The sequence below is a fragment of the Neolamprologus brichardi genome, chromosome 11 (genome assembly GCF_056152115.1).
Source record: "Neolamprologus brichardi isolate AB-2024 chromosome 11, ASM5615211v1, whole genome shotgun sequence".
NCBI lineage: Eukaryota > Metazoa > Chordata > Actinopteri > Cichliformes > Cichlidae > Neolamprologus > Neolamprologus brichardi.
In genome coordinates this window covers 11,659,746-11,903,538 of record NC_142114.1, presented here as the reverse complement: position 1 = coordinate 11,903,538, position 243,793 = coordinate 11,659,746, and the positions used below count along the sequence as shown (strand labels likewise).

Sequence of the window (243,793 nt, the reverse complement as noted above, 5' to 3'; positions counted from 1 at the left end):
GAGTGTGTGAGCCAATACAGGGAGGGTTTGTGGGAAACAGCGACCCCCGCAGGTCGGTAGTTGTATTGATTCAATCCTGTTGAAAAGGAGAGATTTTAAGTGTCTCTGTCATTGGTCTCTACAGGTAACAACATAAAACAATACACACTTAGCCATACACCCCGAAAGAATTAATAAAAACTGCAATAACAACAACAACAACAACAACAACAACAACAACAACAATAATAATAATAATAATAATATAGAATTTATTAATGATAAGTTTACTGAGTTTGAATAAATAACTGCAAGGCAAACATTGACAAATCGCAGTGCACATCAAAGAGAGCAGAGAGACGAAGGTTACCGTTTTAGAGCATTGCACGGTTTGTCCCTCGTCGGCTGCTATAAGTCGTCCAGGAAGTCAGGGTGTTGCTGTATTGGTTTCATTCATTCAATACATTTGTGCATGTAGTGTGAATGTTACAACATTTGGTAATAAGTTCATTCATTCAGAATGCGTAGGAGAGCTGAAGCTCCGTCATCAGGCAATGAACCTGCCGTTGCTAATAATAAGGTAACGTAACGATAGCAAGCTGTTTGTGGCTACAGGTGACAGTTCTGCTGGCGAGTATTAGCTGACTGAGTCCACAAGCTAACGTGTCACTTTGTTTTTGGTTAGGTAGATGTCTGCTGGTGATATTTATATTTATTTGCTCTTACAGTGGTTTGGAGCATGAACCAATTTCTGTCAGCTTTCCATTATTTTGTCCAAAGAGAAGAGGAGCCAAACCCCTTAAACAAAACTGCACTATTTACAGCTCTTTGTTTGTTTACGGCTTACTTACGGGTTATCTAATGAATATTTTACTTTCAAACGAATCATTGGCAAGCGATCCTCAAAAAAAGAGAAAAGGAAAATAAAAAGAATGAATAAACGATCGAAGCAGTAACACTTTTAGGCCTGACTCTACGACTGAGGTTAATAAAATCCAAACTCCACACTTTTGAAACATTTCAGTGTTTAATTATAAATCGAAATGTAGAAGTGAGTGTGCAGTCAACGTTACATTTTCTTCTTTGCATAAATGAGGTTCCGGATCAAAGACGGCCCAGCCAAGCTGAAGTCAAAGGCAGTGTGTCTTACAGCTCCGTGCTCGTCAACATTGGGAAGTGTTTGCTTGTGATCATCCTCGTCCCTCCGTTCCTCAACTACGCCTCCCTTCAGAGAGAAGCACAGATGCTCTTGCCTAAAGGTTCACTTATCTTAAAGTCGTTGTTGCCAACATCAATTTTATGTTTATCTGCAAAATGTAATGTCATTACTTATTAATTGCGTAATTTAAACAGTTATGAAGTTCTCAAAGCTGAATGAGAAGCACTCAGTGAAGCCTAATCTTTGATTCTGTTTTTTTCCCCATGTCTTACATCCAGATGGCCAGATTGTTGATGTTGGTTTGGGTCAAAAGATGCATCTTTTGTGTAAAGGACGAGGAAAACCAGTTGGTAATAAGCTGCCTGTATTTTGTTTTCAATTAGTTTTTTCTGGCACATGGTTCTGTATCTGGCTCGCTTATGTTTTTTAGCTAAGCTCTGCCTGATCAGTCTGTTTTCCTGTAGTTATACTGGATGCCCCAACTGGAATGTCCTCAGATGTTTGGTTTCACGTTCAAGAGAATGTTGCATCGCTGACAAAGGTGGGGGTTTGACTCACTCACATTACAGAATTAAATGGGTGTCGTTCTGAATGATACTGTGAAATGTTATAGCATTTTATTAATATGACTGAATTTAATATCGCTAAATATCTGAATTAAATAGATCTAGATTAGTCATTTTTGCCATATGATGTACATTGAGAGTCAGTCAGTCAGCAGTCACACTGGCTTTCCCTCTGACCACCATAGTGAACTTCCCCTAGAATCTGTGACTACAAATGTGGCTGTGTTTTTGTTGTTTGGGTCGTGCTGGGACAGCCCTTGCAGTATCTCTGCCAGCCTCTGTCAGCCTGGTCTTTCTGCCGGCAGAAAGTCCAGGCTGACAGCCTGCCTCATGTTGTTTGTCTGAAATGTGACCCAGATGAAGTCATAGCCATGTTGCGGAAGGGCCTGACACATAAAGTGAAAAAAGACTGCATAAGCAACAACAAGAAAAACAAACATATAGAGCAATATTTACGCTTGTATCTGGATCTTTTTAGGGCCACTCAGCCATCATGCATTTTTAAAGCGCTTAAATGCAATAAGGCAGGTCTGGACTGTTCTGTAAGGTGAGCTTGTTGTGACTGAAAAAAAAAATCTCGCTGTCCTTGTTTGTCACGCTGCTCAGGTGTGTACATACGACAGAATGGGACTGGGCTTCAGCAAGCGGCTGATGCAGAATGAAACCACGGGAACAGAGAAGGTTTGGGACATGTCAACGACTGGACGGTGAGCGTGCTGTTTTATGAGACCGTCACTCTGAGCGGTTGTAACTATAGACGGCATGTAGAAGAGAGACACGCAATACGGAAATGCGCTAAACCTGCACTATTTGTAGTAGGCGATGGGAGAGACAACTCTGGTTGTGAAACACATCGGGTAATATAGAAGTTTACGAGAATGTGCTCCACCTCTCACTTCAATTATTACATCACGAAACATTTTCCTGATCAGTTTGAGGTCTCAACCTCTAGTCTCAAGTCATATTTAATATAGCATGATGCTCATTTTGTTGATTATTATCCCATTTAGAGTAAAATACATGATAAAGCTTGGCTTGCTTTATTGCTTACCTAGTGGCTTGTTCCCCCCCCCCCCCGTTTTTCAGTTAGGGCCAGCAATCTGTTTAATAATAAATAAATAAATAAAAAAGATAAAATAGCCAAAATGCCATATTTAAGCCTTTAAAACACTAGTATACAAATCAGTGGGTGACCTCATCGTAGCTGCAAGATCCTTGTATATGCAGTCTATATTTGTGACATTTAAAATGTGTGTTAATGCCTGCTGCTTTGCAATAATTTTACACTTTAAAACTGTGTCACAGTTAGGATTTGTCTTTTTTAAATTCTTGTAATTTTCTTTCTAAATTAATGAGTTTGCTGTTTTTCCCTTGCGGGCCTCTTGTCTCATTTATAGGCTGTTGTTGTATTTGTAAACTCAATTTGTATAACTTTAAAAGATGAATTTTCTGTAATATTGATTTTAGGAGGCCAGCATCTGTGTGGAACATACCTGGTTTAATGGCACCTTTTCAGTTTCTATGGCGACCTAATGTAATGTTTGTATTGGTGTCAGGTCACTGTTTCTCAGCGGCGCACGAGGGAAAGTGATATGGGATTTTGAATGCCCGTTTTATTATAAACCCACGGTTGATATCTTCTCTTCTTGCTAAAATGCTAAAGAGTTATTTAAAACCTTTTCACACTACTCTGCTCTACATCACACGCGTTGGACGAGGTGGTCAGTAGGAGAAAATGTACCTGTTATGATGAAAGCAGAGACAGCGGCAGCTTTTCTAGCACGCTAACCTCCCATCAGTTTCCCATTATACAAGAGTGTTACCCACAATGGGTAAACAAACAGAAGAAGCTGCTGGCCACTCAGCTTGACAAGCTCCAGCTACTGGGAGCTATGGGAGAGAGAGAAGCGAGGCAAGCGTGCTTCCAGCAACAATAGCAGACTGTGGCAAGGAGCGTTATGACACAACACTGTCTGAGATGAAAGGAGAGCGATTGCTTTCACTTTGGTATGTTTTTATTTATGTCTATTTTTTAGGTTTGAATAAGCAAGCACTGCTGACTTTGTTGACCAGCGGACCGGTTAGCACTGTCGCCTCAGTCCTGGTTTTAAATCTTCCCCGGGGCTTTTCTGTGTGACGTTGTCATGTTCTCTTCTCATGTCTGTGTGGGCACTGCAGCGTCCTCCCTCAGTCAACATTTTATGACGAAAAAACCTGTCATCAACAACAACCATGCCATGATGAAAATCACCTTTCTTCTCTATTATGAATCTCAATTTGGACTTAAATTTTAATAATCTTCTTCATCTGTAATAATAACCATTCATCCGACTTCTTTGGAACTGTGCTCTACAAGATATTGAATCATGGGGTTTACTTTTTCAGAGGACTGCACAGTTGTCCTGTGTATACTTTCTTTTTCACGTGATTATCTACTGAGTAAATCAAAGAAAACAGAAAGACAGAAAATGGGGAATATTCTACTTTTCTATCTATTAAAAACTGAGAGAAAACCCTTTAAAGGTTTCTTGGCAACAGGCAATGTCAGGCATTAATTTTAACCACTGAGCAAAAACGGGCCTTTTTTGGTCTCTTGCAGTGAAGGAGAACAATCCTTATAAAGCATTTCGTTTGCTTGGTATGGTTTTACCTGCTGGAAAAAGAGACCTTTTTAGACAACAATTTATGCAACCACTCTCCAGAACATTTAACTCTTTGTTTCCAAAAAGAAACACCTTGCTTCCTTGATGTGACACAAAGCAAAGACCCCAGTACAATAACATCGCAGATTTCACTCGTTTGCCATAGCAGAGTAAATATTCACAGGGAATCAGTATTACTTTGATAAAGTAGCTGTTTGGGACTTCTCATTAATGTTCTAGCCAGAGACTGATGTGTGCACATCCTGCTGAACACATTCCAGGCCTCCCCTGCGTCACGCAGCCACAGGATTGGGCTCTAATCATCCTCTCTCTGACATCGTAATGTGTTTGTCGAGCCTTAAATCTGCCTAAGGAATGAGCAGCCGTGATTTGCCGACGGTCAGCAGTCTAGTTTAGTTTGGCGTCCTGCCTGGGGGAAGTGGTCGGCTGCCTGTTTGAGGTGCAAGCAATCAATTTCCCGGGATTCAATATCTGAAGAGGTGTGATGACTCCCTAACCTTAACCCTGTGAGTCTTGTGAAATCTCTTCGTTTCAGTGTGACACCTTGGGTTTGATTTATTAGCACAACAAACCCGGGACGAGCAGATGGCTCTCGCACAGGAGTTGCTGCGCCTCATGTAATGATGATGCTCCCCCTGATGATTTAAGTTTGCTGGTGATTGTTTTTCCTGCGGTGTTTTGCAGTGGAAGCGAGCCAGCAGTCTCCCTCCGTTATGCTGTCATTTGGGTTTTTCAGCAGTGCTGTTTATTTTGGTGCCAGATCTGGAAAATGAGACATCAGAAAACTAAAGATACTGCTGATCTGATGTTTTTTAAAACTGTTTACATTCTTTATTGTAAGATAGAACTGATACCCTTTTGCCTTTTCTCTTATTTAGATTATTTTTGCCTCTTAATATAATAATAATGGAAGCAGATTAGAAATTAATGACATTACTGCAGTGCCACCTAGCTAAACAGATATGGTGGCCCAGTTTGCGGTGCATCCTGGTTGTGTGGAGAAGCTCACGAGTGTCGCTGTCTTCCAGGATGGTGGACGATCTGCACCGGCTTCTGGGGGCTGCTGGGATAGTCGGGCCCTTTATCATGGTGGGCTCTGAGCTTGGCGCACTCAACAGCAGATTCTACACCCACATTCATGATGTGTAAGTACTGCAGAACCAAAACTGAGGATTTTGGCTGAGGATTGGCATCTAATCCTCCGCCCACACCACTCAGTGTTTTCTCAGAGTTACATCAGTTTGGTCAGATTAACACAGTGATGCCAGTATTACATTATGGAGAAGCGGGATAGTCTGTTTAAAAACTTTAGATTTAGTTTGTTGTTTTTTGGATTAAATCATCTGTAAGTACAACATGAATTCTCTGCTGAAGGAATGCATTTTATACATGCAGTCATGCAATTGGTGCAGAAGTACCTGATTGTGTTTGGTACTAATTTTCTACAGAGTTTACTTTGCAAAATTAATTGAACTGGGAACCAAAATCACATTGGACTATTGATCGGTCTGTTTGGAAGCTATTTGTCGAAAGGAATATTCAGACTTTATTTCACTTTGATTTGGCCACAAACTGAAGTGATTTCCACATCTCCTCCATAAGTGGGAGAGAGTAGACCTGAATGCATTGAACAGGCTATAGTGACGGCAGCACTCCTTTATATGAGTGTGCACAGCTAACATGAAGAAATCCTGGCTATGTTGAACTTGCTTCATAGCATAAGAAAGCAGCATTAATAGCAAATTTCAACAGTCTGCAGTTCAAAACCATCTTCTTGTGCATCTCCAGGCCACTTTCACCACAGCTGCTGTTTTAGAGGAAGAAGCGTGATAACTAAAAACTTAAAAACCCTCAGAAAGCCAGAGCTGTCAGTTGTGTATATTGGTACATGAATTTCATTGAACTGTGCTCTTAAAAAGCTCTAAAGGAACCCTGATTATGGACATGTGTAGGTAACTTTCTTAACATTAGCACCAGTAGTTTCAATGTGATGTAAAACACTTTCTGCCATGGTTGTTTACTGATGGTTGGCATGGTTTTGGTCCCAATCTGTGAAGATGATTGACCATGATGAATGTAGATGATAGCAGAGGTGGGCGAGGGGAGAGGAGGGTAAAATTGGTATGTTGTAAAAGCCTCTGCTTTCTGCCATCAGCTGTTAGTTTGATCCACAAAATTGCCTCTATCATTTTATGATAAAATCTCTTCTAACAGCAATTTCAGAGATGAATATATACAGTCAAATCTTTTAAGTAAGACTGCATGTCTAAAAATTTCAGGGTTGTGGAAAACCAGCTCTCATCATCAGCCATTATCACTTTTTGCATGACATTTGGAAATATCAAACACATTTAAATTAAATTTGCAGTTCTAAAGGAAGCTGGATGTTTGCTTTAAGCCCACGTTTAAGGTCCGTGGTGAAACTGCAGGGTAGGCCTCAAAGTGAAAATGGTTAGAAAGGGGCTTCTAGGGAGCAGCTCCTTTGGAAAGTGCCTGGACGCGTGGCAGAAGATGTCCTTGAGGGGGATATCGGCCAAATTTAAATGACTTATTTTGGGGAATTTTAGCGGCTGATTAAATCACACCTTCTGTAGCTTTTTGTCCTGGGACACGAAATAAAAACTTGCCTTAGTCTAAAAAAAGTGAAGCCACCACAGAGGGAAAAGAATAAGATAATGTGTATGTCCATGCTATATGTTAGAGACAACTGTATACTGTGGATTAAGACATACTACACTACCAGCCTACTGTGTGAGTAACTGACTTAAAGTACAGCGCTGGTGGTAATGAATGTCATGCTAAAGATAAGACAAAAATAAAATGTGTATTACTATTTAAGAGTCCTTCATGTCCTCAGCAAAATTTAAAGAAAGCTCATTTTAAAATTGGTTGATAGAGATTTAGGAGTTCTTGACCTCACATGTTAAAATATATCCCAGTATATGCTCCCATCATCTCACATGACTCACCCTTTTCAGAGACAACGAGGTGATTAACGTGACAAGTAGCCCGTACCAGGGATGAAAGATTTAGGATTCAATCAGGCACAATGTTGCTGCTGTTAAGGGAGAAAATTAAGAAGTGGTGAGTGGATGACACCTTTCCAAATGGAAATATTACCTCGGGATCTGGTGTATGCGTGTGGTCATCTGTCTGTGGGGACAAATCTCCAGGAAGACAAATGAGACGGCGCCATCCATCTCACGCTCATTACTTCCCAGGCCAGGAGGGTAAAATGGACAAGAGTAGTCAATGAGTCGTTCTTCATCCGACTGTGTGTGTGTGTCCTCTTGTTGTCCTCAGGCAAGTGTCAGACCTGGTGCTGATTGATCCCATCCCAGAGGACATTTTTGAAGAGGACAAGTGGAAGGAGTACTGGTGAGTTTGTGGTGGAAGGCTTCAGAGGACTGAGTTGGAAGAAGAAAAAAAAGTAAAGATGCAAAGGAGAGTGAGAGAAGATGGAAACATGTCGAAGAAGCAAAAACTGGGAAGGGATGTAGAGTGGGAAAGAAGATTGAGAAAAGAGGAGCGTGGAAAAGGGAGCGAGAAGGATGATAATAGCTCTGAGGGGCAGAGAGGAGGCAGATAAAAAAGCGAGAGGCAGGGAAGAGGTGAAAAAAAGGGAACTGTATCAAGAAAAAAGAGGATTAGCATGAGGGGAAGGGAGGCAGAGGCACTAGCGAGTCAAACTCTTCCCTTACCGGCATTTATGGCAAGAACAGTTGATTATTTTTAATGGGTGGGGCTCATTAGCGTGATTAATTGGAGGCCAAAGAAACTCATTAGCTGATTGCACTCACTTGAGCAGGGAACAGATGAGGGGGAAGTCGGGGTTGTGGTGGTGGTCGGAACTGAGTGACAGACAGTGGAATAGCTCTGCTTTAATCCTCTGAGCGAGATATATGTCAAGTCAGTGTCACAGCATATATCTCATTATGCATTAATTATCATACGCGAGGTGTTAAGTGGGGGGTTGGTTGTTATTAATGATAAGCAAGAGTTCAGAGCAGGACTGTTGGTACCAGGTATGCAGCACCAACTGTGTTTGTTTACAAGTACGGAGCATGGAGTGTGGGCATTAAAAGGTATTTCTCTGCTGAAGAGATTATAATTAATCAGATGTACAGTTTTGCCACATTAAGCTGGGATGGCTACATGATAAACAAATCTCTAGAGGGCAGTTTTAGTGTATTTGTTGTCACCGGGTACAAAACAGAATTTCATGCTCAAAACCTGAGAGACATTATTGTTTCATTGGTAAATGATTTGAAATGTATTTATATATATATATATATGCATTTTTTTCTTTACGTGGTCTTGAACAATAGTTCTTCAGACTTTCTGAAGGTCTCTGAGATTTTCTTTAGACGTTGGCTGCTTTTTCACTCACTCACAGTCCAACCCTTAAATCCGACCATTTCAGTCAGAGTCAAATATTAAATATATTTAAAAAATATTTTTTTGTTTGTTAAGCTACTTCAGATGGACCAATGGGTCATTCAAGCATAATTGAATGAACCAGCGTGGTGTGTCCACGTAATAGACAACACAGAACCCAACAGCCTATATACTAGCAGCTTGTTGTAACATGCATCATTTTTTTGCATTTTGAACATTTTTGAACAACATCAAGATTGTCTGTTTGCAATTAGTGATTCCCAAAGAACTATTCGCTGAAAACTCAGCTTATCTTGCCATGGTGTGCAGTGTGTGTAAATAATGAGGAAACTGGACAAGTGGAGGACAAAAGAAATATCAGGCCTGAAAACCTTTCTGCAGAACCTAAAAGTTGTGTACTTAAGAAATAGAAGAAAATCCAGCAAAGACATGACACAGACCTTGAGATATTCATCTGGATCTTCAGTTGATCGTTCTATTGTTTACTGAAGCTTCATCAGAAATGGTCTCAGTGGCTGTCAGGAAGCTATTCTTCAAATCAAATCATCAAATCAAAATTTATTTATATAGCACATATTAAAACAACAGTGTTGACCATAGTGCTTCACAGTCAGTTAAAACACGAGACAATTAAAACAAACAATAAAACAGGACAACAAACAATAGGTAACAACACAATAAGCTAAAACAGCCAACTAGTTAGAATCAAAGGCCAAAGTAAAAAGATAAGTTTTAAGACGTGATTTAAAAGACTGGATAGACTCGGCAGTACGAATATGTACAGGGAGGTTATTCCAGAGTCTGGGTGCCACGGTTGCAAAGGCCCGGTCTCCTCTCGACTTCATTCGAGACCTAGGTTGCATTCTTAAGGAAGTGAAACAAGGAAAAAAATGCCTCATTACAAAAGAACTGGACTGAAAGTCAGAAAAAGTCTGATGGAGCGATGAAAAGATTTGACAGTTGCCAAAATTGAATTATGAGTGTAAAAAGTTCCCACCCGAGCGTTGAGCTGTGTGAGGTGATCAGTGTTATTCACTTCACCTGGTTTAGATGTGGATGATTGGTGTACACTGAAGCTTGATTAAAGAAGTCCATGATTTTATACGAGTACTGTGGTAGATTTGCTTTGGTATAAATTGTTTCCACCATAATTTTTTACTTTAGACATGCTTTCATTAACATAACTGAATAGAAATGAGCTTTATAAAAATAACATTTTTTTATTTATTTATTTTTTTCACCAGAGTTGATTAGTTAAATCTTAATTAAATTCCGGCCTTATTAAAAATCCAACTCGCTTGTAATTTTTCACAGTTATCCAAAAGCAATTCTAGATTTATGCCCCAATAAAATTAATTTGTATCGTACAAAAATAATAATTTTGAGGGACTACATTGGTTTAGCATAAAATAAACTAGCCTGATACTGAGCTTTGGAGAACCACAAGTTACCATTAAAGGTTTTAAATTGGCAAATGAACATGTTTATCACATCTTTGTTTCCTGTGCAAAAATTCTGCTCGTATATCTTTGTACAGATATAATTAATAAAGGATGCAAAGAGAGGCAAATCAGAACAGATGGAGACGTAAAGGACTGCATATGGCATAAGAATGTAAATAACAGGATGGTAAAATCAGTGGTGAAAGGAAGGTTATTTAGAAATGTTGCAACCACAGCTCTGTCTGCCAGTATTAGGCCACAGCCTGTATAAGGATGAGTGAAGGCAGATAAGAAATGGATCCCTGAAAATGGCCTAATTTGTACGGGACTCAAAGTGGAGCAGCACCATTTATCAGGGGTATGTGTTCAATTATCCTCTGATTAATAGGCATTCATTTCACTGGGTACATGACACGGCAGCAGCGATCCAATTACTCTATGGCTGATTTCATTTATATATTGCTTCTGCAAAGACTTACATTTAGTCAGTTTAAAAAAACAGCTCCATCATCTGTGCTTTGATTTCCATGGATGACTAAGTAGGAATGAGGGAAACTGCACGAAGACCCAAAGCATGTTCAGCACCAGTCCGCTCACGCCAGCGTCACCACACCACTGACATTCTTGCGTTACTTCATCATTTTCCTTGTTTTACCTTGTTTGTTTCACAAACTTGCATGTCTTCTCCGTCTTCGATGTAGATTTATTAGCTGTATGAGGTCTTATATTATTTGGTGGACAAGATAAGTAATGCAGGAGGGAGCAGGACTGCACCTGAGCAGGATTGTGGGGAGACCGTATCAGCTTTGCTCTGGGACTGGAGGATTTACACATCAAAGACCAGCTCATTAACAGAGGCTCTCTCCCAAAATTAGTTCTGTTACATCCTACAAAATGAATCAGCACCATCTCCTGAGAATGCCGTGTGTGTGTTCGTGCGTGTGTAGGCGTTTGCTTTCGCACACTTGTTGTAAAGGGTCAGCTTTCTTACTTGGGATTTTGGGCTGCAGACATCGCAGCATGTGTCGTATTTGCTTGCGAGCATAGATAATACCGCCTGATGAAAAATCAAGCACAGGGTCTATCATTGAGATTAGGAGAAGCTTCGGCGTACGTCTGGACAAATTGCATTCGGCACAAAAGCCGTCCACGGGTCGGGGTCACTCGGCACCGTCCGTTTTTGTTTCACCAGTGTGAGCAGAGAATCATTTTCATCTTTCCACTTGAAAAAGGAGCCTTATTTCTTTAATTTAAACCAAACTCTCAGTATCTGTTTGTGTGAGCATGTTAATAGAAAGGAGTGTGAAATGCATTTCAGAGGCTTTGGTCTTGCTTTATCTAGACTTTGAATATAAAGCCTGTTTTAGCCTGAAAAAATCAGATAATCTTTTATTTTCTATTTAATCCATAACAGCAGCATTACATGACTGATTGGTCTGAATACTGAACGTTTACTGACAGTGATGTGATCCCATGTAGTGATCTCCATGACATAATCATGTCCATTTTTAATACAGTGCTGTGTTAGGCCATTAAGATCATGAGCACTCAGTATTCATTTTTCAGCCTTGAGATTTCTCCAGATTTTCTGAATCTTTTGATGATATTATATCCTGTCAATGAAGCGATATTCAAAGAAAACCGTTCTGAAATTGTTCCACAGTTTTAGAGATATGCTTTTTTGCAGTTAATGAAACTGACCTCTCTAAGATGTTCTTTTGGTACCCAGTCATGTGACTGACATGTTGCCAATGAAAGTAATTAGTTGCGAGATGTTTTCTTTTAGTACAACTTACTTTTCCAGCCATTTGTTGCTGCCGTCCTAATTTTTTTCAGATGCGTTACTGCCATCTAATTCCGAATGAGTCAGTATTTTTTCAATATGCCTTCTCTATATTTATTCCAATCCTCTCTGTATATACCAAATCCCTGTAATCCTACCTCGATATCAACTACTGGTGTATTTATAGGTAAATAATACGTTAAGCTTTTTCAGATAGCACAGCACTTAATTCTTGCAGCTTATTTTGAAGGCTACAAATATTCAGATGAGCAATTTTTAAACTTTTCCTTTAAAGATGTCTAATAGCTTATAGTTTAATTCCACTGGCATCCTGATTTTAATATTAGATGAACCACCAAGGTTTCTCTTACAAAGAGCCAACCGTAGCTGCTTACAGCACAACTGCCCTTTGCTCCAGCGTCGAGTTCAAGTTCAAACTTCCTGTAGCTGTTTCAGCAACACGGTTTATAAGAATTTGTCCTTCGTGTGCTCACACACACCACAAAACACATCCAACAAAACACAACAAGGCAGGTAAAAGTTCAAATCTTTTCTTTCTCATTCATCATAAACAGTATGAATGAGTGTGTTCCCATTTTTTTCATGATGACTTCCTGATCCTTGATCTACAGGAATTCACTATGATGCTTCGAGCTCTTATCTAAGTCTCTTAACTTTCCCCTGTCTATGACTTTGTTCAGTTTGAACTTGATTGGCGTCCGTTTTTAGCCTGGTGATTAGTAGTTCACGCACCCTTGAATGCTCTGAGCAATCTCAGGTTATTCCATCAATCACGTCATTCCTTTTGCTTTGGTTTTTTTCAGCTTAATCCAAACACTCGACTAGGAAATTGGTTCTTTTGTTTCATGAATCAAGTATTGTATCTGTAAAGAATCTAAATGGTGATTCTTCTCTTTTTAACTCCTCATACATTTTTTTGCTGAGCAAGCATTTCTTTGAGAAAGACCGAATGTACAAACTCGGTTACAGTCCTCTCGTTCGTCCATGTTTTTTCTCATTTCCTCTCTTTCTCTCGCTCTGTAATGATGGATGAAAACTGCGTTGACAGTCAGACTGCCCTGACTCTCTAGATGGCCATTTAATGATCAGAGATTCCAGCTGGAATGAGGCAGATTGGTTGGTGTTAAGTACCAAAACAATTACACGAACAATGCTGCATTTAAAGCAAGAGTTTTGCTGTAGTTTTACACATTCCTGTCTTTCTGCAGCCAGGCGTGCACACGTGTGATATAAAACTAATTTAAGCCATTGGGAATATATTTGCTCAGAGAGCAGAAACAGAGGGGAGTGGTCTTGTCTAATGGGATGGTCCTTTTAATGAATGCTGATTCATTGACAGACGCTCCGTTTTAATGTACTATTACTGTGTTTAGTGTAACTCAGTCCTCAGAGGAGCACTGCTTGAACATCTCTTTATCCCTTTCTTCTCAATCTCAGGTCTTTTAAGTGTTTCTAATTATTAGGTGTGTTTTTAGTTTTTGGTGTTTGAATCTATTATCATGTTTAGAACAGAAGAATTCCATCTGAGACTGTCCCAACAAGTTTATGTGCGCGTGCTGTATAAATCCAGCATATTTTCAGTGCATTCTGTTGCTGTAAATTAGAATACATGATGCATGTAAAGAGGAAGATGAAGGAGGTTGTTCTGTAGAGTGTCCCAGTGTGGGCCTGACAGCTGTGGCAGCGGGCCTGGATCTAACCCTGAGTGAGTTTGGAGTCCCAAAGTGAAAATGACACTTTGTGCACCGTTCATCATCCCGCTGCTCATTAATATTCTCCACAAAGCACGGACACAGACAGACTCCGAGTCATGATAACACAAACATTTATGCATGCACGTACTCTATATTTGCACATCACACACTGCTGGCCACACAGCGTGCCGTGTTGTGCAGCAGTTAGACACGTTTCGCGGCTCACCTGGAGCCTGCTCTGTATGACGGGCAACGTATGACTGTCGTTTTGATTGACGACCCTTCGGCCACTCACAGTTGCTGCTGGCGTGATTTATAAGCCAGACAGGTTCAGTCCAAGTGTTTCCATCCGTCCACCCTGCACTTCGTTAGTGGATAAATTTACAGGCGTAACAGAATTTTCTCTCATCCCCCCTACTTCTGTATGGTCCCTTCCCTTATTGTGATATTTAAACCTTCCAATTATACTCAGATTGCTACAGCAGTAATTTAATACTTTAAGTGGCATTATGTAATCTCTGAGCTCTCTTGCTCCCTGTCTCTTTTATCCTTCGTTGGTAAACAGCAGCAGCAGTGACGACATACCCACTTGCCCCCTCAGAGCCCATTCGCTTTCAGCGTCGGTTTGCGTTCAATAACTCACCGGAGAACAGCCCTGCTCTAAAACCTCCTCGGGGATCCTCTGCTGAGATTGGCAGCAACCACCCAGCCCCGGGCTGCTGTATGGTGGGAGCAAGGGAAGGGAGTAGAGACTATATTTAATATGAGGAAATATGTCTTGTGGTATGTTTTGTGACATGATAATAAGGCTAGTCAAATTACACAACACAGTTTCTTCACATATACAGCATGGGTTCTCATCCATTGCTTCATAAGTGTGTCATTCATTATGAATCACACTGTGGTTCTGAAATGGCTCCCACTGTGGCAAGAGCTTCCTGCTGTCTTTCCCCGACTCAGCTGTTCACTGAATCCCCGATGAGTCAGGAATGGCAGTTAATTGTAATTAGAACCACTGTAAGAGTAACTATTGCTGTTATGGTGTGCTAATGAAACAGGGCTGTCCCGGCCCCTGTGTATTTACCCCAGTGTAACCTATAGTATTGATGCAGGGAGGAGCAGGCAGGGAACTGACCGTGGTGCAACACTGGCACCTTGTGGTTGTGCTCAGTATTACATGTCGGTGTTTAACTTTTCCTTTTAATTTAGACAATTAAGTTATTATGCTCTTATTTCCTGTTTGGAAGGATTCTTAACACTTAAGAAAATGTTTTGCTTGCGAGGTTTCAAAGTGCGTCTCGTACAAATGATGGGTTGGTAATCAAGTGAGATGAACTGGCTTCCAGAGCTGGAAGGAAATCATGGATATTGAGGACTGATTGAGGACAGTTTTTTTTATTATTGTTATATGTTATTCATTAGAAAAGGTGAAACGTTCAAAATGAAAAGTAGGATGTCACAGAACCTGGCAACCATCTTGGTAATGCCCCATGGCACTTATTTGTATAGTTATTGAATCCAGTATTTAAATGAACGTTTTGAATTTTAAAGCTTAATGGCACTGGAAATAAACAACAATAACAACAAAGCTGCATGTATAGAATCACTAATCAAATCTGATTTGGGGGGAAAAAAATCAAGATTTAAAAATATTAAAAAAAAACTCTCCAAGTTGTTCTGAAAACAGAGTATGGACAGAATCAGCATCTCATACTCAGTTTTCCATTATGGATGCAGTAAGACAAGAATAACAGTAAGTGCTCTGACCTACACCTTTAAAACCATAATGAGTAAAAATATCTGCCAGCACATCGTTGAAAGTGTCGTGAATCTCTGCTGTTAGCCTGCATGCTCAGAGTTTTCCCTGCTCCGTTGTTAATTGTCTCTTTGGGCTCAAAGAGCTCTCCCATACATTAGTGTTCGCTGAGTGCTGTCTCTCCCGCTCTAATGTCTCTGGAAAAACACACATTTAAGTGGAGTTAAGGGACTTTAATATGAAATTGGTTAGCAACAGAAAATCTAGCTGGAATTCTTTTACTATGTCAGTGAACGTCTGCCGATCCTTATGTTGTATTTCCTACCTTCCTAAAGCTAGTGTACTCTCTTTTAACGTGTAGTATGTCCAGAGAGTATTCACAGCACTTCACTTGTTTAACATTTAGTCATGTTACAGCCTTATTCCAACATGGATCTAATTTTCTTTTCACTTTAAAATTCTGCACACGAGACCTCGTAACACAAACTGGAAAGGTTTGGTTGAAGTTCTTGCAAATGTTTTCAAAATATAAAACAGTGTACATCAGTATCAATAACCTTTGTTCAGTACTTTGTTGCAGCAATTACAGCCTCAGGTCTTTCTAAATATGATGCTACGAACTCTGCTCACCTATTTTTATTTATTTTTTGGCAGTTTCTCTCATTCTTCTTTGCAGACTCTCTCATCAGCTTGGATGGGGGAGTGTCAGTGCACAACCATTTTGAGATCTCTCCAGAGATCTTCAATCAGGTTCAAGTCTGGGCTCTGGCTGGGCCACTGAGGGACATTCACAGAGAGGTCACTTCTTTGTTACGTTGGCTGCATGTTTCGGGTTGGTGTCCTGTTAGAACCTTTGCCCCAGTCTGAGATCCAGAGCACTCTGGAGCAGGTTATCATCAAGGTTGTCTTTGTACATCATCTTTCCCTCAACCCTGACTAGCTCCATGATGCTGCCACCATCACACTTTACTGTAAGGATGATGTTGGCCAGATGATAAGCAGCGCCTGGTTTCCACAAGACATGACGCTCGTCATTCAGGTCAAAGTGTTCAATTTGTGTTTAATCAGACCACAGAATGCTGTCATGGCATTTATGTGCATGTCATATTTCTATTTTAAATTGTTAATACATTTCAAGCAAACTTTTTTCTCATTATGGGGCATTGTGTGTCGAAATTTCCAGTGAAAAATTATTTAAATCTATTATGGAAAAAGGTTGAACTAGTGAAGCGGTGTAAGTACTGTCCAGGTTTGCTGTAAAAGATGATAAAACATTATAAGAATCAAACATAAAACCCGAATGTTGAATGTTAAAGGTAGAAATGTCCAGGTGTGATTCATTTCTATGTATTGAAGTATGTTGAAAACAGTTTAAATATGAGTAGTGCTGCACAACACAAGGAGCATGTCTGTTTTACAAAGGTCGGGTTAAAATGTAAAGGTTACCTCTCTTGTTTTTTAATGTGTCGCAAATACAACGTAAGAAGTGGCAAAATGTCACTGTGCTGAGGTCTTACTTTTTTTCTGTCCTTGAAGGAGCAGCACTTCCTGTACTGGCTCGTTTTTCATCAAATGTTAGATTTTCTATATTATTTCCATGTTTTAGTAAATTTTTTGGATGCATACAAAATATATACAAAAGGACAGTTTATTCAGGCTGGGCTGATTAATCTACACTGAAAGAGTCAGAGATAAAGGCCCCATCACGTCCACGTTTATACGCCTGCCTTTTTCTAATGGTCTCTATCACTTTTTTTTTTTTCTTAAGAAATCTTCCTTCGGCGTAATAGTTAGTTGAGCCCTCTGTAATAGTCCGTGTTTAAATGTTCTGTGCTCATTGTAATAGTTGGCAGAAGCTCGTGTAATAGTTCGTGTTTTGTGTGTGAGCAGGCTCTCAGGTAACAGAGGCCCTGCATATGAAATGAGATGGTAATGAGGAGGAGGAGGGGAGCCTTATCACTATTGGGCCAAATTCCGACAGTGAATTGCGCAGTTGTAACAAAAGTAACAGAGCGTCCATTCAGCCTGCACTAATCCAGATGGGAAAGTCAAACAGCAGAAAGTCCACGGCACAAACTCATTTCATCACTTTATTAATTTAGATATTGCCTCCTCGCTCCTGTGGGGAGAAGGGAAAAAAAAAAAAAAAGAGCCCCTCTGAAATGACCAACATCGGTGAGGCGTTTTGCTCTACATGGTTCCCCCACTTCGTCTCCTCCCGTTATCTGTTTAATTCATCCCGCCAATCTTGGCTGTCTTTACCCACTAAATTTCCCTTTGACACGCATGCCTTGCTTCGCATAATCCTCACTCGGGGGCAGAATTAAAAATGGAAAAAAGAGGAGGGAATAGGACAGGTGGCTGGAGAATCCTTGAAATAATGTTCAATGCCAGACCCAGCAATGATTTGACCAGATTCGAATTGGAAGGCTGATAGGGAGATTTTTTTTTTCACCCCCCCTTCTCCTTTATTTTTGGAACCAAGGGGCAAGAAAAGGGTGACAGGTGGAAAATGTGCAGAGAATGAGAAGTCCCTTAAGAGCCAGGTCGAAGAGTCAGTTCTAAATTGTGGTGCCAGAATGACTTCAGGGGAAAACTGTGGAAAGGGAGATGAAAATGTCAAAATGTCACTCTCCGGAGGTCTGATTTGAAAAGTTTTCTCTGTCTACTGAAGACTGAGAATTAGAGCAGTAGTTTCTTTTCTCCCTCTGTCTGTATCCATTATTGACCCGAAGGGCGCGTTTCTTCCACCGTGAATATGGCAGATGTGTTATCTTTACACAGCTGCTGGTGGCAGCTGATCGTGCTTTCTCTGCTGTTATTTATCAGCTTTGTCTGACCAATCAGCAGTGATGTGCTTTGGTGGAGCAGAGCTCGATATGCCAAGCTACAGTTCTTTGGGTACCGCATATCAACAACAGGTCAGATGGGTTAGTTTACACATGAAAGGTGCATGTTTGTGTTGGTTATATGATGTGAGCAGGATAATGGAAGGGAAACCTACATGTTGTGAAGTGTAGTTTCTTTGAAGAAATGCTGCCTTGTGCTATTATAATTCAAGCATTGGTAAGTTTGTGGAAAAGAGCTGATGATATTTTTGATTTATCTGAGGTATGTATTAAATGAAAAGAGTCTAAAGCCATTCTAGTGGCTTTGTCAGGTTGTGTAAGAGTGTGTGTGTATGTAGGGGGGTAACACTACACGATGTTTGGAGCTTTAGGTCAGGGGTTCGACTTCCAGCTGTCACAGGCCAAGAGGCAATGTACACCCTGGGCAGGTAACCCGTCTGTCACAGGGCTAACACAGAGAGACAGTCAACCATTCACACTCACATTCACACCTGCGGCCACCAATTAAGCCACTAACTGCTTGTCTTTGGACTGTGGGAGGAAGCTAGAGCACGTGGAGAGAACCCATGCAAACACAAGGAGACACAGAATGGCTCCACCCAGCTGGTGGATTAGAACCTTCTTGCTTTACATGCACACTGAAATGATGGCTTCATCACCTTGATGCTCCAAAGTCTTTCTAAGTGCAGAATCGGACCGTGAGCAGTCACAGACCCTCAACTTCGACTGTTTCAGATGCAGCAAGACAGCAAATTCTTTGGATGTGATTACAATAATTTTCTTTCAGTGTACTGCAGCATAAAGAAAATGACCCTTCTCCTTAAATATTTGTATAATAATACTCAGTAGACATTTTCCTGATCAGATTATGGTCTCTCTTGCTAGTTTAAACTCTTACTAAATACAAGATGATGTTAATTTTATACAGGTAAAGCAGGGTTATACTTTACGGCCCTGCTATCTTGTGATTTACAAGTTGTTGCTGTATTGTAGTGACTTGTTGTTGTTGTTGTTGTTGTTTTTTTCATATCTGATCCTGGTTTACAAGCCAAAATTGCAATAGCTAAGGGACTCAAAGAATCCAATTGCTCACCCTGCAGTGGCTGGGAAGCATATAACCACACATTAAGTGCTGGCCAAATTAGAATTTCAGATGAAATTCAAATTGTAGTTCTTTTGTAGCCATAGGGAGCTAAATTCACACGCATTTGACCTAATGAATGAGATTTGTGCATTTTCTGCCAATCTAAGAATGCCTTTTTTCAGTGATTGGTCTACTTTGCTCCAGCCTATTTTGAGGATGACCCACAGAAACCAGAAATATATGATAGTCATACATTCTTGAATACCTGGATTTGCCCTTTTGTTTGTTTTTTATTCTTTGTTTTAATAATTTAATATTTTGCAGCTGAAAAGTTAACAATTTCTGTTATTTTTTTAAATCCCCAAACCAATTATTCCATTTGTAAAATGATCAATACTTAAGTGTTTAACCGTTCCTTAGTTGGGTGTAACGCAGGGGCTGAAAATGTATAGAACCTGTTCACAGTTGTTTCAGATGTTGGAACAGACAGGGCTAGAACAGTGCTGAAATCTGATCCAGATCAGACTGAAACAGGTAGGAGTGTCTCTCCGTGCAGGGGTACAGATCTGCAGTGTGCGTGCTCTATGTAGAGGCAGGGTGCGGGGCACGGCAATAGCGGCAGCAGTGGCGAGTGGCACTATTGATTGGGCTCTGCAGGCTGAAACCAGTCAATTCAGAGCACCAGTGAGCTGAAACCGATTGGGGCTCCTGAGTTACAAAATCCTGCAGCTCTACTTCTCTCACCTGCTAAAAAAGAAAAAAAAACAGTATTTCTCATTCCCCAGGCAAATGTTTTTAAAGACAAATTTTAAGATTTATGGTTGAAAAAGACTTGAGGAAAAGCAAATAGTATGTGTGACATCGCTGGAGTTGTTACGTGTGGCCTTTCTCAATCATGGCACCATTCAGAGCCTTAGCGTGCTATTTTGCGGTTTAAGACCATCTCAGTCATTTACAGCTGTGAACATTAGGTCTCTGAGGATGACCGCTCATTTAAAGGGTGACTGTTGTAATATGAAACGGGTCGTGATCAGATGATCAGGGATGTAAAATGTCCTCATTTCAGTTCGATCTGTGAGCTAAACAGGCTTTTAAGCAAAGATTGCTCCGTCAGATTTAAATTGTTAATTACATTTATTCACAAACATGATTCAGTTTTCTTCTCATCTTACCTGTGTTATAGTTCAGAGCATGTAGCTTATAGTTTGTTTTGTTGACAGAGTGCCTTAACTGCAACTGTAAGAACTTTTGAATCATTTTTCGTTTTTCTCTTTTGTCCTTTTCCCGGAAGAAAAAACACAGAACAAAGAAAAAAGCCAACTTAAACAGAACACAACACAGAATTTCAAATCGTACATATCTCTTTAACATTGTTTCGAACATGAGAAAGCGGTTGCTTTATGTGATAATCTGCGATGAACTGACATTACTGCAAAAAGCTAGCTAACTAATGTCATGTAGCATTTAGCAAACACGCGAGCTAAATATTCCTAATTGGATATTAAATGTGGGTTCATGAGGACAGAAACATGACACTGCTGTAACGGTTACTGTCACGCTGTTACCACAGGACTTTAAAAAGCCGAAGCTGTTCTCCTGCTCAAGGTCTTGTATGTCTTGTCATTTTTTTCAGGTATGGTAAGGTGGTGCCTTCATTCCAAGCCAAGCAGTTTTCAGCGGCCACGGGGCTGAGCCGCATGCTGATCATACTGGGGGCCATTGAACCGACTGTGAAAGGCGAGAATGTCTCAGAAGAGGTCATTCAGCGACAGGTCAGGCTGACACACTATACATGCGTCTACAGTGAAGGACGTCCTCAACATTAAAACACTGAAATGTTGCTTTAATGTTGTGTGAATGTGACACAGTGTGACTTTAAAGGGATTTGGGAGTATGTAACTAATGGTCAGGGTACAGAGGTACTATCATAACATGCCATCTTTGTAGGCTGAATAAGCCCCCCCCCCCCCCCCCCCCCTCCTTTTTCATCTATCGCGCGTGTTCGTTTAACTGAATTAAAATCAGCAGTAAAAATTGATATCTTTCAGGCATCCAAATCTTTTCCCTCTCACCTTTTCCCGTGCAGCCACAGGATGGCGCTAATGCGAGAACAATCGCGTCTCCTCCTCAGCAGAGATGCGAGTGGGTGATGATAGCAGGAGCGTTTGTCTTCATAATGTCAGAGACTGTGAGTTGGGCATGATATGACACGAGACAGTTTAAATAAACCAGAATTGAACCCGTCTCCTGGAGCTGACACGATGCGTGATGCCCTGCATCTCGTGATGCCTGCTATATTGTAAAACCTGGCCTTTTGACAGGTCATACGGTGTGTGAGGAAGAGGCTGTTAATAAAAGCTACAAGCGTCTTTTGCTGTGTATTGCAGATGAGGTTTTTTTTCACCTATAGAGGAGGGAGGAGGGGTTATTTTGCATTTGTCCATACTCAGATTTGTCTGTGAATCACACATACAGCTGTGGCACTTCTGCCTGTCATGAAGTCCTGTAGTCATTTCCACGTCCTATTGAAAAACATCAGAGGCTCGGGGGTAGTAATGGATTTCGATGATGAACAACAACAAGCCAGTATCTTTAAAAGCACGGAGAAATGTTCTCTACACACTGATGCCTGTATTAGCAGAAAAACAAAGGCCGTGACAGTCATGTCAGGGACATTAGAGACAGACTATTAGAGAGAAGTTAATTCCTGCTTCCTTTTTTTTTAACCCTTTAATGAACTTTGAGTGACATTTTTCTAACATCTGCTCACATCTGCTCACTCGTCTCCTGCAGTTGTCTGTGCGATGCAGTGACGTATGCTAGGGGATGAATGAGAACAGTTTGTTAAGACGCCTTGTTCTCTGCTGCCAGCCACCCACGATTTGATGGCAGCAGTGATGAGGGACCTATTTCAGCTTTTCAAGTGTTACGGTTGTTGCCAAGGAGATAAGGACATCATTGTGCTTGAATTCTCCAAGGACAGAAAAAGGTTTTTTAGACAGGCTAGTGAAGGTTATAATGTACACACAGAGACTCACACACACATACACACCGGACTCAATATAGCATGCATTCCATTTCTCAAGGGCATGTACATGTAACCGCTGCTTAATTGAACTGGACCCGAATTGTTTGCCGCAGTGATGAAAGCACTGGTTTCATTGCGTGCAGGTGACGGATGAAGTTAAAGGCGAGTTCTGCTCGATTTTCCAAATTCCCGTGAATTCTGAAGCGCGGTGAACTTTTTTCAGCCCGAGAACAAGAGACAGATTTCAGAAGTGTTATCAGTTTGTTCCTGCTCTGAGCTGCTCTGCTGAATGAGATGGACACTGCCTTCACTGCATTCAGATCGGCTTACTATAGAAAACGTTATCACTACTTTTCCCATCTTTTACAAATTATTCTGCTAATATAATTTTTCTGTGGCGGAAAGAAAGAAGTTGGGGGCGTTTTTGTTCTCACTGAAAGACATTGCATTGTGCATGGAGCTGTTTGTCCAGGGATCTTGGGTTTTTAGACAAACATAAAAGGTTTGTATGAGTTGATATGGGATTAGAGGCATGTGAAGACAGGTAAAAAAGGTGACTGTGGAATAAGGTTATTCACATGCCCCCAAAATTGACTTGTTAATTCTTTAATTGGGATTGCTCAATTACCCATCAGCGGGTATGGGCACCTGCACAGTTAGTTTTTTTTACTTTTACTGTGCAAAAGTTATTCTAAAGACTCTTTAGAATTTTTTTTCCATCATGCAACTCCAATCAATCCCATCATATTCATCAACTAGCACCACAAAGACCCCAAACATTGATTCAGAAAGAACACAGGAAGAATAGGGAGTCCTGCAACTGATGTGAAAAATTATGTGAAGGGCAAAACACAGGCAGGAAGTTTGGTTTAGTTTGCACTTTGTATGAAGTGTACAGTATTTTTACAAACATTAGTTCGCACATTAGTGACATGAGTTCTCGAAAGGATATTTACTTTTAGTGTCTAATAATTTGCACAGAACTTTTTATGTATAAAACATTTTTTTAATGCGATTCATCACAACAAACTAGGTCTTCTGTTAATCTCACGTTTCTTCATTTAAGTTCTGTCCGATTCATAGATGCACCCTCTATAGGAGCTTTCAGCAGTGGCATTTAACCACACAAGCCACACATTGCTGCACATCAGTGAGCCTCGGTTGATTGAGACCGTGCTGCCGGTTTCACAGGTTGTCCTTCTTTGGGCAACTTTTGGCAGGTAAACTGCGACAATTGCAGACGTTATCACCCAGTTTCTTTGCCATCACAAGTTGGCCAACGCCAGAGTTGATCAGATACTTGTGCTGCCCATTTTTATTGCGTGCCTGAGAAGAAATCAACGGTCTGTTCAGATCTGTGTTTGGCTGGAGTAACTAAATGCTTTCAGTCTCAAACGGGGAGAGAATGTTTCACCTGTGCAGTTTTGATGAGGTTAACAAGGATACGGTGGATGTTTGCACGCATCTACCTGAATGGTTAGTTTAGTTTTTGTTAAATAGTGACCATCAGCGACCGTGTTTTTTGTTTGTGTTCTCTTTTGTACGGTGGCCCTGAGAGGTCAAACGCTCCAACTTAAGAAAACACCAGCAAAGAGAAAAATGCTGCAAAAGCTCACAAAACACAACTGAAGTTTTTGGGGAGACGATAACGTGACGAAAGTGCAGAACCGAAAAGTTAACAGAAAAGAAGATGTATCTACAATATGTTAGGAAACTCGCATTGCCCCTTTCTCCCTCACAACATCGATGACCTCTCTGAACTTTTAAGCGTGCCTCAGTGCAATCTTTTACTTTATTCCTTCTCCGTTTTTTTTTCCATTTCCACTGTGTTTGTGTGTGTGTGTGTTTTATGTGCTTTGGCAGCGTTTTTCTATTTGTTGGTGTTTTCTTAAGTTGGAGTCCATTTGACCTCTCAGGGCTGCCGTACATTTCTGATAACTGTGGAAATTCTTTGTTTTTGTTAGCCTGTATTGATCTTTCATGGGTTTTTTTTCTGTTCCTACAGAAATACCTACAAAGTAACCCTGCGCACCAAAGTGCTGCTGTCGATGAGCATTACTTTCTGAATGAAAGTGCAGCTCAAGTAAGGTATGGCAAAGATATGTAGACGCTTTTTTTTTTTTCCCCATATTTTTCTGGATGTTTTTGCACATTTGCATGTGGAATTCAAAGTGAACTTCAAAAATATTAAACAAAATGATTATTCTGGTTTTTTTTCTTTTTTTCTTTCAAAGGGACATAACAAAGTTTAAGCCCCTCTCCAGCAGGACATCAGTGAGCGTGCTCACGGGGGACTCCTTTGACATGCAAATGCCAGAACACCTAAACCGAGTGAGTGCCTTTACTGTAACTGCACAACTTCATGCTGCATCATTAGGTCTGGTACAGTGACTGAACAATGCTCTAATAACATGGTAAATCATATTCCCCATGCACCAGATGGTAGCGAAGCTTCAAAAGAGGTTTCTGGAGGAATCCTACCCGTCGGCCAATCACATTCACATAAAAGGAGCAGACCGGCGAATGATCTACAAGAAGCCATCTGCCATCAGCCAGCACCTGAGGAAGCTAGTCAACCAACGACAAGCCAAGCAGCAGAGCGAGTGACCCGTGTCCAAAATGTAACTACACCCCAGACATGAATGGAGTAATAAGACAATCAAGTTACTTTAAAAAACAAAACAAAACATTTCTTTGCAGCAATCTGGAACGATTGTCTACACGTCTGCTAAGGTTCATCAAGCAGTCAATTTCAGAACACACTTTTTTGCAGAGCTCTGCTTCATTGGAAGCTTTTTAATTGAAGATAACTGGAGGGTATTCAATGTGATGAAGTATTTCCTGTCTTAGATTCATCTTATCTTTCAAGTTGTTATTTCAGGCTCTTCACCTGATTGGCCAGTACCAAAAAAATTAATACATTATTCCTTATCAATGCAAAGGCCACACACACGTCACCGCTCAACCGGATACCTTTTTTTTTTATCTCACTTGGTTCTGTCTTAATATTCTGCCATGTTATAGCCACAAGGGAAGATACATGGAGTCCTCTTGCGCTGCTGCATCACTTCATTTTGTTACTCGCATATAGCTGACCTCCTGATCTTTGGACTTTTTTTAAAAACTGCAAATCTTTTTCAAAAATAAATCTTTATATATATACATATATATAAGTGTTTGTTTGTTTGTATAACACTGCAGTGATCTTATTTTCTGGTATAGATTCATGTGAAAGAAACACCAGAAAGCACTGGTTTATCCTGAGGATTTAAGTTTAATTATGACACCACATCAAAATAAAAATTTCCAACAGATCTGGAATTTAATTCCATCCATATACATGCATAGCAACAACGTTTTAAGAAACATTTTCTCCCATAATCAGGACATTGGAATGATCATTTTACATCAGTATCCCCCACTGACCTCCCAACCCATCTTGTTCGTCAGCAATAAACTTAATTCTTGTACAACTTGCTTTTTTTTTTTTTCTCTTTTTGTTTTTAAATTCCCAATGGGGTTACAAATAATTATATGCACAGTCCCCATTTCGTAATACTGCTTTCAGTAATGTTCCCTCATTTACAAAGTATTGCATTGAGAGCAAAATTTGAAAAAGGGAGACCAAAGTGTATCATCAAACAGAAATACGAGTACTATACAAGAATGCTGCCATCCTCATGAAAACATCCACATCTGAGTTGAAGAAAAGAGACAGGGACAAACAGCCACATATGTATGCAAAGCCATGTGTATATGCCAAAATGTGAGATGCAGGGTTGTGCCTGGTGATCACCCCCACCCACCCCCCCAAAACGGCGGCTTTTTAAGGCTAACAAGTCATTAGTAGCAAACTGCAAGTGACATTTTGGCCATATACAGAAACTGGTACAGCAAATAAGAATACACAAGTGCCTCAGTAGCTATTTTTGTGTCTAAAATGCATCTCATTTTTGTATTGTCTATTGTTTCATTGAGCCTACATTACAGTGTAAACAATATGTGTGCTACACAAGAATGACTATACAATAACATTACAAACAACTCTGATATAAATTTCATTTTGAATTTAAATTAAGACCACTACTCCTATTAATACTGATTGTAAAATAAATTAATGTGAAAGTGGCACCAATATTATTCTTGATCCATTTTTCTTTTTCTTTTTTCTTTTCTTTTCTTTTTTTTTTAAACCAATGGTTTTGCATTTGTAAGTCTTAAAACGATGAAAGAAGAAGCTTCTCTTGATTGTCCACAAGCAGCGGTTAGCACTGCATGATGCACTATTCCAGACACAACAGTGTACCAAAAAAAAAAGAAAGGAGGAAAAGTCAGTAAGGGGGGGAAGGTGTCGGGGGAAGGAGCGAGGGGGAGGATGAAGAACGTGTCTTCTCTTATTTTACATGCTCGGCAGCATGTGACGAACAGTAAAACTTCTTATGGGTAATAAAGTTTGACAGGTTGTTGAACTGGATGTCACAGAGGCGGCAGTACTTGCCGCTTCCGGAGCCGTTCACGCCCTTATTGGCTGTGGGCGCCGCCTCCTCGTTTGGGGACTTGGAGGAAGGCGACATGTTCTCGTTGGAGTCGGTCTGATTTTCGGCGGCCCACGTCGGTGAGGGATTGGGGGCCTGGCTGTCTGGCTGGGGCTGGTTCTCTTGCTGCGGCGGTGCTGTGCCTGAACGCTCCTCGGACTTGTGCCCCCCGTTGACAATGACCATGCCTCGGTTTTTGGGCAGGAGGGGAAGGGGTTCCTTGCCAGGGTGAGGGCAGCCGTTAGCAGCAGGCTGTGTGGCCTGCTCTCTGGTTGTTCCCGTCTCTCCTCCTCCAGCACCTCCTCCCCCATTAACACTTTGCTCCTGTTCACCGGTCTCTCCCTGCACCGCTGGCCCCCCGTAGTCAGTTGGTTTTATCCCAAAATACGGCGATATTTGCTCAGGACCTTTGACCTTCTTTATTGCTCCAGGATAGAGGCAGTGGGGCAGAAACATATTCTTGCTGTCCTCTTTTGATGGGATGAGCTGGGGTTCAGCGAAAGACTTGAGACCTGGCACAGGCCCCAGGTGTGGAGGAAACATGCCTCCATTCTGCACCATCACCTTCCCGTTGCCATTCTTCTCACATTTGCCTGGGTTCTTATCGTAGACTTCATCCGGGTTACCGCTGCTTTCACTCTTCACATCTGGGAACATGGTCGTCTCCAGGCCGCCACTCTCATTGTGCTGTTGTTGCTGTTGTGGCTGCTGCTGCTGTGCGGCAGTGGCGGCGGCCGTTGCGGCGGCTGTTGCGGGGCAAAAGTTCTGTTTGTGCGCCAGGTAGTTCTCCACTTTGTTAAAACTTATCTTGCACACTGCGCATTCGTGATAGTCCAAAAGTCTTTTGGGAGAGCTACATGACTTGTCGGATACCGGCGAGCATTTTTTGCTAAGGTCAATGGGAGCGTCCAGCTCCTGTGGCTCCACGATGTTGCATTTGGGAGCTAGAACGGGTTTGGTGACAGTCAGAGAGGCCTCCAGGTGTTTAGGTACCATACCTGGGAACATATCACAGCGGGGATGGAAGCGGTCTGAAAGGCTCTCTACAGCTTCCTGGGATGTGCAAGGGTTCATGGAAGGAACCCCAAGGAAACCTGGCTGACCCATAGGGGGCCTCTGGTGGTCCTGATCAGGGAGACACATCTCATACATCTTCCTGCGCTTACGGCTCCTCATGGTTCTCTGCATGGAGGGCACCTTGTTGGTGGGCATGCGTTTCATGGGGGGATCATGACGAGTCGCGCAGTAGTACTGCTTGTGGACCATGTAGGTCTCGTGACGACTGAACGTGATATTACAGGCGTCGCAAGTCGTCTTGGTCGGATCGTTGTCACTTTCCACCAAACCTGTGCTGGGGCTCTTCCCCTCCATCTGCTTGTCACTCAGCCTCTCCTCAGCCCCAGTTGGCGTGGAGACCTTCTTCACTTGTCCTGCTAGATCCTTATCGGGGCCTTTAGCCCCAGCGTTGATCATGTCCAACACGCTGGAGTTCAGGCAAGCTGACTGCATGAGGTGGCTGTCAGCCTCCGACGGGTGGCAGCCGGCCAACATGCTAACAGAACTGTGACCGCTGTTGGGGCTGACCGCCTCGGGGACCTTATCCGAGAGGGCAGAGAAGTCGGGGGACTTGGCCATGTGCTGCCAGCGGCTGTTACAGTAGTGCTTTTTGTGGACCAAATAGTTGTCCAGGTTGCTGAAGGTGATATTGCATTCAAAACAGGTGGCCCCTTTGGGCATAAGAGGACTGTAGATGACAGGGGGGTAGCTGTTCCCTCCGTGGCGCAGCCTCCGGTGAACTAGCTCTGACATTTTAGCCAGAATCTCAGAAGCCTGCGGGACTACTGAAATGTCTTGGGAGAACGCAAACTGAGACAAGAAGGGGCCCATGGGAAATGTAGGCATGTTATGCTGCACAGGGGAGGAGGCCAGTCGGGGGCTGGAGGGCTCAGACTTGATCCTAGTGTAAGAAAAACTGGCTTTGCTGCCTGGGTGGGCCTCTCCCTTCTGAACAGACAGCATGGGCTTCTTCTCAGCCTTGTCAGCTTCCCCGTCTGTGCTGGTCTCCTTGTTGAGGGTCCCTTTGGGACTTCCGAGCAGAGCGTCCTTCCTGTTGGCCAGCTCAGTGCGGGCCTGCTGCTGCTGCTGCTGCTGCTGGAGGCTTTCCTCCGGCCCCCTGGGGGAGTGCTCTGTGCCGTTACCTTCCCTGTGAAGTTTGCTGCCGTGCCCATGTAAGTCCTGATGCTGTAAGAGTTCCCTGTGGCTCTGGAAGCTGATATGGCAGTGATTGCATCTGAAGGCCGCCTGTGACAGGTGAGACATGATGTGATGCTGGAATGTAATAAGAGAATCTGCCGTGTAGTTACAGATTGTGCATTTCAAGCTGGTGCCAGGAGGGAGGCTCTCTTCCATTTTGACACCTGTGAAGGAGATAAAAGGGAAAAAATGCTCAGAATCTCGCCTCCCACTTCTCCTTTAGAGTTAACTGTAGAAACCATCAAACACTCATGCATTATGCCAAGCTTATTCCCATCCACTCTATTTTTTTTATGGCTCAAGGATAAACTGTCAACTATACCAGCTGACAGTATGATATGTATATTCCTCAAAATATATGACAGTTGGGGGGGTTTTCAAGCCAGCCTAAAGACCATGTGAATAAATGCAGGCTTTCATTTAATATTTAGTGAACTTTGGCTTTTGGGGGATCCATACATTAAAAAAAAAAGATATCTGTTGCCTCTCTGACCCATGACCTTAATACTCACCACTGTGCGAGGTGCTCAAGTGCATTTCTAGGGCCCTGGGTCCGGAGAAGCTCTTATTGCACTGTGGAAAGGGACAGATACTGGGGGTCTGGTGTGGGCCACTGTCATTCTCCTCCACCACTGTCTCTGGCTCCCTCTGCCGCCCGCTGCAGTAGTACATGAGATGAGCCTGCAGGTTCCTCTCGCTCCTAAACCAGATTCCACATGCTTTGCAGGGGAAGATGTCCTCTGGAGAGGGGTGGGGAGACAGAAAGGGACAGAGGGGATGTGACATCAGGATACAAACAGCACTTTTATATTTAAAGATAAAGGGCCTGCGCAAGCTCCTCTCATACGTCTACAGTCCTGCCTCTCAAAGCCTGCGTTAAAGGCTTTTCCACCAAATCCTCGGCTGCAGCATATCGCTGTGTTGCTACCAGTGGGTTGGTGCCCTTTCTCAAGGGCAAACAAGAACACTGGACCATCTGCTTACAGAAGCCTCCCTGTCAAGCTGAACCCAGATAGCCCTCGCTAAGTAAACAAACACACTATTTGCATGAGGCGTGTATTTTGCAATTAACACGTTAGTTCGAGCCTCAGTGTGTTTATGTGAACCCCCCCAAACTTGAAGGTCGATGGCTCTTATCTCCAGCGCAGAGACTCATCTGGGTTAATCTACGCCCGGGCGGAGACGACGCTCCTTGTTAAGCAGGTGACTGAGTGCAGGCTGTGGACTGGTGTGTGTGTGTGTGTGTGTGTGTGTGTGAGAGAGAGACAGAACAGGAGTGCGATTGTGCATGTCTAAACAAAAGCACATCTCGTTCCAGCTCTGGTGCCGGTGCATGTGCAGACACTCACTGTTGACGATGGCAGTGGGCAGGATGGAAGCCATGGCGGCCTGCTGCGGCAGGAGCTGGATGCTGTCCAGCAGCCTGGCTGGGTACATGCCCTCACTCAGAGACATGTGGTTCACCGGCTGCAGACGGGAGTCAAAGTCCACCGCAAACGCCACCAGCTCCTCGCCCTCCATCATGTTCTTGGTGGTAGTGCACCACAGTTGGCCACCTGGACAAAACAGGAGATAGAGGAGACGTTTAAACGCCTGCTGCGAGGGAGGAGAGAGCGCCGTTTCGTGCGCGCGCGACTAATTCTGGTCTTAAATGTCAGAGCATTACGCAGAAGGAGAAATGGTAATTGCTTGCGCACAAGTCAAACACTTGAATGGGTGTTGTGTAACTGCGGAGCTTGAATGAATCATCCTGAAGTCTTGATAGTATTCTTAAATAACAAATCGTCAGAAATACAAAGGGTCAGGTCATCAAAATGACAAAAAAAATAAACCAGAACGGAAAATTCTTAGCAGGAACATGTGTTTTCTAAAATCAGCGCCAATATTACTCTTGATAACTGTCAGCAAGCTGGCAGCAGTTTTTAGTGCGACAGTTTTTCTTTCTTTCTGCTGTATCAATGAAAACACTGAGATGTGTAGATTTTTCGCACTCTCCTGAAAGACACTGGCTTTTTTAAAATGTCATTTTTCAGCAAGGGTGACTGTTTACGTTGGCGTGAGGGCACAAATCTCGCGTACTTTTATTTTCCCGATAATTTTGGTGAATATCCTTCATCTTTTTTTTTTACTGCCACTCAAATCTTTCAAGGCTACTGGCACTCATATCCAGAAGCAAAGTGCACCTCAGCTGGGCTAAACTGTAGTCTAGAGTGCTGTAGTCAGCTAGAACACTGAGACAGGTCCTCCATAATATTAGATTGTTGTGTTTTGGGATTAAGCATTCCTCTGAAATCTTCTGAACATATTCATTAAGTCGGAGAAAGGGTGGGGTGGGGCGGTGTGCAGGAGGAAGCAGGGAGGGAGGGTGGCAGAGGGAGAGAGTGAAGGTTTTAGCTTAGATAATATTTATCTCAGCACATGACAGGCTTTTCAGCTGCACTTCATTTTCCATTGAAGAGATTAAAGTTTTTAATATGACTATTTACAGAAATCTGGCTGGGGAGATAACAACAAACTATGATACGCCGCCGCTAAATGGCAGAATTAGGACATTGTTTCTGAGGAAAGCTGGACAATTAATTAAAGCGTGCTGTTAGCTTTCAAAGATGTGCAAACATACCGACGGAGTGTCAGGCTGAGAAGGGGGGGAGGCGGCGACGGGAGACATGTGATTTGAGCCCTGGCTGATGCGGAATAAAGAGAGTCCTGAGGAGAGGTGTGAAGGCAGGGGGACACTGCTATAGAAAGCCCCGGCACATGTGCAACACTGATTACTCATGTTTACACAAAACCTGTGAATCACCAGGTTTAAAACCGCCCTGCAGACACGGCGAAGGTGCAAGAAGGAGCAATCCACTTTTCTGTCTGTTTATTAGAGGCACGGCCACAGAGACGGAGCCGCCAAGTCTTTACGCCGCCACGGCACGCGTTACGTCCAAATCGCTGTTAAGTCTGCAGAATGAGGTGCCCCGTTATTTCAACAGGAAATTGAATATTTAAGATTTCGCATCACTGTCCTGATTAAAACCTCTCTAGCCCTCTCCTATCTGCTGGTGAAGCACTGGAAATTAGACCAGCACAAATGTGTCAAAGGACTGAAATGGTATTAAAATATGCTATCTCTCAAAGTCCCATTTGTGTGCACACTTCCCCTTCCCCTTGAGTGTGTGCGTGCATGGGCGCGTGCGTCCCTGCGCCACTTTAAAGAGCAGTGCCTATCTGTCGTTCAATCTGCTGTGACGAGACACACACTTCAGGCCGCTCCACTTCATCGTTTTGATTCTGTCATACCACACACTGCCTGGAGAGGCCCTTTGAATTTTTATCTCCTAATTAAAATAACAAAACTCCTCTCCACTGTCTGCCCAAGTTACCATCAAGGTAGATACAAACTGCCACTGACAATGGCGGTGGAATATATCGCAGCCATAGCCACAAAAAAAAGTTTCTCTCCTCCGCGAGGATCCCTTAGTTCAAAAACGAGCTTACAAAGGGAATTACCAACAAGGCCTCGGCGCTCAGATACAAATCAGTGTTTTCTTGGGTGGGGTGGGGAAGATCAATCCAAATCAAAGATGCTGTATGCTCTCTCAGCTGAAAATGAAGCAGATTATGTGGAGTCTGATGGAAATCTTTCGCCTTTTTTTTTTTTTTAAACTGCATTTTCATGGAGGAATATGCGCTCAGATTGCATCCCTTCAGCCAAGAATGCTACAGATCCATCTGTTGTGTGAGAGAATGCTGGGAGTGAGTTTTTTAGGACTGCATGTCCCAGTTTTAGTGAGCCGCACAAAACACAGAGGCAGCACTCTGCTCGTTCCACTCACTCACTCAACCAAGACAGGCTAGTAAGGTACATGAGCTCAGGCTGCAGGATTATGCTTTAAACTACACTTATATTGTCATCAGAATGAGAACTGGAAACGAGCAGCTGCTTCCCCTCCGATGTTTGATTATTACAGCTCTACACGTTACGCATCTACATTCAGACTTGACATGCATCCTTTGCGTAGCTTTGTGTCACAAAACTGAAATTGATATGATTAAGTGTGCAGCCATAGCATCCTCACATAAACAAACATGCATGCGCGTGCGTGCCCACGGTGCGGGCGCGCAGAGACGTGCGCATTCACAGAACTAGTGTGCAGAAACATGTCCGTTTCATGCGCATATGGAGATACAAGGCTCTGAAAAGCGACTGCGTGGAGGCGTCAGGTGGGCAACAGACAAAAAACAAATACCCCATGAAGGAGCGCTCTCGAAAAATCCGTCATGCCTGTTTGCCTCTGATGGCCCTTTTCCGTGACAGGTGATTTAAATCACAGAAACACGGGGCGGGCCACCTATGCCCATGGTGCAATGGGAATGAAAGAAAGGAAAGGAAAGCAGGGGTGGGGGTATGTGTGTGAGGGGCGGTGGGAGTGAGGGTCAAGAGTTAAGAGTGAAAGACCAAAAGCGTTAAGTTGTGAAACTGGGGGAAAAGGCTGGGAAAAGTGCAGCTTGTGATTTGCACTTGTTTGCCTGCTGTCTGCAGTGTGAGCTGCCTTTGTGCAGTGGCCAATGCAGTTGGAATGAAGGCTATTGTCTAAATCCTCCTGCAGAGCACCTGATAAAAGAATAAAGAACTATGACATATTCTAAAAACAATGGAGGAATTAAGGGGAGACAATAGGCCAGCTGCCTCATTAAAACAATCAAAAACGGCATCCTGTACGTAGTCCAGATAATTAAAAACCACTGCTTCCTACAGTCTCTCAATACCATATCCACCAGCTCACTGAGGCCCCGAGACTGTGGCTCTGCTGGCTAAATGCCCTCTCCCTTCTCTTCTCCTCTGTTTGATTAATGGTTTATTTGAACGCGCAGCTGAAGATGAACATATGAAGGAATTCATGAAACAAAAATTATAATGCAAACCCTTCTCTCCCCCCCACCCCTCTATAAGCACTCATAAACTAATCAAACGTCTCAGGATGAATCGCAGGCACTGGGGGCGTCTGTCCCCTCCCCTTTGCCTAAAGCCCTGAGAGATTTCAAAGTGCACGCATCACAGGGGCATTTTTTAATTTTCTCACTTTAAATGACTTTATAAGAAAAACGGATGTGTACAGTATCTGTTTGGATGGGTGGGTGTGTGTGTTGGGGGGTGGTGTTGGTAGAAGAGAATATGAGATACTTGAGCAGGAATTTTTTCAAATATTTTTCTTCCCCCCCTTTATTTTTCTTTTTTTTTTCTGTGCACCCTGCAAACCGCTACCACCACCACCAGCGCCATATCTTAATGAAGCTGCAAACAAATCTCTCATGCCTCGTGCGAAAAGCTGAGAGACAACAAAGCAGCAGAAATAACAGAAGGGCCCGGATAATTAAACTGGCCTGAAGACAGGTATTCAAATGTTGGTGTGTAAACAGCACAACTCTTTAATAGTTTAGCTGTAAAATGCGTAGTTAAGCACATCAGCACTTGCCTCTCCCATCTGTCCAAACACATTACCGTTGCAGAGGCCATTACGGCACTGGAGTACAGTCCCGCTGCACACCAGCCCGTGCGTTATGGGAGGGGTTGAACGGTGCTTCTGGGAACACTAACGCCGGCCCGTCGGCATTATCTGAATGCATCGTGGGGTCATGTGTTAGAAAGAAACACTCTGCAGGTGAAGAAATGGCCGAGCTTGAGAGGGAGATCTGTGAGGTATACTTGTGCTGAAGTGCTTGCTGATCCCATTATGTTGTAGAAAAGAGCAAAAGGTTAAAATATCTAATTCTAGATAGCAAAAAAAGACAAGAAAAAAGATGTTCTTTTGTCAAGAATGATGTTGTGGAGACTTCTTTTTTCTTTTTTTCCGTTGGCTTCTTAAAGTGCTCGTCTCCGTCTGTTGGCTCTGCGCTAACTGCTGGTCTTAATTGTGAAGTGAGGCCAGTGGTGCCTGAAGCCACAGAGAGGGTTGTAATTAAAGACCTCTACTCTTCTTGTCTTTAAATCAGCTCCGACTCCTCCTGGTCAAATGGGAACAAGCTGCTTGCACCTACGAATATCAAGTAGCTGTGCACCGTTAGTCACCGCTTCTTCTTCTTCTTTTTAGCTTTCACAAAGCTCCAATCAGAGAAGGAGTGAATTACAACCTGACACAATAAACAACTTCCTCCCTACCCGCCAACCCAACGGATCCGGTGGAAATACTAATCGTGGATGAATAATATCTGTATCTGCACCTGACGAGCGGACCCGATGGTGCCGTGACAAACGCTAAACACATCCTCCTCGTGAATACTGGTAAATATTTGGACTGTTTCTGGATCACCAGAGTCGAGCACATTAGGATGACTCACGGCTGTCAAACCAGCCGTCACAGTCCCCCGAGCCAGAGCGAGCCGGCGGCAAGAAAGGAAAGCGCTGAGCTTGGACCCGAGCTGGAACATCATTCGCGGGGTCAAACAAGCTTACTATTATTGACGGTACACTAAACTAGAATTAGCTGACTCTACTATTATTTCACGAGGCTCTGACACAGATTGACTCTCCCTCCCTTTCACTCTCTGCTTCCTCCAATCCTGTTCATGCTTGCTCTCTGCCACTAGGAGGCACTCTTCTCCTGCTCAAGCTTGCAGTCCTTGGATGATTTTTTTTTTTTTTTTTGCCACGATGATGCAGAGATGCCTCAGACATGGCAGGGCAAGCACAGATGCCAGTCTGCCTATACATCCTTGCAGGTAGGTGCTAAAGATTTTACTCTCACGAAGAAAAAAAGGCAATTGGCTCAAAAGGAATCCGCCCGACCTCATTTCTATTCGATCTGTGACTGGATATTAGGTGTGCGCAGGGCTATGTTTCATGTTTCTTACTCTTTTCTTTATTTAAATGTGTGCGTGTGTGTGTTGTTGCCACATTTTTGTAATTGCATGAGTGGTTTAGTCACTTTTCAACATGTTTTATATTAAAATATATATTAAAATTCAGAAGTCTGGCAGGAAGACAGTGTCCTTTTTTCCAGGGTAATAATAAATGTTGTTCAGTAAATATGTGTTTACAGAGCCCTGACTTGAGCCTGACCCCCCACCCCCAAACACACACACACACCTCTCTGTCTGTCTCTCTCTCTTCCTTAAGATTTTTCCTCTCGTTCTGCACTACTACAGTGTCTGGACTAATTTTAGTATCAAGTGTTTTTTTTTTTTTTTCTTTTCAGATATAGCCGGTACCGAGAGCTCATGGATGGCCTTGAGCGAATGGCACGAGGGTCAGAATCCACAAATTAAAAAGTCCTCCCAGGGGAGCCTCACACACGCCGCTCTCTACTGTATACATTCACAGGCAACAAAGACATAAAAGCTGAAGAAGAAGGAGCACCCCCGAACAACGTCTTTCAACACACACGTTTATCAAGTCTTTGAAAAAAAATATATAAAAAAATGATGCAACGATGTGATTCAGCAAATGTTTCACAGAGCAAGAATTAAATGTTTCACTTTGAAATTAAAAGACATTTCTGTGGCTGGTCTCCGGAGATTTGTGTAGTTTTTTCCTTTTTTTTTGTTAAGCACAGTGAGAACGATACTGGCTGGCAGGGGGATGTTTGCCTGGTAATGGTGTTGTAATCATTTTTGAGGGAGAAGAAAATAGAAATGTGAATTAGCAGCTATTTTTGCTCCATTAGGGTGCTATGACGGAGCCCGACTATTTCAATTTCAGATTTATTTATTTTCTAATGAAATGTATTAAATTATAGGAGGAATTACCCGCACGACAACCGCTTTGCTGTTCGCTCTCTCCTTTTTTGTTGTTTTTTATTTTAAAAAGAAAGATGCACAAAAACATTTGGATGCGTTTCTGTTTTTCCAAACAAATTAAACCTTCTCCCACGAGCACGAAATTTCTACTGAGGACGTTTTAAGCTTCCGGATCTCTGTGCTGTCAGTCTGAAACAATACACAGCCACATTCCTGCAGTACAAAGCTCGCTCTCTCCCTCATTAGCTGCCACACACACACACAGTCAGCTTTCTCCTCGTCCGCAGTAAAGTGGAGTAGACTATTAAAGGAAAAGCTCTGACTGGCTCCTCTCTCCGCTCTGCTTTATTCTTTATTTGGACAGGTTTGTCCCATTGAGCACTCTATTAGCTCTCCTTCTCTGCGGGTAGTGCTGCCTGTGTCCTGGTTGTGGCCAGTCGACATGTGTTTACTGCGGCCCCCGCTGCGGCGGCAGGCTGGTTGGGGGCCCGTCCTGACCAAGCCCTGCTAATGGGACCAGAAGACCCCTCGTGACAGGACACCGCGGCAGACTCTACCCCTCCCTTCCCTCCAGCTGCGGCCCCGTGGCCCGTGTCCCCCTACCCATCATGCCTCGGCGGGAGCAGGTGAACGGCGCGGGGCCAACGGCGACGCGTTTGGTTTTCCTGGGAGAGCAACGCGCCATCGCCATGCGCCTCAGTGGTTCCTCCAACATGGCTCCGGCCCTACGCCACATGGGCTGCCTGGCCAGTCTGCATTTGTGTGGGTGTATGTGTGTGCGCGTGATTGTGTGTGTGTATTTGCGGTGTATGGTGGATGCCAGCCCTAATGCAAATGCTTGCCGTTTAAAAAATGGGAGCCTCTCTCCTCCTCTGTCTCTCCTATTTGGAAAGGTCTATTTTGGCCTTCTGGTGCTGGCAGTTATTTTTTTCCTCTCCAGAAGGACAGAGAGCCAGAAAGATGCACCTGTCATCCTTTTTGGAATTCAACATTTATTGATCTGGTCACGAGGAACGGAATTTATAGAGTTATGTGTTTTGTTTTTTCCTTCCTTTACGAACACCTACCGATTTCTGCCTTAAAAATGTGCTTGTTTTATTTGCAAAGCCAGCCTTATTTACAAGCACGCTCATTTGGTATTCACAGGACAAGCGATGCACGCGCGCACACGCTCTGACACGCACACCAGTCACTCGTGCAGCATCCCAGCATGCCCTCCATCTCTGCACCCCGGTAATTCTACATATTGCTTAAAGTATGTGCTAATTAAATTTTCTGACGGTTTTTGCGAGAGAAATAAATAATCTGCGGCTAAAAGGCCTAATTGCGTTTGTCACATTGTGTCTCGGTGGCTAGTGCATCGGGAGCACAGCCGCTGCCCTTGCTCATTGCCATTCTGTCGTCCTGGCAAGCCCCCTCTCTGCCCCAGGTATCACCACGCGGCCATCTGGAGCCGACATCTGTCTCTCTATTGATCACAAGGGTTTAGCACTTGATCAAACAGACTGCGACAGGAAATTGCTCTTTTCCCCACAGAAAAGGCCAATCGCCTGCGTGAGGGTAATAGAGTGGAACTGAGATGCAGCACCGGCGCGGTGGGCAGGCAGGCACAGGCGCAGCCGGGCAGGCAGCGGCACGGCGGTGTCGGCCGCTGTGGAGGTGGCAGGGGATGGCACGGACACTAAAGTCCACTGCCACGCTTACCAGCGCCACGTTTCTAACCTCTCTGCTAATGCAACAGCAGCATTAGCAGAGCAAAAGAAATAGAAGAGAACAGAACACGTGCACGCAGGCGATGACACCATCACCTCCGATTAAAAGAAGCCGCCGTACTGTGAGCGGAATCACTCAGGTAACCCAACAGCTGTCTGAAAGTGTTGGAAAAGCTGAAACATGCTATGTGATAAGTACGCCAGATGGTGAGAAATTAATGCATTTATTTCCCGAGGAGGAAAAAAAGCAAAACAGAAACTAACTCTGTTTACTTTGTCATTAACACCAGGGCTGTCAGTTTTCATCGGAATTAAAACGGACGACGAGCAGGGTGCAAATGTTCAAACACTGTGTGTTTAGCATGTAACCGAGCACCCCCGGTGGAAGGCTCCAACAGAGGGAAATCCCTGACAAGGACTGGAGTTGTCTCTTGCTCGCTGGTATCCCCGGTGGAGTTCAACACACTATTAGTGCCTGGAGGTGCACAGTTAGCTGAGGCTGTGGTCCACATCTAAAAAAAAATTTAATAAATAAAATATTGTGGCTCCTCTCTTTTCGGGCATGCTTTCGAGGCACTCACTGTAACAACATGTTTAGCAAGTATGGACAATTTGATACTGAAGGTGACATTTATTCAGCATTGTAGGAAATATTTAATTGTTCCTGCAGAGAGCGAGATATGTTTCCCCTTGCCTACAGTGCTGGGATTGTCCTTTTGGAATATGATGCAAATTCGGGATGAAGCAACTAATTCCTTCCTTGCACCCCTGTGCACTCACCCCCTCCCAGCCACCCCCACCTCAACTCAATCCTCCGCCAGCCTCCATTCCTCCCCCAGACACGAGGATTCTGATTAATCGTGTGACCGCCCCTCGTTTTGCATTTTTTACACAATCTCACGGCGCCACGGTGAGATGTGCGAGGTGGTTTCGCCACTTTTTTGGCAAGCTGAAAAAAGACGTAGCCCAAGGAAGAACAAGTCGAAAGTATGAAGGGGTGGGGGGGGGGAGAGAAAAAAAATATGACCAGGGGACGTGATAAAAAATTATCAGCCAGTGTGTTTTCCTGTTTGGTTTTAATCTACATTTAATTAAATTCTTATCTGCTGTGTGCTTATGGCTGCATTTGAATGGCGAGGCTGCATTCATTATGAATGGTAAAATTGAACTCAGTACATTGTGTGTGGCCCAATAAAGAAACAAGACTCTTATTGCAGTGCATGCACAAGCTCCGACAGACATGCGGAAAAAATAAGTCAATTAAGATCGGTCTTTAAATTACCGCTGTATCAAAACAAGGGGCGGGAGCATGCTCCATAATAGAATCCTGACAGGGGGAGAGAGAGCACGGTCGACTGTTGTTAATATACATCCCATTTGATACAGCCAATTGTATTAGTCTGTTTATGGAATACACACAGTTGATGCGCAGTAGATTTACTACTCTATCATGATAGTTCATAATTGACAGCAGTGGGGGTGGGGGGGTCTGTGAATACAGAGGTCACTTTAAGAAAGAAACTGTGTCAGCAGTATGACGAGACTTCCTCGTAAAGATCCTGCTGGTTTATCTGAATGTGAGAGGTCAACAGCAAAGGTCAACGACAGAATATGTAGACAATATGTGGGACGCAGTAGATACCAAAGAGTCAAATCCAAGGCAATAGAGAAAGAAGATTGTAATACTACTGACAAAAAACACAGGGCTTATAATGGGCGGGCGGCACTTTATAAGCTAAGAACAATATCCCAGCGGCAGCACCCTGGAAAAACACCCTGAGCTGATGCTACAAAGTTGGGCCCCGCAAAATCCCTAAATCTTCTCTTTTGCTTATTCCAAGCGGCGTGGGGGGTGGGCGGGTGGTTCAGGGAAGCTCCCTGCTGCCTGCCCGTGTTTACAGAGCCGTTCTCATCTCTAGGCCTTGCTCATCCATGGCACTGACACACGGTGTCGACATGATTAGGGGTCTGCCTTTGCGTAGGGCTGCGTTTGTACGTGTGTGTGCGCGCGGGGGGTGGTGGTGGTTGGAGGATCGGCAGATGAATGACTGGTGCATCGGAGAGGGATCACAGCAGATAATCGCTCCCGACTGCTGCGCCGGAGCTCTCAGATCTGGTCTTTAAAATAATGTTCGGAGTCAAGTCTCTCCAAAACCCCCCCCCTTCCCCGCCTCTCGCAGGTTATCTTACGCATTTTATGTTTGCTGTTTAAATCTTAACGGGGACACGAGCAGCAAGGGAGAGCAAATATGTCTGGAGTTGGAGGAAGCGGAGTGGAAATGTTATTGCGGGGGGTTGGGTGGGGTGGGGTTAAGATTAGCCTTAGCAAGGGGCCGAGGAGATGAAACTCCTCTCTCCATTCGGACGGCTTTCACACTTCTCGCGAAAAGCTCGGAATGTTTTGAATTTAACCTTGGACGGGCCGGGGTGTCTGCGAGAAGCACGGCGAGGATAATGAATCTGACCTCTCGCTTAAGAGTGATATCATCCGAAGGCTTTCAGTCAAACGCGAAGACAAACACCAAATCTCCTTAAGTGCATTTAAATACAGACCACCAGCAGCACTCAAGACAGTGTGAACACAGCGCAACATAAATTCCAATATCATAAATACTCCTATCACACAAACAGAGGTGCCATAAAGCACGGCTGCCCGTGTCTGGGACTATAAACCTCTGGCGTTACTCATAGGGAGTAAACACACATGCACAATTTACTGCACAAGACCCCCCCCCCCACCCCCTCCGCCCGCACCTCCCCACCTTTGTTTATCTTTTAAATAAGCACACTTTATCACCCTCCTGCATAAGCAAATTGCATGCAATGTGTGTTGTTTTAACATGTGATACGCTGTCCAGAAGATTCATTTCTCCCGACAAATTCAATTGTCTTTGCAATATCCTGCTGCCATAGGCATCAGGCCCCATCACCTGTTCGTTATCACTGGGCGTCCTGTTCGGGAGCTCTTGAAACGGTGCCATGGCATTGACTCTCAGTTTAAACAGCAGGTCTCTGAACTTCTCACGGTTGATGGCGGAGGCTGGAAAATTACGCTAACAACTAATTAACATCATAAAGAGCGTTTAAATGGACGGACGACACCTGCAACCTTCATTTGCACACGCTGACGCCGAATTACCTGTGTTTTTATTTTTTGCAGATAACGCGAGCGTTTTTTTTAAAAAACTACCTTTTCGAATATTCATTTTTTTTGTGTGCGGCTGGTTTTAGAGTTGGCACTGGCATCCCTTTTTTGCTATGTAGTGTAAAAAAAGAAAAGAAAAAAAAAAGCCACTGGGCCAAAAATAATAATTGTCAAAACAGAGTGCTGGCAGAATTACTAAAGCTGTTTTTATTCTTCTCCCTCTATGAGTTTGTGTGCACCTTAAAAAAAGCTGCCATATTCTGTGCCTGAAATAACACATTCCATTTCTAATTTCTATTTGAATATAAAATATTTCCAGGCAGCAGACATGGACCTCCAGTTACTGGTCCGAATAACAAAGTGCTGCCTGTCAGTCTGAGACACTTTACTGGCTGGCTGAACTAAGCTGGTTTAGACTGACAAGGCTTCAACGGTGGCAGCCTCAGCTTCCACAGGCAGGCCTCTGGAGTCCCTCCTCACTCCGGCTCCCCAGCCTCAGAGTCTTTCGCTGGCGGTGGCCACAATACAGTCAAGTATCCATGTTCTTTGAAACCGCTCTCCCTGTGTCTTCCCTTCAAAGGTTTGAAGCAGGACGGTAATGCACTCACACCTCATTACAGAGCCACATTATGGACTACAGCAGTAATACGCCTTTAATCTTCTCCAAATCGTTATAAATGTCAAGTTGGGGCCAGGGACTTCCCAGTCTACTGCACCAATGGCTTAGCCTGCTATCCCCCTCTTTTCCGTATTAGCTATAGCCAGAGTATTACGTTCACTGCCAGATCCCCTGAAACTTTCAACTCTTTTGTTCCAACATTCAATGCACCATTAACATACCCTTTGAAATTGTCTCTTACCACCCGCCTCCTCCCCCCCAAAAAGGCCCCAAACAGCTAAATATGAAAACAGTCGATACCCCTACCCCGCCACATACACCTCCCGTACCTCCCCCTTCTTTTCCTCAGCCTCTCCTAATGAGACGCAACATCCCCGTCTCTCCACTGAAGGATGCAGACTTTCCGTGTGATAGAGAGACTGCGGCTGTTTATTAATAATGAATTTGGATGTTTTGCGCGCGGAATGTTATCAGCGTGCACACAATCCCACCAATAGTTTGCCCTGATGGGGTAGCTGGGTTCCTCATTAGCAGAACATATTTAATCCAGAAGTTTCTTATCAAATGTCACACCTGCATCTCTAAATGGCATTTTCACATTCATTCGCCTGTATTTGGGAGATGAGGCTCCAAGGTGCTTTGCAGAGATTAAGAAGGAGAGAGAGTGCAAGCTTATTTTATCATTTAGCGGGTCTGGAAGGAATCCAAGGAGTTTTTGTCTTGTTGTTGTAATTAGAAAGCCTTTTAAGTGATAACGCCTGCATAGGAATATGAATATGTAGCGATCAGGCCAGTCCCCCCCCCCACCCCCCCCCACCTCCTCCCTCCTCCTCATTTCTCTCTCTCTCTCTCTCTTTTCCTGTGTCTCTCTCCCCCCACTCTCTTTCTTAGCTTTTTAAATTGTTGAATGCTGAGTTTTTGTTCTATGTACAGCACGGATTAACTCGGAGGCTTCAGAAGTTTAATGAAAGACTTGAAAGTGCACGCTTCTTCTTGTTTCTTGACTGCGACAGCGGTTCTTTTTCCTGTGCAAGAGCGGACATGACATTAGTGCATTTTTTGGTTTTGTTTTTATACCTAAAAGCGTAAAAAGGGTGGACATCGCTCTCCTTGAGGACACATTTCAGCAGCGGGACTTGAGAAAACCCCGCTGCATGGCAATATAAAAAGCCGAACCTGTATTTTGTGACATCCGTCCAGAATTAAAAGAGCATTTTAATAAAATGCGCTACAGTTCTGGTGAGTGTCAAGAGGAATAACGGCCCTCAGACCCGTTTTATTTTTCTTCAGCGGAGAATTGAACACTCCCTGTGAAAAAAGCTCAGATGTTTAACTTTTTTTTGTTTTGTTACAATGCTCCTCTGCAGCGTTACAAAAATGAAGCAGGTCGCTCAGTAGTGGCATTTTAGTCCCTGTGTATATCCAGAAAAGCTGCTGCAGCTAACCACTGGGCCAGAGATAAGTGCAAAACTGAGAAGTATTGATCCAGTAATAGTGGTTCACGCTTTGACTCTGACACCTTAACCCTGCAGACATAATGTCATAGCCTCTTATCCTTTCCTCTTAACACAACCTGTCTATCTCCCACAAGCTGTCAGCTCTAGTAATACGCTTCTCAAAAGCTCCCCTAAATCACTGAAATCATTGCACTTTCAGACATTATTTATTTTCCCGCCTCTTAAAAGTGAGGCATGATTTACAGTTCAGTAAAAGGTTGCACCCCCCCCCCCCCCCCCCTCCCCTCTCGTCCTCCATTTCCCATTAGACCTGCTAGCACTTTCTGTTGAGGTAATTCCATTTCTACCATTGTAAGAGCTGCTACATAGCAATTACTATGTTAGGTCTGTGTAATTGTGTTGGCTTACAGCGCATGACAAATACAGTGGAGCTAGACCCGGCATAGTGATCCCACATGTGTGCTGGTTTAGACGTTTTCATTAATTGAAAGCGTCACTGTGTAACAGTGCAGTATTACACTCTGGCAGGTATGAATGAAGTCTAATACAGCTTAATTACTCTGCAGCTAAATATGTATTTGTGGGGATCCCTTATGTGGGGCTTTTTATCTGTTACAAATCACAAGTTTAAACCACTGGAGGGTGGGAGAGATAATTAGTGAGGGTTTAAGCACCTAGAATTCTAATAGAAAAATGCTCGAATGAATCCAAACATCTCTCTGACATACAAAACGCTGGAAATAATCAGACGTTTTGCCTGAACTTTTTTTTTTTTTTTTTAATCGATATGTTTTATAAGCTTGCCATAAGAGCGGCCTCGGCCATCGCTGCAGGATGCCAAACGTTGACATTATATGCAAATTTTGTTTATTATCTCACAGGCAGCACAGATCCTGCCTTGGTTGGGGCTGGTGCAGCCCACAGCAACTTCCAAGCAAGGTTTATGCACAAGGGTTTCTAATTAGCTCTCTGAGGGCCGCAGTTAGAGCCACACTTTCCACAACAGCCGTTGGGAAGTTGAACACTAACTTGGAGGGCTCCATATGTTGCCCAGGAGGCCTGAGAGACAGACTGACTCTGTGTTTTTCACGTCAGGGAGCCACTACGTTCCAGAACAGAGCTTTTCTCTCTCCTGTACATAGAGATGGAAAAGTTGCCAAACCAATGAGCGGCATTCATCATTAGTTGCATGTCTTTGGGCTGTTATCATTTAAAATGAATCGCTTCAAATATGACGCCCTTAACACACAGGGAATCAGTTCAAACAATGATATCAGGAGACGCCAAACACATGCATGGAAACGTGATTTTTAGAAAAGCTCTCTAATGGTGGTTGTATAAAGGCTTTCATTCAGAACCGAACCCCTGTCACTGTATGCATTGTACGTATTACCTGCCGGTCACGAGGAAGGAGCTGGGACAAACCTTTTTAATATTAAGCAAACACAATGGTGCATAAAATAACCATGAAATCATCGCACTTTAGATCAGGGGTGAGAAACATAAGGCCCAGGGACCAAAGTCGGCCTGGCAAAAACTCCCTCTGGCCCACTGGGTGGTGAGTGTGAAGGAGGGCATACTTTTTTTTTAAACTTTTAATAGACAATTAAATGTATACTATAGAAACTGTTTTTTTTACAGCAGTTCCACAGTAAAAAAAAAAAAAAATAATCTGTGAATTAACAATTTCTTTTTTGTTAATTCACAGTTTTGTATCTACAGTCTGCACAATGAGCTACCAGAACTTTCTCTGTAATTTTAGGCATTTGTTTCTTACAAGTTAAATTCAAAGAGTGACGCTGACACATTTCTTTGATTTACTTTCTTTATCACACAAAAAAAACTGATATATTCTGTTGAAATCGCACTTCTTTTTCTTATATTAAGACATTTCAGGGATTAAATGTGGAGTTAAACTTCTTCGCACTGACAGACTGGTCCGGCCCCTCTTAAGATTAATGGGTAAAATGAGTTTGACATGCCAGCTTTAGATGTTGCAGTTATAGCAGTTATAGCAGTATTACATTGCAAGCTCTTCATCAGTGAAACATCAGTGATCTGATGCAATTTAACCTATTTTATTTATGTTGCCTTTTTATTTATGCATATGTGATTATAGGTGATTACTGTAAATAATTAACAGCAAGCTACTGTAGATTTTACTGTATATTATGTGAATTTTTCTTTGAGACACACTGATATAATTAATCAAGTGATTAATTTAGAGGCGTTATTATGAGGTTCACCTTTGTGCAACAAAGGTAATATTTTTTTCCCCTTACGAATAAAAAGTATGAAAACTCTCCATTTGACAAACCTTAGAGATCTATTTTATGCTAACAGCTCACTCTGGATGTGCCCATTTAAAGGTGCAGTTAGAGTATATCCATTTAAAATCAGTATCTCATAAACTTTAGCCAATCTTCATCTCCAGGTACCCACTCCGCTTCCATTACAAGGCTCTGATGATCTTATATCTCCTTCAAAAGATGATTTTCAGCGAAGAGGACGGTTCGCCCTCCCTCCCTACTCTCTCTTTTCTGAATTGCCATCTCAGTTTTCTTCCCTTCACTCTCAATCAGCCTGCGTTGTGCTTTTGACCCCAGCGGTGCGCACACACACATAAAAAAAGACGATGTGCCTCATTAACTGAGGCATCACACTGGCTTTTTCAACTTATTGTCTCTTGCACCTTATCCGGCCCTTCATCTTAAACTTGGAATAAATTAGAACGATAACGATCGCGCGTGTGCCATTAGTCACAAATGAAGTGGTTAACGTAGAGGGGTGTGTGTGTGTGTGTGTGTGTGTGTGTGTGTGTGTGCAGATAGGGCTGAGATCTGATGCCGATTCATAAAAGGGAAGGCAGATTGTTGTAAAATGGCAGATAGACCGTGCAAATTGGGTGCCGACATTGCGTGGCAACGTTATTACCAAATTAGCTTGTGTGCTTTTGTGTTTTTTTTCTTGCCCATCCTGATTATTACCTCAGGAGGAACGCCAGGGAAAGGGACACAGAGTGTGGGGCTCACAGACGTAATTCCTTTGAACAAATAGTTCAGATTATACAGGCGGTATAATGCTGATGCTGCCTTTACCTCCAAGGTGTATTTGCTTTTAATTTATACATTCGATTGTGACATTTTAAACAATTTCTCTATTGAGACTCAAGGCATTAAAGGCCAAATGACAGTCTTAAATAAACAGGGAATGAAAGGGGATGGGGTCTTGATAAGAGAATACAGTGTTTGTTCAAGTTGAGGCTACCGCTGGCTAAAGAGTGTCTTTTGTTCTGAGGTGTAGCTTGGCCTGTATCTTATGTTTAGTCATGGCCTTACAGCTTAATATTTCTAATATTCGGTAGCATACGTAATTTGTGCCAAAATGAAATTTTCAGAGGAGACTCTTTCAGCCAAACTTGGAAAGGAGAATGAGGAAGATAACCTAATTTACTGCAGAGGACAATTATCATGGAAAAAAGCAAACTGAGCGACACATCGCAGGCCGAGGTAGCATCGCTCCTTTCTGAAGAAGACAAACTGGTAGATTGAAGGTCTCTTGAATCCAGGCTGTCGCTGGGGGTAGGGGAGCTCTTGTAATTTGCAGAACTGAATCCATGGAGCGGGCATAAGGGAATAAGTTGGAAGGGGAAGAAGACAGAGAACAAACCTGGCAGGCACGTTGAGGCCATGCCAGTCCTGCCTGCGCCACGCGGTGTGGCAGGGGGGCAGTGCCAGGAAATGTGGCAAGAGGAGGAAAGATCAAACAACAAGGGCTGCAGATCTCCACCAATCTGCTCTGTATTAATGTCAGAGCCAAGGAGCAGCTGAACCAGACGTGATCCACAATGTGTGACAGCAATGTATGTGTGTGCGTGCTCGTGTGTGTCTATATGACCGTTCGCAATTCGCAAACTGGACCAAATTCATAACGGCCTGGTGGTATGAGCGACAGCTCTAAAACTGTCATAGAGTGTGAAACATTTTTCCAACTTGTCCTTAGAAACTTGAGGACAGCAAACGCTCAAGAGTTTGCTCTCAGATTGCTTTTGAAAATTTCCTTACTGTCACATTTCTAATGCATCCCAGCAGCGACTGAATCGGAGCTTTCATTCTGAGGTGTTCCGCATGTCTCTCTGGATGTCAGACACACAGTAGCCCATGATGGAGTGGTGGGAACCTGGTGCCTGCATCGACACGCCTCTCAGCTCCAGTGGGCTGCACACCCAGGCCTGCATCCTGCTCCAAAAACTTGTTCTGTATAGCCGCAATAAAGCAAGCAGACGGCAAATGAGCTCCACGCTGCCATCGCTCCCTCCCGGACAGATGGCAAAATTAGACAATATGCTTTCCAAAATTACACTGAAATCACATGGCCGCGTGTGTGTCTGCTCGCCTGTCTGTCGGTCCATTCTTCCACCCATCCGTCCGTCCCGGATGGCATCCCGGCCATCTTTTGCTTGGGTGTGGCGCCTGGGCAGGGGGCGAGGCGGCGCTGTTTGGGACGGTGAGGAAGCTGGAGCCAGCCTCATTGCTGTTGATTGATATCGGAGCGCTGCAATGGGATGTAGGGCCAGCAGGAGCATCGGCGGACGAGATTGGGGGGTGGAGGAGGGGGGGTTACATGGGCAGGGGGATTGTTGAGGGAGGGGTAGCTGGGGAATGAGCCTGCTCTATGACAATGCATGATGAACAGCCTGCTATTTGGAGTGCATCTGCAGGAGCTCGCGTACTGCCGACTCCTTTGAGAGATGTGGGAGGAGAGCAAATGTTTGAGGAGCGGACTCTGCAACTACCGAATCTCCCAGTGCTCCATGTATTTTGGGAGTGACACAGAGCATCTTATGACAATATTAGCCTCAGCCTCTATCCCTCCTTGTCTTTTTGAAAAGAATCTTGAACCGCAGGCTGATAATAGTATCTCCAACTGATATGGGAGTCTCTGCTGTGAACTGGGAAAAGGGGGAATCTCTGCCGGAAATCTTGTCTCAGGGAAATTACGTTATTCCTCTGCTATACACATTCTGAGATAGAATTGTAAAAGTTGGCAGCCTGACTATCTTGTCATGTAAATAATTTAGCACAGAGGCCTCCCTTCTATCTGTCATGAAAAAAACACAGCCTGTTTCGTTATTTATATGTATTTTCTTTATTTTGACACCATGTGGAGAAGTAGAATCACACTGCCCCCACAACTTAAAAAATAAAAGCACGAATAAAGCCTGTAAAGCTCAATACCCAAGCAAGCAGCAATTTGAATGTGAAAAATATCCTCTAATTAACTAAATAAACATAAACACAGTCGTTACTGGGCTGAATGTGGAGCTGCAGATGGCAGGACAGTCAGATTCTGGACTGACTCATGACAATAGTAGCCAGACAAAGTGAGTAAACACTAGGAAGTTGCACAGTGGCTGAAACAGTTGGGACTTTCCAAAGAGACTAATGGTATATATTCAGGAGAATGATCACAACCACAGGCTGCTCATTGCCAGCTTTGATTGGCCTCCCGGTCTGTCGCTTGGGAGAAACCCCGGTCCCCTCGGTGACGGCTCTGTCACTGTCTTTGTGCCCTGCTCAAGCAATTACGCTCGACTACATGTTTTCATATGGGAAATGGACGACGGAGGGGAGGGTGGCATCGGATTGGGGGGTGCGGGAGGCGTTGTGTGAAAAAGTCATTTTGGAGCTGCACTCTTCAGTTCCGGTCATGCTCTGTACCGACGCAAATTAAAACCTCCCCGGTAGCCTATGTAAATATGCTGCCTACTGCGCTGCGCTTTAATGAGCCATGATATGAAAGACATCTAAAACCAATGGAAAATAACTGGCCACTTAAAGGTGGGGTGAGTCTGACAGGTGACAGGTAGAGCCACGCTGAAGACAGTGTCGGGCTCGGTGAGGGGGGGGGGGGGTGTCAGGTTTGCAGGATGATGGGGGCAAACCAGCTCTGGCATTCAGAAATAATCTGGAGCTGTGAGCTGCAAGCCAGGGGAGAGTAACCAGCTTTTTAGCCCCAGGCATTTCAAAGAATTCTGGGTGGTGGTTGTGGAGAGGGAAAAGGGGGAGCAGGTGGGGATTGTGTGCACGGGGGGTACCTGGTGTGTGCTCATTTTTAAGGGGGTGGAATGTTGTTAGGTGAGAAGTGAAAGGAGACAGTTACTATGTCTCCTGCCTTGAGACACAGCTCATTGTCACCAACTTAAAAAATGTACATAATTTTTCTCCTGGCAGACACACACACACAGGGAGACAGACACACTCAGCCCTCAATCCTCTAATAACCTGTCTTTTAAAAACCTTACAAGGATTACCTATCTGCAAATCTGCTTTGTATGCAGAATGTGATGGCGGAATGGAAATGAGCAACTGTTCAAGATGGCGCCCACCAAAAAAAAAAGAAAAAAAGAAAAGGGGAGCCACATCTGCACAAACCGATTAATCCGAAACATTCAGAGGAATCTCAAGTCATTTACAATATCACAGAATCCATAATCAAGATTCACTGCCAGAGCCTGAGTCTGCGGCACAGAGTCAATGCCCAGTTCAATGAGGGCTGATGGAATGTATAATTTCATGACAGATGCACGCATTCACGGGGGAACACAGGGTCATTTTAACATTCACAGGCAAAAAAAATAACAACTTACCCCAGAAAGGAAATACACACCCAATTATTAATGTGCAAAAGGAGGCACAAGCAAATGAAATATGTAAAAATATTTGCTCACCGATAGCAGAGTATTCATAAAATGCAAATGTTGCACTATATATATATATATATATATATATATATATATATATATATATATATATATATATATATATATATGAATATGGGATGTTTTTAATAGAAACAAATCAATGTAGCTATTTCGAAAAACAGCATTATATAGAGAGAAATATGCATCTCTAATTGGTCAAATCCCCGTGTATGCATAACATTAATTAGGATGATCATGTTTGTTGTAAAGATTATGGGCTTATTTGTTCTAACAGGTGACTCACAGAGAAGACACATTAGGAACAAACCACTGTGGTCTTAGGCTCGTAGTGGGGAGGGGACAAATTTAGTGTGTGGCAACTTGAACGCAATGTATTTCAAATGGGAAAATGGGGCGAACAGATATGTAGATTTTTTTTTCCAAATCTGTGGCATGGTTTGTTGGTTTGAACCTTGCCAAGCCATGCTAAATCCAGCCTTTAAAGCCACGCAGTGAGCTATAAAGGTAGGAGCTGGCTGATAGGCTGGTGAGATCCACTGTTGTTGGGCCATCTGACAGTCAAACTCGTGAGGAAGAGGGAAACAGAGGAACAGGCCAGCGGGGTGCCTTATGAATTTAGACTAAGTTGAGATTCAACATTTGCCCCCCCCCCCCAAAAAAAGCACATTTTCTCCTGTGAACTGTCAACAAATGCAAACCAAACCCAACAAGAACCACCCTGGTGAAAAGCAGTTTTTTGTAATCTCTCGTGTGGTTTTACACTTTGACAAGATGCAACAGAACTGCTTGGGGTTAATGAAAGTAACAATTGGCGGAGAAATAAGTAACAGTAACACTGGTACTGTAGCATAACAGCAAAACGCAGAAATCCAGTTATCGCTATTTTACATTAACTATAAAACATATCACAGCATAAGAATCATAATTTTCATGACAGTATGACACTTCACAGTATGAATACAGACTTCAAACACACAGACACATAATTATCCACATGGTCAGATAATCATTCCAACATACTCACTTCAATACACGCAAATATAGATGTAAACTATGGGCCAAATAATGGGGGAAAGATTAAAGAAAAGATAGACTGTAAAAAAAGATAGTCAGTCATTTAAAACAATCAATCTGATCCAAAGCGACAGCCTCAAAAGCACGATCACCTCTAGTTTTAAAGAAGAAGGAACAATTGGGAGACCGTGATCAGATTATCTGAGAAGTCGGCTGCAGCGATAAGGTCTCAGTCGTACTGATTTATAAGCAGGGGGCTGTCCATGTAGAGCTTTATATGTTAATAATAGCATTATTAAGGAGGATTCTGAATTTCACTGGAGCAAGTGAAGGGAAGCATGAATAGGTGTGATATGTGAGTGCCGGCTAGTTTTTGTCAGTCTCACTGCTCAGTACTACACTGATTAAACAACAGCCTAAGGAGGACTAAGAGACACAAGTTTAAAATTAATTACTATAATCAAGGGAGGAGAAAATGAATGAACTAAAAGCTCCAAATAATTAAATGACAGCAAAAGCTTTGATTTTTGCAATATTTCTTAAATCAAGGAAGAAAGACCGGATGAGCTTACAGATGTGCGATTCAAAATTTAAATGTTGTTCAAAGATGAGTGTAAAAAAGGTCACTCATAGTGATTAAAACTTATTTTTAATTTTCTTTTAGCTCACTCTTTTAACATCTGTTATCAACTCTGTTGGTCAGAATAATAAAAAATTGAGGTATGCTATCTAAAGCTAGCACCTAGCTAGTGACTACAGTTAGCATTTAGCCTGATTAAAATCCTTGTTCAGTACAAGACCCCAAAACTAAAATGCATGCCAAAATGCTTTGTGACTAGCTAACATAAGAGCCATGCAATGAAAGGACAGAGCCAAAAAGGAATACATGTTTTTATTCCATTTAATTTCTGTGTTTCCACTATGTGCTACCAGTGCTAACAGGTTAGCCATTTGCAATTTTACATGGCTTATTCAGCTGGTTTAGGTGTTTTTCTACTTTTGAGTAATCAAAAACAAAATAACGCAGCTTCTGAAAGAAAACTCAGCTTTATTAGGCACTGGTGAATGTGATGAAAGAGTTTTGTTTTTCCCACACGCTCCATCCCACGAGTAAAAAAAGTTCAAGTTAGCTGCTAGGTGAAGCCACGAAGACGTTTATCTGCCCAGTCTGGGTCGCTCTCTCTCCTGCTTCTCCTGGCCCTGATTGCAGAATGGCTTTTACAAGGAGCCATCTCTCGCCCTGGCAACTTTGTGTGACCTTGTGGGACTGAATAAGACTGTAAAATTGATTCAGCTCCCGTAATAAAAGAGCACACACATTATCAGCATTCTAATTATAATTAATACAGGCAGCAGCGGCAGACCCATTATTTACGATGGGGGCCCATGGTAAGCAAACACAATAATAATCTGCTTCATATTTTTATTGATATGTTGATGAATGGCTCTCTTTCACACAAAACACCAATGGAATGTTTCAGTGGCCGATCATACAAGTGCTGATTATTTCACTGCCAATTTCCTTCACCCCTGCTCACCTCCCGCCTCGCCTTTCCTTCAACCTCTCCTCTTCAGGCTTTCATTAGCCCTTTGTGTGTATCACCTTAAGTCCCTGACTCCAAACCTCATTACAGAGAGCTGGGTCAGGTGATAGAGTCGACTAACCTCAAGGAGGTGAATTACTGTCAGAAATAAACAGTCCAGCGGCAACATCACACAGATGTCCGCCTGCTTTTCAAAGAAATACCTGGCACATTGTTTGAAAAGAGACCTGTGTCTAAAGGAGTCTGAAGCAGCCAGAGATATTTCAAAAGATGTTGAATATTAAATTCTGTGTCAGTAATGGTTTCATTCTGCGGTTTTCAGTCGAGAGGCCAGACCACTATAAAGTTTTGGCTGATTTAATTTGTATAATAAAAAATTCTCATAAAAGGTCCCTCAGTGACTTTTAGACCCACTGACTGCACACGCCAGTGTTGTAACACTTCCTGAATCGTGTGCGAAAATAAAAAATAAGAATAGCAACAGTAACAATATTTATTCTTCTTATTTGATTGCTTGTTGGTTTTATCTTTCAGCTCCAAAGCATCTGTGTTTAAATACAGTTCCAGTGGTAGAAAAAGCTTTTTATGCGAGGTTAAAATCCCCCCTTTTCTCAATGGATTATATACTAGTTACAGGATGGAGACTGTTGGCATAGAATAAGAGAATACTTCTATACTGAATAGTGTCTCAATATTTTCTATCCAGCGAATATCTGGTTTACTGAACACAAAGGACCCTACTGCCTCACAGTCAAAGTGTGTAAAATAAAAAGACAGCAACCTTCATATCTAGGTTATCCTTTATAATTAGGTGTCTATGTAGCTTATGCCATTTCCCCTGTTTGATAATTGTAGTCCATCCCTCCTAATTTTGCAGAGAGTCAGAAAAATGCTTATTTGTGCCTATCTTTCTTATTAATTCTCTTCACAAATCCTTGATTATTTTCCAATCCTTTCCTCTGATATCTCTGGCACTGTTTGTCTGTTTCACTCACTCCTCCACTGAGCAGTCTGCCTTCCTTCTCAATCGCCTGTTTTGTTTCCCGTTTTAATGAACAGTTGGATTCTTTTATTTCTCTACAAGTGCTGGATTTGCCTTATCACCCCCCGTCCCTTTGAGGGTTGCCAATTGGTTTTATCCATGGATGTATCATTTCTTAGGCTTCCTCTTTTTTTCTCCACAAAGAGAAAGAACCACTCCGTCAACAAGCCTCTCCGGAGCCAGAGATTAAAAACCTCAACATCACCTACCTTCCAGCGCTACTCCCAACTGGTTTGTGTAAAACTCAATTAAACTTGTCCCCACTGAATTTCACATTACAGTACATTAAAAGGAAATTCTTCAAGCGTGATGACAAAGCTCAAACCTAGCTTCAGAGCCGCTATTTAGGAGCTTTCCTAAACGCTCTAGTCTTCGGGGTTTTAGCCTCATGTCGGTGGAAAAGGCGCCAAAAGCACAAAGACAAAGAGAAGGTCTCTTTTGACTTGAGTGAAAAACAAACTTTATGATTTATTTATTTGCAGACACCCTGAAAGTCGCAGCCTCTGCTTGAGACGCTGCATACAAACGAGGTCTGAGTCTGCCAATTTAACTCCCGACAAAAGGCAAACTGCAGCCTTTTGATGATTAAAGGTAGCCGCGCTCACAAGTAAGCAGGGTGTAATGACGGTTGTCAGCCATGTGACGTTAGCCATCTTTCCTAAATACAGATGTTAATCTTTGGTGTAGATTTTTGATCTGGATTTCAGAGACGCTGCAATTCAATAACAAATTATTCCGCCACCTTCGTGCGATCTGCCTGGGTGAAAAGGGAGTGTTCAGCCGAGCGTCGCGCTGACAGAAAGAAACATCGCAGGTCGATATGCGAGTTAACTTCGCTCACGTGTGATTATATGCGCTTTCAACTACATGACTGCAAACCAGAGACTGAAACACAGGGGGAGGCGGATACCTGAGATGGTGTTCCTTTATGAATAGCATCTATTCTTTTACAGTTTGTGTCCTCCTACTGAGTGTAGCATGGGAGCGACGTGGTTTCCTACAAGGCAGAACGAGAAGGAGCTTGGCTTTGCTTCAGCCAGGTCGGCTTTACAAGAGGGGAATCTGGAGACAGATTCCACTTCACTCGTTCTCTTGTTCTTCCCCCATGTAGACGTCCCTCCCTGCAGCCCAAGAATTTAAGGGCGGCTTTGAACCCATCTCGCTGTTCTTCAACGTCGCAACATGCGCGAGTGCTCGTCTTCGCCCCTCCCCCACTCGTCAGCAACCCAAAAGGTGTTTTCGTGCTGAGATTAGTGGATGAGGTGCAGTCTGTGTTTTGGGCCAAACATGCCAGTCCTTTGACACAAAGGCGGACTCTGACTTCGACTGGGCTACAGACCAAGATCACGCTCCCTTGTCTCCTCCGCTTCCTCCTCAATCCTCTCCAACACATGACATGTGTCACCGCCACAGATCTGCACTGGACGATACGAGCAGTTCAAGGTCAGGGCAAATCCCCAAAGCAGAGAAAAGAGAGGGGTTGGGGTTTGGGGAGGATCTCATAGAACCCACCCCCTTTTTTTTATTCCCAGTGATGAACTATTTAAAAAGTTCATTTCTCCTAAATGCTTAGCATATTTCATGGTGCTATAATGTGAGCACTATAATGTGAAATCTCCATTAGCCAAAGATGGGCGCTGCAGTAATGCCATGGATATGTCAATTTTCTTGTTCTGGAAAAAAAAAAGGAAGTTTTGTAGGGATTTAAAACCCATGTAATATTCATATTTTCTATTTCAGAGCACAATAGCCGGCAAGGAACTAAAGTGATTATACATAGCCAGAGTCAAACTCTGGAGCCGTTATCTATTATGGTTTAATAAATCAACAGGGACAGAGCAGGGTGGACAAATATCCTGGTAACATTTTGGTGCCTTCTCCTCAACCAAATGTGTCTGATGAGATGAAAAATGGGATAAGAAAGACTGAAATAAAGAAGCGTCTTCCATGGAATTACACGAGTGGGGACGTCCACAGATCTTGCATTTTCATGCATCAGTTTTGTGAATCTGCACTCGCAGGTCTCGAGCGACAAAACTTCAATTAACTCCAAGCTACACCAGTGACAAAATATTATTCAGTCCAAAATGCATTTCTGAGGCCAGGTTAACTCAGACAGGAAGGGAAAAGGGGCCACCGTGTAATTATTTGGTACTTACAATGTCCTACACTTCAGATTTGTGAGGATGGCGAGCAGAAAATCTGTTTACTATGGAGCCGAGTTGCTCACTCTCTTCTGTGAAGCCTTTGAATAATTCATGGTGAGAGCCATAGGCATATGCGGTGGAAAAGTGTTAGAGAATATCACACCAAAGATGGCATCCTCCATTATGTGCACTGTGCCCGGCGTGCCCACAGACCTCACATAATGTAATTGGATAAAAGTCAGATGCTGCATATTGAGAAGCTACATAAGGCAGTGATATTCTTCAGAGCCTCTGAAAAGTGCTAATTGACTCAAAAAAGCAGCTACAGGAAAAGGACTGCATGCCTTATTGTCTTCATATATTTATCTCCAGCACCTCATTACTTTTTCGTGCAGTTACAAGAAATAAGTGGAATAAATTTACTTACTACAGCTTGTGTTCAAAAAGCATGACCTCTCCCAAATAGAACAAGAGAGGGGGGCGAAGAACAACAAGTCTTAATTTAAAGTGTCATTATTCCGACTTGGTCCAGCAAAGATGTTTTTGTTGTCATTTTACTTCTGTTGACAACTCGTCTCTTCGTGATGTTAGCGACTGAGACGATGTGACATGTGTTTTACATATCAAAACTGCCAAGCCTTTCATTTAAAGAGGCTTCATCTTCACTGACAACATGTTTATTGACAGGTAAAGCCCCAGAGATTAGACATGCCGGTCTAATTAGTCTCTCCCTCCGCTCCTGTATTTACACAGCTGAAGCCCCCTAGAGAGGAAGGTTGATCAGACAAAAACCAGCCAACCAGTGGTCAAAGTAGTATTCAGATCTTTTATCTGACTAAAGGTACCACTGCTGCACTGCAAAAGCTACTTTGGGTTGCTCCCTTATTCGCAAGGGGTCACCATGGGACAGCAGGTAGCTCCACATGTTTTGATTTGGCAGATGCCCTTCCTGACACAACCTCAAAAGGATTTTGTATCTCCTCCTGGAATCAAACCGTGGATCTTTTCAAACTCAGCCCGTGCAAAAAATACATAACAATACTTGAACTTCATCGTCAGTTCAGCGCCTGTGAATCTTGATTTTTGCTGGTGCTGTACAACAAGGTAGAATTTGAAATGAACTCCCGGGTATTTAACAGCGTTGGGGAGAAGCCAGCTTAGATAATACTTGACAGCAATACTTGACAACCCTGCAATCCAACCAAAAACACTTGGAGACTTGTTTTTAATTGAAACCTGGTTCCTCTGGTGGGAAACCAGTTATGGTAGCTGCCTTCCAAAGTTTCACAACCCAAGCAGAAACACACAGCGTTAGATGTTTTAGGCATTTCAAGAACATATCAATTTGGATTCCATTCTAAAGTAAAAGAATGGAATTCAGCAAAACGTTTCAGCAAAACTTCCAAAAATGTAATATTTTCAAATGTTTGGCGTATCGACAACAAATCAAAACCATTGCTTGAATGATTACTGGAATGAAACAGAAATATTGGATTGGAATATAAGCGCGAGTACCTTAAATCTGTATGTTAGTACAGCACTTGAGTAAATCCAGCACAGAAGCCAACGCTGAAGAGGAAGAGGGGACGATGATGGATGCAGCAGCCATGTAACTGTAGAAAGGAGTCGGTGGGCAGGCTTGCTTAATTCGTGACATGAAATATTACCTGCAGCGTTCGACAGAGCGGACCCGCTTGGATGGCGGGAGAGATAGCATCCATCCTTTCAGTATAAGAAACAAACAAACAAACAAAAGCTCCAAGACCTCTGACCCGACAAAGGAAGTACAACTGATAAGTTAGTAGCAATTTCTCCCTCTTCTCCTGCTCCTCTCGCTTTTCTTTGAATAGCATTTCTCTGCCTTTGGCCCCAGTTTCACCTTGCTACGCCTGTGCCCTTCTATTAAAGGTGGTAATGGCTGCCAACTTCCCTCAGGCCTTCTTTTTAATATTTGTCACTCATGAAAGAAAGGGGGGGGGGGATTGGGAGATGATAAATCTTACTTTTGCCAGCTAAGGGCTTCTATCTCAGAAACAGAATAAAATCCAGTCCCAAAACACTGCTGTGCGCATTAGGAAGCTGTGGGTTTAAGCCTTGTCCGCCATGATCAAACTAGGATTTATGAAGCATCATAACTCCCGACAACATCCAGCGGCTTATTAATTTTATATATTTCTGTCCATTCCCTGATATTCCCAGCCTTGACAGTCACTCAAGATAAGCCAAAAGCGTTCTGACAGGATGGAGTGTGTGTATATTTTTCACTGTTCTGCCCGCTCCCCCTCCAGTTGAATAGCTTTAGTAGAAACCTTGAGGCTGCTGTGATGTGATTCGTCTCTGTTTTTTGTCTTCACTTGCAACCTTCCCATTTGTAAGGGCCCTTAAATCAGCCTTGCACTCTGCTGAGCCATGAGAAAGGGCCTGGCAGAGACGGGGAGGGAGGCGGGTGAAGCGGATTTTTGTGCACGCGTACGGGTTTTAACGTATGTTTACGCACACGCAAAGAAGGTGGGAGGGAGAGAAGGAGGCGACCGGCTCCACCAGAGTATCACACGTGTGGTTGAATTTTAATCAAAACACTCACTAATCACCATTTACAGGCCGTCTATATAAAGGCCTGTTCTCCGATATGAGAGGGCAACATGCTGATAGGGTTTAATTTAACTGGAGTCTAGGTCGGAGGCTTGATTTAATGCGACCCACAGGAAAACTGAGCAGGAGGGAGAGAGAGACAGGAATGGTAGCTCTTTGTGCAATGATCACATAAGTTCACATCAATAAAGCCCCAACCCATTACCAGAAACACTACATGAAAGAGGAGGGGCCCACGGTGGGCACTGGCTGCTCGTCACGTACTGTAACGACAGAACTGGCTCCAACTCTCCTGACAGCTGCTTCACTTTTCTGACGAGCTACGCAGAAGAATCGGGGGCAGGATCTCAACAGGCTGTGTTGAGATATAACTCCTTTAACCTCCTGAACCCTCATTTTCCTGTTAAATTTTGCCCTAAGAGGGCACATTCTGCCGTAACATGCATTTGTGCATGTTTGTTCCAACAACTATTTAAAGCCACATGATGTTCGTTTTATTTGAATTATTCCCTGGCAGGTGTTGGCAAACGAAAAAAACGTTAAGGCATTTCTTTACCTATAAATCTTCAAATGTCAGATCGGCGTCATCCTTGGGACAATAATTATTAACAACGCCTTCCATTATGTATGTGCTGGTTGTCATCTTTTTTAGGTTCGCATTTTTATATGATAAACCCGCAAGTCAACACGAAAGCAGAAATCTTGTGAACAACCCTGTTTATAGCAGTTGTTCTCAAACACTGAAGGGGTCTCAAGTATGCCACCAATCTGGTTGGGACTATGTTGAATCAATATGACTTTTTAGTGAGGAATAAACAAATAGTTTGCTAATGCTTGGCTCTATTTCACAAAAATTCAACTAGTATCCTTTTTTATTGGTAATATCTGCTTTTGAAGCGGGGGAGGCCCCACAAAAAAAGTTTGAGTACCACTGCGTTTCAGACTGATTAAAAAAAAACCCTCTTTCCTCCTCGTTAAGGGTTTATCATCAGTAGGTTTCTTGTGCTTGTTAAAAAGCAAAAAATAGATTAACATTTTTTCATATCAAATGTAATGCAATCATTAACACTTAATTACCGTGAAAATAAATAAATAAAATAAGTAAATCCAGATGTCTCTGCATGTGTTCTGTGGTGTGGGAGAATCACACATTATCACTATTCATGTCTGGTGATGGGGTTGCTGCAGGTCACTTCCAATTTATTCCAAGCAGCTGAAGAAGTTATATTTTGCCTTGCTCGAGGACACTCTGGAGAAGTAACTAAAAGAATTAACAAAACAATGTTCTCATTCATTTACTCAAACTGCTCAAGATCTGAAACAAACTTTCTTCTGAAGCCAGAAGCTACCCGCTAATTCTCTAAGCCTCTGTTGCTTGTGCTCTGGCTACGACCCTGACCAAGCTAACTAGCCACAGTGGCTATCACACCCACCAGTGTCTGACTAAGACCCTAGCATGCACTAGCCAGCTACAGCCCCAGTGACTGAAGCACACAGTGGTGAGGAGGCAGGCAGGATGTAATCTCCAGGAGCTGTTGATACAGGGAAACACACAAGGTTTGGGTCAAAGGGATTAAAATGGTGGAGGTGCTGGCTGTATGAAGAAGAGGGGCTGCGAAATAGTGGCGGGAGCAGCGGGCGAGCCACCCCATAACAGAGAGGAGTGGGGAGATTACAGGGAAAATGGCGCAAGGGGGATTCCTGCAAGGAGACGGGAAGCAGTGACTCCAAATGGCATTGGAACACAGCATTAGCGGCCGCTATTCAACAGTATGCAGGCTTAGCGGGCTCAGGGCATCGGGAGAGAGGTGGTCGTGTTGATGGCGAGTTTCTGTAGGTGACAGGTGCGAGGAAGTCATCTTCACAGCTCCACTTGAAGACTTTCTCTCATACTGTTCAGTCACCCCCTCTGTGACTGTCTAAACATTGTCAATGGCAGAAAAAAAAAAGAGACAAAAAGAAAAATCAAATCTTTAAACAAAGGAGGCCAGCTCTGCGGGGTGATATTGCACGAGGAGAGTTTTAACTGAGCCCTTCATGCCTATGCAAACCGCACATGGTTTGGATAGAGTTCCATCAACAAAACATGTCAATCACCCCTCCGTGAAAAAGGGAGAGATACGAGACTGAAACCTATCTCGCACAGACCCAAATACTGTACTCACGTCTTCCATTTCACAGTGTGTGGGAGAGCGGGGGTTCAAAAAAAAAAAAAAAAAAAAAATCTTACATCGCTCATTTTTTTTCTCCTCAATCCAGCTATCCAAGGGCTCAGATTCCAGTTACATTTCACATTGAATAGACTTGTGTTTCCAGCAGTCTAGCCCTCTTCTAGTATGCTGGCTAGTGGAGCGATGACAGATTGGTTTCCACTCACTGCATGGGGGAGCACAATGGAGTGGCTTTGACAGAGTTAAGAGAAACAGTGCATCAGCACCCCCCCACCCCCCAACAATCTCTCTTTTTCCTCACATGCACACACACACACTCACACTCACACATGCCTCTCTCTTCCACTCTCTCTCCATTTCTTCCTTCTCTTTCTCCCTCTCTCTCTTCCCTGGGGCTTAGAGAATGGATGGCCCTGTCTGACCTGGACGACACTGATGTCTAGTCCTCTACACTACTGTACCTACAGCACGGCTGTCTGCCCGCTCGCCTCTCTGTCCACTCTTTCTCGCTTTTACACACATACACGGCGAACAGGGGCACCCATCTCTGTCACACGGCGCCGACAGGCAGAGGTCAGTAGAGCTCAGGTACTAAAGCAGCCTGGAGGAGGTAGGGATTTGCTCATAAGTGGCCAGTATCGCTGTCACGCTGAAGAAACAACAAGTACAACAGCCTTAAAAATGTAAAAATTGGAACTATAATTGTAAGAAAAAAGAAATAGAGAACAATTCTAAATGACTTTTGAAGGACCTAGCGCCATATCAGAAGCTGGGAATTATTTTCATCTTGGACGATTCTGGATTACGGCCTATACAAAGTGAGTGGCAAATCATAGTGTCATGTGTGGGTGGTTTCATGAAGAAGATCAGAGTTTATGCCCATCGCTAGCATTCAATTAATATTTGCCTTTTGAGGTAACCTTAACCCTACCCTCACCTAACCCTGACTATCCTTAACCAGAGACTGTAACTTCACTGGCGTCCACTTTTACTAAAGAGAAGAAATACTGAAGAAACAGCGCTTGCTTGAGACACTCAGCAGATTTAATATCAACTCAATATCTCTAAATTTGCACTAACGCTGCTAGAAAGGGGATTTTTTTTCAGCATGTATGCACTGGACATGATGTTATAGAGCAAGAGAAACTTGTTATCTGGTTAAAGTCTGACAGCTAAAACTGCATGATTAAGGTTTGGAAAGGGAACGATTTGTGCCACAGGAGTTCAGTCTCTGTTGGTAAAGACAATCTCAATTCTTCTCTGACCTCAGAAACTCTCCATGTGAACTGTATTCGATGACCAAACACAACTTTGATTGCCAAACAAAGATAAAACGCTGACAATATGATCAAGTATGGCATTGATAGACTGTTGATGTCAATGTCGAACCCACCTCACGCATCCCTATGTCCTCACCCATGGCATTAAACTTTTAGCTCAGACACTTGATCGCTTGATAAAATAACCCACAGATAAGGGGCTAATACTGCAGGAGCCTTGCAGTTGTATTCCTCTGTGTTGCTGCAACAAGAAAAAAAATACTGTGATATCCCACTGATACGCTGCTCTAAAGACTATGGGACCATGTTTTGTTTTTTTTCTCAGCCAGGTGGATGTGCAATCAATAAAATGGATTAGCTGCAAAGGTATGTACAAAGGTTATCACCGAGCTCTCCTGCATGAACACAGTGGCGACCCCACAAAACAATTTTGTAATGTCTCATGCTATTTCTTCAGAGGAAATCTGATTATGTTTTGCCCAAGCTAAAAATTGATTTGCAGGGGAGTATACATTATCAAAGGAAAAATGGCTCCTGCAGCACCGGGCCTTATGGCTTGAATTGTTATTTCTAACGCTGTTTTATACGCCGACTGTATCACTGTAACACAGTCAGCGTTGCACACTTCCTTTTCTTTCTCAATAATAACTTTTCTTTCCCCGTCATGTCCCTCTTTCCTTCTCCGTGTGCTTTTTTTGTTCATAGCATGATCATCTCCTCGCTCCCTTGGCACTTCAGAGTTTCACCCTGACTCATTTTCACTTGTTTAGTTCCACTCGCTGCGGTCCTGTGTCAACCCTCACACAGACTTTAACCAGGTGGCTTTCCATCACGCTGACTGACGATCTGAACACCCTTCCACCCAAGTGATTCCTCTATCTCTGTCCCTCCATCTCACTTTCTCTCTCTCTCTCTCTCTCACACACACATACAATGTGACCCCCCTTAAGTCTGATGAAACAACCCTCTCTGCCCATCTCCAAAAAAAGAGAAGAAACTGTGTGGAGGAGCAGAAAGGCCCCTCACTCCAGCTCTCAGCTTTTGTCTCTGATTATCCCTGCACACACACACACACACACACACACACACACACACACACTCTACCTCTCATCCTGCTCCTGGATCTTGTGTGTGTATGTGTGTTTAAGGTGGGGGGGGGGGGGGGGGGGGGGGGTTGACTCTGACCAATGGCATCCAACAGCAGGGCTTTATCCTGAAGCACACTGACAATGCTTTTCACACCTACTTACCACAGCAGAGATGGAGGCGGCGGGCTGGATCATGCCCAGGCCTAAAAGCAGGCTAAGGGCTTTTAGAAGACACACAGAATAGACTCTTTAATTACTGACTCAAGATCCCGCAGTAGATTAAAAAAGAAAAAGAAAAACCCTCACAGAGGCTTATTTTCATATCTGCAGAATTTTTCAATGAATATAAAAACGTTCATTGATTATGCCGTTAAGGGAGGGACGTTAAGCAGGGAAATATAAAGTACATATAATCACATTAGCTTGCGGTGATTAATGTAATAAAATGTGATCTTTTTTTCCCCATCTGTATTGAACACATCCAATACTGAGGAGACATGCTGCAAATACTAAGAAGCAGCTTCCTTAATATCCACTTAACTAGCTCTGTGTGCAAAGACATCTGCGAAAGCACCGCAGATAACTCAAGGAACGTACTTGGCCTGATAGGAAGAGGAATGATGGGGGGGCAAAATCCTAAATAATGACTCATGTGTTCTTTTGATGCTCATACTTGCATTACTTGGAGCACAAACGATTGTATGTGTGTGTGTGTGTGTGCGTGTCTTCCATCCCAGGGACACAATCCTTCCTACGTGATCAATACCAAAGCATTTCTGTTCATTGATTATATAATTATACAGAAATTAAATCTGTGACGCGCTCTCGTGTAGCACCACTAGCTAATATAGCCAGCAGATGAGACTGAGAGGAGGGAAGAAGAGGCTTTCTCTCTACTTACTATTTTTTTCCCTTTTTTTTTAAAAGCACGGTGCTTAAAGCGAGCTCGGTGTAGTCCAGGTACTTCACTCAGATGATTATAATGCCACGAGGGTGCAATACATCACTCTTATTAGCCACACTGGAGCACAATGGTATCATAATTAATGGTCGCAGCAGGATTGAACGCTGCCCTGACATGGAAAAGTGGGCCTACTTAAGCTCTACAAGGCATTTAAATATGCAGAGTGAATGGCACAACCCAAACCCTCCTGCTCTAAGGACAGCCCACGCTCATTAGCCTGACACCCTCCGTGGCATTGATACAAGGACGACTGGCTAAACTCTCAAGCAGGCGCACGCGTGCGCACACACACACAAAACAAGAAATCACAAGCACACATACACAAACACAAAATGTGCAGCGACTACAGTGACAAAATGTTAAACAGCGAGATATGACTAGAACAATCTTGTCCCTCATCAGTGCCCATCACTTCTTTTACATTTCCCCCCTTGCATTGTTGTTTTTGTCTCAAGGCTTAGTCTGCACTGAATGCAGATGGACATATATGTGTCAGCAGCCATTATGTGAATTTTCGGTAATGGCGTTTGGTCTGCCTTTGTGTGTGTGTGTGTCTGTGTGTTTGTAGCGAATGTGCATGCTGTAGCAGAGTGTGTTGTCTGGTGCTTGTGCTATACTGTCTAGCATGGGCAAAACTGCCTGCTCGGTGGGAGAACAATGCACATAAAAGGCTGTCGGAGGAAGCGTCTGGAGCTGACGTCTTTCACGTGGCTCTGAATGGAGCAGCGGTGGGAAGTGGCCGTGTGTGCGTGCGTGTACTTTATATGCTTACGACTGAGACAGAAGAAAAAAATCACAGAGAAAACGCCCTCTTGAATATGTCTCCTGACTATGTTTGTAAAAAATGAGACAAGAGAAAATAATAAAGAGTATGCGTTCCTGTCTCAGTCATGTGCGCTGACATGTGCATGAATGCCTCCTAAAAGCAGGTGTGGGATGTTAAGTCCTCTCAGATTGGTGTATGATTTGGATTTTCCACTCCTCCTCTCCTCTTCCTATCCTGTTCGTAAAACCCGCTACATAACTTCTCCTAAAAGAAGAAGGAAAAAAAAAACACAGTGTAGACGCCACTCAGGAGCTGCCGCGTGCCTAAAACCAGCAGCTCCTCTCCACACGGCTCACTCCAGCCTGACCGTACCGAGTTATCGCGTGGCTCAGTGCAATCAATTATTGCTGCAGTGGAATCATTAATAATTTCCTAATGAAAACGATTCTGTTGATCTCTGTTGTCTTTTAATTAAACATAATTAGTCGGCTGCTCGGAGCTGTGGTGGGGACTCCTTTAGGGTACAATTTTGTTTTAATACACTGATAATGGAATTTTTACATTGTGTCAGTTGTTTAGTTATTATTCAGTCACACTATTTCGCTATGTTCCTAGATAACAGATAATAACCCTCGCACCTTCTATTCGCCGCAGTCATTTTGAAATAGGAGGGTCGAAATGAACAATTAAATTTTGAACTGTAAGAGTCCTCTCCTCTCACCGTTTCATGGCGCACGCTGCCAGGGTGCAGTGCGCGAAACGCTGCAAGTTTGACGCCTTCATTTCACAGGGGGGAAAAACTCAAAATGTCTTTGCATTTTTCTTTCTTTCTTTTTTTTTTTTTTAGAGAGTCTGATAGATACTACATCTGTTCTGTCAGGTCACGCAAGTTCACCATATTGCCTCAGCGGTGTGCTGCTCTGGATCAGTGGAAAGAGCAAATGAAGGCATAAAAAAGGATCTGATTGTGAGGACTTAGAGAATCGGAAATGACACAAAGACGCAGAGATTTAGCTAATTCCGCACCTTATGTAAAACGGCCTAGTTACACTGGTCAATTTCGACACGAACAATGTGGCCAAGTTGCTCTGGAGACTTATTGGACATGCTGTATCTGAATGTGGTCTGGCTTAAGAGGCTTACATTCCAAAAGTTTCGGTGACCTCTGAATAATGCCACGTAATGTGGTCACGTTGACTGTGTATAGTTTCACCTGGCTTACCGTAGATATCAGGTATAAGCGCAATTGAGGTTCAAAGCAAGGATGAACCGAATCATCGTGCGTGGCATCTCACTCCTAAAAAATGTCATGTATTTATTCAAATTGATTTATTGTTATTTGTAAGTTCAGATGTGACTGTGTCTGATTGAACTTGGATGCCCTGCAGCAGAGGAAAGGCCTCACATAATGGGAACATAGTATGATTAAAATATGCCTGAATTATTTACCATAAGCATGGACACTGAAGTACACCTATCTGCTGCTGTAAGGGTTAAATGTGATCAAAAAGTCCCCCTACAAGAGGAGCATTTATTCCTGTTTGGGTAACATTTGTGGAAAAACTACACTTTAAAAATAAAAATAAAAAATTGAATGTATTCATGACTTCCTTAACCTCAGGGCAGAGAGGCCAAAAAGTTCCGAGAGGTGACTAAAGTGAGGAAATACAGCACAACACCTTATCATTAAGAAAGCTGTTTGACAGCATAAGCACATCGGTGGTCACGCTGGCTCTCTGAGCAGCTGCTGAAATCCACAATCAGGCAGGTTTGCGACATCTGAACCCCATCGCTAACACGTTCAGCCGAGAGACGTTGGACGATGAAAAAGAAATCACAATGTGTCTGAATTTGTTTTCTCTGTTAAATCTCTCCCACTTTCCAGCTGCATTGTTTATCAATCTGTTGTTTATCTGTACAGAAAATTCTCCCCTTCTCCCCTCCCTCCCTCCTGTCTGTCATTCGCTCCGTCTCCTCATTCTCCGGCGTTACTGTAACATATAATTACTCTGCAGACTTGCTGCCTGTTTCTATAACTTCGGCGGTTCAAAGAAACTGTCGGAGTGTGGAGGAGAGCATTGTGGGAGTTCCAGGTGGATTTCTCGATAATGAGTTAGCGCAGTAGTAGGAATTGAGAGTTTTAGTAATGGCTGGCTGCTAAGGCTCTTCCTGGGAGTTTAATGTAAAACAAACAGGGCCATGCTGACAGCCTGGGAAAAACAGATATTGCACTTTTTCCCGCTTCCACTTCAGGGCTCGTGCTGTTCTCTCATTTTGAGGAAGGGGAATTTGAAGAAGAATTTATATTCATGAAACGAATGCGAATCTTAATTGGAGACATTTTAAATGACTCAAATATTACTCATGGTCTTCCACTTGTTTTTTTCCCCGCATTTTTTAAATATTCATGCTTTTCTGCTCGTCTCGATTAAGTGATACAGACGTGCAAACAGAGGACAGGGAAAACATCATTTTGCTATAGCAACAGGAATTGCAGCATGTCAAAAACTGGGTCGAATATGTGACATTATAAGGTAAGTGTTTCTTGGTGCTGATGACCAGGGGCGCCCTGTGGGGGGGACCTGACTATGCCATCCTGCTGCTTGTTACACACTCCAGTGCATGTATTATACATAACACATTGCAGGGCTACAACTCTCAGAGGAATCATTTTTGCTGAATCCAGTCCTCCCTCGCTCTGCACATATCCCCCACGCCCCCCACACACACTTCCTGACAAGTTTCGGGGATAGAGGATGAGCATTTGTACGAAAAAAAATAAAATAAAAAAAGCAATGCAGAAATCATAGGACAGAGCGTCCAGCACTAAGCTACAGCCACTCAAACCAATCACCATCCCTTACTTAGAGATACTCCCCCATAGATTCACACTGGCAAGCATCCAAAGTGAACTGCTACTATCTTTGCATGCAGCCATAAAGAAAGCCGAGACCACTGAAACGTGAGCCAAAGCATATTCTGCAAGCATACTGTGTATTGAGATATTCACTGTTTTCCATAAATAACGCATCTCAGGGAGCAACGAAACAGCCAACAGACGGGAAACACAGCACAGGGGTGAAGATATAAACAATCTGGGCCTCAGCTTTTCAAGGTGGGAAGAAAGTTCTTGCCGGACTCCGAGAAGCCTTTTTTCCCTTTAGTCGGTCCGCGCCAGCGTCAATGCGATAAACACAATTCCAGCACGGCTTCAAAAAAGAAACGACAGGCGAAAAAAAAGAAAGGAAAAAAAGACCAAATTCAATATTAAATTTGACAAAGATTTGACATTCCGGCACGCCGGCACTCCATTTCAATGTCACCTCCAGAGGGTGCGCACGCGTGCAGATTGGAATATTTAAAGGAGAGCGATGAAGAAGAATGAGCAGCATAAATCGAGTCACAGTCTGGACGTAAGAGTCAAACGGCCGCGCGGCATCAAACGCTTCATCACTTTCTCAACTTCCTCCCAAGTCCAGGTGGAGAAAAAAAAAAGTTGCCAGGAGCAAAAATGTGGAACAATTTTTTTTCTTTCTTTGGAAGAGAAAAAGCGAGAGAAACGGACACCCGACCCAATTTATGCAACTCGCTTTTGGTAAAGTTGCTGCAGACCAGTTCGAGTCAAGTGTGGAATAGCGCAGGCTGGATTTAGGTTTGAATCTTTGAAGTGCGCTAAAAGTTTGTTTCCAAGTCCAACACGTTGATCGCGTTCCTCCACAAGAGGTGACAAAATTTGTTTTGAGCCGAGTAATCGACTTACTGATTCTCTGAGGTGACAAGAGATATTTAACTCTGAGAATTGAATTAATTCTTTGTATTCAACATTCCCCCTATTATCGCTTATTATCAGTGGCAAGCATGTGCTGATGCTTGTGGAGGATTTAGAGTAATGAACTTATACAAGCAGAGCACAAGAGCGACTTGCACAAGGGGTCGTCTGGAGATGTTATTGTGTTTTAATTTAATAAGGTCAAGTTGGAAGCGACAAACAAAGGCGCTCCCAGCTGAGGTGGCGATGATGCTGTGTGTGATGTTATCGCCAGGATACATGTATGAAGAGTGGCAGAGGAAATTCTCAAGAAAAAAAAAAGAAGAAGTGAGAAATCCTGTTATTGCCCTTCTTTTTGTTTCATACAGTCACTCTGTGAGCAAAAAGATTAGAAGATTTTAAAGAAGTGCATAATCTTCTTTAACAGCTTATCAAAACTTTAATGATTTGGTGATAAAGAGCACAAAGTTAAGTAGCCGGTTAAGAGGATAACTCCCCAGTGCAGTCTAGTGATTAGTAGATGAGAATTGGGAGACCGAAAATCCGGGTTGCAAATCCCACTCCTGCCACTTATTCACTTTGAGGGAGAAGAAGCTCCATTTCAGCTTTGGGGGTATTGTCACGGGGTAATCATTTTTGAAAAGAGATAAATAGAGGCCCCCCCTACCCACCCCTTCAGAAGCCCAAACACATCTTTATTTACGTATTTATTTCGCCGTGTCTCTTTGGTTAACACCCGTCAAGACCCAATTATAGCTGCAGAAGCCATGCGCTTTCATGAGGAGTGAAGCTCCACACTTTAGTGTCAGTGCTGTGTACAGTGCGAGCATCTTCTCATGCAATCTGCAACAAACCCAGCTCTCCACAGATCAGTTTGCGGGGCTCCTTTAATGAGGCCCTGCTGGACACAATGCAGGGGATTGAGGAGTTTATCGTCGTGACAGTGGGTCGTGGGTTTTTGGTGGGGGGGGGTTTGCATGCTTTGGATTACTTTTGTATAACTAACATGGATTTTCTGACAGATAGCGGTGCTTTTCCTTTTTCTTTTCCTCAACACATGTTTACAGAAATCCACTTCTCATTGGGAAGTTGTATGAATGCAGCTGATTTATTAAAAGATGTACGACTAAAGCTTCGCCGAATTAGCCGAGAAGAACAAATGAAGCAAAGTGGCAAACACATCTCCACTCGTGCTTTTCCTCGCTATCTACCCCGAGATAGGGATTCACTTAGTATAAAAGAGTGTGGGGAGGAAGGGGGGGGGGGGGGGGGGCATTAATTACCTTGTGAAATCTAAAGACCATTAACTTTGTGTGTCAAGTGATGTTTCTCACTTCCCAATCAGAGTTTTAGAGATATAAACGACTCTTTGGATGAGGAAAACAGATATGGAGCGAGAGCGCGCCTTTCTGTGTGTCCTCGTGGGCTGTGTAGATGCAATTATTTGTGCTTGTTTGTGACTTTGAGAAGAAGAAGAGAAGGAAAGAGAGGAGGAAAAAGTAAAAGAATGACAGAGGGAGAGAGACAGGCAGAGGAGGAGTGGATGGAGGATTGTGGCGTGGTGTGCTGCGCTGCAGAGAGATAACAGGATGCCGGCGCGGCTTGCTTACCTTTGCTGTACACCACACAGTTGTTTTTGTTGTCTTCCGCTCCCTGCCAAGTCACATCCAGCAGCCACCTGGGGCCGGCGCTCAACACCACCGGGACCGTGCTCTTCGTCTTCTGGTCGAGGACAGATAACAAACACTAATCATTTGCTTATTTTGGTGATTAAAGAAACATTAATAACCTCTGAGTTACGCTCTTCCGCTGCACTGAATGACCATAAAGAGGCAATTTCAGAAACTATACAGCGTGCAACTCAAGTCCAGCACAATCCTTTTTTTCTCTTTTTTTTTCCTACACTGCTGAGAAAATGTGAAATCAGGGCAGTTTTTATGAGTGTATGTGTGTGTGCGAGTTGGCCAACAGACAAATGCAGTGCTTGGTGTGATGGCAAATGGGTGCAAGAGCCCGCACCGTATCTGTTTCATCCAGGATTCAACCCGGAGATCCAGAATCAGATCCACTAGATTAAATAAAACATCTCACGTGTCTGGGAATCATAAAAAAATGAAAGGAAGAAAGGAAAAATAAGGACGGTGACTTTCAGAGAGAAGGAAGCAAGTGTTCGGCGGTGAACTTTGGGCGCATTGTGCCTCGCTATCACCAGGATCTCACTATTTCCTGAAACAAGCAGGGAAGAATTTAAAGAATCAGTATCCATTTCAAAGGCCGATTGAGGTCAGAGTTTTTATAATATACCGGGAAATTATTCCAAATGTGTAAGGTCATTTTTCTTCTTGGTCAGAGGTCAAACGTGGGGTTTCATTCCACTGAAAGAATCAGAAATAAATAAATAAAACAGAGTGAGATAGAGAGCTACACCTTCTATAATAGATTCACATGCTGCGCTGTCACCACATTCGCCTGCGCTGTTCATCCTCACATGATTTTCTAGTCTGTTTTATTTTATGCTGGTTCTCCTTTTCTTTTGCTTCTTGTAAAGCGATGCGTTGGTGGTGTCGTGCATATGTTGTGTGTGTATGGAGGTGGTGGAGGGGCTGTTGCAACATCTCAGGCAGCTGGGTACAGTAGCCTATTACTCAAAGGCAGAATGTCACTATTTTAAGGCCATTTCTTTTGAACCCCGGGGCCTCCCCTTCATTAGGAGCCTACAGAAAACAGTTTAGCTAAGAGAAAATAGGTTGGGCTGCAATCTCGACACTTCATTTCTTTTTCCCCATCTGAGGCGGCCGGTGACAGGACACTGTCCATCTGCCTAATGCAAAAGCAAAATACCAGCCCTCTCGCGCACTTTTCACTTATTTCTCCCCCGCAAGAGGCAGCAACCTTCAAGGATAAATGCAAATGTCACTTGAGCATGTTAAAGGTCTGAATTGGCACAGATATGCACAAGAGATGAGCACTGTGCTCCGGCAGTGTGTCTGCATGCCCCCTCCTCTTCCTCCTACTCGTCCACCCGCCCATTTCTCTTTCCATGAACTCATCTAGTCAGAGGCTGGAGGACATGGATTTCTATTTATTTATTTTTTATGTTTTTTTAGAGCGAGAGAGCATTATTTACAAATGGCAAATACATCTCAGAGAGAGCTGATAGGAATCTGTTTGGATCTTGTCTGCAAAATGACGAAGACAAACGCAGACACTCAATAGAGACAGATTTCGAAATAGTCCCTCTCTCTTTATATATATATAGCTTCGCACATTGGCAAACTACACCGGCAAAACTGATCAAACACAGACAGCAAATTGTGTCTGTTGATATTCTTATTCCTTCTCCTGGCATCTCTTTATCCCGTCCTGGCAGCAGATGAGAGAGAGAGACAGAGAGAGAGGGAGCGAGAGAGAGGACCTCTGTAATTTAAGTCGTCCGCAATTTCACATTTCAAATTAGCCTCACAATAAAGTCTTCTATCTGGCTAACCTGAAAATCTCACACCCCTGTCAAAGGAGCAGAGCAGACCAGGCCGATTGTTGCTAGGACGACTATCTGAAATGGAAATCAGATTAACCCTTTCTCAGATCTCCAGACTGGAGCCATCTCTTATTCAGCAGCGAGAGGCCTCTCTGCCATCCTCCTGCACCTCTGGGAATTCATGATATTCCAGCTGCTCTTAATGTAGCCAGCAGAGACAAAGCGGCCATATTAACGACACATCTTCCCATGTTACGTTAGAAATACCATCACAATTTGTTAAGACTTGTGGCAGTAATCGCAATTGTTCCTCTGGTTCCCGCTGTAATAGAAACTTGCGATGCATTAGCTTTGATTTAATTGTCACTGTCAACTATTCGCTTTGGTTCCCCTTTTTCTTGCAAAGTGAGCAGCAACAAGCCCCTGACAGCCAGTCTCAGTGCAGATTTACATAAAGCATCTATAGTGACAATATGCGCTTTGTAAGCAGCCTGCGTGTAGCAGCCCCCGCAAAGACAAAGAAGCGCACAAGAACGACCGCACGCACAACAAATTTAGGATTAAGACACAGCGGCGTCACCGCAGCGAGGAGCGTCTCTGCAAATGCAAATGAAAACATTGGTACAACTGGATCAGTTGGCCTAAGTGGCCGAGGCCAGAAGAGGGAAAAAAACACGCAGATTGACAGGCAGAAAATTGCAATTTTCCCTCGAGCTAGGGACTCAGAGATGGACTGGCTGTACGGAAACAAACTCCTCACAGAGATGCCAGCCATAAAAAAAAGAGAAAAAAGGGGGGGATGTGACGTAGGGAGGCTTTTTCCTGCCCAAAACAGCACACTGAGGGGGAACTGGAAAATATGCTGACCCCTGTTGGCTAGTAAAAAAAGAAAGAAAAGTTGCTGATCTTACTTTTTCCCCAATTCCTCTAAAGCATTTTTGTTATTTTCTGTTATTTTTCATGCCTGGACTACACATATTTTTGTAATTAAGACTAAATATTATTAACAGGTTAACGTTCGATGTGTTGTGTTTATACAGATACAATATCAGTTTACTGACTATCATCCCTGTCAGAGCCTGTAACCCACCCCCCCACCCCCTCCCCGGCCTTCCTCTCTGTGTAGTGTGTTACGGTTTATCCACCGTCTGCTTTCACTCCAGTGGTTTCAATACTCTCCCGGTATTTTTATTTTTTTTTCTTCCTTCCTCTGAGCTCTGTTACCGTTCCTCGTGTAAGAGATACAGTGACCAAAACAGTGTAGTCAGCGAGGAAGTGATTACAAACTGATGCTCCAAATTCGCTATAAAATGAAAATCAATATTTCCACAAGTTGCTGCAACATAAAAGATAACCTTCATTGATTTTTCTAGACTTAGGCCCCTGTGATAAAATCTAATATAAATTTTCAGCCACACGGATTTGGATCAGAGCGGAGCAGGGGCTGAACGATAAGTTCCGCGCACATCTCTCAGACTTGGATTTTTTTTTCCTCCCCTCCTTCCCCTTTTTCCTTCTTCCAAGGCAGGGCTGTACTATTTATAATTGGCCCTGTGTGAGCAAAAGCTTCTATCGGGAATCTGTTCTAATTTTTATTACTGAGAAGCTAAAGCCTGTTCCAGATAATTTGGAAATTTCAGGGGAATTGTGATAGAGCTGATGGCACAGCCGGACTGACTCCAGAAAGGAGCTAACCTGTAATAGCCTCTGTGGCTGCGCTGATTAAATGTTGCCATAGATGAAAGACCTGCCATCACCGCAATAAATTAACCAATCACACAAATCCCAAGTCGCTACTAATCCCTCCTTGATACCATGATCCTCTGATCAGCTGAAGGAGGTGAAGAAGAAAGTGTCTTGTGACACTCAGCCTTCTCCTAACTCCCTGCTTCCCTGTGTAAACAACAAGCTAATGATATCGCCGCTGACCATTTCACCACCACTGGCTACTCTTAACCCGTTTCATGGTCAGGGCAGGTGAAATCGATACAAACCGCGGTGGGAATGATTATTTTCCTCATCGCACTCGCACGCCCACCCCCTCCACCACCACCACCTCCCTCCCTCCACCAAGGTCACCGACTGGCACTGTATCCGTCTTGATCCCACAGCTGCAGGATTTAGACAACTGAGAGATCAAAACCGCTCCGTCTGAATATCTCAAGACATATACCGGCTTTATGCATTCATCTTTCAACGCCCACTCGGTGCCAAAGTAGTGCCATTTCCAAATGAAAACACTAGTGGAAATATTCCAGTCAAATCACTCTGAGTATTTTTGAACCTTGCCCTCTTTTTCACAGTAAAAGCCTTGTTTCAACAATTGTTTTTTATTTCCATCTTTTTTTTCCCCCTCTTTTGCTCCTGAATAACTGATGACGGCATTTTCTCATCCCCACATTACATCTGACCACTGTTGACCTGGCAACGCGTGCCCAAATCATTTTAAAAGTGCCCTTTGCGGTACTATATTTGCAGCCTAAATATATAAATATATATATAAAGATACAAGCTTACGTATGGGTTATGTCGAGTTTATATGTTCTCTGTTTCTAACATGGGAGTGAGGATAAAGGATTTGTACCTGTTTTACCAGTCAGTTTACAGCAGACAGCACACTCACACCTTGATAACGTCCATTGCAATTAGTTGTTCACTGCGATGAAACAAATTGCATGTGGTCAACTGGAAATTTCATTAAGGGAGATTTTCCTCTAGCCCTCGTTATCGCTCTGCGTATTAATATTTTCTTAGCCTCAAGGATGGATGGGTTGCAAGGGTCTTTTTTTTTTTTGTTTGAATTTAAAAAAAAAAAAAAAAAACGTCCGGAGCTAACCTCACAGCCTGTGTTCGCCCGCCGCTATCCACACTGGCAAAAAAGCTGTGTACATGCTTAGTTAGGTGCTGCATATTTTTTCATTGCGCCCTGAAATAAGATTCTCTGTCTACATCCACAATAAAGTGGGAAATACCTCCATTTTTCAAGTCTGCTTTTGTGTCATTCTCCCCCTCTTCTAAATGGCTATGGTTACATCTGCTGAAATGAAAAGATACCTACATACAGCTTTCATCCCCCCCCCCCCCCCCCCCTCCCTCTCAGGCTATAGCATCTTCTATTGGGAGGCTAAATAACAGAAATATGCAGGAATTGCACACTAATTCCCCTTAGAGATAGATCTTGGCTGGTGCCCTGTCATAAATCAGAGAATTTCGATATGAAATGAGGCAAGCTGCTCTAATCATTTCTGCATTTCAAATTGGATCACTGGCTCAATCGCCTGGCTTTTAAACTGCTTGCCTAAGAGCAAATGTGAGGTGGGAGATAATTCAGCTGAAATCTCTGCCTGCTCTGTGCGGCAGTTAGTTTACTGCTTGAGTGCAAGAGAATGCTTTTTTCTTCCCTTAGCCCATCTTTCTCTTTTCAACTTTGTTAAATTGACTTTTCATTTTAAAATCGATTAAACTGAGAGAGTCACTGCTGTTCCCGGAATCTTTAAAGGGACACCCATCACTGTGCGCATGTGCCTTTATTTGGCTGGCCGCTATCATGGCGCCGCTATGGGAAATAAATATTTTCTCATTTAAATCACCTTTTATCCTGCTGACTGGACTGTAAGCATCAAAGTTCATGTGCTGCATTAGCTATTACTTACTTCGCTCCATTGAAATGCACATGGGGTCTGTATTTATACTGACTATGGGTGGCATTGCATGATTACTGTATGTTCAGTTGCTTTTATTAAGCCACAATATGAAGAAACTGATGACTGGCTGCTCTGGATGTTGATTGGGAAGCAATGCTAAATTACAAATAGCACATCTACACCCTATTCTGTTTATTTTTAAATGAATCTGCTTCTTGCTCAATCAGAGGGGTTAGAAGTGAAGAATAGAGATTCAGAAGGGTGGGTGGGTGGGGTAGAGGGGACACATCAATTCTCTATTCTTCAAGACCTTCAGGCATGTTGAGGTGCTTCAACTCTAAAGCCAAACAGTTTAGTGTAAGCTGTACCTGCCCTGAAGACGAGCAACCCCCTTTCTCCAGCCCTCCCTTCTCATCCTTCATTTCTTTCATTACATTTTCTTTTCTTTCATGTCACTGGCTTCCTTTCCTTTCCTTTCCTTTCCTTTCCTAACCCACTTTCCTTTAACATCAGCATGTCGCCCGCCCTCATCACATACTGTATATAAAACGTCTTCACTTCCCCAGCCCTTCAGCATCAAAACTACAATGTCTCCAACTTTCTTTGTAGTGGCGAACGTGTAATTCAACTTCACGAGTAAATGCGCGTGTGCTGCCGTAACTCCGTATTATGCATATGTCTCGAGAAATATTTGAAGATGTAAACAAGGAAAAGTGGAATTTGTAATGCATGTGCTCCGGGACTTAATCATGTCTTGGAGGTAGGGCTCACATATACACACACACGTGTACTCCTTGTGTTTGGCTTTGGTCAGGGGACAGAGCAGCCCTGTCGCTTCACTACTCACTGTTTGAATTACTCAAAAATTTCCCATTTGAATTCAATTGGCAAGGACTTGTTTGATCTTTTGCATGTGAGTTAGGTCTGACTCCCCGAGCAGCAAGAAGCTGTGTGAGGGAACATAATAGAGAACCTGGAGCCAGTAATGTTCACCTGTATGGATATTACCAAGGCCCCTGGGGGTCAAGGTGGCAGGTGGCATATTCTCTGGACAGATCCACCTCTTTCTCTGTTGGGAATAAACATGCGGATGGGGGGATTTCTTCAAAGAGGAAGAAAAGGGGAACTCGGGAGTCAATCTGTCAATGGGGTCACAACAAATCCCTGCTCTCATAACCACACATGGAAGACTAGGATCAGTCAGAGGCAGCAAATAAAGACAAACAATAAAATAGTAGGCTTGAACGAAGCCCCTGACTTTAGATAAACCCTCGTGCCCCCCTTTAGGTACTGGATTTTAATATTCTTTTGAACTCCCCTCTCTTCTCTGGTGGAGTTATAAATTTCATGATGCATTAGCTTAGCATCTACTGTATGTGATTTTATATTTCAGAAGTCTCTTTCATTCTGTGCGGCCTCCTGATTGGTAAAGTGAGGTTTCTCTATATCCAAGTGTACCAAATAATAACTATAATAAGCAGAAGGGAAAACGCAATACATAAAAAATGAGCGGAGATTAAGAATCAAGTGAAGAAACACAAGCCTCACTAACTTTGTTCTAACAGTGAACACAAAGAACAAAGGTATCTGAGATTTGCATACAACCTGATCACCTGCACGCTGCCGCAGTGTTCAATAGTTTGATCCTTACATGCACTCGAGAGAAACGAGTAAAAAAACAACAATATTTACACCAAGTTGAGTACATAAGATAAAGATGATGAACTTGCCCTTCACTAAATGCATTAGACGTGAACTCTCTTATCAGAGTCTCAGCACACGGACTGTTAAAAGAGGGGTTTCTCGAGCTGGAAATGGTCTTTGTTACCCAATTAGTTTGCTGACGACCCCGCGGTATAATATTTCTGCTTTGACAGCCTCATACGCGTCCATCTAATGAGGAGCTGCTGGACCAACAGGGAGAGAATGGACACTAGCCAGACCTTTATTTCCTCTACTACCTATCAGTTTTCTTATCTAACCTTTCATTGTTGGGTTTTTTTGCTCTTCTTTTCATTTTTTTGTCAGAAGAGTTGGATTTTTCTGCTTGGTTACTCATCCGCCCAGTCATTTTGACAGGGCTTCGTCTTTGGTAGGCCCCGAGCCAACCAGGCTGAAGATCAGAGGGCTAAGGCCAGGACAGGGGACGGCGAGGACTTATCAAGGTCTACCAGCAGGGGTTTGCCTCCCTGTAGGGTGTCCGTCCTTTCTCTAAAGGAGGTGAAGCAACTGAGCCTCTGTGTTTCCTCCACTTCCCCTGCCAATTTGACCAAGAGGAAAGAGAAGAGAAAGCAGTTTGTTTTGAATAATGTATGATTTCAGAGTCTCGTTATCCTCGCCTTCTAACAAGGAGCTCAAACTAAAACCTCCTTAAAAAGGGACAACAAGGATATAATTTCTACAACTGTTGGAGGGACTGGGCAGCCATCAGCAACTGCCATCAAACCTCAATTTGAACTCACTTAGTACTGGAATACCAAGAGGACTATCAGGGGCTTGCAAATGGAAACAATCGAGGATTATCTCCAGCACTTCACAGGAAAGTTGTTTCAACATATCACAAGTTACAGCCATGACAGTGACAGATGGCAAAGCAGCTGGCACCACTCAACTTTGTTCCATGATTCTTTCTTTTTCCTCCTTCCTTCTTGTTCTTTGTCTTGCGCCTTTGCTGCAATGGAGGTCTGTTGTGTATTGAAGTGTTGGATAATCATTCATTTGGGAAGACATATTGCGCACTGTAAAACAAGGCGATATGTGTGAAGCCAGGGACTTGTGAGCTTCACTGTCGATGCCTGGCCGACTATTCTGTAAAGACTGGAAATCAGTCTTGTTTACTTGCTGGGTACTTGCTTTAAAGCAGGGTACATCTCAGGTAAAGAAGCATCTCCCTAAATCTGCTACAAGCAGTCGTTCAAATTCAGAAAACTCTCGAGATAAGTGTGTAAATGATAGTGAATGACTTATGCTATCCCAAATGGAACAGTTGTTCATGAATGTTAATGTTCATATCAAGCTGTTTGTGTGTGGTTACGACATACAGACACCACAAGCATGCAGATACTACAACTCCACAGTGTGACAGTTTGATATCCAGACAGTGCCTCCCTGATGGGCCACTGGAAGACAGCAAACACCCAGAGAGCTGCGAGGAAGGACATGGATACCCAGCTCACCCCTGAGCCCTGCGGGTGTGAAAAGTGGCCCCCCAGGACCTGGAGCTTCACTGGTCCTTTGAGTATCACTGATGCCTGCTCTGCTGCACGGAACAGTGACTGAGCAGGCTCTTCGAGGATGACAGCTACCTGTCTATGCATTACAGCTGTAGTATGCAGTTATAGCAGAGCAATCACATCTGGATTGTCTGCAAGGATGAAGTCATGCCATTATGTAGAATAATGTTTTTAAGCGTGAGACCTGGAGAACAGTCAAAATCAATTTCTGCTGTGTTTTAACTTTAAACCAAATGCCAAAAAAGGATAAGACAGAATGAGGAATTTGTTTTGTGCAATAATCTGTCGGGAATTAAAATCCCAAAACATGGATGTTCTTGAACCCACACATATACATCTACAGGTTAATAGTTTCAAAGAAACATTTATTAATGTGACAGCCACCATGCTGCTGCAGCACGAGACAGAGGAGACGGTATCTTAGTCCTTTGCTTGAAATAAAGCACCACTTCAGTTCATCATGCAACATCCTACTTAAATAATATCACTCAGTCAATATTAGCACATGGTCTTCTGAGTGATGAATCACTTAACATTACATATTGTTACTAGCAGAACAGTAAACAGTAAAAAGTGCCTTTCAGAAGGAAATCCTGCACTTTTCCTGCGTTGTAAAATAAGTTTTATCAGCATGGACAGTAGAGATTGTTTCTACCTTTGTGTGTGTGTGCAAAATGTGCCCCTGGTTTTCTACTTTGCAAATAACAATTATAATGAGCTTGAAACAGTTTAAACTTTAACCCCAAGGTAATCGAAGCACTCAGGGCAGTGACCCCCGAAACTGGGCAAGTGGCTCCAGCACATCCCAGGAGCGACATCTGAGATCTCTGCCCAGAAGAGTGCAGTCCTAGGACCAGCAAATATACTGTGCAGGACCCTCAAGCTCCCAGGCCTCTGGTAGAAGACCTGAATTTGAAAGATTAAGACTGCGTAGCGTATGCCTGTACAGGGGTGTGAAATCACTTTTTCACACGGGGCCATGTAGGCTTGGATTTTTTCCCCGCTTAATAATAAACACCTTCATTTAGAAACTGCATTTTGTGTTTACGTGTGTTGTCTTTGCCTAAACACTTTATCGCGCCAATGTATGTCTGTTCCCTTTGAGATCCAATCAATCGATCTGTATAAAACTTGGATAAAACTGTAAAAACTGTCAATGGTACCAGAACTATCAAAATCAATAATGCTTTTTTGAACGATGAGTATTATGTGTAGAGGCTGATCACAAAACAACGTACGTGCGTGTTATGTGTACACTGTTGTTGCACTTTGGGGTCACTTTTAATGTGTAAATTAGTGTTCCACAAATAGTAATTCTAAAACTATGTGTTTATTAGCCATTTGTATGTCGTTCTGCCTTTTTTGCCATCTGTGATATAATGAAGATTAAAAAGAATACAATGATCAATCAACACACTTGCCTGTGTTTTAATTCATAAGCAAAGCACACTGGGCCTGGCAAAAACTGCCCACACAGTAGGTTTTTGCTAGCATATATAACTGCATTTCTTCCAATGAAACCTTTTTTCTTAATTTTCTAAATTAGATTACATGCTAATAATACTTCTGTACTGTAATACCACTTGTAAGACTATTAAAAACAGATGCCTCCACTGTGTGGTGTAATAAAAAGTATGACTTTTCCCTCTGGAACAGTGGTAGTAACATAAAGGCACTCTTAATTTGCAAACTGAGGTGGTAGCTGATATTGAAGTTAAAGAATATGAGAAAAACATATTCCAGCAGCTTCTGCGGTAACTCCAACAAAGCAATAATCTATTCAGACATAAAAAAAAAAAAAAGACTTTTTACCATTTCAAAACCAGATGTGCTATATTTGTCGAAATGCACCTCCGCCAAAAGTGGAATAAATTATGCTGCAAATGGATCTGTGTTTTGAGGAAGTCGCAGTATCCTTGGCATGTTTGAGGGAGCCATGCAGCCATTAAAGCGAGCACAAAGCAAATCACTGAGTCCTGCTCTGCTTATCAGGGGACCTGCCATATCAGTTTGGGTAGTTGTGTTGTGATGTAAAGACAGCAAAATGTCAGGTTCACTTGTAGATCAAGTCAACCATGTATTATCTCGCAAACAGAGGAGCTCAGCTGTGGCCATAATAGCTCTGACTAGCTGACTGACTGAGTGCTTCACGGCTAATGCATGGAGCTGTGGGCGGCAATGAGTTCCAGCAAAGCACAAAGAAAGTTTGAAAGTAGAGCCTTGGAAACATATAAATAATAGGAAAAAAAAACCACACCAAAAAACAATGGTTGTGTGTTTTTTCTGCCACTGCCTGCAACCAATTCTGCATTCTGCATTTGACTCACAAGCAGACATCAATGTCATGTTGATCTGTGTTAAAAAGCCCCGATTTAAAAAGCTACTTCAATGGAACGAGCTTGGATGTTTGGTCCTTTTCATGTAAGAACATGAAAACCATTGATAATGCCATCGATAAATATATGGATGACATTGAGCAAGGGAAAACAGGCCAGATAATTACCATTCTACCCATCTGAAGAGACCCCAGCCCTGATATTGGTTTAAACCCAAGAAATAATTGATGCATGCAATCACAAATTGGTTCTCCGCCTAAAATTTGGGCCCATTATTTCATTAGATGAAGCCACATTCTCCGTGCCAAAATTATTTGTGTGTCCAACACAGAAATTCAAATCCTGTTAGTCCCGATAATGTCGGCCGTTTCACAAACCATATCCAAGACAGTGTGACTTTCAGATAGAAAGTGCCGGCCACCTTTAAATGCAAACATAAATGACTTCTGATTCTTTTTCTTATTTTTTTTTTAATAGTTTGTTTGTTTGTGTGCATGCATATCTGAGGCTGCGTGTGAATGTGTGTATGTGATTTAGCAGCTAAGCTACAGAGAGGTCCTATCCTGGGGTGCCTTCTTGCATATGTAATTGGATGTTACTGTAAATAATTGCCTGGGCATGTGCCAGTGTGATGATGGTGATGATTTGTATGTGTGTGTTTGTGTACGTGTGTCGGCTCATGTGTGACTGCATGTGTGTAGAACACGCGTGCATCATTCTGTATGTTTGTGGGACTTTGCACGTATGTGTGTGTGTGTGTGTGTGTGTGTGTGCGTCTGCATGCGTGTGTGTGCGAGCGCATCTGCCCCATCCGTACTCCACTCTCAAGTCCCACTGATTCTCCTTTCCAGCCATGTTGAATCCTCTTTTCCTTATCAGGCGAGCCCAGGCCTGCATCAGGCTCTCCTTGCTATGACAGAGGCTACAACAATAGGCCTGCGATACCGCTGCTTAGCGCTGCGTTTCGGAGGGGAAACCTGCCACGGGCGCAGATTAACTACAACACACACACACACACAAAATAGATTGCAGCCTCCAAAACAAAACATTTTTCAGAATGCCTCCTCTTGATTAATGAAGCAATGACAAGAAGAAAAATATAATTTCTGAAACAGAAAAATCCACCACCACTTGTTAAAGTTTAGGGGTAGCTAACAATAAACATATTGGAGGGAGAGGGTGGGCAAAAGGGGTGAGATAAATGGCTTGAGTGATGGGCTGAATAATTTCAGGAGCATTTTTTTTTTTGCTTCTTCTTTTTTTTTTTGTTTGGTTGCACAGCCACATATTCCTACCCTTGTACTAAATTACACAATAATCACACTCCATCGGTTGACAGCCTCTGCCTCTCTCTGTCCCAGGTGAAAATTAGGACAGTATCTTGACATTTTTGCTCTTCTGTAGTTACAAGCTAAAGCTCTCTGTTCACAGCCAAAAGTGGCGCGCAGTCTCCGGCGCATGCACGCGCCCTCCCACACACCAGCACATTCACAAACGCGCAAACGCTATGACCTAAACGCACACACACACACTCAAGTGTACTCAAACATGGCGCCATGTGTAAGCGCACAGGCATTCAACGCTATGTTCTCATACAATCTTTTTAAAACTGAAATATGATTTTTGACCCGGATTCAGTGTGAGACTTGACACCAGCGGACATAAAAGAATTAATTAAGACTTCATTTTGTGCCTCTAACAGCTCTAAATGACAGAATAAGGCAAAAGAAAGAGTAATAGAAGTTGTCTTGCCCGCACTTAATAGTTCTCCAATGCTAGCTGTTTCCTTGAGGTGCTTTTAATCTAGAGGTTAAAAAGAACAATTCCACCGAGGCTCAGATGTTGTAGATATACATACGAAACACTGTATCAGAATGATTCCAATGATGTATGTTTCAAGGGTAATGTTATAACATCGGGCTCTATTCTTGTTGTGCTTAATTAGCCTGTAGCGCTTATTGACTTTTATAATGTCCTTGTTGCCTGCAGTCTTTGAAATCGTTCTCTTTGTATTAAGGACCTTGTATGAAACAGAGATTACAGTAGCAGATATGTTTGTATCATAAACCTAAGCTCACAGCATACGACAATATTAAGATAGAAAGCAAGATTAAAAAGAAAAAAAAAACACAACTTCCCGACAGATCTTAAACTTTAATTAGGCAAGTCTTATGCATTTTAATTACTGTGTAATTTGTACTAAAAGGCCCTCAAAACACATAAAGAGCAGAATTCTATTGAATCCAGACTCATTACAGTTGCACCTTGACTAAGCCCCAGTAATTAGCATTGGTATGGCATTGTACAAGAGGCGGCAACACCCTCATCAACACACATTTACAACAGAGCTCTAAATCTGCTGCTCATTAATAGCCTGCCTCCCAATCAATTATTAACACCTACAATGGAAGCCAGGCTCACCGGGGCCAGGCCTCTTACTCCAGGCAAACCGTGGGCCACCTTCTCCTCCCGGTTCTGTCCAGCATAGGTAATTACCGCTTTTAAAGACACCTGCTACTCAATAGCTTCGACCCAGACTGTTAATTTAGCCCCCCGATTGCAGACATTTATGTCTGAGTGTCACTATTAATTTGCGTTAATTTGGAGAGTGTGAGAAAGCCGGGTGGAGGCGTTGTCGGCAGGCGGCTGAATGTGCTCGTCGCTCACCTGCACCAGGGCTGCGGCTGTAATTGGAGTCTAATGGTCTGATTGATCAGTGAGAGAAGTGAGGGATGAGACGGCGCTCTGGCAGCTTCATCAGTCAGAGAGAGAGGAGAGAGGAGGAGAGGAGGAGGAAGAGGAACAGAGCGGGCAAAGCAGCTAACAACAGGAGCTCTGAGCCAACTCTCGGGTGCTTTATTCTTTTTTAGATTATTTCTCCTGTTTTACTTTTTGTCCATTACTCAGTTTGACCCCTTCCGCTTCTGCCTTCACTTGTTTTGCAATGGTGCAAATTTTGGTATCGATCTGATACCAAGCCAATACAGGGCCAGTATTTCTGAGACCAATACCAATACGGATACTTTTAATCTAAAAGACATGATTTATAAGATGAATCATCATCAATTTGCAAATATTGAACACATTTCAATCACCACTCAATCACTGTGAATGTCCACAATGTTCACTTAGCACAACAAAACACACCTTTCAGCTTTTCATGCATTCTGAAATGGAAATGAAATAGATGCAATTCAGACCTTCTTCATACCTGATTTTTGAGGTATATCTTTATATTTTTTATTCCAAATACATAATGCATTTAACACAATCCAGTGAGCTGCATACTGAACTTAGTGGAGAGACACAAAGTATTGATCGTATCGCGCATCGATCCAATATCAGTACCAACATTGGTATCGGTACTGTCGATATTTGGATCAATCCGTCCACCTCTACTTTGCAAAGTGTCCTGTCTGATGCTTAGTTTACAGGCCAGACTATCATCTGTCTTGCAGTGCAGTTTAACCATCATAATAAAACCATATGACATTTTTTAAAAAATATCAAATAAACTGGTTCTATATTTGGGTTCAACTTTATACAGCCTGCAAATGATCTAAGAGTGATACAAGAGAACATTTAACAGTGTTTAACACAGTGCAGTGTGATTGTGTTAACAGGTCTGCAACAGCAATAACTACAACTCCAGTCCCTCATGCCAAGCTGAGCCCCTGGGGTCTACAAACCTGCCACGGCCGACCCATCAGCTGTGAAATCTGCTTTCCTCTTTGATAAACGGTCGAGATGTGACCCTATCTCTGTCCTGCAGATGCCCAGATTTCCTGTCACGCTTTTTCCCTTCTGTTTTTTCCTGCTATTTCTCCCTCTGACTCGCTCTCTTTCTCTCTCTCGCTTCCCCCTTTCATTCTTTCTTTCTACCTCTCTTTCCTGGCGTGCCTGGACAACTGCATGAAACGCTCCACTCGCTGTTCTTCCTCAGCATCATCCATCACTCTGCTCAGCTATTGAGGCCTGTCGTGCACGAGCCGCCAAACGCACGTAGACTCCCACGCCATAGGCACAGGCAGCTCGGCCAGCTCCAGCGCCAGTTCCCATGTGCGTCCACGAGGGACCATTACACCCCCCCACGCCCCACTTAAATGGCTCTTCATGTGCCCAAAGTGCTCATCTTTCTGTCCAGATTAATGCAAACACATCTTATATTCACTGCATTTTCATTATTTACTGTATGCCACTTTAAGGAGTCATTGCACTTTAGTCCCGCTCTGGGCGTCGTGCCAAGGATTGAGAAACGGACCTACGAGCCCACCGTACGCTGCGGCTCGACAAAAATAGCTTGACCTCTAAAAAGTCATACCTTAAGTGACGCGTGTGGACGATGGAATAAAATATGTTTGATTTTAGAGCGGCTCTATCAATATCTCACTAGTGGGTCATGTGTTTCAAGCATCAGAGAGATGTCACTCCTGCCACATACCTGACTGCCTTCGGGTAATTCATTCACCTCTATGGTTACAGAAAAATCTAAGAGAGTAAAAGGAGATTTAATAGTGTATGGAGGTCACACTTCATGAGAATGACTGAGTGTGGCTTCTAGCTGCGGTAGAGATCCACGAAGCAATAAGGCTTTATTTCTACCTCAAACGCATTCTACCCCCTTCTGACCCTGCGTTGCAGCACTGGCCACCCTGACATGCATCAAAACTAGCCGGCCTCTTTTACCCCCTCCCTCCCCTTTCTCTTCTCCCTCCCCTCACACTTACATTTGTTATTTCAACTTTTCTCGCTCCAGGTGAGGCATCAGAGATTTGATCCTGTCTAGATGTTTTAAGATTTGCACAGCTCTCGTGCCTCCTACTGAAATAACTGAGATAAATGCAGCCCTGCGTGCAGGGACGTTTCCAAAGGCTGCTCGTTTAACAATGCAGCGGCTCGATAAGTAGAAGCTTGAATTGAAAGTAAAGAAATAAACTTAGGGTACTGTAAATGAGACCAATCCCTTGTGAAGTGCAAAATACTACAATTTTTGAGTTTCTGGCTCATTCTGCACCAAGAAAAAAGAGAAAAAAAGGAAAAACTAAAGTAAAAAGTTACACTGAACCCTAAAAGGAGGCTTGGTAAAACAAAACATGCCAGCTGGGTTGACCTAGCCTTTAATGAGAGATAGTGAGAAGCTGCTAACAGCCAGTACCCCATTTGAGAGATGAAACTTAGCAGAGGAGGAGGGCAAGTAGCGAAAGCATTGAAAGGGCTCCCATGAGAATAGACACACATGAGATCCTTAAAGGCAACGTGCAAGAGCTTCTTCCTCTGCTTTTAATTGCGATAGAGGTTTGGCATATTCTGTAACCCCTCCACAGCCTATTACAGGTGATGACCAGCACCTGCTCGCTTAAAAAAAAAAAAAACAACCTAAGGAGCGCCTGTACAGCAGTGATGAATTCCTCAGAGGGTAGTTCGTTAAGAACTTCTCATTCTAGCCAAGAGCAACAATCAGTTTATGCATCTTGTTCAGCAGCGAGTCTGATGAATGTGTAAAGTTTTTATCTGCTGGAAAAGCTCAACTAGCAAACAATTCAAGAAGATGCTTTATATGGCGTCACTCGATGAGTCTGGAGGCGGGTCATTTGAGGGACAGTTGAAGGTTGATTTTGGATGCCTTTCAGTGAAATTCATGCAGCAGCTCATCGAGAAATATATGGAGTGTGTTACTTTGGAAGGCAACTTGAGGTGTTACTCTGTCAAATCACTTTTCCGCCCAAGGATAACTGGCTTTACCCTGAGAGAAGCCATATTTCATGGCTATAATACGGCCTGAGTTATTTAAAGCCACTGATGACTTCAAAACCATGAGGGGAGCTTAGAAAGCAGTCAAAAGTGTTCCGAAAATGATTTAATAAAGTTATGCGTTTAAGGAATCTGGGAGAATGGATGGCATGGCCTCTGAGTCTGAAATCCTCCTGGACTTATTCTTGTGTTTTTTTTCTCCTTTTAAACAAGATGAATGTAAGGCTGGTTTTGACTTTAATAGGAATTTCTTAATTAATCCAAATGCAGAATGGAATATCAAACCCACGGAGGGCTTGTCCCTCCACCAGAGCAGCAGGTCAACACGAGTCTCTGCTGGGATCTCCGAAACAAGAGATATAAAGCTGCTGTGCGCAGAGTAACATCAAACATAATGGGCTGTGACTTCACTCAACTGAAGCCTGGACTGAGCTCCAAATCCACCAATTAAAATGTTTTGTCATAAAATATGCAGATTAAAGGGGTAAAACAGATGCACTTCAAAGGCTTATGTTGGGGGCCATTTGGATCCCAAAAGAGTCACCTCGGTAGGTTCGAATGTCAGGGGAGATGCCATTAATACGGGCTTAGCTGTAAAACTTTCTAGTGATCAAGTCCCCATGGCTGCTAAGGGCAAAGTTTGACTAAATTTAGTGACCTAAGTTTAATCATGACATAACTCAACAATAAGAAAACAGGCTTTTACTGCAAACAAGGAGCATTTGGGTTAGGGGTTAGTCGCTTTAGTTCACTATAGAGCCCTCAATGGATTTTTACAAAAATAACAATAATGCATTGTGAAGTATGCATCATTTTAAATGGCTCAGTAAGCCTATAAAATATATCATACAGTTTTGTTTAGCCAAATCTGGATATGAAATAAAATTATTATTTAAGTCAGCATGAAAATAGTTGGTTGTAGTCACTCATTCTTGGTAAAATTACATCTATTCTGCAAATCTTGGATAAACCATGTTCCAAAAAGGAGAAAAAGCCACTGCTCACTCATTGGCTAATGACATGTCAATCATAAATCAAAGCTTCAAAAACAGAGAAACCAATGGGCGGCTACATCCAGCTTTTATACTGTCTGTGGTTGCAAAGCGGCTTGCAGATCACCTAATCTGCCTCCACTTCAGCTAAGCTTGACTTTGCGTCCTGACTAAATAAATGTTCTCTTCAATCTTATTACGTTACGTAACGTACGTTATTTTATAATGTACAGCAAAATCTAGTAGGTAGCTAAAAATCTTGATTGTCAGATGACAACTGGCCCAGCTTTAATGTGGTACTGAAGCTCAGTCTTGTTTTTATCACTTTCAACGACTGTTTTGTTTATATTTCACCAGAATCCCTTCGTTGCATCACTTTTTGATGATTGAAATGTTCCCTTTCCCTTCTAAACAAAAGCACACAAAGATCCCTGAAGTGTTGAGACACTGACATTTTGAATAGAGAGCAGAGCTGACTCACTGTTTTCTTTTAGGACTCTGGAACAGTGAGCCTGATCCCATTTAATTAAAATTTATTTGACACTTTATCTTCATTTCACTTCTTAAATCATACTTTTATTTTATAATATAGACTGTACTATCATTTTAGTGAGTTCTGCTCATATTTTAAGGATGCTTTACAGCTAAATGTTCAACGTTTTACAGTAGTTGGCCAAACGAGAACTTACCAGTGTAGAGTTGTCAGTGCTCATTTCAATCTTCCCCTCAAAGGGTCCCCATGTTGTCCCCAAAGGAAGCTGCTGCCGGCTGTGGATACGACGCTCACCATCTTTAAGGAATGCGTCCAGCTCTCCTGAAAAAACACACCAGACGCCAAAGCAGTCAGCCATAATGCTCTATGTGGCGCACAAGTTCTACATCAAGTCACAGCTATGTTCATTCATTCTTATTTTGGTTTAAACCTACATGTGCAATCCTTTTACTCCCTCAAAAAAAAAAACCCAAAAAAAGTGGAGGTTAAAATCCAAGAAGCTTCAAAGTGGATAAGCAAATCAAGCGAGCATCCATCTGATGGTGTTCCTCAGACACATGGTGTGCTAACCCTACTTGAAAGGTGTCTTGTGTAGAGATAATCTCTGTGAGACAGTGCAGGCTTACTGGCTGGTGAGAGCAGCGAGTGGCAGCCCTATTCCTGTTGTTCCGGGAAGGCAGGACCCTTGTTAGTGCTGTGCAGATCTTCAGTTAATTAACAGTGGAAATGGATAGCACTGTTAGTACTACCAGCACTCATCCCCCCAACCACCCAGCTATCTTATCTCTTAGATTCAGTGTACTCTTTTTGACGTGGTGATTAATCAAACAGTTATGATAAAACTCATGGCAGGCTGTGACATAGTTTACAGAGGAGGATGTTTCTCTGAGTGTGTGTGTGTTGCAAAGAGAAAGTATGCAGCTCTTAACTAGTTGCCTTGACAATTCTGAGAAGTGCTGCTTGATTCAAACATCTGTAGCAACATTTGGTCTCGCTTTATAGTCTCCATGGACACGAGAAGTTCAAATAATGTTCTTATCAGGCGTGAGTCATGTTTCAGAACTTCTTTAAATAAGACTGAGGTGACCTTTGGGAAGTGCAAATTCGGGTCAGCGTCAGGCCATCAACATGAAGCAAACCTGGTAAATATACCCCAGTGTGTCCGGACGAGTGATTATAATGCGTGTTATTAATATACAAACAGAACTCTACATGTGTTGTTAACACTGTGTCTCATAACCTGTTTGTTAACACATGAGGCTAAAAGGTATTCGGGGCATTTGGTTCACGATGAATGGGTTGAAATGATCACGAACTTTACGATGTGTATGTGGTATAATGACCTATTCAGCCCTGTTCTACTCTGTAAATATCAACCATGTATCAGTGGCCGGCTATTGTGCTCCATCGTTAGGGCTCTATGGAAATGTGTGCTTATGTGAAGCTTTGCATGCATAAACATGACTGAAACATCGGGCTCGTGTTACTGCCTACTAGAAAATCATGCCTTGGCGATCATATATTCATCAAGAACAGTCGCAGCTGTGGCATTAAAAAGCTAAACGTCACCCCTGATAAAAAAAAAAAAAAATCACTCCCCAGACCAAACCTCTGTTATACGTTTGAAACAGATGCCCTGGACATTTACTTATACTTATGAAATTGACCGTATAAAAACAAGATAATCGGGACTACATTATCTCATTCTCACCCTCCCTCTGTATCCTCTGCCCCCCCCCCTCCTCCTCCCTTGTTCCTGCTGTTGCATGCTGTCCTCCTGGTGCTGCAGTGGAAGGTGGGTAAGCTCATTACAGAGAAATAATTAAACATTGGTGCACAGCTGGTCGTCATCACTGAGAGCAACAGCCACCGCTTGATGCATTCTGTTTGTCCTCAGATAAGACCCACGGCCTTTAACCGCTTGGATGCAAGTTCCTGTTTAGCCCCGCTTGACACACAGCTCAAGCCATCCCCAGCCAACAACTCTGATTCCTTTCTCTTTCTCTTTCTCTTCTCTGGGTGGATGGATGGGGGGGTGATTGGAGTAAAAAGAAGAAAAAAAAAGGGGGTAACGGGTAGCGTTAGGTGTGAGAAAGAGGAGGGGGTAAAGAGGGTACGATTCAATTTGTGCGGTTTGTGGTCCACCATGTTTAGGTGCCAGTTGTGTGCATCTCACACCAAATGTTGCCTGAGGACCTTGGCTCACAGATGGCTTGTCACATCTGTTGCAGATACTAGTGGAAGATCTCCACAAAAACACCCATGGATGAATAATGAGTCCCCTTCATGGGCTGTCTGTGTCTCTATGGGCATTTACAGGTTTGTGGATGTTGCAAGGCAAAAAAAAGAAAATAAACTAAAATAAATAAATAAATAAGTTATATTGACAGATGTGTTCTGTCATCAACTACTAGCTGCTGACAACTTTTGTAATTACGGTTGCATAAACTCTTTATGTCACAGTGATAATTCAATTTCTTACGAGCCCCCAAATCCCAACTCTATTACCTATACTCATTACAAATAAATTTAGAACAAATACAGAAGTCACACTGTTTAACCCGTCAAACTGCAAGCGGCAGACTGAACTAAGAGGAAAGCTCATAATGGGCTATTAGGAGATTTAACAAACCCAGCGCCTGTGTTCTCTCTCTTCAGTGTTTTCCTCATCATCCAATTCTCAAATGCCACACACTTGGCAAAACATGAGCTCGTGATGTGGCTCGAGAGCCCCCCCCCCCCCCCCCCCCCCCTGAATCCCCAACCAAAACCTCACCACAACCTTTATCCACAACCACCACCACCCCCACCCAACCACCACCCCACCCTCGATAAGATCATCATCTGTCGCTAGACTCTAGGGTCTGTTCCTGCACTCCACAGATACTTGGCAGACCAATGAATGTCCCTTTGTGTGGAGAGATCTTCCTCAGATAGCACCCAAGATGCTCCACACTGGCATCTGTTTGTTTTTTTTGTTTTTTTAATGTGTGCATGTGTGTCCTGTCTTTCTTTTCTGCTCTGGTGCAAAGAAATGGGGAACCTCGTCTCCCTCTCTCCCATCTCCGGTGTACGACTGAATGCTAATGAGTTTCTCAGTGGCAGGATGCCAGCCTGCTCTGATGTGAAGAATAAATGGGTGTGGACCATTGACAGACAGAGGTGAACTGCCACTTTCTACTTTTGAATAATGTTATTACATCTAATGAAACTCTTTTCAACAATCCCTTAACATGCAATTCCCCCTTTTTTTAGTTCTCCATTATGTTGGGGAAAATGATCTTATTCCACCACCTGACAATTTCACATTTGCATTACATTCTGTATTAGCTTGTTACAGATCTTTATTACAGCTATACGACGTTCACAGAGGTTAATACATTCGAAACGAAAGCTGTGTTTTATAGGGCTGCGGTATGGGTGTGAGGATAAGCAGTAAGTGTTACGCTGAATATGAAAGATTGCGTATATTGATATTGTATCAATAATACCCATGTGATAAATTTGTAAATGATTCTTTTTGTGTGGTTTTGTATAGTTATGGGTATGGATTGTCTCATATCTTCTGTGTATCTGTATTTGGTTTTTAATCAATTTGACAAAAAATGATACAGATATGATTCTTTTTGATTTTCTTTAAATTTGCTGACTATGATAACCTGATATAGTGACAGGCTTAGGGTGCGCTGATTTCCACTAGTTTGTCCACTGGAGTCTTGGGTAGGCTATGTAATTCTTGCATATCACTTTATAAATACTTCCTCCTACTATGTTTGATTGCATAGTGCTTATTTTATTTGATATGATATTTGTTATGTGAGTTTTACATGTTTAAAATTAATCTTTTTTGTGTAATTCTACAAGATTACAACAGGTTTGACTTACAAATTACAGGAGTATTTCCCTAGAGTGATCTGGGCCCACCTGTCTCTATGGAGGGAGGAGGATCTGAAATTCAATCCAAGTTTGTGTTTTTCATGATTACTTTTAAGAATTTCTTCCTAGATTGGAGGGGACACACTTCCATGATGGTCATGTACACATCTACAGGGCAGGATGGAGAGGTTACCAGTCAAATGGGTGACTGGCTTACAGGGGGATTCTGGACCAAGAGTGTTTGTGATTTTCTTTGTGAAAACACTAAAATAACTAAACGTCCCTTAAGAAGAGCTACAGATAGTTCAAAAGACTTGAGGAATCACTGCGGCTGAGAGTGACCCAGTGTTTTTTTCCTTTAATTTGTCATCTGTCTGTAATTCAAGGCTCCAACTGAAATATTCGTCCACCCTATACTTTAAAATTCAATGACTGATTTGCATTTCAGTACAAATGTTTCTATTAATGCACAAGACGTTCAGACCTGAATTTTCTTAATATAATTTCTGGCCTGGAGTGGGGCCTCTGCTAATGGTCAGAAATGACAAATGACATCATCATCATCTCGCTGAAGCATATTAACATTTGTTAAAGAACCGGGATCCGCTCGAGGTATTTTCCATGTGAATTTAACTTCTGTAACTAGTTCAAAGAACAAAGTTACTTTGAGGAAAAGAAATTACCCGCAGCACTAAAATAGCCATTCCAGTCTGTGGTCTACTTCACCTTTATCCAGTTAGTGCGAGTATATTAACAGTAAAGGCAGATGTTGCGGGAAAAACAAGGAACGACAGAGTCGAAACAAGAGGGGAAACTGTGCTTGAGCGCCGCACAGCAGGTGATCCTTCTTGATATCAAGCAGTGCCTCTGAATCAAGGCAAACGAATGGCTGCTGTTCAAAGTTCAATAACCTGTGCGTGGCAATTCACAGATGTCCCACTGAATCCAAGTCATCTCCACTGATAGGCCATGCTATAGAGCCAGCAAATGGGCTATAAATTAATATACCATGAGAGCGGCATATGGGGTGAAATGGAACGCAGTGTATCAGTTCAACAAAAGGTGCCACATCTTTAAAGCAGATATGTGATATGAAATTTTACAGCTGAAGGAGAAATGTCACAGAGCTTTGATAAGAGAGCAACGAACTTTCTCCCCCCTCCTACCCAAACCCTATTATCAGGTCCAAGTGAGCAAAATGCATCATTTATAACCCAGAGCCCACACTATTATCTTTGAAAAAGGCACTTGTGTTAACACAACTGCGGACCCCCACCACCAGCAGCACCACCTCGTCTTCCCCTGTCCTCACCCCGCCCCTCCCCAAACCCGCCCTAACCCTGCCTACATGTGGCCGCGCTTGGCCTTGAGCAGCGGGGAGAACGTTTGCTGGGGAGCAAGTTTCCAGGCAACCACATGAGTTTGGCCACAGCGGGAGGGGGGGGGGGGGGGGGGGGGGGGGAGTGTGGAGGGGGTGAAGGAGAGAGGGCTTAGTAGGGGGGATTCACCCCTTCAGGTCAGGCTTGTTTTCAGGCAGTGGATGGCTTGAGGGGAAAGAGTTAAACAAGCCAAAGGGATTAGGGCATTTTAGCTGTGACACTCCACACAGGCTGAGCAGGGGGCTAGGGGGTGGCTGTGGAGGTCGTTTGGATGGAAGTCTCCGAGCCTCTAGTTGTTGATACATGCAACAATGCCCATGAAGTACCGTTTTTTAAAAAAGACAGATGTAATTATGGGTGTTTCAACTCAGTCTCCTGATAAGACGACTGATTGCACACATTATGCTTTTTACAATATCCGCTCTAAAACCTAACCTGACTTAGATTTAGGCTGCGCCAAATAATTATGTTTAAGGTGAGGCAGCTAGCACACATTGTTAAGGCTGGGGAGAGGTTTTGTTTAAAATATAGAGAGCATCTTATCTGCTTTCTTACTGTTTTTGCCTTTTAGGGTAGACCGAGTTACAGCTGAAAAAGAGGGACAGTCGAAAAACCTCAAATAATTGTACATGTGCAACAAGTCAGATTAGTAATTTTTGCCCTGCACATGAGCATGCTGTTTGAATGTGGGAAATCTGAAGTAGGCAAGCGTCCATGTAAGTAAGGTAAGTATTTCATGTCACCATGTCATTTTCATGTGGTTTTTTTCACTGTTTAACTTGAAGTGGGATCATTGTCATCTTCATTCTGTGCTTTAAAGGCTAACATATGTCATGCCGTGGTGTCATTCAAGGTTAATGGACAATTAAGAGTAATGTGCAGTGTGGCCAGCTGGCTAAAAACGAAATGCAATTTCTCAACTGTACCTGTGGTAGAATCCAATTGCGTTGAATAGTGTTTAGTTGAATTGTTTAACATTGCTGGTTAAAAGTCATGCATGTGGTTGAATGTAAAAATCGCTGATTGAAGCCAGAACCATATATGCCACCACTGTGAATGGCTTAAGTGACAGCCTAATTCAGTAGATGAATGAACTACTGTTATTTTTAATGGTTTAGTAGGCTATTGTTATGTGGTTGTAGCCTCCAGTGTTATTATTACTGTTTGCAATTGCTCTTTAAATGAATAAGTTTAAAAAGTTGCTCAATAGAAAGAAAATAATGAATTGAAATACAATTAAATATTTGTGCGTATGCAATTCCTGTTCAGCGTTTTACAAATTACTGTTGCTCAATAAATACAATTAATTGAAATCATATATTTTTTTCTGTTTTTTAAAGCCTTTTTTATTTGCGCTGAATTGCTTAGGTAGCATTGTGGATGGGTGTTTCAAGTGCACCATGCTACTGCTTCATGTGTACCCAGCATGGCTACACTTAAAACATCCATGCACTTTGGAAACCATAAACTACTTAAGGATATTGTTATTTAATATTACCTTTGTAGTATAGGAAGGAAGGAAACATCATATGAAAATTAAACTTGTTTTCATTCGCTAGCTTTGGTGTGGAAGTACCAAAAGTAAAATGAGTACCAACTGCATTCAGTCTACCTCAGGTTTATGGCTATAGGTAGCATCCAGTTAGCATAGCTTGTCATAACGATGGAAAGAAGAGCAAAACCTAGCCAGCTGCTTCAAGGTTGATTTAGTTTAGTTCAGTTTTCCCAAATAGTTTTTCCCTGTTTCCAGGCTCCATGGTAACCTGTAACCATAGACTGTATGTAAAAAGTGGACATAGACTTAGCTTGGTTAGCAATTGGCATCTGTAACTTTCTAGCTGTATCGCACAGATACAGATACCTGCTAGTTAGTAAGTCACACTCAAAATAGCCTTTTCTTTGTGAGAATTTCACACAGCAAAACTGAAGCACGGGCCTCTTGGACACGGTTAGTGCAGCTATTCATTTGTGTTCAAATTGCATGACAATGTATCTAGTGGTTTAGTTCGATGACTCGAAATAACTGAGGTGAAGCTTTCAGAACAGATGCCAGCTGTATCCACCTATGTTGGCCCCTAGTACTGAAAACGGTTTTGTCTCTTTTACTGAGAGAAATATCTTTAAGTCTTAATATAAAAAAGTTAAGAAAAAAGTCTGGGGGATTGGTTTGCTTTTGGAGGTGGCCTCTAGTGGCCAAGTGAGGAAACGCACTCTGTTTGGAACTTAAATTAAGCGTGTTGAGCTTTCAGCCACGAAGGTAGCCACTTTATTGCAAGTTGTGGAAGTAATCCTAGGGATACCGGGCATAGTGTTTATGTGGGGATCCAAGACTAAGGGTCTTTTCATACTCATGATTTTTGATATCGTTTTTAAACTGCAGCAATTAAAACAACAAAGAAAAAGGGAACGTTTAGAAAAGTATAGCAGCATGTGTGCACACACTCACTCACACACACAAAAGTTTCAGTCCTCTAGTACATTATCAACACAGAGACTGGTGTTTGGTGTCATTGAACAATTGAAATATACCAGCTGTCAAGCACGCCGTCTCATCAAAAGCCAGGCGAAGTTACCAGGAGGCTGGCTGACAACAATCTCTGAGACATCCATCTTTAGAGAAGCAGTGCAATTTCTATTGATAGCATGTAAAGCGAGACGGGAAAACTTAAAGAATGACTGTCCTCGCGCAGAGATATCGCCGTATCGCCGACAACATCTAGAGGACACACACCACTCATGCTGGAATCTGATTATTTTAAATGCTTTTCTTTAAAATTTCAGAACCATCAAAAGGACATTACTCTACCTGAGTGTGTCAGGACGGATGAGTAAGTGATTGTATGTGAATAGGGAATGCACGCACTCGAGACAGAAGGATAACAAGATTTTAGGAGCAGAAGAAAGATGCTGTTCTGTTGGTTCAGTCTTGTCACAAACCGTGTCATAAAGAGTTATACTTTTCCATAACTATAGGTGGAGATTGCTTTCAAAAATATGGCCGTGTCAAAAAATACTTAAACAACTTTTTTTGTTAGCAAGGAAAACAAGTAAACATTGCTACCTTCTTGATATTCTGCAGTTAATTGACAAGGATGCTATTTTTAAAGTACTCCTGAATCTCCTCCCAAGTCAATTACCAGCCTGCAACTTCCCCTGAGTAACAGGGAATTCAGTTTTTTCTTTTTCCTGGGTGACCTAGTTGTCTTTTGTGAGTAGGTTTTAGCCGGAGCAGTTTGACAGTCAACAGATAAGATGGATTAAGCTTTTTTTTTTTTCATCCAGTTTTGATGTGAACAGCGTAAAAGCGGGTTAAATCATTGAGTTTCAGGAGTATTTTTAAATGCCTGGAGATAGCGCGATAAAGGAGCTAAACCTAAGACTTGGGCCGGGAAGGTCAAGGTCGCGGCTTTGGAGAGCAGCTACCCGGCGACGGGGGCCGGGTTTCGTCTCTCTCGGAGCGGGCTGAGCGCTGGAGCTGAGCCCACCTCTCATCACTCCCAGAAAAGCTACACGGAAAGGAGTGAAACAAAATCCGGCGAGAGCTCGACGGGCGGCATCAAAGAGCAGCGCACCCTTGCCTCGTGTGGGTGTGCAGAAGGGGAGCGTGTGTGTGTGTGAGTGAGAGTGGAGATGTGTGTATGTGTGAATGTGTGTGTTAGAGGGGTATGGGGAGGGGTAGCTCCTCTTTGCATTTTGTGTGCATGCATGAATGAGGTGTTATAGTGTGTGTGTGTATGTGTGTGTGTGTGTGTGTGTGTCTGCCTGTGTCTGTGTGAGCACTGTAAAATATCATTCCTCCATGAGCAACTAGCTCCATAATTATGTTTTGATTATTTGCGAATGCTAAAATAAAACAGCAATTAATCTGCTGATGTAAAACAGAAAATAGAAGTGCGACGCACATATTAAACAACCCAGTTTACAGCGATATTAAAAACAAAATCACATTTTGTGAATATCATTTGTTCAACGTTCCCCCCCACCACCAACACCCGCGTCACCACCTCCACCACCACATCCTTCTCTTCCCACCTCCCCAAAGACCTGATCCGAGGCGTGCTTAACATGCGCATAGGAGCTGACAGCCGTACAGTCATGTGACGTAGCTCAGCCAATCCTGAATACATTTGAATTTTTAAGCCGCGCAGCGATGAAGCCACTTGAGCAAAAGAAAAGGTGAAGGGGCGACTGAAATAAACAAATCAGAGCGATACGCCCGGGTCGACGCGCCGGTGCAACATGCCCGTTTATCACGTGTCACATCTGGTCGACACTGAGAGGTTTGTTGTTTTGTTTTTTCCTCTTTGGTTTGGAAAAATATTTCTGAGGGGACATATTTAGACACATTTTGTGGACGTCTATTCCCCCACTGCTCCTCATGTCGGTGACAGGGGAGAGTAATCCTATACACAGGCTGCTATTGTGAAATGAGAAACTAGCCTCCTTCACTGCCAGAGACCAGATGCACCTCTCTCTCTCTCTCCTTCTCTCTCTCTCTCTCTGTCCTAATCTGTAAACGACTTAAAGGAGCCTTATCTCCGGGCTCTTCTGCTTCATTTCATGCTTGATTTACTTTAATTTGTCTGATAGGGCACAAGGATTTGGAAATGGCCCATCTTTCGGTGGAAAATGTTCTGATTTTTCTCCGGCATTGTTATGTGGAGGTTTTTGACTTTTCTCTCCCCCTCTCTCTCTCGCTCTCTCTTCCTCCTCCTCTTTCTCCATCTCTCTCCCTCTCTGTCTCCCTCCCTCTCTCTTTCTCTCTCCATCACCTCTCTTTTTTTTTCCTTTTGAGGGGTGGGGGGTGGGAGGGGGGGGGTGGATCTTGCTCCAGTGCAACAGTCTGTTTGAGTGCATTTAGATTCGAGCTAGCACAGCACAAACAACTTTTCCATGTGGTGCGATTTTGTGATGGGCGACGGCGACACAGGAGTCGTGTTTGCCTTTCAGATCCACATTGGGCGCAGAGCAGCCGAGTGCTTCAAACCACAAAGATCTTATGTTTAAGTTAAGAGGCGACTGGCCCTCCAGTTTAGCAAGTGGGTGAGCGGCTGGCACTGATAAAGTTGCTCCACAATGAGGGACAGGGACAAGCGACATGTCTACAGATGCTTCGACTTCTTTTTTTTTTTCTTCTTCTCCTGGCGGAACTCAAGCGCTTGCTTGACTGTCTGGCTGCTCCCACCACGAAGACATTCTCCCCACTTCTATTTAGTGACTGAATGACAGTGGAGGCAGTGAGCTATGATTAGAGAGGAGCCCATATCTTACTAGATCCTGAATAATCTCCATCCCCTCCCACCAATGAGCAAGGCACAGAGGCGGCAGAGAAAGCCAGAGGAAAAATGAGACACGAAGAATGGACAGAGCTGTCCTATGTATGCCAAGATGTCACATAGTTCCCCTGGACTCCTCTATACGCCCAGTGTGGACACAGTATAAAAAGAAAAATCAAAATTCATTCACTTTGAGTCGCTTTAACTAATCTGAGCAGTGGCAGACGTAATCAAAGAGAATTTTACATTGAAATCTGAACAGAAGAGAAAGAGACATTAACTGGAGACTTGCATTAAACAATTAAACTCATTCACAACTAGTGGTTAACTGATTGGCTTTAAAAAAAAAAAATCAATTTCCCAAACACAACGACATGAAACGTCACTAACTCCGCCTCCAACAGATAAATAAATGGTTAACTACACACACAGAGGAAAAACAGAGAGGAAGAAACAGGGAAACAGGGGGGACCATTGAAATTCATCTCACAGCCTGAATTTACTTAACTGCGGGTCTGTGCGCGGTGATAAACGGAGTGATGATCCGGCAACACGTCTTTATCCATGCTTTGCTTTAATTAACGGCGGCTTGTTTGTTGAAAAGATGATTAATATGCCAATGAAAATTGCATAATTGAATACCACAACACTCGCACAATCAGGGAGGAACATGCCATTTTTTATTAACTTTTCAGTATCATTATTATTACTATTATTTGGTATTTTAATTCACTTGACAAGCGGCGCCCCTCCCCATCCCTCCCCACCACAACCACCACCTTTAAACAGACAAAAAAACAAAACAAAACCAAAAAAAACACCAAGGATGGTGGAATTGGCGTGACCGGTGGGCCACACTGGGCCCAGCTGTTTATCACCAATAGGAGGTCTTCACAGTCGGTGGTACTGCTGTGATATCAACACCTATCAGTGTGAATGCTGCACATGAGTCCGTGTGTTAGAGCAGGGACAGTGAGAGTAGAGCGGGGTTGGGGGTGGCTGGGTTGGATGCAGCTTGCATGGCACTGACTGTGGCCAAGCAGAAATCTGTGAGGACACCAAAAGTAAAAGTTTGCACACGCATATGAAATGGCACACTATCTGAAGCACCGGGGACCAGATTTTTTTTCCCCTTCACAAAGCAAAATTCACGCATGAAGAAATAACTCCAAAGTCACTCAAATAAAAGTTAAAAAAAGAGGCCAAATGAAAACGACAAATTCCACAATTTGAACGAGTTTCACTTGAGCAACCCAGAGTTTACCCAGTGTTACATCCCCTGGCACAACTTGCACCAGCGTCTCCATACTAATGCTAAATACACACATCAAATATTCAGCCAATTACAATGAGAGCCCTTGCAAAAAAGAAAAAAGAAAAACCTGCAATGCTATGGTGCCCGGGAGGGTAAGCATTACAGAACAAACACACTTTCAGAGAGCTAAAGAAAGACGCCAGGGGTGTCGAGTCCCCCCTGGGGTGGAGGGTAGAAACAGCACCACCAACTTGCCCTTTACGACTGTCATATTTAGCGACGATTTATTTTATTTGGACTTTTTCACATGAAGTGGAATCAAAAAGCAGCTGATTTGTGGACAAAACGCTTGGAAGTAAATGATCTTATTAAAGCCTTCTCCCACGTATCCACACAAAACTAGAACTGGATATAGTGACATCTCCCTCACATGATAAGAACAGTGATTGCATTTTTGTCCTATTTTAGATTATATAACTAACAGCCATGAAGTTCCTCCATAAAGCCTCTTAGTATAGCGGATCAGTGACTAAATTTGCATCGAGTCGATGCAGCACAGGAGTACAGTGATTTGTCTAATCTCTTGTTGCATATTTCATCGCTATAATCACACATTGTGCATTTGCGAGTGTGTACGTGGTGGTGATGGCGGTTGCGGTTGGGGGGGAAGTGGGCTGTTTTCTCCTTGCACAGGTGATGCATAGAGTACAAAGCCTTCATCGACAATCTCTTAAGAAATAAATGTATTTGTTAAAAAAAAAAAGAAGAAGAAGAAGCGGACAAATGTTTACACACAGCACTTTGATTGCAATTTAATTTTACATCACTCAGGGCCCTGAACTCACAGAGAAGCTGATGATGGACTTTCATCATCAGTATCAGCAATCTCAGTGTCATTCATGTTTTGTGAGACTTGTCAGAAGACTTTGAATAAACCCCTGGAGGAGCGAGATAAAACCTTCCTTTTCTGCGGGAGAATTGCCATGATGCACGTCCAAATTTCTTGATTACAAGACGAAGCGGGGGGAGAGAGAGGGAAAAAAAGTAAAAAAAAAAATAAAAAAATAAAAACCTTGAATGAAAGCCTGCGCTGAAAGTTTTCAGTTTGCTGATATAACAGTCAAGTGTGTCTATAAGTCTACTTAAAACGCTTAGGTATCAGTGGAGACAGCTGCGACACCCTCGTCTTATGATTCTGTCGAGACAGTACACTATCAAACCTTTCATACCGTTCCCAAGCTACATTTCCGGTGACAAAAGCTTTGCGAAAGCCTCCTGAAGGATTCATCTATATCCTAATATTTCCAATCCAATTTAACTGGAGCAGCCGGAGTGGTCTGAGCACTAGTTTACCAATCTTTGCTTTCCAAGACTCTGTGTGCTGAAGGCTTGAGGGGTTCAATCAATGGCGCTTTGATCTCGGCTGGAACCATAATTATTTAACATTGTTACAAGGATTTCTCTAATCCATCCTACCATTAAATCCCTTTTACACCCTCATCTTCTGCAGCCTAATCTGCATCTGGGTGCTCCGTTTGTCTCTCTCCCTCATTTCGGCTCGCCCCTCCCTCCTTGACGACACCCTGACTTTATAATGGACTTGGGTGTCGACTTAGAAAATGCCTTGTTTACTGAGAGCGACCTGATTGAACTGTGCTTAAACGGACTGTTGCTGTGTAAGAATTTAAAAGTTGTTTTTCTTAGTCGATCTGTACTTTTAAGTGCTACATAGTTTGGGTTTACTTTCAGTTCAGCTGGGACTGAATGGTGAAAGGATTCTGCAGCTATAATGCCAAGATCTGGTCACCGAGCTCAGTAATCTCAAACATTTCACATTGTGGTCCACACCACATATCACCCACTTTGACCTTAAGTGGGCTCGGCAAGTAAAAAAAAATCTTTCTATTAGCGTAAAGACTTAATGCCTAAATTTGTCAATATAAGAGTAATTACTACACTTTCCTCAGTTCAACATGTTTCTGTTTTTCAACGTGATAAAGAAATGCTGTTCTAGTAAATGAAGAACGACTCTTTGGGCTTAAACTGTAAGAAATAAACGTGCTTATATTCCAGACCATCCTGTAATTGGAGGAAAGTTTTTTTGTAAACCACAGAAAATGTCCCATATTTATTATTGATTTCATTGTGGACACGTTCTTAAAAAACAGATATTTCTGTAGTACTTTTCTGATTATCTATTATTTTATTACTACAGTATGAATGGCTCTAGGTGAGATCTTTATCAGCATGACAAGTTTTAAAATTTATAAATATACAGGTAAAAGTCCAAAATTTATCCTTCCCTTTATCTAGAGCCAGAGTTTTTGCCAGGCTGATTGTGGCCCCTGGGCCTTATGTTGGAGATATAAGATATAACTGTCACCGCTTCACCTTCATTTTATCTTTTTTTGGTCAATTTTTCCACTAAGTTTCTTCAGATGAACCAAAAGAATGTCCAAGTTCATGTGACTGATGCCCAAAAGGTTTCATCCCATCTGTTTATTTTCATGATCACTTTGTCTCCCAACAAAAAAGGGCCCACTGTCCTTTTGCAAATATTTGCATGTCTGTGTTTCACCACGATATAAATAGCAGCACGGGCAATCGCAAACATTTGTTGAGGCACCTGCCACAGTATCGTGGCCATCTGGTCCTCCAATTCTCCTAGCATGACATATGTGCATTAAACCTGAAATGGTTATTGTTTTTTTTTTTTTCCTTTTTTTTCCTTTGGCGACTGGAAGAAGATGGATTGGCCACAGACCGTTCTAGGTTGGCTGGAGTCAAAAATGAGACTCGAGACTTTTTACATCTGAGTGAGGCTGCGTTTTCAGCATGTGCATGTTTGATGTCTTGAAAGGGGAAAAGAAGGGGGTGGATATAAATGGATATCTTTTTTCAGGGTGATGTGTGTGTGTGTGTGTGTGTGTGTGTGTGTGTGTCTGTGTCCCACTGTCAGGTAGATTCTCAGATGGCCACTCCTTCAGCTGACCCCTGCCTCGCCCTGGCTGATGCCCAGCTGGCATCAGCAGCTGAGCAAGCTGGGCCATGCCGGCCGTCAGGGACAAGCCAAGAGAAGAGATTTGTGGACAAGGTGATCACATTACTTCTGTTACCACTCTGTCACACTCATCTGCCCCTTCTGCATCTCCTTCTTTACAGCGTGGCTCATTTTAAGTGTGTTTTAGGGCTGATATCTTAGATGTTGATGTCAGTGTATGCAAGTCACATCTACTTCAAATCCAGTTTAATCAGTTTGGGAAATTGTTTGTTGACATTAGCGGCAAACTGACAGCTACAGTAGATCAGCTTAATTCAATTCAAAACACTAGCATGTTTAATGCTGCTTCTAAAGTTCTCTGAGGCATTCCAGTGATATAATGTTGCACTCTGGGACAGTTTATGGGCCATTTCTTTTTTTTTTTTAGTAAAAGGTCAAAATCTAAGCAGCTGCTAAGTCTTTCTTATCCTGTTAAAACTCCATGTCATAATTTTGCAGTGGGGATGATTTTTTAGACCTTGACAGCTTGTTGTGCAGTTTCACTAATTATTCTGAGTGGAAAGTAAGCTATGCATCATTTGGCACAATGCTAGAATTTGCAAAACTATGGCAAACAATAAAGTTATTGGGGGGGGGGGGATGCACAAGTCTGAAACTCTTGCTAATTTTGTCGCTAATCAACGTGTTATAATCAGAGGGCATCCACCTGTAGATGCTAAAATCAATCACAATCAGTTCAAAAGATGGCATTCATCATGCTTCAATCTGCAAAAAGATTGTGATCAATGGAAATGCTTTCCACTGTATCACTACAGAAATAAAATACAATAAAACTTGTTAGCACACACATCACACTGCATGTGCACACTGTATTTATTTGCATTTGGGCAGCATAATAAGCTGTGAAGGCAAACCACATCCTATTAGCAGTGGACAATACAGTGCCGTATCTGAGTATGTGCTGCTTCTTCAGCTACATATTAGTTTTAATTCTTAAATTTAGTGGTCCACAGCGTACCCTAACAAATGCACACACAGACTAGACACTTGAGCTGAAACTGCAGCGAACACAATTACAGCACTCTTAACGAACCCTGGATTTTCTTCACTTTCCAAAGCGGGGTGTGGTTTACATGAGAAGGCATTTAGATAAGGATGAGAACAAGTTCATTAGCAGAGTTAGCTAGCTAACACACACCATTCCCAATTAGCCTAGAGGAGAGCAAGCGGGAGAGAATCGAGAGAGACGGAGTCAGATTCCTATCACAGGCAGTCCATGAAAATGAATAGAATAGCATGACACGCTATCTGGCAAATCAGCGGCTGATTGCGAAACACCCGTGACGAGAAATGAACACGAGACAGAAGATCAGTGTGCAGATTTGCTTAAGGACATACTTGTAGAGATGAGGGGAGAGAAAGGGAACTCGCTGGGTGTTCCACATCAGAGACCCAGCACTCTGAACAACAGAGAAGAGCCAGCTATCAGATTAATAGTGAGTCATTCAGTACGCTTCTCTGCTGTTCCAGACAGAAAGACAATCAGAGAACAGGGGCCAATCGTGGACAGCACTTGACATGAGTTACTAAAGTGGAGATGAAATGCAGGGACAAAAAAAAGAAAGAAAAAAGTTCAATTACAGGATGTAGATTGTAAAGGCTTTTGTTGTTACTCAGCAAAAGGGAAATGGTATGGAGGTGCTTCAATAGAATCACCAAAGCAGGTGGGCATGTACCGAGTTAGCCCACCTCATTAAAAGGCTTCACTCTCTTTTTATGTAATGGCCATTACACGTCCTATTCAGATGCACACGCGCAGTGATTAAAAATTATCTGTTGGTGATCATAATCACAGCTGCTTAAACTTAAGCCAAAGAATAACAAAGAACTTTTGAATGCTCAACTATCTGAACATTTACAAAGAGATTAAAGGGGAGACAGTCTACAAACTAAATAAATTTGCTTTTAATCGCTTCCAACAGGAAGTCATGTCATTTCGAATGTCCCTATCTGATTGTCTGATTCCCCCTCTTTATTCAAATTATAACATGCCCATCTGACTTTTCCAGCACAATGGGAAAAATTAAAAAGGGAAATGACCTTTCATGGCAGCCATGATGAAAGAGTGAATGGCATTATTATGCGCCAAGATTAATTTCGGTCTACTCCGCGGTGCCCATTGAGAAAACACACGAGGGGGGCACGGGTGCCTTAGTCGCTCATTAATTGGTAGGTGTATCATAGAGATGTCAAAAACAAGATGATTATAAACCGATGACCCGGCTGCGAAGCGCACACAATACGCTACAATATAAAAGCTTGTTTGCTTAAAGTTGGGTGCAGCCAGGTGCTAAGTGTCATTTTTCCGGCAGCAATACAGCAGAGATTGGGCCACAAGTGTCCAAGTCCTCTGATAAGTTGGAACCACTCATGCTGCGGTTTAGCAAAACATGAAATGGGCATCATGTCTCACATCACTTCCCCTGCAGTTCAGCTGTCCTCGCTGTATGCAAAGAGAAAGTTTACTTCAAGTCCCCCTCCTCTCCCTCCCCGCTGCCTGTCCAGCAGTGTGTTTCTGAGCCTCTAATTCTCATTCTGATGGCTAAGTAGAAGGGGGAAAGCATAATTACAGTCAGTCATACATCCAGTCATGCTACATCCATCCCTCCTTTTCAAAGCAGTATTTTTAAGCTCAGCATTTCTTGCCAAAAAAGGGGGCCTTTTTTTTTTCCTCTACATGTGATGCCTTCTTTTTGTCATGGCCCCCATAGTTCTGAGCTGACCCCCTCAGCCCTGTCTCCTGACTGATCACAGTGATGGTTTATTACTGTCGTCCCGGCGCTCTTATCTTTAGCCAGCAATGCTCATTTCCTTCCCCAGATTTAAATGCAAATGTGAAATTTAATGATAAATGCATTATCTGATAGGTGCGATAACACTGATTCACTGTCAGTATAAAATACACACCCCGGGGGGCTTCGAGCTAGCAAGCACAACTTGCCCAAATCCACTTTTTTCTCCCGCTCTCTCTTTCTTTTCTCTCTCTCCCCCCCCCCCCCCCCCCCCCCCCAAAAAACGCATGTACCTGCAATAAATTCTTGAGGTCATTTTATGCATTAAAAGGAATCACATTTTGTGTGTTCAGCAGTGCGGGCGCAGGCTATTGCTGAGCAGTAATTGCCGTGCAACTATCTTGTTCAATGTATTATCCATCATTTTGATGAAGTTACTTTTACTAAAAGGGCAAACAAGATAAAAAAAAATGTGTTGTAAACTCTTCAAAAGCTGCGTCTGCATTGCATTATTCAGTTCTTTAAAAAAAATGTCTTTAAGGAAGCAGTTGTCGACAATTTAATTTACTGTTAACCGAATGGTGGCTTCACGTACATTTCAAGCGAGCAGCAGACTTCTGACACGATTGTGTAGCTATATAGTTACTATACAAGGCAATCATTTTTAGAAACAATAATATTTTATCCCCTTTATCACCTTCCCTCGAACTACACCGCATGCCTTTCAGTTACTCAACAATAACTTTATCAAATGACCCCTGAAAGCCTGTCTTGTAAAGTAATACTCATGCTTTTCTTACTTGGACCATCCCATTCCTCTGGCCCCATGGCAGCGTGCCTGCTCTTCTCCCCCTGCCCATCCATCTCCGACTCTCCTGCCTCTCGATTGCCATCTTCCTCTCCTGTAAGTAAAAGAGGGGAAAAAGCACTTTAAGTCCCACAATGCACACAAGACCCAAAGTGAACAGCACTCTCTCCAAATTTAATGTTCGGACATGTAATTTAATGAATCGTTGCATTATGCAGACTTTGGTTTTTTTAACATCTTCTCCCTGTACCAGTTAAGTGTACCACAATGTGACGTGTGTGTTTCCGTGTATGATTTTGTAAAAGTGCATTCACCACATGCAGCTGCACACTTTTATGTAAAAAGGAGTTCCCATGAGTGCTTGCAGGAACAGGAGGAAGCCCAATGGAACAGGAAGGAAAGCAATGTGTGGGAGAGAGGTGGCTATTTATTACCGTTTGATCTATTGTGGAGGGAGCTAGAATGTGTGTTATAGGATGTAGGGGCTGATTTACAGTCCCAAGGCTCACACAGACCATGCTAAGGGATATTTGGGTATCTCTCTCCAGGATGTAAGTGCTTAAAGACCTTGTTTTACAAAAAAAAAGAAAAAAGACTGTAGACGCGCTCACTGTAGACGCACTTACTGTAAAAGAAAATCTATTTTTGCATGTCTACGGTAAGCACAGTTTGTACTCAAAAGTTTATAGGCACATAAATCAGAGCTTAGTAGGTGCCCCAAGTGTGGTGCTCTAAATAAATCCAATGTGGCTGACACAGTGGTTGGTGTCTCTTCAGACTCGGGCAGGTAAGAGCAAACCTGCTTGGGGCTGATGGTTTGTGGAGGTACATTCCTCTCACTTTTGTCACCCCATCTTTTTCATTCCTTTGATGTTTTAAACCCAACAGTGAATGGTCAAGGACAGGCCTGGATTGCTCCAGTGGCTTACTACACGCCACCACAAGGGAAAAGCAGGGGCGGGAGGGGGCATGTAGATTTAAATACAAATATATGACGACAGGACAATCTATACCTTATGCAGCAAACCTAAATATGAATATATTGTAACCCCACCTGCCTCTGTTCTTCACCCCCCACAGTTCCCAAAAAAACACATTTCTGAGTCTTAGTTATCAACCTTCAAGTGACAACTGCCACAGGACACACACTACGTCACTTCAGCGCCGGCCATCCTCAGTCGGGTTAATCTCCAGATCAAGCACATACTCTGTGCTTGTTTAGCTTTTTTTCCCCTTTTTTTTGACGTGGCTCACTTCAAAGAAAGCGGCGAACATTGCCAAAAGGATGTCAGCTTTCTATCTCCCACTAAAATAGAAGATGTGTGCACGAAGAAAAAAAGCGATACTGTAGGGAAGTCTGCAGAAATGTCCTACTTACAGTACATGAGGTCATTATGACCCACTTTTGCTTATGCAAGTGTCTGCTTGGGCTGGCAATTTCTTCCCCCTGCTCCTCCTCTCTCCCAGTATATTATCACGAGCCCACTCAACTAAATTCCCCCACTATTTATTGTTGGGCCTGGAGAACCTCTTTAGCATACCAGGCTCGTATTATGACGAGGATAACAAAGGCGTATATCAACAGTTCCTTCCAATGGAGCGCAGTTTGAAAAAAGAAAAAAAAAAGCTGGTGAGATAACATTAAAGGCACTACCTTGATCTCAGGCGAACATGTTAAGCCCTGTAACGAAACGTATTGGAAGTGTTTAATTACAGCCCGGGAAATGAAGCTACAAGATGATTCCTTAATTAAGCAGTGATTAAGGATTTTCTGCCTTCTATCTAACACAGTTTGCAGTGCATTTTAAACACAATCGCCCAGGCAACCTCACAGGGAACAATGTCACAGGGCTTTGATGAAGTTTCCTGCACAAATGTCACTAGGAAGAAAAAAAAAGCGAGCAGAGGAAGCAGTGCTGGAGCAGCACTCCTTTGCTTACAGTACAGTCAGTGAGATAAAACCTGGAATACAGAGAAATGTCGAGATCCCCCCCTGCCCCGGATTTTAAAACAACATGGAAATGGATTGATTGAGGTGCTCCATTTCATTCACCGAGGTCCAATCTGAGTAATCGAGCCTCTGCTTTGTTTCATCATTTGAATTGAAACCCCTCTGCAGTCTTATCAAAGGGGACAGATTGTCAATGATCATCCTCTACATTATCGCCTAGATCATAATTTACATCTGGCTTAGGTTCCTTTCCCCGCACGCTCAGATGGATATACTTGAGGCTGAGTGAGAGAAAGCTGAGGAGAACAGAAGGGACGGGGAGGGCTGGGGAGGCGAGGCGGCCTGCTGGGTTCTGGGTTGGCGGGCATGCGAGAGGAGCCAGTGAGCTGTTAAAATCAGCTCTATCGCTGCTCTATCAAAGGACAGCTCTCTAGCCAAATCGCAGTCACACGCAGCGTGCCACACATTCAGGTCAATAAGCTTATAGGCGATTTACACAAACAATTCCTCGAGCAAGGTAGCAACAAAGTCATATTGGCTTTTTCCCTCCCTTTTAGCATTGTCTCTGCCGAGGAAGCCCTTGAAAATGTCAATCTCTCGCGTGCGACTTTAAGGAGCTCAGGGCACTCTAATCCTGACCACTGAGTCCTGAGACAGGTTGCAATTTCTGCAAGATGGTGTATAAGTATTTTTAAGTATTCCTATGGGATTGCAGAGTTCTATAGGTTACCAAATCCCGGGCTCGATGACTTTAACCCAGTGTCGCATTTCTAAACCCATCACATGCTTCCTGGTGTTGGAGCTTGGCGATGATTTTCAAAATGTAATATCAGGAGGGGTATGCCTCCCCCCCACCCCCCCACCCCCACCCCCCCTCGTCAGCATCGTTGATATTGCATATTTGGCTGCTGATGCAGATTGCGTCACATATACAGATAAAGTCAATTCAAGGAAGCAACCTTTTTCACCAAAGTCAAGCATAGCTGTAAGACTTCTCTGCTATCTGAAAAATAGGTCTGAATTGCATGCAATTTGTGGCAGGCAGAGCACTCCAATGGAGGGAGGCTATTAGTGAAATGCCTTGCCACTGTCTCTTTAAATGCCAATAAATTCCCATCATTACAGAATCTGGCAGTTTTCCTCCCTGTCTGCAGCCTGGGTCTTTATCTCGCTCTGCCTCAGTCTCTGAGCATGTAGATCTGGCCCAGTTAGATTGTCATACTTAACAAACATTAATGATTAATTTCCTCCACTGAGTCAAATGGGGCTAAAGGGATGACTCGATTCATCTTATCGCACCACAAATTAGCATTTCCCCATATTCTCCAGCATCAACTGTGCATTAAAATTCCACATTTACCATTCTGGGCACTGGCAGCTGTGGTGAAAGAGCCAAGGAGATCTTTCTCCCGTGTTGCTGGAGATTCAGATTACTTCTGTGTCGCACAAAGAATAATTAATTGTGCCACTTTCTCCTTGTTACTGTACATCTGTGGCTGCCGCAAGTCAAATTACTCACCGAGAGGTTATTTGAAAGTTCAAGGTGGGTTTTTTTTAATTATTTACCGTGTTAAGTCCTTTGCTTTCACTTTTCACTTCAGCTGTGATAGAATATTTCTGCCCACATCGTCTCTGTAATTCGAGGAGAACGGCACAAAAGAGTGTAAATTTTCACATTTAACTTGATGTATCTTGACACCCGCAACAACCTCAGAAACGAACTGAAAAAAAAACAACCCTCGTGTAATGTAACTTCACGAAAAGCTGTTTTACGTCGAGGAAATGAGACACGTGAAATGACATGTAAATTTACTGTCAGTGCTAAGTAAGGAAGTCATTTGTCATCAGACAAACACTTGGAACGCTCAGAGGGAACAGCTTGTGGCAACACCCTGTGCTGAACTTCACAGATAGCCAACAATAAAAGAGGGGGTGAAACAGCAAGGTGAAATTTCACAATTTCAGTAAAAAAAGATGCCACTCAGCGTATATAAAAAAAGGTATCTTTCTCACAATTATGGAGCCAGGTGTGTCAATAGAGTATAAATCTTTTGTGTGGGAGCGAGCGTGTTCATCTGTAGGGTTCTTCACAAGCACAGCTCCATAAATGTGAAATTGACCGAGCAGGAGAGGTTGTTTGAGGTAAAAATTCTTGTTTAATAGCAAGGGAAAGCCAAGGTTATTTCTTTAGATGTGTGCCTTTCCCCCTTCCTCATAGAAGTCTTGAAAGGGAGGCAGACCCCCTCAAAAAGCCATGTATATTAAAAACAGTGTTCAGTCTCTCTGGGGTGCTACTATTCCACCAAACTTGTTCATTTTCAGAGACATTATTCTGAGCTGAACTGACAGGGGGCTGCTCATACCTGTAACCGTATATCCACACGATTCAGGGCTGCCCATTACTGACGATCATGACGCATTATGCGAGGGATTAAATTGTGTAGCTGGTCAAAATAGGTCTAACTTGAGTACTTCATGTGCAGCTGGATAGTCCCATCAGTGATAAAGCACTGTATTTTAATTCTTGATCACTGAATTGTGTATCCAAAATAAAACATTAACTTGCAGAGTATTGAATGAAGCTGTCTAATAGAGGCATTGGAGTAATTACCTGGGATGATGTGAAACACATGTTCTTGATATACAAATTTGCCTTTATTTTAATAGATTTTTGCATTTGAAGTCTGTTTGAACTTTTTTTTTGTCTCCAAAAACAAAAGAATAAAATCACTCCTTCCTTTGTTAAACTGGACATGTGCGACCACTGGTGAGGCCTAACAAAAGGACAATGCTGTGTTTAAATGGGTCATAAGTCAGAGGGCTTAGGAAGCACTGATGCAGGACTAATCATTTCTACTGTTTGTCTGAAGAAGAAAAAAAAGATGATCCTAAAAGCATTTTTGTCATTTCTGTTGCCAATGTCAAGCTAACAGGCCCTTGTGTGTGTGTGTGTGTGTTTGAGAGAGAGAGATGCCAACAGCACCTTACAAGCTAAATCAATGAAAGGGCCAAAACCCAGTGAGAGCCACAGCACTATTAACTAAACAGGTCAGGGAGTCAACCGTCACCTAATTTTGAGGTTCCTGAGCCTCAGACCAAGATGGGACGTCAAGGTGCTCCACGCACTTATCTGGGGAGTCCCTTTTCTGCAAGGGTAAGGCAAATGGCTGAGTCTTTGGTGGCATTCAACTTCTTGACCTTTGCGCCTTTAAGCGGCTTTGCTACTTCACCGCACTCTGATCAAAGTTAATAAGTGCTTCATATGTTAATGAAAATTGGTACTCCTCTTTGTGTTCCTACAGCTTTTTAATACCTATTATAGACTGAAACTTTTAATGGAGGTTTTAGGTCCCCCTGACAAGCCCATTTCAGAGAGTGACTACACAGATACAAGGCTAAGCTAAGACCAGAGAGTTACTGCTCAGTGGAGGAACCTTACACGGGAGACCTTATTCTCCGGGAAGCAGCAGAAGATAAAGGCCATGGGATGAGTGGCTGCTTTAAAACCCACGTTCAAGTCCGCACAGGGCTAATTACAGCACGCCATCACATTTGAGAGGGTTTAGTTAATCAAGGGGGGGCTCTCTTTTGCCTCCTATAGTCGAGGAATAACACACTTAAACCATTTAATGCCGCCAGGATTGCGTCCCGTTTAATTCAAGGCAGTTTCACATAAGTGGGGTAAATTTAAGCCACTCCGACATTAGTTTTAAACAGATCTAATTGAGGAAGGGATCATGGGAAAGTGGCTACACCTGATGATTGCACACAACTTGGCACTAGGAGAAAAGAAATTTGGATAGTACATCATTTGGGTCTTAGGAGGCAATGGGAGACTTAGCTACTGTAAGCTGAGATAGCAAAGTAATACAAAAAAAATCGGACTAGTAAGGCTCGTGCATGACAAGGAACAGATTAGAAGTGCTCAGGGAAAGTACTATTTGACATTATGGATTGGTATTTCGTGTTGTCTTTATTCATAAACAGGGAAAGGAGATTTGAGACCCGGTTCCTTAAACAAAGGGAATACCAAATGGCACTGACAAGGTTCTTTGAAAATTTTCAGAAGTTGTACTACTTTTTTTTTTTCTTGTTGTAACCACCAATACGCGCCATCTATTTCATAGCTGCTGGGTTATTAGAAGTATATGCTTCGTACTTTGAAGTTTGAGTGGGGACACATTACGGAGGAGACAAAGGGTGAAGCGGCCGAGGCGTCTCTGGTAATTGCAATTTCTGAACAATTGCGCCGTTCAACTTTTCCCAGAGAACAAAAGGAAAACATTATTGATACGATTACCGGGGCATAGTCTACCTGAAACATGAAAGATTTATTTTTTTTCCTTCAATAATGTAATCCCACGAGGCACATCAGTTTAGAAGTGTGGAGAAATAATTCTAAACAAATTTCCCTTTGAAAGGAGGGCGAGGAGGCAGACATTCAAAGCATCAGTTCTTCATTAAAAAGTCAAATTTGTGGCATCCGAGCGTCAGTAAGAGCGGGGACACCTGGGGTAGCGAACGCCACGCAACCGGAGGCTAGGAAGAGGCGGCGGCGGTGGGGTTGGGGGTGGAGGTTCTGGGCTGGGTGGCGGTGGTTGGGGGGAGGCGGGACAGGTCTGTCATCTTCACACTGTAACCTGAAGCAGGCCACAAATTAGCTCCTGTGATGGCACGGTGTGACCGAAATGAAATAAACACACAAAGAAGCAGTCTAATTGAATTGGAGTTCAAAGAGGACTCGGGCGCATTTGGCGACGCTGAGGAGCTTTATAGTGCTGGACCTCCGAGCAGTAGCAGGTGCTGCTGAGTGTTCACAGAGCTTTAGCGCCGGCTCAAAGGGAAGCGCTACGCTCTCCAGTGCATTGGTGCACCGTAGCACACCTTCACAGCACTATCACAGAGGGAGAGCCAGTGTTGCTGGTGCCATCTCCATCTCAGATCAAACCACTGCTCTTGGGTGGATTGCTGGGGATCAAATATCAAAAATGGATAGTCTCAACTCCAGGCAGTGATGCGGGAGAAATTCTCAGACGGACACAAGTTCTGCCAGGTTTGATTTGAACATGTTGAGGAATTTTATTAGACACAATTGGCAGGAGTTTAACTTACTTTTTGATGCTCAGCACTGGGGCGGGCACAGCATATTGTCCCATATTAGGCGTTTAAAAAAAGAAAAGATGGCTGAACGCTGCATGAGGAAGCCCGCCTGTGAAGTTTCGGTTTTGGCCGAGTGCGGGAGCTCACCTTTGTTGCAGAAGTACTCCATGTCTTCGCAGCTTATGTTCTCAGTCTCAAACTCGGCGGTGAAGTTCTCCTCCACCGAAAACTCATCTTTGGCCAGGAGCTCATTCTCCTCGGAGACGCACTCCTCCTCCTCTTCCTCCAGGCCATCCTCCAGAGGACCTGAGGGAACAGGCACACATATGTACACAGAGACACACACACAGACACACAAGGGAGATGTTCAGCAATTTCATCACACCCTTCAGGCTTTCAAGAATCAAAATCTTGTTTCCGGTGTTGCAATAATACAAATTCAAAGCACTGCGCAACATTGCGTGGTCTAAGCGCCGTATGCATACACGTTCAGAGATTCGCACAGGCTAAAGATAAAGCCACCCCAATAAACACTATTATTTTACCACCGTGCTTCACATCAGTGTTTCCATTATTCCTATTGAAAAAAATCCCTTTGAGACTTTTTTTTCCCAGAAAAACAAGCTGACATGCAGCCAAGGTGAGCGCTGATGTTAATCCCGCTACCTGCAAAACAAAACCTCACACAGATGGAGAGAGGGAAGGAGAGAAGGGGGGCAAGAAAAAAAAAGTTCCTTTCCAGACTTTTCACACAGGCATCAGCATGGGAGGAGGAAAGAAAATACTTTTATTAATTTGTTAGCCTTATCACAGGGTACAATGTTGATTTTCCATTTACATTCCATGCCTCCGGGTAATACACCAGTGCAATCTTAAAGGAGACACTTTTCCGTGTGATTAATTTTTTTCCCCCCTCTGTGCAATATTATTTCTTTAAATCTAAATGATTTCAGAGGTTTTTTTTTTGCTTGTAGCTGTACATCTCTTTTGGTATTTGCATATTACCATTTTGCTTCAATCAAGGGTGTTGATGGAATTACTGTACTGCCACCTGAATTGTATTAGTTCTGAAAACATCTCACCCGGCATTTGAATGTTATTAAGATAATACGCATCGCGCACACCTCTCTCCTTTTTCTGCCAAAACATGTCCGCAAAGTCCCCGCATGACATACCAAAAGCGAAAAAGACTGGGGGAGCCCTTCTGGTTTAAGTTTAGTTTAATATTTGAGATGATGCACTCTGAGAAAAACCTGCATAAGCCCCATGAAAAAAAACCAAAAAACACTCCTTGCTCCTTCTCGAGTCGTGTTTAAAGTGAACAATCATGTCAAAAGTGCTGCTGTCACTGCCAGCTAGATGAGGATGCTGTCTCTGTTTCTGCCTCTCGTGCATCCACCTAGAGCTCAAACAGAGCGCACTTACATCCTCTCCACACCTTTCAGTCTGTTTGTTCTATTGTAGCGGGGGCGAGCCCCCTCAGCTTTAATAAAGCAATAATTTCACTTCAGAAAGTGGGGCTGGTGTGCCTCTCCTGTTTCTCTTTCTTCTTGCGACGAGTCTCATAAAAGACCCCCCTGATGTCCACAAACTGCTTGCTCTTTTCATTAGTCTTATAAATTACTCCTTTGTAGAAGCCAACATCTGCAGGAGCCCCGGACATGAAAAGAATTAGCACGCGGATCTCTAATAGACACTGCAGAGGCAGAGTGCCGCTTTTAAATTAGGATACAGTTTTATGATCTTATCTGATGCCTTCTGCTGATTCGCTGAGGAGTGAAGTGAGGCGTGAAGTGACTCGATGAGTCTACCATCACTTAAGATGATACTGAGAGATAAATATCGCCGTATCAAGGGGAGATTGTATGACTGGCGGTAAAAGCTCCTGCCAAGGCAATTGAAGACAGTGTGAAAGAAAGCGGGGAAATACATTTCTATACACACAGTGTGTACACATTCCATTACACAGCTGAATAAGAACTGTGTGTACAACTAAACGATTCTTCCTCTGTTGCTGGCAAATACAGCAGCGCCATTGCACCGCGGAAAATAGACCTACAGTGTTGTGTGATAATAAGGGTAAAGGGAGATTAAAGATAAACTTCATGGTCAATAAAACACAAAGATTAGGTAGATAAGATGAGATAGAATTGAGGTTTAATAGACTCAGAATAAGGGCATCTCACTTCCCCACTCCAACAGATAGTAACTAAATGGAGCATTTTCAAACTGATAGAGATACTGGAGGCCTTGCTGAATATGGAAAAATGAAATATTACACCCAGCCTGAGACATTAAAGGGGGTCCGAGGACTACTTCTTTTGGGACCGCGCAGATTGACCAAAGTTTGCTCGCATCCTCACGTGTTTAGTTTATTATACAGTATTCATTGCATGGAGAGACCTGAAATTATTTCAGAGACAGCAATGATAAGAATAATGACTTTCTAAACGACCAGCAGCACACTCCTAACTCATTTTCTGATAGTGGCGTTCCTGCTATATTTAGTTGTGTACTGTTTAAAATCCTGTCACATTCGCTGTGTGACCCACGCTTGTTGGTGCATTTCTATAGGCTCTGCTGACGAACTGGGCCAGAGGAATGTCGGCTGCTTCGCCCTCTTATCGAGCCTCCTCTGGAGTTCAGATGGCCAATGACACCGCGGAGAAAGTGTCTGCGCTTCACTTTGCCGCAGAAAAACAACACAGTGGTGTTAAGTGGTGCGCTCATTACGGCTGATCTAAGCCTGCTAGAGATGCATGTTAACTTTATAGTAACACGCGATCTTTACCCAATGACAAAATCATCTACCGGTTGACCTAATTAGCGAGGCAGCTTCATTTTAAAGAGTGATCAATCAGAAAATATCACCCCGTTTTCTTCCTTTCTCTGTTTTATATCATTTTAAGTTGCACATTTAAGACAAAACATGTCATTTAAAGATATGAAGTCACAGGTTTGTTCCTCTGTAAATATTTAACACGTGGCGACGGGTTACAGGAAGGCTTCCTAACAGGTTGAGAACCACTCGACTCAACAGTTAATTAGTTTATCATTAAAAATGATCGTTAAAATAATTAGCAGCTGAAGCCCTGCGCTAATTATCTGTAACCTGAAGTGTGGCAGCCTTTCAGAGCACACTTTCAAGTTTGCAGACAAAAGGCTTGGATCGCGAGATAATCGTAGCACAAACGCTGCTATCTTCTCACTTTTAACAGGATCTTTCAGGAGGCTGCACTCTGTCTCAACTTCCTCTCAATCACGGTCAGTGTCCAGGTATCCCAGCACCCTCCACATCCGCCCTGACACATGCACACCCTCCAGCCTCGACTGGATCATCCGCATTCATCAAGACTCTTCTTCTGCCGAGAGAGACCGAAAGAAATCTCAGCTCTGTTCAAACAGTCATGCAGCAGGAGCAGCCAATGCTAATAGAGTCATTGGTAGCTGAATGCAGGCTTGATCACAGTGGCTCTTTTGTTCATGGCGTGGCCTCTGTCTGATAGGGATCGGCCATGCGGAGTGGAGCTCCGAAGAGGGATATGGTAATGCCCCCACTGAGTCTATAAAATGGGGTGATACTCTGAGACCATATGATGGACAGAGGATTAATGAGTCACAGAGGAAGAGGGGAACAGAGGAGTACGGACTGAGGTGGTGGAATGAGCATATCTTTCAGGAAAATATACTCTGTACTCAAGTCTGTGCCTCAGTGGACTAAAACAGAAAATAGGAAAGAAAAAACACACACACATGTGCCAACCTTGTTCCAAAGCTCACACTTTAAAAAAAAGGAAGACGAAGAAAAAGAGGAGCTCTGAAGAAATATGTGTGTATGTGCAAAACTGTATGAGTGACTGCTAATTTCATGGCATGCTTTTTCAAGCATCCGCAATGTGGGGAGCTTGTGGCCGGGCTGTGATAGCGATACCTCACATTATCAGCAGGCTCCACAGTGTGATGTGTGGATCACAAACCCAGCCTCCTCTATAGCTCCCTAATTAGAGGTGAGGTAATTGAATCTGACAGAACAAAGCGGCAGATCTCTATAAGCATGGAAATCATTTTTGCTCCCACCTATACAGTTTTTCATCCAAACGGTCCATTGAAAATGTGTCCAAGCTGGCCTGGGGATAAAACGTAGCACCTGAGACTAAACATGAATGCATAATGCAGCCCTAAAATCCAACAGGGCCACACAGCTCAACCTCTGCCAGCTCTGCTCCTCCTCGTGACTGGCCCTTTGTGCCAAAACTGATACTGGGCCTTCCTCACTTCCGGGTGAACACGCACACACACATGCAAACTTTTGCGTGGGAGGAAATACAGGAATACACTTTGCCAAGCAGGTTTAGATTCCTGTGATCCTAACCCTCCACAGCTGGAGAAAAAGGAAACGACAACCGTGTGCGAAAACATAAAAACACGACTGTGTCTCATCTTGGAGGATAGGTCGGGAAGGTTGAGAGAGAGAAAAGAGAAAGAGAAGGAGGAGGAGGTAGTGGAGAGAGGCAAGGGGAGACTGGGGGCCATCCTCTCTCCTCAGCTCTAATGACCTTTGGGAAGCAGAGGGCTCCCTCAGCCTTGGAGGAGACTTAGTGTATATGTTACAGGGCTCAAGCCACTAATTTAATCCTTGATCACTGTAATGAAATAGATACCATTTACGCAGCTCTTAATAGCTTCATATGCTACAGGAACCCTCAAAGGAATTTTTCATTTCAAGCATCTTTTTTTTTTTTTGTACTGCATAAATGTTACCAAAAAAAAAGCGCTTCCCTTTTTTTCTCCAAGTTGTACACTCTGTGATCAAACTAAATGTGGAGCTAATGCTGTAACACAAGTCAAAAAGTAAATTAGCATTTGCATATTGTCTGTGAATGGCTGCTTGTGTGTAAATGCGTGTGTGTGTGTGTGCTGGGAGGAGCGTGGAACAGCTTCAGTGGAGACTGATGTGTTCTCAGAGCCGCAGTCTGTGACCAAGAATAAGCAATGCTATTGTTTAACTTGATTTTCCGGTCGCTAAGCAGTGTAATTCTCGTGATTAGAAATGGCTGCCTTCCTAAATTCGGGCACTTACAATCAACAGTCAACAAACTGCTCGAAAACGCAGCACCAAAAAAAACAACAACAACAAAAAAAAGGATATTGTGTGGTGAAAAGGGGAGGGAGGGAGGCTGGGTTTGTTCTAAAGTGGGGGTGGAGGGGGGTGAATGTATTCACATCCTCGTATGACACACACACAGAGGAAGAGCACACACACTCGTCTGCGAGGCTGCAGCAGAAGATGACAAGGCATCTAAATGTGATCTGATGACATCATGTGTTTAGATGGCCCGCCGAGTTTACATTGCTGTACATTTAAGCTTCGTGCAGCAACACTAAGGCACAGCCGCTGGCTAGGAAAGTATCACGGTCCACAGATTTCTCATGACATCCTGTGAAATCCACATATAAAAAAATCTAATAAATAATAATAACAATAAAAAAGAAGGGACGTGTGTGTATTTTTTTTTTTCTCAAATACTGTTAACATAATTCCAGTCGAGTATCTTATTCCAATCAGACACAGCTTTGGATCCACGGCATGTTTGCGGAGTTTCTAAGTTCTGTGTTGTTGCGCCCAGTGTTTCTGTCTGGACCGTTGAAGAGGAATAACACGCTCTTACTTCTTTATCCAATGAATTTGAATTGGAATGGCATGAAAACATGCTGGCATTTGACTATGCCATTAAAATGCTGGAGGCACCTCTGAGCGTGCCCGAGGGCTTCAGCAGATGCCAGCCAGTTTCTCTGTGGAGTTAGCTGGGTCCTGCTACACTCTACTGACTTTACTTGCCTCTCTAGAGCTTACAGAGGGACGCGCACATGTCCAAGTGGACACTGGTACAACGTTTGGTCCATAAAAGTCACTGAGCTTGTCTTCCAAGTAATATGGGCTTAGTTAATGCCTCTTTTTGCAGGGTAACATTTGCTTTGTAGGTGCAACGAAGGGATTAAAATGCTGTTAAAGTGGCCAGTGTGCTGGATTTAAGTCCTTCCTGTTACACACTTGCTTCCCTCTCTGGCTGAGTGATTTATTAGTGTCATTCTGTTACTTATAAGGAAATAAAAGTTAACCATGTGCCTGTACACTGCATGTGACAGCTGAAACAAAGCAGGTAAAATATGTGTGGTCTTAATTACTGGTTTATAAGCGAGCTTTTCACTAGAACGTTCACTTTTAATGAAGCCATTGAGTGAGGCTCCTCCAGGGAGCTATCATGGTTAAGTGGGGGCATCCATCTTCAGCCATTGGCTCGTCTGCAGACGAGTGGAGGCTCTGTCTACAGCACGCTCACCTCATATTGGCTCACTTTATCTCCACTAAGTAAAGTCTGTTGGAAGGTGCTAACAGTGGCGAGAAAAAGACTTTTGTCGAGCAGCTCTGATGAGACTCGGGGAGTTTTCATTCTGCAGAGGCACCGGGCACTTGACTGTCTGTTAAGTGCTTAATAAGATGCCTTCGTTTGACGTGGAAAGCATCATATTCATCACATTCAGTGGCCTGCAAGCCCGTTGGGGCTAAAATACTGTAGCGATATTTTAAAATGCTAAAACTGCCTCCGCAACAATTAGCTTTCAGTCCAGCATCATTTCAAAGAATTTAATGGGGCGCCTTCAGAAAAAGAAAAATGATTACCGTATCAAAAAAGTGTAGATAAAACAATATTTTCTCATCAAGGAATTTCTATGAAATGGATATATCTAAGATGTCAATTTCATTCCAGTGCTATGAAGCGGGGGTGGGGTGGGGGGGTGGGGGGGGGGTTCTTTTGCAATAAATTCTTCATTAATTCAATTCTAATTTGCCTCTGGTTCCTATTTCTACTATTGATAGTTCCACTTCTTAATACCTCGGATAAGGGGGGTAGAAAATCATTCCAATAACTCAGTGGAGGCTGTGAGCAGCAGATAGGATCTAAATATTACCAATGCCAAAAGAAGTGTGAAGTCTGATGAACATTTCAAAAGAACAATTCTTTATGGATCAGCTAAATCTTTTCCACTTTTTAATTAAAAGTAAAGAAAATAGAAGTTAATTATCCTGTAAAGATTAGCTGGTGGGCATCTTTCTGTAAATTAGTTCTAATTAAAAGGAAATTGTCAAATGACATTCAAAGCACTGTCCTTTAAAACACAGACCGAGATGGGCTTTTTCTCCCCCTCCTCCTCCTCCTCCTCCCCTTCCTCCCCCACTCTGCCTCCCTCCTAATTCTTGATCTGGCCATGTGAAGCTTCTTGCTGGAAGATTAGGATTCTGCCAGTGCTTCAGACAGCACACACACACACACAAAGGCACACACACACATACTTTGTGCTCCCTGGATAGCAGGCCTCTAGCACACTGTGAAATACTACTGCATCAATGAGGAGCTAGGTTGCTGGAGATAAATACTCCTCATTGATAAATGATTGCACTGATTAGCTAGCTTGGAATCAGGCGTAAACTCTTACACTGTATCGGGCTGATATTGGGTTCTAGTAAATTATCAGGCGCTAGCCACCATCCAGCCCAGTGTAAAAATGGCCAGTTTACAGATTTATAGTGATGCAAAAGTTTCCCATATTACCATCAGAGGGATCGAGACATGAACAGCCTCATATATCCAATAGAAGACCAGAAAATTGTGAGAAAAAAGCCTCAACAAAAAGTTTCCCATGTACAAAGTGCAATCCAAAACATTTTTATTTACTATAATATAAAGTCTCCAAATCTTCCAACTGTAAAAATATTGAATGTTTTCATTTTTCAAAACAGTTACATTCCTTCTCTGATCTAGATCACTAGCATCACTATCAGAGCCCCATCTTCCATGTTTCTTCTCTGCCACCGACATAAAAGTGTGCAAACATGTGCACAGAAACGGCACTTAACCAAACCTCCGCTATCATCGCTTCACAAATAAATGATAAATCAATCTCCTGGGGTACAAATGTGTGTATGTGCGCGTGTACTGTAGCTTTCATCTGATTTCATGTGGATTTCATCATTCATTGTCTGGGCTCGGCTGTTGCTCCTCATGCACTCGCTGCATTGTATCAAACCGGGGGGGATTCCAGCATACAGTCCGACAGCAAAGAGGGAGGAAAACAGCGCTGAAGCCCCTCCATCTGCTCCGGCTAATGATGATGCTCTCCTTGGCCTGGAGCAGAACTGTGCGAGGGAGATTTACACCCATAATACCCCCGAGGGCTCTGGAGCCGCCACCGCACTCCAAAACACCGTCACTCCATCACTTTCTATATGATAGCTGGCAGAGCAGGTAACAATGGACCAGCAACAATGTCTTTTTGTATTACTGACAAGTGCCTTATTTGGTTGACATAACCTGCCTCTGTGTCTGCGAAGTGGCACTGAGCACACAGGAAAATGGATGACAGCTACACCATTGAGACATTGTGCACTTGCAACAATCACACCACACTATGTTTCTTACAAAAAAAGAAGAACGTAGCAGCGTGTGTGATATGAGGCAGGCAAGACCAGCGCTGACTGAGGGAGCGGTGGCTGTCTTTACGAAACTCTAATTGGAGAGATGGCAGTAAGGGAAATCAGGCATCACAGTGAGGTAAACTGAACAGAGCTGCCTTTCTCCATTTACTCCATTATAAAGGTTTATAAGTTGTAATTGCCCTTCAATTTGGGAGCTTCAGACCCACTATAAACCCCTGTGTGGGCCTAGCCCTGACATCTATCTCCTAAAACAAGTGAGTTAAATGGTGAGAGGCAGAAAGAACGACTACGTGCGAGTGTGTGTTTGTCAGACTGAGAGAGAGAGGGAGAAGTGGAGCGCTCCACTCCTCAGGGATTGTGTTCACACACAGTAAATGGAAGTGGCACAGCTCTGACCTTTGAGCCGCAGCGTACGAGCAAAGTGAAGGCGCTGTCAAAATATTGCTTCAGAAATGACAATCCACCTCGCCAGTCCCGAGCCTTGACATGGCAGGCAAGTGGAGAGGCGTAACCTGCTGATCCCAACATTACAAATGAGGGGATTATCATGACAACAAACCGCAGCTCGACACACTGCATACCCTAAAGATATTCTAGCGTTGGCCCTTATTATCAGCAAAGTCCCACACAGATAGCCAGAGATGACACTCGGGGCAGGCACCCAAAAAAATCGTCACGTGTCAGGATCCCCCCCTCCCATAAATAAAATTTCAAATCGGGCTTTTGCAAAATGACTTCCTCCCATCGGCATCAGCTTGGCTGCCTCGATATTAAACTTAGACTTTCCTAACTTTGGAATTTGGCAGGAGAGCAAGTTCTTTGCATCTTCATTTACACCCGTGTAATACTCGAGTCCACGGAGAATAACTCAATCGTAAAGAATAGCAAAATATCACAAGCAAATTACGAGTGCTCTGAGAGGAAGCTTGGGAGGAACAAAGACAGGCAGCCATAATTATATCTTGGCGTGTATAGCATGTCAATGGGCCACCTTTCGTTCTGGAGGCCATTCCCCTGGGCCCCTCAGGCATCAAAATGATGTCCAAATTATTTTGTGCTCTATTGCAGGATCGCGTGATTATCATATTTACTGCGGGTGCATTATGACAACATCGATGTTTACACCTGTCTCCGTGAGAAGGCAAGGTTTACACTCTGTAATTTAGCAAATGTACAGTATGCATATGAGCTTGTTGGCAGGGATTTAAATTAGGTCAGAAATGGAATACATCAATAGCAACCCATATGTGCATCTTTCTTTTTCTTTTTCCCCCCCTCGTCCCTCCCCTCCCCAGCCTTCTTTGCTCAGAAGCTTGGCGATGAAGCAGCTTGACGACTGCAGAAGTGTGATATGTGCAAATCACATTTGCAGATGAGCTTGAAACTCCCTTTTAATATTCAGATATCAGACATTCTGCACTGAGAAGCCCGCTAAGACGCGATTCGGGGGAGAAAAGCGAGATCCGCGTCATTAAGGGAATCGTTAGAGGCTCGGTTTACGTTTTACATATTTCACAAAAATGTACAACCAAGTAAAAACATCGCCAGTTATCTGCGATAACAATGCAAATTTTTGTCAGAGAGCACATGAAGATTCTGTCAAAATCCAAAGTCGCTCAGGTCTTTCTTTTCTTTTTTTCTCCCCCCCCCCCCCCCCCCACCCTTCCTCTCTGGCTTAACACCCCTCAGCTTATTGGCGCTTTGATTTCTTTCATATTTTTTTTCCCCGAGAAGTCACACAGGCTGGTGGAGTCAAAGACGGTGAAAGGTATGTTTGCCACGAGGCACGGGAACACGTGTCCCCACAGCCTGCCAATAGCTCATCAAACACACAGGCCCGTGGATGGATGCGAGCCCGGCTGGCGTTTAGGACGTCTGAACAGCATCAGCTCTGCCATACAAACCAACCGCCGACTCCTGTTTGCTCGCTTCAGTCAAACCCACTGAAGAGCAGCCTCGTTCCCTGACCGCTCCCTCCACGCAATCGCACGGCGGCGACAACAACGCCAAAGCAAGGCTGCGTTTCTTCTCTCCTACCTGCTCCTTTGTGGCATACTGTAGTGCCCTCGACGGCAATTTCGCTACTTTGCACATCCTCAACTTTTTCCCAACCGGATGACAGAACGTAGCCCCTGCAATTCCACCCCCTCCCCACCCTCTTACCTCCTTCATTTCCCCATGTCTTTAGCCCTGCGCCAAATTTGTCTCTGTGCCATTTTAATTACAGCCAAGGCAATCTTTATGGTGGTATTCTGCGAGAACACCAATCTGCAAAAAAGGTGATAAGTAGAACCGCCACCCAGCTTTGGTATCAGTAATAAACAGACACTTAATTGAATAATTTGACCTAAGAGGCTGATCCTGGGAAATAGCATGTTGGAAAAATTATTTTGAATATTGAAGACAAGTTCAGTGTTTTGCATGACGCCTGCAGTGGGGAGGTTGGAGGGGGGGGCACAGTGGTTTTGGCCGGATGCCCGCACAACTCACCAATGTGGGACATGGTAAGTCTTTGCGGAACAGATAAGTGAGCCTTTGGTATCCTGGAAGCACTCAGATGTGTGTGTGTTTTGGAAATAGCGGTGGTGGTGTTGGTGGGGGTGACACGTGTACACACGAGCCCCGTGTGCAGGCGTGTGCGTGCATGTGTCCGATATGTATGAGACGGTTTTGGGGTAGGGGGAGGAGGTGGGGGTGAGGAGTGTGAAGTGTGCCCACTCGAGGTCTGTCTCTAGCTAGCAGCCACATGGGCACATCCTCTGTGCCCCCACCCCGCAACCCATACCTTCCCCACACACACACGCGCACACACACACACACACACACACACAAAAACACACACAGAGCAGCTTTCCGCAGAGCCTTAGAGACAATGACTCGCGGCACCTTCCTGTTTAAGGATAGCTGTCAGAGGATGATGGCTCCGATTCAACACTGCAGCAGGTTTGCACTGAGCTCCCTGATAAAACGAAAAAAGCAAAAGCCTCCACTCTCCTCTCTCTCTTGCTCTCTTTCTGTCTCTCCCCCCTCTCCATCCGTGTGTGTGTCTCTCTCTCTCTCTCCATCACTCTCCCTCTCCCTCCACAGTTCAGCACTGATTTGACTGCTAGCATAATTTTGCAGAGGAGACTATTTGCAGATGCAGCAGAGTTATCAATCCGAACAGACACACAATCCGGGTCCAATGTCACTTCTCCTCATTATGTTAATGGTTAATACATGCAAATGAAAACATTCCGGCAATTTGATTTCTTTGAAGATAGTTTGCATATTGTCTTAGCCATAATGATGGTACACTTTCTCCCCAGCTTCGATTTATGCAAGGCTAGTTAGTTCATTTTTATCAGCTCTGAGTTCATTTCTAGGGCTACTGGAATGTGTTTTCCCCTTCCCCTCACTATTTAACTAATTAGGATTCAGGTACCATAAGCAGATTTTTCACGCTATTGGTGTTTTTCTTAATTAAGAAACAAATGAATTCTCCCCAGCAAAATAGATGGAACAACGGGATAGGGTGCCAGGGGCCAGATGCGGCGCTTCTTAATTAGAAGTCACTCCATTGTCTGAGGTTTTTTAATGAAGCCCCAATCTAAATGGATATCAAAAAAGCTTCTAGTGGAGAGAAAAAAACACACACACACACCGGCCATTTAAAATAATAAGGAAATAAAGATAATGAAAGACAAAAGATATGTACTGGCAGCCCCGGCTCACACCTCCAGTTCAGTGCATGCAGTGCTCTCGTCACCTCTGGATGAGCCCTATTAAAACGGCTCGATCCCTCGTCGGCCTCTGCCTGCCTCGCAGCCATGTCTAATGTTCTGCCAAGCCAACAGTGAAACAGTCTCGTTTCAACTTCTCATCAAAGGTGGAAGTTTCATTACCCCGTGGATGGTTATCAACTAACTATTTCTGAAAACTGTTGCAGCTGTCAACTTCCTGTCTTGGCTTGAAAAGCAGCGGCAGCCAGTGGAATCCATGTTTATCACATCAGTGTCATTCATGATAGGCTGATGCTCGGCGCAGGCAGGGCCCACGCGACATTTCCAATTAGCTGGAACAAATTGTCACCTGAACACAACGTGTAGGGCGGAAATGGCGGCACACAATTAGATTTGAGCACCTAAGATTTAAAAGCAGTGCAGGTGGAACAAAGGGAAAAAGTTTCTATTTTCAAGTTAATCCCCAGCAGGATGGGTTTTCTTTAATTTCTTGCGATGCCCCATCGTTTCTGTGAGCTTCAGTGATACCGCTGCACTGGTGACTGAAGGCGATAACATCGGGCTGTTTTTGACTGAAATAAACCCCGTAGCATGCCCATATGTGCTGCCAACCCCATCAGTTCTTCTTCAGACGGCATGGCTTAGGAGCTCCCAGAGGATGGGCCAGTGCCCACTGATATGGTCCCAGCAACCGTCTTGTCCGGGCCAAGTATCCGCGCGCCCAGGGGCTGTGCCATCAATGCCATGACTTGTGCCAGACTGGATCCCACCCAGCAATCCATTTCAAAGGCTTTTTTTTATGGATCAGGTATGCAGTGTGATTTTCCTTTCCCTTTGTAATGCGCCGTGTCAAAGGCGAGCTAGGCTGACTTTAAAGTCATATACTAGTTTTTTTTCCGCCTTTCATTTGGGAAGGAGACATAATTGATTTCTGACTTTCCAAATGTCAAGTTGGAAGAGATTAGAAGAAAAAAAAGAGCAAAGTCCAAAAATCAATCTGCAATATGGTCACGTTGATTTGGAAGGTATTTGCTGTTTAGTGCTTTTATTTACAGTAGAACTTTAAATCAGTGGCGCGCTTGGAAATCGAGATCATCTAAATAATTCCCAGGGGAATTTGACATTCATGAAGGCAAACCTTATTGAGAAGTAAATGAAAACGTCATCGCTTCATCGTGCAGAATACAATTTACTGATTGATTTCTCTGGGTTTACGGGGCTGAAAACAGATTATTTCTTTAAAGAAGCAACTTTTCTAATAAAGAAAAGTCACTTTAAAAAAAACCCACCTCTGTTTATCCACAAATTACCATAATCCTCTGGATGCTCACTCGTGTGCTCTCTCTCATTTAGAGCATTACTTGTTTATTTATATCTGTGAATGAGATTAGAGGGGAAGATTACTTAGCACAGACAAACGGAAAAGCGATCAAAGACCGCAGGATAATGTAAGTCTTTCAGTGATTGCTCAGCTCTTTTCAAATCTACCGCTGGTGTATTAGAACAATGCAAGTGGCTGCGCTCCATACAGTGTGACAACAATAATACGAAATCCTCGGGGAGTGAACTGCATGTAAACACCGCTGATCGGCACACAGCACACTGGCACAAAGTGTCCTCTAATGCAGCAAAAATGAGCTTTGATCCTGACGAGGACACAGCAAAGGAGCAATCAGTTCAGTCAGATGACATCACTTGTTAGACATAAATGTGCTTTGAGTATCTGCACAAAGCAAAGTGTTTCACAGCCCACTCTCTTCTTTCATTTTTTTTAGAAGCTCAACTAGGCAACATCAGACCTGAGTAAACAAGCAACATTATGTCCTTCTGATTAGCCCAAGAAAAAAGTGGACACGAATATGACACTCTCTCATCCAGATGATTTATGAAGTATGCTATGACAGCTGAATAGACTTTTTTTTTTTTTGCTTGTTTGTCTGTGCCTCACACATTTAGAGGAACCACTGGTCCAAGCCAATTATCGGTGGCAAGGCAGAAGGAACCCTGTCACTCAGACACATGTGACAAATGAAGGTGGGAGGACGCAGAAAAATCGACAACATCTGGATCTTAAAAAAGCAAACATGCATATAACCACAGCTAACAGCATCAGGCTACAGTTCTCACACACACACGAAAAAAACTTTGCATGTGGGTATTTATTTGCAGCTGCAAATGAAGGGATGGATCTCAGGACCAGTTGGCTAATTATTTATCCTGCTAGTTTTATGGCTCTCATTAATTTCCCTCCTCTCTCTCTTTACCTTCCATTGAAAGTCTGAAGTCAACCTGCATCTGGTGCTGATAACGCCGGGGGTCTCAGCAGCCTCGCAGACTCCCCCCTCTAACCCACCCACACGCACCTCCACTGGAGAGAAGGAGCGGCTTTCATACACGCAACCGCTGGATAATGCCATTAGAAATAGCACTCTGCGCTTCAAATCCACAAAGGATGTAATTTCTCAAGCAGGAAAACAGTATGTACAGTGTACTGGAAATGAACTGCTCCTCTAAATTCTGCGGCTTAATGGCAGAGCATAGAGGGAGCTTGATTAAGGGGAAGCACAGGAGAAGAAGCATAGATTGAGCACCAGATGCTGGTGCTTCCATAGTGATTGACTATTAACAGCTGTCAATAAATGATTGGTCAGATTGTTACATGTTCTTCCTCCTTCATCAAATTGGAAAAAGGAGGACCCTGAACTGGATAAGCAGAAGACAGTGGATGCATGGATGGATGCTGTGCCCAGGGTAAAAAAAAAAAGAAACATGTTTGCATTCCTGGTGCTGTCTGGACTTTCCTCTTTTCTCTATCTGTCAAACCCTCTGCTCAGTCTCTCTAACTTTCTTTTCTTTGGTGGTTGAGAGTTATGACAGAGATTGGCCCGTTCTGGTTTCTTTGGTGAGATCACACCCCAGCAGGTCTGAGCTGAGGCTATCTGCCACTCCCTAATAGGCCAGTCTGGCTTCCTTGCACCATCCAACTCCCCCCCCCACCCCTTTCACTGCCCGTCTCCTCCTCCTCCTCCCCCTGCTCCGCCACCATCACCTGTAGCTGTCCATCACATTCTCCCCCAGCACAACAATGAGCCCTTCATATGCAAGGACCTCATCATCAATCCACCAGCGAACCAAACGCCCAATTTGAGCCATTTCTTCCAAGAAGTGAACTGATAGAGACTCCATACTGGTCACACTTTCAAAAGCAACAGAGAGACACAGTGGGCGAGAATTGCTGAAAAGCAAATATTGTCGACTTCTGCTGACTTCAAACGGCAGTCAGATGGCAGAGACTACCTAGGCAGTAAAGAAGTTGCATTACACACAACACAAGAGAAAGAGCCTAAAGAACTCTTGGTGATTCCTTTCATGTTTGTCTTTACAGGCAACCCAGAGCATTCATTTCTCTTCTTCTGTGCGAAGAAAAGTAAACACGGCCCTCTCTGCGGGCTCATGAAATTGAACAGTTCTGAGCGTTAACGGCCGGCCCTTTCTTTCTTCTGTTTTAGAATTAGATGTGTTAGCTCCACCGCAGCTTTTGGCATATTCTATATGGGTTTTTTTTTTCCTTAAAAAGCTTCAAATATAAATTTGCATTTCATTCATGATACATATTTCATGCTAAATCTGTCACCATTCATGTTCCCTTCCAGTAAACTCTGTTTGAAGTTTTCAAACTGAACTTTTCTCAGACAGTTCAAGAGACACATGCAGGTCAGCAAATCAATGCACCAGCACGCACACACGCACATGCAAACACAACACACACTAAATTTAATGGGAGAGAAAACTTAACCCAGTTAAGTTCTGTTTGAGTCTCCACAATGCCCCGGTGATGCTCTCTTGCACTGTTATTGGACTATCAGTGCTCAGGGGTCACGGGCCTGGGCAGTCAAGATAAAAGAGACCCTGATGAAATGAACCGTGTGGGAGCAACGAGGGCTGCTCTCTGCTGATGGAAGAAACCCAGTCACTCTGAGAGGTGAGACTGTAGCAGTGTGGTATTGACCCGAGTGACCTGGCTCACTGCTTGAACTCCAGCACACTTCGCAGCAAGACAATGGGCTTCTCCTGATGTTGGCGGCTGGCAGCCAAAGCTAATAATTATTGTAACAGCAGCTTTCTACAAACACAAATAAAGTCACTTCTTTGCATTGAAATGACTAAATTTAACCAGTTACATGATTAAATAAAAATTCTGAAAATTCGTACCAAAGCAAATATCTCCTGTGGTGGAACACAGCTAACCTTTACTCAGACTGCAGTGGCTATTATTAGCATGCCAGCCTTCCTCTCTATAGCATCACACTTAAACCTCCAGTTACTTGATAAGCACAGCGACACACTGTTAAAGAAACTGTTCCAGCCCAATATGTTTGTGCTGATGAACACAACGTCCAGCTCACGTGGTACTGCTCAGGGTGATATAAGACCACAGTGTAATGATTTTTAAAATCCCCACTTTCTGCTCGAGTTTGACTTCTAATAGCAGCTTTATTATTCCTGATTACATCTCAATGCAAGACTGTATACAATGTATCTTCCTCCATTGTGAAATTAAACATACTTTTAAGTTACTTTCTAAGGATGTCTGGAAAAAAAAAAGCAAAATTAGACCCATTTTCATTTGACAAGGAAGATTTCTGCAGTTATGTTGTCTAAAGCTGTTTCACCCACCGGTGTGTAAACAATGTAGGGCCTAATACGAGGGGAAAAAGGGGATAATCGACTTATAGCTGAATCCAGTTTGTTTATGCTGTAAAGTCAAAATACACACAGGCAGTTCTGATGAAGTGATGTTTTCTGGTCTTGTCAGACAGCCGTCCCTCCCTGAGCCTGGTTCTGCGGGATGTTTATTCTTGTTAAAATGGAGTTTTTCCTTCCCACTGTCACCAAGTGCTTCCTCATAAGGGGTTGTCTATATGCTGGGGTTTTCTCTGTATTACTGTAAGGGCTTTGCATTACAATATGAAGCGACTGCTGTTATGATTTTGTGCTATATATATAAAATTGAGTTAAATTGAACTGAACTGAAAAGTTTCTGAAAACTAGCTTTATAATGTATTTGTGTAAAATGTGAATTCTTCTACCACCTTGTCAGCAGACAACATGTGAGCAAATCTCTGCACCACTGCAGCACCTACCCACCATAGCTTTCTACATTTCTTGAAATATTCAGGCAAAGTTGGAAACTGACAAAAATAAGGTGAGTTTTCAATATTCCTCCACATATGATTGAGCCGATGACACAAATCGTTATTTACCACTTTCACATCAGAGACATGCACTGTATCGCTATCATTGAGCTGGTCAATATACATCACTTCGCCCCAAAGGATTACACCTCTTATCTGAAATGATATTCAATAAAGTGTAACCGCAAGAAATACCGAGTGGAGTGTTCTTGCTTGGATCTGGCTTATGCTGTGAAAAAAAATAACACTTTATTGGAATTAAGATCCAAGTCAAGATTACCTGAAGAAACAGCAGTTAGATTTCTGTTCCAGTGCCACGTCCTACACTTTATTCTCAGCTGCCTGGGGACTAGACCACAGTGTACCATTCCCCACGAGCCATGGGGGTGTAATAGAATGCCTTTATGAAATATATAGCGACGCCCCAGCACCTTCAGATCATAGCATGGGCTAAAGCATTTGGTGAGACTAGCTGGAGAGTCTGTGAGTGTGTGAGGCAGAGAGAGGGGGTAAACTAGGTGTTGTTGGCGCCTGACTAATACAGTCTTCCAAAAAAAAAACCCTGCAGCCCAAAAAGCCAGTGAGGCGACGGCAAAACTTTCCCTGTAAAAACTCTAATATCATCAAGGTGCACAGAATGATACCACTCACTAATTTGTGAAGCCTAATTAGCTGCTGCAACTTCCCTCCTACCGCTGTGCCATCCATTTAGGGCTTCTAGCAAAGCGGCCATCAATAACTACAGTGAGATGAAGTTAACTCCAGTATGTTCGACTTGGGCTGGAACAGTAGGAGGGAGGTTTCTTCTCTTACATACTCATCTTTTTATAGCTTACACGCAGCAGCTGTCATTAGACTTTCCTTGTACTTGCTGTATATAAAGAGGCTTTTAAAGTCAAATTTACTGCAATAACTCCTGTCATTGTTCCGTCTCTTTTCATTTTTAGTGTTTTGTTTTTCCCTGACATGAAAACCCACAGACACACACACGCGCGCGCACAACCCTCACCCCCACATGGCCAAGCCCCAGCTCTGCACTGTATAGCTTTTCTTTTGAATTTGATAAAGGCTTCATCGAGTGTGGTTAGAGCACTTGGGCTGAGGATCTGATGACAATTGTGGGGGTCTGTCACACAAAAAGCACACACACTGTAAGTACATTCTAATTAGCTGATGTATGCAGGACCTCATCCACATTGGAGGGGTATCAAAAAGCAATCAACGCCCCATCCCTGATGAGCTCAGAGAAACACAGAGATCCACATTGTCTATGGAAAGATGATGCGTGGCTGGACCTCCGCTCGGCTTTCCAAAACCACCATAATGCCATGCAATCATAAGACATTATGCACAGATCTGAACCCCAAAGTCACAGGATAGAGGAAAAAAATGAGTAAAGGGAATATTGAGTTCATAATTCAAAAGCCTGATTATGATGGGCGCTCTTGTGAAAAGCTGGTGCTGAGAGCCAGAAGTGGGAGAATTGGCCTGTGAGTGCCACAAAATGTGGTTATAAATGCAGAGGAGAAGCATGTTTAAAAAACTGTCATGATCAAGAGCAATACAGCACCAGATAGCAGAGAAATCAGCAGAGTTAAGATGACAACTAGTTGCCATGGAAAACTGAAAAAAAAAAAAAATTAAGTCAGCAGCAGAGAGTATGGGGACAATTCTGAAAGTGATTCTTCTCAGTGGAGGGAAATCAAATAGAAATACAATATCAGCCACAGCAGAACTGAACCTTATCAGCATGAAAATGGTGAAAAAAAAATGGAATATCCTAAACATATGATCTAGGATTCTGTCAACCATTCATAATCTAATTTGACCCCAGGCCGTGCGGCCAATTCGTTTCAGTAAAGACCATAGGTGTTTTAGCTGCAGGCTCCGACGGAGAGAGGCATGTGTGTCGCACAAAGACCATCGGTTAGCGACGTACCGAAAGGGACTCTGTATCACCATCTTATCTTCAAAGGACTGGGCAGGGGCTCAGGGGAGCTGTGCCACCACCTCGCCTCCACACAGACACACACAGAGGGGGGATTTGGACCTGCAAGCAGGAACCAGAGATCTCTCGGCCGGCACCCAGGCCTGGACCCTCCTCCAACTCGCCCGCGGAGAACAGGCAGGGTTCCTGCACACGCGGCACGACATCAGTGAGCTGATCCCCCCCCCCAGCACCACCACCACCACCAGCCTCCTCCTCCTACTCATCCCCACCAAACCCTCCCGCCCACCCGCAAAACCCCCTCCGCCGACTGCCTGCCCATTTGCTTCCTGGCCTCAGCTTGACGGAGGGGATGGGATCTGAACTCAACTTAGACACAGAGTTTCCACATTTCACAGATGGCTGGGAGAGGCTTTGCATGGAGGTGAGGAAACAGAGAGGGAGAAAAGAGAGAGTGAGAGAGAGAGAGAGCCTCGGCGGCGGCGGCGAAGCGGGGCCGATTTCACACCGCGGTAGAGTGCGCTAAAGCAGGCCGCCGTTAATCCACTCACTGAAGGGAAGGCCTGGAGCTATTCCGCCGCCCGACCGCCATCTCCCTCCACAAAGCCATAAATGGTGCATTATACAACTGGGCTTCAGAGACACTGCTGATATGCTGATAGGTGGCAGACAAAGACCAAAGCAACCACAGGAGCGGAGCCACATGCAGGACTGAGGGGCCTTAGTGCCGGAGCAGAACAGCACACACGTATTCCGCCATGGTCTCTCAAACACTGTACCTGCTGAGGTGTGCACGGTTAAGAGCGCTATATCTGTACTGCAGATCAGAGTTAGTTCAACCTCTGGATTCAGGCCTCGAGACAGAGACGGACATGCACTAACACTCCTCCCTCTTCTTCTGCTCTCCATCAAAATAGCCCCCCACCCCACCCCTTCTTTCTCCCTACTGTGAATTCATATCTGTAAAGTTACCAAATGTCTTGAAGATGAGCCTTTGAGCTTATGAAAGGCAATCATTCGGAATGAAAAGAGACAGGAAATATATAAACATGGGGGAATTTAAATAAATTGCCACAAAGAAGAATCACGGAGAGGGCAGCGAATTATGTAACGATAAGACAGCCACCAGCCTAAGCCACAAAATGAGATGTTTTACATGAAACGAACAGCGGTCTAGATTAGAGAGCCATCCTGTTTAGACATGAAGCCAATTGGGTTGATATCACATGTAGAGAAAATTTGAAAGATAAGTGGGAACTATGAGAATTGTTATAATCCAACTGTAACAAAAAGCTGAAGTATATTGGCTTTTCGCCCCAGAAGCACTGCACGATAAACATCTGCGATGAAAGAAGTTCATTACTTGTGCGCTGTGAAATGTAACATGCTGTATTATGAGTCTATGCCAACCTACAGCAAGGCAGCCTCTAAATGAAGCCTCAGCCATTTAATGGACATCATTAGGTGAAAACATATAAGAGATAATTATGGTAATTACAAATCCCTTTTATTCACCCTGAGTCTTTGACAAGAAGGTTGTCATATCAACCACTTCAAACAAACAAAGAGTTGTTGTCTCTTCCCCTAAATGATGTCCGGTTCCATTTGGATGGGAATTGTCTTCGGATTATCCTTTTTTTATTGTTTGGTTAGTGGCTCTGAATGGGCCCTGCGTTTCTTTCAGTGAAAACTTGATTAAAACAAGTGATTCACAATAGTAGAATTTGACTTGCATTTGCATAGCCACTTCATTACAAGTGAGACCTTGATCTTGAAAGCAGACCCACACAAAGCTAATGGACATGTCTGTTATGACTATTAGAGAAGGGCCCTCGCAGGAACTGAGGCCTCCTATTAAATATCACAGACATCACCGAGGGCTCCCAACTCCTGCCTTATTAAATTTCAGCTCGGTAACAATGGCTAAAAGGAAGAAGATGACAAACACTGGCGATATTACGGCCTATTCTGGGTTTGTCTTGGTTAAATCTGATCCAAGTGTTACTGTTCTTTTGCCGCAAAGGGGTCAACTCCAGAGCAACCCGAGTGATATGTGATCTAAACAGCAAGAGCGGATGAAATATTGGATGGAACATCTTTAGAGAGTGTCTGAGAATGAGGTTGGGGTAGGGGGTTGGTTTGGGAGGGGGGTAGTGAAAGACTTGGGTGTTTATTTACAATATGCATCCAATCATCCTTTGTCACTGTTCCATGTTCGCCTTTTTCCCCCCGAAACCACAAAGACGAACACTCGCCGGCGATTCCATTTTTGGCCTCTTTGCTATACAAACTGGTAATATGGTGCCACCTTATCAGATCCCGCTTACAATAACAGATTCACTTCGAGTCAAAGCTGTTGTTTAACTTATTCAATCCCATGGAAAAATTCAGTTCAAACAAGTCAGGAGACATGTGCCAGTCCACAGCAGTTGATGATGTCAACGGGTCTCTGCTAGTACCAGATTCCTCCAGCACTTTCAATCATTCCTTGTGAGATTACTGGCAATAGGATATTACTGTACAAACTACGACCATGTGTCCTGCTGCCACAAAGCTTAGCAACATATTACAGTTTGTCAAAGCAAGCTATTGCAAGGGAGAGATAGATACAGAGAGGAGGAGAGAAGCCATTGACCTTTGTGTCCTTCATATTTGCCTAGCTTCCCCTCAACCCCAATCTTAAGAGTGAAATCATCTGATCCCAAAACTAACTGTCAACTGGCTTGTGATGGTGGCAAAGCCAGCAGACATCAATCAATCAGATTTTCTCCTCGTCTATCACAGGAGGATTTTTTTTTCCCCTTCCCTGTTTTGCTGGAGCTTATCATCTGACCCAGTTGTTATCCCGTTTCTGAAGCTTAAAAAAAACTTGATTATGGTCAAATGTATGTCTCAGAGATTCACAGACACATCCCAGAAGCAAGGAGGGAAAAAAAATATTATCACCACAGAAATGAACACAGGATGTAATGATTGTAGCTTTTCAAAATGAGCCTCTTAATTCGACACTCATGCTGGAAATAAGGAGTTTGAGGCAGTTATCTTTGGTTTTCAGGGATGCGTGATTGTGTGAACCCGAGATAAAAATCCAATCTGATATCATAAGACAAAAAAGGCATTTGAGTTGGCTACAGCACTTGCTCAGTGTCAACAGTTTTTAGTAATTACTAGATAAGCGCTCTCTGAAATACACAGAAAAAGAAAATTGGCTGATTGTGAAATAATAGCAGCTGCATTTCTCTCTGGGTGTTTACTCTGTCACTTTCACAAAGCCCGCTTTGGAGATAATAAGAGACGCGCATTTTGCGGCGTGGCGTCCCTTCCGTCACTGGCCGGTGTCGCGCGGCCTCGCTCTTAAAACTGATTTTACAGTAAAACGCGATCGATCGTCATCAACCTGCTCCAGCCGCAGCGTATCGCCCCGTCCTGCCCGCTTCTGCTGCGGCGCTCCCCGCTAATCACACGCCGGCAGATGCGGCCCTCTGATCACATGATGTGTAAGCTGCGCTGTCAACAGCTTTAACCAGCTTTGCGATGGTGCAAATCAAAACACAGCCTCTTTAAAGTATTAACATGTTTTGAAGTTTGCTTTATATTTTCAGCATATTTGACACAAATTGTTTATCTATTTACAAAGCTTTGTCATTAGCGATTTTCCACCGAACCCTTAAGATGCTGCGCGTCTTGTGCCGTCCGTCTGGGGGAAAATGCTGATGTACAAATTGAACTGAAAAGCTTGTTACTTAATCCCCTGTTGCCACCTATCCCTTAACTATACAGCCTGGTGCATTTCAACCCGATGCAAAGTTCTGCATCGCACTAACCCCCCTCCTTCGCTTCTTTTCCCAACACATCCCCGGTAATTCCTGCCAAGCTAGAGATTTAGACTGAACAGCTATTAGGGTGTCACTTTCTGGTGTGCCAGCTACTATCCTTCTCTGGAAATGGTGTTCACCAAATCATCCCCTTTCATTATGCGCTCTCTTTTCTCTTTCTCTTTGTTTAATTCTTTTTACCCCCTTTTTGTTTTAATTAAATCACCATTCATTTATGTTTTATTTCCTGAAAGAATTTTTTTGTTACATAATACAAGTCAAACTCACAGCTTTGGCTAATAATTTTACTGTACATTGCTGACGACATGCTGTGACAATGCCTGCTGCAAAAAAAGAGTGAGTCACATTTCCAAGCGCACTCTCTTTCCCTTCCCTCATCCAAGATTCAGTCAAAAACCCTGCTATCAATTTTGACATATTCCATGAAAATGTTTTGATTCGCTGTAGCTAATTAAATTGAAACAAACAAAAAGAATCTTAATAGACACATAAAAGTTATTTATGTGCCCGGAATTGAAGACTGACAGGTTTCCACCCTTGGACTTTATTTCTCGCATGTGGCAAGAAGGCAAGTTCCTGCTGCTGTGGCAGAGTTGCTTCTCTTCCAGCTCTGGAGATGTCAAAGCATCACATGAATGTGACGAACCCAATATCCATATCAATGGTACATCAAAACCTCGGCACGGCGCAAACATAACTGCGATACCTCAGAAGCAACCTCGGAAATCCCCTTAATTGAGCAGTATCTTCATTCCTGATCCATGTGCATCACCAAGGTGAAAAGGGACCGTGCAAGTTAAATGAAAGAAGAATTCATGATGTGTGGCGGCCTCTCTTACTCACCCTGGCTATTTCCCCTCTTGGCTGGGGCCAAATGGAGAATGTTAAATGAGGCAATTGTGTCCTGGAGGCAAAAAAAGAGGAAGAAAAAAAAAGGAGCAAGAAGCAGACAGTGCCCCTGCTCTCTGCTCCAACCCTGAGGAGCATTTTGCAGCATGATGAGGTACATCCAAACACCCAAGCTGTCGCTACCTAAATAGCTCAAGCCAGACCTAACTTCCAATACAAACAAGGCCACTCAAGTCTGTATGTACACTGCAAATGTCTAACCAGGCTCGTACTTCACTGCAGGTTGAAAATAATGTTAAGGTCCTTACTGGAAAAATATAAACCAAGATAAAATATTGCAGATTTCAGGTAAGATCCTCAGACAAGCTCCAGCTGACTCGGTTACTCGTTACTATCCACATTACATCCAAAACACGTGTTACAATGTGTCCTATAATGTAGGCAACATTAAAGCATCACATACTTAAAAAAAGGAAAAAAAAGTTCCACCCTCCCCGTCCGACAGACAGTAAACACATTCTTACACAAGGATCCATGATTAAAACATAAAGTATGGAACAGCCATGTAGAACAATTCCTGAAAATATTGCTTCTTCAAAGATTATAATACTTCTTCCTCTACTGGTTATGGCCTAATCTACATAACTTGTAAATCTCAGTCTTTCCAGTGGAAACAGAAGAAAATGTCAGTCACAAAAAGTACACATTTACATCCTCATAAGTCCTGTTTTGGCTGCACCAACAATCTAAAATCAAAAATTCTTCACATGACAGAGAAAGTCTGAAACTATTCACATTTGAGAATATTTTGAGAACGTTCATATTTTATCTGAACAAATGCTCTTAAGACTAAATCAGTCATCAACACCGCTTCACTAATGCAGCTTTACATTATTGCAATATAATGAGCCTTACATACAGCAATTTCCCCAAAACACACTGTATGCTGAGGCCTGTAGAAACACCAGGATGTGGAGTGAGATCTGTTAGCATTCTGCGGTCGTGGCTGCAGGAAACTGATCTCCGCTGCAGTCCCACACTGTCAGCTATACAGACATACTCCACGGTGACACCTCTGATAATCAAAGCTTTGTCTGGGTCTTAAAAGGACGTACTTGAACAACAGCGAGACCAGAGGCCCTCTTTGCTGTAATGGCCTTTGGACATCAATATTTAAATCTTACATCTCTGTTGTGATTAGAATGCTGCCTTTCTCTTGTTGTTGTTGGGTTTTTTTTCACCACCCTCTCTCCTGAAACAAAAAGGCGGCGGTGAAAAGGAAAAAAAAAAGAAGAAGCTTAAATCGATGATCTTTGAGTCTAAACTAGATTCCTGAGCAGTTTGCCACTCTCAGCAGCAAGATAAGATAAACTCTCTTTGACCTAAGAGATGAAGTTGCCATGACGATCAGGGAGTCCACTTTCTCTATTGATATTTTGCTGATGTAACAACAAATGGAACTAGATCCTGCTCTTGATAATGGTGATTAATTAATACCAATATTGATCCCTACAAGGTAGAGACAAGGCTATTAACTTAAAGCAGGCTGAAAGTCAATTGTTACCCGAGGGCTCAGTGGGCATCATTGATATAAAATCTAAATAACCGGAGAGCAACACGGTTAAGGAGTGAAATGTGAAATTAAAAGAAAAAAGGAAATCCACGAACAGCAGGAGCGTTAGTGCAATGTGGTTCCGATTTGGACATTTCTAAAATTAACGTCTCGCTCACATCAGGGACCGTCAGTGTGCCTGGATAAAAACACAATGGTGACAGTTTGAACCAGCGCTTATTGGAATAATAGCAGTGGAATTCAGGAAAGAGGAAGATAAAGAGGAAACTGTGTGAGGAAGTGACCTCCACCTTCGCAGCAACCCTGCCCACATTTCACACTGCTGTCCAGGCACCGCGGGCTACAGCCACAGAGACGGCAGGATTAGGCACCGGCAGTCCATCGGCTGCCAGCCCCGGCTCATCCGACACATCACAGGGCAATGCTTTCAACATAAAGGAAGCTGCTACGCGTTCCTCTCCCTGTAGCCGTAGCATAAGCAGCAACAGCAGTGCTGTGAGCACAAAGACTTTCTCGAGCTACAAGAAGCAATTTTACTTTAGAGACAATGAGTGCGGGGAGAGAGAAAAAAAAGCATTAAAAGGAGATGACATTCATCTGCATTGTTGTTTTGTGTCAAAAGTGAGGAGGCAATTGGGGATCCTTCAGCTAAGACGAGGCAACGGCGCAAGCTGTTATTGGCAGGGAACAGATGTTTGAGGGAAAGTTGGCATTCAACAACCATTCTTCTTCTGACAGAAATCAACAAGAGAAACACGAGAGACACGCCGTGATTGTCACCCAATGAAAGGGAGACCCTTAAATATACAGGGAGGCTGGCATGCAAACATTTTTTGATTTTTACACCCCCAAAACATCTGAATGCTAGAGCTGCCAGCGTTTGCGGGCCAAGGGTGAAAACGCAGCGTATACTACAACTTCCACAGCTTTCCATATACAAGAAAGCAAAGCTGAGCTCAGTTGTGGGAAATATGGATGAGGAGTCTGTACTAGTGCGAGAGAGACAGAAAAAAAACAACCCAAATACATCAAGCTAACAGCTCCAATCCTTCTGCTAGAGCGCGTAACCACATGCTCGTCAAGCATACTGTACATGCACCGATGTATACACAAGCAAACATACACACATACGCATAAATCCAGATACAGGATGTTGGCAGACAATTCAGTAAACACTCCCCTTATCCCTTACTAGTGTAATCTGCCTCTGATAAATGCCCCTCAAAGATAGAAATGTCACCTGATATGATAAACAGCATGCTGACGTTACATAAAGTGGCCTTATGCTAAGGAGTTGGAGAGATTAACTGTAGAGCAGAGATGGGAAAAAAATGCTTTCTGTGATAAAAAGCAGACTGCTAGCTCTAGCAGAGAACCTGTGGTTCAGTTTCAAGCCGACTAGCTGAGAAAAGCAGGCGTTTTGTTGAGAGAACTCCAAAAAGCTCTGTGCACAGTGTGTTGGATTTGCAGTAAGTTAAAGGTCAGGAACAATTGCAACCAAATTGCACACAAGCGGCTAAATGAAATATGTTTCGTCTCAGAGCTCAGAAAAATGACAAATACGCTATATCAGTAAGACAATGCATGGAAGAAAATAGGCCAGGAGAGCAATATGTAGCACTGCATCACTAATCCCTATTCCAACTTTATCCATGAGGAATTATGGGTAAAAAGAAAAACAAAAGAGGAAAAAAGAAAAATATATTACAACCATTATTGCAGAGTGCAGCTTTATGGGTGTAAGATTACTATCGCATGAGTAGATTAAGCATCATGACAGTATAACATAGTGGTAAGCTCTGGGGACTTGTGCACTTGCCACTCAGGTGCTATACAAGCTTACAGTAATCACTACAGTACGGTGCTTCATTCTGGTCGTGTGCTGAGCAAAACAGCACAGAGGGAAGGCAACATGAATTCTCAGACGGTCCATACAGAGGAAGACAGCAGTAAAAGGGGAGAACACTAAGTCAGTTTAATAAGCACATTTGACATTAGATGTCCGCGCGTGGCCTCAGAGGGTGCTTCAATATGTTCCCATAAACAGTGGTTGGAGGCACGCTCCCTACATCATCCAGATTCCTCTTTAACGCCGTGAAACTTTGGGGGGCAATTTTACAGAAAAATTACTCTGAGGGGGCCTGGTTTCAATTCAGCCTCTTCATATCTTTCCTTCCTATTAAGCATCAAAATGTTTCTCCTCTCACTACGAATAGAGGTATGGACACCACCGGCAGCCGGGGAGAGCTGAGGGTGGGGGGAGTAGGGGGAGGGGGGGGGGAGGGTTGGGGGATGTTGGAGAGGAGGAGGAGGAAGACATGGAGGGAAAAGGAGGGAGGGAGAAGAGAGGACAGAGGAAGAAGCTTGGTGGAATTCACACATCATATTACAGCAGCTAATCGCAATCCGCAGAGCATCAGCGATATTTTCATCATTCCTGTCATATTCTCCTGACCTGCCTCGGAACGACTAACAATCCGGGCAATTTATTGGCATATTGGCACGGGGTGATAAGGGTAAAAACAACAGCAGCTAGCAGCTGGCCCCAGGAGATGAGCTGATAACATTGATATGTGCTCCCACACAAAACACCTCCACCACTATCTCCTCTTTCTATCAAACTATTATTACAATAAAAGTATAGAAGCCTTTTTTTTCTCTTTCTTGGAAAGCCAACAAGGGGAGGGGGATACAGAAAGAGGAATATATATATATATATATATGTTATATATATATAAATCAGATGTAACATTTCAGAGAAAAAAAACAAGAGGAAAAAATACATAATTTATCACTGTATTATCGGGATATCCAGGCAGCCTAATCAAGGAGCACTGAGTGACTATTTTTTGCCTTATCATCCAAAGTGGTGGAAACGGAGAAGGAATTATCAGCCAGCTGCAGATTGCTGGGCTGGAATTTTAATGGTAATAATCGGGTTTCTGATGGTATATCTTCTCTGCTTATCTTTCCCATTATCTGGCCTTATCTCCCCAGTCATCGGAGCAAATTAATGGTGCTCTTTCAGCATCGCCTTTTTATCACCGCTCAGAGAGCACCCAAGGGGAAAGAATAAGCAAAATATTAAAATACTGCATAAATCACAATTTTAGATAACAGTCCAATGTATGCAGGAAGGGGGTGGGTGGGTAGGTGGTGTGTGTGTGTGTGTGTGTGTGTGTGTGTGTGTGTGTGTGTGTGTGTGGAGGGGGGGTACTGCGCCCAACAACCTTTTTGTCCTTTAGAATGACTGTCTGTGCTGACTTTCCGTGCAGTGCCTCCTCGGCCTTTTTTTTTCCCAGAGTTCCCGCGGTGGGAGAGAGGATCTAGGCTCCTCGTGACCTTTTCTGCTTTCAAACCAAAAGCTTGATTATACGCCTGCACTCTGGCTCCATATTAACAAGATCTTACACATGACATACTAATTCGCCAAAAAAAAGAAAAGAAAAAAAAGGCCAGGTCACAGTGACGAAAGCGGAACACACTTGGCGTTTGGGCTTCCTTCGCTCGACAACAAAAAAACATTCGGATGCCACGATGGGATTGGTCCAAAAACTGAGTGGGCCTGTCACGTCACACGCTGTCGTGCCTCTTTGTTGATTTGAAATGGTTTTGGTTAATTTTTTTATGTTCGTTTTTTATTTTGTGGCGCATGCCGGCAAAAACACAACCACCACCACTGCGATGTTGAAGACAGTTTGAAAATGTAAATGATGTCACTGCAAAATGCTTATTTTCCATGGAAAGTTAATGATATAGCGAGGCTGATGTATTCTGAACTTTAAAGAAGAGAAACTAGGTCCATATGTCGAAACAATTAAAAGAACGCACTTTAAAGAACAAACTGAAATATTTAACACGTTAAAGTGGTCGATTTTTCATTAACTAATGTGACGTAAGTGTTCGGGAATTAAATGAACAATCCAGAATTAGAGTTGCTTATAAATCCCAGGTCCCTTTGTCTATTTTTTAATACATATTTTAATTTATTTTTGCATTTAACCCAAAAATATTTAAAAGGTCAACAGAAAACAAGACGACACAAAATCTCTTCTGTTGCTGAATCTGTGTTGTACAAATGTCAGAAAACACTCGTGTATACCAACAGGCACATGCCCTCATGAATTCATGCATATGAGCTCTGTCTTCTCTGTCTTTCACACACACACACACAAACACACACACACACACACTTACATATGTACACACAACCATTGTTTCTTATAGTCTAACCGTCGACAAAACAGTATCCTACTTCCATGTTACAAACTACAGCATGTAGTCTGCTGCCATTTCAACAGCAGCATACACTGGAGAAATTGAACACACACACACACACACACCACTGTATTTCACAGGTGAACATGTGTTTAAGTCCATGTACCCGCCTATGTGTGTGTGTGTGTGTGTGTGTGTGTGTAAATGGTTGATTTCAGGCGCTTTAAAATCATCTAAAAAATTCAGAAAATATACGACAGAAAACTCTTAATTAAAAATATCTTAAATAGCTAAAATTACACACTGTAAATATGACACACTTTCCACAATTCATGCAGGCCATGAAGTTTCACAGCGCTATTAAAATCCCCCCAGGTAAGCTGTACACAATTTCATCAAAAGCTGAAATGTGTGTAGAGCACGCTGCACACTTTCCTCAGAGCAAAGAAAACAGTTCTGTTTGGTTAAAACAGAAAGTTGCTCTTTTGCAGCACTGCCACAATGCACACTAACTGCTGGCTGATATCTAAGTCTGACAATTTATTTACACACACCTGCAAATAAATGCGTGTGACACACGTACATATTTTTTTTAAAATATGGAGAATGTATATGAATATGAAGTAAACTTTGTTTTAACTATATATATATATATATACATACATACATATATATGGTTTGATATTAGTAATGCAATTCAAAAGCATTTTGGCCTTTTACACCAGTCTGGTGGTGCACCTTCATTCTTTCTGGCCTATAATTTAGAATTACTAAAGCTTAGGAGAGTCTCAACATTTAGCCAAGTGATGCACACACATTTCTTGAGTAGGGGGCTGAATAACGGGATGCAATAACATCAAGCAGTTAACTCAATTTTTCTACAACTTTGCTTTGCAAGCGCTGAAACTTTTCGGCGAGAAGCAAACCGTTGGTTAGGGATTGGAAATCATCTCCTCTGAAAAAAACTAACAATAAAAAAACACACACACAGCGGAGGGAGACCGTGACAAGGCAACACATGGGTGTCGATAGTTGAGCGCTGCTGAATCAGCTCCAGTGTGGTCACTATCACAGCGATATTCTGCGAAGTCTAATAAGCCCGGAGACGCGCCGTGGCGGCTGCAGCACACCGGAGAGAGGGAAGGAAATAAAAAGAAACTTACGTTTGATCTGCCTGGGGTTGCTCTGCTTCCTTCGGGACATGCCTGCTGTGCGGCTGGTCAGTGAATCCAGGTGTAGTGCTGACAGATCGATAGGTTTTGGTTCATCCAAGCAGCCGGTTTGGATTTTTTTTTCTTTTTGTCTGATGGAAATTTAGAAAGAAAAAAAAGAAGAAGAAGAAGCAGAAGGGGGGCACCAGTACTTTTTACGCACAAGTCTATCGTTCCGTCTGTCTTTCCTTTATCTTTCTCGTCTCTCTGGCTCTGGCTTTCTCTCTCTCTCACACACACACACACACCCTCCCTCTCTCTCTCGCTCCCCTCTCTCTCGCTCTCTCTCTTTCTCAGCACCGTTCTCCGTGATGAGGCTGCGCTTCGCCGCGATCCGCACGGACTGACTGGGGAGGTGAAAGCGTGTTCGCGCTTTTGTTTGAAGATAAGGTTTGTTCCTCCCCGGGTACCGTAGCCGCGGCTTCGTGAACTTCACTTGATCCACAATTACTTTAACTTCCCCTTATTAATTAGCGTCACCGTTAATTAGTGCCCTGCTTTTTGTTTTGTTTTTTGGTTTTTTTAAGGGGGTAAATAAAAATCAGAGATGGAGACAAGCGGGGCTCCGGTCCCCTCCACAGTGTGGCTTTACAGGTTCAAATATAAGCAAAACACTAATCATTTGATTCGGACAAACACAATTTTTACCGCTTTATCTGAAGGAGGACATTTCTGTTACTTACCGCTTTACATGAGCTTTATTTAAGTGCCCTTTATCTTTTTCTTTTTTTTTTTTTTTAAACTTTTTTTTGGTCATCTTAAAGGCTGACACTCTAAAGATTATTTTTAGGGGAGAGCCATCCATTTATAATTTAATAATGAGCCTGAAACACACCAGGATTAACTCCGACTCAGTTTGGCTGCTCATTCTCCCATGATGCACTTGGATGCTCTGACCTTAATATGTTGACCTTTTGGCCAAGAGTTTAAAGAAGTTACATACAGTGCAGTTTTTGTTTGTTTGGGTTTTTTAACACACTTATATTTGTTATCAAAATTGCTAAACAGCGTATGAAGTGCTCGTGGTGAATTACTTAAAAAATATAAGCAACTTTTTTCAATTATTTTTTTTCTTTTCTTTTTTTTTATTGTAAATATATTCAAATGGACTCTGGAACAGAGCTCCCCCCACTGATAAATAAACAGTTGATAAACTGTCAGTCAGAATGTGAGCGGTTTGTCATGCCTACAATTACTCTACCTGTTTGAGAGAAGAAGAAGAAGATATATATATATATATATATTCTGAATATTTAAAAAGAGAGAGACAGACAGAAAAGGGAAGAGCCTTGAAATCATTCCGATTTTGACTGCCATGTTCTGAATAGTTGCCCAAACTGGAAATCACTCTCTTCAATTAGCCAGTTGGACTGCCAAGGAAGACAAGCAAGTGGCCTGTGAAATTATCTTGTAACCCAATTCCACAACTTTGGAATGGAGTCTGAAACTACAGAATAATTTATGTGGCAGACGGGTCAGCGGTGGTTCACCTTGAGAAGAGCATCTGTCTCGCGAGCCTCTGCGATTTGTCTCTTCCTCCTTTGGTGGCTAAAGTTTTTTTTCTTTTCTTTAATTTAGCCCCCTTCTTTCTGTCTTCCTTATATGCAGCGTTGGTCATGATCCAAACGCAGTGATGTCACGGGACAGTGCCAGTCACAAACAGGGAATCTTTATCCCAGCTTTGTAACACTGTACGCACTCTGATAGTCTCTCTTAAAATTCTCATCTTTTCAAAACAAAGACCGAGTGTTAAACAGATAAACAAGCAGCCATTATTTTTTTATGTCAAACACGTTTAACACACACAATAAACTCACAAGTAAAATCCCACTGAAACCTTTTACAAGATTAAAAATGAAGCAGTCGCCCCCCATCCACACACACACTCTCTCTCTCACACACACTCTGTAAAATTACCATGTTAAACATCCATAAATAGCGTTTACTGGCCATATTAGGAACCCAGCACCAAAATCAATAATGATTTGTGGTAAGTGCAACAACACAGTGAGACAGGAGAGTCAAATTGCCAGCTGAAGATTAATTTAACGCTACTCCTAAATCCTCTGAGACTGGAGCTTGGTTCTTCTGTGCTGTTTCTGAGCCCCAGTGGCTTGTTTGAAGCAGACTTTGATTGACAGGTACAAATCTGCGAGAGGAAGAGAAAGCTTTTTTTTTTTTTTCCTCGCTGCTCAGACCAGATGGTTGTGATAATTAACATGATACTGTTTCCATCGCAAGGGAAATCACTGACACAAGGTTGGTCATATTAATAGGTTAAGGTATACTGTAGGCTGTGGAGATGCAGTGCAGTGCACTCACATAATCAGATTACGGGGGGAAAGGTTGATTTAATGTGCTAAATCATTTGATTAGAACTGCCAAGTCACATTTGGGGGATGCCATTCAGTGTCAGGGGCAGTGGAGGTGGGCTTTCTGGTGGTTTCATCATGTTCATTAAAAAAAAGGGAAAAAGAATAATTACATTTTAGTATGTCTATTACCTGCAAGCTTAAAAAATTGTTTTTAGGTAACAATTAAAAAAAATGTTATGTTAGCAGTTAGTGTTATTGGAAGCTATTGGCAGAACTGTCACAAGCCATCCCTGCATTTTATTTTAAACCCAAGTAAATGTGTATCTACAAGCATGCTGCTGTTTCCCAAAAAAAGAAAAAAGAATAACACTTCAAAGCCTTTGAAATAAAATGAAGTTAAAAAGTGAGAAGTTAAATAGTGATATATATATGGTTAATAACAAAAATACAACTATCTTGTCACCATAAAGGATCACCATAAGTAAAGTAGGTTTCTAATCTTCAAATGAAGAAACTCTGACATGAGTAAGTTTAGGGCTACCCCACTCAAAAAACAAGTGTGACAACCTTCCTGCAAAAGCAAACGTCCAAAAATGGATAAAGGTGACCCCTTACTGAACCTCCCACCCCTTTTAATTTTCATACACTCCCTAAACGCATGTGACTGCATCATAACACAGCTACAAAACAGCAGTTAAGTTTTAGGTGATATTAGAGTTCAGTAACATGACGAGGTGCTTCAAGTTGTTTAATAAATAATCATAAAATCAGTGTTATCTGCGTATTGTGTTAATTTTATGACAGCCTTTAATGGAGTTATTGCCTAAATAACAGCTGCAGTCTTATACTGTTTAAGTGAGCTGCTCTAGTAACTGAGTAATATCACAGGGAGTCTGGCATGACAAATTACTAGGTTGATTTCTTTATGGGATCACACATGTCCGGTGGCACTGGGAGTGACAGCCATCGTGCGGATAGGAACCTGCTCCTTAAAGAGCGAGCCTCAGCAGCTCAACTTGGACATCGGTGTTATGAGTTTGCTGCGGTGTCACCCTCTGGCTGTTGGGGATTGGTTTGTCTCGCGAGGAAGTGAGCTCTGTGTATGTGTGTGCGGTTTTAGAATGATGTGGGATGGAGGGTTGGTTTGGCACGTACATAATAACTGTTTATTTCCTTGATTTATAGATATGCTTTATAAGAGAGGCAGCAGGGAGAAGAATGAGCTGTTCAGGACCAAATGAAGGCAGTTTTCACATTGTTTTTGCACAATATTCCAGAACAGCTTTTCTTTGCTTTCCTTTTTCCTTAAAATGACCTGCATGCAGCTCTGCAACGCTGACATCTACCCTCTAGAAAACTTTAATCGGCCAGTATCACAGTATAAATCCAACAGCTGTTTTCTGTTGCACTTTCACTACAGTGTGAGCGCAGTAGTGATGCACAGCATGAGCTGGAGGTGAAAGTGCATGTGGACGTACTGTGATACTGCATTTCCAGTTCTTTTGGACACTTCTTTGGTAACTATGACCTTTTTTCATCATGTATTCCATCATTTTAGTGGATTTGTCAAAGCATGTGATGAATACAAGTCAAAACTAACTTTGATTGTTTAGCAGTGTGTGGCTGGGTTAGCAAAAGCTCATCTCCTCGCTTTGTCCTCTTTTCAAAGCAGCAGGATTCTCTAAAGCTTCTTGTTTATCACAGCGATACACACTGAAGTGATGTTTAAATGTTAGCCGGCGCATATAATAACTGTCTAGACAGTATCATGCATCTGGTTTGCAGTTCAAGACCAGTGTTGTTGGATCATCGCAGCTAAGTGCTGGCAACCTCAAATCAGCTGTGTATTTGCTGACACTTCCCATTCCCCCCGCGACAGATGACTTCAATCACTCACTCGTGCTGTGAGACGGAGTCAGCCTGTTCTGAACGGGCGCTGCTCGAGCTGTGATACTGGGTTGTTGTTGTTGTTGTCTTTTCTGAGTAAGATGTTGGTGCTGATGCAGGTTTGTGGCTGAATGCTCCAGCTCTCCAACCACCCCCACCGCCACCGCCACCGCCAGCCCACCTCACCCCACCCCACATCCATCCAGCCAGCAGCTCCAGCAGCAGTGAGCAAACAGATGTCTGAGAGAGTGCCCACTCCGCTGGCCGAGCTGCCAAAACCACCCGCAGCCCTGGAGGCCTTTGCGCCAACACTTTCCAGGGAGGCTTCACTCTTCTTACCTCTATCCAGTGCCCCCCCCCCCTTCCCCCTTTATCATCTTTCGTTAACCGAGGGAGATATGCTGTAATGTACAGTGTGCTTTGAAACGGAGCAGCAAACAAATACAAAACAACAACGACAAAAAGACAGAAGCTTCAGAAAGAAAAAAGAGTGAGAGAGGGAAAAAAACAGCAATCAAAATGCCACACAACCCTAAAGCATTTTTAGAGTACACCAAAACATGCAAGTCTAGAGAAGTGATGAAAATACTAAAGAGGGCGGGATGAACAAACTTTGCTCCTCCCATTGGGAGTGTGTAAATCTGTAAATAAAAGGGTTTTTTTGTAAAAGAGGCGAAGGACAAGGAGAAGGAGGAGGGGAGAGAACCACAGGGCAGCATATTCTTCCTGCTAATCTTGGTGTCTTTTTTTATGTGGTCAAAAGCTGAGATCGTGACACCTCCAGGGGATAACCGGCAAGTCTTTTTATGGATTAAAATCATAAATATCCCTTCTTGTTTAAAGGAGGTTCACTTCTAAAAATAAATAAATAATAATAATAGGGTTGCATTATTAAGAGAGTAGGAAAAGTGATCTGACATTAGAAGGAAAGCAGCCTGTGGAATGAATCAAAGAGGGAATGAACGAATGAGGCTTTCACATCAACTCAAAATGACCGTTAATAATCTCTTACAATATCCATGAGAAGTTATAGTGTCTTATTTTCTACTGCAAAATTGTATTTTTAAAATGATCTTCATAAATATATATTATCCAAATTAAACACGAGCGGAAACCGATTCAAGGTCACTGGAAATACGTTTAAGTCTGAAAGTTTTAATCAAATTTACTCTGAAGTAATATTTTTCACATTCTTAGACACAAAAATTAATTTTTAATAACAAACCTGTTATTCCAGCAAACTAGATCAAGTATTTTCTTCTTCTTGGCCAAATAAATAATAATAAATAAAGGCAAAAAATTTTCACAGTCACGTCTTGAGGAACTTCTTTTCTGGAGCAACATTCATAAACCTGTGACACAGACACGTACTGTACGATACTGGAGAAATTAGAGAGAAAACGAATAAATCATGCCCAGGTTACACACATCTAAATTTAACAGCCGCTGTCATTTTTGATCATCTGCGCGCCAGAGCATTTCAGGACTTCCCTTTGAGTCGTTTCATGAAAAATGACCCTCTCTTAAATACCCACATCCCCGACTTTCCCCTCAGCTCACACATTTATTTCTTCTCTTGAATATTTTTAAATCCGTCGACCTCGGTGTCCAGAGGAAGCGCACCAGCTCTCAGCTGTGCAGCCCCTAGATCAGACAGGGGCTGAAGACTTGTATTTTCATTTTCAGCTGAATCTAAAAAAAAAAGGCCATTCATAACTGTGTGCTGATGTTTAAAAGTCTATCACAGTATTCTTTAATATTAGAGGAAACCAGGGGCGTAAACATCTTCCCTAGTGCAAGCATCAGTCAATATGTGCTCTATGTTATAGTTCACTGTAGTGATTTTGTCCATGCTTCAATACAGCATCGTTTGTAAGGCAGAGGTTTGTACACCAAAACATCCAAATGACAAATTTCCTGCTTCACACGCGAGCCCCTCATGTGTTTTGACATCTTGTGATTTAGCGTTATTCATTTTTATGAGGTCAAGTAAATTATATTTGATGTGTGTAGTCCACCCCCTCCATATATGCACAAGTAACTGAAGACTCACAGCTGAACGCAGCACTATAATACAGTCTGTTGATGTATTTTATAAGTGTGTCTGCTGGTTTATTACATATGCAGAGGCATCAGTGCACAGCAAAACGGGGGGAAAAAATGCATCAGTATATTCACAGAAAGGCAGGCCGTAGACAGCTCAGGAAATAAATCTACATCTGCCAGGCTCCATGCAAACAGCAGAGCCACCCTTAATGGTGAAACCATCGATGAAAAAACAGATAAAAATATTAAATATTCAGACATTCCTTTCAGGCAGTATCAAAAGCGTCCAGATGTGGGAAGCTGAAGTTGTTATCATGAAGCCAACGACAGGCATTGAAAGGAATTCCTCTGAATTTTCAACCATATAAAAGTATTTTATGGCATGCAAATAAATGGTAATTTTTTTTGACTATGGAGGGGGAAAAAACATGCCAATAAACCCTATCATTTGGGACTATAACTCCACAAACAGGAGACACTTTCAATTTGCTTTGCCTGTCTCCCCGCGTTAGATGCTTGCGATTGCCGCGAAATTAATCCATTTAACAATCTGTGGCTTAAATTTGAGGATTTCCAGTTTTTTTAGAATATCAATAAGTTCCAATTGAAGAGAGGATTCTTTTGCAATTCAGGCATGTGCGGGCGATAACGGCAGAGTTGGCATGAAGAGAGGCAAAGATGGATTAATTATGCAGAGAACATGGAAATTCTGCTTATCATCGCTTAGCAAAGGAGCCCAGCTCACATAATCAGAAAACGAGGATGAAGAAAAAAAAAAAATAACAATGCAATGGCACCTTCCAGCCCATCATCTTACAAGTTAGATTTTTCCTGTAATTAAAAAGTAACATACAATTAAATTCATATCTCATATACAGACTATGAGTGGGTGTATACGAGTATTAAATAATTGCATTGGGATATAAGTGGTGAAGTTAAAAAAAAGGGGAAGGAAAAAGAATATTTAAAAAAATCTTGTTTCACTGGGGGATGGCTCCCCTGGGTTGGATTGAACTACTTAGAAACTGCAAACTTAAATTATCTCTGGAAAGCAAACAAAGACAAAGGCTAAAGAGGGAAGACAGAAACTGCTGTGTATTTACTCACTTGTGTGGTTTTTTTTTGAGACATGCTCTCGGTGCATTTTGCAAACAAGAATAATAATGTCTAAAGGCAGTTCTGGCAAATCCCCTCTGAGGATGCATGATATGGAAAGATATATGCTGCATTTTTGTTTCTCATTTCATGTCGTCTCCAGATTTCTCCATCGAGCGTTTCGGGATGTCGAGGAGCTGTGTTCAGCCTGCCAGCCTCTGTGAGAAGCAGCTAATGTGTGCTGGGCTTAGGCTCACATTTTCTCTTATTTCTTAAAGAGAAGCTGATTAAACTGTTAATGTCGTACGGTGGTTACAAACAGATGAGAGGCTTAAAACCTTCTTCTCTGGGACACCTCTGATTTTAAGGAAAGCATGAAGGTTAAAGGTTAATGGTGTAGCACATCAGGGTGGGCAGACTGGCAGCTGCCGTTGTCCCTCACATGACCGATCTTATCCGATCTAAGATCCCACCAGTGAGTGTTACATGCTCTTTTAGTCCGTTTATCATGTTGCATTTGATATAAAAGCTCATCTCATCTCATAAGATGGCATAAGAGCGCTGAAAATCCTACTTGACACATTCTTCAGACGTGCCTGCTTTATTTTCAGGTCAGTGCGGTGCCAGAAGTTAGATCTCAGAAGTAAGTAAGTATATAAAACGATTCAGGCTCACTCCAGCCTTTGTTCAATAATTGTTCTGTCAAGGGCTTTTAGTAAAATCATAAACTCCAGCTCCTGCAGCATCTCGCCCCATCATGACTTTTTCGGCTGATCCCGAGAAGCCAATCCCTTGAAACTTCTCGAATCGGGCTTTTATTTTTCTTTATCCAAGATAGCTTTCCAGTTCACTTGCAGATTGCGGCAGCCTTTCAGACGGCACACCTGTTGCTTGAGCCTTGATTTCGCTTTTTGATCAGAGGGCCCTTTGACAAAAGCGGGAAAGAAGAGGCTGAAGAAGAGGGAGAGGCAAGAGAAAAGATCCTTATCGAATGCTCTCCACCGGACAATGAATTTTCCCCCACCATTCAAATGTATCTCCAGAATGCTTGAGTGATTCATTACAGCAGATTCTGAAGTGTGACAATGGACCTCAGAAATGAGTGATGCTATCTTTTTGCTGATTTCATTTCCCTGATCCTCCTTATCCCTCTGGCCTGTGTACCTCTATTAATTAGAAAGTAGGGATTTCCACTCATCAACTGATGGGTTTCATGCTCCGCTCTGTCACAAATCTCCTGTCCACGCTATCTCTCTCCTTCCAACCCATGGCTGCCTTGGAATGTACATACTCCAGCTCAGGCTTCAATCTCAGCAGCAAGTCAGGGTGGCTTTGGCGATTCATAAATATTTATAAACCGATTAAGAACGAATAATAAAGTTATAAGACAGTGGTTGGTTACCCTTGAACAGTACAACGGATGACTTCCTTAGAAGGGGAAATGTGATCAAACGTGCCGGAAACGGTTCTTTCTCGCTATTTTGAGTGCAGAAACCATGTGTTTGTTATTGTATTTCTCACTCGAGCGACCTCATAAAGCAATTAGCAATGTGATATTTATAATGATTAGCTGCCCAGTGATCAGAATGCTTATAAATATGCAAAGCGCAGCAGTATTGAGCAGTTAAAGCAAAGCAGAATTAAGATGACAGACAAGGACATTTTAACCCCTGTGCTTTGTTGACAGTGACCTCATTGTTTGTGGGATAATTACAATTGAAAAATTAGGGGTATGTTTCCTGCAAGATATAGGAACACACTGAACTGCACGGTAACGCTACAGTTTGCAACAATAACAAAAGTCATGGAAGTGAGCATGAATCATTGTTGTTAAATCAGGTAGACTTTCTATATTTTACAGGCTCTGCTGGATCAAGCATGTGTTGCTTTTACTGTCCTACAACAAGTGCCTGAATTTAACTTTTTGACTCACTGGCCAAGGGGTCTAGTAGATGAAAAAGTTTACCAGCCATGCAAATATTTAACCAGCTAAAATGATGAGTAGCCTCTCTGTGGTGTGTACACTTTAATTTGAGTACATGAAATAAAACAAAATTAAAGCCGAAGCTCAAAAATTTAAGCTAAATATTTTCAAAATAGTTTGAAGGCTAACTGATTTAAACCTGAATGCATGAATTCCTGATCTGAAAATTGTAAATGTGCAGAATAATAAAACATAAAATATAAAGGTTTCATACACATTAAATGTTTTTGATCATTTTAAATGAACTTATCCCTGCTCTTCATACTCTAGGTGCTCTTGCCCTACAGATGTTTGCAGAGTATGGGGCGGGTCTTAATCAAAGGAAAAAAGCAGGTCGTGAATGACACCAAAACGCAGTAGAGACTTTAAGCATACATTTTTTCCCCATAACTATTTCAGTACAAACATTTACCTGCCAGTGCATATCCTCACCTTCATACATCCAGTGGGGAATCTATCTCCATTTGCTAATTTTGGACCCTGCAAGTTACAACCCTTCCTGAGTTTGGACAACGTGACCTAGAGAGGCCTAACTCCCTGTTATACTTCTAAGGAACAAACTCTTACTAAAAACAGAAATCCACCCTGGCATACTTCTAAATTTGCGGGGGAATGGTGCTGTTTTTGTTTTTTAAAAAAACATCACAAGATTAGGAACAGTTTTAGCAAAACAGTGTTTTCTGAGCTGTTTAATATAAGAATGTCTCCAGAATCCCAAATAGAAAATTAGAGGTGATTCACAGCAGCCTTATTGGTTTTAACACTGTGTTGGTTATTATAACAGAGATGTGTGTCTCAGCGGTAGCTGTTATCTAGAATTATAGGAAATATACCCCAGTGTATGATACACATTCCATTTGAGCTTGTCAGTCTTAAATGGTTAATTGGGATTTTGAAAATGTGACAAACCTCATGACAGCGGTTATCTCTTATTATAAAACACCTGATAAAATAAAAACAGCAGTCGTGAGAGAAGAAAAATAAAAAAGTTTGAACCTGAAAACTATAAAGGCTTTTTACCATCAAAGTGAAAGACACATTGCATAGCTCCCAAAGTACCTTTTGCTAAGGTTTTTAGGGACAGTCTGACTCTTGAAAGTGCCATTAATTATTAATGATACCCAGCACAGCTGAAATGGCCAATTTCCCTGTTGTCTCTATGACTAGGAGGGTGCTTGAGGGCGAAGACCTGCAATTAGCTGTTATATGTGGGTGGCCATTCTAGACAGCATCAAGTCTTGTTAGTAGCATGACTGCAGAGGAAAGGAGAATGAACCCCAAGACTAATTATCCTTTCCCTCTCCCTTAAATATGAAGACATTAAAGTTGATTAGTCTTTCTAATTAGGTTATGCTTTTTGATACCACTTATGTTTTTTGCTTCTGGCTTTTAAGTATGATAATCTCTTTATTTTTTTTAATTTTTTTTTGCATACATGCCTGCAAAGTTATTCTATTGTACTGGCATCATAAAAGTAGGTGCACATATGAGACATGTCTATTCTCTCTTGTCTTCCTACCAGTCTGTTTATCTAAGTAATAAACTATTTTGTTGGAAAGAAAAAATCAGCTTTTTAGGTTTATTTCCGCATGCAAAGTGTATGCCATGTCTCTCTGGAACAAAGGAACAGTGGGTCGACTTGTACATGCATCGTGTACGCTGAGAAATGAAACCACAAGAACCACTTAACCCAAGATGGTGCTTTCAAATAAGAGCTAAATCTGATATGCCAACTCCTCCCCGCCTTTTGCTACAGCACACAAGGACATGACTGGGCAGAAAAAGGAGAGTCCTCATCTGTAAGATTAGGTTTGGCAACTCTACGCCTCTCCTCTGGATGTCAGATCAGCAGAGTAAATTATATTGAGATCCTCTCAGAGATGACAGATGAAATCTGTCTCTTTGGGCTTGACGTGGAGCTGCAGGTGATACATGATATGTGATAAGGCGGTGATGTCATGGCCGCAGGTGGCTCCCTCTTCCCTTCTTTCTCCCCCCGCCTCCTCCTCCTCCCCCCCGCGTCCCTTCTACTTGTGTGTAAAATGGCAGCACTGTGAGCGGCTCACAGAGAACTTTTATCTCTCCCCATCTGTGTGGTCTCAGGCGCGATGATCTTGGACTCCAGCCATCTCAACCTTCATGCCATTTAAGAAGAAAAAAAAAAGACGGGGGTGGGGGGGCAACAGGAGGATGAGAATATATAGAGGGGGGAAAGGGGGATGGGGGGAGGCTGTGTGATGCGGCTTTTGAGTTTCAGGGCAAGCAAGCAGCTGTCTGATATGTTTTTGTGTTGCATAAAACTGAGTTTATGTGTCACTTTGCATTATACCATTCATTACTTTGCAATAATGTTTGGTATTTGGAATATTTTCTTTTGGTTGTAAGTGTATTTGTTTGGCACATTAGTTTGTCAAAATAAAATATATGACATAATGGCAATGAAAACAAAACTAACCTAAAGATTCGTTTGTGGCACATAACATGAGAAAGAGAAAAGTGTTGCCCCCTTTTTTCTGACATATCAATACAACCTTTCCATATGACCACCAGTAATCCTTCCATTAGCTTTAGCTAACTATTTAAAATGTTTATTCAAGTTATTTAGCCTACATCTAGCTAATTACCTTAAATGCTTACATTTGGCTATTTCAGCTGTTTAACTTGACTGCTGTTTCATGACAAGACAGATATAAGTTGGTTTCTGAAAACAGGCATTTATCACATTTCTTCTTTGCTGTATCCAGCACCAGAAATATCACAACAGCAATATTTGCAAATTAAAATACTACAAAGGTACACCATATAGTTATCGAGGGAATGACAACAAATGAATTGCACAAACATGAAACATTTCTACAAACAGAAAATTCACTTTGTTGGCAACATAATAAAAGAGTATCTAGTCTTTAAAGGTTCTTTTTTCAGCAGTGACTTTAGATATATAAAATATATTAGATAGATATAAATAACTCTAAATAGATATAAATAAGCATGATGCCACATGGAGGACCAGCTGTCCATTTATGTGATAAGTGTCAGTCTGAGACTTACTGTATTTTTACTGTAACAAATAAATATAAGCCTACTATAAATCACATTTAACCCTGCATTACATAAATTCTGTATATGCAATATAAAGTTAAACTGCCGCCACCAGTTACTGAGAACACTGACCTATAACTCTATTTTGTGATTTCCTCATTTATACACAGTGGTTAAATTTCGATTTGGTAATGTCAAAGATTGCCGTGCATCTGAGAGATTGATTGGCCAGATATTTACAGACAGAAAAATCTAAATTTGAATGAAAAACGGTTTATTGATGTGAAAGCGTCACCTATGATTTACAGGTTTTGATGAACTACATAAACTGGAACATGATCTGCGCAGACAGTTGATGAAGTCTGTAAGTGAATTCTCCTGTATGTCAGTATCAAATAAAGTAATGGTGGTGTTAGGCCACAGCTAATGGACAAGACAGTATTAATGCAATGAATTAATTAAAATGCATGTGTCAGTCAGTAATTTAATAAAAAGGAAATTATTCAGAAAATTATAGAGCATTTAAATATGATATTAATATCAGACATTAATAATGCAGTAATTGATTAAACTATTATATTGCGTAATATTGAAACTATGTTAACTAGTTAAACAGTTCAACCTGAGTTCTAAACATGTATGTCAGAAGCTCCAAAGTTCCAGAAACAAAGCTTATGGGAGAAATCCAAAATGTTTTACATTATGTTGTGTCATTACATTTATAGTTCAGCTGATCATGCTGTCTTTTACTAAACTCCATGCTATATTAACAAAGCTGTGACACCAAGAGTGCAGTGGGCTGTGGCCATCTTGATGAAGAAGCCTTTGTCGGTTTAGACATGTGTCTTACCAGTGGTGCACTGTTCTAACTGTGCACCACTGGTACAGTTTGGGAATCAAACTGGGTAACCCGTGCCCCCCCCCCCCCCCCCCCCCCAAAAAAAAAAAGAATCAAACAATATAATTTGAAAAAAATAGTCAAGTTAAGTACTTAATGGGTTCACTCAGAGCTAGAATACAAGGGAGGCTATTTTCTTGCCAAGCCTTCCTGAACAAACAGGTATGCCTGTAGTTTTTTGATAGGGACATCTTCACACTGCAGACACTGAGTAGAGCTTCAAGGAGTTATCATTTTGAAATGAGGAAAAGTAAATATATGTTGCTTGTCAATAATTAAGATTGCCTTGCCTTTTGTTTCTATGCAGCAACTATGTATGTTGTTGTCAATGTGCCATTTTGGACTCAGCTGCACTTCAGAGATATAGAGGCTGGGCATGCTGTCTTCCCTGTATTGTGATATTTGAGCTTGGCACTGTTCTTTCATGTTAATGGATAAACAGCGACTAACAGTATATCGACTCTCAGGTTCTGAATGCTTATACATAAAATGCCTTTAATATGGACTATAACATCAAATATTGTTTAAAGGTTACTCCATACAGTAATGCTAGAATTTAATTAAATTCAACGATTGTCTAAGCAACATGAGACAGGAGGGCAGCTCTAAAGCACAACATTCAGCTAAATAGCTTTGAACTACAGATAGTTTACATTAATTAAACTGGATTGCAAGTTGTTTAATCAATTTCAGAGCTCTAAACGGTAACAATCAGCCGCCTGCAGTTCATGCGTGTTTGTGTGCACGTGCACGTGTGAATATGCATGGGTACGAGCGTGCACGTGACAGAGTGTGGTCAAAAAGAGATGAAAACGAAAGCATTTGTCTGTTTGCAATGCTACCAGTGGTGCAGGCGTATAGGGTCTCACTAATTAACCTCGACGTTGATAATGTGCTTAATTACTTTATATTGTGATTTCGTTTCTTCCTAGAGGTTATTCTCTCTTTCAGATTGCAGAAATAATCTTACATGCCTCAAAGGTGTTGAGTGGAGAATGCAATGCCCCAGTGAAACGCCGGTGCGAGCCGGCATCTGTGGATAGACTTTGTGATTACCACCACATTGACATCAATGGAAAGCGTTTGACACCTGGCCCAGAGAGAGGGCAGCATCAGGGCTGCAAGAACTTTGATTAAATGAAAAAAAAAAAAAAAAGATGACAAGCATAGTCGAGGGGGGAAAACTTGATGTAATTTTGTCTGATCACCACACTGGCCCTGTGTCCTATCAGGCAGAGGACCTCTCATCACCTTTAAATTTCTCTGGGCTCATGAAAAGACCAGACACAGGTTTGATAAAAAATGAAAGAAAAAAAACTATGGCAACACAAAATGGGGTGAAATGAGACTCTGATCCTCTGCCTTTTGATATCTGGTGGAGTCACTATGCAACAATTTACTTAGTAGTACAATTTTAAGTCCTTTGAATTTGGATTCATGCAGACCTGCAGAGAAGAAGGAGGTGAGAGAAGGGATACAGTACGCTGAACTACAGTGTACCGAACTAAAAGTGAAAAATAAAAAGCAAGTATGCCATATCAGTGACATTTTATATTTTACATCCACTTTCCATAAAGGCTTTACACCTTCCAAAAGGAAACTATTGCCAATAAGGACAAATACAAATTGCAGTAGTGTCGTATTATGATGACAGTGGAGCGGCACTAAATGTAAAGAAAACACGAGTTCATTTCAGTGTGGTTTAATTACGGGAGAGGACATTACAAATTATCACAGTACTGAAACTGAGGAAAATCTGCTGAATACACCTTCCCTTCGTAATGACATGGGATTGTTCGTAGATAACAGCGCACACCTGCATCTCCTCCTCCCTCCGTGTGCACACGCGCACACATTCACACACTGACATATACACACCCGCTCACCTCCCCCTTTTTGTTTGTTTTGTTTTGGGCAGTGAGGATAACACCTGCCTCTTCCCAGTTAATGGTCTTTTTAATTCATGGCTCAAACCCATTTAAAGGCAAACCCTTTCACAATTTGCTTAATTTCTGATGTCATTTCCACCCTATAATTACTGTTCTCTCCCTCATATTTATCAGTCAGTGTACCTGCAATGAAAATATAAGACCTTGACACCACTTTTGCAGAATCAAAATACTATTTAATTTGATGTCTTTGGCCGTCAAACAACATTGTTCGAGGGACGTAATTAGGACAAATTTATCTTCTTTTTTTTTTATTTTGGGGATATTGCCAAGACATGTGGGACCTTTATGATAAGAAGGGGGAAGAGAACGTTTGAACACCGCTGCCCAGTATCTCGTGGTTATTGTGAATGGCTTTCTGTAAAATTAATGGTGTGTGTTGGGTGGGGGGTGGGGGGTGGGGGACTGCGGTGTGGCCATGGTAAAACAGGATGCAGATGTGGTTACAGGGCATCCAGGTAAGGAAGCAGTCATTTCCTAAACACACTGCGGATACAGACCCTGCACACACATTCACACACACATGCACGGTGTAAATGTAAGAGACAAAATAGGAATTTGGATCATTGTCGTTGTTCCCTCTTTTGTCATTTTTGCATTATGACCCACTTCACTCTTCCCTCAACACGTAGAATTGATTTTTTTGTAAGGGTTTTTTGGAATATGAGCTCGGTTTGCTTGATGCCTAATGTCACTCTTTTACTGAATAAGAGGAGGGAAAAAAGAGCAACATGAAATGTCCTTAAATGTCCTGTATTGCATGTAACACAATTATTAATCAAGCCTTGACAAAAAGAATTATTATATTATCCAATATCCACGACCGTAATGTGAAACCTCTTTACATGCTCCTAACACTTGCACTTGTTTACTTCCTTTGGACTTCGATTGGACTGCACTGATCTATATGCACATGAGGAGGAATATGTGCAAGACAACTGCTCCCAGCAGAGTGAAAAATTACTCTAGGGGGACAAACAGATTTTTGTGAGGTTGTTCTGCTTCTGTGTACAGCCAGATTTCCTGTACACAACCTGCTATATGTTATGTTGTCAAGACTGATATTTTTTTTTCTGCCGCAAAGGAAAATTAATTGCGAAGAGGGCCGAGAATTTGTTTTCATATTGGCTTGGTAGAGCTGAGTGCCAGGATGGAGGAGGACAGCTGTGGGGGAAGGCTGGCCGACCCGCTGCCTTCTGCCTCTCCCATGCCTAGCTGCACAGAGTCTGTGACAAAACAAGCCTCCAGGAATACTGGGCAAACACAGAGCCTCTCAGTGGGATCTGCACTATTTCCTGAGAGTACCACAGCCAAAAAGCTTCACACTTCCTACTGCCTTCTCTTCTTTTTCCTAAATTGAATTGTTGCTTCCATATCACATCAAAGATATGGGAAAGTCATGATCAGAAAATGCCTGTTCAGTCAGCGCCTTGCAAATAGGAGCATCACTCAGGCAAGGAGGTGAAATTGCAAACAAACATGTTCTTTTAAAACGCTTTGGCAACTTGCAACAAGAAATAAGGTCAAGCATGTTGTAAGTGATTCCACCTCTTCTCAATCTCCGTGTGCTCTCACTGTACGAGGCTGTTGAGGCTCAGCCAGGAGAGATGAGTGAGATAGTGGAGGCTGAGGTAGGAACCATTTTCACACTGCCACAATTACAGCAACCGTCATTACATTGCTCACTCTTACTCAAATACAGATAGAAGCCCCAAAAAATTATGCGCAGGCTAGGAGGAGAAAGTGGCTCACTTCTGTTTGCTAAATTAATCGCTTCCTAAATGGCTCCAGGCCAGGCAAAGTTAACATTTGCAGTTTCAAAGGTTTTCAGCGCTTGCAATGAGCCATGAAATTACTGCATGCCGTCGAAAATGGCAGCTGATGAAAAGCCCAAGGAGCAGGTCCCACAGGCAGAGAGAGCTTGGAAGTGAAATCTTAAACACAAAGTCTCATTTCTGATTCGGATCATGGTGAAATTCAGAACCAAAACTCGGAGAATGAGTGAGTCCATGTCCGAAAGCAGGACAAGGTTGTGACAAGACAGATGATGAGCAGCTGTTTGCGGCCCGGCAGGCTTGTCCAGTAGTCCGAGGAGGCAAAGCGGAACGCAAAAGGTTGGGTTGAAGGAGAGTAATGATGATGTTGAGGTGCTCAGCTGCAGCCAAAATGGACTGACCCAAATTAGGTTTGATTAAATCACAGGAGTGACGCTGCAGTTCTGCAGACATCATTAACATCAAAATGATTATGGCGGAACAGTTTGGCTCAGCTGCTAGAACACTTCCATTTGCATACTGACTGAAATAAGCTATAAGCATGTCCAATTACATCTGAAACACAAAAGAGCTACTTCAGAACCCATCGCTTCTCTGCTTTACCTTTGTTACATTTACATCTTTTAGGATTTGCTCACAACACGCCACAGTCTCAAAAATAGGAGACACTTCAGTGGGATCATTTTACCTGAAACAGCCCATGGGACAGGTTTAATAACAGCATTTCCTTCCATAAAATGAGATTTAAGTGTAGCGAAAAATAAATATTATCTCATCACTAACACATTATAATCAGATTTGCCAATTTCTTGACTTTTGATTCCACAAATTCCTCTGTAGCTGGGTAAAAACATACCTCTGCTCCTGCTGTGCCTGGGATTTCTAGCTTTTTCCTTGCCAGCAAAAAAAACCCTCCCCCACATATCAATCTGCAATCATAGAGCCTAGCGGACACTTTGGATTGGAGAAACTTTGACCCATTTTTCAATATTGGAGTGACCAACCAATTTAGCAGCCAATATGATTTTTTTTCATTAAGCATGTGTGACATGAAATTAGATCCTCAGTTAGTTGATATCTGGAAGAGTTGGAAGATAATCATTTGATGTCCTGTGTGTATCTCCTTAAAGAGTGATAGTCTGCATACTCTCAGGCTAAAAATACTCACCTCAGAATATTTCTTATTTAAGTCAAATCCAAGCACTGGCATGCCAGCTGTAATGTTAAATTAATTTTGTATGATTTGGTTAAAAACAGGGGGGAAACTCTTTGCGAAGACATCACTTATTACCGCTAATAGAATTTTTGAGTATGTTTATCTTGCTGTTCATGTATTAATGACATTTAAATATGTTATGCCTCCACCATGAAACATTAAATACTCTATTGTTGGGTCAAATTTGGAGTGAGAGAGAAGAGGTTGGTGTTTATAAATGAGAGCTTAATTAATTAAAGAATGCATTACATTTTAATGGTGAATTGTTAACACGCGCTGTAGCCTCATTAATATGTGCCCCATGGGGATTTCAGTGCCATCATTTCACCAGCAACCTGCTGGCTGCAGGTCCTGTGGCTATTTTATGGCGGTGGAGATTGATAGTTGACAAAGCAATTAATCACACGGAGGAGCAACCATCCTCACAGTGGGTACAGCAGCAGGAGGAAAGCTTGCTTACATTCTTTAACAGCGATGAGCTAATGCTGCATTTTATACAGTTTGAAGTAACTTTGCTAAGATTTGAAACTGATGTTTACAAAAGTAAAGCTCTGACTGTTTTAAATCCCTTTTTTTCCTCTGCTTGAATCTACTGAGCAGATCCTCTTGCTATTATTTATAAGGCTTGTTTTGAAGTGAATGTGGGGTTTTTTTGTGTGCTTACAACATTTAAAATATGTATTCAAAATTCAACAACTTTCCATTGGAGAAGCCACGTTCTAGTTACAACCACCAAAAACACAGTGCCTAGAAAATCTGTTTACAATAAGGTGAGTGTATCTGGCAGAGTACACGTGAAACTGTTTTGTAGCAATGGCACAGATGAGTTTTGATATATTTGATCAAAATAATATTTTCAGTTGTATTGGCTTTTGTAATCTAGGTAAACTGTGAATCGACACTAAATTGTAAATTTCTTTAAAAAACAAAAATAGATTTTTTTATCTACTGCCGGATATATTAACACATAATAAAAAGCATGCTAACATTAACAAAATAAACCAGCAGAAATTTAATAGCATAATAAACATCATGTTGATTTATATGAATTAAGGAAAGTTAAAAACAAAACTCTGATTTTTTACATCTTCAAAGTTGCTGTGATAGAAACAAAAAAATAATTAAACGGCATGCTTGATTACCCCCATATAACCTTTTTATTTTTCTTCATCTATAATTTCTATTTTAATATCTATAACATACTTCATATATATTACTATCGAGATGTATGTATTGTATATACTGTAAATACCATATATTCTGTATGACTGTGCTGTTTGCACTATGGCACCAAGACCATTTCTTGGTTTGTGTACAAACTTGGCAATAAATAATATTAATTCTGATTCTGAAATGATAAAAAAATAAAAACGTTCAGTCAACAGTGCCTATAATAATTGCCATTTGTGCAATTTGTCTAATAGATTCTATAATTTTTCCAAGTCTATCAAAAACAGTTTTGTAAGACAGCCGGATGCTGCGAGGACAACCTCACAGCATGTGCAAACATGTTAACATGAACTTAACAATGCCATGCTGACTGGCCAAAGGGCTTACTAGTCCCTGTGCCTCTTGAATTGTTTAAAACTTGTCCCTGAACCCAGTTGCTCTGTAGACGCCATTTTCTCTCCTTTCACTCCTAATTACCATAGCCTCTCCAGAAAGTCCTCTGTTGCTCCATCTGTCCCCTCAGCCACTGACAGAGATACTCTAATCACCTCACATAGCAGGGCTCACATGGGAAAAGACTACACCAACCACCATACTGTCTCAGATATAGAGGCTCCGCTAGATGCCAACACCTCACGGGGGGTAAGCTATAAACACTGGCCGCAGCCTTGTATGGGATATGTTCAGTGATGTGTGCTGAAATGGAACCATTTCATGTTACAGATCTCCCACACAGCCAGACAACACTGATGCCAAATGGGATTTTGTATGAAGTATATGTGACATATGTCGAGTGCATTGACAGTCCATCAGTAGCTTACATCAAAATGACATTCAATGGATGAATCTCTGTTTTTGGAAGGATATGGCAAGTTTACATTAAGCTACATACTGACATGAAATATGACTTGTGAGGGAAAACATATTTTAATGTTCAAGACTATCAGAAAAATGGATCAAATTGAGAGAGAGGAAGAGAGAAGAGCGGCTTGTAATTGGAAAAAACTTTATTTTCAACCCTGCATGTGTTCTAAAGCCATGCCTCCACAGATCCATGTATTATTTAATCTTATTCTGCATGCCCTGCAGCTTCATATCTCGCCCTCCTTGTATTTGATTCTGTTATTCTCACCCAGGTTGACACTTCCTGACTTCTCATTTTTGCTTCTCGATGACTTTCATGTGTTCTTTTGTGGGCTGCTGCAAGTTTTTCCAGAACTTCTCCTAAAGCAAAAAAGAGAAACTTTCCGGTTCAGCTAGAAAGCCTTCTCATCTTGGTGGAGGAGCAGCCGAGGCAACTCTCAAATGATGACAGCCATCGTGAAAGGGCAGATAAGCCCGTGTGGCTTTGCCTCTGATTGTATGTTCATCTCATTCTGATCCGGCCGCGATTCTAAGCCCCTGTCTTGCAGTCCTCACTCTCCCAACAGTTGATCTTCTGCATGTCATTGAAATCGTCTTATAGCTGATCCAGGAGACAGGGGGAAAGTGGCTGTTTGTCACCCAACTTCAGTCTTGGCAAGTAACTTCTGCTATGTTATTTTCTTTTCTTTACAGTGTGACTGACTGGTCACTTAGGCAACGTGTTTTCTTGTGGTTTCAGTAGACATTCTGGTTTCAGAATACATGGGCTCCAAAGAAAAACAAACCCTTACACACTCGTTATTTACAAAAGATCACTATGGCTTGCATTCAAGGGCTTCTTTTGGTTTGACATGTCTTTTTTTATTGATAATAACCGACCAAATGTATGATGCTGTTTTAGACTCCACCTTTGTTTATATAAAGGCTGTAAAATATGCACTCATTTGTAGAAAAAAAAACTACTGCTGTTAGAAAGAGAAAGTATTTTGACAACAACTCATCATATGTGTAATTTGTTGGTAGAAGTTGGTGTTAACTTGTTGTCCTGGGTCTTTATTTATTTATTGCTTGCTTATTAGAGATTTTATGTGTGGTTTCTTTGTTAGTTTATGTTCTTAGTTTATTGATTATAAGTTGAGGACGTATTACTGTTTTGATTTCTCTCTTCATTCAGGTACTTTGTGCTTTCGTTCCTCTCATTTCTGAATTCTTTTTTAGTGTGTTTTCAGTTGAAATTCTCACAGATTAATTATTCTAATATGTATTTTGTATCATTGGTTTCTTATTTTGACGTCTTATTTTGGGGTTGTTATTTGTTCCTTCAGTGTTCCTCTTTGTCTCACCCTCCTGTCTCTCCCTGCTCTTTTAGGTTCAGTCATGTCTTTTATTTCCCTTTTTATTGTTATCCACTTCCCATTTTACTTTGCTAGTTAGCTGTCTTCTATGTCTTGTACTCAGTTTTACTGTTGTCTGTCCACATACTCTGTTCTTGTCTTTTATCTCGACCTGTGAATCCCGTTGTTGTCTTCTATGTTTTTCTTGGACTGTCCACTTTTAAAGGTACAGTAAGTAATTTTTTAGGTTATTTAACAGAAAAAAAATAATGTTGTATTCATAAATATACATTTATTTTTGTGTAATTATGTCTTCCAATAAACTGTTGTTTTCTCATAAACGTAATTAATCCATTAAAAATACATAGGAGGAGTGGGGTCCGCTATGTTGCAGCCAAAATGAACATCCTTTCTGCCAAACCGGGTTTTAAGTATGTGCCTAGAGACTGGCACGCCTTATAAACTACTTTTAATTTAAAGAATGCAAATAGCTCTTTCAAAACACATACAGACATTCATCATTTGTATGTGTATATTTTCATCATCTCTTTCTCATTATGTCTCTTTCCATTCCCTCTTTATCTGTGTCCATCACTGTTCTCCTCCCTAATTTCCACCTCATACAAGCCTCATCTCCTAAGCTGAAGTTAGAATTTTAACACATTAAAACAATGAACAAAACTGCATATTTATTTTCAATATTGTCACAATTACTGATTGCTAGCAGATTATACACACGACCCTGCCATCTCTGGACAGCTGACAATGAGCTGAATAAACAACTACAACAGCTGGTTATAAGCTAATATTATGCTGCTAAAATTAGGGTTGAGTATCCTGAGAATCCTACTTTCCCTCTGAAAAACTGTTTGATTACACTGTCATACTTTATGAGACTTTATTCATTAAGTGCCCGAACCAACAATGTTAGCTCCAATTCAAAGAAAACTTCACTAACGCCAGCTAACAGCAGCTAACGGCAAAAAAACCACAGCACTTACCAACAGAAAAGTTCAGCATATCATCAGCAAGTCACCTCAGTATCACTGTCATTAAACAGAGGTGAGTTTAACAGCCTCCTCCAGAGTAAACAGACGTGGACACATATTGATACCCAGTGATGGGAGTAACGGCGTTACTTTTTTCAGTCACAAGTAATCTAACTAATTACTAGTTCCATCGTTACAATCTCTCTGCTTATGACAAAAACAAACAAAAACAAAAACAGCCCTTTGTGTTGGTGGAAAAATGCACCATGTCGACCAATCAAAAAATGATATGGCAACATGACATTTGGTTGTTTTGGAAGAGGGGGAAGTTTTAGGAGTGAGTGAGAGAGAGAGAGAAAGAGAGAGTGTAGAAAAAGAGAGAGAGAGCGAGTTTAGAGATGTGAGATATTTGTGACATTTAGCGTGTTTGGAGTGTGAAGTTAATTTTTTGTCTTGTGTAGTTAGTGTGTAGTGTTGTGGATAGTTTTGTGTTGCGTGTCAGAACAATGAGGCGACTGCTGAATTAAAACAAAGTAAATAGTTAAAGGTGTAATGTAGAGGTTAAATCAAAAGTAGTTAAATGGCCAATTAAACATTTTTTTAAAGTAATAAATTAAAGTAGTTTTAAAGTAATGCAATAGTTACTTTTCAAGTAATTAAATACTTTTTAGAATCTTGTAACTCAGTAACTAACTCAGTAACTAGCAACTATAATTAATTACTTTTTCAAAGTAACTTGCCCAACATTCTTGACAGGTAAGTTTTCCAGGAAGATAGCTAGCTAGTTTATATCTAATAATGACATACCATATTATGAGTATTTACTCTGACACTATTCTAAGTATTTCTAAAAAACTAAATGTAAATGCTCCTATAACTTGGGGTGGAAACAAAGATGGAAAATTAAACAGTAGCAACAAATGTTATTATATACAGTATCAGGAAATGGATGCCTAAAATCAACCAAACCTTAGCCAAGAGAATGTCTTAGATGATCCATTCACACCACTAGGTTATATGTTGCTTGGTGGTTTGGATTACTTGCTATGAAATAGTTCTGATCCTACGCTTAATTTCCAGACTGAAATTTAGTTGGCCTGAGAGTAATTCTTTTCGGAATTATTTAAAGTTTCGGGAGATTTAAATCCAGAAATAGGGTAGATACTACTTTGTTATTGGATTTCAAGTCTGTGCATCACACAGCCTACATTTGGGTCATCCTGCCTGCATCTCAACACAGAACGATCACCTTTATAACTGCATTTTCAGCTAATCAAGCAGCTCTGTTCTTTCGCACAGTAGCATGTTTGGCTAATTGCAAATGTTATCATGCTAACATGCGCACAATGAGAAGAATAAAGAGCATTTGGCTTTTTAGACTTTACCATGTTTTCTGCTAAAGTCTGATGATTAGCATTAACCAAACAACAACAACAACAACAACAAAAAAACAATATTTGGGATCAATTTAAAATGTGACCTGCTGCTGGTGTAAATGTAAAAATGATAAATAATTAAAGGAAAAACTAGATGAACCTGAAGCTGATAAAAAGCAATGGGCAACCCCCAGCCAATAAAGAAATGAAGCCAGTGGTTCATCCCCAATGTCAAGCTGTCTATTAAGTAGGCTATATTGTGTTTTAGGCATGTTTTAGCATTACAGTGAATTTGTCTCTTGCTAAGCTAGCTAGCCAACACTAGCATTTGCTGATAACAAGCCCTCTCATATCATCATGTTCATCCCTGTTTCTAAAAGCTCTAAACATGGATGTAGCTTCTGGGTCAGAAAAATAAAGCCAGTGCCAAAGTGCCTTTAACTTCCATTTTCTGTCCAGGTTACCAGAAGGCAATAGTTTTGGTTGCAAAGACTCTTTTAGTCCTATAGAGGTCTATGAGCAAATGGCTCTCCGTCTTCAGCTCTGCAAGCATTTTCCTGTTGAGTTTATGGGTTCGGTCACTTATTTTGGCTCATACTGAATACAAAATTAGGTCTATTTTGTAAATTCTAGTCATATTATCTGTGGTATGAATTGATTAACCACTGAGATGGTGAGGGTGGAATTTCAAGCCCTCAAAATGGGATTTCAGAAAACAGTGGCTGATATCTTGGGAGCTATACCCATGTCTTATACTTTCTATTGTCAAATTGCCTCGTTTAACAGTGGTGAAAATGCCAGAATCAAGGCTTAAAAGCAGTAGCTTCCAAAAAGCTGTGTGGCTATGTCCACTTTTATATACAGTGAGCTAAACTATGAGCAAGAGAAGGTAAAACAAAAAATTTAATTACCTAAGAAGTAACAGCTTAGTCAGAAGAAGCGACCGCGATGCACTTAAAAACACAGATTGATGAGATCCAACAGTGTAAGTATCCAAGGGCTGAATTTATCTTTAAGGCAAGTGAAGCAAACAGGACTCTGGAAGCAACTTGAAGCTCCTGAGTTGGTGTAAAGTGATACAGTATAAAGAAAGCTGAAAGGTTGTTTCCACTCCAAAAGGCACTGCTCTTCCACCATGGTTATCAAAGCTTAATATTTGATTTTAGTTGACCATTTTCCATTAAAAACATGATAGCCACTGTAAGAGTGACAGACCCAGGCAGAGGGGGCACACACCCACACACAGACACCCCCCGCATACACACAGGGAAGTACATACCCTGCTTACTAGAGTGTGTAGGCCGAACAGTTTCCTTCACTTAACTTGACATTTCAGGCTGCACTGTCTCTGGCGGGTCCTGTGTGGTGTCACATCTATAGCCCCTGCTGTATGCACTGCTGAACGCCGTGGGTCTTAAATGAGATCCCAAAGGGAAAGCAGAGCTGAAGGTGAGCTGTGGAGGAGTTGAAGAGCCGGGGAGGGGGGGGCATTATCTTAGCCACTAATGAACAATTGTATAATTTCTATCAAAAGCAGTCATAAGGCCTGTTCAGTCTTATGGTATCTCCTCTAAATACTGTCATGATAAAGGGACTGTTAAAAGAAGAGAGCTGGTGGGGGAGTTGGGGAGGAGGGGCTTTGGAGCTGTCAAGAGGGGCCACTGTGGTCAGGAGGAGCGCTAGAAAGGAAAGTCTCTCCGCCTTTATCTGCCATTTCCTGCTCCCTTCCTGGCTACATTAATAATCTGTAAGAGCAGAGAATCACGCACGGCTGTGAGAGATAAAACACGAATGACAAAATATCAACTTCCTGCTACAAAACTCAAAGCCGTTATTAGAATATCAGGCACAGACGGTAATTAATTTAAACTTTAATTACTTCCACTGTTCCTGTAGATTAGATCACAGGTTTGAGATGGGTTATTAAAACAACTAGGGAAATCTGCAATGTAAAAAAAATGTTAATTTCTCCAACCCCATCTCTTAACCTGCTTGTTGAGTGATGCAATTACATCTTTGTGGTGCAGACAAGGGTTGATAGGATGTAGATGAAAAAGACACTCAATCACTTTGGGTGCTGGAAGGTTTTTCACATCCAATTCACAGATATCTAATCAGTGATTGTAACACCTGAAAATGAAGTTATGATGATTTCATGTTTTTCAGATATATTAAAAACTGATGCAAATCACAAAATCTTAAGTGGATCTTAAAATTAGGCTTTCGGTTGTTCCAAAAGAAAAATTCTACTGTCATTTTTTGCTTTATCTATCATGATAATACAAAATTGGTTTTGGATTTTAATTAGCATTCACAGAAACATAATTTAGACCCCTTAGGCTTTTATTTCACTATTCATTTCATTATGTCGTTTCACCAATGTGCTGTTTTTGAATGAAGGAAAAAATCTGAGGCTCTATATGTGACTGTAATCAGGGCTGTTTGCCTTTAGTTACAATGACTCGTTTCAATGGTTTTTCACCAAAGCTGTAGGAAAATCCGTACAGTGTAGTGCTCTTGAATGAGATGATGTTCAATATTTTTATTAATGGGTATAGCTAAGTTTAAATTTGTGTAAAAAAAAAAAAAATCATTAGTATAGAAGCCTTTAATGTTTCCATGTAACTTTGAACAACAAGCCAAATAACTGCTTGGATATATATTGGATGTTCACACTCACGCTTCTCCAGCCACTTTCTTTATAGTACTAATGCATGCACACATACAGTATATATAGATATTTTTATATTTGATACATAATTTTCAACTATGCATTCATGTACTGCATTAGAACTGAGTTTCATTAGTGACACAGCCTTAACCATGGAGTAAACATCGTGGGGGACCAACTCTAGGTCTACCTGTTGAGAGCCTGAGTTCTGCAGCCTGATGGGAACAACAGATTCCTACTTAGGGCAGGAGGGTGGCTGGAAGACACTTTTAAAAAGATGCGCATATTAATAATGAAATAGAGAGACAGTAGCCTAAAATTTTTGACAATGATTACGATAACCCACAGCACTCGAGGCATGTCTTCCACTTAGACAAATGACAGAAATACAGGACTGTAGTACTGTATTTGTTATAGTTGTATTCAGCAACCAGTTGTTGTTGTTGTTTTTTACTCTAGTGTCTAGTGTCATCACCACTGCTGTAGTGGAATGAATAGATGTCTGATGCTGACACTAGCACATCAACAATGGCTAGCTACCCAGTGTTAAAGTGTTACCTGTATGACTGTGAAATACTAAAACTTTATGAGGATACTTTAGACTGGAGCAACCAGGTATCAAACCACCAACCTTTCAATTAATGGAAGACTTTCTGAGCTATGAAGTTGCCTTACACAGAAACTGTAAAGAAAAGTTAGAATAGGGCATTGTCCAGATCTTTGGAGATCTTTTACTCAAACAACACCGTTATCATCCTGACTTGTTGACTTTTGGCGGCCCCTGATGCGTCTGTAAAACCTTTCTTCCACTTTTGAGTGATTTTATCATTTTCTACAAGTTCTAAAGATTTCCGAAACATATGTTGTGTTTGTGTCACAGGGCTTAATATGATGTCGTCCCACCCTTGACAACTATAACAGCATCAACTTTCCAAAAGGTTTAGGAGTGTGTTTATGGGAATTTGTGACCATTCCTCCATAAACACATTTACGAGGTCAGACACTGATGTTGGACAGGCGGGCCTGGCTTGAAGGCTCTACTCTAACATCAAAGATGTTCAGGTTGAGGTCAGGACTCTGTGCAGGCCAGTCAAGTTCTTCCACACCAAACTCGTTCATCCATGTCATAATGTGAGCAAATACTTTTGGCAATACAGTGCAAATAATCCCTATGACCCAAACGTTCAGGCTTCAGACTGCTTGAAACACTCAATTTCAGGCAGTTTTCTTCTGCCTTTGGCACTGTATGATGTCAACAAGAGTGGATATCTTAATATGGTAATCTTAAGATTTGTGCACAGAAGCCCCATCTCACTCACATTTAAACTTTTTTTATTACAAGCAACTAATCACAAGAAAGTTAGGATGAGAAGGGAGCTAAAACCGCTTATTTCAGATAGTGAATGAAGTAGGGAGCTGCACTAGTATAAAATAATTATGCTGAACTGTGAATCATAAAAAGCTACTTTAGTGGAGTCAAAGAATACAAATGTAGAGCTGGAAATGAGAATAGTAAGCCCAGTTTAAATGAACCTCTAAATTCATAAAGGGGCCATTACCATTAATGTGCAATCCATAGATATCAGCACAAGATATGGCAAGACATGTGTGCAGCTACAGCGACCATGATGAGCCCTTGATTTTTTTTTTTTTTTTTGGCAGTTAATAGCTATTTGCATTCAACCATGTGCCTTAAATCCAGCTTCGTATTAGTAAGACGACTCCATATCAGTTGATTCAGTGCACAGTTTCTTCATCAATCAGAAACACATCAAACGCCCTTTCATACTTTGCAACCTATATGCAAATAATCGGCTGCGAATGGTAATATCATATGGAGCAGACGGCATATTTGCTGTGGGATTATAGAATGAAGAAAAAAAATGCATTGCAGATATGCCATTTCAAATTAAACATGCAGCATTTTCCCAGTATCTTTTTTCCCCCCAGATAGTCTAATTAATTTACTTCAACTATAAATAAATATTTAGTTCCCTCATAGCACAGCACACAGGGAAGAACCGGTTTGGTGCATCAAGTCTTCATTATACAGTAGTGTTCAGGGGTGTGTGGGAACAGCTAATCTTAAAATCCTTGCCACACAATAAACAGAGTGACAGAAAGGCAGGATGTATGAGATAAGTCGCCAGTAATGAAACTAGATGCCAAGAGGAGAGGACAGTAGACAGAGCAGAGGGGAATGTTTAAAATAAGTTCAAGAACAAAGATAAAGCCCAAGGATGATGTTATCTGCAGGATTGAAGAAAGCGTTTCAGTAACAGAATGGTCACAATCACTTAATCAGCCTGACTCCACCCAGAACCATCGCTGTATTCCATCATATGTTATTTCCCCTGAACCAAACAGTCAATTTTCACTTCGGGGAGTGTTTGCGTGTGTGGGGGTAACATCTGAGTAAAAGGGTTACAGAAAGCCTTGATGACTCTGTCATCACGGAGGGTGGCCTTACATTACCAACTCTCAGCTCTTCAGTTCCGCTCCAGTCGCACCGAAAAAGTGTCCAATCTGAAATATGACATGTTATAGGCCAAGACTGAAGCATTATAAATGTTTGTCTGCAGTCATGACTGAATTGGTCTCGGCTAAAATAAATAAGTATTTTAACAAAACCCACAGCAACAAGAACCCATTCTGTTATTCTCGCCACACTGATGCACAGTTATTACATTTAAAAAGCCCCCCAAAAATCAGCAAAATTTATTTATGGCCTTAATTTTTATGTATTGTCCTGAGAAGGAGTACATCTCATTTAATCAAATCTAAACTTCCACCTAGAGTTTCCATTTTTGCTCTAGTTGTTTCAGTAACCAACTTTTCATGTACCTTGGGAAAGTTCCAGCTGCTGGGGAGGGGAGAAAAGTGCTAAATTTTTCCCTGCAGTGCAATCATGTCGTTATTTTTCTGGGAGATTTCCTAACTAGTGTCATACGGACTAGCATACTAAATGTTGCACTTACAGGCACCCAGTCTAAAAGCCAATGGTGTCATTATTCTATAGACTCCACACTGCAAGCTATATTTACATCATCATATTCATATTGAAAAGTAATTGCCATTTTTTTTACTAATTTGAATACTACCGCAGTCACTGTGTGAAATATCACTAAAAACACTGAAGAAAATCTGTTTTAGTCTGACCCAGACTACAGACTTTAGACTCAAACACCACATGAATAGAACAAACAAAATATATAATAATATATTGTGGTTACCTTATCAACACAGCAAACATACACTATCTTATGCTGATAAAACTGCGACATATATTCTGTGTTGTGTGGCTCCCTTTAAACTTCCTTCCTTGCACTCTGATCTACCGCTGTACTGTACAGCATCGTCTCCCCCAACAAGCTTATTTCTAAAAGCTGCCGAAGCTCTACTCAAATCCTCTAGATCCCGGTCCCTGCTGGGGCCAGACCGCTGGCCAAACTGAGATCCTCAGACAAAGACTGGCCTGAAACTCCTCCTGATTTGGACGGGCACATGGCTGCCACGCTCCGCAAACACCATAACACCATCTCTGCGCTCATTTGTGAGGCCTTTAGCTATTCATGAGTTTGCGATTAGCAGGGCTTTGGTCTGATGGCAGCTCACCAGTTGTAAAAGTCGGCCTGGACAGTGGCCCCCCTCTGAGAGTGGCTGGTAACTTGGCCTCTAATGTGCCGACCTCACATGTACCAGGCGAGGCCCTGTCAGCGTTGCAGGACCAGGCTCCAGTAATGCTGCTTGACAAGCATTTTGAAAAGATAATAACGCCACAGGCTGCACAAATGTTGAAAACCCTTGTAAACATGGCACCAGAATGGAAGTTAAGGCGACATCTGCAGTCATCCATCGCTGATACCTGCATTCTTTCATGAAATCAAATCACTTTCAGAACTACTCTCTCATTTCTTTGTATGAAAATGTGGTCCTGTTTTGAGCCGACCTTAAACTTGATGACAGAGAACAGCACTGGATAAAAAAAACCCCACCCTGCTGATGTCATCACAGTTCTGAATATTGTTTTGTTTGATAAAATTCAACTTACTCACCAGTCTATGAACCAGGGAAAGATGTCCAGTCTGGTTTTCTTGGAAGACTTAGATCTAACAAAGGGGCAGGTTCATCTGCATCAGTCATTGGTCTCATTCTCTAACCAGTGTAATGATAAAACACACTGGCTTGCTTAAATATATAAACATAAAAATATCTAATTCAACAGTGCAGTGTTGGGAAGGTTACTTTTAAAATGTATTCCATTACAGAATACAGAATACATGCCCCAAAATGTATTCTGTAACGTATTCCGTTACGTTACTCAATGAGAGTAACGTATTCTGAATACTTTGGATTACTTAATATATTATCATGCTGTTTACAATTACATGAATGTACTATTGCTGTGATTTATTACTGTTACTGAAGGTCCGCGGCTCCGATCCGTAGTAAAGGGACCTCTGGCTAATACTGTCGGGCTCGTAGCCGAAAACTAGCTTTACTTTGTTGTCTGGGTCAACTTTGCTAGCAGAGACAGAGAGAGGCGTTGAAAGGCTGCTCCAACGGAACTTATTGTTTTTGGAGGAAAACACGAACACGGTGTACAGTCGAGTCTTAATAGCTTACTTGCAACTGGGCTCGTCAGGCACTCTTCTTGGCTGCAGTGGTTATTATTATATTTACATGCTTCCAGCTCCCGTTTTTGCTCGATGACAGCTCGTACTTTTCCTTTTTCTCCTCCCTCGCTCACAGACACATAACGTGTATGGCAGTCCATTCTCCCTGCAGCACGGACTACACTGCCTATGATGCTACATTCTTTAGAGCTATACCGGTAGCATTCTGCCTGTTAGCTTAGCACAACAACAACAACAACAGGCGCTCTCTCACCCAGGAAACACGCAGAGAGAGAGCGTCACCCTGTAACCATGGTAACCGCAACGCTGCCGCCTGGAACAACAGAACGTAGCTGTCAAACAAAACCCAAACAGTCCTGACCCGCCACAATATGAAACAGGGAAGTACCGCCGTGTAATCCATTTATTTCAACAAAGTAACTGTATTCTAAATACCACCTTTTTAAACGGTAACTGTAACGGAATACAGTTACTCATATTTTGTATTTTAAATACGTAACGGCGGTACATGTATTCCGTTACTCCCCAACACTGCAACAGTGTGAACTTACAGAGCTTGTGGCGACATAAACCAAACACTAAAGCTTAACAGCCTCTTACAGAAATAACACACACACAGACAAATAGGAATTTCATATCAAAATGGGAAATGGTTCATTATGCTTGTACCATAAAACTTTATTAGGTGCTACAAGAAACACTTGAGGTTCATTATAGCACAAAGTGCTTAAATGGTTTGTCATAGAATGCATATATGGAAAACGCTCATGAAATATATGCTCTGAAAATGGTCAAAGGCTGTCTGTTCTGACAAGCTTTTTAGTTCAGGTTATGCTATCGATTTCGGTTATTTCATACTATATTCAACAGTGTGTATGTCAGTATAGAAAGATCAAGCATAAAACTATTACCATCAAGTCAACACCTCAAACTTGTTGTTGTGTTCCTCAAACCATTCCTGAACCATTTCTGCTTAGTGGCAGGGCACATTATCCAGCTGAAAGAGGCGACAGCCATCAGGGAATACCGCTGAATACCATGATTTCTCAACAGAACATTGCCCAAAGCATTACACTGTCTCTGCCGGCTTGCCTTCTTCCCATAATGCATCCTGGTGCCAGATGTTCCCCGAGTAAGCAATACACACAAGAGGTTGCAAAAGTATAGACATTTTTTACTTAATTAGAAATATAGATAACTGTGTTAAAAATTCTCTGGTAAAAGCTGAAGTATTGATTCTACTTCTTTACTCAAATAAAAGGAAAAAGTAGACGCTCTGATATGCACTCAAACTAAGTAAAAGTAAAAAGTAACTCTTCTGAGGATGTTTCTACCAGGTATTGTTGTTCAGAGATCGCTGAACCTTATGCTATATAAATGTAGCAAAATTATATTAATAAATGGAAATACAAACTTTATATCAGTCTAATTTTTAACTCTAATAAATGTACTTAGCTTAAATCGGCTATGTAGAACATGAGCAGAGAAAACGGATTCAAACTAATTCAGCAAGATGTACGCAGATGTTTTATGAGTTGTTCTGGATGATTTCCATCCCTACACTGTCAGTATACTCTTTATGGAATCTCTATACTAATTGGTATAAAGTTGTTATACAGGTAGGGGTCAGCATGGGCAACCTGACTGATCTGCAACTATGCAGCCCCATATTCAACAAACTGAGAAGCACTGTGTATTCTGGGACCTTAACTTTTTTGCCAATTTCAGCTATAGTAACTCTGTTGGATGGGTCCACATGGGCAAACCTTCGCTCATCACGTGCATCAATGAGCCTCATCCACCCATGACCCTGTTGCTGGTTCCCCATTGTTTCATCCTTGGGCCACTTTTGATACTGACCACTGCAGACCAGTAACACCCCACAAGAGCTGCAGTTTATGGAGATGCTCGGACCCAGGCGTTTAGACATCTCAATCTGGACCTTGTCAAACTTGCTTTAATTCTTACCCTTGCCCATTTCCTCTGCTTCTAACGCATCAGATTTGAGGGCAAAATGTTCTCTCCCTAATATATGATGTCAGTGGTCAGAGTGTTACGCCTGATCAGTGCATGCATGTATGGAAGACACAAGGAAAGATGCAAACCCCACACTTAAAGGCATGAGTCATTGAAGAGGTTCAAACCCAGAACCTTTTTGCTGTGAAGTGACAATGTGAACAACTGGAACACCGTGCTGCCCGCAAGTAGACGAGAAAATTGAAAAACACAACAAAACAAAAACACATTTCTCTTTCTATTTAAGATTAAAATGATCCTTCCTTAAATTTTTAAAAGCTCATAATACTTTTGTTACTTTGACTGATAATAGTTAAGATGTGTATTTAGGCTGTACTTACAAATGACATATTCAGTGCCCAAAACTAATTAAGTTAAAGAATGATGAATAGATGAGTATGAGGATACGTGCAAGGGTAGCAACTATCACTGTGCATTGGTAGAAATCAGAAGTTGAACACACTGCGGAAGTCATTGCACATGCTTTTTGTAATATGCTTTGTGTGTGTGTGCGGAATTTTAAAAAATGTTTAAAGAACATATGATTACCAAAAATAAAGTGGGTTTATGGTTCCAGTAACATGAAGTGAAACAAAGGGAGATTTTAGAGTTCACTGGCTGGACAAACAGTTAATGGCTGAGCACAGTGTGGGCCAAAGCAGAGCAGAAGACAGTAGATCATGGTGTTTACAGCTAGTTAACAGCTCTGGACTGGCTCTGTCAGGCCCCGTGGAGAGATTGGAGGCCACTACCATCCAGGCAGCTTTCAGGGCTGTGTGCCTGAGGTTGGGCAAATTGAAACATGAGCTGTGGTGAAGACAATGTCTGCAGTAATGTGTATGTACGTTGCTTCTGCTATAGCCATAAACAAGTTCACACCTGCCAGATAAGCTTCTTTCTTTTTTTTTTAACACCACATATTGTGTTAGTTTTGATCAAATATGTTAATGATGTGTTGATAGCAGCACAGTTTGACACAGAATGTGCTGCTGTTCACAGAAAAAAAAAATCAAAAGTCCTTCCTGATTTATAGTCACAGATTTGGAGCCCTGTTCTAAATTTCAGAATCAGTCCTTAAACCTATTTAAAAAGATAGTAGATGTAGATTTTTTATTTTTTCATTATCAGGGATCCAAATTTCCTCATCTTCGGTTTGGAAGCGAGGCTGCTGATTATATGAATGCTGCTCACTGGATCTTCAGAGCTGGGCCTGGTGGAATGTCTCCCCTCCTCTGTTTAAACAAAGCCTGAGATAAGATTTAAGGAGAATCCTTAAGGTGATCCAGCTGCCCTCCTCCAAGCTGCAGCAGGCATAGAGCCATAATGAAGACTGAGGAGAAAGGCTCAAAGACCCACCTCCAGAAGGCAGGGCAGCAGATGAAAACATTCCCTCTCTCATTTCCTTGCAGCTTATCCCCTCTTCAAGAAAAAAAAAAAAAGACAGCCAAAGAGAGATGAGAAGTGGAAGGATGACTCTGTTTTAGTTTTGTCACACTCCTTTGCAGTCGTTTCCCTCGGTTTTGTTTCAGAATAGCCAGCGCTGTTGTCGCGAGATGCTGTCATTTCACTGGCATTTTCAGTTTTTTTTTAATTTACACGTGAAATAGTTGCAAATGATTTATGCGTCGCATCCGTTCCTTACAGCAACATTTTAATGATTACTGTGTTTGAATTTTTTTCCCAATTATTCCTCATCTTTTTCTCTCCCACAACCAAAATGCATTTTGCCTTTTAATTGCATATAAAAAAAACAAACCTGAAAAAAAAAAGTTAACCAGCCAATTGCACCAAAATTGCAGAACATGCATATAAATGAATTTTGTCAAATGCCATTTACGTTACATCAAAAGAATGGTTAACATTTTGTCGCATCAGGCTGTAATGAACACAGACATATTTAGAAGACCAACGAATTTAAATGCAAAAAAAACAACAATATATATATATATATATATATATATATATATGTAAACATATTAAATCATCATTCGGACTAATGCTGTGTGTTGTTCAGGATAATCCAGTGTGAGGGAGGCAGAGTGAGAGAGAGGGAGGAAATAATTAGCAGAGAGAAGCGATTGCACTAATGAGAGGAGAATTTGACTAGGATACTTTACTTGACCCCCAGTGTTCCTTGGCTGTCCAAGAAAAAAAAGACTGATTTATAATTATACTCTGCAATGCACCATGAAATTGTTATTGTGGAATACCTTTTTGAAAATGTTATCAAACAATTACTTTAATTTTTTCCCCCTGGAAACTGTTGCACATGTCTACCTAAAATGAGATGGTGGTGCAGTCTCCTGCCTGTCATCCACTGCTGTTCATGCAGATGAGCTCTTTTTTCCCCCCTTCTTCTTCCCTTCCCCAGAGTCTCTGTTCCGAGGGATGCAGTGGCAAATAAAATAATACTCTGATAAAACTGAAATATTTTATGACAGAATGATAATCATTGCAAGCATACGTGCCACTGATATGGGGCTGTTTCGGTTGGGGGAGGAGAGGAAATAATCCTTTTTGTGGGCTTTAAAAAATGAATCTCAGTTGAATCACATCAGAGGGAAAAAAACTCAAAGACAGTTCCAAGATGAGCCAACTCCAGGAGAAAATGACCTCCTCGTTTTGGTGATAAAGTTCTAGCCAAAATATGATATCAGCCTGCGACGTGACTCATTAGAAATGTGTGTATGGCGTGGAGGCAGCTCTCCCTATCTGCCAGTGCCTGGCTTGCCGACTGATAAGAGGCAAATGCAAATGTCCTGATAAGAACTGAATGCAAATATTTATGATATGATATTCCCTGGGAATTATGTGTGGATAAAACAAAGTGTATTATTTCCCTGTAATTCTTTCAGGTTTGCCAAAATGTCCTTTTTTTTGCTTTCGGAATTTGCATTTCTTCAGAATTGATTGGGCCTGCGTATTATGTTAAGCTATTTGTTTGCTGAGGATGGTAATTAGTTACTGTAATTACAGCGATGACAGTTGCTAAATTGTTTTTAAAGCATTACAGTGTGTCTGTGCCAGAAGATTGCAGTACTTATTTTAGGATTTAAGCATTTGCTGGAAACACTCCCACTCTAAGGCCAAAGTGGGAATTTTTTGAACTACAAAGCAGCCATTTTCTAAGCAAAGACGTTTTTGAAAATGTCTGTTAATTTGCACTAATTGCTGGTTTGACTGTGTTGTGGAGTTTCTTCTCCGATCAGGGACTTGTCACTGATACGATGTCTTCGGGGATCAAAATGGGCTTGAAATAGTTTAAATACATGTGTTTGTTAGCTTTGTACTCTCATTTAAGTCAGACTTTTAATGTTCTCTGTCACCCAAGAAACAAATTGCTGTTGAAGGCACATTTGTAATTATGGTTCCCAGTGTAGCCTATACAGTCTTTCAAGTTTAGTAAACATTAATTAGTGTGGACTCAGACAGTTGGGTGTTTTAGAGGGCGTTTCATGTACAGCATAAACAACAAATGTCTAAATCACATGGATCGGGTATGCTAGAAGTGAATGTGCATATTTCTAATGAAGAAATATAAGCAAGGCAGACATACTGTGGACCATAATGATGAAGCAAGATCTGTTCTAATAAGACTCAGGGACTATGAAGGCAGAGCAGGTGTGGGTCAGAATAATCTGTAGTGCCACAATAAATTGGTGCTGAGGGTTGTGATTATATTTATGCAATGTAGAATTTGCATAGTTATTCCTGTTTAGGTACAAAACATACCTAGGTTCGACACTCGTCACTCCCCAGACACTCGTCGCATTCAATTCAAATATATAATCCCAAATCACAGCAACAGTTGCCTCAAGGTGTTTTATATTACAAGGTACAGACTCTATGATAATGCAGAGAAAACAGAAAATTCTAACAATCAGACAACCGCCAATGAGCAAGCACTTGGTGAACGTGGGAAAGAAAAACTCCCTTTTAACAGGAAGTAGTCTCCAGCAGAACCAATCAGGTGACCATATGCCCAACCAATATTTGCTGTTGTTCCACTGGCGAATGCATTAGACAACTGTGTTTTTAAATTGAAATAATAATAATTTTACTTGGTCACATTTGAGTAGATTGGTGGATATATATATTTTCCCCTCACCCCCAACCACTTGCAGCAGATTGCTGCCCCTCCCTGAGCCCTGTGAAACCTCATGCCAGAGATTCCTTCCTGTTAAAATGGAGTCATCTCCCCCCCCCCCCCCCCCCCCCCCCCCCGTGCTTGGGTGTTAACCTTACAATATAAAATGCCTTGAGGCAACTGTTATAAGATTGTAAATAAAATTGAATTGACTTGAACACTTATAATTGGTTGTTTTAAGTTTTTTCAATCAGAAACGTTTCTTTACTCTAACACGTATCCTACTTAAAGTGTCGGCTGCAATATAATTTTTGATGACACTGATGAAGACTACAGACTGTTCTTCATGCTGCAGGTGTTGCTGGAGCTTCAACCTCTTTAGACCCTTGTTCTTCTCTATGCACCTTGCAAGTAGGTCTCTTGGTCTCTCTATTTTGTTCCCCAAAAATGTAAAATAAAAATGTGCATGACATTTAATCAGAAACACGATACCGTCTTTATGTTTTATTCGAAATTCTTAGTTATTCCGTTTAATAAGAGAAGTGAACGATATTTAAACTTGCAAATATGTAAAAAAACAAAACAAAACCAAAACTACCTCTTTTTTTTTTTTTTTTTTTTTTTTTACAAAAAAAGGCTAGATTTAAATATTAAGAACTTGCTAGTCATATTTTGGTCAGTTAATTAACTAATTCAGTCAGCTGTTATCTATTATGACTCGTGCAGATTTTTGTCCTGTCATTCTAACTAGTTGAAGGTAAGAGGTATGACTTTGATACAGCAAACAAAGACATTCAGGTGATGACTGTGAGCATTTAATGTGTCTTGAACACAAAAAAAGAAACAAACGATTGATTCCACCCCTTCTGGAAATGAAACACACTCTGGTCCCACTTCTCAGGGACCCCATGGGCAACAAGCCTAGTTTACTTCTCAAGCATTACGCTAGAAGTGCATAATTGGATTTACTATTAACATAATCGGACAGCGTGCATGTTGACTTGGATATTCCCCTGTGAGCTGCACTGCTCTTCTAAACCTTAACGGAAGAAGATGGTGAATGTACACCCAGGTCCCTTGAGCTGCTCTTTGTCTCTCTAACTTTAGGCCCACTATTGGAGGAGGTTCTATACAAGGGCTTAAAGTGAAAACATTTTTCTAAGAAATGCGTCAAAGGGAAATTACTACAGCTGGGTTGTGATCACCTCTAGCATCAGAGACAAACCTCTTTTAATCTATATAACATCCTTACAATAGATATTTAGTAATAGACTTGCACATCTTGGCATTTTCCTTATTTAAAAGTAATAGTCACCTTTTAATTTGTAGCCTTGACTGCATGAAAAAAAATCTACCACCTTATTGCACTGGTAAGAAAAGCATTCAGCCATGAACAAGGGGCCTCAGCAACTGCGATTCAGCATGAGGACACTGATTCTTACTGCCTGAAGCCAAATGGAAACTCTGCCTCAAAGACACGGATTCAACAGGAGCAAGAGGATAAAGCAAGAGGAACAGTGCAGATAGAAACACAACTCAAACAACAGCATAAGTCGGTGCAGTTCTGTCAGTGAAAATGCTCGCTAGTGGAACAGAAGCGCGGCCTTGGTGCAAAGGGTGAATTTCTCATGATTTGTTTCTATTGCATAAATACCCCAGCATCCCACAAACCCAGCCTTGCCCACACACACACACACACACACACACACACACACACACACACACACACACACACACACAGCATCCATATTAGATGCACCCGCTAGTTCTTAATTAACACCTACTGCAACCATAATAATAGAATCGTTTCCCCCTTTCTGAAATCCCTTTGAAATTAGGCAGGATTAAGGAAAGTTGGTTGCTAAATTGCTGTGTGCATCTGTAATTTAATTGCATCTGAGGCCATTAATTAATAAGGTGCCTCCTTTAATAGTTAATGTATAATTGCTATTAATTAACAGCCAGTCTTGATAAAGTGTCACCAAAATCAAACAAAAACAATTAGCTTTTTGAGGTAAGTGTCTTTTAAAAGCCTCATTATTAGTACTAGAGGTAATATACAGTAGTTAGAATGATAAAGAAGGCAGCGTAGATTTTAATTTGGATGGGGACAGAACTGGGGGAAAAAAACACAGTTGACATCCATAAGGGAATTACCATGCGGTAATTATGGGATAAGCTCATTGTAACATGATAAATAATGCTGTGAATCTGTCCCCTCCAGTTAGGTTGCCTCCTCCTTTTATTAGGGTGGACTTTAATTCCACATCTTGTGCTGTAGCTGCTGAGAAAAAAAAGTTGCTTATTTTCGTCACTGTGGTAAAGTCTGAACACAAATAGCAGGCACTATGATAGCTTTTAAGGCATCCGTTGTTAAGATATGTGTCTGTTCTAAATGCCACTCCTTGATAAAAGCAGTCGTGTGAAGTCCTTGTTTGGGTCTCCCCTTGATCACAGTGTCACATGGGATAAATATAACAAGTAATAACTCAGACAACAGTGCATACGCATGACCACTATTTCACATATTTGGTGTGACTAGCAGCATTTCTGTTTGAACTAATGTCACATGAGCCATAGTCAAGGAGAAATAGCACCAAAACAAGATGTTAGCTTTGTTCTGCTTATCTGGTATAAATCAGTAGGTTGTGGTTTTAGGCAAGATTTACAAGCAGAGTGTTCGCTGGTGCAAAATGAATTGGGTGCCAGGTTGAGAGGCATAAATATACATTCGAGCACGGAACTTTAAACAAACCCGACTATTATTTGCAGTGCCATATTACCATGAATACAAATGACAGCATGACCTCAATTTTCTGCGCCGTGTGAGAGTGGAGGAAACCAATGGTTTAAGTGCCGTTCCATCCCAAAGTGCTTGTTTGGTCTCACTTTCACTCCTATCACAGAGTCAACAATCACACTGCTTAGCATTGGATTTGCAGAAATAATATTCAGGGTCCCTGTCCACAGGCGACTATTGTAACCCATTTCTCCCTGCAATGTGGTTTATTGATAGAAATACATCTCCAACATACACAGAGCAGTCTGAACATGCTTTAGCCTTTATTTAATGAGGCACCAGCAGCAGAAAAGAATCTGCAGAGGAACAAACGCTTAGCCTCGGAAGTCACTTTCACCTTGGTTCACTGTGGAGAGAACCTCCAATCCGCCCGCTAAACAATTACAGCATATTAGCAACTTGTCAGTCAGACCTTTTGGAGACGATACATCTCCATTTATTTCCTCTCAACATTTTCTCCCACCGCTCGCTCGCCTCCTCTGCTCTCCTTTCCCCAGACAGGCAGGGATGTGCGGGGAGTCCACAGGGAGCTGTGGAATATTTCACTCCGCCAGTGAGGCACCCAGTGGGAATAGGGGTTGAAACTGTGTGAGTATGTATCTCATTAGTTCAGTTATGTAATTTGGAGCACTGATAATCCTCCAGGACTGCCAAGTTGCGCACCTCAGAAACAAGAGTCTGAGTCGTCAACATGCAGCCAAGTACAGACTAAGCTGCTAATTGCTGGGTGTGGTAATGTGACTGGTAATGTAAGCTACAGTCCTCTGTGGTATTATGGGTAAACACTGTGGTAGACTGCTAACTGGTGAAATGTTTTGACACCTGCTTAGGTGTCGACTAATACATTCTGAATTTGAAAGCAATGAAATGCTAATGTGTGCAACAAAGCTGATCATTTGTTATCAGAGGGTCAATAAGCATGTAATGATAAAGATGAGGGTTTTTTTTCCATTGGTACCTAAATGAAATTTGAAGCTGCACAGTTAATATTTTATATTAACAGTGGCTCAAATGATTAATTGCACATTTGCATATTCCAGGGACAGCGCAAATGTTTAGCTTACTTTCATCCACTTGAATATTTACAGACCACTCCCAATTTTTCCAATGATTCCAACAATAGATAAATGCTCTAATACGATGCACTTCTCCCAAGTTCTATTATGCTTTTTTAACATCTGTGATTCTGTAGTCTAACCACTCTCACAGCAGCAGGCAGATGAAAAAGCTTTGATAAATTCACTTTACCAGGCACTTAGCAGCAAAGAGACAAAGCTACTAGCTGGAGAAGACAGAGACAAAAAGATGAGCCAAAAGAAGAATGACTACTGAACTTCGATTAGTCTAATAGCCAGAGGGCCAAATCACTGCTAATGCTTCTCTGTGCTTGTCTGATATTTAAATAAACAACTGTTTGCTAAAATGTTCATTGCACTTCTTCTTTCGGCCGTCCCCTTATTCACAATGGGTCACCACCGTAGATAGATCCACATATTAGACTGACACTTATTTTACTGCATCTCTCCCAGGGGTTTGTGCCTCCTCCTGGTCTCAAACCAGGCATTTTGAGTTAATCTAATGTGTTAGCTACTCCTGTTTTATAAAGTAATAATATATTGGATGTGCACTAGCTTGCTTTGCTCCCCTAAGTGATCAAAAGTTAGCTAATCCTGCTTTAACCTTGTAACTAAAATTAGAATTTTTAAATGTTCATGCTTTGCTTTGCTATAAATACACACACAGACACACACACACATATATATATATATATATATATATATATACATAACATATATAAATATAAAAGTTTATCAAATCTTCTCTGATAAACAGGCTGAATTCAACCACATTATGTCCAATATCTTGATCAAACTTTAGCTCCACCCACTTTCAACATGAGCACCTAATGACCCAGATTTCAAAGCACCCTTTCGGGTTGTCAGGGCTTTCAAATAAATAGCAGTGAACTTTCACCCGGTGCTATTTGAGCCTGGTCTGCTGTGCCCAGAGCTGCTGGTTGTGTTTCCGGCCTGCTAATCAGTGAGTGATGTACAGCTGGGGCACTAGGTGAATACACTTAACAAGCTGCTGGGATGGATGTGGGATCTGAGGGAAGACATGCAAATCAAACAGGCACACCTACCCATATATCTTATTCAAATCTTAATCTGACCTTTGTGTGTGTGTGTGTGTGTGTGTGTGTGTGTGTGTGTGTGTAATGTTTTTGTTTATTTGTTTTTTGCAAATCAGTGACTGGCATTCTTTTAAAGGACTGCCTGCATGTCTGCATCTCAGCATATATTTTAGTATAACCACTTGGGGGCACTAAACTGAAATTTCTAACGCAGCACATAGTTGCTTTCACGATGCTGAAATGTAAAAATTTGGCCAACACAGAAGTGTAATAAATAAATCACTTATTTTAATTTCATTATGATTTGAAATGATGAAATATGAGGTGTGGCTGCTTCTGCTGACCAGTGGATGCTGGTAGTCTCCTAGTTTTCACAAAATTGATTTCAAATCACAGAAGTAGGCCTTTCAACCATGTTGGTGCTTTTGGCACCTGTTCTAGCGGTTATTTGATAACTCATGCATCTTTCTGTGCAGGTTACTGACCAGACTGTTCAAGAAGTCCGGGCTCGAGTTGGTGAGTAAAATTCTAGCATTTTATTACTGATAGCTTTGTCTGCTATGTATTCAGTGGATGCATCGTGAAAGCGTGAGCTGAGCTGGTACTCTATACCAGCGGTCTCCAACCGTTTTTGCGCCACGGACCGGTTTATGCCCGACAATATTTTCATGGACCGTCCTTTAAGGTGTCGCGGATAAATACAACAAAATAAAACTAGTACCGGTACCGGAAAAAAAGAAGATTTATTCATAACACACGTGAAAAGACCAAGGAAAACCGAGTAAACGATAAAAAATGATAACAAAATAACGCTGAAAACCGATAAAAACCCTGAAAACTATACATTTCACACCTGAGCCTCAACTCTCGCGGCCCAGTACCAAACGACTCACGGACCGCTACCGGTCCAAGGCCCGGGGGTTGGGGACCGCTGTTCTATACTTTTAACTAAATACAATCAGCTCGGGTCCCACAAAACTAAAATGGCAATGGCCATGATTGAGGCCCCAAACTAGTGGCTGGCATCCAGTTTTTATATGCATGGCTGCCTATGATATCACTCAGTTACATGCAAGGCATTGTGATCAGCGCATATACAGTTGTAGTGTATAAAATACTGCATTGCTGACATATGCTAATTTTGTCCTTAATAAAAATGTGCAAAAAGTAGAAAACAACATTTAGTTGGATGAGCTTTTGTTTTCAAGTGTAACACAGCTAGAAAGTGTAGTGGGTTTGGTAACTAATTCATCCAGATCTATGATGGTCATTTTGATATTAAGGTAGATAAAATGTACCTTACTGGAGCTTCAGGCTGTAGCCTGAACAAATCATTGTGGTCAGCTGGGACGGTTCACTGGCTGAATGGGTGAAGCTTTCAACACTTGACCCTCTCCTTGGGATCACTGCAGGGTCTTCAACCCCAGGAAGGGCAGGAAAAAAAACGGTGTCAGTATCATGTAGTGTGAGATGCCATGTCCAATAACAACGAACAACATAACATCATTTAACCTTTACAACACTTGTATTGATCCATCTGGTTGTTATCACACTGCGATCACAGCTCAGGGCTTGGCTGAGCTCAGCTTCAGGGGCTGTTTGAATCCACCTCACAATATTACTAGAAGACAAAGAGATCTAGCCCTTCTGTTTTTTTAACCCTGTCCTTGGACCATCCTTCTCCCCAGACCACTTTGTCTGTGGAACAGCGGGAAGATGTGTAACTGGCTGTTTCTCTGCGATGACTAAATATACAATGGGAGGTATGAGATAAAATCTTGGCACACTGGAACAGAATGATTAAGAAAACACCCACACAATCCCCCTGATGATTTTCCAGTGATGCAAGAGAGTCTCTGCAGTCATTGTGAACATGCAAAGATGCATTTATTTACTTCTGGGAAGATATGATTCACAATAACTTAATCAAGTGTTTTTCATCTATATTATAATATTCCCATAATAGATGCAGCTTTAGAGCGCGTATTAATGAAGATGCTGATTGATATTTGGACACTTTACCCGTTTAAACATGCAGTCTCAATTAAAACAGAAAGTAGAGCAAAAAAGCACTGATTTACTTTGAAGTATAGCATTATAACATAGGATGGAGCTGAGAGAAGTTGACTCCCTGCCTCAGGAGACACGCACCCAGATGGATTCACATACACCCAGATGGCCTGAGTTGTCAGGCTGTTCTGTTGAAAGCTGTTGCTCAGTTCACCTTACTGGATTTATCTTCTACTTGTAAAATCTGAGCCCTGTACTGCATCAGTGAATGTTTTGTTGTTTCTCATGTACAGTAGCTTACAGTCATGATTGTCAATAACAAAGAAAAAAATCAGTGGGTTTGATTGCGCTAACACTGACAGTAGCAATATCCAACACAAGGCGCAACCATATAAACTGTATTAAAAAGATTGTTTGTTTTTTTTCCAGTTAGAAGCAGGGCTTTTTTATCTTAATGTATCATGTTTAAGGTGTAGCACCTGTGTACCAGTGACCAGTAGGAAATACTACACTACACAAATACTGCAGTATCAAAAGCAGAAATTTTGAAAACTGTAAAGAACTTCAGTTTGTACGGCTTGACTCATTTCCAGGAGCAAATAGAAATATAGAAGGTGACTGCTGTGAAGATGATTATCATGCATATAAAACAATAGAATAAGACAACATACAGAATTATTCCTTTACTTGAAATGAAAACAGTACGAGAGGGATAGTGCCTAAAGCTAACTATCATTTCTCATGTGGCATGTGCCAAACTAACCGTATAAACACAAACCAATCAGAGGCACTGCAGGGTGGGAAATAACGCCAGTGTCCCGTGGAGTCTTTTCAAAGTAAAAGCTATCTGGAGCATCACATATTGACTCACAGCTATTTTCACTTTCGGCTTGAAAAAAAAAGAGAGGTCCAGTGCTTTGTGACCTTATAGTTGGTTGTTGATGGCCTGAAGTGACCCTGTTTGGATAAGAAGGTGGAGTGGACAGAAAGTGAGAAACAGCTATTGACCATGAGATTTTTTTTACTGGGCTTTAGTTTACTTGGGCATTTCCCAGAGAAGCAACTGTAGGGACTAACTGTATGTAGAGAATGACATGGCTACATTACCCACTACATAGCTACATTAACGATATTACCCACTGGTTTGGGGCTCAGAATCCAGAGGTGATCATATCTGGATGAGAGGATGGAGTGCTAAGTTATCAAGTAATTCTAGAAGGCATGGTTAGGAAGCTTATAACACAAACATTGTAGCTGTAGATGAGAGGTCCACTTCATAGGTTTGAATTAACAGACAGCCATGAATCTGTTTGAAATCAAGAACCATTTTAAAGATAAACTGCTTCCATACTGAGAGCAGAAAGTCATGCAGATGTAACTACGGAGGATAAGGCTTAGACAGTGGTCAACAATAGCTAGAGAGATATTGATTTCAGCTGTGATTTTTATGCTATAATGATGGCTTTATTAAAAGGAACAAATATTAACGGCAAGTTGTTAACAGGCTGTAAAAAATATGTCCAAGTAGCATCTTGTAGCCTGCAGTCAAACCTTTTCCAATTAGTGTGAGAAAGAGAGCAGCAGGCATAAAAAGAGCACAATGACATAGCCACAGCCAAAGTTATCAAATTTGCTGTGAACGCTGATAATAGATATGTATGCTTAGGAAAATGGTGCTTTAATAGAGTTTTTAACTGTAGATCTAGAATAGAAAATTGGACATACATTCTAATTGAATACCTGGTTGAAAATGCACCCAGCACACTGTTATAAATCATCTGGAATCAGTTTTCTCAAACTCCTCTCTCCCTCTCGCCCACTTTACAAACACAGAGCAAGGCTTTTTCAGCCTCTGATAAGTGTTAATAAATTACCTGAATTTGAAAATTAATGGCTAGCCGCCTGCTTCAGGGAGATATCATTGTGTTTCATGAATATTTTGATTTTGTGATTAGATCAAAATGCTGTGAATTCCTAAACAGCCCCTATGCACAAGCTCCACTGATCATAAACTCTTCCCTTCTTAAAAAATAATTCATTCCATGGAAATGTGCTGATATGGAATAATTAGACCGAGTTTTGCCAGTATTTTTCTGCTGTAACATTTGCATGACTTTAGATCTCACCTGACTGATCTGCTCCAAGCTGAGGGAAAATATATGTTTTTGTGTGCGGCTCCCCCCAAAATTTACCTTGCCAGGCGAGATAATGGCTTATATTGTGATGTTAAAGAGGCTTGTATTTACAAAAAGAAACAAAGGCGAGCCGGTTGCCAGTCCTGGAGGACGTTGATTAGGCTCTTCCTGTCATTTCCCATTCATACTCTGTATCAGTGGCATTCCCGCTCATCAGCGTTTGTGCACGATAGGGATCAAATAGATCTTCGCACAGGTATGGCTATGTGAAGGAGGGAAAGCGTGAACAGCAGCGGAAACTTTGCCTTAATACTGTTCTTGGGCTTGCCTCTATTTCTGCACATGAAGATCCTGAATCTGTTTGCCTGGATCGCTCTCTCTCGTGCACACATCATTACTGCTCAGAAACATGAAAACACATGCCCATAATCATATACCAAGGCACACAGAAACAGAAGGTACAAGATTAAATAATTTATCTCTGCAAAAAAAAAGGGGAAAAAAAGGCAGTCAACAGTTGTATTACACTCCTGCCACAACCAAAGCATAATGTGCAGCATTCGCATTTTGTTTGGATACTCTTCTTCCTCCCCCCTTTCTCTTTTACTCTGGTGCTGGCTCTTTTACTCTCCCTCGCTGGCACATGGGAATGTGTGTGGTGCAAGAAAAATAACAGATACTCCACGTGAAGTTGCACAACTTCAGATCTTAGTTAGCCAAAAGTGTGCTTTCAAGCGCAGAGGGATGCTGGTGGCTGCATGTGTTTGTGTTTGTTTGTGTGTGTGTCTGCGGTGGAGGTGGTGGTGGACGGGGGGGGGCATGCATGCACATGAGTGTGTGTGTGCCCGGCAGCTGCACGGGGCCCCAGGGACAGGGCTGTGTAGATTGGGTCTCCTCAACCCACAGCTCATTAGTGGAGAGTGAAAGGAATCCACACAGATGGCTGTCAACGTTCAAAAAAGTCGGCTGCGTGAGACATGTCAATTGAGGTTTAAGTTCCTTCTGCTCGTTTCTGTGACACTGCAGTATTCAAGCGATATTTGTTTATTCTCCCCAAAAAGTACAAAAACACAGAAGCCTGGTGACATCTGAAAATGTGTTTTCTAATGAGCGCTCAGACTACTGAACAGGAGCCTGCACTTGTCATTCATCACCACAAATTACTCGTTCTAACTTGACATGTTTTCGGTGCTACAGATGACGGGCTTGTCTGTTCTGCAAACACCGAGAATGGTCGGCGTTTAAACTGGAAATATGGCATTGAACAGTCCGGCAAGACGCCATGGAAAATCAATTAGATTGTTTACCTGTCAAAGTTGGAATGGAGGCCGCGCCACTAACGGTCGCTCATCATTTTCACTCCAGCACTGTCACCTTCTCTCCTCCTGTTATTCAATTAATGCAATTGAATACACAGTTGTGATATAGTGTCTTCTCACAGCAGGGGGGTTTATTTGACCGCGCACACTCTGCCAATATGCTATACTGGACCCGTATGGAAATGGCTTTGAACCTCATGAAAGTACTGTAAAAGGTTTGAACCGGCAAGATAAAAGCACTCAAGATTGTGTGATATTTGCTGCTGTGACCGTGGGTCAGCGGTAAACGGAAAATACAACAGCCTTTAAAAAGAAACCCTGCATACCTGAAAGTGAAATATAGCTTGTAATTCAAATTAACCCCATTTATGGCTGTGTCTTTGTAACACATCTATTACTGAAAAACAAGGAGGAAAAAAAACAGAGGTTGAACGAGGATGTTTAGACAGCCAATGTAAAGCTCGCTCTGCCTAAACACGCACACGCAGTAGCTGCAGGAAGCTATTACATAGATTATATGAAATTTATCCTCAGCTGGCGACAAAAGCTGAAGCTACAGAGCAAATTTACAGCAGCTGGGGGTTTTTTTCCGGTTTGTTTCTTATTTCTTAATAAACCTCTCACGTCAGGTACGTCAACAAAACTGACTTGTAGAACAAACTACGTGCGGATTAGGGAAGATTCAGGAAGCTGGTCGGGGAGAAAGTTGACTTGCTCATTCACTGTGCAGTGTGGATTAAAAGTTGCTCTTGGACCGGAGATGCTACTTTTCTAGTAAATTGTACATAACAGCAATGTGAACACCACTTGAGCTGACCTACTTATGGGGTTCAGAAACTTTTTATCCTGCAGCCAAGTCTAAAAATAACCCTGTGGCTAGTTTTAGATTCATCTCAATGGTAACCCTGACAGTTTTGCAGAGTGCCAGTGACAGAGTCCTGTTAAGCAGCAGCAGCAGCAGAAGCAGTCGGCAGCAGCTTAAACACTGTTCACCGCATCAGTGGTCTCTCCTCTTAGAAATCTTTTTCCTCTACTTGGAAATTGGAGCACAATTAAAGAGCATAAATTGCACTGAACATGCATTTTCAGCTCTAAATACATACAATGGTGGGTACAATATCACAATTTTATGCATCTGTGAGTTCAATAAACTGTACTCTACCACGATTGTTGCTATGAATGCAAAATCTTTTTTTTCCTCCCCTTTTCATTTTCTTGTTTGCTTATTGAGCTCTGCGCCAGAGATCAATGTGAAGTAGCACCCTTTTAATCATTTACTGTGAATGGCAGCAAAAAATGATCCTGGGAACAAATTGGTTTCATGTCCAAGCAAAAATCACATGGAGTTTTTGTGTTCTCTTTTCTTTCCCCTCCTTTTCTTTTCTTTTCTCTTTTTCTGCGTCTGTGTGTCATTGTGAAGACATTCTGTCTCTGGCTGTACGCATCGCTCCTTTAAGATGATTTTGGAATTAGAGGCTTTTCATACAGCACATATTATGTAGCTTGGTGGGACTCCATTAGCCTGAATCAAAGAGGACAGCAGCCTGCGTGGAGCTACACAATAATGTGGCAAGCCTGTGTTTCAGCAAATAAATAACAAATCCACTGCTTACAGTAGCAGCCAATGCAAACTAACTAATTAAAAGATGAAAGGGGGACGTCTTCCTTGCAGTTTTGATGATGCCTCTTTTTGCGTCGAATGGTAACACGGGGAGTGCTGAATGCTCGGCCAAAACGAGCTAATAAGGATCTCGAGCAGCTAATGCTTCCGATTTGCAGGGTTCCCAGCAGTAACCTGCTCTAAGTGGAGAGAGTGCAATTAGGACAAAGAAATGCTGTCCCTGAACTGACACTGGCCTGTGGGAAAACTGACTTCCCCCACTCCCCCCTTTTGAATCTATGGTGCCTTTCCTCCTCTCACCACCTCCTCTCTCCTCTAGTCTTCCTTCTCTCCTCTCAGAGCATCTTGGGAGCATTGAGCTCAGACAGCGGGATTAGTCAGGGATCCATCTTGAGACGCAGATAATGTTTTTTGCACGCAGACTCCCCTGCTCTGCACTGGCTTCTGCTTCACTGATTAGAACTCAAAACTCCAACAGAAATGGCTATTTGTTCTTAAGCTGTTTTGCCCCCCTCAACCCCCTTCCACACCGCTTCTCTTCTCTTTGTTGAGCTGTTTTTGTCAACCATCCCTCTTAAATTCAGCGCAATAACGAGTCACAAGTAGGTCAGGCTAGCACCGCAACCCGGCAGTGTCTCGGCCTCCAAGTGGACTGACAGCGACATCAAAGAGCCACAGGGCTGTTTAAATACGCCCTCTGGTCTTTCCGTCTCGTGCCCATCCGAATGGCTGAAAGCGGATGGCGCTGCTGCTACTTTTCTTCTAAGTTTTCTTCTTTCACAATGTAAACCAATTTCAGGGTTTGTTTGAGTAGCAGAGCCTTTACCTTAACGTGAACAACTTTTTTTTCCTCCCTTTTCCCCCCAACATTGCAAGTAGCATAAGTTGAGTCTTTGAGTAACACACACCTTAACAGTTGCGCACCTGTAGTTGATGTGTGTGTGTATGTGTCTCTGTGTGTGTGTGTGTGTGTTTGTGTGCGCGCTCGCAGCCTTACCTGCCTGTCACCGTGAGTGACAGGAGAAGTGGGGGGGTGTTCGGGAGCCCAGCAGCTGGCGTCACACCTGCACAGTCGCACACGCACTTCCATTGGGGACCATCGCGTTCCCTCCTTCTTTGTTAGCAAGCAGAGACACTTTACAAATAATTTATTTGTTTCACGCTTGTTTTTCTTTCGGTTTCCTTCTGGCAATTTGTTGTTGAAATAATTTATATTCAAAACAACAGCGATGGAAATATACAGAAGAAAAACACTGACAAAGTCTCACATGACAGGCAACTTGTCTGTGCACTTCAGTGGGAACGAAAGTTGAGAAGTAAAGATAAAGCACGCTAACGCAGATTTGAAAAGGCAGGTTTTTGGCCCAAACTGAGTCACCAGTTTAGTCTCGACTTTAACTTTTGCAATTATTTAAATCAAGCAAGCTGACATTTGAATATTAATAGACTTCACTTACGCACATGAAACAATTACATGTTTTGTGTGATTGTCAAGAGGGGTGAAAAAGAGCCTCAGTCCCTGCTGTTATACACCCACACACACACACACACACACACACACACACACACACACACACACACACACACACACACACAAATACACAGCACTGAGGCAGGGCCCGAACAAATTTAATTTAGAGACATTCTCTCCTTCCCTCCACATCCTGGGCTTTTAAGACACTGAAGTGACTGTTCTTCGCCCGTGTAAAAGAACCCCATTATCAAAGCATTAAGATATGATTAAACTGACATTTTCTTAAGAAAACGAAAAGAGTTGGGAATAAAGGGAAAGAGAGAACTACATACTCCAGATCTTATCAGTGGGAAGGTGGGAGGAGGGGGTGCGGGTGTACATACTGATCTTTGAAGGAGCTTATTACAGAGCAAGCTAAGAAGACAAGCGCAGTGGTGTACTGATCAGAGGTATGCAAGCCAAATGCACCTGCTAGATTTCGCTATCATCCACAGAGTGTCAGTCAGTGCTGAGGCCCCTGACTGACGCTGGGTGCAACCGGAACGCTTCTCGGGGCACACTGCAAGAAATATCCAGCTTAGTCCAGCACTGGAGGCTTGCAGAAGAGCTGATAACAGTGTCCTTTAAGGAAAAAGGGGTGAGAAATTAAAGTGGTTTTTACTTGTTCTGAGATTATTTTTTTTCAAACCATGAAACATATCTGTATGATGTTATCACCCACTGTGAAGTATAAATCTGAGATGCAAATGGTTTTATGCTTCCAGATTTTCACATTATACATTTCAGGCCACAGAAAGTTTTTTTTCTGACGCAAAAACATTTGTTTGAGCATTTTGACAGAAAGCGTTGATAGTCATATGCTTCTCAACTATAGATGCAAAAGCCTTTGATCATATTATAAGTTCTGCTAAAGATACAGTTCAAGAGAAGAGTGGATTTTGACAGTGTGTTTCTGCCATCCTGTTGTTGTTGGTCTTTTTTGTACTCGTCTGCTATATTTTCAGCGTGTTTGTACTTTGTTGCTTAAACAAATCATCATTGTCAGTGTCTGAATTCTTAATATAGTCACCTTATGTGTGTGTGTATATATATATATATATATATATATATATATATATATATATAAGGGGTGCAACAATACTCGTATTGACCCGTTCGATACAGTGCTTTCGGTTAGGTACACATATGTATGAACAATACAAAAAAATTTATTTACTCTATCAACTTTTCTTCTGACGATGCTGTCTGTGTTGAGCGCTCAGTGAATCTGCGTTCGACTACTCCGCCTAGGCTGCACTGTCGAGTGCAGATCCACTGAGCGCAGCGCAAGCTAGCAAGACAGAAGCTAAACTCGTTGCAACATGGCAATTGCCTGAACGCTACCCGAAATTGAACCTCCCCCACCCTCATTCAGATCTTGCGTTTGGAACTATCTTGGTTTTCATGTGAAGCATGACCCTGATGATAAGGGCGTCATGTCGGATGTGCCACAATGCTCAATTGGTGGGATCTAGTGCGTTAGCGCAGTTAGCTTGTTAACCCGTTGAAGCTGTCCAGCCCCACTCACGGGTGATCTGCTGTAGCTCGTTAACGGAGATTTGCCCCTTTATGGCGTTAGTGTCATTTTAACGAGATTAACGCTGACAGCACTAGTGGGAACACAACGAATATGACTGCACATTTATGCTGACATCATCCTAGTGCAAAGACAAGTGGAAGCAGACAAAAACAACAAGCACGAATGCTACAAACTTTACCCGAGTCATTTAGACAGCCGTTAGCACATGATTCTCCTTATGGGGACCTGATATGTTTAATATGCTGCTGAGAATATAGCCCAGAAGAAGCGTATAGTATAGCTTTTATTTGGAAAGAGACATTTCTCTGTAATAAACTCTTTTCCAAAGATGAGTGATTCCTTGATCAGATGGATTTCAGCACACAAGTAAGTGAGGCTATTATAGTGATAAAGTAAAATGTGTGTAAACTCAGATTAGGTCTGTATGATCTTTACTACAAGTCAGCATTTGGAATATGTGACAATCAGTGAATGTGTAAAATAGCAATGGTTTCTGGAACCCTTACTGACATTTATTAGAAAGCTATGAAAGTAATAATAGTAGTAATTCTGTCTTTACTAAATGATGTGCGAGGTATTTTAGCAGGTTCCAGTCTTGTGTTTTAAATGAGTTTTAACATAAAAATTTATTATATTATTTTATAGTTCACTACATGTGTCCCGATCAGCTGACATCACATTTTAGTGCATCCACAAGCCTACTTTATGTAAGTTTAAGATTAACAGCTCAGTATGGAGGGAATACAGGTTAAGGAGCTAATGGCTAAACCTAATGCCTTCTTAGAGGCTCATTCTACTTAGTCTGTGGACTTTAACTTGACCGGTCACTATTTTTAATAGTTTGTCTTTACACTGAATTCTGAATCAGTTTTATCCCTTTTAAAATCGCCCCTGCTAGCTTTAGTGCAAACAGAATATTTCTTTAAAGCCCCCATAAGAAGTGTTACACCTTGAAAGAATGTCCTGCAAAAACCAAGAGGAAGCCTTATTTTAGCTCATTAACACGTGTCAAATTTAAAATAAAAATGAAATGCTATACAGAGAATTATCTCTTATCTGACAAGTTGTTTAGCCTTGTCTATTGCCAAGCTAAACAAATACCTGAATCAAGAGGCAACTGCAGGATTAAAAAATAATAAATTAGTTTAAAAAGCTGTACTTACCTCCACCTGAAACACCTCTACCTGGGGTAAATAGCCATGTTATGTGTGTGCTTTTTTTTTTTTTTTTTTTTTTAGGTTAAATATACCTTACATTCTGCTGCAAATTATGGTTCCACGTCACCTAGCTAGCCAGCCAGTGCTACATTAGCTGGTTATGACCAGGATGCCAAGGTCCCCAAACCATGCAGTATATTATTTAAAAGGGTTGTACACAAACCAGTGCTTGACATTTTTAGTGCAGTAGATTAGTTGTTATTTCAACCATAATTAGTTTGTTAGTTTGCATTTGCTTTATGTATTTTATGTAAGTTCTCTGTGTAATGTGAGCAAGTTATTGGATTGTGTATACAGATTAGCTTGGCTAGTTTGGCCAGATAACTGATATCAAAAAAAAAAAAGAAGAAGCTAGATAAACTTAACCCTATCCTTAAATTCACTGTCAAGGACCTCATGGGTATTAGCTTTTTTTTTTTTCATTAAAAAAATTGTATTGTGAATTGTGTCTATGAATTTACCATGTAAGTAACATATGCAATTTTCTGTTTAAAATGTACATTGAAATCATAACTACACTAAATGGCATGTTGAGTAGGACATTTTTTGCAGTGCTGACCAGGGAGTGGAAGTAGCACCCCCTTCGATTTTTCTTTCATCACCCCCACAGACAATATAAAGCCTGCATTAGATACAGGGGGCTCGGGGGTAGCGCGCATGAATGTCAGGATTTTCTTCTGAGGCTCGCAACTACAGCCGAGGTATGCTCAGCATGTGATTTGAAATCTGTGTAATTTTTTGAAAGGCATCACATAATCAAGAGGAGTCAAAAGCTTTCTGGCAGTAATTGCCTTGTGGCCACAGACAGAATGTACAACACTTTGCAATCTTTCCCTGCAGAGATTTCTAACAAATAAAACCCAAGATTGAACCCTGTTCTGTGCTCTTGAAATTTGCATTCAGCTCTCTGTATTTACATATTAACTGAGTCACTGTTAAAAAAGTCAAATAAAAATCAAGCCACTCTTTTGCTTATACTCTGTCTCCCATGCATCGTATTTTTAAATCTGAGTTTGCTCAGAATGAAGCCATCTGCAAGAACAAAGCCCTCCTTTTGGTGAAAGTTTTTGCGGGCAAAGCACTGAATGAAATCGACTGGCTCTGCAACATTTTTTTTTAGATTTCACCATAAGAGAAGATTGAAAATCTTTATTTACTGTACATCTATCCGCTTGATGTGACGCCAGCTGCCAAGATGCACGAGGAAAACAAGTAATATACTGTCAAAAGATCTGAACGGAGATATAACAGAGACATTTTGATTTATAGTCTGATCAGCTCTTTTTCTGCGTGAGCTGCATGAAACTTCCTCTCTCGCTCTTCTTTAATTATCTTTTTTCCCTTCTCTTTCAGAGCCCACTTCTATTTTTTCTCCCCCCATTTCTTTCACACAATTTTCTCTCATTCCTTCTCATCGTTTTCAACTTTCCTTCCTGTACCACACCCAACCTCTAAGCCCAGTGGATGCTCCCACCGAGGGGTCTGGTTTGAGCTGTATCATCATCTAACCACTGGGAAGAACAGACGGAGGTGGAGGGGGGGAGGACAGCATCAAAAAAAGGTAATCAAAAGGAATCAGTGAGCAACATAAGATAAAACAAAAACTCCCCTTTCTCCTCTTCCTGCCTTGTTTCGCAGTTTGGAGAAAAAGGAAGGAGACATGAAATGAGCATCGGTGTGTGGAGAAAAAGATTGTTGCTGATTTCCACAGTTTCACTCAACACACTCCTGCTGAGTTAATAAATCTGACCTCTGCTTAATTAAAATAACAAACCATCCTCCACTGAGGGGGGATGGAAAAAAAAAAGGAGAAGCAGTTTGAGAATTATTCTAACTAATCGCTAATTAAGATTTTGCAAAAACAACAAGAAACCTGTCAAGGAGGATGTCTCTATTTTTAGAGTATATAATATATGAAGAAAGAGCAGCTGTGTGTAGACACCTCCCTCCAAAGTTACAGCTCCTGTGGAGGGAGCGGTGTTACTGTTGCTTCAGTAAGCTAGAAGAAATCGAATTGAGCAGTGCATTTAATACTTTAGTTAAAACTACTGAAGAGCAAAAGAAAAAAAATCTCCTAGAACAAGCAACCCAGCAGGAAAACCATCACATTTACAAGTGGTTATTTAGGATGTTAGGCTACTGCGCCCTTTTCTGAGGAAAGAATCAGTTGCTTCGTTAATTGCTAATTTTGTAGTGTTGATCTTTTGACCAAGCAAGGTGAACGAGGCCAGGAACACAGTCACAACATAATGATTGCGCTGTAATAACTGCGTCTTCTCTCTAGTCTCGAATCTTGGCCCCTGCTACCGTGAGGGCTGTAATTCTGCAGCAAGGAGTGTTAAGAGGATATCATTATCCTGTGTTTTCCGACTAAGCTGCAGATTTGGTTAAATATAGTAGCCTTTTTTTTCTCCCTCTCTCTCTCTCTGGTTGTTGTTTCCTCTCTCCTTTTCAGTTTTGCATTAAAGCTGGGTCAAGTCGACCCCTCCCATGGCAATTCTTTTTCAAACAGAGCTGCCAAAGCGCCTCCTCCTCCTCCTCTGCCACAAATGTAGCCAATATCGATGCCATGCTCAAAAAACTGATTGAAAGGAGACTTACATGTTTCAAAGCATGCTGGGAGCTGGGGGCCAGGCGAAAGCCCAAAGAATTAGGGCTGAGACAGTCACCAGTATGCTATAAAAAGGCAACATATGCCCCACAAGTCCAGCAGTGCACCGCCGATGCAGGCTGTTTCTGAAAGGAGTTTTGAATGAAAATCTACATATATTTTTACATTTTTATGTTATGATTGAAAAAAAAATCCCTCTTTTTCTTTGGATTAAATCGAAAAATATTAAAAATACACGTAAGCAAGGGAATAAAACCTGTGGTTAGTTGCAATAAAATTTCAAAAGAAATGCTTTTTCTTATTTTTGAATGAGAGCGTCACATTTTACTAATGATCTTATTTGACAGTGGGCACTAATCCATTCAGTTCCTCCAAAACCTCCCTTGGAATTAGGTCAGGGCAATGAAAACATGAGTGACGCGTTCACTTGGTCTTTATTTTGGAGCTGATTCTTTTTTCTTTCTTTTTTTTTTTGAAGGACACAGCAGAGAGACATGACACCACTGACTGAAAGTTAATTAATGAAAGTGTGATTTTATGAATCCCGTTTTCTTCTGACATTCAAAGATCTCTTCAGAAATTATCAACAGCAGATTTGTGAAAAGAGATTTTTAATTAGTCCAAAGCCAATGAGTGAGGAGTGTCTCGATTTTTTCCGCTGATAGCCGGAGTTTATCAGAAGATGATAAAGGAGGAGAAAAAAAAATATAACCCATTCATCCAAATCCCCCAAAGAGTCCCATTGTTATATAGTGTTCGTCTCTAAAATCTGAGAACATAATAGAAATTCTGTGGCGAAGTGTGGAGCTGCACACTAACGTTTGCATATTTATTCAGCTGTCATATCTATCTGAGCAGATCATCAGAGGAGATAAACTAAAGAGATGAGGGAATAATGGCTCTCGCTGAGAGGCTGCCGAATGATACAAGCATATTCCTGAAAAACACCAGGAACTGGGTAAACAAGAATGTACTCTACAAAGCCCATGCAATGCAGAAATGAGCTGCGGTTAATGATGGTGATGATGGCGACGATAATGATGATGAAGATGCGGTGAATAAAATTTGAATGATGGAAAAGTTCTGAGGGGTAACAATGCAAACAAAAAGCGAAACTTCTCCGCCGTCGCTTGAAACTGGCTACTTCAACGAGGCAAACCAGACGCTGACAGCATGCATTATTCACTCCATTATTTTTACCCTCCTGTGTCCAGCAGTGATACAAACCTGCTTGCACGAAGCAGCTAATGTCTTCATTCCCATATAGATGCAGTGGAATGGGTGCTCGCAGCACACTGAGTAACCTTTGTGGAAAATGTTCCTGAAAAGAACACAGCCTCTGACATTTAGTGAAAGAAGCCTCTAAGGTCATGCTGTTGATACCTCTTGTGAAAACTCAAATGAAACATTATCAGGGGGCAGGGAGACATGCACAAAATGTTCCCTGTGATTTGCACTAGATACATGCAGAATGCCACTTTTTTTCCACCTCTGTTTTTTTTTTAAACAGCACGCGTTTGCACGAGTTGGAGAGGTTGACCTCTCGTTTCGCTGCTGCGGCACTTTGATAGGCATTCATCTGTGAGCGAGGCTATCACGGGTAGCCTCGTGTCATCTATCCCTCAATGCATATGTGCACCCACTCAGTGAGGACAGTATAGGACGGCTAATTGAACAATATCAAGGATGTGACAAGAGGACCAGAGGAGAAACTCTGCTCAATGGTGCCATCTAGTGCTTTAACAGAATGAGCTCTACAGTACAGTAAGAGCTCTCACCCCCTGCTACTGCTGCTGCTACTGCTGCTGCTGCTGCTGCCGAGGAAGTTTGGATAACAATTATCTGTTGTATTTGCATTAATGTGATTGCTTTGTCTGCAGACTCATCTGACTGCAATTATAAAGAGTAGCATTAAAACACTAATTAATTAACTCAATTGTGGGTAGATTGATTAATTCTAAACAAACATGAGATCGCAGCAAGCAAATGAGCTCTGGAGTGCCGATGCATCTGGGAGTGCTGCTGCAGAAGACATTTTGATTATCTGCAGACACATGTAGTTGCAAATCTTTTAATTAACATAAATAGATAGTGGGAGTGAGTCGGTTGTACAACTCTCCTACTTGTTACTTGTAATCATAATTTGGTCAGTTTTTTTTATTTTTTTTTTTTAAAGGATGAGGGTGTAAATGTGCTGCTGTTGCTTTGAGGGGTGGCTCAATTATTCCGAAGTTTGCTGCGCATGTGCGCGGGCGTGCACATGTGCACATGCGCAGCGCGTAACGTACGTGCGAGTTTTGAGAGCGGAGCAAAATGGGTCTTGACGTGGAAAGTCATCCCCACAAAAAGAGATGATCAAATTATGATCGAAGCAAAACAGATGGTCACATAAATCACCCATTCACGTGTTGGGCTGGTGCCTCCGTTGCAAAACTATGAATCACTGCCTATCGATGAGAGGATCAAAACAGAAGGGCTGCGATGAATGCAAACAAATCCAAAAGATATTACTGAGATGAGGAGCATTCATCCTCATCCTCATTCATGGAGGTTTTTTGTTCAGATATCATATTGTTTTTGGTAAAATGCCCACAGAAACCCGAAAGTGAATAATTTGACAGCGCGGTTTAAATAGAGAAAGATGAAATGTTGACAGTGAGATTGAATGAAACAGGGTTTTCATTTTCTGTTAATGTGATTTTTCTGTGTGTGTACACGTGTTTTAGGTTTAAAATGATGAGCCTTCAGAGAGAATTTCTTACAGATTGGTGATTTTGATGCAAAAATATCTCTTTTTTTTTTTCATTGCGTGTTTTTCATGCATGCACACACCTTCATTATCCAGAAAAAATCCTGGGCTCCTGAACTAGATTTAAAAGGGAGCAGTCAGTCAGAGCTCCCTTTCTCAGTGTGCTGTCAGCATCTGCACATGCAGAAAAGCCTAATCAGAGAGATACCAGTAAAGTGCATGTAATACTTTAGAGATTTAATGCAGTTTTTAATTGGATAGAGGCCCATTATTTTTCAATACAGAAGGGGCACTGAGGCACATAAAGCTCTTGAATATTTTTGCAAATCGTGTTCAACAGCATAGTGATTAACCATGGCACTAAATTTGCCTCACAAAATGAAAAGCAAACTTCATGCAAGGCGTAATTTAATTGTTTCCCTTCACATTTTCTGCCTCCCATTGTTGGAAGCTTAACATTTTTAGAGTCTGCTTAACAGCTGCCTTGTGATGCTTGAGCTCCAACAATGTGACTGACAAATGTTTTGAAGTAGCTGCAGACTTCCTAGTGTCTTTGCAGGCAACGTGTCAGGGAATCTGACTTCACTTAATGTCACATTTGAAGCCTTCTTACGTGGATTTAAAAAAAAATAAAAAATTTAAGGCTCCAAATTACCACTAAATGTATAATTCAATATTTGTAATGCATCTGCTATTTTTTTTTTAAATTAGTTTCTTTTAAAAAAAAATTTGTCAGCACAACTCAGCTGCACATTCATGATCCACATTTTTACGCAGAGACAGCAAATAAAAAAGGACAGATATTTCCTAAATGTCCCCAGCCCTGCACCTGGAATTGCATAAATGTTTTTCTTTAAACCACTGCCTACTGTCAGATTATATAAATATCTGCTTTGCGTACATATGTATATTATTTTTTTTCCAACATATCACATAATTGTATTAAGCATTTTTTTTTTTTTATTGTACCATAAAACATTTGAGCAGTCAGAACATCAGGTCACGTTTTCATTCCAACCTGAGGAGAACACTGCCATCTGGGCTGCAATTAGTGGAAATGCAATTCTGGGCCATTTGCTTGTTTGCATGAATATCCAGAGTCAGAAGCAGAATCGTGTTAATTACTGGTTATGCATTTTCAAATATAATACATTATTTAATTTAAAAATAAGAGCAGGATTACTGAAATGTGTATTAAAATGAAACTGTTACAAATACAGTGTATCGGCTATAGAGAAAAACACTTGAAACAATAATGCTGTGGCTATAAATTGATTACGAGCAGCACGCGAGTGTTGTTGGTTACTGTGTGCGAGGCGTGAAAGGACTCGCAGAGGGTGAAACTTATGCACAGCCTGTGTTGTGAATGAAAGTGTGCAGATGGTTATGCTACATTTCTGTTGAATCAAAAATGCCAAGAGGTGGTTATGTTTAAAAACTGTAGTAGCACGCTGATGGATGAGTGGGTTAGTCATCAGTGGGATGCACCCTGTGGAATCTTCCTCTTCTTTAGCATGATCCATTTCAGCGTATGCCATATAAGAGAGGAGGTGATAGAAATTACAGGACATGGGTGGGGATGCTGTGCACTGATTATCTGAGTTTTCTTTATTTACTTTGCAGGTGTGTTACAGTACTGGAGCATGGACACGGTGGCAGTAACAAGAGACGGTGTGCTGTTTCTTCTGCTGGGATTTTTAATGATCATCTTCCTGAAGATGGAAGCTCTAAAAACATGGAAGATCGCATGAACCTGAAAGCTTCCACTTTGGGAGGGTTGTTTCTACCGGGTAAAGCCCAATAAAAACTGAAGCACAGTAAAGCAGGTCTTTCACGTAGCTCCACTTAGCCACTCTGATTTTGTTTGACAGACTACCTCTTAGAAATGCATTTAAGTTAACAGCAAAACTACAAATAAAAGTCTGGCAGATTTAAATAAAAATGATTTTAGATAAGCAAGGAGACAATTTTCATTTCCTTTGCATTAAAATCTACTGTGATTATCCAGCAGAAATTCAATAAATCATTTGCAGAAATTCCAGTCTAACCGCTGCGTGATCTTCTTTTCTTCTTCCTCACATCTGTAGTATCTTTAGCGCACATTTGCTGTAGCTGCAATGTGATATGTGGATTTGTGCTACAAACGCAGTAAACAAGCCTCTCGCTGCCTGAGCGGAGAGCACTGATAATCTGCCTGAGCATTATCTTATGTCACTTTTTTGTGCATGCTATGCCCTTCTAATGCCAGAGTTTTTACCATGTCAACACTCAAAGCCGCGCTCGCTGAATTTCAATTCAGTCATAAAAGAAAGTGACATCTGTGTTGGTTTGTAGTGCCGGTGGAGGAAATAAAATGATAACAACAGCCTTGCTCTAAATCCAGCAGAATGGCAACTTCCCTCATTCAGCAACACAGAGACTTTTGAGGAGATGCCATTGCTGCCTCATTGCTTTTTCACTCCCTCTGATTACTCCTCTCATCTTATGTAAATCCTCTTAAGTCACATGTTATTGTTTATTGCAACTGTGAAGGTTAGGTGTTCCTAAGCCTTGTGCGTGCTCTTATCTCGGCAGTGCATGCATCTTTGTCTCTCCGATGTGTCTTGTTTTCGTAATACACTAATGGATGGGAAAAAGTTGTCTGGACTGATGCGGCGAAGACAACCAATCCACTGCAGTAAAATATTAATCTCTCCCGGTGGCTAACAACTCTTCATGAAAGAGAGGCAGTTGCATGCTCTAGGGATATCACGGCATTATCAGCAGCCTGCTGTGTTTGGGTTTTTTTTCCCTTTATATTAAATATAAACAGTTCCAACAGATGTGTTTATTTATTGGTGGTGGAAGTCAAAGGCTTTCTTAGCAAATGACCACGCTCTTCCAAAGGATATGCTCTTCAGGTGTTCCACTGTTACTGATTTAATATATATGTGCCACTGTTTCCACAAGTCAAAATGTGTGCCTTCAAATAGTTATCTAGAAACAGAGGTGACATACTAGCTTTTAATACTGAAGCTGAAGTCTCTTTTTCTGGTAGCAGGAAGTGAAAAATGAACTTTTGCCAGTGGATTGTTCAACATTTCTTGATATATGATCTTTTGTAATGCGGTGTTATTTTTAAAAAAATATGTATTCATATTTACAAACTGTGGTATCATAAGACATGATAATATTTATACATTTTTATTGTATATTTGTTTTGAATTCTCTGTATGTTTCTCAGATCCTTAAACTCCATGTTTGTAGTCCACAACTGCTTTAAAACTACATTTCCCTTGAATGTTATGTCAGGGAAACATCCTTAATTAGGTTTTCATGGGTTTGCTTTTTGTTTGCTTAAAGGAAGCTTGTACAGTATAACACAAAACTACAAACACTAAACACTAAAATAATATTTTCATGTTCAGAAATGTTTTGTAAAGAAAAGAAAAGTCCAGTGCAAAGACTTGAGATTGTACATCTACTATGTCTAAGTAAACAGTGCCGTTGCTTTACACGGGATCTTTCTAGAAAAAGACACCACTCATACACATCTCACAGTTTTTACAATACAGGTAACTAATATTTCTATTCAGCTGCTTGAACATCTTGGAAAGTTTTGGCAATAGTAATGTGTGGGATATAAAGGTTCGGGGCATTGATCTCTGAGATAATGGAACCACAAAAAATACAATTTTCCCAATGATACCTTGAAACATATATTTTTTTAAAGCACTATAACGTCAGTGACCACAGTGTGTTTGGTGATTTGATGAAACGTTACTCTAGAATTTGTTCCTACTAGAGGGATCTGTTTTCCTTTTCTGTTTCTGAATCAAGTGTAGTTATAAATTAGTGAGGAGATGGAAATAAATCAGATTTTTGGTTTTCGAAATCAAACTTTAGGTTTGATATCTGAAAAGGTTTCATAGATACATAGAATCCTAATATAAAAGCACTATCATAGTGACGGATTCCAAATTTCTACCCAAATAGTCAATAAATTTTGACTGTAAAAGTTAAAACACAATGGTCTAAATTATCTCATATGTTTCTATGCAGGGCTTTTTCTGCAAATATAGAATTTAGATAACTATTATATCAATTTATGACGTCTTGATGAGTGCAAGGCAACAACAGTATTCCGTGAGATGAAGCTAGTTAATCTAGCCCTGCACTCTGAATATGATATTGTATATCAGTTATTTCCAGTTTCTTCCTGAGGGCCCCTGAGACTGTGCCTTACAGTTTCATTATTTCTGCAAGCAAAAGGAAATTAATCTGTGAACTGAACGTATGATTTAATTACGTTTACTGACACAAAATTGATTAAACTGAACTGATTAATAACAATTCAGAAAAAATAACCGTTTTAGTGATTTTCTCAGCTTTTCACTATGAGAAAACTTATGCTACGCATTTCAATATTTTACATATGGAACAGTTACTTATTTATTAGTTATTAAAGACATCGGCTCAGTTTTGGCTCACAGTCAGTCAGTCCATCCAAGACTTAAGACTTACTCCAAGATATTCTTATGCATACCGAGTTAGTGTAAATCATTATTAGGAAGGTCAAATCTTTTTGGGTTACTGACCTGGGGCGTTTCTGTCCTTTGATATCTCATATGAACTTTGGAGCTGACCTGCGTATATAGCTTCTTTGGCACAGCTTCTGGGTTCCACTGCACACAGACGGATAAGCGTCAGGGCCAGGGTCGTGCAGAGAGGTTTAAAGGGGCGGGTGCTCAAAGTTAAAAAGGGGCACATTGAGCCAGGCTGAATAACAACAACACACATTCATCAAGAATCTAATATGGGAAGGGCAGGGCTGTGTTGATCTGAGACTGTAGACATTAAAAAGTCCATAGGAGAGATGGTAGCTGATTAAACAAGTGTCATGAGATAATAACAAAATGCAAAGATTGGTGACAGTGCTTGGAACCATAAGGCAACAAAAAACTGTGAGAAATAATTTAGGCTCTGCCTGTGAATCACTCTCTGCTTCTCTTCTTCCTTCCATCCCATCATTTCATATATCACTCTCCACTTGCTGTGTATCTGAGAACAAGGCACAACTTGCTATTGCAATAAACTATAATCTAATTATCCACACCTAACAACTCTTGCACTTAATCTATAATAAAATAATGACAGAAAAATGTTATAGCACTGCTTTTAGTAGCCTCACACAGCTCCTACTGTTCCCTCCTCATGTCCTTACCAGCCATGTCTGGAAAATGTTATATCATGAGTAATATTTTTTTTTTAAATCCACCTAAATAAAACAAACACATGCACGCACACACAGTGACATTTTAAACCTTCTTCAGAATACTGTATATACTATGGGCATCACGGTGCTGATCCAGAATCCTTACATTATTATTTATTACTAGAGCTACAATAATAATGCAATGAGGAGGGGGAAGTAATAAATATGAAATAATGTATTTATGATGATTCCATTTGTTTCACTATCCACTCTGTGCAGGAGCAAAGCTTATTACATTTTTAAACAGATACAATAATTTTATTGCTGTAAAATCCAAATTTTGTCTTATTTAAAATATAAATCTAATATAATCTGCTTCTTAATGTTTGTTCTTTAAAATACAGCGTGTGTTTTTTAATATAATTATAATAATGCATAATTATGTGGACATGCATATTAGATCGTTTTTAGTGAAATATAATCCCTCCAGAAAGGCAGGAAAAGCCCGGAAACTTACTTTAAAACTAAATATGTTCTAAAAACTTTAAAACTAAATATGTTCCCTAAAACGGTGACAGAGCTACAGACCCATGACAGCCTTACCCAGGTAGCTAGCAGCTATGACCAGCACTACTTGTGCAGTTAATAAAAGGACAGGTAATGTTTGTTGCGCTGTTGCACACACAGCACGCTCGTTTGTTTCGACTTACCAACGTGTCCGTAATAAGCCAACACTCCTGTGTGCTATACACCACAGTGTACGCTGTACACCTACTTACTGGTTTTGTGGCATCAGTCTGTGTCTCTGAGTTAATTTGTGTTTCTCCTACAGCTCTGGACCGCAAAAAAATGCGCGTGCTCTTTGTGAGTTCGTTCCCGGATCGTAACCAGCGCGTTCTGCTGTCAAGGGCGATCATTGGTTAAATGTGATCATGTGACTGATGCAAGCCAGATCCTTTTATTTAGCAAAACTGTGATTAATAGTTAAATATTATTGTTGAGGGGCACAGACAGGACTCCACACACACACACACATTAAAAAAAAATTTTTTTTTAAAAAGTTGCCTCAACAAAAGGGCACTTTGGGCACCCATCAGGAAAGGGGCGGGTGCTCAAGCCCCTCTAGCCCCCCCCCCTCTGCACGTGCCTGGTCAGGGCGCAGAGATCGGTTCAGTTTGCGCAAATTGTGTCGTTACGCAGTCCTAACACTCTGAGTTGCGCGGAGCAGGAATGGAAGAGCCCAGCGGCATCCTGATTAAAGGAGGCAAAGTTGTGAACGAGGACTGCTCCGTGATCGGCGACGTCTACATCGAAAATGGGAAAATAGTTGAGGTTGGACTGAATCTTCAGATTCCAAAAAGAGTGCGAGTCATTGATGCCACCGATAAACTGGTGATCCCCGGTGGCATCGACACGCACACGCACATGGAACTGGCGTTCATGGGAACCAGAGCTGTGGACGACTTCCATATTGGAACCAAAGTAGAGTTTCATTTAAAATGAATCTGTCATATTAATTTCATGTTGCTTGGCAAGATATGTTTGGCTATGTTTAGCAAATCAAAGAAGCTGGTAGTAAGAGTAATCACCTTCACCTATTATGAGTGGTAGTGGAAGTGCATGCGATGGATGCAAGTCCTTTTTTTTTTAATCAAAAGCTGAATTTGGAATTTGAGAGTAGAATCAAATTTCTGAAAAGAAGGACAATGTGGGATAAAATATGAATAAAACACTACAGTGACTTGAGAATCACCTCTGTCTTAAAACAGCATCAGCATGCAGTTTTGCTCCATAAGTATTTGACAACAGCTTTAATTCAGGGAATTTAAGCAACATATTGCATAATTTTTTGGGAAGGAAAATACATAGACAGACACTTTTAGAAGCTCAAAAATAATTGGACAAACAAAAATAATTTTATATATTAAGTTGTTTTGAATACTTGGATGAAAATCCTTAAGTCAGTGACTGCCTGAAGTCTAGAAGCTGTGGAAATCACTGAATGCTGTGTTTCCTCTCTTGAGATGCTCTGCCAGGCCTTTACTGCAGTCAAGTTCGGTTGTTTGTGTGTCTCTCTCTACTTTCAGTTTTGTGTTTAATAACTGAAAAGTATGCTCTGTTGGGTTGATATCAGGTGACTGATTTAGCCACTGAAGAACATCCCCTTCCTTTACCTCGAGCAGTGGGAAGTGCAAATCCATTTTGCAACATTTGGTTGAATCTGATCAGAGATTATAGCCCTGAACGCTTCAGAATTCATCCTGCTGCTTCTATCAGCAGTCACAAAAACACAAATCAATAAACACTGTGACTAGTTCCACTGGCAGCCGTACATACCTATGCAATAATATTGCCTCCACCATGTTTGGCAGATGGTGAGGTGTGCTTTGGATCATGAGCTGTTTCTCTCCTTCTCCACAGTTTTCTCTTCCCATCATGACTCCATTCCTCTCTTGATTGTATTCTTTGACACTGATATATCTACCTCCTCGAGACGTTGGTTAGATGTTGGGAAGTTGTTTTTCTTAACTGTGGGGGTAACTCTGTTGTCAGAGTTAGCCTTCTTCTCAATGCAGTTTGATTCAGTTTCATTTATGTGGCTCCAAATCTTCTTGATCCCGCAAAGAATTCATCTGCAGGACAAAAACAGATCAGAGGTCATTGTTACGCTGATGCCCACGACTTCTCAACATTAGTATCAGGTGTTATTTTAATGGGAGTGACAATAAGAAATCTGTCAATCATTGTTTGTTCAGGCACCATTCACAAAGATGATTGTTTTTAACATCTGGACTAGTAGCCACACTCAAATCACTTTTATATCCAGCATTTTCTACTTCACAGGTTAATCATTTACTTACTTCTCTGTGGTAATGTGTGCATTTCACCAGGCTGCTCTGGCAGGAGGGACCACAATGATCCTGGACTTTGTCATCCCCCAGAAGGGCAAGTCTCTTCTGGAGGCTCATGACCGATGGCGTGAGACGGCTGATCCCAAAGTTTGCTGCGACTACTCGTTGCACGTTGCGGTCACATGGTGGAGTGACAAGGTGAATAAGAGTGAATCCTTTTGTTTTAGTAGACTACTAGTATTTACTGTCTAGACACTAAAACTAATGACACTAGGTCAAGTAGGTTTGCCCAGTCCAAATATTGCTGCCCCCCTTTCCCCAGAGCTCCATACATGTCTCCCTTATTACAATCACTTTTCTCTTTTAGGTCAAGAAAGAGATGGAGACTCTGGCCAGAGAGAAAGGAGTAAATTCCTTCAAGATGTTTATGGCCTATAAAGATGTGTTTATGCTGCAGGATTCTGAGCTATATGCTGCTTTTGCTCAGTGTAAGGAGGTCGGAGCCATAGCTCAGGTTCATGCTGAGAATGGAGATTTGATTGCAGAGGTTGGTGTGAACCATACGAAACAAATGAAAACAGATTTTGAAAAAGAAGTTGCTTGTATTAATGAGCTACAATTTTTGTTTTTTTCTTACAGCTACTTATTGCCTATACTGTACAGGGGGAAAAAGTTGCTAATAGTAAAGTAGATCTGATATTTGACATTCCAAACTTAAGCAATATGGTTATTTTTTTGTAAAATATCAAGAGTTTAACTTGAGAAATGAAATAGCCTAAGCGTGGTGAGATACTAAAGCTGAACAAACCCCTGTGTCATAACAACACAAGCCTATATGCTGTTTTTGATTTTCTGTCAGTGAAGGTTTTGTAAGTGCAGCTCAGGTAATCAGTGTCAGAGTATAAACACACCAGAGCCCAGAAGGAATGCTAAGTTAATGTTTCACCCTGATGGCAGCTAAGCTTCACTTTGTGTCCAAAGAATAACAAACACTGTGGCTGTGAGGAACAGAGAGGAACTGTGGTGCTGAACGAGGAAGACAGGAGCGGCAGAGAAGCATGTGAGAGTTGTGCAGGACATGTATGAGGACAGGGAAATAGTGGTGGAAGTGCAGTGACAGAAATGTTCAAGGTGGCGGTGGGATTACGTCAGGGATGGGCTCTGAGCCCCTTCTTGTTTGCAGTGGTGATGGATAGACTGACAGATGAGGTCAGCCAGGAGTCTATGTCTAGACTATGATGTTTGCAGACAACATTGTGATCTATAGTGAGCATGTAGTAGGTATGTCCTGGAAAAGTATTAAAAGTTAGTAGAAGCAACACACATTACATTTGTGTGAATGAGAGGGAGACAGGTGGAAAGGTGAACATCCAAGGAGTCGTGGTAGTGAAGACAAGATGAGTCTATGGACGGTCAGCGATTCAATGCAATGGCACGAGAAGTAAGGAAGAGATTAAGATGAATGTCAGTGATAATTTATGACAGAAGGACAGAAGCATGAGTGAAAGGGAAGGTTTACAAGATGGTAGTGAGACCTGCTATGATGTATGGTTTGAAGAAGGTAAAGCTAACAAAAAGACACGAGGTTGAGCCGGAGGTGTGCAGGGTTGAAGATTTTCATTGGCAGTGACCCGAAAGGACAAGATTAGAAACGAGTACATCAGAGCGACAGCTCAGGTTGAGCAGTTTGGAGACAAAGATAGAGAGACAGGTCTGAGATGGTTTGGACACGCGCTGAGGAGGGATAGTGGATATACTGGAACTTTGTGGAGCTACCAGGCAGGAGGGAAAGAGGAAGACCTCTTTTTAGGTTTATGGGTGTAGTAAAGGAAGACATTCAGAGGACTGGTTTGACAGTAGAGGATAGGGATATGTTGGGATGGAGGCAGATGGTCCGCTGTTACCCCTGAAAGAAGAAGATGAAGAAGGTTGGTTGAAAGCCCCGTGACACGCGATGTTGGAGCAATGCCAAGGAAAAAAGATGAAATCTGTCATTATCTGTCACCAGAAACCTTCCCCACAGATATTTTGACAAGTTATGTCAGGATAAGCATATATTCAGTTAAGGTGTTTAAGTTTCAGAGGGATAGGAATAGTCATGGTGGCTTACTGAATTGACATGAATTGGAAATTAATGATGTAATTTCTATTAATATTAGACAGAACTGCAGCTACATTCAGACAGTCAAAATCCCCACTATGAGAAAGATCTGTTATTTCTTATGTGCATTTTCCAGCTTTTTTTTCAAGTGTCATGGCAAAAAACTACCACCAGGGGGTAGCAAATACTCAACAACTACTCATGTGACTCTGTTGTTGCTCAGAGCAACATGAATACTGTATTATTGCTGCTTGGAAGTGTGTTAAATGTCTTGCCAGCACTACAGTAAGGCACTCACATGTTGTTATTCATAGTAGCAAATTTTAATTCAATCGAATCAATATAGATTCATCAAGTATAAATCTGACTGTCTGGTCTCTGCCTTGAAGTGACACCGTGCCGTGTTAACCTTCCATCTCCTTTAACCTTTATCCTGACTTGTTGTCCCTGCTGTGAACCGACAGGGGGCTAAGAAGATGCTGTCCATGGGCATCACAGGACCAGAGGGCCATGAACTGTGTCGGCCAGAAGAGGTGGAGGCCGAAGCCACCCAGCGAGCTATCACCATCGCCCATGCTGTCAACTGCCCGCTCTATGTGGTTCATGTCATGAGTAAATCTTCCGCCAAGGTTGTGTCTAACGCACGCAGAGATGGTGAGTGTGGACTCCTCCCACCTGCTGTTTAAAGAGGGTGAGGCTGAGAGCTGATGAGCTTCAAAACTGGTTTCAGTTTTCTTTGTTTTATGTTTTAGTCAAATATTGAGTTATACAGTGTTTGCTCATTTTGGTTTTTGTTGCCGTGGCAAAAAAAAGCCACTGAGAATTTTATCTCAGCATGAGGTTTCTGATTGCTCTCGAGCAGATAAAGTATACTCGGTTTTAGTAAACATCCGACACGGGTTTTTTCTTTCTTTCTTTCTGAACAGGGCGTGTAGTGTTTGGGGAGCCAATTGCAGCTGGTTTGGGCACTGATGGTACCCAGTATTGGCACAAAGACTGGGCCCATGCTGCTGGTTTTGTCATGGGTCCTCCGCTTAGACCTGACCCCAGCACACCTGGGTACCTTATGGACCTACTAGCTAAGTAGGTAGAACTGAAAGTCCAGCAATATTGCTTGCTGGTGGTTTTTATTCAGTGCAGTGTGTGTTTTTTCCTGTCTCTCTCCCCGCACCCCCAACCAGTCGTGACAGATGGCTGCCCCTCCCTGGGCCTGGTTCTGCTGGAGGTTTATTCCTGTTAAAAGGGAGTTTTTTCTTCCCACCTTCACTAAGTGGTTTCTCATAGGGTACAGTCTGATGGTTGGAATTCTTTTTCTATTGTTGTAGGGTCTTTACTTATATAAAGCGCCTTGAAGCAACTGTTGTTGGGATTTGGTGCTATATAAATGAAACTGAGTTGAATTGAAATTCAGTTCGGTTTGTATTTTGGCTACAGCTACAGATTTTTTAGGCTATGGGAGTATAGAAGTTCAGAATCCCATGTGATCCCACTCAGAATCAGCTAATACAGATTTATCCGAATCAGACAAAATGTATCTGGATCAACTGTACGATGTGTTTGCTGTTTTTTTGCAGCTACGGTGTTTGTTTGTGCTGCTATCATTTTAAAAATATTAATAAAAGAACATTTCTGAAGAACTTTAAGCATGCCACTTGGTGCGTATTAGTTGGACCTGAATCAGAGGTTCTGTTGACGAGTTAGGTCCAGCAGGCCTCAGGTTGGAGCATCAAACCCTAAACAGCTTAAAAAATACATAGTTTGTATCTGTCATTGTTCCATTTGATAAAAATAGCCCAAAAATTGTTTGGTCAAATTGTTCATCCAAGGTCAACCAAATTGACCTTTGAGAAACTTATTAATATCTTTAAAATGATAGAGGCACAAAGAGCAATATTTGCAGCACAGACATTGAATACCACGTCTGTTGGATTTAAAGAAGGTGGCGATTTTAGGATCATGTTCACATATGACATCTTTGCATGACAGAACTTTCACTTGCAAGTTTGAATGGTACGACAAACTGTGTTAACAACAGTGATTTCTGGAAGTGTTTCTGAGGCTGTGCAGCTATTCCTATGACTGAATCATTCAGTCTGAAGGCTGATCAGGGACAACTAATATTAATTTTGAGCCTTATCGATTGTGCACTGAGATTTCTCCAGATTCTCAGAATCTTTTAGTTTTTTTCTGTAGATGATGAAATATTCAAAGCTTTAGCAATTTTATGTTAAGAAAAATTATTCACAAATTGTTCCACAATTCGTACAGTTTTTTTTTTCCAGATTGGTGAACCTCTGCCCATCTTTACTAATGAGAAACTCAGCCTCTCTAAGATGCTCTTTCTATACCGTCTCATTATTGACTTTTGTCAATTAACTTAATTAGTTGCAAAATATGTTATTTCCAAATTAGCTCAAAATGAACTAATATTTTCCATGAAATAGTAAAAATGTCTCAGTTTAAGAATTTGATGAGCTTTCTATATTCTATTGTGAATAAAATGAATAAATTTATAAGATTTGATAATTTGACATGCTGTCGCAACTTTTTTGGCAATGAGGATTTAGAATTGACCAAAGTGACCCTCAAGGTTACTGATACATTTTTTAGGTTATTCCATCATCAGTTTGGACATAACAATCATTTTCCTTCTGTTCATTGTGCCAGTGATGACTTAAGTGTGACAGGGACGGACAACTGCACCTTCTCTGTGTGCCAGAAAGCCCTGGGCAAGGACGACTTCACCAAGATCCCTAACGGTGTGAACGGTGTCGAGGACAGAATGTCTGTCATCTGGGAAAAAGGAGTGGTTAGTACTAAGGATATACTCACTTTTTTAGTTGTCTTTTTTTTAAAGCACCGGTTTCTTGACAACAAGTTTTAAAGATGCCATGTGGTTAATGTTCGCATAACAAAAAGTAGAAAATACACATTTTTGACTCTGTACCGGCACATTTGCATTCATGACATCGTGCCATGATGTTTAATGCTGGGTGACTGTTTTTACTATCAAATATTAATAATTCTACTTTTCTCACAATTATTTGGATGATATGCGTATTTCTTTTTTCCTGCAACACACAATAAACTCCCAGAGCTGCAGATGGCTGCACGATTGCAAGCACTGCATTTTCTGGCCATTGTTGTGGGGACTGTGTATCAGCTCAGCTCTCCCAAGGCCACTGGAAAGATTTACTTTGTGCAACAGTGCTTACAAATCACACATTAGATGATATTTTGGCAGAAATGAGTTGCTTGCACTGACCTTTTGTCTGCTAATTCTGTGTATTGTTGTCGTCCAGTGTGGCCCCCTAACTCAAACTGGGTGCTTTGTGCATTTTCTCCTCCCCTCAGCATAGTGGCAAAATGGACGAGAACCGATTTGTGGCTGTCACCAGCAGCAACGCAGCAAAAATCTTCAACTTCTACCCGCAGAAAGGCCGAATCGCCAAGAACTCGGATGCTGATGTGGTTATATGGGACCCAAGGATGACCAGGTGAGAACTCCAGCTCAGGTCATTCAGCAGTGTGGAAGAAATTTTTAGAAATCGAGCAGTGAAAGAAAGTCAGCTAATGTACGTAGTTTTAAAAGTGCATGATGAATGCAAATCCTGATGTTAAAAATGGTAACGTCGCCACTGTCTCCATCAGAGCTCCATCAGAGCTCCATCACACGGTGATGCTGAACCATTTGGCACACTTGAGAGCGTGTCTTAAGGTTGTCAGGCACTTCACTAACTAAGATAAGGTTTTTAAGTTTAGCTGTAAAGCATGTAGGCGACAGATACAGGCACCTAAAAAGAGAAGAGCTATATCTTTCATCCTGTGCCACGTCAACACTAACGCACTCACTAACCCTCCACATAAGCTGATTACGTCTATGCTCCATCCAAAAGTCGGTGTATGTCATCACTTATCTATAGCTGCAAATTAAAGCATAACACAATTTACATATGAATGAAATTCATCTCTCTATTAAAAAAATATTGAAATGGTTCCCTTTTTGCTATGTTTGGTAATTTTATATTTTTAGGAAAAGATTTTAACACACTTACATAAGCTCCATCTACAAGGCACGAGTGAGACGATGCTGATGGGTCATGGTGAGAATTTTGAAACTGACGATTATTTCATGTGGGAGCTAAACCAATTTCCTTCGTGCAGAATACACGGCGTTATGGCTGCTTTCAGGAATGTGCTCAGAATATCGCAAAACTGGTCATGTGATTGTGTTGTACTATTTGAGCTGTTGTGTGAAGCACAAGCACAAACGAAGACAGTTTACATTCCAGCATCATGTGTACTGTAGCACAATCTTATATAACCTGGAAATAGCAATGCACCGCTCTGTTTGCTGAAGGATCTGGGCTGCATCCCTCAGGGATCTAACCCACTGTGGATGTGAGTTGATGAAGAGCATATTAAACCCCAATGTAATTCTCTGTAAATGAATTTACTGATAATAATACAAAAACAACAAAAAAAGATTATGTCAGGACCAATAAACTCCACAGTTGTTACTATGAGGTGCTTTCCAGTATGTCTTCCCTCTCAGACCTGTCACTCCTGGACATCACCTGTTTGCTATGCTGTCCATTTAAGTTGTGTCTTTACCACATGCGCATGTCTGTGGAAGTCATAATGCCTTTCAAGCATGAGAGCGCATTGTATTTGATTGCTGCACAGTGAATTCATCTGTGAAACTGTGTAATTAATTTGCCGTCAGCACAAGTGTCACTTCATAACATCCGGGACCAGGGGCCACAAACAGTTGCATAACCGCCTCCCCCCCACGAAAAAACCCAAATCCCTAGGAAGCTCACTCAGTTGACTTGTTTCTCATAATTGGGTGAGCTGAATAATGAGGACACATCTTGTTTTCGTCAGTGCACACTAGGCATGGTGTCTGGCTTCACAAAGCCACAGGAAACATGTTTGTGAATGGAGAGTAAAAGGGGTCAATGAAAAAAGAAAGAAAGAAAGACATCCGGTGCATTTCATGGAAGCAGCTGAGTCACACTTACTTTGCTGTTCCCTGCTGACTTGGTTTTTCACTCAAATGTGATTTATTTGTTCGACATCATCAGTTTGTACTCTGCAGAGCATTTCATACTTTTATTATGAAGATATCTTCTACAGTCCTAATCAACTTACTTCACGTAGTTGTGCAAATATACATGTTGTAACTTAAAGCTGCTGTGATCAATCATTTTCTGCAGATTGCCCACTCCTCTCTTTCTCTTATATTTTTGTTTGTTGGTCCAGTCAATTCCAACTTTGGTTTCAGTTTTTGATTGAATGGGGTCAAGCTAGTAATTACATGGAATCTGTCTGATAATACAGCCACAAATTCAAATTAACTCCCATTAATTTGATGCTGTATACATCAGAAATTCAGACGTTTGTCAACATGCCTAAATACATTGGGTGACTCTCATGTGTTTGGCTGATCAGATACACCTGTTCAGCTGTTGGTTGAACCTTTTTCACATTTTAATCAAGAAACTAAAACCTAACAAACGAAGAAATTCTACAATTTCTTTATAAATCAAACCAGGCAAGCCCGTGTGAACTAAAGCCCCAGTTTCCTGTCTTTAGCTCACAGGCGCGGCACCCAATATGGTCTTCTGTTGCTGTAGGCCATCTGTTTCAAAGTTTGACATGTGTACATTTAACACCAACATTGTCATTGTACACCATTTAAATTACTTTAATAATTTCTGCTACTAAACTCCATCACAGCTATGCTAAATTTATTTTGCTGAGAACTGGAAAATGTTGCCGCTCTTGTGTTTCTTTGTTCGTATTTCCCATCAGGCTCCAGCTTGCACAGTCTTTTTTTATATCTGGATACTGGCTATGCTGCAATATTATGTGGCCGTGCTCACACAGCAGCCTTTGGATAGATGCCACAATAATGTAATAGGCAGCAGTGAAAATGTTGAGGTGCCTTTTTATTGTCTGAAAGAAGCTTAGTGTATGTGCTTAGTAAGCCTTTAAGAGCCTCACATGAGCAAAAGTTTTGAATAATACATTATATTACTGCTGCACAGTGAACAAACTGCAAGTACATCTTGGCCTGATTCAATCAGTTTCAGATGAGGATGGACTGCATTAAGTTTTCACAATAGATTTATCCTTTTCTTTGGTATTCAGAAAGCATCGAGCAATTATCTAACGCAGGCTACATGTGACCAATGAGTTTAGCTCATAAAAAGCCTCCACTGACTGTTTCTTTAAAGCCGCCAATGTGTCTTTATGTAGGAAAATATCAGCCAAGACTCATCACCAGGCTGTGGACTACAACATCTTTGAGGGTATGGAGTGTCATGGGGTACCTGTCATTACCATCTCCAGAGGCAAAGTGGTGTATGAGGATGGGCAGCTGAAGGTGTCACCAGGACATGGCCAGTTCATCCACAGAAAACCGTTTTCTGAGTTTGTTTACAAACGAATCAAGCAGCGGGAGCAGGTTAGTAAAGCCTTAGCGTTAGAAGTGTCACTGAAGTTCCACATTTTTTGGATGTGAACTTAATGGGTAATGTATACACATACTTATACAAAAGTGTTGCGATTTTGCAAAGAAAAAATTGCTCTTAAAAAATGCACTCAAAAAAATCAAGTTGACATCAAGCGATGATTAGCTGGTCCTGAAACAGAGATTCTGGGTTCATCCAGTTCTCGTGAGAGGGCAGCATCAGGGACAATTTCAGGGTTTGGGCCAAGAGTTCAGGCTGTATCACGATAGCTTTCATAGGTGAGTCTGAAAAATATCTTTAACACACAAAACATTCACACCATTTTTACACATCTGGTGTGTAAAAGCCTTTAGCCTAACTGTTCCCTCTTTTATTTACTATTTATGGTCAGTTGAGGTAAGCAAACTGGATGCTGGTTGTAGCGTCATATATGCTGTAAGCATATAAATTTGGATTTAATTACCCAGAATATTGCAAATAAGTATATCTCAATAAGATGAACTATACAGGAGACTACACACTCAGGACACCGGGGTGTGATTTTGACTCAGTCTACTTCTGATATTTGCTAAAACTGATATTTTCCTGTGTCTATTCCAAATGAAGATCATGAATTGCACAGAGGACATACATTGGCAGGACTGCTTAGCTGTAAAAACACTTTTCGTAGTTAATTCAGAATTATGAACTTGAAGCAACCAGACTGGGAGTAGGTACCACGCACAGGATGACCTAATGTTTCTGTCTGCTTTGTATTTGACCTGCAGGTGAGGAAACCTACAGCTGTGACCAGAAAGCCATATGAAGGCAAAGTCATTTCTGTCTGAACATATACCTGGGAACTTAAAGGGCACCTTAAATCTCCAACAGTACAACCCAGAAGCTACCCATTGCACAAACAACAAGTGTTTTCTCAAAGACGACCTTCATTGGAGTAGCTTTTTGCATTTCAAGCATATGAGGGTTATAACATGTTGAATTTCTGCCTGAGTCAATGCTCCGCTGGAAGAGGAAACTGAGTCACATACAGCTGTATCTGCAGCCAGCTCTGTTCAGTACACAGCTCACAAAAACCAACTCTGCTGCTGCAAACTATACATTTGTTACTAACACCATTATGTAATAACGCAACTCACCATAAGAAATGCAAATCAGGTTTATGCATGAGTTCCTGGTTAGTAAATGAAAAGTCTCTAAATAGAAAAACCCAATTTCACTGTATATTGTGTTCTGTGCTCTAAAACAATAGTAAATCAACATTTATAGTTGTGTGTAATTATGCCTGAGTTTTCTTCTTCACAGCATGTTTTTGCATTTTTTACCCCATCTTCTAAAAGGCCAGTTGCCACTGGTAACAGAACTGTCTCTCACCCAAAAGCATCCTTTCCCTTTGATGAAATATTCATTAAAATACACTGACATGCATGCAGTAATAAGATTTACTCCGCTGACCCAGACGGACTCTGTGTTTGCATATTCAGCAGGCTCACACATCATTATACACTCCATCTATGCCCATGTATGGACTGCATTCATTCCTGCTCGTGGTAAAAAAGGTCTGCGGCTGTCATCGAGCATCATGTGGCAGCTTCCCATTGGGGTGGGCATGCTGGCATGTTATTATGCCACAGGGCCAGTTGAGACATAGTGTGAGCTTATCAGGTTGCCACACGGGTCAGTGGTAGTGTGTGAGTCACAGAATGCCTACTCATCCTCAAGCAAGAATGCTTCTTTCCTCTTTTCTTAAACGGTGCAAAGGATAGTTGGGGGATGGTGGGGTATTGTACAGTGAATGGTGAGCCTATTTAAAATGGTGACCTGGCTCCATTTGAATACAAATTAACGCAAAAATTATAATTATAACTTGAGTTTTCAAGCTTTAAACACAGAGGAAGTGATTCATACTAAATATTTACACTTTTTAAGTGATCACAGTATTTCTAAGAATCAGGTTTTGCCAAACATGGTGATATCAATTAGTCTTGCTAACTGTAACAGCAACGAAAATGTTTAACCTGCAGTTGAAGAGGTATACTTAACTAACCAAAGTATGGGAGTAACTCAAAGTATCTATTATTCTAGTATTCTGAACTTCAAGCTGAGAATCAGAATGGTGAAGAAAGACCTTTCAAATGACTTACTCAAATAACCACTCGTTACAACCAAATGGCTATTGGTTGGATACCAGTGTAACACCATTCTTATGGCTGGTTCCAGCCTGATATGTGCCATGTCATGAGGCTGAAACAATCTCACCCCGGTGTCTTGAAAATGACAGTGAGTTCACTGTACATAAATGGCCTGCATAGTCACCAGATCTCAGGCCAAAAGAGCACCTTTGGGAAGTGGTGGAACCGAAGCTTTGCATCACTGATGTGCAGCTGACAAATCTTAAGCAACGGCAAGATCCTGTCATGTTAATATGGAGCAAAATCTCTGTGGAATGTTTCCAGCACTTTGTTGAGTCTGTGCCGTGAGGAATGAAGGTATTTCTAAAGGTAAAAGGGCATCTTTGCAAGGTATACCTAATGTAGTGGCCGCTAAGCATATGTTCTCACTTTGCCAGGAATTATATATTAAGTAAATATATTAATCATGACTTTCCTCAATCCTACAAGGCTGAGCCAGTGGTGACGCCTGAGTGATATGATTTAAGCATACTACTAAGTAGCGTGTGTGTACCACTAAGTATTTAAGTACGCAGAATGATAGTAAATATACTGAGCATGTAGTGTATAGTATAGGATATCTACTACTTAAAACATCTGTCATAAGCTGTTAAATAAAGGAAGTTTTTTTTTTTTTTGTGCAAAATATTAATGCATAATGAACAAACACAGCCTAAGGGATTTCTCAAAACTGTGTATATACCAATAAGACAGTAATAAACGAATAGTATTTACCTGGGCTACACTACCCTGAGGAATACACATTAATAGCAGTTTTGACCTTTCCCTATTCACACATCACTGCATTTCTCACCTGTCACAGTCTGCATTATAAAGTCAGTAGGCTGTGACCTGTTCCTATGCTGAGTGAAGAAACAGCACCTGCATGATGCTAATGAACGTTGACAGTGCATAAGTAGGAAGAGGACAGTGCTGCTCACTGCACATGCAAATGACATCTGTCTTAGATTATGTAAGCAAATATCGCTGTTCTACATTCTGCACAGAGGTAAAATGCAGAAGCCTGTGAGGTTATAACTGCGGTTTCTTTATTTTATATTTTATGTAACAAACATAATTAGGTGTTTATTCATAGCAGGAATGACTGCAACCATCACAACTGATAGTGGCAAAATGATCATAGTTTGCGGTTGATTCATAATAAAATTCTTCCTCTGTCATGTTATATAATGAACATGATGTAATAGGTAAGTAATGTATTTCCTATTGCTGAGAGCTCATTGCAGCTCTGTTGAATCAAGGTAATACCTCTTAGCTTATGGTCTTTAATTGCTCCACGGTTACCACAATCATCAATTAGTAGACTGAGCTGTCACGTGATGCCATAAATCGTAGTATACTGCTCTAGTTTTCTGAATAATAATGACACAGTAGGTGGTGGATTACAGGTGAGAACTGGGGCGCAAAGAGTACATATTTATTCTGATAAATGTTAAATATAATATAAAACAATTGAAGAGAAATGTATTATGATGTATTTTGAAATAACATACACTGAAAGTTTTCTATATGAGATCGCTGCAAAAAGTGCATCCTCACCTAATGTCCACCCTACTGGCACTGATTTTATATTAGGATTTAAAAATCTAGGTGGTTTTGGTATGGCGAGTAGCCTTCAGTAATATTAATAAATCACACAGCAAAAGTGCATTCATGTAGTTGTAAAAAGCATGACAATATAGTAAGTAATCAAAGTATTCAGAGTAACTTAACGGAATATGTTACAAACTACATTTTGGGGCATGTATTCTGTAATCTGTAGTGGAAGACATTTTAAAAGTACCATTACCAACACTGGGGATGGTTAAAACATCACTCTTAGATGCACCCTGGCTAGATGTAGAACAGGCTCTATGCAATAATATAGAGATTTCGGACCTACCATTTATCAGCTCAAACACCAAACTACATGTATGTTTCTCTTCTCTGACAGCACGATGGGAGTTTCTTAAAATGACTGAGTCTTCATTAATCCCACGCAAATGTACACCTATCTGGAACAAAACTGACATACTACAGAAAAATAATATGATTAACCTCCCAGATTGGAGTCGTAAAGGAATTAAATCCTTGGAATATATATTAGAAGGAGGACTTTATTCAATTTGACAGACTAGTTGTACAGTATGGGATTAACAAGAAAATATTTTTAGAATATCAACAAATTGATTGTGGTACAATTTCTTAATCTTAAAACCCCAAATTACTGTCTAAAATATACTGGACACTCTCCAAAATAGATGAATCAATATCCTTTTCCAAAATGGGAAGCGGATTTATCAGTGATCTTAGACCAAAATACAATACAAAATACTACATAGAGTGCACTATACAGGTCAACGGATATTCAAGATAGGCTTTATGTCTTCTAACAACTGCAGTTTGGTTCTTTCCACCAGTGCAGAGGGTTTGGTGCTGGATATGTGAAGACTTATCAAAGTATCTGAAATGTAACATTCCAGCCAGTAGCTGTTTTTGATACGGGCGACTTGGGCGGTTACCCGGGGCAGCATCATGGTGGGGGAACGGCCAGAGGGAGTGTTCGCCCAGGGTGCCAAACAGGCTAGGACCGCCACTGATTCCAGCCTTCCCTCTAGTCCGCTTGTTGGGCATCTTGGATGACGTCACTACATAGATGAATACAGCCCACATGGTTCTCACCAATGTATGCATTGCCAAGATAACTGTCTTCATGAACTGGAAAAATAAAAATAATCCTAATTCTAACCATTATAGAGACTGTCTGAAAGATCATATTAGTCTTCCCGCCTTCATTATTGCGCTTGATGTGGGGGTAGGTACAGGCTTGGGGTGTCTGGGGATTCTTGGGGGACTCAACCTGGGGGCTGTGGTACTGAACTGAATGGGGATCTGTGGCTCTTGGGTGATGTTTTCCTGGTGGTTGCCCGCAGCAGGGCTAGAGGAGGGTCTGTGCTGGCGGACGAAGGTTACCGACCTGGTAGTCTAGCTGAACTCTGGGTGGGTCCAGAGTGGACTTGGGGTTTTAGGCGTGCTCTGCCTCCGGGCTGGGGCTCTGGCTGGGCTTTTGGGGCTTGGGTCCTGGTTGGTGTGTCACCGAGGTTGTGGGTGGGTGCATGCACGGAGGCCCAACCCTGGTGCGGGGGGCCTCTGGTGCATCGATGGAACTGGGGGCCTCTTCAGCTGATGAGGAGGTTGTTCTCGTTCTGCTTGTTTTCTTCTTTTAGCAGATGTGTAGTGTCTTTTCTCACTGTCTCTCTTCCCCTCTGTTAATCTTTCCCTCTCCTTTTCTTGAACTTCTCCTGTCTGCGTCTTTCCCTTTCTTATCCCCCGGTCATGTCTGTTCCAACTGTAATAACTTAAAACTTTAAATAAATAAATAAATAAAGATCAGTCAAGTGGACCAGTATGGTAAAGCCGTAATGATCCACTTGGGAAAACAAATCTGCTGGGCATTTTTCTTGGCCTTCAGACAATAATTCTAAGTGCTACAGTGCCGGACAGGACAGGGAAAAAAAAGAATAACAGAGATTTACTTTTGTATGCAGAGAATGGGCTTAAGTAGAATGGTCTCCCTCTAAAAAACTAAAGGAAACTAATAATATAATTATTATAATAAATAAATATTGTTGGATCTCCACACCGCCATGGTGCAAGATACCAATACATTCTCATTGTGCCAGATAATGATGTTTTATCAAAAACGGTTGAATGTCAGACATACGTGGAAGGTGCTCTTTTTGTAGGTGCACTGATGTAACATGCAATATACTGTAGTGTTTAACCGCACAAGGCAAAAATAGAGACTTTGGTTCAGAAGTTCTCATTGACAGACTAAAGTATAAGGCTGATATTTCTCTCCGCGAGATCCACGGACCATCCATGTTGATCTGTCAGTCTGCACCAGGACTAGCACTGCCATCACTAGAGTGTCTGTGTGGAGAAGATTTTCCTCACAGGATACTTTGTGGGTCCTCTTTAGAATGAAACAGTAGCGGGAACCAGAAATATGGCTGATGAAGAAGAACAGAAAAACTACATAATTAGAGATTTGGCTTTTTTTTTTTTTTTGGCTTGCAATAGTTATTCTCAAGCAATATGTTAACATGCACCTTGGTAATAAGTGACCTGAGGCTGCAGTTGTTTTTCTCCTTTCTCATTTTGAATCTCTTCCTCAGGATTTTGCCGTGGAGGTACTCCACTCTCTCCTCTGCAGCAGAGGGGAAGAACTGTTCACAGACCATCAACCTTAGCTGGGAGACTTTGGTTGCCATCAGAGCCATAACAAGCAGGGTGAGCAGGATGGCAGTCAGTGGAATTACAGAACTATATAGCAACAACTTGGGTTTGGGGAGGCACTGCTTCTCAAACAGAGTCACAGAGTAGGAAAAGTCTTTTTCATGACTTTCTTGTCCAAGAGACATTCCCATTAAAGTTGCAATCCCCTGCAAGGATAAACAAGTGAGTCTTTTGTGGTTGAGATGAGGAAAATATTTAATAAATAAATAAATATTTACTACGGTGTACTTACTTTGATGCTCATTAACAAAGGGATGTGGAATGGCTCCAGCTCTGATAACCTTGTTGTAACAATGTCAACAAAACAGTACAGCAAGGCGTCCACAGTTATGAATATGACCCAAGCTATGAAATGGGAGACAACTGGAATTCCAAATTTCACCATAGCTTTCCCTTCTCTTGTTGTGGGACGGGCGGAGGGAATGAAGGTGTACAGCTGCTCCTCCTCTGCCGTGAGGGGAAGGACGTGGGATTTTCCTTCCGCCTTCTGCTTCTCGTCAAAATGAACAAACTTGCTGCTGATGAACCTGTTTTTGTATTTCAGGTCTCTGCAGTATTTTTTTATGTGCAATGCTATAAACATCATGAGCACGAGGAAGCTGATGGCAGGAAACATCCTGTCGGTCACTGAGCTCACTGTATTCATCAGGGCCTGTGCATATTTCACAGTCTCGTTGAGCTTCTGCTCTGCTCCTGCGAGCCTCTGCCTGAATTCTTCTGATTCCAATCTTGGAGAGACGTTGAGCTGGGAGTCAAATCTCACTACTCCCAGGTTTGTAACCCCTTTGAGCATGTCTCCGATCCACTTCAACATCTGAACATAGTTAGTAAATGGAGCAATGATGGAGGCTTTTTTTGCCTTCAGGTTGCAAATCATACTCCTGACCAGCAGCGAGAGGTTCTCCAGAGTGTTACGGATGTTCTTAAGAACCACTAAACTGGTTCCAGCAGTTAACAGCAAGTTCCTACTCTTTTTCATGAAAATGGATATAATAAAAAGAGTCCCTAAACACCTTACTCTCTTTGATAGGAAGAGGGCAACAGTCAGCAGTGTCCCAAAGCAGGCGGCAATCCCCCCAGCCACTGCTAGCTCATAGTCCAGAGCGAAGAGGAGGTAGAGGAGGAGCAGGGAGCTGAGCAGGAGGCTGGAGATGCTACAAATGAGGAGGAGAAGGATTGTTCTTCTGAATCCATCCCTTTTACCAGTGGTGAACACATCCACAGCTTGAAAACCCACATCCTTAAGGCTTTGTTTTACTGTAATCCATGAGAAAAGCATCCTGGATATTAAAGTAGACGTTGAAAAACAAAAGCAAAATTGGAATGAAATGGCAGGTTATAAGAAAATCAATATATTCAGTAACTACTGTGCCCAAAAACACACTTGTGCTGAACAGAAAGGCAAAGTAGTAGTCTGATGTATAAAGCTCAGCAGCTCTTCTGATTCATGTAGAGTGCAGTCGCCTTAAATACGACAGAAACAGGAAGACTGTTGTCTTTGTCATTAGTCATTTTGTAGTCATCCCTATTTTTCAACCACAAGCAGAAGTAAACAGAGGCTGAATTATGACTGTGTGGTGTGTGGAACTGAAATATCCTTTTCACATAAAAATCTAATGCTTTACTAAGAATTTCAAGGCGGTATTGCAAAAATGTGTGAGTGGACTGAATACCAATAATTTTGTGTATTTAGGGTAACATATTCGTATTGCAGAAACAATGATAAAATACCCTTTAACAGGAGTAGGTGATATCAGAGAATCCTAATATTCAATAGAATTAGAAGGTCCGTGTGACTGTATTCATTTGACCCTATATGGTCATCATGTTTGTCACATGTCCAAAATGGCAGGCAACTTAACGTTAAGTGGTTAGTGGTCATGTGATCTGCAAAACCTCAGTGTTGTAATGCTTAACATCAGAATTTCAGCACTGTCTTGGTCAGCACATTAAGTCCTGTGTACTTTATTCACACACTGAGGCTAGCATTGAATGTTTGTTTCAGAGAGAGGTGATAAAAAGAAAACATTTTCACTGATTTGTGAGCGTGACCTGAATACTCAGCGAGCTTATTTAGCTAATTACCTTTAGAACAGGCTTCGATTTTTCAGACAAAGAAAATAATACTTCAGAAAGTCTATCTTGTGGTATTTTCCTTCATAGTAGAAACAATAGATGCCTTTTTTTATGTTTAATTGGAAAAAAACTTGCACAACCCTGTCAAGGAAAAACCTGTTGAATTGAAACATTAAGCGAAGTACGTTGTCGGTGTGTTTGTGGCGTGGACCCAAAAAGCAGACAAGGGAGAGACTGAAATGAAGTTTAAACAAAAAGCGAGCCGCTGATTTGGCTCAAAAAGCATGAACACAAAAACAAAGCAAGGCGAACAGGTGCGAGAGAAACATGAACATCAATCTGAGCAGGTGCAAGAAAACAAGAAACATGTACATGGACCTGAACAGGATTATGAGAAAGCTGACGTGACGTGGAGGGAGGAAAACAGATGAACCGACAATGAATTAGTGAGAAAGAGGACTTAAATACACAGGAGGGTAATGGGGAAAACAGCTGACACAAATGAACCTGAACGCCACAGGGGAAGTACAACTAAAGACACTTAACATGGAACACCAGACTCTTCGCAATAAAACAGGAAAGAGAAAAGGGACGTAGACAAGACAACACCAGCTTGACAAATAGAACATGCAACACGAAGACATGAAATACATGGGGAGACAGGGGGCACACAAAAGACACAAACAAGGAGACACAGAAGAAACATAACTAGACCAAAACTCAAGTAAACTTTAACTAAAATAATAACACAAGAACTTTATATGATTTCAATATAACAATCAAACTGCACTGCAAGTACATACATTTATAAATGGTCTAGTTATTACATGAAATAAGCATCCATAATCACATATTTGAGAGGAAAAAAGCCCGTTAACTCAATATGAGTAAATAATCACTGTTTACATGTGATTATTCATCAGGGCCTTTAAACTTATACTTTAAACGTATTCATATGAATTTATTTGTGTTTTGATGGGAAAGCAAAAATTCTCTCTAAAACATCCCATAAACTTCAAAAACAAAAAAAAAAATCAAATAAAAACATCTTCACTGTGCAGAATGTTTGTCTGTTAAATCAAAGAGCTGCAGTCTGCCTGCTGAGAGTTACTAGGTGTATGATGTCGCAACGGAACAGAACTACCCATATAGAGCAGAGGCTTCAGTCATTTAACTGCCCTTCCTTCGTGAGTGCACAACAAAAATCAGAGCTCGTTGTTTAAGTGTCTAAATATCGCATTTTGAAGATTTTTTGGGGAAGAAACATTGTGAATACACTGACAAGCTTCAGGAAAACCGTTGCTGTATTTATTGGATCCAGCCAAGTGGTGTAGCATCTTTTTACAAGAATGCAGCGCCAAAACCTGTCGCCAGTGTCTGAGAAAGATCAGCTGGGTTTAAACCCTGTCAAGCTCCCACTAAAGAGAAAGCGATTCCAGCATGATGCTGCACAAAATTGCAGCAGAAGTGCTGACGGCTCCTCCCCAGCAAGGGGAAAACGCAGAATCTGTGGAGAGAAATTTGTACTGAAAAGAAATTTCAGTCAGATTTCAACCAACTGCAGAAGCATCACTAAGGCCTGCTATTCAGAAAGAAAAAGGATGAAGAAAGACACAGACAAGAATGAATCAGCTGTGACACTACCAAACATCCCAAAAAGCGCCTCTATCACGATGATCCGACTCAAAGGCAAGAAATTGAACGATACAGCCTCGAGTTTCCAGAATGATGCCAGATCCTCTGAAAGCAAAGTGATGGAGAAAAAGAGGCCAGCAGACCAGAAAGTTAGAAACATTTGGATCATTGGCTCAAGCTACGTCAAAAGAGGAGAGTTCAGAGCAAGACAGAAGTTTGGAGAGAATTTGGGACTTAATGCCAAAGTCCAATGGTTTGGCAAAGGAGGGATGGGCTGGAGTGGCGTCCTTCCACGTTTTTATGAAGAGTTATCTACACGGAGCCTGCCTGACATATTGATTATCCACGCTGGTGGAAACGATTTAGGACTCATGTCTGCCCAGCAACTTTCTGGTATAATGAAGATGGAATTGATGCAACTGCACAAAGAGTTCCCCTCAATGACAATTGCTTATTCCTGCATCAATCAGCGCCAAGTGTGGAGGTATGGAAGTCCGTGGAAGATCAATAAGGACAGGGAGATTGTCAACCATACCATGAGAAAGGCTGCCCACTGCTTTGGAGGGGTGATTATTGAACATCCCTGTTTGAAATTTTTCGACAACAATCTTTGTACCAGACGGAGTCCATTTCACAAAGAAAGGAAATGAACTGTTTGCGACCAGCATCCGCTCCACCATCAAGAACATTCTGCAGTCAACGCAGAGAAAACAGATTTGAGGCATCAACCTCTATAATCTGACTACACATATGAACGAGAATACTGAATAAATGCAGTCAAAAGAGCAGTGAGTAAAGACTCCTTTGCTTACAGATTCTGAATAGAGATTAGAAGATGTTTGTGACAAAGACACATACACAGACAGTCTCTCTCTGTCACATTTACACTCACACTACAAGAAGATGGTTGATTCATGTGTCTGTGTATTTTCTAATTTTTTATTCCATGTGCTGTATGTTTATTTTTTATTTTTTTTTAATGCAATAACTGAAATAACACAGATAGAAATGAATAAATAAACAGATAAAAGATTCACATGAATAAGAGGAGGTTACAGAGATTTTTTTAAAACTGTTTTTGAAAAAGCAAAATGTGTTTGGCTAGTCAGACAGCAAAAGCTGCCAGAGAGGACAGGATTTAAAGCAAAACTAAAAAAAAAAAAACACCTTTAAATCTAGGGTGTCAAACATAGGGCCCTGGGGCCAAAATCGGCCTGGCAAAGACTCCAATCAGTCCCACTTGATGGCTGGATGGATAATGCTTTTCTACTCTACTTCAGTACTCAAATCACTTTATACAACATGCTACATTCACCATTTAACAAACATATTGAGGCAAACTCCTCTTCTACATCTAAGTGCTTTCTGTCTAACATTCACACACACATTAATGAACACACTGGGAGCAACTTGGGTTTAGTATCTTGCCTGAGGATCTTCAGACTGGAGCAGCCAGGGATTGAACCCCCAGCCTTCCAATCAGTCATTGGTTTGTATGAATTACTCCGGGGCGGTTGTAGAGGAGGTGAGCCACAACCACCGTCAGGCAACAAATCACAAAGAACTGCGTTTTTGTGTTTCTTTGTCTGTGCTCATGCATGGTTTATGTGCAATAGCATGCATGTGTGATTGCATGGGTTTCTATGTGTCTGAATGTTTCTCATTACACTGTGTGGAACTTTAGAAAAAAAAGGTGGATATCACATTTCTGTCATTTGACATTTGGAGTACCATTACATCTTTGTATCTTACATGTCTTCTCCAAGCTCTTGAATCAGGTGTTTTGAAATGGGGAAACACCTACAAACCTAAAACAAGACATCCTAAGGAAATTTAGAACCATTCCTTTACCATTATTGCATGAAGAAAAGTGACCTAACTGGCAACATTGTGCAGTTAGGTCAATAAATGAAATCAGAATCTGTCTATAAACAACTAAAAAGAGCAACTTATTCACATTGATGTAAAAGATGATGTAGAAAGTATTCGACTTGCGTGTGTGTGAGTGTGCGTTAATTTGATCATCACTCAACTCTTGACATCAGTGTAATATCATTTTTTTTATTTTTAATTTGAAAAATAACTTACATAAATCTCTGTACTCAACCATACTTAACCAAGACATAGCCTTGGCATTAACACATTGCACCAAAAAGAGAAAATGAAAAGGCATTCAAAAGGATAAATAACATGTCTTTGTCATCATGAGGCATTTTTCCTCTTCCAAAAGAATCTATCAGTCTATTTGTGGTAGCTTGTTTACTCAAATTCGGACATCTAAAGGTATGTACAATGAAAAATGAAAATATATACTGTAGCTTGTTAAAGCGACAAGGTTTTTCTCTGACATTAAAATGCATTATCTTCACGTGGAAAAGGAACAATGCCTCAATTCAGTTTCATTCAGACATACTGCAACTATAAGATTCATGTACTTCCCAGACACGAGAAGTATTGTTAATTACTAAAAATAGAAAATAAAAAATAAACTGGTCTTGGCTTTTAAATAAAACTAACAAAAATATAGTAAAGTAATTTCATTTTCATTAAAACAAGAAAAAAAAAATTCTGTGGCAATATCCCTTATTGTTTCAACTTGTGATTAGCTCATCTTCACAAACAGTGATGTAAAATTGAACCATGGCAACACGCATGTCGCGCATGTTTGCCGTCTCTTGATTCGGTATAGACCTCTTTGCTGTACCAGTACAGATTATTTTTGCATGTTCGTCAACAATACTGAAATAAAATACACTTGCAATCACAACTGTTTCGCCAGCATCCATTAAATATAAAATATTTTCCTTGTCATATTTTTTTTTCTTCTTTTTTTTCCTCAAAAACCTGAAAGAAAATGTGACTTTCGGGTGGGGTGGAATGTTCTGTTAAAACTTCAATAAATGGCCCAGGAAGACCAAGAACTAATTTGCCATAGAGCTCAATTTAAGGTGAGGGAGAAAAGTAATGAAGTTGACATGCACTGTACAAGAAATTGCAAAAATTCCAAATATCATCTTTATCAAAACATGCTGAGTTACTGTAAGGTGTGCCCAAGCCATGTTGCAAAAGACCCTTTTCAACATGCTTGTTAAACAAATCCAAATCCAAAAGAAGGAAGAAAACAAACATAGTGAAACGATACAGTACTGTAAAGTAACCAACAGTCCTAAAATCTGGACGATGTCAGGGGACTGAACAATGGTAGCAATGAATAGTACGATGAGAAGTACCCTGGGAAAGGAAGAAAAAGAGAAACATGTACAATTTGCACATTATGTTTATCTTTATAAGGCATTAATGCCTTTTACAATGAAATAGATCATTTACATTTATTTTCATTATCACTTTTTGTCACATAAACATTTTCTGTTAAATAATTCTTAAGTTCCCCTTTTCTGCATGTCTGCAAAATGCAGATTCATGAATGGTCTAAAGAATGATAAACAATGTCTTTTTTTTCAGTCACGATGTTGCATTCACTCCCCTTGAAAACCATGCACTAGTGAAAATTTTCTTTAAAAATAATATAAATTGTTGTAAATGGCTGATTCTGTTTATTTTTCATCTTTTTTTTTTGCAAGTTACAGCCTCAAGAAAATAATTTTCTTCTTTCTTTTTTTATTCAGCTAAATTTGTGTCCATGCAAAGAAACTAAAGAAAGGGAAAAGAAAAATCTCATTTAATTTTCATACAATATATCAACAGAGAAAGAAATATGGTAAGATTGTACATCTTTTCATGGAGTTTGGATTGTTACTGTATTTATTTATTTTTTGGGGGAAGGGGGTGTTGAGGGCAGCCACTTTAAAGTGGCATTTGATTTATCTTTTACGATGCTTTACCAATATGGGTTGAACGGGTAGATATATGTAGAGTATGCGGGGTTTTTCTTTTTGGGGTCTGTGGGAGTGTGGTTACAAGCTGGGACACACCTCACCCAAAGTGATGGTCTCAAAAATTCCATCTACACGGCTAGGTCTGTTGGCGTGGCGTGACCAAGCATCTGGTTAGAAACACTGTCACCCCCTTCAGAGACAAGTACACTGACATTTAAAGAAAAAAGTAAATAAAAGAAATGAAAACGACACAGGAAAAAAAAATAAAATCAAGCAACACACAGATTTTTCATTCGAAAAGGGCTTCTGTAGAACTCATTCAGAGGTTCCCAGTGTTGACCCCCATGGCTTCGAATTGGATGAAAACCTGGAATTGACGGATTCCTCGTGCTAAGGAGTTCATTCCGGCTTCCTCCAAACAACAATAACAACACCTGGCAATCCCTGCTACCAGGCGCTCGCGATACGCTTCGCCACATGCACAGTGTGCGTGACGTTTTTGCTCAAAACACAGGATCACGTTTGCACCCCTAGAAACAGGCTCAGAAGACACAACATCAAGCATGCAGTGTAACCGGGGGGGCGTGACCTGTAATCGCAACACTGGCTGCTACAACAACGCTATCAGTCCACACGCTGCTATGATCGAGAGAAACTGTCCAGTGAGGATTGGGAAGCTCTTCTTGTCAGTGGGGCCAGAGTAGGGTCCACCAGTGAGGAAGGAGGAAAGAGCTTGTACCAGCCAATCACCATGTTGGACAGGTCCAGCTCATCTAACAGTATCTGAACTGCTCCCATGAATGATTTATGGTCCATACGTCCATAGTCACCCCATACGATGACCTGCAAAGAAGAACGAAAAAAAACTTTAAAGGATGGATCAAGTTTAGAAAGACAAATGAAGTCAACAGTCTTGATCACAACAATCCAAATCACAACAACAATTGCCTCAAGGTGCTTTACAATAATACCCTACAATAATACAGAGAAAACCCCAACAATCAGATGAACCCCAACACAACTTATATAGCTCATTATATGAAAAAGCCAATCTGATGTGCAGAACCATATCAGTTGTGTGTCCTTGCATTGAGGCCAGCAGACTGCAAGGAGAAATGCTAATTGTGACACTTTGTTGCAGTCTAAAGGAATAACTTTCTTACCTGTAAAACCTTCCCTCCTGGACTCTCCTCAAACGGCAGTTGCTGCTGATAAAGAGGGTCCAAGGTTTTTCTTGCTACTTTAGTTTTCTTTTTGGCTATGCAGACTCCGTTTTCCAAAAGGTAGACCTTTACATACGGTGCTGGAAATCAAGAAAGCATAAACGAGAGATGAGCTTTTGAAAGGTTTCCTTTTCTCTTTCCGCAACCAAGTCATGCTTACCTTTATTTACTCTGTGAATACCTGACATAGACTAGCACATTTAGTAGCTTTGATTACCTGGCAGTGCCTTGGAACCTGGTTTTCCCACAAGGCCACGGGCTCTGATGACCTCCACCTCCAGTGCACCTTTCTTCTCCACCATGCCAATCTGGATGTCTCCTAAACAACCAACAAAACCGAAGATTTTAACTTGTCTGAAGTGAAGCTTTCATCATTTCAAGCTACAAATCTCTGTAAAAAAAAAAAAAAAAGGGGAAAAAAAGGATAACTGTCCTCACCCATAGGGGGAGTAGCCAATGTCTGTCGCCCAACCAGCTGAGCAGGGCCAAGACCATCCAGGAAGTCACTGAACTGGGCATCTGAGGACAGCCTCACACCAGGGAAGATGAGACTGAAACATTAACAAAGAAAAAAAAAATAAAAACACCAGGTGTTTATAGTTAGACTAGAACCTGATATAAGTTACCAAATTAAATTCTGAATTTTTCGTGTATATAAAAGCTGCTGAATTAGCTTTCTGATCGTCCGCAGAGCGCAAGTGCATGTCTCCTTACTTTCCCTCAGAGCTGTAGCTGTTCATGCTTCCGTCTGTGGACTCCCTGCTGGCCTGCCGAGTCATCCTGCTTCTCATCTCCACCGCCAGGCCTGTCTCTGTGCTCCTCTGGATAGTGCTGCGCAACTTTTTACCTCCCGCTTCTGAACACAGAGTTACACGCACGACACAAATGACAGAGAAGGAGAGAGAAGAATTGTCAGTCCACAACACTGAAATGGGGGGATGCGAGTCGCACGGCGAGAAGCATTCGCGCGAATTATCACTGGCGTACCAACGCTTTCATCGGCTTGTACAAAAATCTTTCCTCAGGAGAAAACAAAGCGCACCTCAGTGAATTCAAATTCTATACCAGAGCACTGTCGTCTCTTTAAAAAGATCGATATTAGGAACACTATGTGCAGCCTTCCTCCAGTCTGCGCCACCGACTGCCTATGGGGGACTTCTGGGAGCAAATTCACCTACAAACATCCACTGTCTATGCATCCCCACCCCCCCAACCCAAACCCACCATCCTGACTGATCCAAGAAGAAAGCTGATTCTCTCCATTAAGCCTCCCGCTGCGCATCTCCACCTGACCGCGTGCGTGTGGCCCAATGTGGACACGCCTGCGGCTTACAAACACACAACTCCTCAAAAGTATAGTATGTATGCTCTACCATACACACACACACACACACACACACACACACACACACACACACACACACACACACACACACACACACTTTTCATATCCCATTTAAAAAGAGGTTGGCAAAAAGTTGTCTTTTACTTTCAGTAAGCCTAATGTGCTGAGAAGCTCAAGAGATTCAAATGAAGTGAAACATTATAGGTTAGTTCTAAAAACCTCCGTATGAGCTTTCTACATACACATGCAGCTGTGTTAAACTGAAAACACATCCCTTTCTAAACATTTAATTGTGCACTGCTACGGGGTGATCCAACCATCACTGAATGTTTTCATGCTTTTTGCAGGTATGCAGGATTAATTTTTTTCTTCTTCTTCTGTGTAATCAAATTTAGCACTATTTGGTCAGAAAATCCCTGCAAAGCCTGATGAAGGTAATAACACAGAGGTACTATACACAAAGCTTCAGCTCATTACTACAGGGTGCAAAAACCGGCCGTTCACAGACCTTATGTAATTTCTCTCTAATATTTTGCAAGTTTGTGCAGATGAGTAATTTCTAGGCTACAGCAGTCCTAATCCAGTTATAGGCCTTGCAGTCTTTACTCTCCTTCCTCTCTCCTTTGTTTGCCTTAGTAGAGGAGGAACTGAAGATAAAAAAAGGATCATTTTGTGCCTCACACAGACATAAAACAGGCATGATGCTCTTCAGCCTTGAAATCTCAGTTATTCAGCTGGCCTCCGCCTCCTCTTCCTGCTCTTCACATTTTTTACAATAAGAGAAGCAGCCACAAAGGTCGTCTCTGACGTCTGCAGCAGACCTCCGCTGTCATTCAGTGGCCAGCCAGACGTTATCAACGAACTTGAAAAACACACGATTTATTAATGGTAATTCTCTTCCGCTTTTGACACAAGTTACAAGGCGCAGTCTTGGATTTATGCAGCTTTTGCACTACATCGAGCACTATGTGATCTTATTTGAGCACTTTAAATTCTGTTCCAATGCATTTCAAATAAACACTGTATGTATCTGCTCTATAGTCAAGAATATACAGAGGTGCATTAAAAAGCAGTGGCAGATAAGATAAAGATTAGACTGTTATAAGTGTATGTCGGAGAGTAAGCTACTTTTATAAACTATCCAGCAACTGCGAAGCAGGAGAGGCCTCAAAACGAGACAAACTGGCTCATCTCCAGAAGTTTGCTGCCCTCAAATTGCGAACCTGCAAGTCAGGAAAAGACAGCGAGTCTAGGGAAGCTGCCAATGGTGGAAGTGTGAGTTTAAGTGAGTGTGAAATTGTAGCGTGTGAGTAGGAGTGGTGAGTAGTGTGGCAAAAAATATGTTGCCAGATAAAGCTACAGAAGAACAGATCATGCGCACTGCAAATCTTCTTTTGTAAATACAACTGCAAATAGAACAAGAAGTGATTGTGAGGCTGAGCTATAAATACACACAGTAGGCGTTACGCTACCTTTTAGGAAATTTGAAGTGACAGTCAGAACAACGTTGTGGTTCTAAGCAAAAAGAAAAAGAAGCACTACTTCCAACTAAATACTCTAGAGGGATTCATTCCAAATACAGAGTCCTTTGTTTTCATCCACAGAATCAGAGTCACAGTCCTGCAGGGCAAATTAGGTTTTTAGACCAGCGTGAGTGGCATTTGTAGGCAAACAGACTGGTTCCATTTTGACAACACCACCATTGGTGGCAGCAGCAACAACAGATGCAGAAAGAAGTGTGACTGGCCTACAACTAACTGATGATAAACTGACCACAGATGAAATTGCACATTAAGCTTTATGTCATCATATAACCAGATCATACACAGTATGGACAGCTCAAGCCTTATAACACATTACACTTACTGTAATAGACTAATTGAGCTAATAACATTTCTGAACTTTCCAACGTCCCAGTTCTCTCCCATGCCAGTACCTCTGCAGCTTCCCTCTAATCCTAAATCTATCTCCCCTCGCTCACCGCCATCTTTTAGTTTAAGCCGCACTGTTTACCCCCCAGCAGGAAGCTTTGGCTGTGACATTTCCCCGCCTGTCATCTTACCTCCGTCCTCCTCATCAAAGGAGTTCATGCAGGGGAAATAGACAGCCAACGCTTCGAATGATGCTGACAGGCTCATCTTGCTCTGGGAACACTGGATACGCATCCCAGGAGCCGGAGGAGAGGTATCGTTCCCCTGCCTGCCCATGGTGACCGGTGGCTGTCCTCCTCAATGCGGTGAATTCGATGCTCAAGGCGTCAGCTTTGCCCTTTCTGGCTGATAAAAGCTTTAAAATGTATCTCCAATCTATACTATTCGATGGATTCCTAAGGCTAGCAGTAGAAGAAGATGCTCTGCTGTAACAGGAGAGGGATCTGGCATCTAGTCTATCCCTAGATGCTCTGCTGACTGCATCCTAGGTAGAGCTTTGGAAAAACGCTGCTTCAGTAGTCAAGTCTTGTGCTGTCTGGGTCTGACGTTCCTGCTGCACCTCTTTCTTCAGGGGGGGAGGGGAGAGCGCTGCATTGCGCTCCGCCAATCAGAGGGCCGGGCTGCTCAGGCGCACCTCGGCAGGCTCTGCGGGTGAACAAGCTCTACCCAGAGATACTGATCCCCCCCTCCTCCCTAACCCACTCCGTTTCTCAGCAGAATTTTTTTTTCATACCCTTACTTTTGTCATTTGCTTTTTCATTTTTCTCTCTGCGCTTGTTCTTTTGTTCCCTTTGTTCCGTTCATCACTACTATTTTCCTTTTTTCCCATCCTCTACCTCCCACCCCTCCCTCTCCCCTGTTTTGTGCACACAGGCCAGTGAAAATAAGCTGCCATTAGGCCTGCCAACAGTCCTGCTACTTGATGAGAACGCACGAGCCACATGGCGATCACTCAAAGTTCACGTGCCAAACTCTGCTCCTTCACTTTACTCTTTTCCACGGCCGTGATTTCACAGCTGTGTTGCATTAGGAGGAGTTCTTTTTCTCACAGACAAGAAAGTCAACGAAAGGGAAAAACAACGTTAAAAACTCGACCTGAAACCCCTCTCGTCTGTCGTCCCTTTGTGGCACAGCCACGTTAAAAGAAAGTATGTCTCTGGTCATCCATCACAAACTTTTAAACAGCCACAAAGACTCTTTGTTTGAATTAGAGCCTCACATTTATAAATATTAACTTTTCTTTTTCTTCATTCCATTTCTGCCATTTGTGGACAGCTGGGGTCAGCTTATTTTAAACAGTCGAGAGCCAAGAGACTCAACAGCGTTGCTCGCTGAAAGGACTTCTTCACCGGTGGTCCTTCAAGTGCTCATGAATGTACCACCGGCATCGGCTGTGAGTAAATGCACGACTTTCAGCCGAACTCCAGCTTCTCTGGTAGCTGTCACCACCGCATTAGGTTCAAGCATAAATCCTGAGAAACTGTACTGCCCCGACATGGTGCCAGCAGTCCTGCTTTTTTGTTCTCAATATGAATGTGGCAGAATAGGCGCAAGACAAGACATTTATGGCACTTTCTTTGCACCACAGTAAATATAGGAAGCTCCCTGTGGTGTTACTGCAGAGGCAAAAGTTCCTCTCTCTGAGACACTGCAACCTACTTCCACGAAGGAGCCACTTAATGTCCATTTGCGGGTTTCATCTAGGTCAACACTGACAAAACAACTCTTCACGTTTACCGCCACAGGGGGAATCGGAGAAGAGCACACAGTTATAATACAAACACTTGATTTAATATGAACCACAAACTCGTTTAACTCATTTAAGGATCAGGCAGGTGCTTCTCTGAATTCAAACAGTGAGAATGTTTAAACTTTTATCAGAAAACTTCTGATCTTTGCCCTCATGATGATGATGTAGCTCTGTGTTTCTGATCGTTGATCCAGGCTCAGAGGTTATCGTCTCCGTGTGATGAATTCAACTTTCTTTGGTGGTTATTTTGCTGCTTTTGTAGCACTAAGAGAAGGCTGACATTTTTTTTATTAAAGTGATTTTAAAGCTATGAATTGGATGATGCTGAATGATTTTGGTCATCTCCTGTTAAGTTCTAGATCAGGGGGTGTCAAACATAAGGACCAGGGGCCTTAATCAGCCCAGCAGAGACTCTAAGCCAGCCCACTCAATGGCTTTAGAAAATATGGTGGACGAGAGTTTTGGACTTTTTCCTTCTGATATAGACATGCCACACCAAAGTAATTCAATTACTGAATTACTTTCCTGTTTTTTCACAATCTGCTATAGAAAAATCTTATTTTCTACCTATTCCTTACAATTTTAGCCCAAAGAGTCATGCTGACAGATTTCTTTCATTTACTACAGCACCATTAAATGTATAACACAAAGGGGAATTTTACTGGTCGGGTTTACTTAAAATCAAACTTGGCTTTACATGGCTCACTATGTAAAATGAGTTTGATATCCCTGCTTTAGATAAACTCAAAGCCAGCAGGTCAAAACCCTAATTAGTCTAATGACTGAGTTTAAATAAGTGGAGATATTACTGGCATGTGACTAGAAATTTGTATGATATGAATTTGATCTTTTTAATTTTTATCTTTTTAAGAAAGCTGGAACTATGTTTTCCAAGCAGTTTAATTTAACTGAGGCCTCAGACGCACATGGCAACCTTCAATCACTGGGGAAAATCGTACCAATAGGTTGGCAAATGGTTGCTTGAGGTTGTTGACTGTCTCTGGCTGAAGTCAGTCAGAAAGAGGATGCTTTACCAAATCCCCCCTCAGGATTGCTTTTGGTTGCTAGCAGATTGCCAGAGTTGCCTGTGATTTGTCTGGAAGACACAGACTTCAAAGACTAACAACGGAGCTGCTCGGAAAAAGTGCAACACAAGCTAGAAATGGAGAACACTTGCCCATAAAGTAAAAGTTGTGCCTTACCACTGAAACCAACACATTTCAAGAAATGAGACTTTTACTTTGAAGATAAACAACCTCAGTTTCACCACTGCTTAACAAGTAGTTGGGAAGTAGTTTACAAGTTGGAAACCAGTTTCAAACAGATCAGGGAATACATGTATTCCCCCCCTAAGTCACCACTCTTTAGGACAGGGTGACTGGGGTTTCACAATCAATTTCACAGTAATGGCCAGCAACCTGTAGCAACCTCTGGCAACTTTTTATTCCTTAGCAACTGGTGATTACTGTGGCGGGGCGTGGTTTGCGATGCTGCTGCAGGTGCAATGGACGCACCTGCGCAGCATCTGCAATCACTCCTCGCCAGCTTAAAAGTCGGGACTCTGAATTAAGGTTGTTGTTATGTCGAGCTGGCAGCGGGAGAGCTGCAGCTCTGCCGTGTATGTTTACAATTACCAACCAGTCTCGATCCTTGTGCGATTGGGGCCTAAACTCCATATCTACCTTAGGTGGTTCAACTCCCTCTAATGTAAAGTAACTGGTCAGTTGTACTAATTTAAAGTAGATTCTTTAACAAAGACTGTAAGGATACCTCTGTGTCTGAATTCAGCTTTGCTTTGTCCATGTACAGCCACACAGAGATGTTAGCAAACTTTTGGCCAAGGACTTAAATACAAAAAACTGCAGTAAAATGTTTTAGCATTAACAATGAAATATGGTCAGTGTATTTCACTCGTATGACCTGCTTAATTATATTAGCTGGTCCAAAAACAGGGGAAGCATTTGTAAAGCGGCTTATACACCAAAACCCTGCTAGAGGAATATTTCTAAGGAAAGCACATTAAGACTGCTAATAGCTGAATGCTAATCACCGTTTCCTCTACAGTAGCAATTCGTCACTCTATTCAGTGATTTTTACTAACAGTAGCAAACAGAAGTAGACAGAACCAATAACGGGTCTGCTGTTTTATTGGCAATAAAACACGAATGTGCCAGAATGATGCCAGAGTGTAAATGTAAGAGAGTGTAAGTGCAAATATTAATGGATTGACTAAAAAAAATAAGGCATTCATGATTACTCCTTTAATTTAGTCACATGTTTTGGAGTGTGAGGTTCTCTGTAGATTCCTTTACGGTATCACCGTTAAGTATAGTGCTAAACTCGTCACTTGGCTTCTCTGGTATGTTTCTGCTAGAGCAAAAAAAGGTCATTAGAATTGTACTTGTTGACACTGTGAGGTAGACTGAAGCCAGACACAGACAATATGGAACTACCAGAGCTGCACAAAAATATAGTAAGTGCCCTTACTCATTAACTGCTTAAGAGAAAGTGGTGATTC

At 41.8% G+C, this 243,793-nt stretch overlaps 5 protein-coding genes and 1 pseudogene across 8 annotated transcripts in view; 3 read left to right on the top strand and 3 right to left on the bottom strand.

The window, feature by feature from the left end:
- Window positions 1-392: 392 nt before the first annotated feature.
- Window positions 393-25,914, top strand: si:dkey-122a22.2 (uncharacterized). The gene is made up of 11 exons (XM_006794781.3): window positions 393-559; window positions 1,076-1,238; window positions 1,417-1,488; window positions 1,603-1,679; window positions 2,311-2,411; window positions 5,396-5,512; window positions 7,671-7,745; window positions 21,028-21,166; window positions 24,428-24,510; window positions 24,657-24,753; window positions 24,862-25,914. Exons 1-11 carry the CDS (start codon window positions 500-502, stop codon window positions 25,027-25,029), a joined length of 1,152 nt encoding a protein of 383 aa, XP_006794844.1. The 5' UTR covers window positions 393-499; the 3' UTR covers window positions 25,030-25,914.
- Window positions 25,679-145,748, bottom strand: zfpm2a (zinc finger protein, FOG family member 2a). The gene is made up of 8 exons (XM_006794782.2): window positions 145,339-145,748; window positions 114,485-114,643; window positions 107,279-107,380; window positions 89,096-89,220; window positions 70,583-70,694; window positions 30,560-30,766; window positions 29,723-29,950; window positions 25,679-29,374 (listed from the first exon to the last, which is right to left on the bottom strand). The coding sequence occupies exons 1-8, from the start codon at window positions 145,376-145,378 to the stop codon at window positions 26,817-26,819; spliced, it is 3,531 nt and encodes a 1,176-aa protein (XP_006794845.1). The 5' UTR covers window positions 145,379-145,748; the 3' UTR covers window positions 25,679-26,816.
- A 64,997-nt stretch (window positions 145,749-210,745) lies between these two features.
- Window positions 210,746-222,277, top strand: dpys (dihydropyrimidinase). Its single transcript, XM_006794784.3, has 9 exons — window positions 210,746-211,062; window positions 212,472-212,630; window positions 212,800-212,979; window positions 214,998-215,187; window positions 215,460-215,616; window positions 217,201-217,342; window positions 217,888-218,030; window positions 220,798-221,005; window positions 221,780-222,277. Exons 1-9 carry the CDS (start codon window positions 210,811-210,813, stop codon window positions 221,837-221,839), a joined length of 1,491 nt encoding a protein of 496 aa, XP_006794847.2. The 5' UTR covers window positions 210,746-210,810; the 3' UTR covers window positions 221,840-222,277.
- Window positions 222,278-227,118: 4,841 nt separating this feature from the next.
- Window positions 227,119-228,758, bottom strand: dcstamp (dendrocyte expressed seven transmembrane protein). The gene is made up of 3 exons (XM_006794940.3): window positions 227,712-228,758; window positions 227,293-227,625; window positions 227,119-227,193 (listed from the first exon to the last, which is right to left on the bottom strand). Exons 1-3 carry the CDS (start codon window positions 228,756-228,758, stop codon window positions 227,134-227,136), a joined length of 1,440 nt encoding a protein of 479 aa, XP_006795003.2. The 3' UTR covers window positions 227,119-227,133.
- A 1,927-nt stretch (window positions 228,759-230,685) lies between these two features.
- On the top strand, window positions 230,686-231,970 carry LOC118454508 (uncharacterized; annotated as a pseudogene).
- A 1,261-nt stretch (window positions 231,971-233,231) lies between these two features.
- Window positions 233,232-243,793, bottom strand: part of rims2a (regulating synaptic membrane exocytosis 2a) — a 149,197-nt gene continuing 138,635 nt past the window's right edge. For 3 of the 4 annotated variants that reach the window (XM_087848107.1, XM_035909569.2, XM_087848108.1), the window contains 5 exons: window positions 236,964-237,105; window positions 236,688-236,800; window positions 236,467-236,568; window positions 236,190-236,329; window positions 233,232-235,869 (listed from right to left, as the gene is read on the bottom strand). In XM_087848107.1, coding sequence (XP_087704233.1) covers window positions 235,666-235,869; window positions 236,190-236,329; window positions 236,467-236,568; window positions 236,688-236,800; window positions 236,964-237,105 — 701 coding nt within the window. In that variant the 3' untranslated portion in view covers window positions 233,232-235,665. Of the gene's footprint in view, window positions 235,870-236,189; window positions 236,330-236,466; window positions 236,569-236,687; window positions 236,801-236,963; window positions 237,106-239,656; window positions 242,526-243,793 lie in introns of those variants that run through there. The other variant, XM_006794789.3, reaches the window with a different exon arrangement.

Excerpts from the sequence above, each read along its gene's own strand:
- dpys (XM_006794784.3), top strand. The coding sequence starts at position 210,811 with ATGGAAGAGCCCAGCGGCATCCTGATTAAAGGAGGCAAAGTTGTGAAC. Across the intron at positions 212,631-212,799 it reads TCACATGGTGGAGTGACAAG|GTCAAGAAAGAGATGGAGAC; the intron begins GTGAATAAGAGT and ends TTTCTCTTTTAG. Across the intron at positions 215,617-217,200 it reads CTTATGGACCTACTAGCTAA|TGATGACTTAAGTGTGACAG; the intron begins GTAGGTAGAACT and ends TCATTGTGCCAG.
- dcstamp (XM_006794940.3), bottom strand. The coding sequence starts at position 228,758 with ATGCTTTTCTCATGGATTACAGTAAAACAAAGCCTTAAGGATGTGGGT. Across the intron at positions 227,626-227,711 it reads CTTTGTTAATGAGCATCAAA|GGGATTGCAACTTTAATGGG; the intron begins GTAAGTACACCG and ends TTATCCTTGCAG. Across the intron at positions 227,194-227,292 it reads TCAGGTCACTTATTACCAAG|CCATATTTCTGGTTCCCGCT; the intron begins GTGCATGTTAAC and ends CTTCTTCATCAG.
- si:dkey-122a22.2 (XM_006794781.3), top strand. The coding sequence starts at position 500 with ATGCGTAGGAGAGCTGAAGCTCCGTCATCAGGCAATGAACCTGCCGTT. Across the intron at positions 1,489-1,602 it reads AGGACGAGGAAAACCAGTTG|TTATACTGGATGCCCCAACT; the intron begins GTAATAAGCTGC and ends GTTTTCCTGTAG. Across the intron at positions 1,680-2,310 it reads ATGTTGCATCGCTGACAAAG|GTGTGTACATACGACAGAAT; the intron begins GTGGGGGTTTGA and ends CACGCTGCTCAG.
- zfpm2a (XM_006794782.2), bottom strand. The coding sequence starts at position 145,378 with ATGTCCCGAAGGAAGCAGAGCAACCCCAGGCAGATCAAAC. Across the intron at positions 89,221-107,278 it reads AGAGGAATGGGATGGTCCAA|GAGAGCTGGACGCATTCCTT; the intron begins GTAAGAAAAGCA and ends GTGTTTTTTCAG. Across the intron at positions 70,695-89,095 it reads GCACTGACAACTCTACACTG|AAGACGAAGAGCACGGTCCC; the intron begins GTAAGTTCTCGT and ends GTCCTCGACCAG.